At 46.0% G+C, this 243,793-nt stretch overlaps 3 protein-coding genes, 1 long non-coding RNA gene and 1 pseudogene across 9 annotated transcripts in view; 2 read left to right on the top strand and 3 right to left on the bottom strand.

The window, feature by feature from the left end:
* Positions 1–1,819: 1,819 nt before the first annotated feature.
* LOC122464874 lies at positions 1,820–4,767 on the bottom strand (annotated as a pseudogene).
* Positions 4,768–14,860: 10,093 nt separating this feature from the next.
* On the bottom strand, positions 14,861–76,127 carry ZNF512 (zinc finger protein 512). The gene is given in 14 exon segments (XM_037893572.2): positions 14,861–17,057; positions 17,400–17,498; positions 18,754–18,816; positions 30,724–30,825; positions 40,085–40,279; positions 41,070–41,237; positions 44,289–44,387; positions 45,850–45,936; positions 46,377–46,501; positions 47,675–47,761; positions 52,785–52,874; positions 55,813–55,872; positions 55,875–56,005; positions 76,072–76,127. Coding segments are annotated over 14 exon segments (1,653 nt in total). The 5' UTR covers positions 76,104–76,127; the 3' UTR covers positions 14,861–16,742.
* A 26-nt stretch (positions 76,128–76,153) lies between these two features.
* Positions 76,154–80,090, bottom strand: LOC122464873. Its single transcript, XR_006289269.1, has 3 exons — positions 79,919–80,090; positions 79,598–79,728; positions 76,154–76,204 (listed from the first exon to the last, which is right to left on the bottom strand). It is a non-coding gene; the product is annotated as an uncharacterized LOC122464873 (long non-coding RNA).
* Positions 80,091–85,552: 5,462 nt separating this feature from the next.
* GPN1 (GPN-loop GTPase 1) lies at positions 85,553–202,014 on the top strand. 6 transcript variants are annotated; one of them, XM_043541928.1, is made up of 20 exons: positions 85,905–86,067; positions 86,186–86,279; positions 89,126–89,165; positions 95,135–95,201; positions 98,482–98,519; positions 102,435–102,513; positions 102,617–102,711; positions 110,259–110,304; positions 118,797–118,943; positions 127,735–127,817; positions 130,038–130,077; positions 134,131–134,221; positions 135,448–135,558; positions 172,025–172,156; positions 172,312–172,437; positions 176,350–176,498; positions 195,513–195,725; positions 196,588–196,679; positions 200,699–201,388; positions 201,882–202,014. In XM_043541928.1, exons 1-17 carry the CDS (start codon positions 85,951–85,953, stop codon positions 195,618–195,620), a joined length of 1,563 nt encoding a protein of 520 aa, XP_043397863.1. In that variant the 5' UTR covers positions 85,905–85,950; the 3' UTR covers positions 195,621–195,725; positions 196,588–196,679; positions 200,699–201,388; positions 201,882–202,014. The 6 variants fall into 6 exon arrangements, with proteins under 6 accessions (XP_037749493.2, XP_043397864.1, XP_043397863.1 ...); XM_043541927.1 differs by having other exon boundaries at positions 200,699–202,014; XM_043541929.1 differs by lacking the exons at positions 127,735–127,817; positions 130,038–130,077 and having other exon boundaries at positions 85,883–86,067; positions 200,699–202,014.
* A 27,394-nt stretch (positions 202,015–229,408) lies between these two features.
* LOC102938172 (zinc finger protein 501) overlaps positions 229,409–243,793 on the top strand; it is a 29,158-nt gene continuing 14,773 nt past the window's right edge. Inside the window, exons 1-3 of the mRNA XM_043541926.1 lie at positions 229,409–229,484; positions 234,985–235,052; positions 235,753–235,879. Of these exons, the coding sequence (XP_043397861.1) occupies positions 235,029–235,052; positions 235,753–235,879 (151 nt within the window). The 5' untranslated portion in view covers positions 229,409–229,484; positions 234,985–235,028. The remainder of the gene's footprint in view (positions 229,485–234,984; positions 235,053–235,752; positions 235,880–243,793) is intronic.

The raw sequence follows: 243,793 nt of genomic DNA, 5'->3' as shown, positions 1-243,793 counted from the left end.
AGAGACTCCTCTCCTGTTTTATTCTGTGGACCTGTTCTGGTCTGACGTCTCTGAAGATTTCTCATGCTTCCAGCTATAGTGGTCTCAGATGTAGTGTCTAGTGTCACTGTGGTTTGTCCACTGCCTTCAGATCTCTGTGCTGTCAGACAGATCCTGCTAGTACAGGCCTCTGAGCTCCCACGTGAAGCTTCACATACTCCTGTGTGTGTAGAGGTAGATATAGGAACCTTCTCATCAGGCATGGGCTCCTGTTTGGCTGCCTCAGGAGGAATAAACCATTTCAAAGACTTCTGGATTCTCTTGGGAAGGCCCCATTTGTGATGGACCATTTTCTCTCTCAGGTGTTGCTCAAGGTGCTTACGCCTTTCTGCCTTGAAGAGTGGCCGCTGGTACTCTTTAGACTCCAGCAGCGCTGTGCATTCCAGAAACTCTGGGATGGATGGGATGGATGCTGCCAGGGAGTTCAGGATTATATATGGCAAGCCCCACAGGAGCTGGAGTCTCTTTTTTCTGATGTGTGTGTTTAGCTGCTCTCTCACATCCTTGATGAGCAGCAAAGGATGAAGCAGAGGAGACTCTACAATAGCACCACTGCCTCTGCTCAGAGGAGGTGGAAGAGGACAGGGGGACTCCATGACTCACCACTGCTCCTGGTGCAAGCCTGCAGCTGGTGATTCTTTGTCTTGGGAGGTGGTAGCTTTAGGTCTTGTTTCTCTCTTGATCCAAGGTTCTGAGGCTGCAGCATGAAAGCTGCTGAAGACTCAGGTTCCAATTCCTGGCCTGTTAATTATAAAGATGATTGGGACACAGACACCACTGATGCCAACTGGCAAAAGCATTCACTGTTCTTTACAAGCAACTCCTGGCTCAGACCTGACAAACTTACTACACATTATACATGGCTTTCCATGGGAGTTATCCTTGAAGGACAGTTGGTGAGGTCTCTGCTGAAAGCTTGTAACTTATCAATACTTAATGGTTGTGAGATGTGTATATGGGTAATGTTTAAGGAATAATGTAACTATATTGAAAATCATGTCCTTATGGTCTTGGAGTAAAAGGTAGTCACCAGGGAATCATACGTCTTGGTGAGGACCCATTCAAGCGGGAGGGAGCTGTCACTGCGTCATGGCTAGTTGATTATGTAATATATTGTTCAATTCCCTACCCTTGCCTCATCCCAGAACAGTCAAAGGAAAACCATCAAAGACAACAGCTAGCAATCAAAACCACATGGAGGTAAAAGGGAACATTATAGCAGACAGGCGAGTGCCCTGTGTGTGAATAAAGACAGAAGACTGATTAGATATATCACAGAGTGGAGAAAAAGACATTGCATCCACTCACTGAGGAGACATCTTGTTGAACAGGAGTGTTTCATGAAAGATTGGATTCTGGTTCCTGGGTAGCCAGCCAGCTCTGCAACAGACTGAACTTTGGTGGGGAAGGGGGAAACTTACTTGATTAGAGGGGAAAGGTTACTATTAATAAGCGTAGGCCCTAGTTTATTTTATGATTTTTTTTGTATTCTAGTAGTTTGTTTCCATCTCTCTCTCTGGTTTCTAGTGGAACCTCTAGTCTTTCTTGCAATAAAACAAGACGATTTATTTAAGTGCTTACAAGTGCAGTTTACAGGAGTGGTGTTTTTAAGGTAAAATTGGGGTACACTGCTGCTTTGGGATGAGAGGCTCTGGCGTTTCTGGGAGTAGCCAGCGTCAGGGCCTGGATATCACAGAGGAATACTTCAAGGGGACTCGGGTGCACCTCTTGTAAACCTGTAAGGTGAAGGCAGTGCTGGCATAGCCCAGAGGGGAGAGCTTTAGAGGCTCATGGGCGGGGGTGTCAGGGAGCTGACATCCAGATTCCACAGGGAAGACTCCACAAGATTGACTGGCCAGCGCTCTAGAGCTTCAGGGAGCACTGTGTGGTTTGTATAGGCAAAGGTCCACTTGCTGATATCCCATGCCTTAGTCCATGGCAGTTTTTCAATGTCCACAAAAACCCTCATCAAGTCGGGAATGGCCAGTATAGGATGAGTGTCATTCAGCTGAATTGCTACCTGATCTGGAAAAGAATCAAATATAGTTCAAACGTTTTCCATGCTTCCAAATTTGGATGCTTTAAAACGTCGGATGATATCCTGGAGGGTGGCAGCCACAACGAAGTACTCCTGCTTCAGTCGCAACTCTTTGCCTTTGAAAAAGTTATAGTTTGGATAGAGGACACGTGATATGTTCTCAGCCACATTTCTGTCCAAGATGGCTTGAACGTAATCTCCAACGTTAAAGTCTCAGCGGTTGAAGTCATTAGGTGCCCGAGCAGACCACAGCTGCATGGTGTTGATGGTGTTATTCATGTACCCAGGCACAGGAGTATCATAGGGCAAGGCGAGGACCACCTACATATCGACCCACTTCTGTCCACTCTTGGTGTGTTCCACTCTTCCATAAAAGTGGACAGGCAGGATGTACTCGGGATGGGCTTTCTCCCAGGGGTTGCCGTATCTAAACCAGTCGTTGGCTTCTTCCACCTGCCATCCATCTCGGATCTTCTGGTTGAAGATTCCATATTCCTATCTGATGCCATACCCATATGCAGAAAGCCCAAGTGTTGCCATTGAGTCAAGAAAGCAGGCAGCCAGTCTTCCAAGACTTCTGTTGCCAAGGCCAGCATCCTCTTCAATGTCCTCCAGCTCTTCTATATCCAGCCCGAGCTGATAAATTGACTCATCACAAGCATTCTTCAATCCAAAGTTTATCATGGTGTTCTGTAAGGTAGGGCCCATGTAAAATTCTAGAGAGAGAGTAAACTCTGTTGGGATCCTTCTCGTAGTAATACTGCTGGGTGCGGATCCACCTGCCCACCAGGTGGTTGCGCACGGTGTGCGCCAGGGCGAAGTAGTAGTCGCGGGGGGTAGCCACGTTGCGGTCCTTGACCAGGTGAAGTGCAGGTGCCGGTTGAAGCCCTTCTTCAGCTCAGCCACGTTCTCCACCCCCACGATGCTGAGGATGCTGATCTGCTCCCTCTTCTCCTGGTCAGTCAGTGGGCACGACATCTCCGCGGGCCTGGGACCGCTCTCGGGGCGTCTGCTCGCGCGTCTGCTGGGGCTTGGGGAGCGGCGGTGCCCCGCCCACCGGTATTTATAGCCCATGGTTGGCAGTGGCCCACGCCACTCCCGGCCGGGGCTGGTGGGTTCCTCTCCTGGGGGCGGGGGCAGGTGGCTGGCGGCTGGCACTGCTCTGTGCAAACAGCCTCCTCCTGGGCTGGCTGCAGTCCCTGGGAGGTGACATGGTGGGTGCTGCCCATGACAGCAGAGAAACCACCCCAGCTGGTGCCTAGAGGGCACCGTCGCCTGCACAGACACAGGGGGGAGGGATAGCTCAGTGGTTTGAGCATTGGCCTGCTAAACTCAGGGTTGTGAGTTCAATCCTTGAGGGGGCCATTTAGGGATCTGGGGCAAAAACTGGGGATTGTCCTGCTTTGAGCACGGGGTTGGACTCCTGAGGTCCCTTCCAACCCTGATATTCTATGACTCCCCCTCACTAGAAGCAGGGGCAACGAGGTGATCTGCGATTCTGGGAACCCTGAGAACAATCACAGTGCTATTTCAAATACAGGGGGAAGCTGTTGTATTTCTCCGTTGAAATGGAATGTGAAAAGTGGAGACTCATAAATCCTCACCCAGACTGCTCGTAAACAGGGAACAAACACCTTCCCCAACCCCAAGCTCTGCAGAGGCTGGGGGTTGAAGGAGGGAAGACCAAAAGAGAGGAGACTCTTGTGGTTCAATAGACTTCATAGGGGAAGGGAAGCAAAGGGAGCAGTGGGTTTAGGATGTCTTCACCCATCAGTGCTTAGATTGTTGCCACCCAACACCGCACTGCAGCATTTCATATCTCCCTTACCCTGAAGCTCGGGACGCGCTTCCTCAGCTAGGACCCGGCACTTTCCCAGAGTGCCCTAGCGCCCAGCAGCACTGTCCTCCAGTCTGAGACTATGAGAACTTTACCCCCAAGAAGTTCTGAGTGCTCTGATGCTAATCACCACCTCTGTGAGGTCATCAATGCATCACGTCTGTGCTGGGCTGGAACTTCTCTGGTGGTAGCTTGAGTCTATTTTCTTGTATGCTAACCAAACTGGAGCAGATGCTGACCAGAGAGCACCCCTCCCTCTGTGTCTAGGCCCTAGCATGACAGCACATTACACTGGAACAGTCATCCTCTAAGCAATATGATGAGACTCACGAGCCCGGAAGCTAGAGCTATTCCAGGAGCCAGACAGACTGTTCGACTTGCTCCCGCAAGAGAGAAAAGACCTGGGGGGGCCTCACGATGGCCAGCATTAAATGCACAATTCAGACAGCTGAATTAACCCTCCCCTTAGCAGTGTATTATGACTCTTACACATGCAAACCACAAAGCCCTGTAAACTAATCAAGCTATTGTTTCTATAGGTTAGAGGGGACAAGGAGCTCTTATTATTGCTATTTTTAATCTATGTGAGTTGCTCTAAAACAATGGTCTCCAACCTTTTTACGCCCAAGATCACTTTTTTAATTTAAGGGCAACCCAGGATCTACCCCGCCCCTTCCCCGAGGCCCTGCCTCATCCCCAAAGCCCTGTCCATTCCAGCTCCCCGCCTCTCTCTGGGCTCGCTCCCCCCACCCTCACTCACTTTCACCAGGCTGGGGCAGGGGGTTGGGGTGCGGTAGGGGGTGTGGGCTCTGGGCTGGGGCCGAGGGGTTTGCAGTGTGGGAGGGGGCTCTGGGCTGAGCCTGGGTCAGGGGGGTTGGGTGCAGGAGGAGGTGAGGGGATGCAAGTTCTGGGAGGGAGTTTGGGTGCAGGAGGGAGCTCCGGGCTAGCTCTGGGCAGGAGCTCAGGGCTGGGACTTGGTGCAGCCTCCTGCTGGGCAGCACTTACCTCCAGCAGCTCCCGGTTGGCAGTACAGCGTAGCTGCCCCTAAGGCAGGCTCCCTGCCTACCCCACCCCCATGCCGCTCCTGGCAGGGACCAACACGCCCCTGCGGCTCCTGGAGTGTGTGTGGGGGGGGCATGTGGTTCTGCGTGCTGCCCGTCTCTGCAAGCACCGCCCCCACAGCTCCCATGGATTTACTAAGAACAAATCATACCATCCCAGCTTGATTTCCTTCTTTGACAGGGTAACTGGTTTGGTGGATAGGGGAATGCAGTGGATATGATATACCTGGACTTCAGAAAGACTTTTGACACAGACCCTCATGATATTCTGATAAGTAAGCTGGAGAAATGCTGGCTCATCAGAACTACCATTAAGTGGATACATAATTGATTAAACAACCGCAAACAGTAATGATTAATGGAATGATGTCGGATTGGAGGGAAGTCTCAAATTGGGTTCCACAGGGATCTATTCTGGGTCTGGTGTTGTTTAACATTTTTATTAAAGACCTGGATGTAGGAATAGAGAGCATACTGATCAAATTTGCAGATGACACAAAGCTGGGGCGGGGGGAAGGGGTGGTGTTGCCAATACTTTGGAGAATACAGCTAAAATTCAGAGGGATCTTGATAAATTAGAGAACTGGGCTAGACACCATAAAATGAAATTCAACCAAGACAAATGTAAGGTGCTACACTTAAGGAAGAAAAAATAAATGCACAAATACAGAATGAGGGACAACGGGCTTGGCAGCAGCACTGCTGAGAAGGACCTGTGAGTTGTGGTAGAACACAACCGCAACGTGAGTCAACCATGCAATGCTGCTTCAAAAAAAGCAAATGCAATTGTAGTTAATATTAACAGAGGAATAACAGGCAGGCCACGGGAGGGGATAGTACCACTTGGCGCTGGTTAGGCCTCAGCTGGAGTACTGTGTCCAGTTTTGGTCACCAAGGTATAGAAAGGATGTAGAGAAACTAGAAAGGATCCAGAAGTGAGCGTCAAAGATGAGCAGCGGGATGGAATGCAAACCATATGAGCAGCAGCTCAAGAAACTGGGTATGTTTAGTTTGGAAAAGAGGTGGGGGGGGGAGGGGAGGGACGGACATGATAATACTTCAAAAATACTTGAAAAAGATGGAGAAAAATTGTTCTTGCCACAGAAGGCAGGACAAGAGGCAGTGGGTTTAAACTACAGCATAACAGATTTAGATTAAACCTCAGGAAAAACCTCTCTTACTGTAAGAACAGTAGGACAATGGAACAGACACCTAGGGAGGTCATGGAAGTCCTTCACTGGAGGTTTTCAAAAAGACTTCTGTCTTGGATGGTTTAGACTCAACAAATCCTGCATCTTGGCAGGGGGTTAGGCTAGATGATCCTTGCAGTCCCGTCTAACCCTATGATTCTATGTCTCTATGGTAAGCTAAGGACTTCCAGTGCTGTGTTCCAGTTGACTAATAAATCTTGCTCTGTTTTGCAAATCCTGCTTGGGTGTCACTGCAAATACCTCTTGAGGTGCATTAATCCCTGGACTGTACAAGCCATTACCAGGAGTGAAGCCCAGTTGGACTTGCTGAGAAGAGCTCATGGTGTGACGCAGGAGTGCTAGAACCCAGATGCTCCGTCTAGGAGGCCATGAGGTGCTATGGTTTACCCCCAGCTTAAGGAGTGGTCTCTCTTGGGGGTCTGCCACATTGAAGGGGTTTCTCCGAGAGACTGATTAAAAGCTGGGGCATAGCACAGATCCTGTTGCTCTGTGACAATAACTAAATTCTATTAATAAGGCAAATAGATAGCAAATCAATCTACATTAGAAGCTACGAAGTATGGAAAATTGAAAAGGGAATGAAAGACATCAGGGAAAAATTCCTGGTGGGAAATACTAGGGTCAATATGAAGGATTTTTTAAAAAGTATATTAGGAACAAAAGAAATCCTAGCAATGATGCAGGCCCATTACTAGATGGAGATGATAACATGGTTAATAATGATACAGAAAAGGCAGAAGTGTTCAATGAATGTCTGTTCTTTATCTGAAAAAGACGCATTATGATCTATTTGTATCACATGTGAATAATGAAGTACTTTCTAGTCCTTTAGTAACTAAGGAGGATGTTAAATATCATCTAGTAGGGATAAACATTTTTAAATCAACTGGTCCAGATAACTTGTGCCCAAGAGTCATAAAAGAGTTTGCTGAAAGATCTCTGGCCCCACTGATGTTGATTTTTAATAAATCTTAGATACTGGGGAAATTCCAGAAGACTGGAAGACGGCTAATATTGTGCGTCACAGTTCAGGACACCTACACCTGTTTTTCCTCTCTGTAATCCAGCAAGTGCACCCATGCTATACTCCAGGCTCTTCAGCTGTCACCTCTCAGATGGAGACATGTGTCTCCTGACAGCAGTACTGTCACACTGCACAACTTCCTGCCTAGCCTGTGAACTCCCTAGCAAAGTCATGATGCCTAAGCAGGCTTGTTTTATTTTTCTCCTCAGGGATGGTAAACAGTGCAATTGCTACAGTTAAGCAACCACACAGCTCTTTCTAAGCAAGCACATTTATTCTAAAGGTAAAAGCATTACAGAGGAAATATATTAAAAACAAGAAAAGCCCTTACACACGTTAATAAACTTACCGGAGATTAGCTTGTCCCACACAGAAGGGCTCTGATGGGTGGTAAGAACGTAAGAACGGCCACACTGGGTCAGACCAATCGTCTGTCTAGCCCAGCATCCTGTCTTACAGCAGTCGGTGGTGTCAGAGGAAATGAACCGAACAGGGCAATTATCGAGTGAGCCATGCCCTCTCATCCAGTCCTGGCTGTTGGCTGTTAGAAATTAGGGATACCCTGAGCATAAGGGTTCCGTCCCTGACCATCTTGGAAAAAGCCACTGATGGACCTATCCTCCATAAACTTATCTAATTATTTTTTGAACCCAGTTATACTTTAGGCCTTCACAGCATCCCGTCAATGAGTTTCAAAAGTTGTGTGAAGACATACTTCCTTCTTGTTTTAAACCTGCTCCCTATTAATTTCATTGGGTGAGCCCTGGTTCTTTTGTTATGTGAAGGAGTAAATAACACTTTCTTATCGCTTTCTCCACACCATTCATAATTTTACAGACTTCTATCACATCTCCCATTAGTCATCTCTTTTCTAAAGTGACCAGTCCCAGTCTTTTTAATCTCTCCATGTATGGAAGCTGCTCCAAACCCCTACTTATGTTTGTTGCCCTTCTCTGTACTTTTTCCAAGTCTAATATATCGTTTTTGAGGTGCGGGTGTCTAGAACTGCATGCAGTACTCAAGACGTGGGTGCACCATGGTTTTATATAGTAGCATTATGCTATTGTCTGTCCTATTAGCTATCCCTTTCTTAATGGTTACTAAATGTAGGCCTTGCTGGACTGCACATATAAACTAACAGTGTGAACCAAAGGGTGTGAACCAGAGTAGTCCTGGCCTTGGCAAAACAACCACACACTAGATATTGGCCAACTAAGTTAGCACATTCCTGACCGGAGAGCATGGTACAAAAACCACCTAAAGTTCTCAAGTAACTACATAAATGCATTCTTAAAAGATGGTACAGCAACACATCAAGCCCCTCATAAGATAAGGATGGGCTGACAAAATAATGGCTATGGATGTTTTGTTCAAACTAGCAGGTACAAGGTGTAGGGTTGGTAACTACACCTAGCAATGTCTGGAGTGCAATACGTATCAACGTATACAAGAAGTCATAGGAGGGGCACCTTTGTCCAGCCTAGGGGGCAGCATCCTGTTGCACTGACTGAGCTGGTACCATTGTCACGGGGATAGATGTGTTAGTGTACCTGAAACCATGGAGCCAGGGTGCTAGTACCAGGCTTTGTTCGCAATAAACCTGGCTGAGTGCCTCTGCCACCAAGCTGAGCCTGTGGTCTCTCTTTATGAGCAACCCTTTGGGCTGCACTCTCTCCTTGTGAAGCTAACACCAGAGCTCCATGAACAGACACACAGAGCGGCTGTAACAGCTTAGCAGCCTTGACAACATTGCCACAGCAACATTCCTCAGCACTTAACAACCTGTTTGCTTTTTTGCCTTTTTTGCACATTGAGCAGATGTTTTCAGACAGCTAGCCATAATCACTCCAAGGTCTCTTGCTTGAATGGGAACAGCTAATTTAGACCCCATTGTGTTATATGTATAGTTGGGATTATGTTTTGGGCAAATGGTTTGAACTGCTGCTGCTTAGCTTAAGAGCTGGTCTGCTGACCCTTCTAACCAATTGGGTAGTGTAACCAATTAGGCCAGCTGTGCTCATTAGGTTGCCTGGAGACTGGCTTAGATGCAGTCCCTGATTCCAGACAAGTAGTACTGCCCCCCAACCCAAGGGCACCTCCTAGGTCTAGGTCTAGGACCCAGTTTCTTGGGGTACTTCTGATGGTACTCTCACAATAGGTCCTGAACATGGATGTTTCTACTGGTTCCCAAGGCTGTTCATCCAAATTGTAGCCTTTCCAGTCAACCAGGTACTGGAACCTTCTCTTAACTTGCTGAGAGTAAAGGATTGGGTGGACCAAGTACTCCTCTTGTCCACAGACTGCTGTTGGTTGTTGTTTGGGTATGGGTTCTTGGCATAGGGCTTTAAAAGTGAGATATAAAAGAGGGAGTGGATCTTTAAGGACTTCGAGAGCTGTAACCTGAAAGCCACCAGTTCATCCACTCTATAACCTTGAAGGGGCCCAGGTACAGGCAGTCTAGTCTGGTGGACAGGCAGCTCGATCTGAGTTCTGGGCAGAGAGCCACACCTTGTCCACTACAGCCAGATTGGGGGCAGCCTAAAGGTCTTAGTGTTCATGGTGCTTATAGGTTTCTTTTGTGGATTGCAAGTATTCATTGCATTCCCGATTCACTAAGAATAGATGTGTGCTAAATCTGTGGCAGCCGGTCCTGGAGAAGTCAGGGGCAAATCTGGGTGGAAGCAGGGGTGAAAGTTACAGACTGTAAAGAATGGGCTGTGGAGTCAACGTGTGGACTGCATTGTTATATGCAAATTCAGAGTAGCACAGCAAGGGAAGCCAGTCATCCTGGAGATAGCTCAAAAAGGCAGTAGCGGATACTACTCTAAGATCTGATTGAAGCTCTCTGTCCATTTGTCTGTGGGCGACAGGCAGATCAGGCGAGGGACTCAATGCCAAGAAGTCTCAAATTCCTGTCAGAACTGGGAAATGAACTGGGGACCCTGGTACAATAGAATGCTCATGGCTAAGCCATGGTCGCAGAAGGCATTTTCCAGGAAGTGCTAAGCCATCTCCCATGCAAGAGGAACAGCAGAATGTGGGATGAAGTGCACCATCTTTGGTAGGAAGTCAGCGGCAACAGGATTACCAAGCGTCCCTGGGAGCTTTGCAGTTCTACATTGAAGGCCAGATTAGTGTACACCAGAAATCTCAGATTTCAACTCTCTGAAAAGGGGAAAGGAGGAAGGCAAGTTAACCCTTGAAAGGCAAGGTGCCCTTGCAGACTTGCCTCACAGCTCTAAAATACCAAAACCCCAAGGATGTGGTTTAAACTAAAAGCCTATGTTAAGGAAAACCCTGAGGTAAAGGAAAAACTACAAAGGTTCAAAAGGAATATTGAACAAGCTAACCTAAAAAATGGTCCATCTAAACAAAAGGCATGGCTTAAAAATGATTGTACACTTGTGTTAAATTTGCTGTTAATATAATTTTGCTGATGCCAAAAACCGTAAAAATATATAATGTGCATAACTTATGGGAAAAATCCTCAAACATGCTGGAAGTGCTACATAAAAACACACTATGTAATAGAAACCCTTATAATGACGCTGTTTGGTTCAGTAAGAACACACTTTGCATTAGAAAGCCTAATAATGTTGAGGTTTCACAGCTAATGCCCATGCACAATCCTAAGACTTTCCACAGCAGAAAAACCATTACAAGCTTGGACTGCTGTGCAAGAAGGGAAACTGAGATCAACATCTCACAGCCTTCATGGCTGAATGTCAAAGTGCGCTCTGAAGAACACTGATGTCTATGTTAACACATAGACCGAACCCTGAAATCACTGAAGTGTTTCACAGAGTATGGACTAAGTTGTCAACTTGGGCCAAGGCATGCATCAGTGATTTGGCCTTACAAAGAATTCAATATAAACACAGCTCCTATCAATATTGGAAGATCCTTAAGGTGTATCCAGGAGCTCTAATTGCTCCCTTCCACACCAATCTCGCGTTGCGGGTGATGTTATCTGATTAAAATATAAACTATGCAAACCATTGTTGCTACCACTGTTATATAATTGCAACAAATCTTATACAAAATGTGATGCATGGCCGGAAAGTGTTAAGCATGCTGCAGGACAAATGATCCAGATTCAACATTAGAGACATGTTAGAAAGATATGTAAATGGTAATTAGGGCCATTCCATGGTAGGTAGGCTAGAACTTTGCAATGCAAACCTATATTGTTAGAAGTGATACTAAGTGTATGACTGTACTCATAAATGTTAGCCAGGTAAACAGACAGTTCCTGTCTGTCACTATAGCTATTGAATCAGAGATCAAAAGCTACAGTGAACCGCGGCCACTGGGAGCTGTGAGCGGCCGTACCTGCGGACGCTCATGTAAACAAAGTGTCTTGCGGCCCGCCAGGGGCTTACCCTGAACAAGCTGCGAACCAAGTTTGGGAACCCCTTGCCTAGTATCAATATCCAGTCTATAGATCGTGTTATACCTTTCTCTGCTAGAGTGAAGTGCCCATTATTAAACATTTATCCCCCCGTAGGTACTTATAGATGGTAATCAAGTTCTCTCTTAACCATCTTCTTTGTTAAGCTAAATACATAGACTCAAGGAGCTCAAATCTCTATAAGACATGGTTTCTAATCCTCTAACCATTATCATGGCTCTTCTCTGGCCCCTCTCCAATTTAACAGTGCCACCTACAGAGGTAAAATCTCTCTTCTCCTACTCAAGAAGCCCTTGAGGAATTCCACCATGATTTCAACAATTTCCATCCCACCATCAACCTCAGCCTGGACCAGTCCACACAAGAGATCCACTTCCTGGACACTACGGTGCTAAAAAGCAATGGTCACATAAACACCACCCTATACCGGAAACCTACTGACCGCTATTCCTACCTACATGACTCCAGCTTTCACCCTGACCACACCACACGATCCATTGTCTACAGCCAAGCTCTACGATACAGCCGCATTTGCTCCAACCCTTCAGACAGAGACAAACACCTACAAGATCTCTATCAAGCATTCTTACAACTACAATACCCACCTGCTGAAGTGAAGAAACTGATTGACAGAGCCAGAAGAGTACCCAGAAGTCACCTACTACAGGACAGGCCCAACAAGGAAATAACAGAACACCACTAGCCATCACCTTCAGCCCCCAACTAAAACCTCTCCAACGCATCATCAAGGATCTACAACCTATCCTGCAGGGCGACCCATCACTCTCACAGATCTTGGGAGACAGGCCAGTCCTTGCTTACAGACAGCCCCCCAACCTGAAGCAAATACTCACCAGCAACCACACACCACACAACAGAACCACTAACCCAGGAACCTATCCTTGCAACAAAGCCCGTTGCCAACTGTGTCCACAGATCTATTCAGGAGACACCATCATAGAACCTAATCACATCAGCTACACCATCAGAGGCTCGTTCACCTGCACATCTACCAATGTGATATATGCCATCATGTGCCAGCAATGCCCCTCTGCCATGTACATTGGCCAAACTGGACAGTCTCTACGTAAAAGAATAAATGGACACAAATCAGACGTCAAGAATTATAACATTCGTAAACCAGTCGGAGAACACTTCAATCTCTTTGGTCACTCAATTACAGACCTAAAAGTGGCAATTCTTCAACAAAAAAACGTTCAAAAACAAACTCCAACGAGAGACTGCTGAATTGGAATTAATTTGCAAACTGGATACAATTAACTTAGTCTTGAATAAAGACTGGGAGTGGATGGGTCATTACACAAAAGTAAAACTATTTCCCCATGTTTATTCCCCCCTTCCTCCCCCCCCACCCCCCCAGGCGTTCTTGTCAACTGCTGGAAATGGTCCACCTTGATTATCACTACAAAAGGTTCCCTCCCCCCCGCTCTCCTGCTGATAATAGCTCACCTTACCTGATCACTCTCGTTACAGTGTGTATGGTAACACCCATTGTTTCATGTTCTCTGTGTATATAAATCTCCCCGCTGTATTTTCCACTGAATGCATCCGATGAAGTGACCTGTAGCTCACGAAAGCTTACGCTCAAATAAATTTGTTAGTCTCTAAGGTGCCACAAGTACTCCTTTTCTTTTGCGGATACAGACTAACACAGCTGCTACTCTGAAACCTGTCAAGACTCCTGTTTATACATCAAAAGATTGCATTAGACCTTTTGACCACAGCGCCACACTGGGGTCCTCATTTTCACCTGATTATACACCAGGATCCGCAATTCTTTTTTTCCAGAGTCACTGCTTCCCAGGATAGAGTCCTCCATCCTGCATGGCTTACATTTTTTGTTCCTAGATGCATACATTTACATATTAAAGATATTAAAACACATATTGTTTGTTTGCGCCCAGCTTACCAGGCCATCCTGATCACTCTGTATCAGTGACCTGTCCTCGTCAGTATTTACCTTTCTCCCAATATTTGTGAGATCTGCAAACCTTCTTGGTGATGACTGTATGTTTTCTTCCAGGTAATTGACAAAAATGTTAACTAGTGCAGGGCCAAGACCCAATCCCTGCAGGATACCAACAGAAAAACATCTGCTCAATGATGATTCCCCATTTACAATTACATTTTGAGACTTATCAGTTAGCCAGCTTTTAATCCATTTAATGTGTGCCTGGTTAAGTTTATATTGTTTTGGTTTTTTCATTAAAATGTTGTGCAGTACCAAGTCAAATGCCTTACAGAAGTCTAATACATCAACACTATTACCTTTATCAGCCAAACTTGTAATCTTATTAAAAAAATATATATCAAGTAGGTTTGACAGGACCTATTTTCCATAAACCCATGTTGATTGATATTAATCATATTACCATCCTTTTGATTCTTTATTGAGCTCTGTATCAGCTGCTCCATTATCTTGCCTGGTATCAAAATCAGAATGACTGGCCTATAATTACCAGGTCATCCCATTTACCTTTTTTAATTGTTGACCCAATACTAGCTGTCTTCTAGAACTTCCCCAGTCTTCCAAGATTTACTGAAAATCAACATTAATGGTTCAGTGAGCGCCTCAGCCAGCTTTTTAAAAACTCTTTAAAACTGGATTAAAGTTATATGGACCTGCTGATATAAAAATGTCGAACTTTAATAGCTGCTTTTTAACATCCTCCAGAGCTACTAGTGAAGTGGCAAGAGTGTTATCATATGATATGTTTCAGAGTAACAGCCGTGTTAGTCTGTATTCGCAAAAAGATGAAGTGAGTTGTAGCTCACGAAAGCTTATGCTCAAATAAATTGGTTAGTCTCTAAAGTGCCACAAGTACTCCTTTTCTTTTTGATCATATATGACATGACTACATCCTCTCCCCGCCCCCAGCAGACATATTTATTGAGCACTTCTGCCTTTTCTGATTATTGACAATTTTACCATTTCCATCTAGTAATGGACCAACACCACTGTTAGAATTCTTTTTGTTCCTAATATATGCCTTTGACTCTTTCTGCCCACATATTTCATCTACATTAATGCAACAGGCTGTGAGGAGGGTGAAGTGCTGGATAGAGAAGTGGTTGAAAAACTGAAAGTGAGTGCCCTTTGCCTCAGTGCTTAAGGGCATGCGTCGTATTACAATGAGCAGGTAGTTCTGCACTCTTCTGCCCCATACTGCTAAAGTGGGGATGATTCTAAAGACACTATACACCAAAGAGACAAGAAATCACATTCTTGCACTGGTGACATTTTATTTTATTTTGTTCTGATCCTGATCCTGCTGCTCTGACCACACATTTCACAGCCTCTATAGAAGAACCCAGAAACCTGCCTCTTTAATACAGCACTGCAATCCATGACAACTGCAGGTCCCAGCATGAAATGCAGCTGCTGCACCTAGATCAGAATGGAGCATTGCATGCAGAGTCCAACAATCGCCATGGGTGTTAGTTTGCACGAGGCAAGAGGTGGGGGTAATTTGCTTCACTCTACACACATTAGGGTATAGCTTCTGTAAAATGGCCATGGCCAGGGAGAGCTTGGGTCCTACCCCCAGCCACAAAAGCAATTTGATTATACGGGTGAACAAACATCACTGCTAGAAACAAACACAAATAAACCTGTCTGTGCCCTGTGCACCTCAGGGAGTCCTCTGTGAATTTCAGCACCAGCAACTTTGGCTGAGGTGGAAGCTTTCACTGCAGCGAGACATGAAGGGTACTGTTGAGTGCTGGATCCTGCTAACTGAATCCTTATGTATCAAACTAAAGAGCCAGCTGAGGCAGGGAACTGTAGCAGGACAAGAGAGGAGAGGGTAAAGAGACATCAAATCCTGCAGTTTTCCCTGTCAGGGGATGTGGTCTGACATCATAAATCCTGCAGGCCCCCCCTCTGCCCAGCAGAGAATGGGGGTGCCTATGCCTGCCAGAAATGTTACGCATTTACGGGTCTTAACTGACTCTGCTGTACAAGTGGAACATGGCAAAACACTCACCATGCACTAAATTAAAACTTAATTCAACAGGTAAACAGGACCCCCTCCCTCCAGCCCTGACACCAATACACAGGAAGGCCCATTACATAAGGCTTGTCCCGGTAAAGGTGGCAGGAGCAGGCCACAGCTAGCTCAGGGGAAAGGGCATCTGCAGAGCTCACTTACAAGGAGAAGCAGCGCCTACTACGGCTTGAGAGAGAAGGAGGACACCAAACTAGGGCAAGGCCACCCCATGGCAGCAATACGCAGTGCTTTGCTACTGTGTATGAGCTCTGTCCAGCAGGTGGGGGGTGGCTGTTATGAACTGTGAACCGATAACACAGCACAAGCCATCTGCACGGATCTCACACATACCCAGACTACAGTGTGCTGGCAGACAAGTTTGCTGCCACATGCCTCTGGAAGGCAAGGGTACAGACAGTTGGCCTCTAGCCACAGACTGGAGGAAGAGCTCCCTCCCCACTTTTAGGGACCAATCAGTGCTCAGCCTTAAAGGAGGCAGGTGCTGAAGGATACATTAGCCCACTGCAAACACTCCTGCTTTTGACAGGATGATGTCCTACCTCATCAGGCAGGCCTGGGTTCCTAAACTGCTGGGCAGTGCTGAGGTTGCAGATTAGTGTAGTAAAGGGATGGTGCTTTATGGCAATAACCTAAAAGGGAGACAGCACTCAAGTGTCTGAGTCTCAGAGGTAGGCCCTTTAAGCACCTGAGATAGCATTGCGCTGCAGGTGATTAAGCCAGAGCATCTGTGCCCCACCCCAGAAACTGCCCAGGATCTGCACACACTACCCCAAAGGAAATCTCTCCCCCAACTGAGACCTGCACACCCAGTCCTAGAGATCCCATAAAAGGACACATCCTTCCATCAAGGAAACCTGCCCTCACCAAAGCTGAGGATCCCTAAGAGGAGGAGAACAAAAACAGAGAGCTGTAATGGAAACTAAAATATTTAAAATCACTACATAAGCAACTAACATAACCTGAACTCAGCCTGTAACTAGGGCACAGACTACACTGGATAGGGAGTCACTCCACGGGAGGGAGTGACTGCTGTGCCATGACCTGGGCTCCCGGCTTCCTAGAACTGCCTAGTTCCTCTGCCTCCAATGATCTATTTCCTGCCCCGTTTGCGGATGTTCTTTGGAGTTTCTGCTCTCTGTGCAGCTTGGGGCTCCTCCTCCTCCTCCTCCTCGCTGCTCCTGCTCTCACTGTCCACCAGCTGGGAACGCCCCCTCTTACTCCTTCTTCTGCTTTTCTCGGCCCCTGCACCAAGGAACTTCTTGGCAGACACAGTCCCAGGCCTCTTCTTCCTGCTCCGGGCTGCAGTACGCTTCTTTCGCTGCTTCCTCTGCTCATCTTCTCTTTGGCGGATTTTCATCAGCTTCTCAAAGCTTTTTTTGTTAGTGGTATTCACATCAAACCAGTCCTGGAGGGTTCAGAAGCAGAGGGTTAGTACTGGGGGGAAGAGATACAATGGGAGTGCCTGTCCTGTTCCACTGCTGGAACCACCCACAGGGTAGGGATTAGCAGAGAAATCGGATCCGAGAATGAGGCTGGCCAGCACAGTGTTATTTTTACCAGTTGCTGGGCAGATTCTATCCTGCTCTCTGGGGGCACACTGGATTCTGCAATGGGTTGGATAATATTGCAGGATATGGAAGGTGCTGGCAAAATGAAAAAAGAGTGGCAGCAGCATGGGACAAGGGCTAGGACATGGCACTTTCCCCCCATCCCTTTGAAGGGGGCAGGGCACCGCGGCTCTTCTCACCTCAGCATGCACAGAGTTGATGTGATACTTGACCCCGCTCTCTGATATGAATTCCTTCTCACACAGGAGACACTTGTATTTCCCAGCCACAAAGTCTCCCTGCCACCAAAACAGAAAACACATCACCAGATGCCACCCTCCTCTCTGCCCAGTGATGCTGAAAGGCCCAGACCTTGCACCCAAGGCATGGCCAGACATGATCCAGCAGTGAGGAGACAGAGCACAAAATCCCTTAACTCATCCCAGAGGGCGAGCACTCGAGCCACAGCAGCACAGACACTGATGCCCAAGTGCGCCCTGAGAGAATGAGGGTGGAACCAGCTCCAGCTACTCCTCAAGTAACCTCCATCACTGCTGAAGGCCTTGCAGGTCTCACACAGGGGGAGTACCTGGTAAAGTTGGTCTTGTAGCCATGGGATTGCAGGCAGGACAGTGACTCAGGTACAGGTGCAAGGGACATACAGTCTTACTGCCTCACAGCGCATCTGTAATGCGGATGCGTTAAGACGTGACGAGGCAGTCAGAAACTGTGGAGAAGGGGCTATTAAGGACCCTACGGGGCTAAGGACCTAGGGGTTACAGTAGACGAGAAACTGGATATGAGTCAACGGTGTGCCCTTGTTGCCAAGAAGGCCAATGGCATTTTGGGATGTATATGTCGGGGCATTGCCAGCAGATCGAGGGACGTGATCGTTCCCCTCTATTCGACATTGGTGAGGCCTCATCTGGAGTACTGTGTCCAGTTTTGGGCCCCACACTACAAGAAGGATGTGGAAAAATTGGAGAGAGTCCAGCGGAGGGCAACAAAAATGATCAGGGGGCTGGAACACATGACTTATGAGGAGAGGCTGAGGGAACTGGGATTGTTTAGTCTGCAGAAGTGAAGAATGAGGGGGATTTGATAGCTGCTTTCAACTACCTGAAAGCGGGTTCCAAAGAGGATGGATCTAGACTGTTCTCAGTGGTAGCAGATGACAGAACAAGGAGTAATGGTCTGAAGTTGCAGTGGGGGAGGTTTAGGTTGGATATTAGGAAAAACTTTTTCACTAGGAGGGTGGTGAAGCACTGGAATGGGTTACCTAGGGAGGTGGTGGAATCTCGTTCCTTAGAGGTTTTTAAGGTCAGGCTTGACAAAGCCCTGGCTGGGTAATTTAGTTGGGAATTGGTCCTGCTTTGAGCAGGGGGTTGGACTAGATGACCTCCTGAGGTCCCTTCCAACCCTGATATTCTATGATTCTAAAGAACATTGACAGACAAGGATCCAGCAGGCCAATGACTCTCATATGCAGGTATCTGAGGAACAATACCTGTGGGAGTGCACATATGAAAGAGACTGTATAGAAATGGTACAAACCAAGGTGCAGGTGCCAAGGTGAGATTTGAGTCCTGAGACACTGCCATATACAGACTCACAGCCCTGAAATGAGAGAAGGGCAACAGCTGTCAGCAAGACAGTTGAGAAATCAGTTCCCATTCACAGAAATGCTTTTTCTTCTGGAATGGTCCTTCCTTAGAAGGGAGAAAGCAAAGAAAGGATATACAGTTTTATAAGACCAGACATGACAGGAATGGGGAGAAGAGAGCCCTCTGCAGATAGATTTGTTTAAGACTCCAGTAAATGAAATAAATTCTCACCTCTCGGCAAATGTGCAAATCTCAGACAAAATAAAGAGACTCTAGCCAGCAATGAGCTGCTGATAGAGATGCCCATTCTACTAAACCCCTGAGTGAATTGATAGGGTTTGCATCATGCCCTGAAGGTCTACAAACCTGGGCTCTGTCAGAGAAATGGGTGGGGGTAATTACCAGAGTCTAGGACTCTTCCTCCACACTCACAGATGGGGAATGTACTGCAGCTGACCTCAATGGTCCCAGCTGTCATTGGGAAAGGGGCACCTCTATGACTAGACCCCATAGTGCTTTGAACACCAATCACAACACCTTGAATTGTGCTCACAGGGAAGCCAGTGCAGAATATGGAGCACAGGGGGCAACATGCTTCATGTGGAAAATGCTGCTGGAGCAGTGGCTGCTGCACTGGGTCATCTGCCATTTCTGAGGGTAACCACACATGCAAAACATTATAATACTCCAAGGCATGTTGATGCTAGAGCCCTAAAAAAAAACACAGCAAGGTCCATTGCAGAAACAGGGTTGTGGTGGGGCAGCCCCATCCCATTCGAGGAGGAGTTAAAGAGCTCCTCTGGGTTCAAACAATCCCAACCTGTTGCACCTGTAAGGCCTGTCAGTCCTGGAGAACGGTGGGTCCTTAAAAGGGAGAGTACTGGCTCAGGCACAGTCTGTGGGAGGCTTTCAGGAGCAAAGAGCTAGCGCTGAACTCCTCAGCCCCAGGAAACAAGATCTATCTGCTGGTGAAACTTTGAGAGCACCCTGGGCCCTCTGAAGAAAGAGAGAGATCAGTTTTTCCTTAATTTTATTTCCAGCATTCTGGGACTCAGACTTGGTTTGTATGGACACACAAGGGATAAGGAGCCCAGACTTTCCTCCTAAGACTACTGGTCTTTGCCCTGCATGAGGCTGTGCGGACATGGCCCCTCTCATGGACCGGGGCGGTATTTTCACTTTTCCTTTTGGATTACTCTAACCCCCTGGAAGAGCAGAGGCTCAAATCTGACCTGGCAGCCTCCCCATCATGATGGAGGAGTGGCTGGGCCAAACCTGAGTGGTGCTGTGTAAGTTCAGTATAAACCCTTCTCAAACTTCTGGTTTCAGAGTAACAGCCGTGTTAGTCTGTATTCGCAAAAAGAAAAGGAGTACTTGTGGCACCTTAGAGACTAACCAATTTGAGCATAAGCTTTCGTGAGCTACAGCTCCCTTCATCGGATGCATACTATGGAAAGTGAAGAAGATCTTTTTATACACACAAAGCATGAAAAAATACCTCCCCCCACCCCACTCTCCTGCTCGTAATAGCTTATCTAAAGTGACCACTCTCCTTACAATGTGTATGATAATCAAGGTGGGCCATTTCCAGCACAAATCCAGGGTTTAACAAGAACGTCGGGGGGGGGGGGGGGGGGGGGGAAACAAGGGGAAATAGGTTACCTTGCATAATGACTTAGCCACTCCCAGTCTCTATTCAAGCCTAAGTTAATTGTATCCAATTTGCAAATGAATTCCAATTCAACAGTTTCTCGCTGGAGTCCGGATTTGAAGTTTTTTTGTTGTAATATCGCAACTTTCATATCTGTAATCGAGTGACCAGAGAGATTGAAGTGTTCTCCGACTGGTTTACGAATGTTATAATTCTTGACATCTGATTTGTGTCCACTTGTTCTTTTACGTAGAGACTGTCCAGTTTGACCAATATACATGGCAGAGGGGCATTGCTGGCACATGATGGCATATATCACATTGGTGGATGTGCAGGTGAACGAGCCTCTGATAGTGTGGCTGATGTGATTAGGCCCCGTGATGGTGTCCCCTGAATAGATATGTGGACACAGTTGGCAACGGGCTTTGTTGCAAGGATAGGTTCCTGGGTTAGTGGTTCTGTTGTGTGGTGTGTGCTTGCTGGTGAGTATTTGCTTCAGGTTGGGGGGCTGTCTGTAGGCAAGGACTGGCCTGTCTCCCAAGATTTGTGAGAGTGTTGGATCATCCTTCAGGATGGGTTGTAGATCCTTGATGATGCGTTGGAGGGGTTTTAGTTGGGGGCTGAAGGTGATGGCTAGTGGCGTTCTGTTATTTTCCTTGTTAGGCCTGTCCTGTAGTAGGTGACTTCTGGGAACTCTTCTGGCTCTATCAATCTGTTTCTTCACTTCCGCAGGTGGGTATTGTAGTTGTAAGAATGCTTGATAGAGATCTTGTAGGTGTTTGCCTCTCTCTGAGGGGTTGGAGCAAATGCGGCTGTATCGAGCTTGGCTGTAGACAATGGATCGTGTGGTGTGGTCAGGGTGAAAGCTGGAGTCATGTAGGTAGGAATAGCGGTCAGTAGGTTTCCGGTATAGGGTGGTGTTTATGTGACCATTGCTTTTTAGCACCGTAGTGTCCAGGAAGTGGATCTCTTGTGTGGACTGGACCAGGCTGAGGTTGATGGTGGGATGGAAATTGTTGAGATCATGGTGGAATTCCTCAAGGGCTTCTTTTCCATGGGTCCAGATGATGAAGATGTCATCAATATAGCGCAAGTAGAGTAGGGGCGTTAGGGGATGAGAGCTGAGGAAGCGTTGTTCTAAGTCAGCCATAAAAATGTTGGCATACTGTGGGGCCATGCAGGTACCCATAGCAGTGCCGCTGATCTGAAGGTATACATTGTCCCCAAATGTAAAATAGTTATGGGTGAGGACAAAGTCACAAAGTTCAGCCACCAGGTTAGCCGGGACATTATCGGGGATAGTGTTCTTGACGGCTTGTAGTCCATCTTTGTGTGGAATGTTGGTGTAGAGGGCTTCTACATCCATAGTGGCCAGGATGGTGTTATCAGGAAGATCACCGATGGATTGTAGTTTCCTCAGGAAGTCAGTGGTGTCTCGAAGGTAGCTGGGAGTGCTGGTAGCGTAGGGCCTGAGGAGGGAGTCTACATAGCCAGACAATCCTGCTGTCAGGGTGCCAATGCCTGAGATGATGGGGCGCCCAGGATTTCCAGGTTTATAGATCTTGGGTAGTAGATAAAATATCCCAGGGGTTCCAGGGGTGTGTCTGTGCGGATTTGATCTTGTGCTTTTTCAGGGAGTTTCTTGAGCAAATGCTGTAGTTTCTTTTGGTAACTCTCAGTGGGATCAGAGGGTAATGGCTTGTAGAAAGTGGTGTTGGAGAGCTGCCGAGCAGCCTCTTGTTCATATTCCGACCTATTCATGATGACAACAGCACCTCCTTTGTCAGCCTTTTTGATTATGATGTCAGAGTTGTTTCTGAGGCTGTGGATGGCATTGTGTTCCGCACGGCTGAGGTTATGGGGCAACTGATGCTGCTTTTCCACAGTATGCATCCGATGAAGTGAGCTGTAGCTCACAAAAGCTTATGCTTAAATAAATTGATTAGTCTCTAAGGTGCCACAAGTACCCCTTTTCTTTTTGCAAATACAGACTAACACGGCTGTTACTCTGAAACCTGTCATTATGCAAGGCACTGCATTTAGCCGTATGGAGTGGAAATCTATCAACTGCATGAAAAAACTTGTACAGATACAGACAGACATCATCTTCCTTTCCAAATGCAAACAGATGGACATCGTACCAAAAGGACTGAATGTAAAAAATCCATTACAATCTACATACCACACAGACTATGCTGACAGCTTGTGCCACACGCTCTCAAAGAAACTGCGGAACCACCTGATCAACATCCTCTACAGCAAACAGGAAAGATTAAGAATGAGCTCTCAAAAATGGATACTCTCATAAAAAACCAACCTTCCACACAAACTTCCTCATGGCTGGACTTTACTAAAACTAGACAAGCCATTTACAATACACACTTTGCTTCTCTACAAAAGAAAAAGGACACTAAACTTTCTAAACTACTACATGCCACAAGGGGCCACAGCAATGGTTCCCTCAACCCACCCAGCAATATTGTTAACCTATCCAACTATACTCTCAGCCCAGCAGAAGCAGCTGTCCTATCTCGGGGCCTCTCCTTCTGCCCCTCCACCCCCACGAACATGAAACAGTTCTGTGGTGACCTAGAATCCTATTTTCGATGTCTCTGACTCAAGGAATATTTCCAACATACCTCTGAACAACATACTAATCCACAGAGACCTCCCTACCAACACTACAAAAAGAAGGATTCTAGGTGGACTCCTCCCTGAAGGTCGAAACAGCAGACTGGATTTCTACATAGAGTGCTTCCGCCGACGTGCACGGGCTGAAATTGTGGAAAAGCAGCATCACTTGCCCCATAACCTCAGCCGTGCGGAACACAATGCCATCCACAGCCTCAGAAACAACTCTGACATCATAATCAAAAAGGCTGACAAAGGAGGTGCTGTTGTCATCATGAATAGGTCGGAATATGAACAAGAGGCTGCTCGGCAGCTCTCCAACACCACTTTCTACAAGCCATTTCTCAGTGGGATCAGAGGGTAATGGCTTGTAGAAAGTGGTGTTGGAGAGCTGCCGAGCAGCCTCTTGTTCATATTCCGACCTATTCATGATGACAACAGCACCTCCTTTGTCAGCCTTTTTGATTATGATGTCAGAGTTGTTTCTGAGGCTGTGGATGGCATTGTGTTCCGCACGGATGAGGTTATGGGGCAAGTGATGCTGCTTTTCCACAGTATGCATCCGCTGAAGTGAGCTGTAGCTAACAAAAGCTTATGCTCAGATAAATTGGTTAGTCTCTAAGGTGCCACAAGTACTCCTTTTCTCAAACTTCCGTCAATCTACTGAGACAGCAATCAAAGGAGCTAACTATGCAGTTTATGTATCATGTGCTCTTTGGGGCACCTGAGTCCCATCAACAGTATTGTCCCAGTTAGGAAACACGGTGGGCAGCAGAGTTTTCCCACAGTGCACCACTTTCGTAGGGCTAGAGTGTTCACATGGGGACAGGGTTACTTTGACTCAGATCTGTGCACAGCAGTGTGGACACCAGAGCCCTAGGTTCAAGCATGGGCCAGAAAATCCTTAACCTAGGGTTAAAATGCAGTGTAGACGCTCAAGCCCAAAGTTCCTAACACGGGTCAGCTGACTCAAATCCCACTAATCCAAGGCTTACATTGCTGTGTAGACATATCACAAGTAGAAAGGATTACGAAACATATGAAAATGATTCCCAGTTCTTAGCCTGGGTTAGCCATAAAGGACATTAATTGCTGTGTAGACATAGCCTGACACACCAACGACTGTCACATGCCAGCTGACTTGGGCTGTGGGGCTGTTTCACTGCAGTGTAGACTTTTGGGTTTGGGCTGGAGCCCAGGCTCTAGGGCCCTGCACAGTGGAAGGATCCTAGATTCTGGGCTCCAGTCCAGGCCTATCTCGGGGACTCCCCTTCTGCCCCTCCACCCCCACGAACATGAAACAGTTCTGTGGTGACCTAGAATCCTATTTTCGACGTCTCCGACTCAAGGAATATTTCCAACAGACCTCTGAACAACATAATAACCCACAGAGACCTTCCTACCAACACTACAAAAAGAAGGATTCTGGGTGCACTCCTCCGGAAGGTCGAAACAACAGACTGGACTTCTACATAGAGTGCTTCTGCCGACATGCACAGGCTGAAATTGTGGAAAAGCAGCATCACTTGCCCCATAACCTCAGCCGTGCAGAACACAATGCCATCCACAGCCTCAGAAACAACTCTGACATCATAATCAAAAAGGCTGACAAAGGAGGTGCTGTCGTCATCATGAATAGGTTGTAATATGAACAAGAGGCTGCTCGGCAGCTCTCCAACACCACTTTCTACAAGCCATTACCCTCTGATCCCACTGAGGGTTACCAAAAGAAACTACAGCATCTGCTCAAGAAACTCCCTGAAAAAGCACAAGAACAAATCTGCACGGACACATCCCTGGAACCCCGACCAGGGGTATTCTATCTACTACCCAAGATCCATAAACCTGGAAATCCTGGACGCCCCATCATCTCAGGCATTGGCACCCTGACAGCAGGACTGTCCGGCTATGTAGACTCCCTCCTCAGGCCCTACGCTACCAGCACTCCCAGCGATCTTCGGGACACCACTGACTTCCTGAGGAAACTACAATCCATTGGTGATCTTCCGGAAAACACCATCCTGGCCACTATGGATGGAGAAGCCCTCTACACCAACATTCCACACAAAGATGGACTACAAGCCGTCAAGAACACTATCCCCGATAATGTCCCGGCTAACCTGGTGGCTGAACTTTGTGACTTTGTCCTCACCCATAACTATTTCACATTTGGGGACAACGTATACCTTCAAATCAGCGGCACTGCTATGGGTACCTGCATGGCCCCACAGTATGCCAACATTTTTATGGCTGACTTAGAACAACGCTTCCTCGGCTCTTGTCCCCTAATGCTCCTACTCTACTTGTGCTACACTGATGACATCTTCATCATCTGGACCCATGGAAAAGAAGCCCTTGAGGAATTCCACCATGATTTCAACTATCTCCATCCCACCAACAACCTCAGCCTGGACCAGTCCACACAAGAGATCTGCTTCCTGGACACTTCAGTGCTAACAAGCGATGGTCACATAAACACCACCCTATACCAGAAACCTACTGACCGCTATGCCTACCTACATGCCTCCAGCTTTCATCCAGACCACACCACACGATCCATTGTCTACAGCCAAGCTCTGCGATACAACCGCATTTGCTCCAACCCCTCAGAGAGAGGCAAACACCTACAAGATCTCTATCAAGCGTTCTTACAACTACAATACCCACCTGCGGAAGTGAAGAAACAGATTGACAGAACCAGAAGAGTACCCAGAAGTTACCTACTACAGGACAGGCCCAACAAAGAAAACAACAGAACGCCCCTAGCCATCACCTTCAGCCCCCAACTAAAACCTCTCCAACGCATCATCAAGGATCTACAACCCATCACGAAGGATGACCCATCACTCTCACAGATCTTGGGAGACAGGCCAGTTCTTGCTTACAGACAGCCCCCCAACCTGAAGCAAATACTCACCAGCAAGCACACACCACACAACAGAACCACTAACCCAGGAACCTATCCTTGCAACAAAGCCCGTTGCCAACTGTGTCCACAGATCTATTCAGGAGACACCATCATAGGGCCTAATCACATCAGCCACACTATCAGAAGCTCGTTCACCTGCACATCCACCAATGTGATATATGCCATCATGTGCCCGCAATGCCACTCTGTCATGTACATTGGCCAAACTGGACAGTCTCTATGTAAAAGAATAAATGGACACAAATCAGACGTCAAGAATTATAACATTCAAAAACCAGTCGGAGAACACTTCAATCTCTTTGGTCACTCAATTACAGACCTAAAAGTGGCAATTCTTCAACAAAAAAACTACAAAAACAGACTCCAACGAGAGACTGCTGAATTGGAATTAATTTGCAAACTGGATACAATTAACTTAGGCTTGAATAAAGACTGGGAGTGGATGTGTCATTACACAAAGTAAAACTATTTCCCCCCATACTGTTCTTGTTAACTGCTGGAAATGGCCCACCTCGATTATCACTACAAAAGGTCCCGCCCACGCTCTCCTGCTGGTAACAGCTCACCTTTCCTGACCATTCTTGTTACAGTCTGTATGGTAACACCCATTGTTTCATGTTCTCTGTGTATATAAAATCTCCCCACTATATTTTCCACTGTATGCATCCGATGAAGTGAGCTGTAGCTCACGAAAGCTTACACTCTAATAAATTTGTTAGTCTCTAAAGTGCCACAAGTACTCTTTTTTTTTTTTTTTTTTTGCGGATCCAGACGAACACGGCTGCTACTCTGAAACCTGAACACTGCTGTTATCTTTGATGTAAGGGACCATCTATCACAAAGGTAAGCTTACCTGGGTGGCAAGACAGATGGAAGTATCCAAGGGGACTGTCTGAGACTCCATTGTGAGGCTGTTATCGCTCTTAAGGAGTATACACTTGATAATTGGTTGGTGAAATCTAAATATAGAACTCTCAACCAATTTGGGGTTTGTGTCCTGTTTCTTAACAGTCTGCCCTGAGGTTGGTACCCATGCTCTTGAGCCATTGCAAGACAGCTTGACACGTGTGTTATGTGATGGGATAAATAACACTTGTTAAGGAAAAGTTAGCACGTGACTCCATTTTGGTTTGGGGCCCACCATTGTCTAAAAGCAAGCACATCATGCACCAGGAGGACTGTTCCTTAGATACTGCATTCCTGTGAAAATCCTCCTCCTTGTCTCCAACCTGCCTTGACTCCCGATATCTGTTCTTTGTCTGTTCCTAACTCCCTATCTCCTGGCCTTTGATGTGAGGCCTCCCATCCTGATAATAAAAGTTACTGATGCATTGCTTTAGGACCATGCTGTGTAATTAACATACTAGTTTAGCACGAGGAATGCACCAAGCAGGGATAGGTGGTAGATAAGACAAGGGTTTGTTTATTGGCTAAGGTTTCCAATGCACGAGGGCAACATGCTTTGCTAAGAGGTATATAACCTTTGTATAATCTGTATTTGGGGTCCCCTCCTGGCTAGCAGGGGGGCACCACGCTCGAGCGTAATAAACTTGGTGTTTTTTGGGAACTCTGCAGTTGTGGACTTTGTTTATGTGCCTCAGCCTAGATTCGAACTGTGCGTGACCTACCAGGTATAATTCGCAGCATTTGTGTGCGTGACCTACCAGGTATAATTCGTAACACACTTCCCTCATCACTTTCTCCACACCATTCAGGATTTTATAGACCTCTATCCTCTACCTGCTTAGTCATCTCTTTTCCAAGCTGCATAGTCCCAGTCTTATTAATTTCACATCATGTTTGTTGCCTCTCTCTGTACTTTTTCCAATTCTAATATATCTTTTTTGAGATGGGTGACCAGAACTGCATGCAGTGTTCAAGGTGCGGGTGTACCATGTCTGTTTAATTATCAATCCCTTCCCTAATGGGTCCTAACATTCTATTAGCTTTTTTGACTGCTGCTGTGCATTGAGTGGATGTTTTCAAAGAACTATCCATGACAACTCCAAGATCTTTCTTGAGTGATAACAGCTAATTTAGACCCCATCCTTTTGTATGTATAGTTGGGATTATATTATCTAATGTGCATTACTTCGCATTTATCAGCATTGAATTTCATCTGACATTTTCTTACCCAGTCACTCAGTTTTGTGAGATCCCTTTGTAAACTCTTCACAATCAGCACTGGACTTCGCTATCTTGAGTAATTCTATCGTGTCTGCAAACTTTGCCACCTCACTGTTTATGCATTTTTCCAGATCATTTATGAATATGTTAAACAGCACTGGTCCCAGTACAGATCCTTGGGGTACCTTGCTATTTACTTCTCTTCACTGTGAAAACTGACCCTTTATTCCTATCCTTTGTTTCCTACTTTTTAACCAGTTACTGATCCATGAGAGGATCTTCTCTCTTATCATGCCTCACTAAGCAGTCATGGGGTAAGGGGGGATATGATAGAGGTATATAAAATCATAAGTGGTGTGGAGAAAGTGAATAAGGAAAAGTTATTTACTTGTTCCCATAATATAAGAACTAGGGGCCACCAAATGAAATTAATGGGCAGTAGGTTTAAAACAAATAAAAGGAAGTTCTTCTTCACTCAGCGCACAGTCAATCTGTGGAACTCCTTGCCTGAGGAGGTTGTGAAGACTAGGACTATAACAGGGTTTAAAAGAGAACTGGATAATTCATGGAGGTTAAGTCCATTAATGGCTATTAGCCAGGATGGGTAAGGAATGGTGTCCCTAGCCTCTGTTTGTCAGAGGGTGGAGATGGATGGCAGGAGAGAGATCACTTGATCATTACCTGTTAGGTTCACCCCCTCTGGGGCACCTGGCATTGGCTACTGTCGGTAGACAGGATACTGGGCTGAATGGACCTTTGGTCTGACCCAATAAAGCCATTGTTATGTTCTTATGATTTCCATTTACAAAAGCAGTGTTGGCTCTTCCCCAACATATCACGTTCATCTGTGTGTCTGATAATTCTGTTCCCTAATCGTTTCAACCAATTTGCCTGGTACTGAAGTTAGGCTTACCGGTCTGTAATTGCTGATTTAAGTGATGGTTACGTACCACAGTTAGTAGTTCTGCAATTTCATATTTAAGTTCCTTCAGAAATCTTGAGTGAATACCATCTGGTCCTGGTGATCAATTTGTTCCAAAACTGCTGGCACTTCAGCAGTCCCTGTAGGCTGCGAACCTCATGACAAATGTGGGAAAAGCCTCATACTATAGGACAGCTCTCCCACACAACCACATATGCTTTAGTAATTCCCCCATGCAGTATCACCTGTTTCTTATTTGTCATGAAACTCAGCCAGCTCACTGTCATTTAAGCCCCTACCTCAGACAGACACTGGGAAAGCAGGGATGTATGGTCTTGATCCAATGAAAAGACAGAGTTGTATGTTGTCAACATAATGACGACACCATATCCAAACTGCATCTCTAACCCTCCAAGTGGCCTCAGATATAGGAAAGCTGGGAATACAACTCTCCAGGATTCCTCACTGGAGTCCTTGGGCATGGATGAGCATTTCCCAACACTTTCCCAAGGATCTCTGACAGGGAAGTAGAGACATGTCTCTTCTATGAGGAGTCCCACAGTCCAGGCAGCCATGGGTGTGATAATATTGTAGGATGCTGTCATACTGAACAGAATCAGCATGGACATCTGGCCTTCACCCATCACTAACCAGAGAGACCAGTGCAGTGTCCACACTAAACCCAGACCTAAAGCCCAGCCAACAAAGATCTAGACAATACCAGGGCTCTGCCTGCAGGCAGAGAGGCTTCTCTAACCCTCAATAGTCTCGCTCTGGAAAGTCCAGGTGGAGTTTGCAAGATTCTCAACATTAAGTGATGGTTCCTAGGCAATGGACTAATGCCCACTCAGCTCTTACTCACCTTTGGAGAGACACTAACAGTGTCCATCAATGGACCCAATAGTTCCCCACTGGATTTTTCTAGCCATAACACCACAGGATCATCTCTTAAGAAGGAACCTAAATGTTGCCCAGGCACATCCAGAACCTCAGTGAGAAACTGACAGGTATTCACCCTGAGAGCAAGTAGTGTTTGATTCCTCCAGACACAGAGATGAACCTTGATTTTGGCCTTGTGGAAGTCTCTCAACTCATTGCTGCACAGCCTGGCCAGACTCAACTATTTTTCTAAAAAGAAAAGGAGTACTTGTGGCACCTTAGAGACTAACCAATTTATTTGAGCATAAGCTTTCGTGCGCTACAGCTCACTTCATCGGATGCATACTGTGGAAAGTGTAGAAGATCTTTTATACACACAAAGCATGAAAAAATACCTTCCCCCACCCCACTCTCCTGCTGGCAATAGCTTATCTAAAGTGATCACTCGCCTTACAATGTGTATGATAATCAAGTTGGGCCATTTCCAGCACAAATCCAGGGTTTAACAAGAATGTCTGGGGGGGGGGGGGGTTAGGAAAAAACAAGGGGAAATAGGTTACCTTGCATAATGACTTAGCCACTCCCAGTCTCTATTCAAGCCTAAGTTAATTGTATCCAAAGCTTATGCTCAAATAAATTGGTTAGTCTCTAAGGTGCCACAAGTACTCCTTTTCTTTTTGCGAATACAGACTAACACGGCTGTTACTCTGAAACCTGTAATTATTTTTCTAAGATCCTTGGACTTGGTCTCTTTAGTGCTTTAGGACTGGGGGTTGGTTACCTGGTTTGGACAGTGGACCCTTCGGTACATCTTTATCTCCGATTTCCACTTGCACAACACATCCTGACTAAATGTGGGCAGTCCAGGCCGGGTGTATTTCAGCTGAGACAGAAGAATACAGACAAAATCTGAAGTTAGATGGCAGGATGGCTACACACAGGATCAGGCATGCTCCTCTGAAGTGTTACAGCTGTTTTCCCACAGTAGACACTTCCCTTGTAGTAAACTTCCCTCCCAATCCAACAGTGAAACTCAATGAATAACCTTCCCCAGCACCACTGAGTGACTCTCCACAAGCTTAGCTAAGCCCCACCCCACCTCACTCCTGGTATCCAAAACCTCCCCCAAACTCACACTGGAGTGATTCCTCCCACCCTCAGTTACATAAAAGAGTAGGACCTGGGCCCCTCTCCCTCACAGAATCACACAAATGTAGACATGAAAGAGATCTTAAGAAGTCATCTAGTCCATTCGCCTGTGCTGAGACAGGACCAAGTACCTTGACCATCCGGGACAGGTGTTTGTTTAACCTGTTCCTAAAAACCCCCAAGGTGGGCATTCTACAACCTCCCTAAGTAACCTGTTTCAGTGTTTAACTATTCTTAGAGTTAGAAAGTTTTTCCTCATATCTAACCTGAAACTCCCTTGCTGCAAACTAAGCTGATTTCTTCTTGTCCTACCTTCAGTGGACATGGGGAACAACTGATCATCATTCTCTTTATACAATCTTTTTACATATTTAAAGACTGTTTTCATGTTGTCCTCCCACCCCCCAGCTATATTCATAGATTCTAAGGCCAGAAGTGACCACTGTGATCATCCAGTTTGACCTCCTGTATAACACAGGCCATAGAACTTCTCCAAAATGATTCCTAGAGCAGATCTTTCAGAAAAACATCCAATCTTGACTGAAAAAATGGTCAGTGATGGAGAATCGACCACGACCCTTGGTAAATTGTTCCAGTGGTTACTCACTCTCATAGTTAAAAATCAACTCCCAGCCTTTGGATCATGTCATACCTTTCTCTACTAGACTGAAGATCCTATTAAATAGGGGCACTAAACTAAGGGTAGGGTTCTCAAAACTAAACATGTCCAATCTTTTCAACCTTTCTTCACAAATCAAGTTTTCTAACCCTCTTTTTTTGTTTTTGTTTGTTCATCTCTGGGATCTCTCCAATATGTCCAAATTTTTCTTAAAATGTGGTGCCCAAGACTGGACATATTCCAGCTGAGGCCTCACAAGCAGATCAGAAAAGATTGTTACTTATCTGTCCCACAACTGTTGTTCTTCAAGATGTGGGTGGAGATATGTATTCCAATCAAGTGTGCAGGTGCCCAGTGCACCAACGTTGGAGAACTTTGCCATGTGGTGGAACTCATGCACTGTCATAACCCCCCTATGGTTATATAAGAGTGGCAGCACGCTGACCCCTCCCTCCCCCCTCAGTTCCTTTGCTCTGAAACCGCAGCTGCAGACTCAGATTCAGACAGTGGGTTGTAAAATACAAGTCTGCATCCACATCTCAAAGAACAGTTACCACACAGATAGGTAACAGTCTTTTCTTCTTCAAGGATGAGGCAGATTCCTCTCAAGTGATTCACAAGCAGTTTCAGCAGGAGGTGGGGCTTGGATTCTATTTAAACAGTGACTGCAGAACGGTCTTACCGAAGTTTGCATCAGCTCTTGATGCCAGGGTGATAGCATAATGTCTAACAAAAGTATGACTAGAAGACCTTGTTGCAGCCCTGCAAATACCCAATATGGAGACCTTGCTAAGAAATGCAATTGATGTCACTTGAGCTCCTGTTGGATAAGACTGCAATGACTATGCTGGCATCATCTGAGGAACTCCATAAGCCAAGGTAATACAGGCAGTTATCTACTTGGAAAAAGTCTGAGCGGAGACCAGTTATCCTTTCATCTGCTCAGCACAGTCGAAATAATGTACAAAGTGGCTTAGCCCTTTCTAAATAGAATGATAAGCACCATCTGATCTCTAAGGTATGTACATGTTGCTCCTTCACTCTTGAACATGGTTTGGGAAAAAATATAGGTAAGAAAATAACCCAATTAAGGTGAAACAGATACCACTTTGGACAAAAATTTTGAGTGTGATCTTAAAGACACCTTATCCTTGAAGAATTGAGTGTCTGGAGGATCTGCCATTAAAGCTTGTGTATTGCTAATTTTTCTTGAGGATGTTATAGTCATAAAGAAGGTCTCTTCTGGAAGAGGAGAGCCAATGAGCATGTTATCAGCTCAAATGATGGAGTGCTGCCACCACCATATTAAGTTCCCACAATGGCACAGTTTCCTTCACTGGTGGAAAAAGGCGAACAATACCTTTAAAAAACATTGTCATAGGGTCTGAGAATATTGACTTTCCTTGGATGGGAGGATAGAAAGCTGAGATTGCAGCCAAGTGATTTTGCAGGGTGCTAAGAACTAGGCCTGAGAGTACAGAGTTGCTTGCGAATTATTAAATGAACATAAAGTCTCAACCATTTTGTCTTAGAATATACATTGACCATCAGAAGATATATCCAACAGAGCGTGGAAGCCTCTGGTGCTATTCCTGAATTCTGCAACCACGGTGCTCTTCTTATTGTGACCACTGAAGCAAATAACTTTGGTAGCCATAACAGCTATGTCCAGGACCGATAGAAAACATGTCTTAACAACCAGATGGCGCTCTGCAACAAATGCCTTGAACGCCTCTTGAAAGGATTTGGTAATTTGTCTGTGAACTTGGCTACAGAGTTCCGGTTCATAAAATTATATTTGGATAGCAGTGCCTGCTGGTTTGCAATTTACATTTTTAAGGAGGAAGTTGAATAAATCTTTCCGCCCATGAGACCAAACCTCTTTACGAAGGTTTACGAATGGCTACGCAGGTGGTGTCGGAGAGAAGGCTTTGGATTCTTTGACCATGGGATGGTGTTCCATGAAGGAGGAGTGCTGGGCAGAGACGGGCTCCATCTTACGAAGAGAGGGAAGAGCATCTTTGCCAGCAGGCTGGCTAACCTAGTGAGGAGGGCTTTAAACTAGGTTCACCGGGGGAAGGAGACCAAAGCCCTGAGGTAAGTGGGAAAGCGGGATACCGGGAGGAAGCACAGGCAGGAATGTCTGTGAGGGGAGGGCTCCTGCCTCATACTGGGAATGAGGGGCGATCAACAGGTTATCTCAAGTGCTTATATACAAATGCACAAAGCCTTGGAAACAAGCAGGGAGAACTGGAGGTCCTGGTGACGTCAAGGAACTATGACGTGATTGGAATAACAGAGACTTGGTGGGATAACTCACATGACTGGAGTACAGTCATGGATGGTTATAAACTGTTCAGGAAGGACAGGCAGGGCAGAAAAGGTGGGGGAGTAGCACTGTATGTAAGGGAGCAGTATGACTGCTCAGAGCTCCGGTACGAAACTGTGGAAAAACCTGAGTGTCTCTGGATTAAGTTTAGAAGTGTGTGCAACAAGAGTGATGTAGTGGTGGGAGTCTGCTATAGACCACCGGACCAGGGGGATGAGGTGGATGAGGCTTTCTTCCGGCAACTCACGGAAGCTACTAGATCGCATGCCCTGATTCTCATGGGTGACTTTAATTTTCCTGATATCTGCTGGGAGAGCAATACAGCGGTGCATAGACAATCCAGGAAGTTTTTGGAAAGCGTAGGGGACAATTTCCTGGCGCAAGTGCTAGGGGAGCCAACTAGGGGGGGCGCTTTTCTTGACCTGCTGCTCACAAACAGGGAAGAATTAGTGGGGGAAGCAAAAGTGGATGGGAATCTGGGAGGCAGTGACCATGAGTTGGTTGAGTTCAGGATCCTGACGCAGGGAAGAAAGGTAAGCAGCAGGATACGGACCCTGGACTTCAGGAAAGCAGACTTTGACTCCCTAAGGGAACAGATAGCCAGGATCCCCTGGGGGACTAACATGAAGGGGAAGGGAGTCCAGGAGAGCTGGCTGTATTTCAAGGAATCCCTGTTGAGGTTACAGGGACAAACCATCCCGATGAGTCGAAAGAATAGTAAATATGGCAGGCGACCAGCTTGGCTTAATGGTGAAATCCTAGCGGATCTTAAACATAAAAAAGAAGCTTACAAGAAGTGGAAGGTTGGACATATGACCAGGGAAGAGTATAAAAATATTGCTCGGGCATGTAGGAAAGATATCAGGAGGGCCAAATCGCACCTGGAGCTGCAGCTAGCAAGAGATGTCAAGAGTAACAAGAAGGGTTTCTTCAGGTATGTTGGCAACAAGAAGAAAGCCAAGGAAAGTGTGGGCCCCTTACTGAATGAGGGAGGCAACCTAGTGACAGAGGATGTGGAAAAAGCTAATGTACTCAATGCTTTTTTTGCCTCAGTTTTCACTAACAAGGTCAGCTCCCAGACTGCTGTGCTGGGCATCACAAAATGGGGAAGAGATGGCCAGCCCTCTGTAGAGATAGAGGTGGTTAGGGACTATTTAGAAAAGCTGGACGTGCACAAGTCCATGGGGCCGGACGAATTGCATCCGAGAGTGCTGAAGGAATTGGCGGCTGTGATTGCAGAGCCCTTGGCCATTATCTTTGAAAACTCGTGGCGAACGGGGGAAGTCCCGGATGACTGGAAAAAGGCTAATGTAGTGCCCATCTTTAAAAAAGGGAAGGAGGAGGATCCTGGGAACTACAGGCCAGTCAGCCTCACCTCACTCCCTGGAAAAATCATGGAGCAGGTCCTCAAAGAATCAATCCTGAAGCACTTAGAGGAGAGGAAAGTGATCAGGAACAGTCAGCATGGATTCACCAAGGGAAGGTCATGCCTGACTAATCTAATCGCCTTTTATGATGAGATTACTGGTTCTGTGGATGAAGGGAAAGCAGTGGATGTATTGTTTCTTGACTTTAGCAAAGCTTTTGACACGGTCTCCCACAGCATTCTTGTCAGCAAGTTAAGGAAGTATGGGCTGGATGAATGCACTATAAGGTGGGTAGAAAGCTGGCTAGATTGTCGGGCTCAACGGGTAGTGATCAATGGCTCCATGTCTAGTTGGCAGCCGGTGTCAAGTGGAGTGCCCCAGGGGTCGGTCCTGGGGCCGGTTTTGTTCAATATCTTCATAAATGATCTGGAGGATGGTGTGGATTGCACTCTCAGCAAATTTGCGGATGATACTAAACTGGGAGGAGTGGTAGATACGCTGGAGGGGAGGGATAGGATACAGAAGGACCTAGACAAATTGGAGGATTGGGCCAAAAGAAATCTGATGAGGTTCAATAAGGATAAGTGCAGGGTCCTGCACTTAGGATGGAAGAATCCAATGCACCGCTACAGACTAGGGACCGAATGGCTAGGCAGCAGTTCTGCGGAAAAGGACCTAGGGGTGACAGTAGACGAGAAGCTGGATATGAGTCAGCAGTGTGCCCTTGTTGCCAAGAAGGCCAATGGCATTTTGGGATGTATAAGTAGGGGCATAGCGAGCAGACCGAGGGACGTGATCGTTCCCCTCTATTCGACACTGGTGAGGCCTCATCTGGAGTACTGTGTCCAATTTTGGGCCCCACACTACAAGAAGGATGTGGATAAATTGGAAAGAGTCCAGCGAAGGGCAACAAAAATGATTAGGGGTCTAGAGCACATGACTTATGAGGAGAGGCTGAGGGAGCTGGGATTGTTTAGTCTGCAGAAGAGAAGAATGAGGGGGGATTTGATAGCTGCTTTCAACTACCTGAAAGGGGGTTCCAAAGAGGATGGCTCTAGACTGTTCTCAATGGTAGCAGATGACAGAACGAGGAGTAATGGTCTCAAGTTGCAATGGGGGAGGTTTAGATTGGATATTAGGAAAAACTTTTTCACTAAGAGGGTGGTGAAACACTGGAATGCGTTACCTAGGGAGGTGGTAGAATCTCCTTCCTTAGAGGTTTTTAAGGTCAGGCTTGACAAAGCCCTGGCTGGGATGATTTAACTGGGACTTGGTCCTGCTTTGAGCAGGGGGTTTGACTAGATGACCTTCTGGGGTCCCTTCCAACCCTGATATTCTATGATTCTATGATTCTTTACCTCTGTCCTGGTGCATGGACTTGTACCTTTCTTGATGCAACCTCTCATTGGCTGCTGTCACAACAAGCAAGTTAGGAGCAGGATGTGAATAAAAATACTTGAATCCCTGCATAGGGACATAACACTTGCCCACATGCTTTGCCATAGACATCAAAGGGTGTTCCACAAGGTCATGGCAGGTTGCAACAGTGCTTTGCTAATAGGGTGAGCTACTCTCCCTGGGATTGAGGACAGAAGAATGTCCACTAACTTGTGAGTGTTTTCCTGCACCAGTTCAGCCTGATATAGCCAAGGCTGAAGCCAATTGTCTCAGGAGCTCCTGATGTGCCCAGAAGTCCTCAGGTACTGGAAAGGAAGCATCTGGTAGTCAGGTGTCATCCGGTGATGATGACGATGAAGAAAGGGGGTTCACTGGCCTTTCAGTGCAGTACCAGACCCTGTGCATGTGTCTGAGGCTGTGCAGGTTCCGAGGGGTCATCCTCCACCTAAATTTGCACCTGGGCAGCTGGCACTGACCACTGTCGGAAGACAGGACACTGAGCTAGATGGACCTGAAATCTGAGGAGGTTCAATAAGGATAAGTGCAGGGTCCTGCACTTAGGACGGAAGAATCCAATGCACCGCTACAGACTAGGGACCGAATGGCTAGGCAGCAGTTCTGCGGAAAAGGACCTAGGGGTGACAGTGGACGAGAAGCTGGATATGAGTCAGCAGTGTGCCCTTGTTGCCAAGAAGGCCAATGGCATTTTGGGATGTATAAGTAGGGGCACAGCGAGCAGATCGAGGGACGTGATCGTTCCCCTCTATTCGACACTGGTGAGGCCTCATCTGGAGTACTGTGTCCAGTTTTGGGCCCCACACTACAAGAAGGATGTGGATAAATTGGAGAGAGTCCAGCGAAGGGCAACAAAAATGATTAGGGGTCTAGAGCACATGACTTATGAGGAGAGGCTGAGGGAGCTGGGATTGTTTAGTCTGCAGAAGAGAAGAATGAGGGGGGATTTGATAGCTGCTTTCAACTACCTGAAAGGGGGTTCCAAAGAGGATGGCTCTAGACTGTTCTCAATGGTAGCAGATGACAGAACGAGGAGTAATGGTCTCAAGTTGCAATGGGGGAGGTTTAGATTGGATATTGGGAAAAACTTTTTCACTAAGAGGGTGGTGAAACACTGGAATGCGTTACCTAGGGAGGTGGTAGAATCTCCTTCCTTAGAGGTTTTTAAGGTCAGGCTTGACAAAGCCCTGGCTGGGATGATTTAACTGGGAATTGGTCCTGCTTCGAGCAGGGGGTTGGACTAGATGACCTTCTGGGGTCCCTTCCAACCCTGATATTCTATGATTCTATGACCTTTAATGTGACCCAGTCTGGCTGTTCTTATGCAGGTGGCTGGGGAGGTGATGCCATGGATTTGTTGGGTGATCTTGCCCTGGAGTGGGTTGAAGATCGGGTCCTTAAGGAACAAGAACGTCCCCTGGACTCCATGATGGAGATGGGCAAGGAATCAGTGGCCAGTAAACGGGGGGCCAAGAGCCCCTTTCTCTGCAGCAGGGAAAAAGTCCTGGTCAGTATCAGCAGGAGGTCTGGGCTGTCTCTACACTGGCATTTGAAAGACAAAAGGAGTAGGGAGGACGACGACCTTGAGCTTGACCTAGATGAATACCCAGAATCATCTAGAGTTAAGGGGGGGAGCAACTCCCAAGGGGCAAGCCACCATCCAGCCTCCTCGGAGGTCCAACATGGCGGTAACATCAGTCCTGAGGCCGGTAAATAAGTTGGTGCTCTGAAGACTGGCAGAGGCAATTCACCCTCTCTTGGTACCGATGCCAAACAAGGCATTGATGCTGGGGTCAGTACCGATCCTCATGACATGGTTTGCATGATGATCGCCGTTGGTGCCGAAGCTGACTGCTCTGCCAATGAACCCCTTGGCAAGGGTGAAGGCGCCAGCCTCAACTGTGTACTCAAAGCAATATGTAGTGCTGGTGTCTGGGACACCTGTGTAATTAACCCCGATGGTGGGGTCATTACTGAGGAAGTCGCAGCAGCTGAATGTTCCTACATAACTGGAGAGTCAAGAACCAAAAGGCATAGCAGATCTGATACTGCCTGGTATGCCAGAGGTATGGACACTGTTAACGTCAATGCCGTCACTACTGGACTCAGCGGACAATGCCAGAGTCAACGATACTGCCTCAAGTTGATGTTGCCTGGTACCAGAGGACAGGCAGAAGGCCCAGTTCCACCACACATACCTGAAGAGTCATGGTGCCAGTGTGCACGGATTCTGGCAAAGGAAGATGATGCTCCCCAAAATCTGGAGTGACTACAGTCTGTTTTATTGGTCCTTTTTCTCAGTGGGCCTGAGTAACAGTCAACAATCCCTCTTCCTCAGAGTCCGGACAAGGAACTTCAGCTCGTTGTGGCTCTGATGACGTCTGAGGAGCTGATACTATTTCTGGTGCTGATGCAGGCCTCCTGGCCTGCCCCACCAGGTGCTGCTCGAGTGTCAAGTCCCTTGACACCTGCGTTCTTTTCTTGAAGACTTGCAGACGAAGCACGTCTCCCAACCACAATAAACACTATGTGCAGGGAATCACTATTAGGAATAGCCACCCCACACGACAGACAGTGCTTGAATCCTGATGAAGGCATTCCACCAGAAAAACCAAGCTATTTAATCTAACTCACTATTCTAACTAAGGTACTACTAGCTAACAAACTACTATAATTATTTACAACTAAATGTCAGAAGACTGAGGCATGAAAATCAATGTGAAGAAACACCACACTGAGCGTTCCGACTAGCTCTGGGCAGTGAGAAGGAAATTATGGGGATCAGAGACATGCCACCCTTATATAGCCATGGCAGGGGTTATGAGGGAAGCGTGTGAGTATCACTCCTAGTATACTGCTAGGCAATATTCTCTGATTTCAGTGCACTAGGCATACACACACTTTTTTGGAATACATGTCTGCAACTACTCAAAGAATAGTTACCTCCCATGTTTTACATGGATGTAGTAATAGGAGTCTTCTAAGAATATCTGCATTTTTTGCAAGTGCATCACACTGATGACTCATGTTCAATCTGTGAGCCACTATAATCCCCAAATCCTTTTCAGCAATACTACTGCCTAGCCAGGTATACCCTATTTTATATAGTATCATAAATCAGCTCTTTCCGCACCCAATCAGTTACTATTGGCCCATTGCCTGGAACCAGAAAGCACAATAAAGTGCCATCTCCTAGGGGCCAGTGCAGGATTCTTCTACCGTGCAAGACTTTTTGCCAGTACAGTCCCCACCTAAAGCCTTATACCTTCCGATCATCTGGGACGAGGTCCTGTAGAACCTTCTTCTTAGGCCACTCCTTGGCCAGCTCTTCATTAGCTAGCTCGTGAAGGTAATAGACTGCCACCTTAGCAGATTTTCTCTGGACTCTGCCTGCACTACTGGGCTCCAAGGTCATTTCCTTCAGACTCTCAGGCCTCCCTTCTTCATGGAGGAAAGTGACCTGCAAGGAAAGGCCAATAAGGTGAGCTCTATTCATCAGATCCCACTTAGGCCACACTTGAATGATCCATCAAGGTCCTTCAGACCAGGCCAAAATGCCCTATCCCAGTTACTTCCCCTCAAAAAACTCAGGCACAAGAGTACCCTGGAGGCAGGAAAAGAGTGTGAGATCCATGTATCAGGGCAGCTGTGGGAAGAGAGCTCTCTGCCCAGACACGACACAAAGCTTGAGAGCACCTGGGCTCAGAAAGAAACCAGAGATATGTGCCTTGGATGGGCTGATGCACCTCACCCCCATTTCTATTGAACACCGCAGGAACAACATGCATTCTGGTTCCTGTCCTGTCCCAGAGATGGATCTCAAATCTGGAGGAAAAAAAGAGCAACAAGCAGCTCTCACAGGACATCAAACATGCCAGCACCATACCCCCATGGAGGAGGGTGAGGGGAGCTGGGGAAGGGTTTGCTGCCATCCAGATTACTTATGTATCAAGCTCTGTCCTAGCTGCAGAACAGCAGAAGTCTCAGTCACAAGGGGAGCATTGCAGGTTCCCCTCCCAGATGAAAAGGGATCAGGAAGGAGGATTCTACTTGAGAGGCAGGAGGCGGCTGCCTGCCCCTACAACACCGTGAAGCATGAAACAGATGGGACTAGGCTCCCCAGTGTACAGTGGGCCCAGGGAGATCAGAATTAATTGTCCAAAGTGGGCAAATGGAAGAGTGGTTTGGAGAAAGAGAGAGGTCACCACACATAGCTCCTTTTCCCGATAGCAATGGCAACTCATACTTACCGGCCCATGCTCAGACCTAAGGTGATAAACAAGCCCTGCCTTTGACTTGTATGCTTTCCCACAGTGACGACATTTCATGGCCATTTTCTCCAACTCAGAGGCCTCCTTCCCACACTTTTTCATATGGTACAGGTATCCCATTATGCTGGTGAAGCTGCCTGTACACCCCTGTCAGTGCAGAAGAGAAGAGTATGGAGCCAGAGCTCTGGCACACGTGGCAGACCCCATCCCTGGCTGGCAAAGAACAGAAATAACCCTACTGAATCTGAAGAAGCTAATGGTCCATCCAGGTTGGGCTGATTGCTCCCTAGCAGCTGCCAGCCTCAGATGTTGCACAGGATATCATAAAACCCCCATAATTCACATCACTGTGTAATACTCTCCTGGGGAAAACATTCATGGCTATATGAAGGAGCCCATTGGTCATTGTTTTCCCTCTTTGCCTCACTGCAGATGCCACCCTTTTACGGAGCTAGGTAACTACTTGGCAGCTGCAGAACATTACAGATGTTCAAAGGGGCAAGAAAACCTCCAATGGCAGTGACCACATGAAGAGATACCAATATTTATGGCACTGTGGAGAACTGGGAATGATCACAGCAACGAAGTACAGCTGCCAAAATGAAGTGCTTGGGGACTAGAGGCATCCTACACAATAAATACAGAACACCCACATTAGACCAGTCAGTGGCTTGCTTCAATATCCCCTACCAGTGAGCTCCACGGAGTAATTGCGTGCTACATAAAACACACATTTACTTTTGTCCATTTGAAATTTTCATCTTACAGTGTAACCCCCACACCTCCTGGGTGTGGTGCTCTGTCCCATCTAGTGGCACTTAGGCCACTTAGAGAGATTAATGACTCTGCTCTACAGCCTTATCTAACAGCTATATGGCTTTTAGCTCATGCAGTAGAGGCTCATGCACTAAGCTCCAGAGGTCCCAGGTTCGATCCCGCCTGTCGACGACCAGGGTCTGTCAGTGTTACATTCTGTTTGATAGGGCAGGATAAAACATGGTCAGCCCATCAACACAATCCATTGCTCTAAATACCTCTCATACCTCCTTGTACTCTTCCAAATGAAGCAGCCTCATGATCAGATTCTGCCTGTTGCTACAGCCTATTTACACCATTACATCCCTTTGTGGATTACCACTTGTGTAAAGGAGTTCCCCCCACTGGCATTCAGCTCTCAGAACAGCCCTATGCCATGCTCTCGCACAAGAGGGACAGCACAGAATCTGGCCTGAGTCCTTAATTCCTCTTTGGATGGTGAATTCCTTTGGATGGCAGATGAAATTCAGTGTCGATAAATGCAAAGTAATGCACATTGGAAAACATAATCCCAACTACACATGTAAAATGATGGGGACTAAATTAGCTTTTACCACTCAAGAAAGAGCTCTTGGAGTCACTGTGGATAGTTCTCTGAAAACATCCACTCAAATGTGCAGCGGCAGTCAAAAAAGCAAATAGAATGTTGGGAATCATTAAGAAAGGGATATATAATAAGACAGAAAATATCATATTGCCTCTATATAAATCCATGGTACGCCCACATCTTGAAAACTGTGTGCAGATGTGGTCGTCCCATCTCAAAAAAGATATTGGACTTGGAAAAGATTCAGAAAAGGGCAACAAAAATGATTAGGGGTATGGAACGGCTGCCGTATGAGGAGAGATTAATAAGACTGGGACTTTTCAGCTTGGAAAAGAGAAAACTAAGGGGAGATATGACAGAGGTCTATAAAATCATGATTGGTGTGGAGAAAAGTAAATACGGAAGTGTTATTTACTCCGTCTCATAACACAAGAATTAGGGGTCACCAAATGAAATTAATAGGCAGCAGGTTTCAAACAAACAAACCAAGTATTTTTTCACCCAACGCAGTCAACCTGTGGAGCTCCTTCCCAGAGGATGTTGTGAAGGCCAAGACTATAATAGGGTTCAAAAAAGAACAAAATAAATTCATGGAGGATAGGTCCATCAATGGCTATTAGCCAGGATGGGCAGGGATGGTTTCCCTAGCCTCTGTTTGCCAAAAGCTGGGAATCGGCAACAGGATGGATCACTTGATGATTACCTGTTCTGTTCATTCCCTCTGGGGCACCTGGCATTGTCTGCTGTCAGAAGACAGGATACTGGGCTAGATGGACCTTTGGTCTGTCCCAATATGGCCATTCTTATGGTACCCTCCTTTCAGCCCCACTATAAATAGCTGCCAAATCTTTTTTGTTGCCCTTTTCAGGATTTTACTGTTTTGTTTTACATTTCTGTTCTGTCTTTTCTGAGATAAAATGATGAACACCAAATGCAGAATCTTAGGTGTGGACACACTGATGACAGTATAAATATTAGATGTTTGTCCCCTCCCATCTTGCTGTGAACTCAGTGCATGAGAAGTTCCAAACTGAGGCCTTGTAAACTGAAACCCTCTTTCTGTAGAGCAGCTACAGCTTGGGAAGTGATGGCAAAAGCTTGTGTACGTTGTCTCTTGCCAATTTCTCTCAGCCCTTACCCAGCCAGATCACCTACAGAGGCAAGAGGGGCTGTAGGTCTACATTGCTCATTCAGTTATTGACCTCTTTCTGATTGTAGAGGTGGGCTAGGCAAATTGTGGTGAAGTACACACCTGCTCACTGAGAATGGAGCTGTAGCCAAAGTTTATCCAAGCCATAGTACTTCCTAAGTATTTTACTCGCTCTTTTGATCACTGCTGCACATTAAGCAGATGTCTGTTCTTTTCACAATTACCTCTACATCTTCAGTTTTCAATAGATTAATAGAATTTAAGGCCAGAAGGAATCATAATGATCATGTAGTCTGACCTGCACAAAATATGCCAGAGATGTTCATGCAGAAATACCTACATCAAGCCCTATAATTTGGGTTGAGCTACAGCCCACCAGAACCCATCATATCCCTAGGTAAGAGGTTACAATAGTTCAGCGAGTGCAGATCATTTAAATCATTCCTTCTAAACGTACGTCACCTTACATTTGTCAATTTTAATCCCTTCTGCCATTGTGCTGTCTACCTGGTTACCTAACAGCATTAGGTTCTTCTGAAGAGGCCCATTGTCTTAAAACCATAACCAGAGCTTTGGCACAGGTCCCACTGACTGGCTCTTGTAAGTGTGTCCAGCAGACATCATGTGGTGCTCTAAACTGGCAAAAGCTGCTGCTTCTTTTGGGACACAAGATACTGCAGCTCACCTCCCTCATACACTTTAGCTTTCCCATTCGCTTCAGCACCTTCCGGAGGCGGTCTCGTTCACACTGCTCATCTAATTCACCTCCCTCCTTCACAACTGGCTAAAAGCAAAGCAGAGAGAAAAAAGGTGAGCACAGGGCCCTCAGCACTCTGTAATTCTACATTCTGGGAATCTGCTCCATAATCCAGCTCCGTAATCTAAGCACTTTCTAAATCTATGGCTGTGTAGGAAACCTTCCAAAAGTAACCTGAATGTATCTGATGATGAGATCTCTGCTTAAGTCTGTGGACAACTGAATAGCTTTGAGAGAAATGAACTGTTCCATTCATCCCAGTGGGGTGATAACTATTTCACAGGTGATCATTTTAACATCCAACTAAAGGCCCCCACCCTGATGAAAAGCCCAGCCAACCTACAGCTGCTGGGAAGAGGAGGATATAGGAGGACCTTATAAGGGTGCTATCCCTGGACTCTGGTTGGGGTGCCAATATTCATATCAGCCTCTGACTCCCAGGTATTGGATACATTTCAAGTTGCCCAGCTCCCTCTGCCCTCCAGAGAGGAGGAGCATTCTCTTTCTGCTGTTCCCATCCTGTGAGTTAAGGGGCAGGGCAGGCCTCTGTTACTCTGCATGCCTGCAATCCCCCCTCCCTTTTCTTCCATTGTATCCCCTCCTTCCTTGTGAATAACTCCTGCTGTCTCAGCTGCTGCTCAGAGCTTCTCAAGCAGTAGCAGCATGAAAGTGACACAATTCTCATTCATTTCACTGCTGTCCTCAGGGCTCAGAACAGCAGTAACACAAATGACAGTTTTGTTGGCAAACTCTGCAGCACAGAAGGACAGCCCTACATCAGTTATTTATTCTATTAGATACTGTGGTGATAAACACGATATAAACAGCAATGAGTGATAAATTCACCAAGCCTAGGAACGCTCTCTCCCACTCTTCTGAGTGACATCTCCCAAAGGGTCTCACTCTTCACTGCCAGACCTAGAGACAGAGGCTTCTTAAAGGTGACTAAAGGGGGAAAATGGGTTATGCCCTTTGTGTATCTTTATGCAGGATAAAGGAGGACTGAAAGGTGCTTACTGCTTGCTTTTTACTTTGAAAATGTCAGGATCTCAACTAGTCTGCTCCGTTATTGTTGGATGACTCTGATCTGTATTTTACAAAACCTCCCAGCCCTTTAGCGAAGGGGTGAGAATTATAGAGTCTTAATTAATAATCAGATCATTTCTTCTGACTTTTTTTTTTTAAACAGAGTATTTGATAAATTTTAATAACAAATACACACCTGAGTGTTTTAAAGAGTCTGAATAGAAAGGCCTTCTCATCTTTATCAGCTGTCACTTGCCTAGCATTTGTGACATCATAATGCTACTAGTTTTCCAGGTATTCAGTCTTTCAGGAAAAACTGGTTAGATAAGACCTGAATTTTTAAAGGTAGAAAATGTTTGACAAAACCACCACCTTTCAGTCTCTTTGTGCATCAAAGGAGCATCAAAGGGCTCTCTGGCCTGGAAGGTCAGGGCTTCTGCTAGACGTACAATATCAACGTTACCAGGTTGTTGTGATCTGCCATGATGTGGTATTTCATTCCTGCCAAAGACCTGAGCTGTTTTCCACAGTGATGACATGTGAACATTTCCTACAAGTAAAACAAGAATGCAGACTGTATTAACACAAACCTCAGATATTGAGTGACTGTTTAGGAGAAATGGGGCAGCAGGCAGGGAAGAAAACCTTGTGTGGGTCAGATAACTGCACACTGAGAAAAAAACCCACCATGCATTTGGAAGTCAATGAACAGACTTTAGAGGGGTATAAAGACTAGAGAAAGAAACAGGGTAAGAAAAAGAGAATGGATAGGTCTCTGCCCACTTTCCTAAAACCACAAGTAACACAGAGGAAGGAGCAGTTGACTACACTGATTTACAGACAGGCAAATGGATACCTCTCACATTAACACGATAGAAGGAAATTGTGTGGTTCTTAATGGTCTGAAGGTTGTGTACCCGCTGGCAGGTACTGTGGTCATTAAGCTGGGGAATAAAGGAATGGGAGATGGTGCTATTCTGTCTCTCTCACCTGTCTGCAATTGGCCATATGTTTCTTCAGCCCCTCTACAGTCTTCCTGACAACAGCTCTGCATGTTGGACAGGTAACTCTGCCCTTATTTAGGATCTCCAGGTACCACTGTTCCTCCACACTGCCTGTCAGATCACAGGAATGGAGGAAGAAGAGGAGGAAAATCAAGAACAAAATGAAACACAACTTAGGTTTTCTCTAGCTTTGGCAGAAGGGCTTTTCTTTAAGTTAATGGTTTGATTGCATTGCTGGGGGACAAATTCCCCATTCTACTAACTAAATCTGAATGTTGTGTGATCTCCTCACCCTCCCCAGATCATTTACACTGGAAACTAGGAAGGGGGCTGAAGGAATGAGGATTTCTATGTGATTTCACTGTACATTAATAAATGGCTTTGCTACTTCATGCAAACATGGAATTGCTCTAGAAGACCATGCCACACAACAGGCAAAGAAAAGCGTACGGACAGGTGTGGCCTCCTGGCCCCTTTCTGAGAATTAGCAGGAGAAGTTTCAGCTCCAAGGATTCTCTGGCCTGAAAATGGTTTCAGAGAATGAAAGCCAGAACTGGAATCCTTACAGCAACGTGCTCCAATACAGTTCCTCCTTATCTGTAACTCTAAAAGGTGTCCCCTTGAGACAGTGGGGAGGCTGATGAGAATCAGACCATTAGATGGACCACTGGTCTGACCCAGTATGGCCATTCTTATGTTCTTAATCATAAGTCCTTCTGAATAGGAGCTGGGAGTTGAGTGGGTGTAGTTGACACTCCACTGGTCACTCAGCTTATTATAACAAAGGCTGAACGTTATATGGTCCAACATTCTAAAACAAGGGTGTTACTGTATGGTTACAGAAGGGGTTGCTTGAGCCTCTGGCTATCAGGCTATGGCATGGGGTGACTTGTAGTAATGCCTTCATTCTGCTGAGTGAAAGAAATAAGAATATTTTGCTGTTGTCTAGGCTGAAACCAGCTTGATGTATTTCTGCACAATTCAAGAAGTGATTCCCTCCCCAGGCACCATTGTACATGCATTGCCAGTACAAAGTCTAAATTTTCATGCCTTAGAAAGGGAACGTTACCATAGAATAGGTTTAAATGACAGAAAGTGGTAAAGAGCAACATGCTGCAACCACCACCATTAGGTATTCCTACAATGTCATCGGGTCCAAACGACGATGGTATTCACACTCCTTTGCCAAAAGCAAAGTGACTGAGATCATAGAAAAACATTACCCAGGACTGACCACACAGAACTACATTCACCTCTTACCTAAACACTGCTCGTCTCTCTTACCTGCTGCATACGTTGGTGGCTCTTTTCGCACATAACGCCCTTTGGATTTGGGATTTTGTTGCACCCCAGCTCGTTGCTTTTTCCTTGCTATAATGTAAATAATGAGAAAATCTGTGAAACCTAACTCTGCAAACCCTCAGTCATAAACATAAAGGGAAGGGTAAACACCTTTAAAATCCCTCCTGGCCAGAGGAAAAACCCTTTCACTTGTAAAGGGTTAAGAAGCTAGGATAACCTCGCTGGCACCTGACCAAAGTGACCAATGAGGAGACAAGGTACTTTCAAAGCTGGAGAGGGGGGGAAACAAAGGCTCTCTCTGTCTGTGTGATGCTTTTGCCGGGAACAGAACAGGAATGGAATCTTAGAACTTAGTAAGTAATCTAGCTAGATATGCATTAGATTCTGTTTTGTTTAAATGGCTGATAAAATAGCTGTGCTGAATGGAATAGATATTCCTGTTTTTGTGTCTTTTTGTAACTTAAGGTTTTGCCTAGAGGAATTCTCTATGTTTTGAATCTAATTATCCTGTAAAGGTATTTACCATCCTGATTTTACAGAGGTGATTCTTTTACTTTTTCTTCTATTAAAATTCTTCTTTTAAGAACCTGATTGCTTTTTCATTGTTTTTAAGATCCAAGGGTTTGGGTCTGTGTTCACCTATGCAAATTGGTGAGGATTTTTATCAAGCCTTCCCCAGGAAAGGGGGTGTAGGGCTTGGGGAGGATTTGGGGGGGGAAGAAGTTTCTAAGCGGGCTCTTTCCCGGTTATATATCTATTAGATGCTTGGTGGTGGCAGTAATAAAGTCCAAGGGAAAAAGGAAAATAGTTTGTACCTTGGGGAAATTTTAACCTAAGCTGGTAAAAATAAGCTTAGGAGGTTTTCATGCAGGTCCCCACATCTGTACCCTAGAATTCAGAGTGGGGAAGGAACCTTGACACCCCCATTAGACAGAAAGTGGAGCTCATGGGGCAGGGGCCCTATTCAAGCTGCTGGCTTGGCAGGCAAGGACTGCAAGGGTCAAGTTCTCTCTGCAGAGGACTGAAGTTTATTTACTGATTTTAAAATGGAGTCCATTAGCTCAGCATCCAAAGCTAGTTAAATATGGCTCAAGAAATAAATACTATAAAACCCTACTGCACAAATAATGGAGACGTAAAAGGCGTAAGTCAAGAGAGTATGTGATCTACAGGACACCCTGAAGTTCATGCAACTGGGGCTCTAGCGTGCCCCATAGGAAGCAGGTTCCAAAGGTGGGGATTCTTCTCTGAATCCTACACCACATATCCCAGAGAATAAGCAACAGGAACACACAGGAAGAGCAGCCCAGGAGACTACAACCACTATGATAGGATGTGGGGAGAGAAGTATGAAAGGAACATAAAACTGGAAGGGATCTCCTGGATCATCACGTCCAGTTCCCTGCTATAGCACGAAACCCATGATATAATCCTGTTCAGAAACTTACCAAACTCCATTGTAAAACTAGTTAGGAGTAGTGGGGAAAACATTCTATTAGGAGGCTGCTCCAGAACCTCACTCCTCTGATGGTCAGAAATCTTCTAAATTTCCTCCCCAAATTTAAAAATGGTCAGTTTATATCCATTTGTTCTTGTGCCAACATTTATCCTCCCTGGTGTTTATCCTTTTCATGTATTTACAGAGTGCAATAATATCCCCTCTCAGCCTTCGTTTTGCTAGGCTAAACAAGCTAATCTTTTCTCATCTGCTCTAGTCAGATAGGTTCTCCATGCACCTGATCATCCTAGTAGCCTCTCTCTGCACCTGTTCCAGTTTCAACTGATCTTTCTTGAAAATGGGTGACCAGAATTGTACACAGTATTCCAGAGGAGGTATTACCAGTGCATTGTACAAAAGTATGAATACTTTCCTATCTTTTCTGGAAATATCTTGCTTCATGGCTGCATGAACACTGGTGGCTTGTGGTCATTTTGTGATCTATATATACACCCAGGTCTTTCTGCTCCTTTGTTTCCAAATTAAGAGTTCCCGCTTTTCACAGAAATTTTTATCACTTTTTACTATTAAATTTCATCCCATTTCTATTTTTCTAGTCCTCAAGGTCACCCAATTCTTCCTGTGTAATATTCCAACCCTCCTGTGTACTGACAATGCCTCCCAACTTTGTGTCATCTGCAAATGTCATTAACATACACCTACTTTTTGACCTAAGGTAATTAATGAAAATAAGCAAAAAAGACTGCTCTGAAGACAGATCCTCGAAGAACTCCATTAATTACCTCCCTCCAGCTGAACAGTTCTCTTTTCAGCACAACCCATTGACCTATCCCTTTTAGACATTTCCTTCCTCACCTTACAATTCCTATACCAATTCCCATATTCTCCTTCTTACGTAATAATTCCCTAGGTGGTACCACGTAAAATTCCTTACTGAAGTCCAGATAGACAGACAAAGTAAATGCAGTAGAGCCAAAGAACTCAGTCATCATATCAAAGAAAGATATCACGTTAGTCTAGGATGATCTACCTTTGTAAACCCATGTTGCATTTCATCCCCTTTTCCATTTACCTCCATGTCCTTAATTATTCTTTCCTTCAAAATTTGTTCTAAAGCTTTGCAGACCACAGACGTCAGACTAACAGGTCTATAGCTGCCCGGGGGATGGGGGTGGGGGTGTGTCACACTCAGAGGCTTGCTATGTGAAAGCGGTCACCAGTACAAAAAAGTTTGAGAACCACTGTGCTAGATTAAAAATCCTTGCTACTGGACTTGCAATTTCATGTCCCAAGTCACTCAGTATTTAGGGATGGAGACTATCTGATCCCCTGATTTAACTCTTTGTTTCCACCTTGGATGTGGTCATTTCCATTTCTATAAACTCCTTTCCACTAGCCATCCTGCCTTTATTCCCATGTGCTACATTTTCATCCTTACTGAACACTGAGGCAAAGGTTTAGTTTTTTGGGCCATACCTAGATCATTCTTAATCTTTCCTCCTTCCATAGTGGCTCCATTTCTTGTCTTTTTGTTCTCTTTTATTTATAGGTCTAAAGAATTTTGTACTGCTTGTTTTAATTTCCTTTCAAGGTCTAACTCAGCCTGACTTTTGGCAATTCTCACTTTAACCCTATATGTTTTGATCTCCACGACATACCTCTCTTTCCTGATCAATCCCTTCCTCCATTCCTTTCAGGGAACAAATACTAAGGCCATTCAATGCTTCACAAATCATAACCAACATTTTGAACTGTACCCAAGGGCAAGCAGCAGGCAACTGCTGTCAAGCTCCTCTGACAGGAGAAGTTCACCTTACTCAAGGACAGATGCTACATCCTGTGCCAGCAGAAGCTTCTAGACTCTTTCCAAGGAGAGCCCCAAGTACAGCACAGTGAACTAATCTTTGAAAAGAAAGCAACTAATGTAGTAATATTTTAATTCTATTTGCTCGATTCAGGGATGTGACTAAGACATTTCTTATACTTCAAATTCAGTTACTGTTTTAGGGAGATTACCTTCCTGAATACGGTGCTGTACATTAAGACTGAAAAGAGCACTGCATTTCAGCGTTTCCACAGCTCTAGCTGAGAGCATAATAAAAGCTCTGCCTTTGCTACAGCACAGCCAAGCCAACACCATAAAAAAACTACTTATTGGAATAACTTATCAGTGAGCACATGAGAGACAAGGTTACAAATTATAGCCTACCTCTAGTCCTGAGTAACAAATAATGTATTTGACACCTTTTGGCTATTTGTGAAATTCTTGCATTTGTAGATTTTCCAGCAAACAATTCTTGCTTTGCTGATCTTTTCAAATTATAAATTGGAAGCAGGGGATTAAATTACCTCATAAGTCATGTGGAGTATTATTATATTCAAGGCTGTAGAAATGCCTACAATGAAGATTACCTAACATTTTCCACTAGAACGGCCTAATTTCAGCTACAGTTTTCTTCCCTGATTTGGAATAGCTTGAGCCTGTGATTTGGAGTAGCAAGTAGGATCCAAGAGGTGCCTTTTGCTTTTCCTGTGAAAATTCACCCACATTTGGCCAAGTTACAAAACATGGTGGAAAATCACCATTTTTAAAACAAGGAAAATCAATGAGTTCTAATAGGCATATAAAAATGGTGAATGCTTTTAATTTTCTGAAATTTCCATCTGCACCGTTCATGTTCCTAGGCCCTGCTGCAATTCCTGCATTATCTCCATACAATTGGCACAGAGTAACAGACAGGACAAAGAAAATATGTATTCCTCCACATCTTCTTGTTGCTTTCCCCCACCAAAATACCCATTGGCCTAGGGTTGAGAGCCTTGAGACCATGAGTTCTAGCTTCACCTTTTCCACTGACTAGTATTACTAATTCCATGAGCAAGGTCTCATACCCCTACTTCAGGAAGCTGGCAAGAATCTGGGTGCTCAACTCAAGACACACAGGACCTTGCTTATCAAAGGAGCTGAGCATCCACAGGGTCTCCTTCACCTAACGCTGTGAGTTGAAGCACTTCAGAAAGTCAAACTCTATGTATCAAGTTGGGCAGCCAGAAAACAAGGAGCCTGCTATTAGTGCCCACTTCAGAAAATCTGGTGTGAGTGACTTGCCTGACACCATTCAGGGAGGCTGTGGTAAAGCCAGAGATAGAACGCAGGTCCCAGTCCAAAACCTTAACCTCCTATTCAGTGGGGCTTGCTTTAAACTTCAAGGGTGAGTGAGATTTAGAACAGCTCCAGCCCCACTGTGGATTAGAATACGGGCAGCAGCAGCAGAGGGCTCGCATAGGGCACAATCCCTACAGAAAGGTAGCCAAGAGCATGTGCAGGACCGTGGCTCCAGCAGCACATGGTAACAACATAGGAAGATGAGAGCACACACAGGTCTGTGGCTAGGAACTATAAAGAGTCCTGTGGCACCTTATAGACTAACAGACGTATTGGAGCATAAGCTTTCATGGGTGAATACCCACTTCATCGGATGCATCCGACAAAGTGGGTATTCACCCACGAAAGCTTATGCCCCAATACGTCTGTTAGTCAACAAGGTGCCACAGGACTCTTTGCTGCTTTTACAGATCCAGACGAACACAGCTACCCCTCTGATACTAGGAACTACAAATTATTCATATTACCAGGAACTTTCTGCTTCTTTCTGGAAAACTCTTCATAATCTTCATCATCCTCTCGCTCAGATTTCCTCTTCCCCCTGGAAGGTGATTCTCCTGTGAGGTGTCAGAGAATGAAGACAGGTCAGTCCTGCTGAGGCTCGGGGAGTGTAACATCACACCTAGCCGATCTCCATCCGTTCCTTCAGTTTCCCCTTATCTCCAATGGTGCTCTCTCTGTGTTCAACATTGTTTGGCTGCTGAGGTGACTTAGCCCCATGGCCAAGTCCCAAAAAGTCCACACCCCTTCTGGGATATCAGAGTCCAAACCAACACAAAGCCAAAATAGTCTTCTGCCCTGCTATTAAGCTGGGCACAGCCTTTCCTTCCCAAGGGTCTATCTTCCCTTCCAACCCTGCCCTTCTCCTGGGCTCAGCTCTAGCCCCACCTGGGCTCTGTTCAGTCTCTCTATCCTCCCCTCGTTCTCAGGGGTCATTACATCTCCTTGCTAGGCGGCAGCATGGGGGAACTCATATTCACCTTTTCAATGCATTCCCACTCCTGGGAACACGAACAACTAGGCTTTCTGTCCCCTGGAGTGTCAAATGGCCAGTCCCTCCAACCCACTGCCCTCTTCCTAATCTTTCATCCCGCCCAGATCCCCCCCCCAACACACTCTTTTATACAGCACTGACTCCCAGCGCTGTTATCTCTGCAGTCCCTCTATGACTGAATCACAAGCTCCCCTTATTTCCCCAGCATGCCTAGTTTAGTCATATGACTTCTCTCATTTCCTCCACCTGGGGAGGCAAACTAAAAGTATGGAATAGGTGCAACTGAGCCTCAACCCCCTTAAAGGGCCAGCTTACCCTAAGACAGGAAGCAACCATTGTGCGCAAGTGGGAGGCAAGGAGTACAGCTGACATGAGAGTCAGAAAGAATAATCAGAGATCTGAAGAGTAACATCACAAACCGCTCACAACCAGGTAAGCAGTAACACAGAACAGCCACATGCACCTTGGGGCCTTATGAGGAACAAGGCTGAAGACCTGGGCCCTGTCTACACTAAGAAATAACAAGTGGGTCACCCTGTCCAACCCTCAGCTGGAGCTGAAACTGATTTGGTGGTTAGTACAGACCAGAAAGAGGAAGTTGTTAGATTTTGGATGAACTCCTTCTGTAATGGATACTCAACACGCTTTGTCCCTGGGTTTCCTAGTGGTTGAACTGCATACAAGCCTAGTCAAAGGGAGGCCAAAGGAAGACTCAGCAAGTGGGGAACACTGAACCAGTGGTTGTTCTGTCAGGAAGGCAGAATTTTTTGCAGGACCTTGAAAGGACTGGAAGTACTGCACTGCTCCCCGGTTCTACGCAGAAAGAGAGAAGCAACACACACCCCACTGCCAGAACCAAGAGGATGGAGAATGGACTGGAAAGTTTGAGAAAAGGAGTATAAAATACCTTCTGGAAGAGTTTGCTCCTCTGCAATATCCATGGAAATTGGGGCCAAACCAGGAGAAAAGATGCAGAAAGGAGCCCCTTATTTGGGATCCTTAGGCCCATATCCAGAACAAGGAACTGGCAACCAGCACCTAAAACTGACCCTCAGCTGCTGCTCCCCAAATTTCCAGTCAGGTCCCCATTAGTCATGCTGCAGAGACTGCTAAAGAGTTTGTATTAGCTCATGTAAATCACCTGCCCACCACAGCCACTCTCAGGGGGAAGCTCCTCATCCATCACAGAAGAGATTTCAGGAAGACTCATCTGACCACCCACTACTGCCTAGTTTGCATTCTGCTTGCTGTAAGGCACTGAGACAGCAAGAACATAGACAGGCCTCCCCCACTAGGGAGGTGGTAGAATCTCCTTCCTTAGAAGTTTTTAAGGTCTGGCTTGACAAAGCTCTGGCTGGGATGATTTAACTGGGAATTGGTCCTGCTTTGAGCAGGGGGTTGGACTAGATGACCTCCTGAGGTCCCTTCCAACCCTGATATTCTATGATTCACTTAGCGCACTGGGGGAAGAAACCCACACACAGGACACACAAATGCTGATGCAGCACACCCATAGGATCTTTCCTCTCAAAAATCAGGGTTGCCAACTCTCATTGTTTTAGCATGACTCTTGTGATATTTTGTATTTGTCTTGAAGTCCCAGCTCCTGGAGTAATCCAATTACATGAAAATCTCTACTTTCATGTTAAAAAAACCCAACAAGGTTCTACTTTCATGGTTGCACCGCAGTGGACTGTAAGAGCTCAAAAACCAAAAAGAAATTGCAAAGAAACAAAAGGCTTTTTTTAAAACATGATTTTTAAGCCAATTTCATGATATTTGAATGCCTGGGGCTAGCAATACTGAGATTTTCCCCCCTGCTGTGTACTTGTGTCTCAAAGACAGGTTTTCAACTGACATGATATGAGCAATCCCTACACATGCAGAACCTTCTCATCCAAGTTCATGCCTCCTTTCACACTGCCCCAGTTTTCATCCAGTATAGACACCTGAATATCAGAGATCTTCCTCATCATTAACTAACAGGTTTCACCTCATGGGATATGACATGCAAGATGCATTAGTACATCAGCACAAAAGGCCCTAGCCCATTCTAAATCAGAAAATAACAGATGTTAGAAATGGAGAGGACAACTTCATGCCCGTTTCTAACCCCCAGGACCACTGCTGGCTTCCTCTCTTTTGTATATGTTCTAGTGTTGTTTCTATTGTCTAGCCTAGTTTTAAAATTCCTATGCAAAGCATTCTGCTGAAACACTGGCAGAGCTCTCACCCACAGATAAAAGCAGACCTGTAGTCATAGTTTCATTGATCTTAAAGGCCAGATCACTTAGCCCCACCTTCTGCACAAAACTGACCACAGAATTTTACCAATAAGTTCTGCAGTGGAGACAGTTATTCTTCCTTAACCTAGAAAAGACACTATTGAGACCATAACTTGTGGTTTTGAACTGTAGCATATTTTTCAGAAAGATATTCAGTCTTGATTAAAAGAATAAGTGAGAAGACAGCTTTGCCCAGTACTACGGGCTCTAAAGTACCTTTCTTCTCTGAGGATTTATTAATATTGGTTTTTATTCCTCTCATTTCCAGCCAGTCAGTGGTCTGCGAATAGCCCGCTTGCCCCCAGATTCTGAGCTCCCGCTCACTTGACTCTTGGAAGAGGCAGAAGAATCACTGAAGCACTCATTGTTATTGTCCGACCCTAGGAGACTAGTTTCAAACTCCTCGGACCTAGAAAAAAAAAGAAATCCTAGATATAAAACAAACACCAAGATGGGTACATGCACACATGCCGATGCAATGAGTCTCACGGCAGAACATGCTGCTTTCATCTTCACAACCAGTCTTCAAGCCCACCCCACAGTTCAGTAAACCTTCTAATTTCTATTTTATTAACAGTAATGTAGTGTCTAGGAGCCCAGTCATGGACCCGGACCCCAGTGTACTACCCACTGTACAAACACAGAAAAAGAAGGCAGTCTCTGCCCCAAAGAGCTGACAATCTAAGTATAAGACAGGAGATAACAGGTGGATACAGACAGACAGGGGAATACAAGGAAACAGAGGCAAGACAGAATACAGTCTGCAGGACAGACATCCTGAATATTGTATACAGTGTTGTTGGTGTTGTAGTCAGTCCCAGGATATGTGACAGACAAGGTGGGTGAGTAATACCTTTTAGTAGACCCATTTCTGTTGGTGAGACAGACAAACTTTCGAGCCACACAGAGCTCTTCTTCCGTACTAAGTTACTAAGGTACTAAGTTACTCCTGGGGGAATTCTGCACCACTGTGCAATGCAGAATTTGCTCAGAAATTAATGTTGTGCATGCAGAATTTCCTTTTTCTCCCCACAGAAATGGGCTGCAGAGCTGCTGGCTGCCACTAGGGCCCACTGGACCCAGCAGAACCCAGCTCGCAAATAGAGGACACTGCGGGGGCGGGGCGGCGCTAGAGGGTTCTCAGCAGCTACAGTTCTCAACATGCCCTGAAGGAAGGAAGCATCCTGCAGGAAACTCCATAAAAGCCCAGGACCAGCATCTGGCTGTTTCTTCCTCTGGATCCCTGAGTGGGGCGGGGGGGGGGGGGGGGGAGGAGGAAGAGACTCTGCAACTGGGCTCTGCGGGAGAGGGGATGCAGGAGTCTGGACTGGAGGGTGCCCCGCAGCTGGGCTCTGGGGGGGGAGGGGGCAGAGAAACAGAAACTGGGTTGTTGTAAGGGTTTCTTTGACTCTACTCCTGGAGGAATTTGTGTGTGTGTCTGGATTGTTACAGACATACTTGCTGACAGATATTTTGAAATAGATTACTAAAATAATTGAAACTGGCATGATTACATAGCGTTATTCTGACAAATAAAATATCCAGAATTTTAAAATATAGTGCAAAAAGAAAAGGAGTACTTGTGGCACCTTAGAGACTAACCAATTTATTTAAGCATGAGCTTTCGTGAGCTACAGCTCACTTCATAGGATGCATACTGTGGAAACTGCAGAAGACATTATATACACAGAGACCATGAAACAATACCTCCTCCCACCCCACTCTCCTGCTGGTAATAGCTTATCTAAAGTGATCATCAAGTTGGGCCATTTCCAGCACAAATCCAGGTTTTCTCACCCTCCCCCCCCCCACACACAAAAACTCACTCTCCTGCTGGTAATAGCTTATCCAAAGTGACCACTCTCCCTACAATGTGCATGATAATCAAGGTGGGCCATTTGCAGCACAAATCCAAGTTTAACCAGAACGTCTGGGGGGGGGGAACGTCTGGGGGTAGGAAAAAAAAGGGGAAATAGCCATTCCCAGTCTCTATTTAAGCCTAAATTAATAGTATCCAATTTGCAAATGAATTCCAATTCAGCAGTTTCTCGCTGGAGTCTGGATTTGAAGTTTTTTTGTTGTAAGATAGCGACCTTCATGTCTTTGATTTCGCGACCAGAGAGACTGAAGTGTTCTCCGACTGGTTTATGAATGTTATAATTCTTGACATCAGATTTGTGTCCATTTATTCTTTTACATAGAGACTGTCCAGTTTGACCAATATACATGGCAGAGGGGCATTGCTGGCACATGATGGCATAGATCACATTGGTGGATGTGCAGGTGAACGAGCCTCTGATAGTGTGGCTGATGTTATTAGGCCCTGTGATGGTGTCCCCTGAATAGATATGTGGGCACAGTTGGCAATGGGCTTTATTGCAAGGATAGGTTCCTGGGTTAGTAGTTCTGTTGTGTGGTATGTGGTTGTTGGTGAGTATTTGCTTCAGGTTGGGGGGCTGTCTGTCGGCAAGGACTGGCCTGTCTCCCAAGATTTGTGAGAGTGTTGGGTCATCCTTCAGGATAGGTTGTAGATCCTTAATAATGCGTTGGAGGGGTTTTAGTTGGGGGCTGAAGGTGACGGCTAGTGGCGTTCTGTTATTTTCTTTGTTAGGCCTGTCCTGTAGTAGGTGACTTCTGGGAACTCTTCTGGCTCTGTCAATCTGTTTCTTCACTTCCGCAGGTGGGTATTGTAGTTGTAAGAATGCTTGATAGAGATCTTGTAGGTATTTGTCTCTGTCTGAGGGGTTGGAGCAAATGCGGTTGTATCGCAGAGCTTGGCTGTAGACGATGGATCGTGTGGTGTGGTCAGGGTGAAAGCTGGAGGCATGTAAGTAGGAATAGCGGTCAGTAGGTTTCCGGTATAGGGTGGTGTTTATGTGACCATTGTTTATTAGCACTTTAGTGTCTAGGAAGTGGATCTCTTGTGTGGACTGGACCAGGCTGAGGTTGATGGTGGGATGGAAATTGTTGAAATCCTGGTGGAATTCCTCAAGGGCCTCTTTTCCATGGGTCCAGATGATGAAGATGTCATCAATATAGTGCAAGTAGAGTAGGGGCGTTAGGGGATGAGAGCTGAGGAAGCGTTGTTCTAAATCAGCCATAAAAATGTTGGCATACTGTGGGGCCATGCGGGTACCCATAGCCGTGCCGCTGATCTGAAGGTATACATTGTCCCCAAATGTAAAATAGTTATGGGTAAGGACAAAGTCACAAAGTTCAGCCACCAGGTTAGCCGTGACATTATCGGGGATAGTGTTCTTGACGGCTTGTGGTCCATCTTTGTGTGGAATGTTGGTGTAGAGGGCTTCTACATCCACAGTGGCCAGGATTGTGTTATCAGGAAGAAGAGAGAGAGTTTGTGTGTGTGGTTTTTGGAGGGGGGTGAGAGAACCTGGATTTGTGCAGGAAATGGCCCACCTTGATTATCATACACATTGTAAAGAGAGTGGTCACTTTGGATGGGCTATTACCAGCAGGAGAGTGAGTTTGTGTGTGGGGGGGGGGAGGGTGAGAAAACCTGGATTTGTGCTGGAAATGGCCCAACTTGATGATCACTTTAGATAAGCTATTACCAGCAGGAGAGTGGGGTGGGAGGAGGTATTGTTTCATGGTCTCTGTGTATATAATGTCTTCTGCAGTTTCCACAGTTTGCATCCGATGAAGTGAGCTGTAGCTCACGAAAGCTCATGCTCAAATAAATTGGTTAGTCTCTAAGGTGCCACAAGTACTCCTTTTCTTTTTGCGAATACAGACTAACAAGGCTGTTACTCTGAAAAATATAGTGCGCAGAACTTTTTGGTGCAGAATGCTCCCAGGAGTATAAGAGTGTCACAGCTAAATATAAGATTGAACAGATAGAATATGTTCTAACTACTTATATTAAACTAAGGGACCATTAAAGGTGAAGTGGCCTGTTAATTCATAACTTTGCTAGCCAAAACATCTGTGTGTACACTAGCACGTTGGTCGGTAAAACTTACGTCATTTAGAGGTGTGAAAAAACCCACACCCCTGACCAACAAAAATTACATAGACAGAAGCACAGACGTGGACAGCACTATGTCGGTGGGAAATGCTCTGCTGCTGACATAGCTACCGCCGCTCATTGGGGGTGGTTTAATTATGTCAACAGGAGAGCTCTCTCACATCGGCACAGAGGGGTGACATGAGAGATCTTATAGCGGCGCAGCTGCATTGGTACAGTTGTGCCACTGTAAGGTCTATAGTGTAGACCTAGCCTAAAAATCATGGTATTAATAAAGTACTGAATTTATGGCTTATCGACTACGACTACAGGGATGTTAACAGACCACTTCACCTTGAAGGGTCCCTTAGAATATGTGCTACCTTATATTTAGCTGCAACACTCGGAGCTCTTCCTCAGGTCTGGGAAAGGTACTCAATGTAGCCTGAAAGCTTGTCTCTCTCACCAACAGAAGTTGGTCCAATAAAAGATATTACCTCACCCACCCTGTCTCTCACACATCTAAAAGGAAGTTATCATTCTACATACACTTCACAGACATTAAGGAGACCTACACAAGTGCATTTGAAGCGGGGTGGAGGGGTCGGGGGATGGTGAGTGGCGGAGCTAAGATGAGCTAAGCAAGGAGATTTGGACTATAAAGAGTCACTTGTCAGGTGAACTTGAGAACCATAAACAGAGACAGCTAACAGGGAGTTTCAGAGGGCATTTGGAAAGGGAGTGTGAGAAGCTTTCTTTCCAGGGTCAGCTCTACGTGTGATTTCAAGATAGCCAGCAATGAACAGTGATGGTGAATGCAATGGATGTGCCATGTTTTCTTTTCTACCTGAACCCAGAAGGGACTTCCTGTGAATCAAGTGCAAGCTGGTGGCTGTGTTGGAGGAGAAGATTCTTGGAGTGGAGGAGCAAGTAGAAATGCTACTGAGAATCAGAGAAGCTGAGGACATCCCAGATAGTTAGGCTCAGGAAGTATCAGCATCCCTCATTCAAGAAAGAAAGAAGCTGGAGAGAGAGGAAGTCAGAAAGGAGGCCTTGGAGCTCGTAACCACTGGAGGCAAGAGGTCAAAGTGACATTCTACATGGCTGGAGACAGATGAAGATGGGTACGCCACGGCCACAAGAGAGAAGAGGACTGGAAGGAATTCCACAGCTAGAAGTTTCCAATTGATACCACATCCAAAACATGGAAACTGTGGACAACACCTCTCGTGATCCAGTTGGTCCAAGGGAATGGAGAGATATATGGGAAACACCTGTGGACAGCAGCTCAGCCCAACCTATAAGAAAAATCACATAGAGTCCTCCAACCGTCCAAGGAAGACAGACTATTGTTGGGGATTCAATATTCAGAAGAATCCAAACGTTGTGCAAGGAACAGGCAGACAACAGGACTGTCACTCTAAGATTGGACAGGCTTTTGAAGTCAACAGGAAAGGATCCATTGGTGTTGCTTCATATCTGCAGTAATGACACTGTGTTGTGGGGTATCTTGCAGGTAAGAAAGGACATCAAGGAACTCAGAGCTTGCTGAAGAATGACCAAGAGAACTTCTCTGAGATCCTTCCTGTCCTACGAACAAAAGAGGACAACAAGCAGAAGATTCTGGAAGTGAACCACTGGCTAGGTAGGTGGAGGAAGGTTTTGGTTTTGTGGAACGTTGGTCTACCTTCTATGTGGTGAAAGGCTGAATAGTTTGGAAGGAAGACAGGCTGGCTGAAGTAGTCAGGAGGACATTAAATTAATAACAAAAGGAGCAGAGGAGTGGAGTGGGTAAAAAGGGAAGATATGAGCACTCAGCACACAACTGAAATGTTGAGAACAAAATTAAGGAACCAAAGGACATGAAGAGTAGAAATTAGGACAGTTGCGTGATTAAAAAAATTAATCGCGACAAATCACGCTGTTAAACAACAACTGAATACATTTATTTTCAATATTTTTGGATGTGTACTACATTTTCAAATATATTAATTTCAATTACAACACAGAATACAAAGTGCACAGTGCTCACTTTATATTTATTTTTATTACAAATATTTGCACTGTAAACAAAAAAAAATTTCAATTCATCTCATACAAGTACTGTAGTGCAATCTCTATTACAAAAGTTGAACTTACAAATGTAGAATTATGTAAAAAAAAAAAAAAAAAAAAAAGAAAGAAAAGCTGCACGCATGTAAATACCTTGCAATGCCAGCTACAAAAGTGCCATGCGAATGCCTGTTCTCACTTTCAGGTGACATTGTAAATAAGAGACAGGCAGCAGTATCTCCCATCAATGTAAACAAACTTGTTTGTCTTAGCGATTAGCAGAATAAGAAGTAGGACAGAGTGGACTTGTAGGCTCTAAAGTTTTACACTGTTTTGTTTTTGAGTGCAGTTATGAAACCAAAATAAATAAATAAAATCTGCATTTAGTAAGTTACACTTTTATGATAAAGAGATTGTACTTCAGTACTTGTATGAGGCAAACTGAAAAATACTATTTCTTTTATCATTTTTACAGTGCATATATAACAAAAAATAATATACAGTGAGCACTGTGCACTTTGTATTCTGTGTTGTAATTCAAATCAATATTGAAAATGTAGAAAAACACCCAAAATATTTAATAAATTTCAATTGGTATTCTATTGTTGTAAGTGCGATTAATCACGATTAATTTTTTTAATGATTAATTTTTTTTTAGTTAATTGTGTGAGTTAACTGAGATTAATTGACAGCCCTAGTAGAAATTACTGAATTGCCTATACACCAATGCTAGGAGCGTGGGTAACAAACAAGAGGAATAGGAATTTCTCATTCATGAACATAAATTTTATTTGGTTGGTATTCGTGAAACATGGTGGGATGATTCCCATGATTGGAATGTTAAAAATCAAAGGTTACAACCTATTTAGGAAGATCAAGTGGGCAAAAGCCCTGGCTGGGATGATTTAGTTGGGGATTGATCCTGCTTTGAGCAGGGGGTTGGACTAGATGACCTCCTGAGGTCCCTTCCAACCCTGATATTCTATTATTCTATGAAAAGTGGAGGGGGAGTGGCACTATGTCCAAAATGGCACTACCTCTTTCCTAACACTGATAACCAGGAGAAAATTATCTTGAATATTTACGAATCAATGTCCTAACAGATAGAGCACAAGATGGGGTATCAATCTGTGTCTGCTACAGACCACCAAATCACGCTAGTGAACAGGATGAGTGGCTCCTATAACATGTAGGAAAAAAATAGCTGTGTGATCCTGAGACACTTCAATATGAGTAATGTATGCTAGAGGTCTCATGATGCCAATATTAAAACTATTTCTAAATATTACAGGTAACAATTTCCTAACATGAGAGCAGTCTATACGAGACCTCATCTTGACAGATAAAAAGGAACTGATCACAGAATTAAAAATTAACAATAACTTCAGTACAAGTTATGACTTGATCACATTTATATTCTGTTTGCACACTAAAGTCCAGACCAATAATATACTGTGACAGGGTCAGGCCAGATGCCTACAGGAGAGTGATAGAAGGCAGATATATTAGCCCCAGGTTAAGTAGGTCCCTTTTCCCTGGGTAAGGTAACAGGGAAGGTTCCAGAACAATCAGGAACTTTCTGGGAACAATTAAGGCAGACAGGCTGATTAGAACACCTGCAGCCAATCAAGAAGTTGTTAGAATCAATTAAGACAGGCAGGCTAATCAGGGCTCCTGGGTTTAAAAAGCTCCTCACTTCAGTTTGCGGTGTGCGTGCTGTTAAGGAAAAGTTAGCACATGTGACTCCATTTTGGTTTGGGGCCCACCATTGTCTAAAAGCAAGCACATCATACACCAGGAGGAGTGTTCCTTAGATACTGCATTCCTATGAAAATCCTCCTCCTTGTCTCCAGCCTGCCTGGACTCCCAGTATCTGTTTTTTGTCAGTCCCTAACTCCCTATCTCCTGGCCTTTGATGTGAGGCCTCCCATCCTGATAATAAAAGTTACTGATGCATGGCTTTAGGACCATGCTGTGTAATTAACATATTGGTTTAGCACGAGGAATGCACCAAGCAGGGATAGGTGGTAGATGAGAAAAAGGTTTGCTTATTGGCTAAGGTTTCCGATGCACGAGGGCAACATGCTTTGCTAAAAAGTATACAGCCTTTGTATAATCTGTATTCAGGGTCCCCTCCTGGCTAGCAGGGGGGCACCACGCTCGAGCGTAATAAACTTAGTGTCTTTTGGGAACTCTGCAGTTGTGGACTTTGTTTATGTGCCTCAGCCTAGATTCGAACTGTGCGTGACCTATCAGGTATAATTTGCAGCATTTGTGTGCGTGTCCTACCAGGTGTAATTCGTAGCATTTGTGTGCGTATCCTACCAGGTAAAATTCGCAGCAGTTGTGTGCGTGTCCCCTCAGGTGTAATTCGTAACAGTTTTGGCGACCACGAAGGGACTCTAGGCTTGCCCCAACAACCGAGACTACACTCCTTCTCTCGGACAGCTCCAGCCGGCACAGGGTGAGTTCACCTTTGAGAACTCCGAGGAGGCGGGGTGTGAGCCGTCACTTAGGCGATAAGGTGGCACATTTTGTGTCCTTTTGGTAGCTCATTATGGGTTCTGGGCAGAGTGTAAGTAAGGGGACCCCTTTGGCTGAAATTCTCGAGAATTGGGGGAATATTTCTGGTACCCATGGGTTAGGTAAAAAAAAAGCTGTAATCTTGTGCAAGGTTGAGTGGCCAGCACTAACAACTCAAACACCTTTTGACTGGCCACCGGATGGTTCCTTTGCTAGGGAAAAATTAACAGCGCTTAGGAAAAGGCTGGAAAACAAAGCTCCAGCCCAGATGGATTATTGGTATGTATGGGACAACTGGGCTTATGCGCATGCGAAAGGACGTCCTCTTTCCTCCTCCTTTTCTTATTCATCTCAGGGGTCTCCAGCCCCACTCTGTGCTATGCCTGCTTCTGCCCCTCCTCCGGCTTACCCTCAGCTTTCTGACTTATGCCCGTCACTTCCTTGCTTGCCAATTAGCCATGCTTTCTGTCCAGGTGACAAGCCTCATGGGGGGAGGACTCGGGTAGCCCTTGTAAGTGAAAATATTTAAGAAAAGAGACCAGGAGGGCTGGGGGCTAGTTAAGAAGCCCACCCTCCTTGTTAATTTGGTAGTGAAACAAAGCTGGTGCTCATGGAAGGGACAGTTCAGAGAAAAAAAACAGGATCGGGCCCAAGCGGGCAGGCAACAGATAGAGAGATTGGAAAACAGGTTGGAAACTTGAAGGTCATAATGAAAAAAGAGGAGTAAATAATTACAGGAATGGAAAACGTAAATCCCAGAATAATACTTGGAATGGTAAAATCTAAGTTAATTGGGTGTCGTTTTGGGAAATAAGCAAGTGATTTAAGAAAGGAAAGTAAGAAGTTAACTCTGTAGTTGCTGGAAAGAATTAAGCAGTTGAACTTTGTGAAATACTGGAAAGAAAAAGAATTCTTGATTTCTTTGCAGCCATTTTGGAAAACATGGGCCCTTTTCCAAAGAAATGCAATTATACAGTGCTACTTAATTAATATCTTATTAGGCTCCAAGGGGCTACAATAGGGGGTGTCTTCCTTTTCAGGTCGCTGTGTGTTTGACAGCAGGAGTTAAAAGTAAAAGGCAATCAAAAGTCTGGTAAAGTTTATTATGCCCTTTTTAAAGTAAAAAGAAAAGGAGTACTTGTGGCACCTTAGAGACTAACCAATTTATTTGAGCATTGGTTAGTCTCTAAGGTGCCACAAGTACTCCTTTTCTTTTTGCGAATACAGAATAACACGGCTGTTACTCTGAAACCTGTTTTTAAAGTAAGAATCTTTAACCTGTGGATCCAAAAGCAAGCCGGAAAGCATTTGTTTTAATGCAAATTACCTAACTGATAAGGTAGAGGCCACTGAAACCTGGGCTGCCTATAAAACAAATAACAAAAAAATATAGGTAATTCCTCTGTTTTGCCTGCAATTAACAAGGGTATTTGTACAAAAAGGAAATATTTTAAGCAATGACTGACTGCCCAAAAGGGGTAGATCTGTGTTTTTTTTTTGTCTTTCAGAAAATCAGAGAAAACTGATGCCAGCTGAAAAGCAATTCAACATCTCATGAATTTACTGGCACAATACTACCATACTACCTTTAGTAGTACCTTTGGTGCTACTGGGTGATTATAGGCCTGCTAATCTGACATGGATCCCAGGCAAGATAATGGAGTGGCTGATACGGGACTCAATGAATAAAGAATTAGAGGATAATATATGCCTATCAACATAGATTTAGGGAAACAGATCCTGTCAAACTATTTTTTTGGGTGAGATTACAAATTTGGTTCATAAAGGCAATAGTATTGATGCACTATAGATTTCTGTAAGGTATTTGACTTGGTACTCAACATATTTTGAATAAAAAACTGGCAAGATAAAATTAACATGGCACATATTCATGGATTAAAAGCTGGCTGAGAGGTCTCAAAGTGTAATTGTAAATAGGAAATCATCATCAAATGGGTGTGGTGTCTACTGTGGTATCACAGGGACCTATTATTGGCCCTACTCTATTTAACATTTTTATTAATGACCTAGAAGAAGGCATAAAATTAGCACTGATAAAGTTTGCAGATAACACAAATTGAGGGACTGATAAATAAGGAAGAAGATAGGTTGCTGACACAGAGCAATCTGGATCGCTTGGTAAACTGGGTGCCAGCATACAATATGCATTTTAATATGGCTAAATGTACTGTATACATCTAGGAACAAAGAATGGAGGCCATACTTACAGGATGGGGGACTCTATCCTGCGGAACAGTGACTCTGAAAACGATTTGGGGGTCCCGGTAGATAGTCAGGTGAACATGAGGTCCCCAGTGTGGTGCTGTGGCCAAAAGACCTAATGCAATCCTGAAATGCACATATTAGATAATCTTCAGTAGGAGCAAAGATGTTATTTTACTTCTGTATTTGGCACGGGTGCAACCACTGCTCTAATACTGTGTGAAATTCTGGTGTCCACAATTCAAGAAGGATATTGATAAATTGGAGAGGGTTCAGAGAAGAGCCACAAGAATGATTAAAAATTTAGAAAATAAGCCTTATAGTGATAGACTCACGGAGCTCAATCTACTTAGCTTAAAAAAAAAAAGTTAAGGGGTGACTTGACTATACGCTAATTACCTACACGTGGAACAATTAGAGAAAGGTATAGCAGGACGCTGAAGCTAGACAAATTCAGACTGAAAATAAGGTGTAAAAGCTGAACAGTGAGAGCAATTCCACTTGAACAACTTACCAAGGGTCATGGTGGCTTCTCCATCACTGACAATTTTTCAATCAAGATTAGATATCTTTCTGAAAGATATGGTCTAGGAATTATTTTGGAGACGTACTCTGGTCTGTGTTATACGGGAGGTCTGACTAGATGATCATAATGATCCATTTTGTCATCTATGAAAAGGGGCCATTCTAATCCACACTCCAGATCAGAGCTGATCTAATAATAGCCTTCCAAAGAGATGTAAATACCAGGTTATGGCGTGAAGCAGCAGGTGCCACTAGAGGCTATTGGACCACTAGTACTACTAGAGAATACACCTCCAGAGAGTTGTTCATAAGAAAATCAAGCCAGAGTTTGTCACCATGCTGTAGGTGCAGACTGCACAGTTGTGGACATTTGTTGCACACACAACATTTGAGAGCTTTTACAGCATGAGCTGCAAATACACAAATGTTTACACCTGTGGCAACTGCTCCTACGTTTAGTTGGCATGGCCTGTGGCTCAGCAGACAGCATCATAACAAATCCTGTGATTTACTCTATATTAAGACTTTCTGATTTGGAGTTTAGTGCTAAATAATGTCACCTATAAATGATCTGCTACCACCTGGAGTCAGATGGATGGAGTGGTATGTTCTCGTCTCAAATTCTGCCCACAACCCTGGAGTACTTGGCTGTTTCCACTAATACGATCAGCAGCTAAATAGTTTTCAATGTCAACATTTAAAATGTTGGTTGTCTAAGATGTTCAGAACTTTCATAAGACCAAATGTGGCCCCAATCTTCTGCAAAGCACGTATAAATGGAGAACAGAAGAACTACTGAAGGAAAACAAATATCCCCCACCAATCTGGCAGCATTGTGTGGACTAGCTGTTGAGACACTCTGCTGCAACCACAGCCCATAAGCTGTAACAACAGTTGGAGGATCTCTGCTTCCTTCAGGTGGGGGATTCTGCCAAGTGGTGAATGCACCGACTATCCCACTAATGCTCCCCCACCATGAAGCTAACAGCCTCATCACCCCTGCACAAAAACTGGAAAGTAGTGGGGGATAAGTTGTGCCAGAGTGGGGAATTGTGTGTGTCTGAGGGGAAGGGGTTACTTTCAGGAGAAGAGGCCATTGTCCTGCATTTAGGACCTTCCATGCTTGCATAGGTATAGGAGACAGCACTTAGAATCATAGAATCATTGACTCTTGGAGCTTTTATTTCTTTTGTCTGCAGACTCGGCATTGCACTAGGTAACACCTGGAGCAACATATGATTAATAAATTCATAAGCCAGAAGGGACCATTATGATCATCTAGTCCAGTGGTTCGGGACCACAAAGGGGGTCACGACCCCATTTTAATGGGGTCGCCAGGGCTACAGGCCCCTCACCTAGGGCTGAAGCCGTTAGGCTTTGACTTTGGCCTCTCCGCCTGGGGTGGTGGGGTTTGGGCTTTGGTCCCCTCTCCTGGGGTTGTGTAGTAATTTGTCATCAGAAGAGGGTCACGGGGCAATGAAGTTTGAGAACTGCTGATCTAGTCTGACCTTCTGTATAACACAGACCACAGAAATTCCCCAAAATAATTCCTAGAGCATATCTTTTAGAAAAAAATGTTTAATCTTGATTTTAAAATGGTCAGTGATGGAGAATTCACCACAACACTTGGTAAATTGTTCCAGCGGTTAATTACTCTCACCATTAAAAATGAACACCTTAGTTCCGGTCTGAATTTGTCTAGCTTCAACTTCCAGCCATGTTAGGCCTTTCTCTGCTAGACCGATGAGCCCATTTTAAAATATTTGTTCCCTGTGTAGGTACTTATAGACTGGGATCAAGTCAGCCCTTAAATCTTCTCTTTGCTAAACTAAATGAGCGCTTTGAGCCTATCACTACAAGGTCTGTTTTCTAATCCTTTAGTTATTCTTTGTTGCTCTTCTCTGCAGTTTATCAACATCCTTCCTGAATTATGGACACCAGAACTGTAAACAGTATTCCAGCAGCAGTTGCACCAGTACCAAATACAGAGGTAAAATAACCTCTCTACTCCTACTCAAGAATCCCCTGAAACAAAATCTTACAATTAATGGGATATGGTGAGAATTTCTCAGCTTTGTTCCTTGTTCTTAGCCAGATTTCACGAGAAACGTATGCATACTCTCCCCCCCCCCGCGAGATCTCTTGATCTTCTGTTGTCTGTGCCGAGGTCCTGTATCCTAGCAAAACAGAAAGAGGAACAATTCAGGATAATACCATAAGGATTTTTCTTCTTGTTTTAGTTTTTCAGTTCACATAATAAACTGCACCTTACTAATCTCTCTCTGTCATAACACTTATGAAGGGGAAGCACTGGCCTCTTCAGTGAAAAAAATTGTTCCTCCCCTCAAACCTGGGTGAACTTGTAAAGGAATTAGAATAGGGACCAACCCATGCAGTGGGAGATCTAATCCCTTTTCTTGCACAGGGGCACAATGAAGTTTTCATTATCCCAAGCCATTCATTCCCAATAAATGGGTGATTAAACTCAGCCTGGACTTTCTCACTTGATGGCAATTGCATCAGATCCCCAGCAACTTGTTCCAACTTCTAAAGTATTACTTTTTCCTAATATTTTTCCTATCGCAGTTTAAGCCTGTTCTTACTTGCTCTACAGTAAGAATCACTAGCCTCTAACCTGGCTTCAACACTTTTTCTCCTGTCACCCTCCATCATTGTTTCTGGGTTGTATACGCTCATGTCTCCTAACCTTTTCTCCTGTGTCTTATTCACCAAATCGTTTGTCATTTTTTCCATTCCAGTTTCTCTCTCTCCATTATGAAATGAGGGTCTTCAAACGAATCCTTGCCAGGTTGGGACAGCACTTAAGACATCAAGGTGATAGGTGCCATATGAATTCCCAAGAGGGAATAAGGATCTCAGCTGCCCACCATTAGTCCCACCCAAAGTCTCATTTTCCACCGCCCTCCTCAGTAACATCTCAGGCCTAACTAAGTTTCAATATCAAGCAGTCAGAACCACCCTTTTTCAATAGCCCTCTATGCTTCAGGCTTGGGAACCCAGAGTGTATAGCCTTCCTGTTCTAAATGGGCTGGACATCTACATCTTCACAGCATTACAACACTGAAGATATGGATGGCACAGTGTTGAGAAAAGCTACACAGTGGTTCCCCAAATCCAGTGCCTAGTAAAGATATGACTGACTCAGGTGACAAAACAGCTGTGGTCCAGGGCGAGAGGTCAAGTTCTATCATGGATTAGAAACTGGCTAAGAGACAGAAAACAAAGATGGGCTAAATTGTCAATTTTCTTCATGGCAAAAGGTTAACAGCAGGTGCCACAAAGTTCCCTTTCAAGGATGGGGCTTGCTTAATGTAATAATTATCTGGAGGAGGGGGTTAGTAGGGAGGTGACAAAATTTGCAGATGACAAATTATGTAGACTGGTCACAGATAGAGGCAATGGGGAGAAACTTCAGAGGGATCCTAAGAAAACTTGGGAAAACGAGCAGCCCGATGGCAAATGAATGTCAACGGATGTTGACAAATGCAAAGAAATGCACAATGGAAGGAATAATTCACTATTCACATATACTACTGACTTCTAAATGTACTGTACAAACCAGGAAAGATCTGTGGGTCACTGTGGGCAGAACCAGTCAAAAACACAAAAACAAAACAAACAAAAAAATGTTCGAATGCTAAAGGAATAGGATGGTGAAAAAAATTATGGCTGTCAATTAATCGCAGTTAACTCCAGTGATTAACTGAAAAAAAAATGTGATTAAAATTTTTTTTTTTGCAATTAAAGAGTTAAACAATAGAATACCAATTGAAATTTATTAAATATTTTGGATGTTTTTCTACATTTTCAAATATATTGATTTCTATTACAACACAGAATACAAGGTGTACAGTGCTCACTTTATATTTTTGTTTGCAAATATTTGCACAGTAAAAAAACCAAAAAAAATAGTATTTTTCAATTCACCTCATACAAGTACTGTAGTGCAATCTATCCTGAAAGTGTAACTTACAAAGGTAGATTTTTTTTGTTACATAACTGCACTCAAAAACAAAACAATGTAAAATTTTAGAGCCTACGAGTTCATTTCATCCTACTTCTGGTTCAGCCAATTGCTAAGACAAACAAATTTGTTTACATTTACGGGATATACCGCTGCCTGCTTCTTATTTACAATGTCACCTGAAAGTGAGAACAGGTGTTCACATGGCACTTTTGTAGGCAGTGTTGCAAGGTATTTACATGCCAGATATGTTAAATATTCATATGCCCTTCATGCTTCAGTCACCATTCCGGAGGACATACTTCCATGCTGATAATGTTCGTTAAAAAATAGTGCATTAATTAAATTTGTGACTGAACTCCTTGGGGGAGAATTGTATGTCCACTGCTCTGTTTTACCCACATTCCGCATATATTTCATGTTACAGAAGTCTCGGATGATGACCCAGCACATGTTGTTTGATTTACGAACACTGTCACTGCAAATTTGACAAATGCAAAGAAGGTACCTGTGATGTTCCCCTCTGGTGTTATCCGGACCGGTGATCTGCTAGGTCACTCCAATCCTTGACTCTGGGAACCAGCCTTAACCTGCTCTGCTGTGAGAACCCCCCGCTCCTGGGCTGTTCACGCACAGCCTCTGGCATGTAAGCTGCTCCCAGCTACTTGCAACCGAATGACACTAGCGAGTATCTCCGGTCCCAGAGACAACCGTCTTGCAGTGTCCAGTTATGCCCCCTGGACGCTGCAAGCTTATATGACTTGGTCAATTTAACAAAGAAATTGATATGTACCAGGATTGTTATCCCAAGGGGAGCCTCTGACACACTTCAGACCAAACGCACTGCTTCAGGTAGAACAAACAAACAAATTTATTAACTATAAAGATAGATTTTAAGTGATTATAAATCAAAACACAAGTCAGATTTGGTCAAATGAAATAAAAGCAAAACGCATTCTAAGCTGATCTTAACACTTTCAATGCCCTTACAAACTTAGATGCCTCTCACCACAGGCTAGATGGTTGCTCCTCAACCAGGCTCTCCCCTTTGATCAGCATTTCAGTCGCTTGATGTGGTGTCTGTAGATGTAGGTGGAAGAGGGAGAGAGCATGGCAAATGTCTCTCCCTTTTACCATGTCCTTTCTTCCCTCTTGGCTTTGCCCCCCACCCCCTTCAGAGTCAGATGAGCATTACCACATCGCAGTTCCAAACTAACCAATGGAAGGGGGGGTGACTCCCTCGAGAGACTAACAGATTCTTTTTTTGCTCCCTAGGCCATCACCCTTTGTTCCTCTGTGGTTGGGCTGGGTTTGTCTCATCAACGCCCTGATGAGGTGTGAACTGCCTTTCTGCTCTTGCAGAGTTTTTGCCTGGGCTTATTTTAAGCCATGGGGATACATTTTCAACCTCATGACTACCTACATGAAATTATAACCTATAACAACAATGCTCAGTACATCATGCGCCTTCCGAAGACACCCAATATGACAAACTTTGCACTGGATATCACATAATCATTTTACAAGGGGCTGCTGGGTGTCCCCCGGAGATACAGAGCATCACAGTACCAATGTGAGATTTCTAAAAATAGCTACAGCACTTGACCCAAGGTTTAAGAATCTGAAGTGCAGTACAAAATCTGAGAGGGACAAAGCGTAAAGCATGCTTTCAGAAGTCTTAAAAGAGTGACACTCAGATGTGGAAACTACAGAACCTGAACCACCAAAAAAGAAAAACAACCTTCTGCTGGTGGCATCTGACTCAAATGATGAAAATGAACATGCATCGGTCCGCTCTGCTTTGGACTGTTATTGAGCAGAACCAGTCATCAGCATGATGCATCTCCTCTGGAATGGTGGTTGAAGCATGAAGGGACATATGAATCTTTAGCGCATCTGGCACTTAAATATCTTGCAACGCCGGTTACAACAGTGCCATGCGAACGCCTGTTCTCACTTTCAGGTGACATTGTAAACAAGAAGCGGGCAGCATTATCTCTTGCAAATGTAACCAAACTTGTTTGTCTGAGCAATTGGCTGAAGTAGGACTGAGTGGACTTGTAGGCACTAAAGTTTTACATTGTTATTTTTGAATACAGTTTTTTTTGTACATAATTCAACATTTGTAAGTTCAACTTTCATGATAAAGAGATTACACTATAGTACTTGTATTAGGTGAATTGAAATACACTATTTTTGTTTTTTACAGTGAAAATATTTGTAATCAAAAATATACAGTGAGCACTGTACATTTTGTTTTCTGTGTTGTAATTGAAATTAATATATTTGAAAATGTAAAAAACATTCTTCTATTATTGTTTAGCAGTGCGATTAATCATGATTAATTGTTTTAATTGCTTGACAGCCCTAGTTATAATTAGAGAGACACGGTGAGTAGGGTAACATCTTTCACTGGACCAACTTCTGTTGGTGAGAGAGACAAGCTTTGGAGCCCACTTTATCTCTCTAATATCCTGGCATCAACGTAGCTACAACTACGCTGCATTCAATAATGGCATTATATAAGTCAGAGCCTCACCCTCACTGGGCATATGATGTTCATTTCTGGTGGCCACCCTATCTGCTTCTGTAGGACAAGAGATTGAAAAGATTGGACTGTTCAGTTTAGTGAGGCGACAGAAGAGCAGGGATATGACAGCAGGATAAAAAATGACAGGCCCAGAGAAGTTGGATTCAATGTTCCTACTTACCCTCTCAATAAAAGAGCAGGGAGACAGCCAACAAAATTGAAAGACATTACGTTTAAAACTGATAAAAGAAAAGATCTTTTTACACAATGCATAACCAACCTGTGGATCTCAATGTCACTACACATTATTGAGGCCAAGAGCTTAGCATGATTCCCAAAAGGACTGGACAGTTATATGGACAATAAGACAACTTTGTTTAGCTATTGCTGGCTATACAGTATTTGCATTACTCTACACTTTAAAAAATTTTTTTTTCAACCTATCCTGCTGTTTCTTCAGTCTGGATATTAAAAACAAAACTTCTAATTTTAAATCAGTCTGCTCTTCAAATGTTTTAGTGGTACACGCTAAACTATATGTAAAAAGCCTCTTACAGGCTGCAGTACCACACAAACGTGAAAGAGAAAAATACTGCTGTAGGTGAGTTTCTATTAGCAGAGATAGCAGTTTCACTGTGGGTATGTCTTCACTGCAGAGTTAACTTGAGTTATACACTCAAGTTACATTTCTCAAGTTAGCCAAGCTCAAGTGACCACACCGTGAAACAACATTTGAGCTGCTGTGTCCACTCAGCTGTAACACTAAGACATCTGGGGACGCATCCCACGGTTCTCTGCACTGCAGTAAGCTGAGCTGCTCTATGAATTCTTCCCCAATAAATTGCAAAGAAGTTGTCTGTCCTTACAGAGGGAACTTTGGGACAGCTTTGGAGGACCAATGGCACTCAAGTGGAGCTAGCCTATGTCCACACTACAGTGGTCATATTAGCAGCTGACAAGTGGCACTAACTCAAGCTTTAGCTAATAACCCCGGACAAACCAACCAATTTGAATCTAAAGCACCACCACACTCAAGTTAATAAGTTGTACGGATGGAACTTGAATTGGGGGTAACTCAAATTAACTTTGCTGTGAAGAAACTCTATGGCACAGTGTTCATAAAGGCTTCTGGCTCAATGCTATCAGAAATATTACAAAAACACAAAAGCTCCCATTATGCCAACAAGAAGCAGGCACATGAAAGACAGTACCCCCACTTCAGGGCCATAACCCTGGTATCAGGCGCCAACCTCATTTTACTGATATCCAACCAATTTCCAAATACTTAAAGAAAGGTAAGTAGACTAAGTCCCTGTCACAAGGACATAGATTCTAAAGAGGCAATACACAAATCGAGGCACACGATGGGATACTGATTGAACAGTGACATTTTACATGTAATTTATGGGTCCCCTGAATACCAGGGTGGATAAAAATCAAGGATTTTAAAAAAAAAAAAAAATTTTTTTTTTAATTTTTTTGATAAAACACTTTTTGGGGAAAAAATAAAACTATCTAAAGATAGTTTTAATTAAAATACATTATAGCTCAAAGATATCTCATCATGGAATAGGGATTATAAATTCTAATTCTATAGTATGAGACAATATATTCATGTAATGTTTAAGAAAAGTTTTGTAAATACATTCCAATAGTTCACGGATTAGGGACCCAATTTTATGGTGTTCCAGGGGCTTCTGTATAGATTATTTAAATTATTATTTTTATCTACCTATTGGGACTCAGTGCTCAGTCCAGAAGATACCATCAGAGATGCTTAGTTTTGCAGTTCTCAAAATGTGGATTTGTGTCTCCAGAGATAACATGCTTGTTAACAGTAAAAATGTTTTTAAATAAATAAATATATACAAGGTGAGAAATAAGAGACCTCAACCCTATTGTCCCTCTGCAAATTTGTGTACACAAAGTCAATCCCTTACCGCTCTCTAAAAGTGCAAAGTTTCAAAACGTTCAGTGAATAGAAGATTGTTGGGGGTGGAATAGATCTGGACAAGGAGAAGAAGTCTGGAGATAAATGTGAGAAAGGAGGGACAGGCAGTAGAAACAAAAGTGAAACTGTTTGAGCAGCACATTCCAGAAGTCTTGAGGTCTTTCTGAGCGTAGCCTTCATTGATTTGAAATCTACCATGCTATTCTCTCACTAGAAGGGAAAATCTATAATGGCAGCAGGCCGTAAGAGACACCCAGTTTGGGAATATTTTAATGAAGTTCCTCAACCTGTGGGTAAGACACGCATGCGTGCAAAATGCAAACGGTGCAACAAAGAAATGCAAGGCCTAGTTGCCCGAATGAAATATCATGAGAAGTGTTCCTTCTCAGGAGGAAGCTGCGTTGAAGATGATGAAAGGAACATGTCTGAACATGCAGGATCTTCAGGTTGGTAATTTTTTTTTTATTTCATACTTCTTTCTTAAGGACTGCCTGTCCTCCTTCTGGACTATTCTTGAATTCTCATATTTGAGCAAAAAATATAGTTGTTACTTTATGGTACTATCATTTCAGATGCAGTTGTGATAAAAAAAATAAATAGCTGAAATAGGCAGATCTCCCTTTTACAATTTCACCTTTAAAGTAGTACTGAGTGTCAGTGAATGAGCAATGAGTAATACTAAATGGGCAGTATGGTAATAATAATTAAATAACTGCACTGACTTATTTTGTTTAGGAGAATCCATCCTCAACATACAGGATTCTGAAGACTATCCACCTTCAAGATCACCATCATTTTCTATAGTTTCAGAGTTTTCAGTCACATTATGTATGTCACATAGCCACAGTACATCACCTGTAGCAAAAAGGAAAAAAAATCTCCATCATCCAGAAACAACCATAGATAAATTTGTGATAAGAACCAGCAGATTACAAAAAGAGGTAATTGATTAAAAAATTGCCTGGTTTGTTTATGCAACAAACTCTCCTTTCCGTATGATTGAGAACCCACGCTTCATTAACATGGTTCAGTCATTAAGACCAGGATACAGTCCACCCAACAGAGCAGATGTCGCAGGCAAATTGCTGGATAAATTGCATGAAAGAGAAATTGAGCAGCGTGCAAAAGGTTTAGAGGGTAAAATTGTTAACCTAAGTCTTGATGGGTGGAGCAATGTCCACAATGATCCTGTTGTATGGGCTTGTGTGACAACAGAAGTAGGGAAGGTCTTCCTTACAGAAACAATTGATACATTAGGAAATGCACACACAGCAGAATACTTACAAGAAGTAGCAGTAAAAGCTATAACAAACTGAAAAAAAAATGCAAATGTCTAGTACACAGCTTGGTCACAGACAATGCTGCAATTGTATCCAAGATGAGAAGAAATTTAGAAGAGAGTCCCAAGCTAATAACATAAGGTTGCAGTGCTCATCTGATGCACCTCCTTAGCCAAAGACTTCAGCGTTCCAGAAATAAAGGCTAATGTTGTTGAAACTGCAAAACAGTTCCATAACAATCACTTTGCAGCAGGTGCTCTGAAAAAAGTGGGAGGAACCAAGCTAACTCTCCCACAAGACATGCGATGGAATTCAGTAGTGGACTGTTTTGAGCACTATATCAAGAACGGGCTTAATCTGATGACAGTTTGTGAACAAAATCGTGAAAAAATAGATGGCACTGTCACAGCCAAAATTCTCAACATCGGGCTTAAGAGAAAGGTTGAACACAGGCTGAGTACCCTGAAGCCTATTTCTGTAGCCTTGAACAAAATGCAGGGAAATAGCTGTTTTACTGCTGCCACTGTTGAAATTTGGAAGGAACTGAGTGAGAGCTTTAAAAGAGAAATATGCAATGACAGAGTTAAATTACAAGCATTAAAAAAAACGAATGGGACAAGCACTATCTCCAGCTCATTTTCTTGCAAATATTCTCAATACTCTGTACCAGGGTCAAACCTTAATTGCTGAAGAAGAGGAGTTGGCTATGACATGGACATCCAGCAATCATCCCTCCAAACGCCAACTATAATAAACTTCAGTGCTAACGGTAAACCATTCAAGATATATATGTTTGCTGATGATGTTTTAAAGAAAGTCACACCAGTGAACTGGTGGAAGTCACTTAAGCACTTGGATTCAGAGACTGTTGAAGTGATAATCTCACTTTTAACAGCAGTAGCTTTTTCTGCCGGTGTAGAAAAAAATATTTTCTTCCTTTGGACTAATTCATTCCAAATTAAGAAATCGTTTGGGACCTGAAAAAGTAGGAAAGCTTGTTTTTCTTTTCCAAATTATGAACAAACAGGAAAATGAAGGTGAAGACAACTGAGTTAGTTGCAGAAGCCAATATTTTAGGTTTCTCATGTTAACCTGGCTGACATAGTCGATTAAATTTTTGTTTGTTTTTTTAAAAAATATTTCATTTAACTATTTTAGTTAAAAACAATTAACAAAAACAAACGTGATTTTAAAAAACTTAATGTTTAACTAAACTCAAAAATTCACGTTTATTTTAACAAAAACATATGTTTGCTGCTGAAGAAAAAAATCCAGAATACATAACGTCATTGTTTTCGTTAAATATAAGAACATAAGAATGGTCATACTGGGTCAGACTAAAGGTCCATCAAGCCCAGTATCCTGTCCTCTGACAGTGGCCAATGGCAGGTGCCCCAGAGGGAATGAACAGACAGGTTATCATCTAGTGATCCATGCCCTGTCACCCAATCCCAGCTTCTGGCAAACAAAACAATTTAAATATCTGTCTGGTAACGTTCTCCTCCTAATATAGCATGGCAAGAAAATCCTCCAAATATTAATGTTTAACCTGTTGAATTAGAGAGAGTTTGCCTCCCAATGACTTCATAAATACCTGCTTCAATTACCTTTAGTAAATGAAATAACCAATCATTCATTTTCTCTTATAGCTGTAAAACTAATCTGAAAAGTTTTCAAAAGAAATAGCTTTAAAAATGTATAGTGTGTACCTTCTAAAAACGAAACCTAGATCTCTGAGTTGTGAAGAATACGTATTAAGCTTATAACAACCAACAAGAATGTACTTTTATGTAGAAATCCATCATTAAATCGAGTCTTCCTGAGTAGTGATTTAAATCATGATTTAAGTTTGATTTGAATCAAATCCACCCTGCTGAACACTGTTTGAATCTTGCAGAAGTATTTGTAATTAACAACCATCAACAATTCCAGTACAGTTATGTTACTCTGATAAGATGTTAATCAAGGTGCTTACAGATGCACAAGGATAAAGAGGGGTCAGCCTCAGCACCAAATGTCCATGTGCTGTGTGTGGAAAAGTGTATTCCCGCTGCTAAAACTCTATTACAGGTTTCAGAGTAGCAGCTGTGTGAGTCTGAGCAGCCGTGTAGTATCCACAAAAAGAACAAGAGGACTTGTGGCACCTTAGAGACTAACAAATTTATTTGAGCATAAGCTTTCATGAGCTACAGCTCAGTTCATCAGATGCATGCATCCGATGAAGTGAGCTGTAGCTCATGAAAGCTTATGCTCAAATAAATTTGTCTGTCTCTAACCTATGTTAGGAAACTGATCTAGCAGAAGTTTGCTTGACTAGGGATTGGTCCTGTGCTTTGAGCTGCTGAAACTAGAAGAGCATCTGCCTAGATGCTAACATTTAAACTTCTTTCAATGACAGTTCAGGCATTCAAATATTATAATATTGCAAGGCATTGAAAATTATGTGAGTCTAGACAGAGCTTGAGCATGACATGAGAGCCAGGTGCACGCACAGATCACCTCAGAAAGGGCCTACCCATAGAAACATCTTAATTAATTAGCCTCTCACAGTTTGTATGGCAACTTCCACCTTCTCTGTATGTGTATCTATCTATATACCTTCTTATTATTCGTTCCATTCTATGCAGACGATGAAGTGGGCTGTAGCTCACGAAAGCTTATGCTCTAATAAATTGTCAGTCTCTAAGGTGGCACAAGTACTCCTGTTCTTTTTGCGGATACAGACTAACACGGCTGCTACTCTGAAACCTAACATAGATTGTTAATATAGATAATAACATAGTGCCTAGGAGCCCTGGTCGTGGTCCAGGACCCCACTGTGCTCGGCCCTGTACAAACACAAAACAAAACATGCTCCCCTACCCCTGAGAGTTTACAACCTAAGTTTAGGGAAGAGACACCAGGTGGACGCAGACCCACGGACGTGGAATACAAGGCAACGCGATGATAGGCTACGGTCTCCATTTACCCGCTTTGTGGTTCGCGCCTTCTCCACCCGCAGGGACGAGCTGCCCCTCTCCGGCCGAGAACCCGCCAGTAACTCGAGCTGGGCTCCCCCGGGCACGGAGACACCCTGCCCTAGAGAGCTCACGGCCCAGTCTGAAACAAGGCGCAACGAGTCAGTGGGGCACTGAGGGGGGAGCTGCGGGACGCGCTCAGCCGGGGCTGCCCCTTGGCCCCGGGTCCCAGGGGCCGGCCGGCGCAGAGCACAGCGCGGGGCGGGGGGGGCAGCAGAGCGGGCTGAGGCCGGGGGGTGTCCGGGCAGAGGGGGCGGGCCGCAGGCACTTACCGAACAGCCGCCGCTCCACATGGCGCGCGCCCAACTAGCGCCTCATCGCTGTGCGCCCCTCACAAACAAACATCAGCGATCTTCACCCACGTGACCCAAACAGGCTCGTGGTGACATCATCTCGGCGCGCCTCACGCATGGCGTCAAACCCTCCGCAAGAGCGGCCGTTTCCGAGAGTGCCACGCCCCCTCCCACTCTGGCGGGCCAGCCCCCGCCCCCGGTCAGGAGCAGGAGTCACTGTGCGGGTGTGACCGCAGCCCGAGGCGGCGCGCGCCCGCGGGTCGCTTCCCCTGCCCGGGGGCCGCTTACCCCGCCCTCTGATGCCAGCCCCTAGCGCATGGCTGGCCCCACATACCCCTTGCCGTAGTCCGTTGGCTCCCCGCGGTGGCTTCAAACACGGGCTTCATGCCTTTGTCTTGGGGCCCTTCCTAGCCAGTCTCCTCGGAGGCACCTCTGCTGTGAGCCCTTCAGAAGCCAGCTAGCTGCCATGCCCAGGCAGGTGGCCAGCTGTGAGTATTGCTCACTGAGCCTACATTACTACTGGCAGCTGGAGGGGCAGGTGAGGACTGGGTTGGCGGAGTGGCGTTATGGGAGCTGGAGAGAGAGGCTGCCTGTGCAGTCTTCTCCTAATCATGAACTACGACTGAATCCTCTTCTGAGCCATCTGAATGACAAGGCCACCGGTTTCTTCTGGCTCATTTGACTTCTCCCCCTCCGCAACTAGGGCACCACCTGCCAAAACGAGCTCAGGAAATATCTTTTGAGTAGCCATCAAACTCTCACCATAATGGTCCTGCATTCCCATTTGTGTCCTTTAGGGTGTGTCTCGCCTAGATTATAAACCCAGAAAGGACCATTGTAATCATCTAGTTTGATTTAGAAGTGTGTTGTTAGAACATAGAATCATATAGGACTGGAAGGGACCTCGAGGGGTCATCTAGTCCAGTCCTTAACACTCCTGGTAGGACTAAGTTATCTACACCAGGGGTCTCAAACTCAATTTACCTTAGGGCCAGTGCCAGTCCTCAAATCCTCCCAGTGGGCCAGTAATGTCACTCATGCTGCCCAGAACCTGCCCCCCCAAACTCCACCCCCCATCTGCCTAAGGCTCTGGGATAGGGTAACCAGATGTCCCATTTTTATAGGGACAGTCCTGTTTTTTGGGACTTTCTCTTATGTAGGTGCCCATTACCCCCCACCCCGTCCCATTTTTTCACAGTTGCTGGTCGTCCTACTCTGGGAGGCAGTTTGGGTGAGGGAGGAGGTCTGGGGTAGGGGATTGGGGTGCAGGGTGAAAGCTCCAGAAGGGAGTTTGGGTGCAGAAGGGGTGAGAGGTTGGACTCTGGGAGGGAGTCTGGGTGGGAGAGGAGGTCTGGAGTGCAGGCTCTGGGATGGAGTTTGGATGCTGGGTGCAGGCTCTGGGCTGGGGCAAGGGATGGGGGAGGCAGGAGGATGGGGTGGGGTTGCAGGCTCTGGGAGGGAGCCTGGGGGTGTGAGGGTTGTGTGGGAAAGGGGAGGGGGTGCAGGCTCCAGGAGGGAGTTGGGGTGTGTGGCGCTTACATGGGGCTCCAAAGCAGGGTGGGCAGGGTTGGGGGGGCCTCCACACGCTGCTGCACCGCCCCCACAGCTTCCCATTGGCCGCAGAGGTGCTCGGGGCAGGGGCAGCACGCGGAGGCACAGTCCTGCCCCGTCCTGGGGCCACAGGGAGTGGCTGGGAGACACATGGAGCGGCTGGTAGACACATGGAGCGAGCAGACAAAAGCCGCTCAGCTCCACTGCGCTGCCGGTGGTGAGTGGGGCCCTGGGTCATTTTAAATCACGCGGGGCGGAGTGCCCCGGGGCGGCAGGCAGGGCCAAGGGAGAGACCCGGCCCCAAAATTGCTGGAGCCACGCGGGCCACATTGGAGAGGTTCTGAAGCCGCAGATGGCCCATGGGCCGGGAGTTTGAGACCTCTGATTTAGACCATCCCTGACAGGTGTTTGTGGGGGAGGGATAGCTCAGTGGTTTGAGCATTGGCCTGCTAAACCCAGGGTTGTGAGTTCAATCCTTGAGGGGGCCATTTAGGGATCTGGGGCAAAAATTGGGGATTGGTCCTGCTTTGAGCAGGGGGTTGGACTAGATGACCTCCTGAGGTCCCTTCCAACCCTGATATTCTATGATTCTATGAATCTCCATCATTGGAGATTTTTAAGAGCAGACTAGACAACCTCCCTAGGCACTTTATTACATTGCTTAACCACCCTGACAGTTAGGAAGTTTTTCCTAGTGTCCAGCCTAAACTTCCCATGCTAGCTAATGTGTTATAGAAGGCTAGTTTAATGGCTGAAGCACAAGCCTAAGGTTTGAGAGACTTGGGATCAATTTCCTGCTCTACCAGAGACTTCCTGTGTAACCTTGAGCAAGTCACTTAGCCTATCTGTGCCTCAGTTCCCCATTTGTAAATGGGGATAATAATACTTTTCTATTTCATGGTGGTGTTGTGAGGATAAAGATGGTGAAGTTCTCAGATACTGTAATAATAGGAGCCAGCCATACAAGAACCTTAGAAAAAAGCCTAATGTAAACAAGGCAGTGAAAACTTTAACAGGTGGTAAGTTGGTTGCCTTAAAACCAAAGAAGAAGTTCCAACATATTAGCTAACATACATCTTTAAATCCTAGTTAGACAAAGTCTAGCATTCACACATTGGTAAACAGAGGAGAGTCTAGAGGTTGTTTTAAGAGTTGTGCAGATAAGTCCATTTGTATTAAGTCAACCGTTTATACTTCCACTTTCTTCTTTCAGCATTAAATGGACAAGTGAAAAATTTTCAGCCTCTCCTCATTGCCTTGGTCTCCTTGTCTGTTTCCCTCACTCTGATTTTTCTCTCTAGAACTCCAATCTCCTTTCCCCTTCTTTAGGATTTTTTCCCCTTCAGATTAATTCTCAATAAATATTTATCTTTTGTATTTGGGATAAAAAAAGATGATGCTGTCTCATCATACGGTGATAACACTCTTTCCATTCCACTAGTATTTTTGGATGGCGTTAAACGGAGGTTAGACATTTCAAAATCAGCAAGTCCAGATAACTTGCTTCCAAGAGTTTTAAAAGCGCTTGCTGAGGAGCTCGCTGGACCATTACTGTTGATTTTCAATCAGTCTGTAAGCACTGGAGAAGTTCCAGACGATTGGAAGAAAGCTAATTTTTTAAAAGGGTAAATGAGATGACCCAGGTAATTAAGAGACTGTCAGCCTGACACCGATCCCAGGCAAGATAATGGAGTGGCTGATATGGGACTCGATTGATAAAGAACTAAGGGAGGGTAATGTAACTAATGCAAATCAACATGGGTTTATGGAAAATAGATCCTGTCAAATTAACTAGATATCTTTTTTTGATGAGATTACAAATTTGGTTGATAAACATAATAGTGCTTACATAATATAATAACAGGTTTCAGAGTAACAGCCGTGTTAGTCTGTATTCGCAAAAAGAAAAGGAGTACTTGTGGCACCTTAGAGACTAACCAATTTATTTGAGCATGAGCTTTCGTGAGCTACAGCTCACTTCATCGGATAGGCATCATCTGTAAGGGCTTGACTTGCTATTGCACAACATTTTGACTAGAAAATTAGAACTATATAAAATGAAACTGGCACACATTAAACTGATTAAAAACTGGCTAACTGATAGGTCTCAACAGGTAACTGTAAACAGGGAATTGTCATCAAACAGATCTGTTTCCATGGGGCCCTTATGGGATTGGTTCTTGGACCTACACTATTTAACATTTTTATTAATGACCTGAAAGAAAATATAAAAATTGGGGAAATGGTAAATAATGAAGAGAGCAGGTCACTGATTCAGAGCAATCTAGATCACTTGGTAAACAGCACAGGAAAACAATATGTTTTAATAAAGCTAAATGTAATATATGCATCTTGGAACAAAGAATGTAGGCCATATGTACAGGATGGGAGACTCTATCCTGGGAAGCAGTGACTTTGACAAAGATTTGGGGGTTATAGTGGATAATCAGCTAAACATGAGCTCTCAGTGTGATGCTGTGGCCAAAAGAGCTAATGTTATTCTGGAATGCATAAATTGGGGAATTTCGAGTAGGGGTAGAGAGGTTATTTTATGTCTGTATTTTGCACTAGTATGACCACTATTGGAATGCTGTGTCTCTTTCTGGTGCCCACAATTCAAGAAGGATGTTAATAAATTGGAGTGAGTTCAGAGAAGAACCACGACAATGATTAAAGGAATAGAAAACATGCCTCATAGTTATAGATTCAAGGAACGCAATCTATTTATTGTAACAAAGAGAAAGCTAAGGGGTGATTACAGTCTAAGTATAGATCTCTATCATATATGGATAACAAATATTTAACAATGGGCTCTTCAGTCTATCAGAGAAAGGCATACCATAATCCAATGGCCGGACGTTAAAGATAAACAAGTTCAGACTGGAAATAAGGTGTACATTTTTAACAAGTTAAGTCCAAAGCAGACTGTGAAGAGTTAGAAAGGGATCTCACAAAACTGGGTGACTGGGCAAGAAAATGGCAGATTAAATTCAATATTCATAAATGCAAAGTAATGCACATTGGAAAACAATCTCAATTATACATACAAAATTATGGGGTCTAAATGAGTTGTTACCACCCAGGGGAAAGATCTTGGAGTTATTTATGATAGTTCTCTGAAAACATCTGCTCAATGTGCAATGGTAGTCAAAAAATCTAACAGAATCCTAGAAACCATTAGGAAAGAGATAAGCCAGAAAATATCATGATGCCACTATATAAATCACTGTGCTCCCACACCTTGAATAAGGCATGCAGTTCTGTTCGCCCCATCTCAAAAAAGATATATTAGAATTGGAAAAAGTACAGAGAAGGGCAACAAAAACGATTAGGAGCATAGATCAGCTTCTATACGAGGAGGGATTAAAAAGACTTGGACTGTTCAGCTTGGAAAAGAGATGACTGAGGCGATATATTATAGAGCTTTATAAAAGCAGGAATGGTGTGGAGAAAGTAAATAAGGACGTGTTATTTACCCATTCACATAACACAAGAACCAGGTGTCACCCAATGAAATGAATAGGCTGGGTTAAAACAAATGGAAGTACTTCTTTACACAACACACAGTCAACCTGTGGAACTCATTGCCAGGCGATGCTGTGAAGGGCAAAAGTATAACTGAGTTTAAAAAAAAAAATAGATAACTTATGGAGGATAGGTCCAACTGTGGCTACTAGCCAAGATGGTCAAGGATGTAATCCATGCTCTGGGTGTCCCTAAACCTCTGACCGCTAGAAGCAGGGACTGGATAATAGGGTCACTGAATACATTGCCCTATTCTGTTCACTCCCTCTGAAGCGTCTGGCAATGGGCTTAGGCATCCGCCGAAGACAGGATACTGGTCTAGATGGACCATCAGTCTGACCCCGTATGGCCGTTCTTATGTAGATGATCACAAGGATCCCTCTTGGTCTTAGACTCTTTGAATGAATGTATCCTTCTCTCCCCTTTCTGCGCTGACTCCTCTCCTCCCCGATCTTTCATGGAATTCCTCCTTCCCTTTCCTCTCACGTCTGCTTTCTTCCCCTTCCCCAATCTCACCTTCCCGTCTTCTCTCTTTCCGCAGGCAGCAATCACTGGTGGCCAGTAAAGCCACCGGACCCCCTTGCAGTCAAGGCCCCCGCTGCTCGGGCATCCGCTGGAGGGGTGACCCCACAGCTGTATTCTCGCCGTTGCCCCGAAGACACGAAGCTCTCTTCGAGCTGGGCTCCCACACGGCCACGTTAACCGTCGCTCACGCCGGGCGCCCGCGGCCCCCCATCCCGCCGCAGGCTGTTGCGCTGGGAGGCGACAGGCGGTTCTGCGGCCGCGCCGGGAGGCTCGCGGGAGAAAGGCGGGGGCGCTGGGCACTGCCGGGGCGGCGGGGAGCCCTTCTCGACAGGCAGAGCCCGGGAGCGAGTCACGCCCCCGCCCGGAAGCGCTGTTCGATCTGTCCCGGAAGCGGAAGCGGCGTTAGCAAGATGGCGGCGGCGGCGGAGCAGGCGGCGGCGGCGGGAGCCGGCTCCGAGTCTTGCGCCCCGCCGGTGTGCGTGCTGGTGCTGGGCATGGCGGGCTCTGGGAAAACCACCCTGGTGCAGGTGATGAGCTTAGAGCCGGGGGAGGGGCCCCGCTCCCGGGCCGGGGGGCAGGCGGCTGCGGGGGGCGGGGAAGCGAGGTCTCTCCTGTCCTTTGATCTCTCCCTCTCCTCCTCCTCAGAGGCTCACGGCCCATTTGCACAGCCAGAATTCCCCGCCCTACGTCGTCAACCTGGACCCTGCTGTGCGCGAGCTGCCTTTTGCAGCCAACATCGGTGAGTAGCTCGCGCTGCGCGCTCTGGCTCCTGGGGCAGATGCGCTTTTGTCAATCTCTGTTGATGCCCTTTCATGCAACCCTGTTATAGGAAGTGCTGAGTCAGAGCAAATAGCTGGTGGTTTAATATACAGACTCCTCTGACTACTAAGCCTATTTGTTCATCCCAGTCACGTTTCTAAGGCAAGTCTAACACCTCCCAGTTCATAATGTCACATGCAGTTGAGGGTTGAGCAGAATGAGCTATTTCTCTTTTTCCCTTACCCATGAAAGATTTATCTAGTAGTGCTGTCTCTGTGCCTGGTCCTGATTGAGAGGGCTCTGGGTTGTAGGCAGGTTGGGATGAATACTGGGTTTTGCTAGTTTCCCTTCAAAATCATAGATACAAAACTTACTAGATGTGCAATTCACTGTATTCTCAATACGTTCGTAGTTTTTGTATATCTTTGTTCAGAAATGGGAAGTTGGATGCTGTGAGGTAGTTGGCTAGGTGGGTTGTTGGAAGAGTCTGAATGCTAATGTGGGAGTTTATTTAGGGTAGACTAACGCGGTATAACTAGGGAGAAAAGGGTTTATTTATTTTTTTGCATTGCACAAGCAACTAAAAGCTTGAGTCAGGATTGGAGCCCCATTGTTCTGGGCATAGTACAGATGCTCAGGTAAACAGCCCCTGATTTGGAAAGTTTGCTGTCTAATTTGGAAGAAGCTGTAACAAACAATGGAGAGAATGAGGAATGAAGGACAAAAGTAGTAGTAATATGAGGTGGTTCTGAAGCATTTGAAAGCTTTCTCTTTTATTTATAAATAAAAGAGATCGGCAGTTGCCACTTAGTTTAGCCATTTTCAATTTGTGACTTCCTTTGTGCATCACAGAAGGAGTCTTGAGGGAGGAAGCTGAAGGACAAGACTAATAGCCTTTCAGAATAGTTTAGAGAAGAGCATTCTATTTTTAAGGGTTGGTGTGCAACGAAGTGCAAAGAAATTGCAGAAGGGGACAAATGAGTGAACAAGATTTTCAATTTTGAAACTGGAAAAGTAAAAAATATAAACTGCCTATCAAGAAGCACTTGATGAGTGGAGGTTATTTCAGTTTGGGATGCCCTTCATTTGTGATATTCAGATTGGATTAAACAGAGCATTGGAGGATGCTTTAGTCCCAGGTTGCCCTCTACAGTGTAAGGGAGTGAAGCTTTCAGACTTCCTTTTCCTGGTTTGGGTAAGGGAATGCTATATAACAGCTCTGTCTTCTATTTCAGTCTGTTTTAATCACTGGGAACAACTGTGTTCTAGCTTAGGCATATGGACTACATGTTGTTTCCGTAGCACTCAGAACTGGGCAGGCACCTTCCAGAGATATAATTGATGTTGCTGGCCTGAAGAATTTAAAATCTAAATAGATTTAAGTGAACCAAAAAAACCACATAAGTTATGAAAGAAAAAAAAATCAAAAGTTTAGGTGGGTGGGGGAAGGATGCCCATGGTTCCAGTGAAAGCAAGTGGCTGCTTAGATAGATGTGTCTTGACCGATTGTGTTGTATCGTATTTACTTATTTAAAAAGTAAATTTTTGGGTGGCTCTTGGGGTTTAATTTTTACTTTCTGCACAGCACATAAACTCTTTGACACAAAATATTATTGAGGCTAATAGATTAGGATTCATTCAAAAAAGAATTATATCTATATGAATAATTTGCACATTCAAAATCACACTAAAAAGGGATGGAAACTTTCCTACTTCAGGGCATAAAACAACCACCAGCTGTCTGAGGTTAGGAAGAAACTTCCCCCTGTGCATATTATTCCATAACTGTCAACTGTGGGGTGTCATGCACCTTTCTGTAAAGTATCCGGTATTGACTACAGGCAGATGTGGGTGACTGGACTAAAATAAACTACTGGTCTGATCCATCCTGGTAATTCCTATATTTCTGTGAAATGGGAAGGGGATGATATTGTGGTAACAAAAGAATGTGAATTGGAGAGTACAGACGGGTGGATGGTGGGTGGCTGAAAAATGAAAGGTTAGAAAATGAGAATGAGAAACACAGTGGGCAATGGGAGGGAGTGTTGATAGTGAAGTATTTGCAGTGCTAGATGAGGGGTGGATTTAGAGGATTACAAGCAAACAGTGCTGTAGAGAACTATAAATTATTGCTTTACAGCAGCAGTTCTCAAACTGTGGGTCGGGACCCCATTTTAATGGGGTCATCAGGACTGGCTTAGACTTTCTGGGGTCCAGGGCTAAAGCTGAAGCCCAAGTCCCACTGCCCGGGGCTGAAGCCAAAACTCGAGGACTTCAGCCCTTGGCACTGGGGCTCAGGTTACAGTCCCCCTGACTGGGGCTGAAGCCTCTGGGCTTTGCCCCTCGCCCCCACAGGGGTGGGTGTGGAACTTGGGCTGGGCTCAAGCTTCAGTTCCTCCTCCTGGGTTTGTGCAGTAGTTTTTGTTGTCAGAAGGGGGTCACGGTGCAATGAAGTATGAGAATCCGGCTTTACAGCCGTCAAGAGGGTTGGATTCTTCACTGTTCAGATAAATGCACATATTCTGTTCACCATCGTATTTGGATCTAGCCCTGCTGAAAGCAAATCTAATCCAAACGGTGATTGTCAAACATGATACACGAGACCTCCAAATAGTTTACAATGTGGCGTTTTACAAGTATGGTGGGGGTGGCTAGTGTCGATGAAGCATTAAAGTCCTCTGTGAAACTAGTCCCACATGTACTGGCTTCCTTCATTGAAGCAGGGAGGGGAGGGGGAATGCTTACACCTGGAGAGCTGTCTTTCCCCTCTCATCATATTATTATAATTTATTCAGTTGTTACTTTATCACTTTTATTCTTTTCTAGATATCAGAGACACAGTGAAGTACAAAGAAGTCATGAAACAGTATCCTTTTCCTTTGCTTAAGATCACCTCTGCATATTCAACTCCTGCAGACACAGACGACCATCTCTGTACACTGGGGAAAACAGAGAGGATTGGTTTGGGGTTGCTCATGGGTAAAATGTATCCAGAGTCAGTGAGAATTTAACATAGGATACTGGTTGGGCTGGGTAGGTTGGAAAATGAGGGCTTTGGTTTGCTTGTTGGCTACTCCTGGGATGTGAAGTTAGAATGAAAATGTGTAATAAGGCCATCATGCCACTTAGATCATTTGTTTCCTTCCTGTAGTAATGTCTGCCCCAGCCCTACTGTTGTAGTGTTTGGGGAATGAAGATTTACACTTTGTGCTAGTGATTTTATGCCCAGTCAGTTCTCTGCCCTCTCAAAAGCAACAGGGATAGGAGCAAGTATTTGCTTCTTTTGTCATGCCACCCTGCAAACCCAATTCTGTGTGTCTAAGGGAAAAAAAACAACCCCCACCAAACACCCTCCTACTTCTCCATAGTGAGGGAGACTAAAGGATCAATTTTTGCAGGATTTAAGCAGTGGGTTTTTTAAAGAAGTTTCTATCCCTTGTAGTTTAGAAGAGTAACTTAGGCTGAAACGCTGCTATCTTCTTGAATGTTTATGCCACGGTTCTAGAGTCTCTTGCAGTGCAGTGATTTTTTTCAAGCAGCAGCAGAGTGAAATTAACATGAGTGGAGCTATTTGCTTGGAAGGAGGAATTAAAACTAGAGTATGGAGGGGAGAGAGTGCCCCTGCAGTACCACAGTGGCCTGATCTGAAGGGGTGTTTGGGAAGAGGTAAAACAGCTGCTTCTTTCCAGAAACAAGAATGGAAAGTGTGGAGAGGGCTTCAGATTTCTCTCCCACTGGTCAATAGTTGATGTAAAAGACGGAGTCCCTGTGCAGGGTCCAGAGCTGGCACCCTGGTAAGAATATTAAAGTCTGGCTTTCATAAATGAAAATGAAGCAAGGCTTTTGATGTGGATTATTTAACATTTGTACATAGTACATGTGTGGATAACAAGTACTTGAGGTTAGACTCCTAGCTATTGTTTAGGTGTGACTAGTAGTTTTGGTGGGGTATGTGGTTAGTGATTAAGATTTAATTTCAGAAAGGGGGACTACACAAAAATGAAGAAGTTAGTGAAACAGAAATTAAAAGGTACGGTGCCAAAAGTGAAATCCCTGCAAGCTGCATAGAAACGTTTTAAAGACACCATAATAGAGACTCAATTTAAATGTATACTCCAAATTAAAAAATGTAGTAAGAGAACCAAAAAAGTGCCACCATGACTAAACAACAAAGTAAAAGACGGAGTGAAAGACAAAAAGGCATCCTTTAAAAAGTGGAAGTTAAATCCTAGTGAGGAAAATAGAAAGGAGCATAAATTCTGGCAAATGAAGTGTAAAAATATAATTTGGAAGGCCAAAAAAGAATTTGAAAAACAGCTAGCCAAAGACTCAAAAAGTAATAGCAAAATTTTACTTTTAGCAGGAAGCCTGCTAAAAAACCAGTGGGGCCATTGGACAATCAAGAGGCTAAAGGAGCACTCAAGGAAGATAAGGCTGTTGTGGAGAAACTAAATGAATTCTTTGCATCTGTCTTCACAGCTGAGGATTTGTGGGAGATTCCCAAAGCTGAGCCATTCTCTTTAGATGACAAATCTGAGGAAGTGTCCCAGATTGAGGTGTCATTAGAGGAGGTTTTGGAACAAATTGGTAAACTAAACAGTAATAAATCACCAGGATGAGATGGTATTCACCAAGAGTTCTGAAGGAACTCAAATGTAAAATTGCAGAACTACTAACTGTAGTTTGTAACCTATCATTTAAATCATCTTCTGTACCAAATGACTAGCAATGACGAAGGCTGCGAGTCTGTCACGGATTCTGTGACTGATGCAGCAGCTGGTGCTGGCTCAGGGGCTGCCCCTGGGCCAGCAGCAGCAGTCTGGGTGTGTGGGAGGGGACTCAGAGCTAGGAGCAGGGGGTTGGAGGCTGCGGGGGGACAGGACGCTTACCTCGGGGTCAGGGGCTCCCTAACTCCCACTGACATGGCCCCCTGCAGCTTCTAGGCGATGGAGGGCTTGGGGGGGATCTCTATGCTGTCCGCATCTGCAGGCTCCGCCCCTGCAGCACCCATTGGCTGCGGTTCCCAGCCAATGGGATCTGCCGCAGCTGGTGCTTTTTGTGGGAATAGTGGAGCTCCTGCCCTGCTCCCTCTGCTGCCTAGGAGCTGCAGGGATGTGGAGCCGGGTAGGAAGCCCCTGCCAGTCCATTCCCCCTTCCCCACTCCCAGCACCAACGGGGGTCCTATGCCACCCAGCCTGGTCCCTCCCCTCCCTCCCCAAACATCTGTGGCTCTCTCCCGCCCCCCTGGGCAAACTGGTTGAAACTATAGTGAAGAACAAAATTGTCTGACATAGATGAACATTTTTGTTTGGGAAGAGTCAACATGGTTTTTGTAAAAGGAAATCATGCCACGCCAATCTATTAGAATTTTTTGAGGGTGTCAACAAGCATGTGGACAAGTGGGATCCAGTGGATATAGTGTACTTAGGTTTTCAGAAAGCCTTTGACAAGGTCCCTCACCAAAGGCTCTTAAACTAAGTAAGCTGTCTTGGGATAAGAGGGAGGTCCTCTCATGGATTAGTAAGTGATTTAAAAGATATGAAACAAAGGGTAGGAATGAATTATCAGTTTTCCGAGTGGAGAGAGGTAAATAATGGTGTCCCCCACGGGTCTGTACGGGGATCAGTCCTATTCAAAATATTCATAAAATTATCTGGAAAAAGGGGTAAACAGTGAGGTGGCAAAATTTGCAGATGATACAAAACTACTCAGGATAGTTAAGTCCCAAGCAGACTGCAAAGAGCTACAAAAGGTTTTCACAAAACTGGGTGACCGGGCAACAAAATGGCAGATGAAATTCAGTGTTGATAAATGCAAAGTAATGCGCTTTGGAAAACATAATCCCAACTATACATATAAAATGAGGGGTTCTAAATTAGCTGTTACCGCTCAAGAAAGAGATCTTGGGGTTGTGGATAGTTCTGAAAACATCCTCTCAATGTGCAGCGACAGTCAAAAAAGTGAACAGAATGTTGGGAATCATTAAGAAAGGGATAGATAATAGGACAGAAAATATCATATTGCCTCTATATAAATCCATGGTACACCCACATCTTGAATATTGTGTGCAGATGTGGTCATCCCATCTCATAAAAGATATATTGGAATTGGAAAAGGTTTAGAAAAGGGCAAAAACAATTATTAGGGGTATGGAATGGCTTCCATATGAGGAGAGATTAATAAGAATGGGACTTTTCATCTTGGAAAAGAGATGAGTAAGGGGGGATATGATAGATGTCTATAAAATCATGACTATTTTGGAGAAAGTAAATAAGGAAGTGTTATTTGCTTCTCATAACACAAGAACTTGGGTCACCAAATGAAATTAATAGGCCACAGGCTTAAAACAAAAGGAAGTATTTTTTCACACAACACACAGTCAACCTGTGGAACTCCTTGCCAGAGGATGTAGGCCAAGGCTATAACAGAGAATTAGATAACTTCGTGGAGGATAGGTCCATCAATGGCTATTAGCCAGGATAGGCAGGGATGGTGTCCCTAGCCTCTGTTTGCCAAAAGCTGGGAATGAGCGACAGGGGATGGATCACTTGATGATTGTTTGTTCTGTTCATTCCCTCTGGGGCACCTGACATTGGCCACTGTGGGAAGACAGGATACTGGGCTAGATGGACCTTTGGTCTGACCCAGTAGGGCCGTTTTTATGTTATGTTCTTCAGATGGAAGTTGGGATTTAAGTGCAAGGAGAGGGTTATAGCTGTCTCTACAGCATCCAAAATTGACCACTACTGGAGACTGAACACCTGACTTGATGGGCTTTTTATTGTTTGCCTGATCTTTTATTATGGATATTTGATCTCTGGGAAGAATGGTGTTATGAAATAGTGTAGGTATCGATGAGTTAGAGTTAGTGCTTGTAGCGTACAGTATAGCGGACTGCCCGGTCTGCTATAGTTAACTTTTATACTAGCTTTCAGTTTGAAGTTTGACTCTCAAGTGCTCTAAAATCTACACAATTACTTGAATAGCCTTGAACATTTTTGTGCCTCATGGGGGCGTGGGACAGGGTTAGTGATCCAGATTTTTGGTCATTTCACAAAGCGGTTCCTCACCTACAGCTTCCCTCCCACCCAAAAAGACCAAAAACAGATTTTAGGGTTCATGAATTCTGCCATTGTATTTTTGCATACAGATAAGGATCAAACTAGGGCTGAGATCATAACACCAGGGTCTCAGTCACTCAGGAGTTACCTCCGCCAAGTGCATGATACCCGTAGCCTTTTGGGGGACCAAAAAATCAGAGCATTTATATCTCATTGTAGGCATGTGCCTAATGCTCATGAACTAAATGGATTATGCTGAACATACGTGGACCGACGAGCAAAAGGAGTTTGAAGCAAGGAAAATTTCACTGCACCTCAAAAGAATAAGCAGTAGTCTTTGATCCCAGCCCACTCAGCCAGTGTCAATTTGAGTTCAGTCTAGGCCAGAAAACTCAAAAAGATCTGAAGACATTTTGCTAAAATCTAATTCTTTCAGGGTTTTTTTTTTTTTCATTTGGGGGGGAATGTAATCAAAGTATATTTGAATGAAAAAAAGACCTATGGATGCTTGCTGGGAGAAGGAATGGGGGAAAGGTTTGGGGGGAAGGGCATAAATGGGGATAGGTGGAATGGGAAGAGTTGAGGGCCTTGGGAGAGGGTGGGGAGGTGGCCCACTTGGAAGGAACCTGGGGAAGAATGAGACAGGGGTTCCTGTCGGCTCCAAGGAGGAACTTCTTGCATGGTAATGGCTTCTGCAGCGTTAATTAATGGCTTAATGACATGGGAAGGGCAGAGTGAGCTGGAACCAATGGGAAGACAAAATGTTTCAGGGAATAGTTGGGAAGAGCTTGGAGAAGGAGAGAGAGAGACACTTTGGATTTTTAATGCTTAAAATTACTGTAACAATGATGTAACAACTGTTAAGATTTTGGGACATAGACCATGTACAAGATTTCTCTGACTGACCCTGTTAGCAGCTACACACTTCAAACATTTCTAAGGATGGCCGATATCCCCATTCCACTGTAACAAAATGGACAGAAGAGTGGTTAGGAAACTGTAACAGGGTGCATGACCCGCCCCTCTTCCTGCGGCCCGCTTGCCCTCCCAATAAGGCTCAGAGAGGCTTCAGGGCTGTGCAACACCCGTGTCTTTATTAACTTAACTTCGTCCCACCACCAGTGTCCATCTATGTACAAGTTTTACAGGATTAATCTCCTTTACAGGCAGAGCCAGCCTTCAGCTAGGAGGCCTCCAGTTCCCTCCCTGGCTGACTTCTCCCTGGCTGCTCCCTGCCTTCTGGCTCCCTCCCAGTCTTTATAGCCCTTGGCTTGTCAGGTCAGCAGGTGTTGCCAATCCTCAGGCCGGCATCAGGCCTTTTCCATCAGCCCCAATCTGTTTCCCCTGATTGGAGCTGACTGTGCAGGGGCTAATTAGGTGCTTTTGCACCAGCACCCTGCTACAGAAACGCAAAGCAAGTGTGTGGCCTAGTGAAGAGACCACTGGACTGGGACAATTCCTGGCCTGCTGGGTGATGTTGGGCAAGTCACTTCACCGCTCTGTGTCTCAGTTTCCCATATGAAAAATGGGGTAATGATGTAAAGTTCTTTACAATGTACTGATGAAAACACTGTCCTTTCCTATTGTTTATTTGGTTACATCACCTAGGAAATTAGATTGTAAACTCTCCAAGGCAGGGGCTTTTTCTCTTACTTGTTACTGTTAGGTGTCTGGCATATTCTTGGACTGTGTAAACAAACAAGTAGTACCAGGTTTGGGAAAAAAGCCTATTAACATTTCGATAACCTTCTGCTTTTCTGAGCTGTGTGTGCAGATATGGTCTGGGCCCAAATGGTGGAATAGTGACTTCTCTCAATCTCTTTGCCACAAGATTTGATCAGGTATCAAGTTCTTTGTTCTTATTATATGAGGCTGTGCTGTATGTTAGTAAGAGGCAGCATGTAATTTACAAGCCAGTTTCACACTCTTCCAGATGTGGAATTGCAGAGGGCATGGTTTCACTGAGAAGAGAAGTTAGAAACTGCAGTAAAAAGTAATTGCTTTGAGGCAGGGTAAGTGCAGTCTGCTGCATTGAACCACATATCTAGTAAACTGAGTAATATTAAATTGAGTTTGATCCAGGGATTTGCTGCTGTGAGACTAAAATGTCTCAGGGATACAGACTGGAAGGGTGCAAACAACTGGCACCTCTGCCTGCTCCACTTGGCAAATAGAAAGCAGCAATACTGCAGCGATGTGTTTCTCCTTAACTTCTGATGACCTGGTTTAAAGTGAGCGGGGAAAACGTTATGGAGAGATAATGGTTGTGTTTGCAGCCATGTCCCCTGATTGTTGTTGTTATTAATCATGTTTATTATGGTAGTGCCAAAGTACCAACCAAGAATGGGAGCTCATAATGCTAGGCACTGTACAAACAGAGTAGCAGACAGTCTAAGCCCTGTATTTTCTTATCTTGTAACTTTGCTTGGGAAATGTATTTTTGTGCGTGTTTCCTTCTTAAATTATTTTTTTGGATGTTTGAAGGCAATTCACCTAACCATTTTTAAGTTTGCTTAAAAATTCTGCCATTTTCAAAATTTTCCTTGAAGCGTCTTTGAATCATATAGCTAAAACAATGTGAAGTTTTGAATGTTTACAGTAATACAGTTAAACATGATTAATATCTGGAACATAGTTTAGTAACAAGATAGTTGCCGTATGAAGTTTGCATGGTTTGACAAGTACATCATAAATCCTATGCAGAGTAAGAAAAACAGAGGAGAAATGAGAACACTGCAGTTTGTATATAAACTCTACAAAGCAATGTGAAGCAGAGGAAAATTGGGGAAACTGCAGCTCATTAGCAAAAGTCAACATGGTTTCTGTAAAGGGAAATCATGTCTTACTAATCTATTAGAGTTCTTTGAAGGGGTCAACAAACATGTGGACAAGGGGGGTACTTAGATTTCCAGAAAGCCTTTGACAAAGTCCCTCACCAAAAGCTCTTACGTAAATTAAGTTGTCATGGGATAAGAAGGAAGATCCTTTCATGGATTGAGAACTGGTTAAAAGACAGGGAACAAAGGGTAGGAATAAATGGCAAATTTTCAGAATGGAGAGGGGTAACTAGTGGTGTTCCCCAAGGGTCAGTCCTACGACCAATCCTATTCAACCTATTCATAAATGATCTGGAGAAAGGGGTAAACAGCGAGGTGGCAAAGTTTGCAGATGATACTAAACTGCTCAAGATAGTTAAGACCAAAGCAGACTGTGAAGAACTTCAAAAAGATCTCACAAAACTAAGTGATTGGGCAACAAAATGGGAAATGAAATTTAATGTGGATAAATGTAAAGTAATGCACATGGGAAAAAAATAACCCCAACTATACATACAATATGATGGGGGCTAATGTAGCTACAACTAATCAGAAAAAAGATCTTGGAGTCATTGTGGATAGTTCTCCAGTGTGCAGCGGCAGTCAAAAAAGCAAATGGGATGTTAGGAATAATTTAAAAAGGGATAGAGAATAAGACCGAGAATATCTTATTGCCCTTATATAAATCCATGGTACACCCACATCTTGAATACTGTGTACAGATGTGATCTCCTGATATCAAAAAAGATATGCTGGCATTAGAAAAGGTTCAGAGAAGAGCAACTAAAATGATTAGGGGTTTGGAACGGGCCCCATATGAGGAGAGATTAAAGAGGCTAGGACTTTTCAGCGTGGAAAAGAGGAGACTAAGGGGGGATATGATAGAGGTCTGTAAAATCATGAGTGGTGTGGAGAAAGGGAATAAGGAAAAGTTATTTACTTGTTCCCATAATATAATAACTAGAGGCCACCAAATGAAATTAATGGGCAGCTGGTTTAAAACAAAAGGAAGTTCTTCACCCAGTGCACAGTCAACCTGTGGAACTTCTTGCCTGAGGAGGTTGTGAAGGCTAGGACTATAACAGGGTTTAAAAGAGAACTAGATAAATTCATGGAGGTTAAGTCCATTAATCGCTATTAGCCAGGATGGGTAAGGAATGGTGTCCGTAGCCTCTGTTTGTCAGAGGGTGGAGATGGATGTCAGGAGAGAGATCACTTGATCATTACCTGTTAGGTTCACTCCCTCTGGGGCACCTGGTGTTGGTCACTGTCAGTAGACAGGATACTGGGCTGGATGGATCTTTGGTCTGACCCAGTATGGCCATTCTTATGTTCTTATTAGCTTCCGTAGGGCTGTAATATGTAGCAATAGCCAGGATATGGTGGCACTCCTAAGCCTTGAATTTTTTATTTTATTTATTTATTTTTTTTAAAAACCTCCAACAAAATACTACCTTTAAGTTAAAGATATTTAAGATGTTGCTATATCACAATGAACTTCTTTAAGATGAGGTTAAGTTTGCAGGCATATATCAGTGGTTTGAGTTTATTAACTTTCCAGAATGTTGGGTACATTTTAACTCTAACATGTAGAAACCCAGGATATTCAGAGTTAAGACTAAAGATACAAGAAACCCAAACTTTTGAAAATTTGGAGGTTCCATGGTAAAGTAGCCAGTCTGCCTTAGCTCTACTCCCAGAGAGATGCCAGCTTCTCGTTGTGTGTAGAGTACAGAAAATGCACACCACAGAACATCAATTGTGTAATTTTCATACATACTTGTCTTTGATATTATGTGTTCTGCTTTGACACCATTCTGCTTTCTGTCCTTTTCATGTATGTGCTCTGATTTCTGGGCATCTGACGCTTGTATATGGAGACTTGCTAGCTCTGTCTAATGATACTTGAAAACTGGCTTCCATCTGGAATCACAGGACCTGATCTAGTGAAATGCTGAGGACCTTCAATGAGGCATTGAACCAAACCACATCACACAAGATGAGACTCTTAATGAAGAGTGGGAAATGATTGCCTTCCTTGTATAATTTCTCTAATTATGATATGGGCAGAGTTAAGGTTGATTTTAGTTATGCAGTGGTTGAGTACTTATCCACTTTCTCTTAACAGTTAATTTCTATATTTTTTAAATGCTTGGGTTTTTAACTTTAGCATTCCTTGGTGTACATATATAGTCAAAACAACTTAATTTGAAGTTAAAGTTTTCTCTGAATAAAGAGCATAGTCTTTGCTTTGTACTGGATCTAAATTAAAAGCCTATCATTGATTCCTTTTCTTTCCAATCAGGTGATGAAGTTTATTGAAAAGCGGCAGAACACATCTCAGTGAGTAAATTCCAAAAGAATATACTATTCTGAAATCCCTCTAGGAAAGCCACTTGAAAGAGTTCCAGTACAGGGTCTTTACTTGAGGAAAGCTGTCTGAAATTATCAGTCTTGTGCTGTGAAAGATTTGTATATATCCAGGTGTAGGAACTGTCTGCTACTTAGGTGTGTCGTGCTTGAGAAAAGAGCTACAGCTTGAAGCAGAACCACAAGCTTCCAGTAACCAGAGCAGAATAATTCGGAGACTCATTCTCCTGGTCTTACACTTCTCTTGTGCTTTCCCAGTACAAGACTGGTAATTTTATCTTTTTTCTTCTGTAAGGTCCATGGGATGGGGGAGGTTCAGTGCCACCTGCTTGTTGGTTTTCCCTTACCCTCAATATTGATGATATCTAAACAAAAGACTTGGAATTTGATGGATAATTAAATTAATGTCCTCTGTGATATAGTCCAAATGCTAACAGTTTGAAGTTGTTAGAGAAGGGGTCTGTTGATTGCAAAGCTCCCTTAATACAATTCATATAAGCTCCATTGTTCTACATGATGTGTAAACATAGGGAATCAGTTTTTGTTCTGAAGAGTTTACAGTCTAAGTACCTGTTACGTTGATCCTTTTGACTCTATCATTTAAATGTAATCTGCAGAGAACAGTAATGACCTTTTGCTGGCACCTTCAGTGCAGGAGATTTTTCAGGTCCTTTCCTAAGGGTATGTCTACACTGGCAAGTTTCTTGTGCCACAAGTTACACCACTTTTATTAAAACGCTGGAATTAAACCGCTGTTGCGTGTCCATGCTGTGCACCTTGTGATGCTGGAGCGCATCCACACTAGCAACTCTTTCAATGGCAAAGACAGCAGTGCATTGTGGTAGCTAACCCACTGTGCAACTGGCCGCAGGGTGCTTTGGGAAGGGTTTGCAATGCCTCATGGGGCAGGCACAGCATCACATGATGCAGGTTTCCCAATCCCATTGTTCAGTGGTGTGACGAAGTGGGGTTTTATTCATCTTGCTGTGTTGCATATGAGTCTTACTGTCCTATACTAATACTGTGTGTACCTTAGTTTCCCTGGGTACTGCACCAATAGATAGGTGGTGGGAATTGGGTATGTGATTTTGCTGAGGCCTGCAGGGCAGGTGAGACTGCCCAGCTATTTGCAGCTATGTAACCTGAGACCCAGGATGGGGGTGCAACCAGGTGACACCTTTGGCCCGGGAATTGAGAGGAGGAGGAGGGGCTGGAGGCTGGCAATCTGCTTGGGGGACCTGGAAGAGGGGGAATCCAGGGCATCTGGCCCAGGATTCCCAAGATGGACTTGGCTGAAAGTCACTGATGTTTGTAATAACAAGCTCTGTTCTATGCTGTGGTCCTGTCTATGAATAAACCTTCTGTTTTACCCTGGCTGAGAGACATGTCTGACTGCAGAGTTGGGGTGCAGGGCCCTCTGGCTTCCCCAGGAGCACCACCGGTGCAGACTTGCTGTGGGAAGCACACGGTGTGAAAAGGGGATGCTGAATACTCCGAGGTCAGACCCAGGAAGGTCGAAGCTGTGTAAGCTTCTTGCCCTGGAGACAGTATGCTCAGAGAGAGGAGGCTCCCCCAGAGTCCTGACTGGCTTCGTATGGAGTAGTTCCAGAGCATCACCTGGTGACTCCGTAACACATGGGCATCCTACTACATTGCCTGCTTCTTTTCAGCTGAAGGGATGTGGGGGAGGAGAGGGGAGAGTGTGAGACAGGGAGTGTGTGTATGTTGGTGGGGAGAGAGACAGGATGTTTTGGAGGACAGAGTGTGTGTCAGCATGCTGTCTTGTAAGTTCAGACAGCAGCAGGAACCAGCAGCAGCAGCCAGTCCTGGGGGAGGGGAAACCCTGACATCAGCTCCAGCCTCCCTCCCTGGACTCTCTGCACAGCAATCAAATGCGCTCACCTTCCTGCCTCCCTCCCTCCCTCTGTGTTCGACACAGCATTCCACATTAATGGTTTGCTTTGTGTCCCAGAGCAGATCAGCATGCAACAGCTGTGAGAACTGTTGCTGTGAGAAACGGTGCTTTGAAAGGGGAGGGGAGTAGGTCTCTAGGGCAGCCGAGTTCAAAACAATGAGCAGAGTGGTCGTATGTGGAAAAAGCTGCTTTACCGTGCAGAAATGTGCCAGTGTAGACAAGCCCTAAGTCTTGGAATGCTTTGGGAGAAATCTCCCTGAGCTGTAACAAAAATTCACATGATCTGGCTGTCCCCATCTTTTTGCTAGGCTAATCACCAGGAGCTTGTGCTTTTGACGAGGGCTGTCGATTAATTGCAGTTAACTCATGTGATTAACTCAAAAAAATTAACGGCGATTAAAAAAATTAATTGCACTGTTAAACAATAGAATACCAGTTGACATTTATTGAATATTTTTGGATGTTTTTCTACGTTTTCAAATATATTGATTTCTGTTACAACACAGAATACAAAGTGTACAGTGCTCACTTTGTATTATTTTTTATTATAAATATTTGCACTGTGAAAATGATAAAATAAATAGTATTTTTCAGTTCACCTCATACAAGTATTGTAGTGCAATCTCTTTATCGTGAAAGTGTAACTTATAAATGTAGATTTTTTTTGTTTACATAATTGCACTCAAAAACAAAACAATATAAAACTGTAGAGCCTACAAGTCCACTAGGTCCTATTTCTTGTTCAGTCAATTGCCAAGACAAACAAGTTTGTTTCCATTTACGGGAGATACTGCTGACTGCTTCTTATGTTCGCATGGCACTTTTGTTTGCATGGTATTTATGTGCCAAATAGTCTAAACAATCATATGTCCCTTTGTGTTCGGCCACCATTCCAGAGGACATACTTCCATGCTAATGCTGCTCGTTAAAAAAATGTGTTAATTAAATTTGTTACTGAACTGCTTAGGGGAGAATTGTATGTCTCCTGTTCTGTTTTATTGGCATTCTGCCATATATTTCATGTTATAGCAGTCTCGGATGATGACTTAGCACATGTTCATATTAAGAACATTTTCACAGCAGATTTTACAAAATGCAAAGAAGATACCAACGTGAGATTTCTAAGGCTAGATACAGCACTCGACCCAAGGTTTAAGAATCTGAAGTGTTTTCCAAAATCTGAGAGGGACGAGGTGTGGAGATTGCTTTCAGAAATCTTAAAAGAGCAACACTCTGATGTGGAAACTACAGAACCTGAACCACCAAAATAGAAAATCAACCTTCTGCTGGTGGCATCTGACTCTGATGATGAAAATGAACATCCGTCGGTCTGCTGTGCTTTGGATTGTTATATAGCAGAACCTGTCATCAGCATGGACGCATATCTCCTGGAATGGTGGTTGAAGCATGAAGGGACATATGAATCTTTAGTGCATCTGGCATGTAAATATCTTGTGATGCCAGCTACAACAGTGCCATGCTAATACCTGGTCTCACTTTCAGGTGACATTGTAAACAAGACATGGGCAGCATTATCTCCTGTAAATTGTAACCTAACTTGTTTGTCTGAGCGATTGGCTGAAGTAGGACGGAGTGGACTTGTAGATTCTCAAGTTTTACATTGTTTTATTTTTGAATGCAGTTATTTTTTGTACATAATTCTACATTTGTAAGTTCAACTTTCATTATAAAGAGATTGCACTACAGTACTTGTATTAGGTGAATTTAAATATACTATTTTTTATTTTTACAGTGCAAATATTTGTATAAAGTGATCACTGTCCACTTTGTATTCTGTTATAATTGAAATTAATATATTTGAAAATGTAGAAAACATCCAAAAGTATTTAAATAGATGGCATTCTATTATTGTTTAACAGCGTGATTAATCACACAATTAATTTTTTTAATCACTTGACAGCCCTACTTTTGACTAATTCTTCCTTTGTTTGTGGTGGTTGCCTTCTTCACAGATATGTTCTTATTGATACACCAGGACAGATTGAGGTGTTCACCTGGTCAGCCTCAGGCACTATCATCACTGAGGCACTGGTAAGTGTTTTTTGCACAACATCAGAGTGAGGCTGGCTGGGGTAGGTGGTTGCAGAATGGCACGTTTTACTTAACTAAAACTTGTTTTATCCTGTTCTTTCAGGCTTCCACTTTTCCTTCAGTTGTCGTTTATGTGATGGACACATCTCGCAGCACCAACCCTATCACCTTTATGTCTAACATGTTGTATGCTTGCAGGTAAGAAATCATAGGTCCAGAAATCAAATGTATATCTTTTCAAAATGCTGTCTGTCTTATCCTCACAAAGAAATGAGGGAGCCCACATTTCTTGAAAAGATCTTTAAATTGGAACAAAGTTATTGGATTTGACCATTCATATCTCACTCACAATGTTTTTACCCAAAGAAAACAGTGCAACACTGACAGATTCAATCATTCTTCTCAACCAGGACCTGTGAGAACTCCGACAAGCAGCTGCTCCTCACCCCTAAAAATCCCTTGTGGACTTTCACAAGGCTCAGTACCACCCATATCTCTCCCCAGGATTTGAGACCTCTTGAAGAGGTTGAGAGGTGCTATATGAAATCAGTTGTTTGCAGTGTTGTTATATCTGTGTTGGTCCCATGATATCATAGAATCATAGAATATCAGGGTTGGAAGGGACCTCAGGAGGTCATCTAGTCCAACCCCCTGCTCAAAGCAGGACCAATCCCCAATCAAATCATCCCAGCCAGGGCTTTGTCAAGCCTGACCTTAAAAACTTCCAAGGAAGGAGATTCTACCACCTCCCTAGGTAACGCATTCCAGTGTTTCACCACCCTCCTAGGGAAAAAGTTTTTCCTAATATCCAACCTAAACCTCCCCCACTGCAACTTGAGACCATTACTCCTTGTCCTGTCCTCTTCTACCACTGAGAATAGTCTAGAACCATCTTCTCTGGAACCACCTCTCAGGTAGTTGAAAGCAGCTATCAAATCCCCCCTCATTCTTCTCTTCTGCAGACTAAACAATCCCAGTTCCCTCAGCCTCTCCTCATAAGTCATGTGTTCCAGACCCCTAATCATTTTTGTTGCCCTTCGCTGGACTCTCTCCAATTTATCCACATCCTTCTTGTAGTGTGGGGCCCAAAACTGGACACAGTACTCCAGATGAGGCCTCACCAATGTCGAATAGAGGGGAACGATCACGTCCCTCGATCTGCTTGCTATGCCCCTACTTATACATCCCAAAATGCCATTGGCCTTCTTGGCAACAAGGGCACACTGCTGACTCATATCCAGCTTCTCATGCACTGTAACCCCTAGGTCCTTTTCTGCAGAACTGCTGCCTAGCCATTCGGTCCCTAGTCTGTAGCTGTGCATTGGGTTCTTCCGTCCTAAGTGCAGGACCCTGCATTTATCCTTATTGAACCTCATCAGATTTCTTTTGGCCCAATCCTCCAATTTGTCTAGGTCCCTCTGTATCCTATCCCTGCCCTCCAGCGTATCTACCACTCCTCCCAGTTTAGTATCATCCACAAATTTGCTGAGAGTGCAATCCACACCATCCTCCAGATCATTTATGAAGATATTGAACAAAACCGGCCCCAGGACCGACCCCTGGGGCACTCCACTTGACACCGGCTGCCAACTAGACATGGAGCCATTGATCACTACCCGTTGAGCCCGACAATCTAGCCAACTTTCTACCCACCTTATAGTGCATTCATCCAGCCCATACTTCTTTAACTTGCTGACAAGAATACTGTGGGAGACAGTGTCAAAAGCTTTGCTAAAGTGAAGAAACAATACATCCACTGCTTTCCCTTCATCCACAGAACCAGTAATCTCATCATAGAAGGCGATTAGATTAGTCAGGCATGACCTACCCTTGGTGAATCCATGCTGACTGTTCCTGATCACTTTCCTCTCGTGTAAGTGCTTCAGGATTGATTCCTTGAGTACCTGCTCCATGATTTTTCCGGGGACTGAGGTGAGGCTGACTGGCCTGTAGTTCCCAGGATCCTCCTTCTTCCCTTTTTTAAAGATTGGTACTACGTTAGCCTTTTTCCAGTCATCTGGGACTTCCCCCGTTCGCCACGAGTTTTCAAAGATAATGGCCAATGGCTCTGCAATCACAGCCGCCAATTCCTTCAGCACTCTCGGATGCAACTCGTCCGGCCCCATGGACTTGTGCACATCCAGCTTTTCTAAATAGTCCCTAACCACCTCTTTCTCCACAGAGGGCTGGCCATCTACTCCCCGTGTTGTGATGCCCAGCGCAGCAGTCTGGGAGCTGTCCTTGTTAGTGAAGACAGAGGCAAAAAAAGCATTGAGCACATTAGCTTTTTCCACATCCTCTGTCACTAGGTTGCCTCCCTCATTCAGTAAGGGGCCCACACTATCCTTGACTTTCTTCTTGTTGCCAACATACCTGAAGAAACCCTTCTTGTTACTCTTGACATCTCTTGCTAGCTGCAGCTCCAGGTGCGATTTGGCCCTCCTGATTTCATTCCTACATGCCCGAGCAATATTTTTATACTCTTCCGTGGTCCTATGTCCAACCTTCCACTTCTTGTAAGCTTCTTTTTTATGTTTAAGATCCGCTAGGATTTCACCGTTAAGCCAAGCTGGTCGCCTGCCATATTTACTATTCTTTCGACTCATCGGGATGGTTTGTCCCTGTAACCTCAACAGGGATTCCTTGAAATACAGCCAGCTCTCCTGGACTCCTTTCCCCTTCATGTTAGTCCCCCAGGGGATCCTACCCATCCGTTCCCTGAGGGAGTCGAAGTCTGCTTTCCTGAAGTCCAGGGTCCGTATCCTGCTGCTTACCTTTCTTCCCTGTGTCAGGATCCTGAACTCAGCCAACTCATGGTCACTGCCTCCCAGATTCCCGTCCACTTTTGCTTCCCCCACTAATTCCTCCCTGTTTGTGAGCAGCAGGTCAAGAAAAGCTCCCCCGCTAGTTGGCTCGTCTAGCACTTGCACCAGGAAATTGTCCCCTATGCTTTCCAAAAACTTCCTGGATTGTCTATGCACCGCTGTATTGCTCTCCCAGCAAATATCAGGAAAATTAAAGTCACCCATGAGAACCAGGGCGTGCGATCTAGTAGCTTCTGCGAGTTGCCGGAAGAAAGCCTCATCCACCTCATCCCCCTGGTCCGGTGGTCTATAGCAGACTCCCACCACTACATCACTCTTGTTGCTCACACTTCTAAACTTAATCCATAGACATTCAGGTTTTTCTGCAGTTTCGTACCGGAGCTCTGAGCAGTCGTACTGCTCCCTTACGTACAGTGCTACTCCCCCACCTCTTCTGCCCTGCCTGTCCTTCCTGAACAGTTTATAACCATCCATGACAGTACTCCAATCATGTGAGTTATCCCACCAAGTCTCTGTTATTCCAATGACATCATAGTTCCTTGACATCACCAGGACCTCCAGTTCTCCCTGCTTGTTTCCAAGGCTCTTGTGCATTCGTATATAAGCACTTGAGATAACCTGCTGATCGCCCCTCATTCTCAGTATGAGGCAGGAGCCCTCCTCTCACAGACATTCCTGCCTGTGCTTCCTCCCGGTATCCCGTTTTCCCACTTACCTCAGGGCTTTGGTCTCCTTCCCCCGGTGAACCTAGTTTAAAGCCCTCCTCACTAGGTTAGCCAGCCTGCTGGCAAAGATGCTCTTCCCTCTCTTCGTAAGATGGAGCCCGTCTCTGCCCAGCACTCCTCCTTCATGGAACACCATCCCATGGTCAAAGAATCCAAAGCCTTCTCTCCGACACCACCTGCGTAGCCATTCGTTGACTTCCACGATTCGACGGTCCCTGCCCTGTCCTTTTCCTTCCACGGGGAGGATGGACGAGAACACCACTTGCGCCTCCAACTCCTTTATCCTTCTTCCCAGAGCCACGTAGTCCGCAGTGATCCGCTCAAGGTCATTCTTGCAGTATCATTGGTGCCCACGTGGAGAAGCAGGAAGGGGTAGCGATCCAAGGGCTTGATGAGTCTCGGCAGTCTCTCCGTCACATCACGAATCTTAGCCCCTGGCAAGCAGCAGACTTCTCGGTTTTCCCGGTCAGGGCGGCAGATAGATGACTCAGTCCCCCAGAGGAGAGAGTCCCCGACCACCACCACCCGCCTCCTTCTCTTGGGAGTGGTGGTCGTGGAACCCCCCATCTCAGGACAGTGCATCTCATGCCTTCCAACCAGCGGAGTCTCCTTCTGCTCCCTTCCCTCAGACGTATCATCTGGTCCACTCTCCGCATTAGTACCTGTGGAGAGAACATGAAAGCGGTTAGTTACCTGTGTCCGCGTTGCTGAAACCCGGACATTCCCCCTTCTTCTTCTGGAGGTCACATGTTGCCAAGCTTCTTCACTGGCCTCTTGGCTCTGCTGTGGAACCTGCTCTAAATCTTTAGAGCTTTGTGCCCATAGAAGCATATCCTGACTTTTGTCCAGAAAATCCTCAGTTTCTCGTATGCAACGCAGGGTTGTTATCTGTTGCTCCAGACCTTCAATCTTCTCTTCCAATATGGAGACCAGCTTGCACTTTGTACAGACAAAGTCGCTTCTGTCCTGTGGAAGAAAGACAAACATGGCACATCCAGTGCAGGTCACAACAGCTGAACCCCCGCCTTCCATATCACCTTCCTACTATGAGCTTCCTCAGAGAAGTTGGCAAGATGTAAGCCTCACTGGGCTCACTCCAGGCAAACTCCCAGGCAAACTCCTGCTGTGTGCTGCTCAGCTGGTTCGCGAAGCTCTGGCTATTTTTAAACAGCCAGGCTTCCCTGAAAGAACGAGACAAGGTAGGTGAGGTAATATCTTTTGTTGGACCAGCTTCTGTTGATGGAAGGGACAAGCTTTCAAGCTACACAGAGCTTTTCCTCTGGTCTGGAGAATGTACTCAGAGTGTCTGATGAAATCAGTACAGTCTGAGAGGTCATAATGTCTGCTCTTCATCAAGATACTGATCTCTTGCAAACTCAGCCCAGGCAAGAGTCCTATGCTAATGGTGGGAGGGCAGAAATATTTTGTTTGCTAGCCAGGATACTCAGTAGTTCTTTCATTAAAGGCATCTGGTCTGCTTTTTGTCAAGGTCATTGATGTTTGAGTACTACTGGTAATCTTGGACAAAGTGGCAAAGAAATTGTTGCATCTACTGACATCTTGTCAGGATGCTTCATCGTTGCCCCTTGGAGTATGTAGCCACAGCAGTTCACACATTCGTCGCCTCCTGGAGGAGTTATTTGAAATTCCATGTTGTCTTCCTCTTTAGTTCCAGATACAGGAACGTTCAGTTTGTGCAGGTTTCAGAGTAACAGCCGTAGTCTGTATTCGCAAAAAGAAAAGGAGTACTTGTGGCACCTTAGAGACTAACCAGTTTATTTGAGCATAAGCTTTCGTGAGCTACAGCTCACTTCATCAGATGCATACTGTGGAAAGTGTAGAAGATCTTTTATACACATAAAGCATCAGCAGAGACAGAACTCTATCATCATGACCCATCAAGAAAGCTGCATTCCTCAGGGAAAATGGGGCTAACAGTACCGGGGGAAAGCTCCTAAGAACTGATGGTAGTGTGTTCTTTACAGAGGGCCCTGTATGGTAGGGAAAAGATTGAGCTTGAATCCCACTGTGATGGGTTTCCCCCCAGAGTGCCACCTGGAATTGGGGTACCACTGAGCCCTCTGACCCATCAGCATGGGCTCCCCCTCACGCTGTGCTGCTGTGACAAGTTGTAAAGCCCTTCAAGCTTGCACTTTCACTAGCATTCACCCAGGTAGGGACACACTTTGCTGCAATCCCATGCAGGCTTTTTAACCACCAGCCTTCCAGCCTAGGACCCCAGATCAGGACCGTCCTGCCCTGATCAAATTTGGCCAGTATATGGGTTTAACACCCAGTCCGCCTCTCCCTCAATGTGAAGAGGACCATGCACACTTGTGGTAATCAAGCTGAGATTTTCCCAAGACACCTTAGTTCAACGCACACTGGGTTGAATTAAAACATAAAATAAGTTTATTAACTACAGAAATATAGATTTCAAGTGATAGCAAACCAATCAAAGCAGATTACCTAGTAAATAAACAAAACCGCAAACTGAGTTTAACATACTGGATAGGTAGGATATGAATTAGCAAATTCTTATCCTGAGTGATAAACAGGCTGGCAGATTTTTAAGACACAAGCTGCCTTGGCTTTGTAGCTTGGGTTTCCCAGGTTTTTATACACAGGCTAGAAATCCCTTAGCCTGGGATCATCATTTCCCCCTGTTTAGTCTTTATTTCGCAGATATTTTCAGCTGTGTTGTTGTAGGGAGAGCGAGGTCCCTTTATGATGTCGTTTTTTCCCTTTTATATCTTTTATTCACTTGTTGGAAAGCTCTTTTGCTGTGACCCAGGTCAAACAGTTCCCATTGTGTAGTGCTATCTCTGAGAGGTTTTTATTATACACAGTTCCGGGTTAATCCTTGTGCGCATTTCCTTAATAAGCCATTAACATTGTTTGGCCTTTTTACTGTTTTACCTGAAAGGCTACTTGTGGGTGTGTTCAACCCCACAACATGTTTTAGTAACACATACATAGTCAAACTTTATAACTTCACATACAATGATAGCACATACAATTCAACGAGATATTAATGTCTAGGAGATTAAGACTTTTAGAATGATACTCACAAGGCATACTTTGTACAAAAAATGTCACACCCACCATTTTCTGAATATGCTGCAAGATTCCCCTTTTTGCAAAAGTTTTTCTTATAATGACTGAAAATAAGACATTAAAATGGAAATAAAAATCGAACAACCACAGTAAACAGAAGTTGCTGAACCAGGAATACAAAGCAGATTTCATTAAGGACAACGCTAAACAAATCTTACATGAGAACCATAGACTTATTAGGGCGCCTGGTGTGTCTTTTAGGTTAACTGGCTGATATCCACTCCAGGGCTACTTTTTCATGCAACATGTAATCAAACTGTGTAGCTTACTGCCAGAGGAAGTCATTGAGGCTAAGAATTTAACAAAATTCAAAAAGGGATTGGTTATTTATATGGCTAATAGGAATATTCAGAATTTTTGTTATAACAATACAAATTTTGAAAGGGATATTAAACCTTGTGTTTCAGGTCTTAAGCCAATCTCTAACTATTAGAGATGAGGATGTTTTATATGGGGGATAGATTATTCCACATAAACCTGCTGCACTGTTCTTATGTCATTCTCTGAAGTGTCTGGTTCTGGCCACTGTTGGAGACAGTATATTAAACTGGGTAGACCTGAGGTCTGATGCAGTTTATAAATTCTGTATTCCTAAAGAAAGAACTTTCCCTTTCTAGTAACTGTGCCTCAAAGTTCATGGATCCAAAAATATGTCCAGTTGGGTCTGCAGGTCTGTATGTATTTTGAGGTCATAGGTCAGTCCACAAATATCTCAACCATGATAAAAGTCCTGAGTCAAAATAAAATAAAAAGAAAATAAAAAAGGAAGGTTAATAACAAGTAGAGCTGAAATAATAGGAAAACATCAGTCAAGCTCAACCATGCACACAGGACAATTGCTGTTCTGCAGAGAGATGCTTATAACCTCCTTTTTCTATTTTGGTCCTCAGTGATCTGAGTGAAAGATTACACTTTAATTTGGTCAGAGTAAAGTGTCCTTTCCTACTAAAATCACAGTTTTGGGGTTTGGTTTTTATATGCAGGCCTATCTGCCTCCTGCTTAATGTGGAAATATGTTAATCTATGTCTTATTGAAGTCTAGGTGACTTTTCTGACTGCTCCTCTTCTCTCCTTTCAGTATCCTGTACAAAACAAAACTACCTTTTATTTTGGCCATGAACAAGGTAAGTAGAATCTATTGTCAGTGTCCAAGCGAACAAGATGCTTGTTAGACTTCTCTTATAATAATGTCATCACCTCTCCTCAGCAAGGACATCATTGCCTCCGAGATGGATGGAGGAATACTGGCTACTAAAGGGCTCTAAATTAGTGGAGAACGGCATAATAAGAACCAATGGCCAGAAGTCAAAGCCAGATAAATTCTAATTAGAAATAAGGCACAGATTTTTAACAGTGAGGGCAATTAACCATTGGAAAGCAGGGATGTGGTGAATTCTCTATCGCTTGGAGTGTGTAAATCAAAACTAGATACATTTCTGGAAGATCTATTTTAGCCAAACACAAGCAATTTGGCCTCAATACAGGGTAATTGGGTGAAACTCTGTGACCTGTGTTATACAGAAAATCAAACTAGATAATCTAATGGTTCATTCTGTTCTTAAAATCTATGAATAGGAGGCTTATTTTTGATGTGGAAAAGGTAAAGGCAGTTAAGCTCAGCCGTAAGGTAACTGACAGGAGTGATCAAATCTAGGAAAGTGAAGGTAGCATTTCAATTTGATAATCCATTAAATATTTTTGAAGAATGCTAGTTGTGTCATCATGTCTGGTATCAAAATGGAAGAGTAGGACTGAGTGGAATAGAGAAGAGCTTTGTTCTACAGGAAATTGTCTCTAAATTGGAGAAACTGCCAGACTCCTTCCTTTTCCTCTTATGTTTCCCTCTCTTATATCAAGCTGTCAAACTTTGCTGTGAAACCTCAGTCTAGAGAGATCCTAATTTTGTGGGGTTCTGCCTGGATGCTAGGTTTTTCAAAAGCATGTATGTGACTTAGAACCGCAAATCCAATTGAAAGTGACCTATGTTCCTAAATCACTTAAAATTTAAAAAATGACCCTTGCCTCAGATAGGTTAGAATCTAAAAATAAGATGAGACACAACAGGTGAGTTTGACAAGCAATAGGAGAGAGAAAGGGGAAGGCAGGGCCAGGGTAACACAGCTAAGACTCTTTAGCTACAGAGGTAGCTAGTGCACAACATGGTTTTTTGATTCAGTTGAAAAGTTCTGCCATTTTAAAAAATACCTTTTAAAACTTTCTGTTGCTGTTCTTGTGTATGAACATACTCGTGTGTGCCCACAAACAAATGACCACCCCCAATTCTGCCCTCCCAGTGCCCTTTCCAGGGTTTAAGGGCTGCCATCTCCCAGCAGTCAGCTTTGCCTTTTAAAAAAAAAAAATAAAAAAATAGCATCATTGGGGCTTCTGAGGGACTGAAGATCTTTGCCCCTGCTGCTCCTCCTCGCTGCTCTGGACCTGGCGGAGAACTAGCCTCAAATGCCTGGATGAGGGCCTCAGTTATTCTCTCCTCATGTGCGGAAAGTTGCAGGGCTACTCTAGTTGGGGCTCCCTGTTTCCAGGTGCTGCACCTTTTCTTTGACTCAAGTCTTCTCCTTTTTTACACTGATTTTACATGCCATCTTCACTGATGAAGACCATATTTCTGCCACCTTTCACTTATACTGGATGCCTTAACCCTTCAACCAGAGGTGTGGTTCAGTACCATAGTTTTGCCCTTCCCTAGTAAGGTAGGGAGAATTTTCCAAACGTACCACTTCTCAATAATGAGCTGAGTTTCCTTGCCCAACAGAAAAAGCACAAATGGAGTCCTGTAAACAAATTCCTTTCTATTGCCTAAGTTCCTTTTTCTTAAGGCAAGAGTCCTCTGTGCTGTAATGGGCATCCTTTGGCAAAGCGTGTTGGTGCCCATTATTGACACGACTAAACTGCACGCTTGGCAGACACAAGTCAGCCTAAGGATGTGTGTCCATTCCTTTTTATTTACTGATGTATACTCTTAAAAGGATGCTGTCATTTTGAAGCCTAGGCCACTTTTGCCAATGTGATAGTTATTTCAGATGCTATAGATTTCCCAGAATCACCCCGTTCCTGAACTTTTCCTTCTCTCGCTCTCACTTGCCTTGGCGACCCCCTGCCTGAATGCCAACCTCACTTCTCTCATATACATCTGATCAAAGACCCACTGTCCTGAGTTCTCACACTACACTCACCCCTGCTCTAGAGGCCACCACTTTGCATGCCCCCTCCAAGCCTGCCTATGTTCCTCTGACAGTTTGATTTTACATCTTCCTAATTTTACAATGTATCTGTCTGCTTTTGCTGTATAAGAACCTGACCTGGTAATTACAGTGGAGCAGTGTAGCTGTCTACACACAGAGTGCTGTCTAGTGTACAAAGTCAGAAAAATGACTATTTCAGTTAAGGTGTATGCAGTGGTGTGAAGTGACCCTTTTAACACCCCTCTAGTCATAAGGAGGAAAGGTGTCGGGGGACAGACAGCAGCTGGGGATGGGGGTTGTTAATGGGTTACAGATTGTTGTAATAAGCCATAAATCCAGTGTGTCTATTCAGTCCATGATTTTTAATGTCTAGCAAAGTAATGAATTTAAGCTCCCAGGCTCGTCTGTTGAAAGTATTGCACTATGGCTACACTACAGCTTAAGTTGACATAAGTTATGTCGCTCAGGGGTGTGAATTAGCCACCCCCTGAGTGACATAACTTATGCCAACTTAGTGCTGTCCCCACCAGCGCTTATGTCGGCAGGAGAGCTGCTCCTGCCAGCTTAGCTACTGCCACTCGCGGGGGCTGGAGTAATTAAGCCAACAGCAGAGAGCTCTCTCCCATCGGCTTAGAGCGGCTACATGAGAGAGCTCTCTAGTGTAGGCATAAGATTGTACAGGTTTCCTTTGAGGATGAGGGTCAGCTATAGAGTGATTGCTGCCCACCCCCAGCTGCTTCTCCCCCTTCTTTTCTCCCTATGACTGAAGGAGTGTTAAAGGGTCACTTCACCTTGAAGGGTCTCTGGAAATGTGATAACTACTTATGCTGAACAATCTGTTCCACCCTGTATTTAACAGTGACACTCAGAGGCTATGTCTACACTGTGTACCTTACAGCAGCACAGCTGTGCTGCTATGGCAATGCTGCTGTAAGGTATGCAGCATAGCCGCTCTTTGTCAGCAGGAGAGTGCTCTCCTGCTGACAAAACTAAACACTACCCCCATGAGAGGCGGTAGCTTTGTCAGTAGGAGAGTATCTCCTGATGATAAAGTGCTGTCCACACTGGCGCTTTTCATCGGTAAAACTTTTGTCTGTCAGGGGTGTGATTTTTTTTTTTTCCAAAAGCTTTACCAACAAAAGTACAGTGTAGACATAACCTGAGTTAGGCCTTGTTTACACTACACAGTTTTGTCATCAAAAGGCAGCTTTTCGCAACAAAACAGTGGAGGTGTACACACGATAATGCACCTCCCACCAACAATATTCTCCTGCTTTGTTGACAAAATAAAACCACCATGCTGAGAGGCATAGAGCTTGTTGCGGCAAAGTTAGATCAACAAAGCATCAGTGTAGACACAGCATTTATTACATTGCTGTAACTGGCCTCCAGGGGGTATCCCACAATGCTCACTGTTTCGAACTCCACTGCCCTGCATCCAGCTACACAGGCATTCGCCCCCTCCTTTCAAAGCCCCAGGATGTTTTGAAATTCCTCAGTGTGGAAAGCTCACATGGCACACTCAGCTGGGCAGTAGCTGGCTCCCACATCAAATGCACTCTTGCCTGCACTACAGGGGAGGGGATTGATCTCCTTGGTCTGTGGGGAGAGGAGGCTATGGGAGAATATGTTGAACAGCACAGGTCCAGAATAGATCTTTGGGGGACCCTGCTATTTACCTCTCTCCATTGTGAAGACTGGCCACTTATTCCTACCCTTTGTTTCCTGTCTTTTAACCAGTTACTGATTCGAGAGTACCTTCCCTCTAATTCCATGACTGGTTTGTTTGCTTAAAAGCCTGTGGTTGAGGAACCTTGTCAAAGGCTTCCTGAAAGTCCAAGAATACTATAGCCACTCAATTACCCTTGTCCACTTGCTTCTTGACACCCTCAAAGAATTCTAATAGACTGGTGAGGCATGATTTTCCTTTACAAAAGCCCTGTTGACTCTTCCCCAACAAATCATGTCCATCTATGTGTCTGCTAATTCTGTTCTTTTCTATAGTTCCAATCAATTTGCCTGGTACTGAAGTTAGGCTTACTGGCTTGGAAGTGCCAGGACTGCCTCTGGAACCTTTTTTTTTTTTTTAAATCAGCATTACATTAGCTACCCTCCAGTCATCTGATACAGAGGCTGATTTAAGTGATAGGTTGCATACCACAGTACTAGTTCTTCAATTTTGTATGAATTCCTTCAAAACATTTGGGTGAATACCATGTGGTCCTAGTGACTTATTACTGTTTGTATCAATCTGTACCAAAACCTCCTCTATTGACACCTCAATCTGGTACAGTTCCTCAGATTTGGCAACTAAAAACAATGACTCTGGGGCTGGGATCTCCTCCACATCTTCTGCAGTGAAGACCAATGCAAAGAATTAATTTAGCTTCTCCCAAATGGCCGTGTCTTCCTTGAGTGCTCCCAGTGAGAGGGGAGGGCTCCTGCCTCATACTGAGAAAGAGGGGCGATCAGCGGGTTATCTCAAGTGCCTATACACAAATGCACGAAGCCTGGGAAACAAGCAGGGAGAACTGGAAGTCCTGGCAAAGTCAAGGAATTATGGTGTGATTGGAATAACAGAGACTTGGTGGGGTAACTCACATGACTGGAGTACTGTCATGGATGGATATAAGCTGTTCAGGAAGGACAGGCAGGGCAGAAAAGGTGGGGGAGTTGCACTGTATGTAAGAGAGCAGTATGACTTCTCAGAGCTCAAGTATGAAACTGCAGAAAAACGTGAGTGTCTCTGGATTAAGTTTAGAAGTGTGAGCAACAAGAGTGATGTCATGGTGGGAGTCTACTGTAGACCACCGGACCAGGGGGATGAGGTGGACGAGGCTTTCTTCCGGCAACTTGCAGAAGTTACTAGATCGCAGGCCCTGGTTCTCATGGGAGACTTCAATCACCCTGATATCTGCTGGGAGAGCAATACAACGGAGCACAGACAATCCAGGAAGTTTTTGAAAAGTGTAGGGGACAATTTCCTGGTGCAAGTGCTGGAGGAACCAACTAGGGGCAGAGCTCTTCTTGACCTGCTGCTCACAATCCGGGAAGAATTAGTAGGGGAAGCAAAAGTGGATGGGAACCTGGGAGGCAGTGACCATGAGATGGTCAAGTTCAGGATCCTGACACAAGGAAGAAAGGAAAGTAGCAGAATACCCTGGACTTCAGAAAAGCAGACTTTGACTCCCTCAGGGAACTGATGGGCAAGATCCCCTGGGAGAATAACATGAGGGGGAAAGGAGTCCAGGAGAGCTGGCTGTGTTTTAAAGAATCCTTATTGAGGTTACAGGGACAAACCATCCCGATGTGTAGAAAGAATAGTAAATATGGCAGGCGACCAGCTTGGCTTCACAGTGAAATCCTTGCTGATCTTAAATACAAAAAAGAAGCTTACAAGAAGTGGAAGATTGGACAAATGACCAGGGATGAGTATAAGAATATTGCTCAGGCATGCAGGAGTGAAATCAGGAAGGCCAAATCACACCTGGAGTTGCAGCTAGCAAGAGATGTTAAGAGTAACAAGAAGGGCTTCTTCAGGTATGTTAGCAACAAGAAGAAAGTCAAGGATAGTGTGGGCCCCTTACTGAATGAAGGAGGCAACCTAGTGACAGAGGATGTGGAAAAAGCTAATGTACTCAGTGCTTTTTTTCCTCTATCTTCACGAACAAGGTCAGCTCCCAGACTACTGCACTGGGCAGCACAACATGGGGAGGAGGTGACCAGCCGTCTGTGGAGAAAGAAGTGGTTCAGGACTATTTAGAAAAGCTGGACGTGCACAAGTCCATGGGGCCGGATGCGTTGCATCTGAGAGTGCTAAAGGAGTTGGCGAATGTGATTGCAGAGCCATTGCCATTATCTTTGAAAACTCATGGCGATCCCGGGAAGTCCTGGACGACTGGAAAAAGGCGAATGTAGTGGCCATCTTTAAAAAAGGGAAGAAGGAGGATCCTGGGAACTACAGGCCAGTCAGCCTCACCTCAGTCCCTGGAAAAGTCATGGAGCAGATCCTCAAGGAATCAATTCTGAAGCACTTAGAGGAGAGGAAAGTGATCAGGAACAGTCAGCATGGATTCACCAAGGGCAAGTCATGCCTGACTAATCTAATTGCCTTCTATGACGAGATAACTGGTTCTGTGGATGAAGGGAAAGAGTGGACATGTTGTTCTTTGACTTTAGCAAAGCTTTTGACACTGTCTCCCACAGTATTCTTGCCAGCAAGTTAAAGTAGTATGGGCTGGATGAATGGACTATAAGTTTGATAGAAAGCTGGCTAGATTGTCGGGCTCAACGGGTAGCGGTCAATGGCTCCATGTCTAGTTGGCAGCCAGTATCAAGTGGAGTGCCCCAGGGGTCGGTCCTGGAGCCGGTTTTGTTCAATATCTTCATAAATGATCTGGAGGACGGTGTAGATTGCACCCTCAGCAAGTTTGCAGATGATACTAAACTGGGAGGAAAGGTAGATAAGCTGGAGGGTAGGGATAGGATACAGAGGGCCCTAGACAAATTGGAGGATTGGGCCAAAAGAAATCTGATGAGTTCAACAAGGACAAGTGCAGAGTCCTGCACTTAGGAAGGAAGAATCCCATGCACCGCTATAGACTAGGGACCGAATGGCTCGGCAGCAGTTCTGCAGAAAAGGACCTAGGGGTTACAGTGGATGAGAAGCTGGATATGAGTCAACAGTGTGCCCTTGTTGCCAAGAAGGCCAATGGCATTTTGGGATGTATAAGTAGGGGCATTGCCAGCAGATCGAGGGACGTGATCGTTCCCCTCTCTTTGACATTGGTGAGGCCTCATCTGGAGTACTGTGTCCAGTTTTGGGCCCCACGCTACAAGAAGGATGTGGAAAAATTGGAAGGAGTCCAGCGGAAGGCAACAAAAACGATTAGGGGACTGGTACCCATGAGTTATGAGGAGAGGCTGAGGGAACTGGGGATGTTTAATCTACGGAAGAGAAGAATGAGGGGGGATTTGATAGCTGCTTTCAACTACCTGAAAGGGGGTTCCAAAAAGGATGACTCTAGACTGTTCTCAGTGGTAGCAGATGACAGAACAAGGAGTAATGGTTTCAAGTTGCAGTGGGGGAGGTTTAGGTTGGATATTAGGAAAAACTTTTTCACTAGGAGGGTGGTGAAACACTGGAATGCGTTACCTAGGGAGGTGGTGGAATCTCCTTCCTTAGAAGTTTTTAAGGTCAGGCTTGACAAAGCCCTGGCTGGGATGATTTAACTGGGGATCGGTCCTGCTTTGAGCAGGGGGTTGGACTAGATGACCTCCTGAGGTCCCTTCCAACCCTCATATTCTATGATTCTGTGATTCAGTGTAATAAACTATATAGTCCCTACTTTGCTGCTGGACTTCTTTCTGCATTATTTTTACTCTTTCAGGTTTTCTTTTTGGCTGGGGTGGGTGGGTGATTAATGGCCTAAGTTTAGAGTATTTTTGTTAGGTGTGTCTGCTTCTCTCACTCCCTCACAAAACTCCTGTTCGCTGCTGCATTCGCTGCTTTCTCTGGTTGCTTAGGAGCTGGCTTTTTAAGCCCCCATTTTCCCTGAGTTATCCCTGCCTCTTGTCAAGGGACGCAAAAGGATTTAGGTATCAAAGGATAGCAGGCTAGAGCCTCATTAGTAAACTCTCAGCCTAGCCTGGCACTTGGCTTAGCACGCAACCCCCAAAACAGACCACACTATAATCTTCAATTAAGGAATCACACGGCAGGCAGGCAAGCAAGCACAGAACAAACTAACAGACAGACACCCATTCTTTCCTCCTTCACTTGTAAAAGTCCATTGCAAAACTCCCCTTTACTGCTCCTGTTCTTTTGTCTTCTCTGTTCTCCCCCAAATCCATTTGTCTTGCGTTAAAAATTATATTGTAAGGTCTATGGGGGCAGGGAGTACTGTACTATATGTTTGCCCAGCTCTTATTGCTGTGGTGCTCAGTGAGTAATGTTTAGTCACTAATTAAAAAACCAAAGTTTTTCAAGCCAACCAATGGTGTGAGGTCAAGAGTGAGGACTTAATTTGCCTAGATTCCAGTACTGCAATCTCATACGCACTGGCAGGGCCCCATTGGTTTCAGTGGGACTGCATGCAGACGCACGAGTCCTCCCACGTTGATCAAATTGCAGTAGCACTGCCTTAAACTCTAAACATGCCTTTTTAAAATTGAAATAATGTTGGGGGTTGTACCCTTTTCCAATTGAAACAGCTGAACTGGCAAAACAAAGCATGGGATATTTCAGGCCAGGGAGTGAATGTTTTGGAAAGTTATGAGAATTTGATAATGGAGTTAGAATGAAAACTGTTTACTAGCCTTAACTCTCAGGTACTGTCGAGTGCCCATGCTAATACAGAACCAACCAACCACCATCATCTCTGAAAACTGACTTCTCATTTCCTTATACATTCCAGACAGATATCATTGATCACAGTTTTGCAGTAGAATGGATGCAGGATTTTGAGATCTTCCAAGATGCCTTGAATCAAGAGACAACGTATGTTAGTAACCTGACTCGTTCCATGAGCCTGGTGTTGGATGAGTTTTACAGCTCACTTAAGGTAAGCCTCCTCTCCTGTTCACTACCCCCTGCACAGAGATCTCTCTTCGCTGCTCTCAGCCTTGAGTCCCTTGCTGAGTCCTGCACCATGGGGTATAGAGGGGACTGATTTCTCTGCGTCATTCTTCAGAGAATAGGGGCAAATACTTTGGATTACTTTATCCTGCCTCAGGGGAGGAGGGGTGTGCAAGCTGGCAGAGGGAGTAATTTAAAATTAAATTGCAAATAAATCACCAGAGAAAGCAAAGAATGAAGTAGTTGCGTTCCTAAGTGTATTTGTTAGAGTGGAGGGTGTCATTTCAGAGTCTCTCATTTGAAATGCCTTGTACTCTAGCAGGGTCAGCTAAGCCCTTCATTCTTTTTAAGGAGTCCGATTCAGTTCTGTACCACTTACTGAAAGAGGTTGCTTTGGTCACAACCTTAGAAACAAAGATCTAGCCCATATGGTAAATGGGAAGGTATCTTTTCCTACCCCAGTGGGACTGGGAGGCTAAATCCATTACTATAAAGTACTTAAATAATCCAGTAATGAGTGCCATTGAAAAGCCTATATATCAGGGAGTGTCAGTGATCCCATAACTATTTCATTGGGGTTTGCATGGTGTCCCTCCCGTACTGTCCTCTTGCTGCAGAATTGTGCTCCGCATTAGCTTTCAATTTTAAAAAAACATAGTGTTAAAATTTAAATTTTTTTTACCTTGGTGCTTTCACCCATGCTGCCCCACACTCTTGGCAAGTGTTTCCTGTAAACATTCACAAAGGTACCTCATTATCCACCTTTAACTCCCTCTTCAAAACTGTCCTTTGCCACAATGCCTACAAAAAACTTGACAATAGTTAGGCTGTTGGTGTGCAAAGGCTATTGTCTATAATGCAGAGCCATACTGTCTCCTTGTTCACTTGTACCCCTCCATCTGCCCATATCCATCTGTGGTCCTTGCCTCATACTTGATTGTAATCTCTGTGGGTCAGGTACTGTGTCTTTTGTTCTGTATCTGTATAGCATCTAGCACGATCAGGTCCTGGCTCCTAGGCATGATGGTAATACTACAGATGATAATGATTAAGTGAACAGAGTGTAAGCTGTTGCTGTATCCTTTTCCTGAAACATTAACTCTGTGTGAACTGCCCCATTCATCGTAGCAGGATGTTGACTTTGAGACATGATGATAATTTAAAATGTCAACTCAAGTATTTCACTGATAATTTTAGTAGAAACATCCAGCTAATGAGTTTATTCCACAGTTCCAAATGGCCTCTTCTGTCTCCCCAGCTGCTAAAACTACCAACAGCCTGCTCCCACTATGTAGCTGTAAAAACCCTTCTGCTTTCCTCCCTGACAGTTCTGTGATGCAGTTAGGCATTGTCAGTACACAAATCTACACATGTTGACATCTGAAAATGTGGGGACAACATAATGCTGAATTCAATAACAAAATAAATAACACCAGCTGCTGAATCAATAATGCTATTTCTTATATAGCACTCTTCTTCAGTATATACCAAAGTGCTTCCTAATCTTTAATGTAGTTGTCCTCACAACACCTGTCATTTCGGGAGGGGTACTATCCCCGTTTTACAGATGGAGAACTGAAGCAGAGAGGCTAAGTAACTTTCCCAAGGTCATACAGGAAGTCTCTGGTGGGGAAGGGAATTGAACCCAGTTTTCTCATGTCTTAAACCAGTGTCCTAAACACTGGACCATCCTTTTCATGCATGGATCCTCTGGCCAGAGCATGACTTACAAATATTCTCTACTGATTGCATGATTTGTTTTCATACCTAATTCAGTAAAATTCTGCTGCTTTGTATGTAAATAAATGAGTATCTCAGATTTTCTGGTTGTATCACTAGAGAACCACAGAAATCAGGTGGGTTTTACCACATACTTTAGGCCTTGATAATATTGCAAATGTTCTTGTACTTTATAACAATTACTGCCTACCCTGGGTGTCTATTATTTGTATTACGGTAGCATCAAAAGGCCCAAGGTCTGGGCTGCATTGTGCTGCACAGACAGAGGAAGACCCTGTCCCTGCTCCAAAAGCCTTCTAATCTCAAGACCAAAATTAGATGAGATGGCACAACATATAAACAAAGTGATCAGGGTCATGACAGGCCATGTCTTGTAGTTCCATCCAGGGAACTGGGGCACAGAGACTAAGTGACTTGCCTACGGTCACACAGTAAGTCTGTAGCAGACCACAGAATTAAATCCAGTTTCCCAAGTTCCAGGCTAGCCCCTGGCCTATCCTCCCTTTCTAGAAAGCTGTGGGATGCTTTGTTTTCCATTGAGTTATCTGTAAGCTCCTGAGGACAGGGACCTTGTTGCCTGTCCTATCTATAACCTCGTGCTCCTGCTCAGTTGTCTTATCATTCCTTCTGCTTGCCCTTTCATTCACACCATCCCCCATTCTGATTCACTTCTCCACTCCATGCATCACCCCGAATTGTAATAAGTCTTAGATTAAAAAAGTCTGTTTAGGCCAGAGCAGGGACTATGTCTTCTTTGTTTTTAAAGCCTCTTGAATCATAGAAATGTAGGACAGAAAGGGACCTCAAGAGGTTATCTAGTCCACTCTACTTCCCTGTGCTGAGTCAGGATCAATTAAGCCTAGATTTATCCAACCTGTTCATAAAAAAATCTCCAGTAATTAGAATTTCGCAACCTCCCTTAGTAACCTGTTCCACAAGGTAATTAACCTTATCGTTAGAAAGTTTTTCTTAATATCTAACCTAAATCTCCCTTGTTCCAGATTAAGACAATTCTTGTCCTACCTTCAGTGGACATGGAGATCAGTTGATAATCATCTTCTTTGTAACAGCCCTTAATGCATTTAAAGACTATCATCAGGTCCCTCCTCAGTCGTCTTTTCTACTGACTAAACAGGCCCGGTTTTTTAACCCTTCCTTATAGGTCAGGCTTTCTGAACCCTTCATAATTTTTCTTGTCCTCTGCACTCCCTCTAATTTGTCCACATTTTTCCAGAACTGGACACAGTACTCCTGCTGAGGGCTCACCAGTGCTGCATAGAGTGGAACAGTTGCCTTCCATGTCTCACATATGACATTCCTGTTAATACATCCCAGAATATTAGTCTTTTTTGCAACCACATCACTTTGTTGGTTCATATTCAGTTTGCCATCCACTATAACTCCCAGATCCTTTTCAGCAGTACTACCAGCTTGCAGTTATTCTCTATTTTGTAGTTATGCATTTGATTTTTCCTTTTTAAGTGTAGTACTTTGCACTCATCTTTACTGAATTTAATCTTGTTGGATTCAGACCAATTCCCTAATTTGTCAAGATCACTTTGAATTCTAATTGGCATCACATTAGCTATCTGCCAGTCATTTAGTACAGAAGCTGATTTAAGTGAGAGGTTACATACCACAGTTAGTAGTTCTTCAGTTTCATATTAGAGTTCCTTCAGAACCATTGGGTGAATGCCATCTGGTTCTGGTGATTTATTACTGTTTAATTTATCAATTTCTTCGAAAACCTCTTATATTGACACCTCAGTCTGGGACAGTTTTCAGAATGGAGAGAGGTAAGTAAGTGTCCCCCAGCGATCTGTACTGGGACCTGTGCTGATCAACATGTTCACAAATGATCTGGAAAAAGGGGTAAACAGTGAAGTGGCAAAGTTTGCAGATGATACAAAATTACTCGAGATAGTTAAGTCCAACGCAGACTGTGAAGAGTTACAAAGGGATTTCACAAAACTGGTTGACTGGGCAACAAAATGGCAAATGAAATTCGGTGTTGATAAATGCAAAGTAATTTTTTTTTTTTTTTAATATAATAGCTATAATCCCAACTGTATATACAAAATGATGGGGTCTAAATTAGCTTTTAGCACTCAGGAAAAAGATCTGAGAGCCATAGCAAGTAGTTCTCTGAAAACATCTGGCTCAATGTGCTGTGGCAGTCAAAAAAGCTAACAGAATGTTACGAACCATTAGGAAAGAGGAAATAAGACAAACTCTCCATCATAATGTCAGTATATCAATCCATGGTACTCCACACAGTATTCAAGGTGTGGAAGTTCTGGTCGCCCCATCTCAAAAAAGATATTTTGGAAAAAACAGAAAGATCAATAAATGATAAGGATATGGAACATCTTCCATATGAGGAGAAATTTAAAAGATTGGTACTGTTTAGCTGGGAAAAGAGACTACTGCGGGGGGGAGGGGGAGAATATGATAGAGGTGTATAAAATCATGAATGGTGTGGACAAAGTGAACAGGGAAGTGTGGTTTACCCATCACTTAACTCAACAACCAGGGCTTACTCAATGAAATTAATAGGCGGCAGGTTTAAAACAAAAGGAATTACTACTTCACACAATGCACAGTCAACCTGTGGAACTCATTGCCAGGGGATGTTGTGAAGGCCAAAATTATAACTGGATTAAAACAAGAATTAGATAAATTCATGGAGGATAGGTCCATCAGTGGCTATTAGCCAAGATGGTCAGGATGCAATCCCATGCTTTGGGTGTCCCTAAGCCTCTGAATGCCAGACACTGGATGGATCACTTGATAACCCTGTTCTGTTCTTTCCCTTTGAAGCATCTGGCATTGGCTGCTGCCAGAAGACAAGATACTGGGCTCGGTGGACAATTTGATCTGACCCATGTGGCCATTCTTATGTTTTAGGAAACAAAGGGTAGGAATAAATGGTCAGTTTTCATAATGGAAAGAGGTAAATAGTGGCGTCCCCAGGGGTCTGTACTGGAACCAGTCCTATTCAACATATTCATAAATGATCTGCAGATGTGGTTGCCCCATCTCATAAAAAATATATTGGACTTGGAAAAGTACAGAGAAGGGAACCAAAATGATTAGGGGTATGGAACAGCTTCTGTATGAGGAGAGATTAATAAGATTGCGACTTTTCAGCTTGGAAAAGAGACGACTGTGGGGGGGATATGATTGAGGTCTATAAAATCATGATTGGTGTGGAGAAAGTAAATAAGGAAGTGTTATTTACTCACAAGAACTAGGGGTCACCAAATGAAATTAATAGGCAGCAGGTTTAAAACAAACAAAAGAAAGTATTTTATCACACAACACACAGTCATCCGGTGGAACTCTTTGCCAGAGGTGGTTGTGTAGTCCAAGACTATAACAGGCTTCAAAAAAGAATAAAATAAATTCATGGAGGATAGGTCCCTAAATGGCTATTAGCCGGGATGGGCAGGGATAGTGTCCCTGGCCTCTTTTTGCCAGAAGCTGGGAATGGGTGACAGGGGATGGATCACTTGATGATTACCTGTTCTGTTCATTCCCTCTGGGGTAACTGGCATTGGCCACTGTCAGAAGACAGGCTACTGGGCTAGATGGATCTTTGGTCTGACCCGGTATGGCTGTTCTTATGTTTAATCCTGTCCTTGAAAGTGCTTGCAACCCCTCCCACCTTGGTGTCATCCACACATTTTATAAGTATACTCTCCGCTCCATTATGAAAATTATTAATGAAAATATGAATAGTAGTTAGACCCAGGACTGACCCCTGTGGGATCCCACTAGATATGCCCACTCTTTGAAAGTAAAGCCCCTTTATAGTAATTTCATCTAGACTACATTTGGGGGTTGGACTAGATGACCTTCTGGGGTCCCTTCCAACCCTGATATTCTATGATTCTATGATTCCCTAGTTTGCATATCATAATGTCATGTGGGACTATATCAGAAGCCTACTAAAAGCAAGATATATCGCATCTAATGCTTCCCCTCTTTCTGTTAGGCCAGTAACCTTGTCAAAGAAGGAAATTAAGTTGGCTTGGCATGATTTGTTCTTGACTACCCATGCTGGGTATTTCTTATTACACCTATTCTTATTATCCTCTAGGTGCTTAAAAATTGATTGTTTAATCATTTGTTCCAGTATTTTCCAGATGTTGAGGTTAGGCTGACTGGTCAATAATTCCCTGGGTTCTCTTCTCCTTTTTAAAGATGGGTACTATGTTTGCCCTTCTCCAGCCCTGCGGGGCATCACCTGTCCTCCATGAGTTCCTGAATGTAATCGGCAAAGGTTCCAAGATTGCTTTTGCTAGTTTAAGTACCTTAGGGTGAATTTTATTCTGATTTATCTAAATAGTCTTTATTCCGTATTCTGGCTTGTATTCCTTCCCCCTTGTCAATATTAATTGTGTTAAGCATCTGGCAAATCATGGCATCATATAAGTCATTAAAATAATGCTATGCACACTTATCGTCCTAAATAGTTAATTGTACTGAGCTGCTTTATAATACAAGACCGAAACTCTGAATGGTAGCTTTCTGCATAAATTTTGAGGCCAGGAGAGACTAATAGACAGTTCCATGACTACAGTGTGGATGCCCTTTGGTGTAACAGAGGGTATTGAGGTGCAAGGTGGGCTCCACCAGGGATCAATGCTTAGTCCCTCACTATTCATAATTGTGATGAATTTCATCAATAAGAAAATAAAAAATGGAATATTGTTCTAAATTGATCTTTGTAGACAATATTTCTCTAATGCCCAGTGCTGAGGAGGATTTGGTCCAGGCAATTAACAAATTGTAACCTCAGAATGAGTAAAGCAAAGACTAAAATCGTGTGGGGTGGTTTGGCTGGAACCAAGATAGACAAATACCAACATTGAGAGCCAGCACCTAAATCAGGCTTCTGCAGTAAGTATCTTTTGGGCTCATTAACGGCAAATGGCTAAATCAACAGAGAACCACAAGCAAGGCTGTTGAGTGCAGGAGAAGTCTGGTGCAGCGGAACTATAGTGTTCTATGATAAATGGATGTCCTTGCAACTTAAGGGACAACTACACAAAACCATGGTAAAACCAGCTCTTCTATACAGATCAGAGATGTGGGTGACCGAAGAGAGGCACTTGAGAAGACTTGAAACTATTGAAGTGAGATGTTTAAAGGCATTGAGGGAGTGACATCGCTGGACCTCAAGTGGAATGATGTTTTCAGGAGTGAGACCAAGATCTGTGTTATTGGAGAGAAGCAGCAAGAGTGGAGGCTGAGATGTTTGGGCATGTACGAAGGATGAATGAAGGGAATCCTGTTAGGGAGATGTTTGAAACTAGAGTTCATAGGCAGAGAATAAAAGGACACCTGAGAAAATTGTGGATACACTGTGTACGGGCTCACAAAGTGGGTATGGATTGAGCATTGGGCTGGCAATCATGTCAGACTGATCCAGTGACCCAACCACAGCTAGCTGGGAAAAAAGAAAGAAGAAGAAGAGAAACCAGTAGTTCTAATCTTACCTGTATAAATACAAGGTTCCCTTCTGGCCTTAGGAATCTATGTATTTGCCTCAGTATCACTCTAGGAGCCCATAACATATATGTTTAAAAGATGAGTTTTTAGTTTCTGTCCCAGAATGAGAGATTTGCTCTATACCCCATGATAACCCATCTTGTCTTTAATTAGAAAACAGACTTGATTTTTTTATCCCTGCACTTGCCCATCCTCTCTACTATATACAAGGAATTCATTATTTTCGTGCATTGGATTGTGTTGCCCATATTTTTTACTATGATTCAGCTGAACATTATGAATGTAAAGATACTATATTGTCAGTGTCACATTGTCTTTATTATTTATGCGGTGGCAGTGCTTAAAAGCCCCAATGAGGGCTGGGTCCCTGGAGCCCTGTTGTGCTAGACGCTATACACATGTATAGGAAGGACCTAGTCTTTGCCCCAAAGAACTTAGTCTAAAGACAAAACAAAATAAGTGGGTGTAACAAACTGAGTGAGTGAGGAAGAGATGATGAATGTAGCAATGACAGGAACGTAGGCTGTATACTCAGCTTGATGGTTCTGGGTCATTTGAAGGATTGTAGTTATAATATATTTAAAATTGATAGCAGTCCCCATGGGTCATTTCCCCAGTCATTGTTTTGATTGGTAACTCCAGAATTCATCTCCCACAAAGGTTAGTGTGACAGGGTCGGGCCGGATGGCTACAGGAGAGTGATAGAAGGCAGATATATTAGCCCCAGGTTAAGTAGGTCCCTTTTCCCTGGGTAAGATAACAGGGAAGGTTCCAGAACAATCAGGAACTTTCTGGAAACAATTAAGGCAGATAGGCTGATTAGAACACCTGCAGCCAATCAAGAAGCTGCTAGAATCAATTAAGGCAGGCTAATCAGGGCACCTGGGTTTAAAAAGGAGCTCTTTTCAGTTTGTGGTGCGTGCAAGGAGCTGGGAGCAAGAGGCGCGAGAAGCTGAGAGTGAGAAGGTATACTACTGGAAGAATGAGAAGTACAAGCATTATCAGACATCAGGAGGGAGGTCCTGTGGCGAGAATAATGAAGGTGTTGGGAGGAGGCCATGGAAGTAACCCAGGGAGTTGTAGCTGTTGCGCAGCTGTTACAGGAGCCATTGTAGACAGCTGCAATCACAGGGCCCTGGGCTGGAACCCGGAGTAGAGGATGGGCCCGGGTTCCCCTCAAACTCCCTACTTGATACTGGAAGAGTTGAACTGGACTGTGGGTTCCACCAGAGGGGAATGTCTCTGGCCTGTTCCCGGTCCACTAGGTGGATCAGCAGAGACTGCAGGGATTGTTCTTCTTCCTTTCCGCATGCTTGCCAGTGATGAGGCTAACTGAGTAAACGGCAGATTTGAGACATGAAAGTGGCCAAACTGAGGGCTGCTGTGAACCTCTGAGGCGAGAAAATCCGCCAATAAGTGCAGGACCCACCAAGGCAGAGGAGGAACTTTGTCACATTATTTATAATCCTTTGTATGAACTGTGTCTCATTTAGTTTCTGGAACCTACATTTCTTTTGTAGGTGGTTGGTGTTTCTGCTGTGCTGGGTACAGGACTGGATGAATTTTTTGTGAAAGTCTCTGAAGCTGTAGATGAATATGAGAGGTGAGGTGGTGGTTTTCAGTGTGAGGGAAAGTGTCCTTGATCTAAAGAATGCTGCTCAGCTACCAATTCATGTGCTTGTTCCCTTGCTTGAAGACGTGCTGGTCTTTTGCAGCTCAGTTGGCCTAGAACAGTGGCCCCGAACTGTGGGGCGTGGAGGGATGTGGAGGAATGTTTAGGAGGGTGCAGTGGGGCCCAGACCAGCCCCCACAGGGGATGGTGAGGGAGTGCTATCCAGCTCAGCCCAGCTGCTGCTCTGCATTGGACTATGACTCTGGCCCCAGTCCTGGCTCCCAACCATGGCTCCGGGGTGTGTGTGTGGGGGGGTGACAACCAAAAAAGTTTGGGGACCACTGGCCTAGAGTATTTGTTATAGAATACCTGTCCTGTGTATGCTAGAGTACACAAATAAGACATTCAAACACACAAACTGTCCAGACATGAATTTCAAAATTGGTAACTGCTCAATAGAAAATCCACAAAACACCAGTACAGAGAACGCCTTCAACCCACCTCCTCCTTAGATTTGCCTCAGGATAGTCTAGGTTTGTATTGTGTCCAGAAGGCAAACACAAGAGGGCTCTGACAGACTCAGTGGTGAGCAAATGCAAGGAACCTTCACAGAAAACATCCTGCCAGCAAGCCCTCTCCTGTTTAAACTGGTGAAGCTCCAGGTCAGGCATCTCTGCTCATTGCAGTTGTGCCTCTCCCCTCATGGAACACTGCCAGATTGTTTGGTTGCCTTATACAGTCAAACCCAACACCTTGAACTCCAACTTGACACCTGTGAGTAGACTGTAGGTCATGGAGCACTGGTGAAATGTGCTGCCTATGTGAAACCCTAATGAATAAGTAGCATTCTGCAATAGCTTTAGCTTCCAAATAGTCCCACTGTGTAGCGCTATGTAAAGCGTGCCAGAGTAGTGTAATCGTGAGGTAAGAAAGTCTTGGAAAACTATAACAAGTCCTGCATCTGTGAGAGGTAAATCTCTCTCTTTTTACTAGGTACAGATGCAAAAAGTACTCTAGGCAAGGGAGTGCTGCCAGGAATTAGCCCCTCTAATCAGGCCCACGAATTGCAAACCCGTGAGACACCTGTGTCTACTCCTAACCCTAGTTGTCACCTACCACCCCACACTGGAACCCATATGGAGTATTATGAAACAACTACAACCCATACTCAATAGGACATCCCACCCACCCCCAACACACCTTTCAAGATCTAGGGATCCAGACAATCATTGTGTTCTTAAATCAGTGGTTCTTAACCTTTACTGCAGCCTGCACCCATTTGGTTCTCAAAATATGTTCTCGCACCCCTTATCAAAAATCGTTGAAGTAGGTCAGTTCTTTAAACCTAGATATAACATAACTATAGAATGAGAGAGAATTATGTACATATAAACATAGGTTTGATGAAACAAAGTAGTTGTACTTACGTGCCTGTGCTTAATTTGTGTTTTCGATGATTTACCTTCTAAAAAAGTCTGGCCAGTCTCACAACCCTCAGAAAGGGCATCTTGCACCCCCAGGGGGTGAGTGCACTACAGGTTAAGAACCACTGTCTTAAATGAACTCTGACAGGAAAATCCTAACACAAAAACACCCTGTCACCTGTGGGTGAACACTTTTCACAAAGCAATCACTCCATGTCTGACCTATCTGTTTCAAAAGATGAGTCTGGGAGCTTAAATTCATGAGTTTGCTAGACACTAAAAATCATGGTTTTAATAAAGACAGGATCTGTAACCCACCAACCCCCCTTTTTGTCCTATGACCACAGCGGTGTTAACGGGTCACTTCACCTTGAATGGTAGGGCTAGTCTACACTAGAAGCACTACATCAGTGCAGCTGCACTGCTGTAGCATGTCTGGTGAAGATGTTCTATGCCAGTGGTCTCCAACCTTTTTATGCCCAAAATTACTTTTTGAATTTAAAGGCATCCCAGGATCTATCCTGCCCCTTCCCTGAGGCCCCCCCACTTCCCTAAAACCCTGCCCTGCTCACTCTATCCACCCCTCTCTTGGTCACTCGCTGTCGCTCACCCTCACTCGCTTTCACTGGGCTGGGTTAGGGAGTTTGGGCTTGGGAGGGGGTGCGGGCTCTGGGCTGGGGCCAAGGGGTTCATAGTGTGGGAGGAGATTAGTGGAAGTATGCTCAGAGGCTAAGGTAATGGGCAGATGTTGTTTATAAGTAAATGTTCAAAATGTTTCTCTTTTCAGGGAGTATCGTCCAGAATATGAGCGTCTGAGAAAATCGTTGGTAAAGGTTTACAAGTATTTCACACACAGGCAGTGTATTCTGGGGTCAGAGTGCCAACTAGTCTGCTCCAGCTTTCCTTCAGAACCCCAGCTTCTCGGAGTATATTCTGGTTATTTTCCTTAAAAGACTTATCCAATCTGGATTTAAATTTCCACTGCACTGCAGAGGCCCGTTATTTAATTTACTAATCACACTTACAGTGAAAAGCCCTTTCCTGAGACCCATTCTCGGTCTCTCCTTTGCTAGATTTGGTATGGTGTGGTTTTATTTTGTACAGCAGTCTTTTCTACAAACCACGCACCCTCCAAATGCTTTAATGCTAGTAACTGAATGTGGTAAGACTTGGACAGTGTGTCTGAGAGCCATGAGGAAGGCAAATAAGGTGTAGTGTGTGTACGGTGGGGAATAAATTATAAAGCAAGGAGTGAATAATTCTACTATACAAGCTGTAGAGAAATTACTCCTGGAATCCTGGGCATGGTTATAGTCACTTATCTTCAAGGGGTTACTAATCTAGAAGGATTCATGTACCTTGAGGGGTGGAGGGCACCATTTGTTATGACCTTCCAAAGTGACGTTTTAGGTCTTTGTATACCACCTCAAATTCCCATTTTGGCTTACATGAAGATATCAAGTGTGTTAATAAAGTAGAAGACAGAGATGTAACTTTCATGTTAGAGATGAAAAATGTCTTCTGGCTGCCCTGTTTTATGCAAAGTTTGGATTCTAGCTCCAGTCTGGTAGGTTACTGTACCCTTTTTTTCTCTTCCTCTGGGCTGTCCCTTGCCATCCTGAACTTTTCTGATACCATAGAATAGAATCATAGGACTGGAAGGGATCTCGAGAGGTCATTTAGTCCAGTCCCCTGCGCTCATGGCAGGACAAAGTATTATCTAGACCATCCGTGAGAGGTGTTTAGCTAACCTGCTTTTAAAAATTTCCAGGGATAAAGATTCCACAACCTCCCTATGCAATTTATTCCAGTGCTTAACCACCCTGACAGTTAAGAAGTTTTTCCTAATGTCCAACTTAAATCTCCCTGGCTGCAATTTAAGCCCACTGCTTCTTGTCCTATCCTCAGAGATTAAGAACAATTTTTTTCCCTCCTCCTTGTAACAATCTTCTATGTACTTGAAAACTGTTATCATGTTGCCTCTCAGTTTTCTCTTTTCCAGACTAAACAAACACAGTTTTTTCAATCTTCCCTTATAGGTCGTGTTTTCTAGACCTTTAATCGTTTTTGTTGCTCTTCTCTGGACTGGCTCCAATTTGTCCACATTTTTCCTGAAATGTGGCACCCAGAACTGGACACAATACTTCAGTTGAGGCCTAATCAAAGTGGAGTAGAGTGGAAGAATTATTTCTCATGTCTTGCTTACAACACTCCTGCTAATATGTCCCAGAATGATGTTCGCTGCCCTCCCCCCCCGTTATACTGTTGACTCATATTTAGCTTGTGGTCCACTATGACCCCAGATCCCTTTCCGCAGTACTCCTTCCTAGGCCGTCATTTCCCATGTTATGTGTGTGCAACTGATTGTTCCTTCCTAAGTGGAGTATTTTGCATTAGTCCTTATTGAATTTCATCCTATTTCCTTCAAACCATTTCTCCAGTTTGTCCAGATCATTTTGAATTATAATCCCATCTTCCAAAGCACTTGCAAAACCCCTCCCAGCTTGGTATCGTCTGCAAACTTTTTATAAGTGTAATCTCTATGCCATTATCTGAATCATTGATGAAGATATTGAACAGAACCGGACCCAGAACTGGTCCCTGTGTGAACCCACTCGTTATGCCCTTCCACCATGACTGTGAACCACTGATAACTACTCTGGGAATGGTTTTCTAACCAGTTGTATACCCACCTTATAGTATCTCCATCTAGGTTGCATTTCCCTAATTTATTTATGAGAAGGCCATGTGAGACAGTATCAAAAGCTTTACTAAAGTCAGATATACCATGTCTGCCACTTCCCCCTTATCCACAAGGCTTATTATCCTGTCAAAGAAAGCTATCAGGTTGGTTTCACGCAGATTTGTTCTTGACAAATCCATGCTGACAGTTACTTATCACCTTATTGTCTTCTAGATGTTTGCAAATTGATTGATTAATTATTTGCTCCATTATCTTTCCAGGTACAGAAGTTAAGCTGGCTGGTCTGTAATTCCCCGGGTTGGCCTTATTTCCCTTTTTATAGATTGGCACTATATTTGCCCTTTTCCAGTCTTCTGGAATCTCTCCCGTCTTCCATGACTTTTCAAAGTTAATTGCTAGTGGCTGAGATCTCCTCAGTAAGCTCCTTGAATATTCTAGGATGCATTTCATCAGGCCTGGTAACTTGAAGACATCTAACTTGTCTAAATAATTTGTAACTTGTTCTTTCCCTATTTTAGCCTCTGATCCTACCTCACTTTCACAATGTTAGATGTCCAATCACCACCAACTGCCTTGGTGAAAACCGAAACGAAGTCATTAAGCACCTCTGCCATTTCCATGTTTTCTGCTATTGTTTTCCCCCCCCATTGAGTAACGGGCCTACCCTGTCCTTGGTCTTCCTCTTGCTTCTAATGTATTTGTAGAATGTTTTCTTGTTACCCTTTGTCTCTAGCTAGTTTGAACTCATTTTGTGCTTTGGCCTTTCTAATTTTTTCCCTACATACTTGTGTTATTTGTTTATATTCTTCCTTTGTAATTTGACCTAGTTTCCACTTTTTGTAGGACTCTTTTTTGATTTTTAGATCATTGAAGATCTCCTAGTTAAGCCAGAATGGTCTCTTGCCAGACTTCCTGTCTTCCTACGCAGTGGGATAGTTTGCTCTTGTGCCCTTTATAATGTCTCTTTGAAGAACTGTCGACTGTGTTCAGTTGCTTTTCCGCTTAGACTTGCTTCCCATGGGATCTTACCTACCAACTCCCTGAGTTTGCTAAAGTCTGCCTTCTTGAAATCCATTGTCTTTATTTTGCTGTTATCCCTCCTACCATTCCTTGGAATCATGAACTCTACCATTTCATGATCACTTTCACCCAATCTGCCTTCCACTTTCAGATTCTCAACTAGTTCCTCCCTATTTGTCAAAATCAAATCTAGAACAACTTCTTCCCTAGTAGCTTTCTCCACCTTCTGAAATAAAAAATTGGCTCCAATACATTCCAAGAACTTGTTGGATAATTGCGTCTTGTTATGCTCCTTTATTATTTCCTCATATGCTTTCCATAGTCTACTCTCATTTGCCCTCAGTTATGCTATTAGCCCTTCCAAGTCTGTGTCCTAGGGTCACAGAGTCTGCCACTCCATGACCTCTAGGGATGAGTGAACTGACTGAGATAAAATATAAAGTGATCTGAACCTCCAGACAATTTGAGTTTTACCTTTCACTATGCACAACTTTGAACAATAGCTAGACTCATCTTTATGATCCCTGCTCCTACCCCAAAGTTCCTGTCTAGGGTGCAGAAATATTTTTCAGAGAGAATAATTTGTAACCACCAAATCGTATTTCTGCAATACGCCCCATGTAGACTAGTGCTGTCACACTCCAGCTGACATGGAATGTTGATCAGTTGAGCATTTTTGACTGTGGAACTTACTGTGCCAGTTCTCTAAAGACTCTGCTGGCTTTCTGTTCCTTTCAAGTTGCAGCTTTAGGTGTTGATAGTGTTTAAAGTCCTGTGGTCCAAATTCTGTTTTCAATGACTCAAGAGTAACTAATTAAAGTTAGTGTATTCCACTGAAACAAAACAGATTGTACCCCTACATGCTTTGAGTTCTGGATATCCAGGAATCACCTCTCTCAGTGCACTAGTGTGACAGTTGACACTGGATGGCTTAAAGTGCTCCTGGTGGAGGTTCCTCAGCTCTAGAATTCACTTCCCTCCTCTGGTCCAACAAATTCTGTTGTAAAGTCCATTTATTGACTCATACCTTTTTCCAATGTTTGGGTAGACCTCTCTTCTGGAGTGGTAATATTGTTTTACTTGTGTTACTTTAACTGTGTCCAGAGACCCTGTGGTGGGTGTTATATTAATCACACTAAAATGTTTCCTTGTGTAGGCAAAAGCCCAGAGCAAGCAGCAGAAAGAGCAGCTGGAACGTTTGTGGAAAGACATGGGCTCTGTGGCTATGGAGAGCAACTCACTTGCAGGTAATGAAAGGGTTTTGTGTGGTGAAGTAATTTAACTTCAGACGAGTCTCTGTAGAGTTTGCCTTGAAAATTCTCTGGAGCTTTTCTTTTCTTTTTATAAAAGCAACTTAGTCCCAGTGAAGGGCACAGACCATTTTCCTGTGGGAGGGTCTCATCTTCTATGCCAGTGATTCTCAAACTTCATTTTCCGCGGACCACTTGAAAATTGCTGAGGGTCTCAGCGGACCACTTAATGATCTTTCCAAATGTTGTTTGCACCGTTAGATAACTATTGTAAAGCACTTTGGATAAAATCGCTATATAAAAAAACCCTTAATTAATATTTTTTGTTCTACAAATAAAAGCACACAACTAATATTTTAATATCAATAGTCTTACCTTTCCAATGTGATGGATGTGTCCTCTCTCCCCTGCTGCACCAGCCCCCGAGCTGGAGCTGGGGAAGAGTGGGGTCTCTTCCCCCACCACAGCAGCCACAGAGCTGAGGCTAGGAAGGAGGGCTGTCTCTCCCTGGCAGCCACAGCCCTGGAGCTGGGGAAAGTCGCCTCTTTCTCTGACTGCCGCAGCCCTGCACATCCCAAATTCCCCCACCCCCTCTTCTCACCTCTCTGCCCCTTCCGCTTACACCCTATTCCCCCAAGGCCACCACCTAACCTTACATGTGCGTCTTCTCCAGGGTCCAGGCACCTAATTAGTGGAGCCACACTTGCGTGGCTCCACAGTTAGGTGAGTGGCCCTTCATTCTCTCATGTGCGGCTGCCCAGGCCTGCACCTTAGAGGGAACAATCCGTGGACCACCTGAATGGAGCTTGCGGACCACAGTTTGAGAACCTCTGTTCTATGCATTAACCCCAGCAGAAGGTCAGGGAAAGAAGAACCCTGGTGCCTAGCCAATAGGGGAGTGGGCATGCTAGAAATAAATAGATTGCGTTGATAAAACATTCGAGGCAGGGTGACATGACATAATTAAATTGGCGTCCAGCAAGAATTCAACAATATGGGTGGAGCTGTAATCTGTGGGGTTCTACAGGGACATGCTACTGTGTAGCATCTCACATTTTAGAGCATGTATTTGTGTCTATGGGGGCCATGGGGTGTGGTCCATACTTGTAGGGTAGGTACCAGTAGCTGTGGTTGCTGTGCACAGATGCTTACGTTATGACATATTAGGGAATTAGGTTGTCGTCAGTATGAGACTTTCTTTAGAAGCTTCTATTTCTCACTAGATTCTTCTGACACTTCTGCATTGGGCCCCTCTGACTTGATCATGACACGAGGAACTTTGGATGAGGAAGATGAAGAGAGAGTGAGTGATACTGATGATATTGACCATCAAGGTAAGGGAAATCAAGGCTGCCTGTGGCTTGGATTACACAACGTGCCCCCTGTGAGGGGAGATCAGAGGTCAAGTGCATGGCTGTTATGGTGAGTGAGAGAGCTGATTCAGAGTTTAAGGTCAAATGAGGTGGGAGGCCAGGGATCAGAGAGGTCATCAGTGTAGCCATTGGAGACACCAAGGGTGGGAAACTGTGAAGAGAGCAAGAGCGACAGCTATGAATCCAAAATTGGAGAGGAAGGTGAATGGGTCACAGTCAGGGAGAGGCAGGTAACTGTGATGTGGAACAGGAAGGGGGGAGTCAGATGGAGTCATGCTTCAAAAGAATGAGGTGAAGGAGGAGAGGTTGGAAATGACAAGAGTGGAAGAGAAATCTGTGACCACCATGTGGGAGAGTTCAGAGCAACTGCACCTCTGTTTCCCCTCAGTGGTCCATCAAGGACACGTAACTCTCATGCTTCCAGCTCTCCAGCAATTGCCTTTCTTGAGCACTCCCTTCTGACTCAGGTATTCCCATGCTGCACAGTTCCCTGCCTTCACTGTATTATTCCTAGCAGAGGCACGCTACCCAAGCACAGCTGCGTGCTTTCTCTTCAGACATGGAGAGAAGTGTGACTGTCCACACTTACAGTTAGTTACAGCACAGCTCTTTTTATGCAAGCCCATTTTATTCTTAAGGTAAAAACACTACAAAGGAAAACATACTAAAAACAATAAAGAACCTAAACAGTTGCTAATAAGCTTACCAGAGATCACCCCAACCCTAACATGGGCTCTGGCAGGAGCAGTCCTTCAACACCCCATCTAAGGGATTTCCTTGTGGATTCATGTTCATCACAGCTCCAGCCTAGACCAAGCACATGGTCTTATGGCGCCTCAGTAGGCCTAGTCCTTTCAATCCTTCCCTAAGGATTAGGGCCCTCTGTGGACTTGAGGTCCTTTCTGTTTGCTGGATCAGGAAGAAGGCCCAGAGTTTATTTAAAACCAGGGTATTTATTCAAAAATCCTTTCTTGGTCTGTTGGTCCATGGAGAATCCTTGACTTTAGCAAAGCTTTCGATAGGGTCTCCCACAGTATTCTTGCCAGCAAGTTAAAGTATGGGCTGGATGAATGGACTATAAGGTGGATAGAAGGTTGGCTAGATTGTCGGGCTCAATGGGTAGTGATCAATGGCTCCATGTCTAGTTGGCAGCCGTTATCAAGCAGAGTGCCCCAAGGGTCAGTCCTGGGGCCAATTTTGTTCAATATCTTCATTAATGATCTGGAGGATGCCGTGGATTGCACCCTCACAAGTTTGCAGATGACACTAAACTGGGAGGAGTGGTAGATACGCTGGAGGGTAGGGATAGGATACAGAGGGACCTAGACAACTTAGAGGATTGGGCCAAAAGAAATCTGATGGGGTTCAACAAGGACAAATGCAGAGTCCTGCACTTAGGAAGGAAGAATCCCATGCACTGCTACAGACTAGGGGACCGAGTGGCTAAGCAGCAGTTCTGCAGAAAAGGACCTAGGGGTTATGGTGGACGAGAAGTTGGGTATGAGTCAACAGTGTGCCCTTGTTGCCAAGAAGGCCAATGGCATTTTGGGATGTATAAGTAGGAGCATTGCCAGCAGATCGAGGGACGTGATCGTTACCCTCTATTCGACATTGGTGAGGCCTCATCTGGAGTACTGTGTCCAGTTTTGGGCCCCACACTACAAGGAGGATGTGGAAAAATTGGAAAGAGTCCAGCGGTGGGCAACAAAAATGATTAAGGGGCTGGAACACATGACTTGTGAGGAGAGGCTGAGGGAACTGGGATTATTTAGTCTGCAGAAGAGAAGAATGAGGGGGGATTTGATAGCTGCTTTCAACTACCTGAAAGGGGGTTTCAAAGAAGATGTATCTAGGCTGTTCTCAGTGGTACCAGATGATAGAACAAGGAGTAGTGGTCTCAAGTTGCAGTGGGAGGTTTAGGTTGGATATCAGAAAAAACTTTTTCACTAGAAGGGTGGTGAAGTACTGGAATGGGTTCCCTAGGGAGATGGTGGAATCTCCTTTCTTAGAGGTTTTTAAGGTCAGGCTTGACAAAACCCTGGCTGGGATGATTTAGTTGGGGATTAGGTCCTGCTTTGATCAGGGGATTGGACTAGATGATCTCCTGAGGTCCCTTCCAACCCTGATATTCTATGATTCTATGAACTAATATATGAGAACCTTTCTAAGGGATGGCGTCAAAGGGGCTGGTAACTGGAGGAATTACATTAAATTAGCATCCCCGTCCTTCGACGGGAGTTACATAGAAGCTTGAGGGTAGAGGATGTGAGAAGGAGAAGGCAGCAGGAGCTGTGTCTGAAGGGAATCTGAGTTTCTGAGAGCAACATGGGTTGAAGGGAGAAGAACTTGAAAAGACTGCAGACTCCTGTTGGAGAGGGAATGGGCATTTCTTAGGAAACTGGGAGGCAGGGACGGGTTTGAGAATAGAGGAGAGTCTAGTGGGGTGGTATCATCAGATTAAGACTGGAGGCCTTTCTGGAAGATATCCTTTAGCCAAACACGATTTATGTGACTGCATACGGAGGAACTGGGTAAAATTCTGTGGCCTGTGTTATATAGGAGGTTAGACCAGATGATCTTGTAAAGTCCCTTCTGGCCAGTGAATTAAAAGTTATAGAGGAGTTAAGCAGAGAATCGTGGGTGCTGGAGGGGTGCCCCTTTTAAAACATTTATATAGCGAAATGAAGATAAAATTATATTAAAGCCTATATCATCCATGAATTACAATTAAATAGAGCTGGCAAATAATGGATTTTTTTTTTAAATTGGTGATTGAAACAGTCCCAAAAATTTCATTTCCAGTCAAATGATATGTTTTATTTTGATTTCAGCCATTTTAAAAGGCGTGTATTTAATAAAATTAAAGGAAATTTTTAAATGAAAAGTCATTTCAAACCAAAATATCAAAACATTTCTTTTGAAAATGTTTAAATGAAAAGTTGAGGGTTTTTTGTTTTTTGCATTTTTAAGGATTTTTTTCTCTTTCAGTTTGGTGAAATCTACAAAAATTTGCAAAACATTTTGATGGCATTTTTTGTCAGTTTCATGTGAAAAATTTTGCCCGGCTGTAGAATTTAAGGCTGTTGTGAAGAAATACACGTTTGTACTAGATATGAATGTGTTTATTAGAATGTAAGAGAGTTAGTTACTCATTTCCTTGCTATTCCTGTTTGAACTTTTAAAGTTGCCTGATAAGTAAATAATTTCATAGAATCATAGAATATCAGGGTTGGAAGAGACCTCAGGAGGTCATCTAGTCCAACCCCCTGCTCAAAGCAGGACCAACCCCAACTATTGTCAATTAAGAATCTTTACTGACTTCTGAAATTGTTTTTTCTTATTGTTTTGAACTGTACCCAAAGATGTGACTTATAATGAAGGTAGTTACAAGCATAATGGGTAAAAGGGTGGGAGCAGGAGAGTATGACAACAAATAAGGTTGTTTGACAATTCCAGATTGTCACTTTTTGGTACAATTTTAAAAAAATATTTTATGTCCCTATTGTGGATTCTTGCCTGACTGGTTCATGTGGGCAGTGCTGCAGAAATGGTTTTTACAACATTACAATTCATAGATTTTATTTTAAGGCCGGAAAGGACTATTGTGATCATCTGATCTGAAGTCAGCATAACACAGGCTAGAGAACCTCACCCAGTAAGTCCGGCATTCCGCCCTTAACTTCTGTTTGAGCAATAACATATCTATTAGAAAGATATCAAGTCTTGATTTAAACGATTCAAATGAGGGAAAATTCACCACTTCCCTAGGTAAGTTGTTTCAAAGATTAATTAAACTCTGTTTCTTGTTTTAAATGTTTCTAGTTTCAGGTTTCATAGATTTTTTTTAAGGCCACAAGGCATCATCAGATCTAGTCTGACCTCCTGTATAACACAAGCCATAAAATTTCATCCAGTTACTCCTGTATCTAGCCCAATAACTTGTATTTGACCAAATCATATCTTCCAAATGCTTCTGAGCCTGAGCTCCAGTCCAAGCTAAACCTTTTAAGCACTATCTATGTAGCTATTTCTATTTCTGTCAACCAGAGCTGAGAGGCCCCAAAATGTGTGTAATCGACATACCCATAATCTCTCATTCTAAGGCATTTTTTTCCAAGCTTCCAATAACTTTTCCCTTCTGCACCCTCTCCAGTTTTTCAGCAGCCTTCCTAAAATGTGGACATCAGAATTGGATGCATTAATCCGGTATTGTTCTCACTAAAGCTGTATACAAAAGTAAAATAATCTCTCTAGTCTTGCACAGTGCTTCCCTGTTTATATACCTGAGAATCACATTGGCCCTTTTTGGCACAGCATTGCATGGGGAGCTCATGTTCAATTATTTGTGTACTATGATTCCTAAGTCCTTTTCAGACAGTCACTGCGTTCCAGGATACAGTCTCCCGTTCTGGAGCTGTAGTTTGCATTCTTTGATCCCAGATGTGTGACCCTGCATTTTACTACATAAAAAATGCACACAGTTCAAGTGGGCCTATCTTACAAGTGATCTCGGTCACTCTGAGAACTGAACTTTCTTTATCGTTCTTCACCACTCCACCGATTTTTGTATAATCTGCAAATTTTATCAGCAGTGGTTTTATATTTACTTCCAGATCATTGATAAAAAGATGAAATAGCATTGGGTCGAACTCCACTAGAACCAGCCTATTCCATTATGATTTCCCATTGTTGTTACTTGTATTACCATAGCACCTAAAAGCCCAAGTCCTTCTTTGAGTGCTTGCTCATGTCGATTCCATGCTAGGCGTGCGCGTGCCACCTGTGTAGTGGCTGGAGATGCTTCCCGTAGTGGTATCCATAGGGCTGGCCTTAGTATCCCCTGGAGCCGCAGGGTTATGTGTTTGTACATGGGTCACCACCAGCCTCATGCCCTCTCAGTTGCTTCTTACTGCCCATGATGGTTGCTGGAACTTCTCTTGCACTTGCAAGCTTTCTAATGGTTTTTGGACTTTGCTGATCTGTATATAGTTAAAAGTTTAGTTGTTAGCTATAGTTAGTTAAGTAGATAGCGGTCCCATATTGGGACATAGTCCTAGGGGCGGGGCATGCCCCAGTCCCTAGGTTTCAAACCATGTGCCACTTACGTTAAGCCTGTGCCAGTGAGCAACCCCCCATTCGAGCTGCTTAAAGTTCCTCAGGGAAGCCCATATTAAGGACAGGTGCAGGATCTGCAGGGGCTTCAGGCCACGCGCACACAAGGACAGGGAGACTCGTTTAAGGCCCTGTTAATGGAAGCAGCACTTAGACCAACTTCAGAGATGTGCCGGTCCGATTCAGTGCTGAGCACATCAGCCTCGGTACGGAGTGCTCCACCAGCACCACGCCCTCCCCAGCACCATTTGCCATCTCCAGTGCTGAGGGAAAGGCACAGGAAACAGCGCACCCAAGAGGGCACTCCCCAGTGCCGAAGAAGGATAGGCGGGGAATGGTTGACAAGGTGCTGCCCCACTTGTCCTCTGCAGATTGGCGGTGGCAACTCCACCCAGGGCACCAAGCCCGGTCCAGGATCCACCACTGACTCCTGGGAGCAGTTGGGGCACTCTACACTTGCAAGCCCATTGATGCTGGAGGCATTCCAGGTGTCAAGAGACCTAATGTCGCTCCCAGTGCCACCCACACCCCAAGAACCTCAACCAGCGGAATCGTCGATGGCAGAGAGAAACCCTCTATGGGCCCACTTCAGTGGTCTCAGGCTTTGCAGCACCGGTCGCCGGCTTCCCAGTTGCCAGCTTCAAGGCACCGATCCCCAGCTTGGTGACACCTATCTCCAGTCCCCTGACAATGATCGCCTGCTCCATTGCTCCGATCTCCAGCTTCCTGGCACCACTCCCTGGCTCCCCATCACAGCCAATAGACGGAAGTGGCAACGGCTCCACTATTGTCTCTGAGGGAAGAGTCCTCATCAGAATACAGGTGTGAATCCATCCCTCCCCCAAGGAGACACTGGCATCAGCTTGTATGCACCGGACTTCGGTGCCGAACCTTCTGCAGGCGCTTGGCCACCAGGGCAGTGGCCAGTGCACTGGCAATATTGGAACCTGGGGGGTGGGGAGGGGAGGGTGTTTCCCGTCAATGCTGGGACCTTAGTCCCAGATGTCGTCCTTGGTGGTATCTGAGAGGCGAACCACAACACCGCCCCATCCAGTGCCGAGGTCCCTTCCAACCCTGATATTCTGTGATCTCGGCCTTCCATCCTTCCGGTCCAGGGTAAATTAGTCTTCTCACACGAGATGACAGTCAGGTTCCATAAAGGCTTGGAAAGACATTACCCACAGGTTTGTGACCTGATTCCCCCATAGGACTTGAATCTGGTACTGTCAAAGCTCATGGGGGGCCCCTCTTTGAGCCATTGGCATCTTGTTCCCTGCTACCACTGTCATGGAAGGCGGCATTCTTGGTGGCAATTAGGTTGGCCAGAAGGGTCTCTGAAATCAGAACCCTGATTTCAGAACCCCTTATAAGGTGTTCTTCGAAGATGAGGTCTGGCTGCACCCCCACCCCAACCTTCCTGCCCAAGGTGGTTTCACGGTTCCATAACAACCAGGACATTTTTCTGCCTGTCTTCTTTCCGAAGCTTCACCTATCAGATGAGGATCATCAACTACATACCTTAGACGATAGGTGGGCCCTGGCCTTCAAATCAGCGCAGCTCTTTATAGCGGTGGTGGACAGGATGAAAGGTCTGCCAGTATCATTTGAAGATCTCCTGGATAACTGCCTGCATCTGGGCGTGCTACGAGCAGGCCAAAATCCCGCTGCCGGCCATTGTGACAGTCCACTGTACAAGGGCCCAGGCTTTATCAGCAGCATTCCTTGCACAGATTCCAGTCCAGGACATCTGCAGGACTGCAATGTGGTCATTGATCCATACCTTCGCATCCCACTACGCCATCATCCAGCAGGCCCGTGACAATTCCAGTTTTAGGAGAGCAGTGTTGCAATCGACATGTCCGTGAACCCTGAGCCCACTGCCAGATCGGATATTCCTTGTGAGTCACCTAGAATGGAATTGACATGATCAAGCACTTGAAGAAAAAACGGTTACTAACCTTCTGTAACTGTTTTTTGAGATGTGTTGCTCATGTCCATTCCATGGCCTGCCCTCCTGTCCCTCTGTCGGAGTTGCTAGCAAGAAGGAACTGAGAGGGTGCAGGGCTGGCGGCTCTCCTTATATGGGCACATAAATGCAGGGCTCCAGGGGGCGCTAGGGCTGTCCCTACAGATACCACTAAGGGAAAAATCTCCAGCAACTGTGCATGTGTTGTGTGCACAACTAGTATGGAATGGACATGAGCAACACATCTCGAAGAACAACCATTACGGAAGGTTAGTAACTATTTTTTGTGGACCAGTGCCCCATTGTGCTAGGTGCTGTACAAACAGAACAGAAAGACAGTACTCACCTAAAGGAGCTTACAGTCTAAATATAGGACAAAGAGATAACAAATGGATGGAGGAGTACATGGAGTCAGCATGATAAACAGTGGTCTTAGCTCACCAGTAGCCTAACCATTGTCAACCTTTTTGTAGGCATCATGGCAAAGAGTTTTGAGGAGGGATTTGAAAGTCGAGAATGAGATAGCTTTGTGGAAGTTTGGAGGAGCACCTCCCAAGTGTGAGGAGCAGCACTGGAGAAAATGCTTGTTTGAAAGTATAACAAATGTGCAGTGGAGGCTGCCACCATGGGTGGATCAGAGGCAAGCATCAACAGCTCATTAGCAAATGAGATAATTGGTAAAGTGAGGATTGACCGTGAAGGGCCTTGAAAACGAATGCAAGCAGGTTTATGTTTGATGTGATAGAGAAGGGAGAGCCAGAAGAGGGATGCAAGAGATGGGTGAGCTGGTCAAAGAGAGAGGCTAGGAAAATTCTTTGCAGCCAGCATTCTGAATGGATATTAGTGAGGCAAGATTGCATTTGTTAAGGCTAGCGAGAAGAATGTTTCAGTAATTGAAATGTGAGACTTGGATGAGAGTTTTAGCTGTGTGGATGGTTAGGAAAGGCTATGTCTTAGGCTATGTCTACACTGCAGAGTTTTGTCGCCAAAAGTTATGCTGTTTTCATTAAAGCACTTTAATTAAACCACTATTGCATGTCCACATTATGCTTCTTGTGTTGGCAGAGTGCATCCACGCTAGCAGCTCTTGCATTGACACTGAGAGCAGTGCACTGTGGGTAGCTATCCCACTGTGCAACTGGCCACAGGGTGCTTTGGGAAAGGTTTGCAATGCCTCATGAGGCAGGTACAGTGTCATATGATGCAGGTTTTTTAATCCCAATGTTCCATGGGGATCCTACTAAATTGCCAGCCACTTTTCAACTGGTGTGTGTAGGGGGGAGTGACAGGGAGCATGGCGGGGAGAGGCAGAGACAGTGTGTGTGTTCCTCTTCCCTGTCCAATTCTCTCTAGCTTCTCATATTCCTCTCCTGGGAATTTCTAGGACTTGAGTGGGCCAAGGAGAAGGGAACTGCAAATAGATGAAGACCTAGATAGACATTTTACATCCTACTCTGTGTTCCCAGTAGCCTTACTCCCACCTTAACTCAGAACCTTAAGTAGGGTAGGAGCTGGCTTAGTACTGAATTATGTATGTTTGTTCTCTCCCCCCCGCCCCCCCGTCTTCCCCCCCCAAGTCACTGAAGAAAGCCAAGAAGAACCAGCCTTCAGAAACTTCATGCAGGAGACCAGGATGAAGTACCAGAATAGAAGCAGCCACTAAGAGACTTTCAGAAGCAAAGCGCTGCAAACCCTTCGACTGGAGGGAACAGCAAGAGCAAAGTGTCCACCACCTTCTGTGCTGTGAAGACACCAGTGCAGCCTTGTATGCAATCTAACTTCTGTGAAGCACTTTCTCTGATACTTAAATATCTGTACTTGCAAAATCAGCTGGTTACTGTGAGCTGGAGTTCTGACTTCAGGTGTTTAACCTTTTGCCATTGTGACTTTTAAAACAAAATAAGGATTGCACTTTTTCCTTTTCTCCAAATAGTTTTGCTCCGCATTGTTGGGAACTTGAATTCCTGGTGTGTCATCATTATTGTCTGAAGCTTTGGTCCACCCCTGGGAGTTCAACACCATCCCCACATTCAAAGCTTATGGTTTCTGTTGGGTGCAGGGGATGGGTGAGACCTCTGCTGGAAGGCTCTTCTGGGAATTGTCTCCCTTTAGTTATGGTGGTGGCTCAAATTCAGAGGGTTGGGGCAATAGTCTTGTGTGATGATAGCCAGAGCCTCAATTTTAAATGTATTCCCTATTAAATTCTGTAGCTAAAATTTGGTCAGAGGCTGGAAAGGTCTTTTCAGGAACTGTTTCTAAATGGAGTTTTCTCTGAGTGACTGAAACAGGGTAACTGAAATGTCACTGCAATCCCATGTTTGACATTTTATTTTGTTTTGTAATTTATTATAAAGTATTTTTGCTATTGACAAATGGCTTAGTGGTGATTGGGAATGACAGAGTTGAACTTCATGGGAGGTTCATTGAATAAGCTTGCTCTGTATGCTTGCAGCACACCCAGAGGCACAACACTGGGAGTGAGCTGTGTGCCTGAAGCCATAGTATCTTGAGCTGTGAAGCTAAATGGCATTTCATCCTGTGACCAGAGACACTGAAAACGCAGGTGCTGCAGGAAGTGTTGTTAGTGATTCAGTAGCTGGTGCTCCTTCCCGCTCAGTCAGAAATGAACCAATACCCTGCATAGTGTTGTGGGCACTGTGCTGGCCACCTACAATTACGCATCAGTTTCATTCTTATTCCAAATAGTTCTAAAACTTTTTGGCCCCCAAGACAAGCAAAATGAAGGGTGCTATCCAAGTCAGGAAGACGGAAATCTTCCCATTACCTACAGTTACTTATTTGCTATATACATTATCCATCATCAGGAGTTTTTTTCGTAAATTTTAAAGACAGAAGGGATCACTAGTATCATGTAGTCCAACCACCTACATGCACAAGCCATAAAATCACACTCTGTAATCACTACATCAGTCCCATAATTTCTGGTTGAGCAAAATCATATGTTTTAGAAAAATATCCAGTCTTGATTTTAAACTTCAAGTGAGAAAATTCACTGTGTTTCTAGGTATGTTGTTCCAATGGTTAATTATAATCATTATTAAAAATGTGCTCCTTATTTCTATTTTGTTTGCAGTATTGTAGCCGTGCTGGCCCCAGGATATTAGAGAGACATGGTGGTTGAGGTAATATCATTGATTGGACCAACTCCTGTTGGTGAAAGAGACAAGCTTTCGAGCTACAGAGAGCTCTTCTTCAGGTCTGGGAAACTATTCAAGGTGAAGTGGCCCGTTAACATCTCTGCAGTCATAGGACAAAGAAGGGGGTTAGTGGGCTACAGATGGTTGTAAAAAGCCATATCATAGGAGCGAACACTTTTTCACAAAGCAGCCACTCCGTATCAGACTTCTCAGCCCTCATCCAGATGGGGTACTTGCACGCCACCTTAATTTAGCTGGATGCTAAAAATCATGGTCTTATTAGCGACACTGGATTTATGGCTTGTTACAACAGTCTGTACCCACTAACCCCCCTTTTTTGTCCTGTGACTGCAGAGCTGCACACCCTTCAACAAGCTAGAACGCCATTCCGGCTTCTGCCTCCTTTGCCTCAGTCACTGTTGTGGGGTGTCCCCAAATCCAGCTTCTACAGAAAGAAGGAGAAAGACAAGGGGTTTAGGCAATGGCACACTTCGTCTTCCCACTCTTCTGCCCAGCCTACCCCCTCTAGAGACCAGGGCAGCCAGAAACAGGCATTTTGAGGATGCGCCCAAGGATGGCAGCCCAGCCACTGCCCAGGATCCACCTCCTGCTTTTTCCTCAACTGTCTACACCCCTTCTGTCAGCCCGGTTGCAGCTGACCTCGGACTGTTGGGTGCTCAACACAGTTTCTTTGGGCTTCATGCTGCAATTTGTGGCAACCCTCCTTCAAGCCTCTGGCTTTCTGTTCTCTCCTCTTCCTTTCTTGGAAGGTTGCATTCTTGGTCACAATAAATTCAGTCCACAGGATCTCTGCGATTAGAGCACTTACCTTGGAATCACCCTATACAGTCTTTTACAAGGACAAGGTCCAATTGCATCCACACCCGGCTTTCCTGCCTAAGGTGGTCTCCCAGTCTCACATGGGCCAGGACATTTATCTGCCCGTCTTTTTTCCAAAACCACATAAGCTGGAGGAGGAGAGTAGCTGCATTCCCTAGATGTCAGAAGGGCGCTAGCCTTCTACATTCAAGGGACCAAGCCATTCCGCAAATCGACACAGCTGTTCATCGCGGTGGCTGACAGGATAAAACGTCATCTGGTGTCCGCTCAAAGACTTTCTTCTTGGATCACTGCCTGCATTTGCTACTGCTATGACCAGACGAAGGTGCCACCTCCAGCGATTGTCACTGCCCACTCAACCAGAGAGCAAGCCTCTTCAGCAGCTTTCGTAGCCCAAGTGTCTGTCCAGGACATCTGTATGGCGGCATCTGGTCATCTGTCCACATGTTCACGTCCCATTACATGCTTACCCAACAGGCCTGGGACAATGCTGGCTTCGGTAAAGCAGTACTGCAAGCAGCTAGGCTGTGAACTCTGAGCCCACCTCCGAGGATACTGCTTATGAGTCACCTAGAATGGAATCAACATGAGCAAGCACTCGAAGAAAAAAACGGTTACCTGCTTTTCATAACTGTTGTTCTTTGAGATGTTTTGCTCACATCCATTCAATTACCTGCCCTCCTGCCCCTATGTTGGAGTTGCAGGCAAGAAGGAACTGAGAAGGTCGTTGGGTTGGTGGCACCCGATATACCAACGCATGACTGCAGCACTCAAGGAGGCATCACAGCTGACCCTGTGGATACTGCTAAGGCAAAAGTCTCAGACGACTATGCACATGGGCGCACGTACACCTAGAATGGAATGGACATGAGCAACACATCTCAAAGAATAACAGTTACGAAAGGTAGGTAACCATTTCTTCTTTGCCCTTCTGAAAATTTAGTCACCTCCACAAGTGACATGTCCAGCTCACAACTCAAAGCTTCTTTTCCCACTTGTATCCACTAAATGTACAGTAGAACCTCTGAGTTGTGAACTGACCAGTCAATCACACACCTCATTTGGAACCAGAAATACACAATCAGGCAGCAGCAGCAGAGACCAAAAAACTGCAAATACATTACAGCACTGTGCTAAACATAAACTACTTTAAAAAAGGAAAGTTTAAACAAACATTTGACAGGATAAGTAAACTGTTTCTGTGCTTGTTTTATTTAAATTAAGATGTTTAAAAGCAGCATTTTTCTTCTGCATAGTAAAGTTTCAAAGCGGTGTTAAGTCAATGTTCAGTTGTAAACTTTTGAAAGAACCACGATAACGCCTTGTTCAGAGTTACAAACATTCCAGAGTAATGAACAACCTCCATTCGAGGTCTTTATAATTGAGGTTCTACTGTATTTTTACTGAGATTTAGACTAGTAATTGCATTTGTCTGCTCCTACCACAAAGCTGCTACCTGGAGGTAGACAACCCTCCTCTGCAGCAGCTTTTATCCATACAGATTTCAGAGTAGCAGCCGTGTTAGTCTGTATTCGCAAAAAGAATAGGAGGACTTGTGGCACCTTAGAGACTAACCAATTTATTTGAGCATAAGCTTTCGTGAGCTACAACTCACTTCATCGGATGCATTCACGAAAGCTTATGCTCAAATAAATTGGTTAGTCTCTAAGGTGCCACAAGTCCTCCTTTTCTTTTTATCCATACAGTAACTCAAAAATGTCTCTGCGAGAAAGATGTCACATACTGCCCCTTCATCATCAGATGCCTCTTATGTATTCCCACTGGTAGGATTCAAGGTGCCTGTGTTGTGTCATGGTGATTTGGAACCTTTTCGAAAGTCATGCCCTTTGGGCATTGTGTTTTGGAGCAGGAGTTAAATAAAAAAGGCGGAGCTCCACTGATGTCAGCTCCTTTGGCTGCCATTGGCTATAGATATGTGAGTAACCTTGCTGTTGTAACGATCTGACTTTTTCAGGCAGCTTTAACCTGAACACCTTTTTTTCTTTTTTTGAATGGAGATAAGAATGTTAGATTAGGTGTCTCACATTTACCTCAAAACAGTAGAACTGAATAAAGAACTATGTTTTACCTCAGTGTGTTACGGCAGTTTAGTCAAGTTGGTGCCAGTCATGGCAGACCTCAAAAAGAGATTATAAAGCCTTCATTCATGCATCTGCTGCCTCTCAGGGAAACAGATTTTTCACCACCTCCTGAACCATGCAAATTCTGACAGTTTCTCTTGGACCTGGCAACAATTCAGGCCTTTGTATTGAAGCAGTAACTAGGGGTATGTCTACACTACGAAATTAGGTCGATCTTATAGAAGTGGATTTTTAGAAATCGATTTTATACAGTGAATTGCGTATGACTACACTAAGCGCATTAAGTTGATGGAGTGCATCCACAGTACTATGGCAAGCGTCGACTTTCAGAGCGTTGCACTGTGGGTAGCTATCCCACAGTTCCCGCAGTCTCCGCTGCCCATTGGAATTCTGGCTTGAGCTCCCAATGCCTGATGGGGCAAAAACATTGTCATGGGTGGTTTTGGGTACATGTTGTCAGTTGCCCTTCTTTCCATAAAAGAAACAGCAGACAATCATTTCATGTCTTTTTTCCGTGCAGACGACATACTGCTGTCAGCAGATGGTGCAGTAGGACTGCTAACCGTTGTCATCATCCACAGCTTCCGCTGCATCTCTGCTCTGCTGCTCTTGTCTCAATAGCGAATTTCCCCATGTTGTCTGTCATGTGCTCCCAGGTACTTGTGTTCTTCCTCGGGAAATGTGTGCAGTGCTAACTGTCGTTCTCCACCGCTTCCGCTGCAACTCTGCTCTCCTGGTGCCATGAATCCACCTCGCAGGTCATAGAATCATAGAATATCAGGGTTGGAAGGGACCTCAGGAGGTCATCTAGTCCAACCCCCTGCTCAGAGCAGGACCAATCCCCAACTACATCATCCCAGCCAGGGCTTTGTCAAGCCTGACCTTCAAAGCCTCAAAGGAAGGAGATTCCACCACCTCCCTAGTAAACGCATTACAGTGCTTCACCACCCTCCTAGTGAAAATGTTTTTCCTAATATCCAACCTAAACTTCCCCCACTGCAACTTGAGACCATTACTCCTCGTTCTGTCATCTGCTACCACTGAGAACAGTCTAGATCCATCCTCTTTGGAACCCCCTTTCAGGTAATTGAAAGCAGCTATCAAATCCCCCCTCATTCTTCTCTTCCGCAGACTAAACAATCCCAGTTCCCTCAGCCTCTCCTCATAAGTCATGTGTTCCAGCCCCCTAATAATTTTTGTTGCCCTCCGCTGGATGTTTTCCAATTTTTCCACATCCTTCTTGTAGTGTGAGGCCCAAAACTGGACACAGTACTCCAGATGAGGCCTCACCAATGTCGAATAGAGGGGAACAATCACGTCCCTCGATCTGCTGGCAGTGCCCCTACTTATACATCCCAAAATGCCATTGGCTTTCTTGGCAACAAGGGCACACTGTTGACTCATATCCAGCTTCTCTTCCACTCTAACCCCTAGGTCCTTTTCTGCAGAACTGCTGCCCAGCCATTTGGTCCCTAGTCTGTAGCGGTGCATGGGATTCTTCCGTCCTAAATGCTGGACTCTGCACTTGTCCTTGTTGAACCTCATCAGATTTCTTTTGGCCCAGGTCCTCTCATTGTTCTGTATAAATATCTATTCTCATGGCATCCATCATCATCTACCATTTCTGCTGCAACTCTGCTGTCCTGCAGACGCCATACCATGGCAAGCATGGAGCCCGCTCAGCTCACCGCTGCTGTTTTGAGCATTGCAAACACCTCATGCATTATCCTGCACTATGTGCAGAACCTGCAAGAGGAGGCGATGACAGCGTGATCACGATAGTGATGAGGACATGGACACAGACTTCTCTCAAAGCACGGGCCCTGGCAAATTGGACATCATGGTGGTAATGGGGCAGGTTCATGCCGTGGAATGCCGATTCTGGGCCCTGGAAACAAGCACAGACTGGTAGGACCGCATAGTGTTGCAGGTCTGGGATGATTCCCAGTGGGTGCGAAATTTTCACATGCATAAGGGCACTTTCATGGAGCTTTGTGACTTGCTTTTCCCTGCCCTGAAGCGCAAGAATACCAAGATGAGAGCAGCCCACACAGTTGAGAAGTGAGTGGTGATAGCCCTCTGGAAGCTTGCAACGCCAGACAGCTTCCGGTCAGTCGGGAATCAGTTTGGAGTGGGCAAATCTACTGTGGGGGCTGCTGTGATCCAAGTAGCCAACACAGTCACTGAGCTGCTGCTATCAGATGTTCTTGTCAACTGCTAGAAATGGCCCACCTTGATTATCATGACAAAATGTCCCGCCCTCCCCCCCCCCCCCCCCCCCCCGCTCTCCTGCTGGTTAATAGCTCACCTTAAGTGATCACTCTCATTACAGTCTGTATGGTAACACCCATTGTTTCCTGTTCTCTATGTATATAAATCTCCCCACTGTATTTTCCACTGAATGCATCCGATGAAGTGAGCTGTGGCTCACGAAAGCTTATGCTCTAATAAATTTGTTAGTCTCTAAGGTGCCACAAGTCCTCCTTTTCTTCTTGCCAAAACAGACTAACACGGCTGCTACTCTGAAACCTATCAAGGGTAGTGACTCAGGGAACCCCATTGCAGCAAAGCCATCCACTATGACCTGCACATTTCCCAAACTGTGGTGGGGCGATAGACGGAACGCATATCCCTGTCTTGGGACCGCACCACCCTTGGCAGCCAGTATGTAAACCTCAAGGGGTACTTTTCAATGGTGCTGCAAGCGCTTGTGGATCACAAGGGACGTTTCACTGACATCAACGTGGGATGGCCGGGAAAGCTGCATGATGCTTGCATCTTCAGGAACTCTGGTCTGTTTGAACAGCTGCAGGAAGGAACTTACTTCCCAGACCAGAAAATTACCGTTGGGGATGTTGAAATGCCTATCGTTATCCTTGGGGACCCAGCCTACCCCTTGATGCCACAGCTCATGAAGCCATACACAGGCATCCTGGACAGTAGTCAGGAGCAGTTCAACTCTAGGCTGATCAAGTGCAGAATGGTGGTAGAATATGCATTTGGACATTTTAAAAGCGCGCTGGCACAGTTTACTGACTAGACCTCAGTGAAACCAGTATTCCCATTGTTATTGCTGCTTGCTGTGTGCTCCACAATATCTGTGAGAGTAAGGGGGAGATGTTTATGACGGGGTGGGAGGTTGAGGCAAATCGCCTGGCAGCCAATTACATTCAGCCAGACACCAGAGCGATTAGAAGAGCACAGCTGGGCACCCTGTGCATCAGAGAAGCTTTGAAAACCAGTTTCATGACTGGCCAGGCTACAGTATGACAGTTCTGTTTGTTTCTCCTTGATGAAAACCTGCTCCCTTGGTTGACTCTACTTCCCTGTAAGCCAACCGCTCTCCCCACTTTGATCATCGCTTTCTGAGTCAATAAAGTCATTGTTTCAAAATCATGCATTCTTTCTTAATTCATCACACAGATGGGGGAAAACTCTCAAGGTAGCCCGGGAGGGGTGGGTGAGGGGAGGAGGGAAGGATAAGGCCACACTACGGTTCAAAAATTATTGAATGCCAGCCTTCTGTTGCTTGGGCAATCCTCTGGGGTGGAGTGGCTGGGTGCCGGTAGCCGCCCCCTCCCTCACCCCCCTGCGTTCTTGGGCGTCTGGGTGAGGAGGATATGGAACTTGGGGAGGAGGGCAGGCAGTTATACAGGGGCTGCAGAGGTGGTCTGTGCTCCTGCTGCCTTTCCTGCAGCTCCACCAGATGCCTGAACATGTCAGTTTGCTCCCCCATTATTCAGCATTGCATCCTGCCTCCTCTCATCATGTTCATTTAATGCTTTCCTGGTCTCTGCCATTGTTTGCCTCCATGCATTCTGCTGAGCTCTTTCAGTGCGGGAGGACTGCGTGAGCTCTGAGAACATTTCATCGCAAGTGCGTTTTTTTCACCTTCTAATCTGCACTAGCCTCTGGGACGGAGATGATGGGGGAGTGTAGAAACATTTGCAGCTGCAGAAAAAAAAAAGGGAGAGTAGTATTTAAAAAGATGCATTTTAGAGAACAAAGGGAAGACTATTTCACACTGATCAAGCGATTCACATTACATAGCACGTGCTTTTGGTACAAGGTCACATTTTGCCTCTTATATTGAGTGCCTGCTGGTTTGGTGTGAGACATCACACATGCTCAGCTGGGCAACAGAATTCGGCTTCCAGGCGGCCATGGTGAGGAAAAGGGTTTCAACTTCTTCAACCTTCATAACGTGGGAATGGTTTCAAACAGCAGCGCTCTCCTTTCCCATACCAAGCAAAGCCCGTTGGGTTGGCCATTTAAAAGGAGGGGCTGCGGTTTTAGGGTGAATGTGCAGCACAACCCAACCCCCCCACACACACACCTAATTCTCTGGGATGATCGCTTCACACACACCCCCCACACACACACTTGCACCACATGGCGAGTATCAGGGAAGATCTCTGTCAGCCAAACGCAAACAGCTCAGCATGAACGGGCCTCCCCCACTGCATGGCTAACAGCGGGGATGATTTCTTTTCAGCCAAAGGCAAACAGCCCAGCAGGAACGGGCACCTCTGAATGTCCCCTTAAACAAATTTCCCATATTTGAACCAGGTGACGATGAATGATATCACTCTCCTGAGGCTAACACAAAGAGAAAAAGAACAGATGTTGCTTGAATGCCACCAAAGCCCAGGCCCATTCACTGCAATGCTTTGTTCTGCAATGGTTCCAGACTACTTGCTACTGGCTTGGCGTGGTAAGTGTCCTACCATGGAGGACGGAATAAGGCTGATCTCCCCAGAAACCTTCTGTAAAGGCTTTTAGAGAACCTCCAGGAGAGCTTCATGGACATGTCCCTGGAGGATTCCTGCTCCATCCCCAGACACGTTAACAGACTTTTCCAGTAGCTATACTGGCCGCGAATGCATCCCAAGTCTTCAGGGCAAATTAATCATTAAACATGCTTGCTTTTAAACCCTGTATTATATTTACAAAGGTACACTCACAAGAGGTGCCTTCTCCGGTTTCATGGTCCGGGAGCCCACCTTGGGAGGGTATTGGCTCCAGGGTGATGAACAGTTCCTGGCTGCCAGGGAGAAGGGATTCTCCGCTTGCCTGCTGTGTGCTATCCTCAACCTCCTTCTCCTCCACAAAATCCACATCCCTGTTGTATGAGACTACCCCCTTGCAAGTGTCCATGGACAGTGGTGGGGTAGGGGTAGGGGCGCTCCCTAGAAATGCATGCAGCTCATCATAGAAGCGGCATGTATGGGGCTCTGACCCGGAGCGAATGTTTGCATCCTTTATTTTTTGGTAGGCTTGCCTCAGCTCCTTAACTTTCACGCGGCACTGCTGTGTCCCTGTTGTAGCCTCTGTCCATCATGCCCTTGGAGATTTTGGCAAATATATTGGCATTTTGTCTTTTTGGAGTTCTGCCTGCACGGATTCTTCTCCCCATACAGCAATCAGATCCAGTGTCTCCCATTAGGTCCATGCTGGAGCTCTTTTGCTATTCTGGGACTCCATGGTCACCTGTGCTGATCAGCTCACCACGCTGGCCAAACAGGAAATGAAATTCAAAAGTTCCTGGGGCTTTTCCTGTCTACCTGGCCAGTGCATCGAAGTTGAGAGTGCTGTCCAGAGCAGTCACAACGGAGCACTCTGGGATAGCTCCTGGAGGCAAATACCATCGAATTGCGTCCACACTACCCCAAATTTGACCCAGCAAGGTCAATTTTAGCGCTACTCCTCTCGCCAGGGAGGAGTACAGAAATCGATTTTAAGAGCCCTTTAAGTTGACAAAACAGGCTTGGTCGTGTGGACGGATGCAGGGTTAAATCAAATGCTGCTAAATTCGACCTAAACGCGTAGTGTAGACCAGGGCTAAGAAAGAAGTAGGAAGAACCCTTGGCAGCTACAAGCTGGAGCAATATGCATGGCTCAAGGCAGTTTTTGTCAGCTCCAAAATCCTCCTGGGCTCCATAAAATTACTTTGGCACCATTAGCAGTGCAAAGTAAGGATTTGGTTATGGTAGGAAAGAAGAAGCCTGGAGGGGCTCGTGAACTAAGTGTGTGCTCTGACATGCAAGGTCTTAGCTGCCAAAGACTTTGGCCCCAGCTCCGTCCTATTTCCAGCTGGTGCCAAAGAACTCCTTGGCTACTACCTGGTGACAAGACTGCAGTGCCTATGTCTTCTAAGAGCTTCCATTTGATAGTTGAACCCCAAAAGTTAGTGATGCACTTGAGTGCTGACATCTTGGTGCTGGCTACAACCTCAGCACCATGGGCAGCTCCAGAGTTCCAGTGTCACCTACATCTCTGGTGCTATCTCTGAGGCCTTGTCTACGCTACCAAGTTTTGTCACCAAAAACTGCCTTTTTCGACCAAACAGTGAGTGCATACACACTGCGATATGACTTTTGTCAGGAAAAATGTCTGGTTTTGGCGACTAAATACATCCACCCCAATGAGAGACTTGCATCTTTTTCCTCTATGTTTTTCTCGACAAAGTGCCAGTGTAGAGACCACGCCTGATTTCATTGCTTTAATTGGCCTCCAGGAGGTGTCCCACAATGTCCATCCTGACCTCTCTGGTCAGCTGTTTGAACTCCACTGCCCTGCAGCCAGGTAACCAAATATCTGCCCTTCCCCCTTAGAAGCCCCAGGAATTTTTTACATTCAGTTTCCTGATGGCTTGGTGTGGAGAGGTCTCATCGCATCTTCCCAGATGACCATGGTGGGTTATCACACCAAACGCTCTCCCGTTGGACCACTGTGGAGCTGTTGGATCTGATCAGTATATGGGGAGATGAGGCTGTGCAGTCCCAGCTGGTCCTGAGCCATAGGGATTGAGATACCTACGGGCAGATTTCTTGTGGCTTGTGCGAAAAGGGCTATGATCAGGACATGCTGCAGTGCAGAGCGAAGATAAAGGAGCTGAGGCAGGTGAACCATAAGGCGAGGGACACAAACCATTGCTCGGGTGCTTCACCTAACACCTGCCGGTTCTATAGGGAGCTGGACGGCATCCTCGGTGGTGACCCCACCTCCACCGCCAAGAGCCCCGTAGATATTTCGGAGGGCAGGGAGTCAGCGGAAAGAGGATCTAACCCAGAGGACGAAGTTATTGATGAAGAGGTGGAGTTAGACAAGGATGTGCAGTTCCCGGTGGGGCAGGTAGCCAGGAACTGTTCTCCACTCCAGAGGTGCCTAGCCAGTCTCAGCAGTTGCTCTCTGAGGAGCAAGAACCAGGAGATGAGATGCCGGGTCAATGGCCGTGGCTTGTGTAGTGCAGAGTTGGGTTCAGGGTATAGACATGTACAAGGCTGGCTGTGTTTCTGTGAGCTGGACATTTCCCTGCGTAGCTAATCAGTACAGCAGAATAGGGTGTTGATGCATGCTGAGATCTCACGGGAATACTCCAGAGAGATCTCCAGGAAAGTTTCCTGGAGGTACTCGGCAATCCTTTGCCAAAGGTTCCATGACAGAGCAGCTTTGTTCCTTCCCCCATTGTAGGAAACTTTCCTGTGCCATTAGGCAATCATTTGTGCAGGGACCAAAGCGGCACATCGGGGAGCAGCATACGGAGCAGAGCGGAAGCCACAAGCATGGAGTAGATGTACCTTCATTTTCCTGCTTACCCTTAGCAGTGAGATGTCTGCTGGAATGCCCCGTCTGTGGAAAAGTGTGGTGTTGGGGGCTTATTCCTTCACCCACTTACTTCCCTGGTCCTTCTCGCATGAACAGAGAGCAACAATACCCGAAGTCCAAAGGTGCAAACAATTTGATGTTTATTGGGGTGAACTTCCAGCAAGCATGATTCCAGTTTCCTTCCTTAGTGTCCCCCTTCCCAGCTCTGACACCACAGAGCCTTACGCCTGTGTCCTTGTTCCCATTCCTGCCCTTAGCCAAACATGATTCCAATTTCCTTACCCCCATTCCCTGTTCCCATTTCTGCCCTTAGCTAAACATGATTCCAATTTCCCCACCCCCATTCCCTGTTCCCATCCTCCCACTTTAGCAAAACATGATTACAATTTCCTTACCCCCATTCCCTTTTCCCATCTCCCCTACCCACACCCCCTCACTTCCTGATTGACTGCAGACTATATAGTAAAACTTGAGTTCTGCTTAGCTATACCTTAACCAATCATTTTCCTGAAATTTAACTAACCAATCCTAACATATTGTAACATGATTATGTAACCAATTATATCCCACCACCTTAATTAGTTTACACCCAGCAAAATTAATTATACAGCAGACAGGAACAATCACAGAACCAGACAGAGATTATACAGACAAACAATAGCAAAGTGACAGGTTTCAGAGTAACAGCCGTGTTAGTCTGTATTCGTAAAAAGAAAAGGAGTACTTGTGGCACCTTAGAGACTAACCAGTTTATTTGAGCATGAGCTTTCGTGAGCTACAGCTCATTTCATCGGATGCATAGCATATCGTGGAAACTGCAGAAGACATTATATACACACAGAGACCATGAAACAAAACTTCCTCCCACCCCACTCTCCTGCTGGTAACAGCTTATCTAAAGTGATCATCAAGTAGAGCCATTTCCAGCACAAATCCCAGCCCATCCCTCTTTGAAACCTCTCTTTATAATGCGCATGATAATCAAGGTGGGTCATTTCCAGCACTAATCCAGGTTTTCTCACCCCCCCCCCCACACACCCCCCTCCAAAAACCACACACACAAACTCACTCTCCTGCTGGCAATAACTTATCTTACAATGTGCACAGCAATAATCCAAGTTTAACCAGAACGTCTTGCGGGGGGGGGGTTGTAGGAAAAAAACAAGGGGAGATAGGCTACCTTGCATAATGACTTAGCCACTCCCAGTCTCTATTCAAGCCCAAATTAATAGTATCCAATTTGCAAATGAATTCCAATTCAGCAGTTTCTCGCTGGAGTCTGGTTTTGAAGTTTTTTTGCTTTAAGATAGCGACCCTCATGTCTGTGATTGCGTGACCAGAGAGATTGAAGTGTTCTCCGACTGGTTTATGAATGTTATAATTCTTGAATAGCAAAGTGGGAACCATAATGACAAAACAATACAGAAGTGAGGATTTCACATCCTAGCTATTGATAAGTGAGTTCTTGCCAGACAGGATGCTATCAAACTAAGTTTCCTTTTACATTTTCTAGGCACTTCCCCTTCTGTGGAGGTGATAGGCACTATCAGGACAGGATTGGTTTCAGAGTAACAGCCGTGTTAGTCTGTGTTCACAAAAAGAAAAGGAGTACTTGTGGCATCTTAGAGACTAACCAATTTATTTGAGCATAAGCTTTCGTGAGCTACAGCTCACTTCATTGGATGCATCCGATGAAGTGAGCTGTAGCTCACGAAAGCTTATGCTCAAATAAATTGGTTAGTCTCTAAGGTGCCACAAGTACTCCTTTTCTTTTTTCAGGACAGGATTGTATTCCTAACAGCCGAATAGCGACCTTCTTTCAATGTGCCTAGTTTGGAATGTGAGGATGCGACCGGTGCTTCCCCGTTTATGGCTGCCTGTTGCTTAGCCAAAGGCCTTAATCTAAGAATAGGGCTTCAGACTGTCACAGTAAGAGAAGGACCTTACACTGGCAGACAGTGATTTTGATTCTTTCTTTTATACCTCTAACTAGCCAAGTGATAAGAATACACCTAAATTCTTCGAGTACAGGCCTTTACCGACAGGCCTGAATATCTATATCCTAACATGTGGGATGCTAGAATGCTTCACCACGACCCTTGCAAAGAGTGTGTGCTCTTTTCCCCATGTGGAGTGCCCTCCCATTCCGCCCCCCCCCCCCCCCCATGCACACGCCAACACTTACCATGTTTTGGGTGTTCACAGAGATGTGTGCCTGGCTAGGGTCAGTGAGAAAGTGATTGCAATGTTGCAAAAGGTGTATTTAACTGAAATGTTTCAATACTGTGCATGAATTTAACAATCCCGCTTCTGTGCATTGTCTCCTGTGCTTCACCAGATGCAAACACCTTCAGGAACACTCCTGGCACCCTGGTCAAGCGTCTCCACCAGATAAGAAAGCGTCCAAGATGCAGCAAAGAAATGTTCTGGGAGGTACTGCAGTGCGCCAATGAAGAAAAAAGGGAACGCAAGGAGTGCTGGGAAGCTGAATGGCAGGATAGAAAAGAGAATCACGTGTTTGTTAATGATGCAACTGAGTGGATGATTAAAGTAATGGAGGAGCAAAGGTAGATCCTGATGTCCTTAATGCTGCAGACTGAGCAGATCCGTGCTCTGCCTCCACTGCAGTACGTTCCAAACTGTTCCATTGCCCCTCCTCCCCCCAACTCTGCCCACACCGTCCTTTCCACTTTCCGGGACTTCTCGGTTTCTCCTTCATTCCACCCCGTCCTACAACTTTCACGATGATAGCTAGGCCTACACACAGTTATGAAAGTCTGCAGGAGTTTGCCTGGGATTGGTGAGTATCCGAGTGCTTGTTTGCTGAGTAAGTATCCAAGCGTGTGTGTGTTTGCTGGGAGGGCAGTGTGAGAGCCTGAGCGAGTGCCTGATTGGCTGGTAGCCTGCAGGGGGCGGGCCTTGGGGCTGTCTGCTTGTTTGTTTCAGGGAAGCCTGGCTGTTTAAAAATAGCCAGAGCTTCTCGAACCAGCTGAGCGGCGGCGAACCAGCTGAGCAGCGGGGGACAGCAGAGCAGCACACAGCAGGAGTTTGCCTGGGAGTTTGCCTGGAGTGAGCCCAGTGAGGCTTACATCTTGCCAACTTCTCTGAGGAAGCTCATAGTAGGAAGGTGATATGGAAGGGGGGGGTTCAGCTATTGTGACTTGCGCTGGATGTGCCATGTTTGTCTTTCTTCCACAGGACAGAAGCGACTTTGTCTGTACAAAGTGCAAGCTGGTCTCCATATTGGAAGAGAAGATTGAAGGTCTGGAGCAACAGATAACAACCCTGCGTTGCATACGATAAACTGAGGATTTCCTGGACAAAAGTCAGGATATGCTTCTACGGGCACAAAGCTCTAAAAATTTAGAGCAGGTTGCACAGCGGAGCCAAGAGGCCAGTGAAGAGGCTTGGCAACATGTGACCTCCAGAAGAAGAAGGAGGGATGTCCGGGTTTCAGCAACGCAGACACAGGTAACTAACCGCTTTCATGTTCTCTCCACAGGTACTAATGCGGAGAGTGGACCAGATGATACGTCTGAGGGAAGGGAGCAGAAGGAGACTCCGCTGGTTGGAAGGCATGAGATGCACTGTCCTGAGATGGGGGGTTCCACGACCACCACTCCCAAGAGAAGGAGGCGGGTGGTGGTGGTCGGGGACTCTCTCCTCCGGGGGACTGAGTCATCTATCTGCCGCCCTGACCGGGAAAACCGAGAAGTCTGCTGCTTGCCAGGGGCTAAGATTCGTGATGTGACGGAGAGACTGCCGAGACTCATCAAGCCCTCGGATCGCTACCCCTTCCTGCTTCTCCACGTGGGCACCAATGATACTGCCAAGAATGACCTTGAGCGGATCACTGCGGACTACGTGGCTCTGGGAAGAAGGATAAAGGAGTTGGAGGCGCAAGTGGTGTTCTCGTCCAGCCTCCCCATGGAAAGAAAAGGACAGGGCAGGGACCGTCGGATCGTGGAAGTCAACGAATGGCTACGCAGGTGGTGTCGGAGAGAAAGCTTTGGATTCTTTGACCATGGGATGGTGTTCCATGAAGGAGGAGTGCTGGGCAGAGATGGGCTCCATCTTACAAAGAGAGGGAAGAGCATTTTTGCAAGCAGGCTGGCTAACCTAGTGAGGAGGGCTTTAAACTAGGTTCACCGGGGGAAGGAGACCAAAGCCCTGAAGTAAGTGGGAAAGCGGGATACCGGGAGGAAACACAGGCAGGAACGTCTGTGAGGGGCGGGCTCCTGCCTCATACTGAGAAGGAGGGGCGATCAGCAGGTTATCTCAAGTGCTTGTATACAAATGCACAAAGTCTTGGAAACAAGCAGGGAGAACTGGAGGTCCTGGTGATGTCAAGGAATTATGATGTCATTGGAATAACAGAGACTTGGTGGGATAACTCACATGACTGGAGTACTGTCATGGATGGTTATAAACTGTTCAGGAAGGACAGGCAGGGCAGAAAAGGTGGTGGAGTAGCACTGTATGTAAGGGAGCAGTATGACTGCTCAGAGCTCCGGTATGAAACTGCAGAAAAACCTGAGTGTCTATGGATTAAGTTTAGAAGTGTGAGCAACAAGAGTGATGTAGTGGTGGGAGTCTGCTATAGACCCCGGACCAGGGGGATGAGGTGGATGAGGCTTTCTTCCGGCAACTCGCAGAAGCTACTAGATCGCACGCCCTGGTTCTCATGGGTGACTTTAATTTTCCTGATATTTGCTGGGAGAGCAATACAGCGGTGCATAGACAATCCAGGAAGTTTTTGGAAAGCGTAGGGGACAATTTCCTGGTGCAAGTGCTAGAAGAGCCAACTAGGGGGGGAGCTTTTCTTGACCTGCTGCTCACAAACAGGGAAGAATTAGTGGGGGAAGCAAAAGTGGACGGGAATCTGGGAGGCAGTGACCATGAGTTGGTTGAGTTCAGGATCCTGACACAGGGAAGAAAGGTAAGCAGCAGGATACGGACCCTGGACTTCAGGAAAGCAGACTTCGACTCCCTCAGGGAGCGGATGGGTAGGATCCCCTGGGGGACTAACATGAAGGGGAAAGGAGTCCAGGAGAGCTGGCTGTATTTCAAGGAATCCCTGTTGAGGTTACAGGGACAAACCATCCCGATGAGTCGAAAGAATAGTAAATATGGCAGGCGACCAGCTTGGCTTAACAGTGAAATCCTAGCGGATCTTAAACATAAAAAAGAAGCTTACAAGAAGTGGAAGGTTGGACATATGACCAGGGAAGAGTATAAAAATATTGCTCGGGCATGTAGGAATGAAATCAGGAGGGCTAAATCGCACCTGGAGCTGCAGCTAGCAAGAGATGTCAAGAGTAACAAGAAGGGTTTCTTCAGGTATGTTGGCAACAAGAAGAAAGCCAAGGAAAGTGTGGGCCCCTTACTGAATGAGGGAGGCAACCTAGTGACAGAGGATGTGGAAAAAGCTAATGTGCTCAATGCTTTTTTTGCCTCTGTCTTCACTAACAAGGACAGCTCCCAGACTGCTGCGCTGGGCATCACAACATGGGGAGTAGATGGCCAGCCCTCTGTGGAGAAAGAGGTGGTTAGGGACTATTTAGAAAAGCTGGACGTGCAAAAGTCTATGGGGCCGGACGAGTTGCATCCGAGAGTGCTAAAGGAATTGGCGGATGTGATTGCAGAGCCATTGGCCATTATCTTTGAAAACTCGTGGCAAACAGGGGAAGTCCCAAATGACTGGAAAAAGGCTAATGTAGTGCCCATCTTTAAAAAAGGGAAGAAGGAGGATCCTGGGAAGTACAGGCCAGTCAGCCTCACCTCAGTCCCTGGAAAAATCATGGAACAGGTCCTCAAGGAATCAATCCTGAAGCACTTACACGAGAGGAAAGTGATCAGCATGGATTCACCAAGGGTAGGTCATGCCTGACTAATCTAATAGCCTTCTATGATGAGATTACTGATTCTGTGGATGAAGGGAAAGCAGTGGATGTATTGTTTCTTGACTTTAGCAAAGCTTTTGACACGGTCTCCCACAGTATTCTTGTCAGCAAGTTAAAGAAGTATGGGCTGGATGAATGCACTATAAGGTGGGTAGAAAGTTGGCTAGATTGTCAGGCTCAACGGGTAGTGATCAATGGCTCCATGTCTAGTTGGCAGCCGGTGTCAAGTGGAGTGCCCCAGGGGTCGGTCCTGGGGCCGGTTTTGTTCAGTATCTTCATAAATGATCTGGAGGATAGTGTGGATTGCACTCTCAGCAAATTTGCGGATGATACTAAACTGGGAGGAGTGATAGATACGCTGGAGGGCAGGGATAGGATACAGAGGGACCTAGACAAATTGGAGGATTGGGCCAAAAGAAACCTGATGAGGTTCAATAAGGATAAGTGCAGGGTCCTGCACTTAGGACGGAAGAACCCAATGCACAGCTACAGACTAGGGACCGAATGGCTAGGCAGCAGTTCTGCGGAAAAGGACCTAGGGGTGACAGTGGACGAGAAGCTGGATATGAGTCAGCAGTGTGCCCTTGTTGCCAAGAAGGCCAATGGCATTTTGGGATGTATAAGTAGGGGCATAGCGAGCAGATCGAGGGACGTGATCATTCCCCTCTATTCGACATTGGTGAGGCCTCATCTGGAGTACTGTGTCCAGTTTTGGGCCCCACACTACAAGGAGGATGTGGATAAATTGGAGAGAGTCCAGCGAAGGGCAACAAAAATGATTAGGGGTCTGGAACACATGACTTATGAGGAGAGGCTGAGGGAACTGGGATTGTTTAGTCTGCGGAAAAGAAGAATGAGGGGGGATTTGATAGCTGCTTTCAACTACCTGAAAGGTGGTTCCAGAGAGGATGGTTCTAGACTATTCTCAGTGGTAGAAGAGGACAGGACAAGGAGTAATGGTCTCAAGTTGCAGTGGGGGAGGTTTAGGTTGGATATGAGGAAAAACTTTTTCACTAAGAGGGTGGTGAAACACTGGAATGCGTTACCTAGGGAGGTGGTAGAATCTCCTTCCTTGGAAGTTTTTAAGGTCAGGCTTGACAAAGCCTTGGCTGGGATGATTTGATTGGGGATTGGTCCTGCTTTGAGCAGGGGGTTGGACTAGATGACCTCCTGAGGTCCCTTCCAACCCTGATATTCTATGATTCTATTCCCTAGTTACTCCTTTACCACCAAGCATCTGTGTGTTTCTGTGCACTGTTTCTTGTGCAAGAAACACAAAGTTTTATAATGGTAAATCATTTTTATTTTTTTTCCTACACATGGCGATTGCAGGCACTGCCAATACATGCACAGGCATTTTAATCATTTTCTTACTGGAATATAAGGCACCAAATGTCACCATTGTGTTATAGACTCATAGGAGTCGTGCTCTCTCTTGGCTCTGTATGATCCCTGGAAGGAACCCCTTTCAGCGTGGCAGCCCTTCTCAGAGGTCCACTCTCTCTTGGGGGTTAAGCCATAGGCCCCTCCGCCTTCTGGAATCGCACCTCTCAGCACACCTATCTCTCGCCGAGGGGCCCCTCCAGGGAGTCCGCTCGCTCTGGACCCCTGGAGCCTCCGCTTCCAGAGGGAATAATGCAACCCTGATCTCTAGACCGGAGTGACTTTCAGCCAGCATAAAACAGGCTTTATTGAGCATCTGAACCCAGCACAAGAAACTCTCTGGGCCCTCGGGCCTAGCATCCCACAGCACAGTACATCTAGGTCTATCCAAGTGGGCTCTGGCTGCCTCTTCCCCCAGTCCAGAAGCCCCCTCCGTCCAGCTGGGTATCCGATATCGTTGTCTCCCAAGTCCACTGCAATACTGTTGGACTGTGCTAAAGACCCCGGGCCAGTAAAAGTTCTGCAGCAGCCTCTGCCTTGTGCACCAGATTCCCTGATGCCCCAAAAAGGGAATATCATGGGCCAAGTACAGCAGTGTGTGGGGAACAGTCTGGGGAACCACCAGCTGCTTCCTGACTTTCCAAAGTTCAGTGTGCCCCGGACCAGCCCATTTCTGGTACAGGAATCCCTTCTCCCACCAGAATCTCTAGTGGTGGTCCTCCCCAGGGGTCCTGCACCACTGTGGCCAGCAAGGGCCCTCAGCTTCTCTAAGGAGGGATCCTCCTATAGCTCTGTCTGGAACTCAGCTGCTGGGTTTAGGGCACAGCTCTGGTTGGACAAGGTTGTGCAGTTTCCCCACTTTGGGACAGAGGTTCAGGCTCTACCTTCGGTGCTTCGCTCCCCCAGCCCCCCTCCATTGGGAGGTTCCGTGCTGTCAGACTGGGACCGGGTGTCCGTTGCTGGCTCTGGCTCCAGGTAAGGACCAGGGCGCTCTGAGGGCCATCCAACCAGTCCTCCAAGTCATTACCCATTAGCACCTCCATGGGTAGCTGAACATGCACCCCGACCTCTTTAGAGCACCTCCTTAGCCCCCCATTTCAGATGTATCCTCTCTACAGGCACATTGATGGGGGGCCCGAACATCCCGCTCAGTCAGGTATGCATTGGGCACTAGCTGCTCTGGGTTCACCATCTCCGGACAGGCCAGTGTCACCTCCACACCTGTGTCCCAGAACCCCTGGACACTCCTTCCCCTCACCTCAATAGGGATGATGTGGCATTGTCTCCAGGGGTCTGTCCCATGCTCACCCAGTGAATTGAGTGCAGGCGCTCTGGGGCTGGAGCCCCTGCCTTCCCCAGCTGGCCTGGCCTGGCCTGACCCTCCCCTCCCCCTGGTCCTACCACATCGACCACGGCCCCCTGGACTGGTGCTGCTCCCTGTGGGTGGGCTTCCACCCTGTTGACACTCCGAGGGTTCTGCTTGGCCACCATTTCCTTCATCTTCAGGCATTGCGCCACCTTGTGTCCTTTTTGGCCACAGTAATTACATTTCAGGTCCCTCAAGTCCCATGAGGGGGGTTGGCCCATCCCAGCATTCATGAGCACCCCTGAGAGGTACTTCCTGGTGTTGGGGACACTGGGGCATGGCCACTAGGTAACTCGAGGGGATGGAAGACCACGAGTGTCGATGAAGCCCCCTTACACTAGGCCCAAGTGTCCTTGGCCCCCCCGCCTGGAAGCACTCGCAGCAGTTATGCTGAGGATCTGCAACAATATGTTGCAGAGTCAGACTGCCTGAAACTAAACAAGGCCAAACAGGGCAGATATGGAAGAACAATGCTGAATAATGCAACTTTATGTATGGTTTAACAGATGGTACAGAGAACAAGGGAACTAGCTGGTAACTGGATTGGCTGGCTATATGGATACTTAGGGCAGTTTGCTATTGGATAAGTATGCTGAAGAAAGGATGTATAAAAGCCTGTGTAACTTCCTGCTCGGTGTGCAGGATTTGAGATTCTATTCTCCCTGTACCTTGTTTGCAGCTGCAAATAAACTTTTCTGCTTCTCCACCCCGTTGTGATTATTGGGTGATGCATACTGGGCAACGAACCTTGCTGTTGTTCGCCTCTGGCACTGGGTGCCAGCAACACTGGAATCCCACCTTTGAGGGGTCTGTGGGTGACTCCCCTTCTGAGTCCCTGATGGGGGTCTCCCTCCTGCCCCTGATCTGCTGTCCACAAACTCATTTGCCAGTTTACCTGCACTGCACAGATCTTTAGGCTTCCTGTCCACTAACCACATCTTACATTTTGGAGGGCAGTTGTCATACAGCTGCTCCAGTGCCCACCAGGTTATACATGCTCTCTGCGGTAGTGGCCCCTGCACCCTTTTCCCACTTGCAGAGAGATTCCCCCAGCAGGTTGGTGACCTCCTTGTAAGTGACACCTGCAGTCTTGCATAACCTTGGAATCTTTTCCTGTATGACTCAGGGGTCAATTGAAACTTTAGCAGCAAAGCCTGTTTGAACAGTTCATAGTCCCCAGTCTCAATACCATACATTTGGCTGAACGCCTCTGTGGCCTTGAGACCCAGCATGGGGATTAGACAGCGGAGCCTGTCCACGAGGTCAATCTGGTTCAAATCACAAGCTTTCTCAAAGGCTGTGAGGTAGGCATCAATATCTCCCCCATCCCCTTAAACTGCGACAACAACTTGGTGTCCAGATTCCCTGTAGAACTGGCATCTCAGGGTCCTTCTCCACTTTACCCCCTTCCCTCCTCCGCTCCCCAGCAGGCCCTCTTGGCCCACCTCTCCTCCAATTCCAGTTCCTGCTTTTGCTGTTCTGCATGGTACTCTCGTTCTCTCTGTCCACCAGCCTCAGCTCCTCCAGTTCCATCTCCTTCGCTCTCCTCTACAGCTCCAGTCTCCACAGCTCCTCTGGGGAGAAACCTGATTGGGCAACCCCCTGCTGACCAGGGAATCAGGTCTGATAGACTCCCGGCTGCTACGCTGACTGCACCCTTGGCTACGCCCAGGCTCTCCGGGCATCCCAGAAGCCCTGCTGGGATCTGTAACTTGCTCCTCAGACTGGTCACTCTCTACCAGCCAGGCAATCAGCTGCTCCTTGGTGAGCCTCCCAATGCCTAGCCATCCATCCCTGCACAGACGTGCAATATCCCTTTTAGGGAGCTGGTTATAGGCCGTTTCCTCACTGGTTCCTTTAATTCCCTTGTCTTATTGCTGGCATCCACTCACTGGAGAGCCCCTCCGCTCGCAGCCAACTGTCTACAAGGTGCATCCACCAACCATCTTCTGCTACCAAGTTGTCACGGACTCTCAGGATTTGTGCTGTCTCTCGGCTCTGTATGATCCCTGGGAGGAACCCCCTTCAGTGCGACAGCCCTTCTCATGGGTCCACTCTCTCAAGGGTTAAGCCATAGGCCCATCCGCCTCCTGGAACCAGCCGTCTCTGAGCCTTCAGCATGCCTGTCTCTCCCCCCTCCCCTATGAAGTCCACTCGCACTGGACCCTTGGGGCCTCCACTCCCAGAAGGAATAATGCCACCCTGATCTCTAGACCGGAGTGACTCTCAGCCAGCGTAAAACAGAAGGTTTTATTGAGCATCTGAACCCAGCACAGGAAACTCTGAGCCCACAGGCCTAGCAACCCTCAGCACAATACATATAGGTCTCTCCTGCATCCAGGTGGGCTCTGGCTGCTCTCTCTTCCCAGTCCAGAAGCCTCCTCCTTCCAGCTTGGTATCTGATATCACTGTCCCCCAATTCCGATTTTTATTATGTAGACTTTTGGGTGTCAACATAACTTGGTAGTATAGACATGGTCTAAGTTCATCCCTGGTGCCAGCTGCTTCCTCCCCATCAACTCTAGAAACAGATTTTGTCAGGCTCTCTCTTTCTTCTATCTGGTGCTGAGGGGAAAATATAAGAAAAAGAGAAGCAGCAGCATTGCTCTTGAGAGAACTATGATTTTGCACCTATGGGGTCTGGATCTGACCCCCCTTGATGATGACTACATTGGTATGCCCTACAGGCAACACCTCTACTTCATCAGTGCAGTTTCCTTGAGCTCCTACCTATGAGATATATTCCACATCTGAAGAATCTGCAGAAGAGCTGGGTTTGATATATTTGGTTCCTGTAACCAGAATCTGCTGTGACAGGTTGGACTGCCTTTCTGGGATGCCACCTGATGTACTGGAGTTTCACTGAGCCCCTCCTGCTCCACCAGGCTGGATTCCCTCTCCCTGTTTTGCTGAATTAGGCTCTCCGGCCTCTTGCAGCACACACATGTGGGTAGGGCCACATCCAGCTGCAGACACAGACTGAAGTCAGCTCTGTGTGAGAGGATTCACCCAGTACTCACGTTCACACCCCTTTTGGAGAGTAAACCCAAAATAATACTGTCTTGAGCTGTATAGAAAGATCTGCACAGTGCAAGCTCATAAAAATTCCCTCTCTCCCTCAATGTGAAGAGAGATATGCACAGCTTCTTGCCCCCCAATATGGATTGCACAAACTAGGTTTAATAATAAACAAAAATATGTTTATTAACTATAAAAGGTAGATTTTAAGTGATTATAAGGGATAGAAAACATAACAAAGCAAATAAAACAAAACACGCATACTAAACTTTAAGATCTTACAGATACTGGTTTCAAGAAGCAATTCCTCAACCTAAATGTTATTTTAGGTAAGTTGCAGCATTCCTGTAGCTTAGAGTTCCAGTTATTTTTTCTTACAGACTGGACCCCAGTCTCAGTCAGGACTCACCCTTGCCTTTCCCTTCAGGTTAGTTCTTTCATCTCTTCTGGATCTTTCAGCAGTCCTTCTTGGGTAGGCAATGGAAGAGAGTCCAGATTAACCCCTTCCCTAGCCTTAAAAGGATTTACGTAAGGCAGGAAACCTTTGTTTGATCCCCATCTCCCTACAGAGGAAAAGTACCAGCAGTGTCCAAGGTGGTATTTGAGGAACATCTTTTAGACATAAGAACTAACAGCAAAGTATTTTTAAGTACATCAGAAGCAGAAAGCCTGCCAAGTAATCAGTGGGGCCACTGGAGGATCAAGATGCTAAAGGGGCACTCAAGGAAGACAAGCCATTGCAGAGAAGCTACATGAATTTTTTTGCATCCATCTTCACTGCAGAGGATGTGAGGGAGATTCCCACACCTGAGCCATTCTTTTTAGGTGACAAATCTGAGAAACTGTCCCACACTGAGGTGGCAAGAGAGGAGGTTGTGGAAGAAATTGATAAATTAAACAGTAATATGACTTAAACGGGCCTCTGTACCAGATGACTGGTGGATAGCTAATGTACTGCTGATTTTTTTTTTTATTATTTTTTAATTTTGAGGTTCCAGCGGCGATCCTGGCAATTACAGGCCGGTAAGCCTAATTTCAGTACCAGGCAAATTGGTTGGAACTATAGTAAAGAACAGAATTATAAGACACAGACATGAATATGATATATTGGAAGAGTCAACAGGGCTTTTATAAACTGAAATCATGTCTCACTAATCTATTAGAATTCTTTTAGAGGGTCAACAAGCATGTGGCAAGGATGATCCAGTGGATATAGTGTTCTTGGACTTTCATGGATCAGTAACTGGTTAACAGATAGGAAACAATGGGTAGGAATAAACAGTTTTCACAGTGGAGAGGTAAATAGCAGGGTCTCCTAAGGATCTGTACTAAGGCTACTGTTGTTCAACATATTCATAAATGATCTGGAAGAAGGGGTGAACAGTGAGGTGTCAACATTTGCAGATGATACAAAACTACTCAAGATAGTTAAATCCAAAGGTGACTCTGAAGAGTTACAAAGGGATCTCACAAAATTAGGTGACCGGGCAACAAAATGGCAGATGAAATCCAATGTTCATAAACACAAAGTAATTCACATTGGAAAACATAATCCCAACTATACATACAAAATGAGGGGGTCTAAATTAGCTGTTACCACTCCAGAAAGAGACCTTGGAGTCATTGTAGATTGTTCTCTGAAAACATCTGCTCAGTGTGCAGCAGCAGTCAAAAAAAGCTAACAATGTTAGGAACCATTAGGAAAGGGATAGATACTAAGACAGAAAATATTGTAATAACTATAGAAATCCATGGTATGCCCACACCTTGAATACTGTGTGCGATTCGGGCCTTCCCCATCTCAAAAAAAGATATTAGAGTTGGCAAAAGTACTGAGAAGGGCAATAAAAATTATTAGGGGTATGGAACAGTTTCCACAGGAGGAGAGAATAAAGACAGAAAAGAGGTGACTGAGGAGGGGGATATGATAGAGATCTATAAAATCATGAATGGTGTGGAGAAAGTGAATAGGGAAGGGTTATTTACCCCTTTGTATAACACACAAACCAGCAGTCACCCAATTCAATTAATGGGCAGCAGGTTTAAAACAAACATAAGAAAATAAGTCTTCACACAATGCACAATCAGCCTGTGGCAGTTGTTGCCAGGGGATGTTGAGAAGGCCAAAAGCATAACTGGGTTCAAAAAAAAATGAGAAGTTCATGGAGGATGGGTCTATCAAAGGCTATTCGCCAAGATGGTCAGGGGCACAACCCCATGCTCTGGGTGTCCCTAAACCTCTGACTGCCAGAAGCTGGGACTGGACAATGGGATGCATCACTTGATGATTGCCCTGTTCTGTTCTTTCCCTCTGAGGCACTGGCCACTGTCGGAAGACAAGATACTGGGTTAGATACACCATTGGCAGAGCTGTCCTTCCCATACGTAAAGTATGTAGCTGTGTAGGGCACCAAATTTCCTGGTGCCCTACATAGCTGCATGCTGCTCCACCCCTGCTCTGCCTCTTCTCCATGGCCCTGCTCCTGCTCTGCCCCAGCCCCATCCCACTCTACCCCTTCCCCTGAGGACTGCAGCAGGGGTTGGGCCTGCCCTGCACTCACTGGGCAGCGGTAAGTGGAGTGACCCGGCCCCAGGCCACTCCGCGCCTCTGGCTCCCAGCCGCGCCACCGGTGAGTGCTGGGGCGCGGTTCTCCCCTGCCCCCCAAGGCTGGGAGCCAGGGGAGGAGAGCGGAGCAGGCTGGAGCCGGGTCACTCCACTTCCTGCTGCCCCGTGAGTGAGGGGTCAAGCCCACCCTGCTCACCGGACGGCAGGAAGTGGAGCAACTTGGCCCCAACCCGCTCTGCGCCGCTGGTGAGTGCTTGGGGGAGGTTCCCGCCCTGGCCCCCAAGCCTGCTCCTCCCCGCCCCACTCCCCGTGGAGGCCTGGAACCACACACATGCGGTGGGCTGTGTAGGGCACCAAAATGGCTAGGGATGGCCCTGACCATTGGTCTGACCGCGTATGGCCGTTTTTATGTTATGTACTCAGGTTGTACAGGAACCACTTCCAGCTTACTCTCCAGTGTTTGATAATTACTGATACTCTCTTGGAAACGGAGTATGTTCCACCAGTTGTTCCTATTGATATAGTGACTCAGGGAGTCTGACATCACTTTATCTGATAATGTGGACTAGTCATCTGTAGCTCCTCTCCCTAATTACAATGACTTTCAGCAATTCCATGATCAAGTTGAAAAGACAGCTGACACCCTGTTACTTAGCACACAGAGGAATGCTCAGGCACTTGAAGCTCCAAGGGTGGAAAGTATCCTTTAGATTTTTCAGGTGCTGAGGTCACAGCTGAGAATTCTTGTAGCAAGCTCTAATTATATTATAGTAACTGGGAGAGTGGGGGCGTAAGGGAGAGAAGGGCCCTAGCTGTGCAGGCCGTCTAGATGGATCTTCCCCATGGAGGGCTGGAAGTCCCAGATCTTCTGCCTCCTTCTGATTATTGGGGCTGTATTTGGTGAAAGCTCAGGTCATTAATGGTGATGGGGATATGAAGATAGCTCTTACATTGGTCATTAACACCAGTGATTATTATGGGTCATATTGACCGCATTTCCTCAGTTGAGCAATGATAGCATGTCATTTCTGAGAAAGTTAGTCTCCAACAGTCAAAAGGGGTTCTAACAAACATCAACCCAAAGCTTTCCTGATGAGGCTTGGGAATCCTCTGGCCTCTTTCTGTGGGTTCCAGGCCCTTATTTGGCCTAGAATTGGAACTAGAGACTTTCAGTAGAAAAGTGTGGGCTGGTCATAGACTTAAGGCTTCTAGAGAAGGTCCCCAAAGTGTGATACTACTGTGCATGTGTAGAATGGCTGGTGTTCACCTTCCTATGGTGGGTGCAGTGATCCTGTATGTGCCTGAGAAGCACAAGGAGATCTTTTCTGTCTAGTTATTGTCTGTGGTGGCTTGTTTTGTGGGGTGCCAGAATGAGTGAGGTTTCCCCTTCCTCCTGCCTCTGCAGGGTTTGTTCATGTTCCAATTCCAACCCGAAAAATCCTTCCATTACAAAGGGCTAAAGCTCAGCCAGTATTGTCAAGGCACCCACAAGGAGAGAACATGAACCAGCTCATCTATGGGAGGGAAAATGAGATGGGTAAGTGCCTGAAGGGCATCCTCCATCCCCACCCAATGCTCTACTTGGGGGCAGTAACTCATTCGGTGGAGCCCCATAGTCTCCACCCCCTTGTCTGGCCCCAGCATCTACATTTTGTGTAGAGATGACTAACAACAATCTTTGTTGTACCTTAGTTTATGTCTTCATCCGCATTAACAGTGCAGGGACAGTCCTGCCCTGCTCCTCTGAACAGCTGGGGACAAAGACATGGATGGATCAAGTTTACAAATGGACCAAGGACACTGGGCAGGAAATTCAAGGTGCTGTAAGCCCTCCAACGTCCCTCTTAGTACTGAAGCTCTCTGTTAATTCCCGTGTTGGCTAGGCAGGTGGCATGAATCCAGGCCTCCCTTCGTTAAGGTAGAGAACTTACCGGATATCACCCCATTTGTCTCTTCTCTGTCCCGCAAATGGTTTGCATTGGATCCAGTATTTGTGAGATCTCTTCTGGTGTATTCATTGTGTTCCTGACCAGTGCTGGCTTGAGCCTGGAGTCACTGCTTTGCTACTGGACAAAAAAAGGTGCTCATCTAGATTTTCTCTGTGATTAATTTATTGGCTGCTTTGCCTCCTCTTACTTGTAAGAGTTGGGTCCATCAGCCTTACTTGCTGTTACAAATGCTTTGAGCACACTTTGTGTCAGTTTAGCCTGTTGTCAGTCACGAGCATAAGGAACTAGTCCAGCTTCTAGTGTTATTGTGCTGGGACCAGCATCTCCAGCTCACTTCTTCACCTTTAGGGTGAAATTTACCCCAGGAGAGAAGGCCTAGGAGCACCTGAATCTTCCAAGACTTGTCCTGATCTTTTCATATGTGCTAATTCACCCATAGTCCTCAAACGTTGCTCAGATGTATTGTTATCTGGCACCTCCATTTGGGACAGAATCATGGGTTCTAAGGACAGAAGCAACCATTGCAATTATCTAGTCCAACCTCCTGCATAGCACAGGTCAGAGCATTTCACTTTGTGTATCCTGTATCGAGCCCAATAACTAATTTTTGAGCGAGTGAATGGCCCCATGATACTTATAAGAACTTGGCACCTATTTCCAATGGAGCTGCAGCCAGCTCCCAAATTTTGTTTTTTAATTAGGGCTGTCAATTAACTCACACAATTAACTAAAAATGTTAATTGCGATTAAAAAAATTAATGACACTGTTAAATGATAGAACACCAATTGAAATTTACTAAATATTTTGGACGTTTTTCTACATTTTCATATATATTGTAGTTGTGTTGTAATTGAAATCAGTGTATATTATTTTTTATTATAAATATTTGCACTGTAAAAATAAGAAATTTTATTTTTCTATTCACCTCATACAAGTACTGTAGTGCAACTTACAAATGTAGATTTTTTTTTTTTGTTACAAAACTGCATTCAGAAACAAAATGTAAAAATGCAGAGCTTACAGGTCTACTCAGTCCTACTTCTTGTTCAGCCAGTCGCTAAGACAAACAAGTTTATTTACATTTACAGGAGATAATGCTGCCCTCTTCTTATTACAATGTCACCAGAAAGTGAGAACAGACGTTTGCATGGCACTTTTGTAGCTGGCATTGCAAGGTATTTACATACCAGATATGCTAAATATTCGTATGCCCCTTCATGCTTCGGCCACCATTCCAGAGGACATGCTTCCATGCTGATGACGCTCATTAAAAAAATGTGTTAATTACATTTGTGACTGAACTCCTTGAGGGGAGAATTGTATGTCTCCTGTTCTGTTTTACTGGCATTCTGCCATATATTTAATGTTATAGCAGTCTCAGATGATGACTCAACACACGTTGTTCATTTTAAGAACACTTTCACTGCAGATTTCACAAAACTCAAAGAAGGTATCAATGTGAGATTTCTAAGATAGCTACAGCACTCGACCCAAGGTTTAAGAATCTGAAGTACCTTCCAAAATCTGAGAGGGACAAAGTATGGAGCATGCTTTCAGAAGTCTTAAAAGAGCAACACTCTAATGTGGAAACTACAGAACCTGAACCACCAAAAAAGAAAATCAGCCTTCTGCTGGTGGCATCTGACTTAGATGATGAAAACGAACATGCGTCGGTCCGCACTGCTTTGGATTGTTATTGAGCAGAACCCATCATCAGAATGTCCCCTGGAATGATGATTGAAGCATGAAGTGACATATACATCTTTAGCGCATCTGGCACGTAAATATCTTGCAACGCTGGCTACAGCAGTGCCATGAGAATGCCTGTTCTCATTTCAGGTGACATTGTAAACAAAAGCAGGCAGCATGATCTCCTGAAAATGTAAACACACTTGTTTGTCTGAGCAATTGGCTGAACAAGAAGTAGGACTGAGTGGACTTGCGGGCTCTAAAATTTCACATTGTTTTATTTCTGAATGCAGTTTTTTTTTGTACAGGTTCAACTTTCATGATAAAGAGATTGCACTACAGTACTTGTATTAGGTGAATTGAAAAATACTATTTCTTTCATTTTTTTATAGTGCAAATACTTGTAATCAAAAATAAATATAAAGTGAGCACTGTATGCTTTGTATTATATTATAATTGAAATCAATATATTTGAAAATGTAGAAGACATCCCAAAATATTTAAATGGCATTCTATTATAGTTTAACAGCACAATTAATTGCGTGATTAATTGTAATTAATTTTTTTAATTGCTTGACAGCCCGAGTTTTAATGGGTTTATCCTTCATCCAGGGCACCTGGGTCTCCCAAGCTGAAAGGAGTCAGGGCACCAGCCTGTACATGAGCATTTAGGGCATGAAACTGTGTCTTCAATTTTTAGTACATGTAGAGCCCTGCAGTATGTGTGCACAACTGATGTTTAGACAGTTAGCTTGTGATCATGTCATTTGTTTGCATGATCAAGGAACTTCTGCAGATGAAAGTGAGGCCCCTTCAAAATGTGCTACTTAATTGTAGAGCGATAAACTCTCGATAATGTACAGAAGAAGAAGTTGGGAGTCGATGATGTATAAAGCCTTTTTCATCTGTCTTACTTTTCTGATCCTGTAATATAGACGAGACTTCAAGAGAAAAAACAAGGGATGGAGAAATCTACCGTGTGCTCAGTCATTTTGATATCAGTACCCCGACATGACCCCAGATGGGGCTGTACTGCAGGAAGCAGTGTTGGTGACATAGTAGGGTGTGCTCTCCCCCTTGAGGCAGTACTGACCCTAATGCCTCAGAATTGTGCTGGGAGTGGGGCTGTGCTGCTGGAAGTGCCATTTTTGGTTCATATTTAAAACTGAAGACCTCTGGAAATTTAATTTTTGTTTCCCTAAATTATTGCCTCCTCCCTCTAGTTTCAGTTGGATGTAGGGTTCTTCTTTACTTCTTGTCTTGAATTGTTGTGCATGAGGGATGCTTGACTGTTAAACATCTGCTATGTAACATCCCAGAGATGGCTGCATTTTTCAGTGGTGGATGAATAGATCATATATGTGTGAGAAGTTTTTTAAATTGCTTGTTAGCCAATACATGTTAGGTGTAGTATACACCACATTAATGGGTATTACGCACACATTATTTATATAATATGTATTATATAAATAAAGTGCTGGGAAGTTATGTTAACTGAATGTATTATGCTCTTCCCATAATTCTGTTCACCCATGTCAGACATCTCACAACACTGTCCAAAGCTGAAGTCAGCTTTGATATTAGAAAACAGGAAACTTGTCAAAGCAAAGATTCATTAATACTTTGTATCAAATATGGTTAGGAAGTACTTTTGTGGCTCATCAATGGTTGGAATGTTGTATTCAAAACAAGATATGGGAAAGTGTAGGGAAGTACTAATGGCAAGCTGGCACAAACTAGTGGGTTAAACTTAAACTTCTAGTGATGCATAATTTGTAAAATCATACTATCTGAAATGAGTATCTTTGAAGCACACTTGTGTAAGGTGAACATGCTGCAAGAGTGCTTCCTAGAAGGAGAGTATGTATGTCTCTCTTTCATATTATACTGCTTTGTCTTTTGACAATAAATTTGGGCAAATTTAGTTATAAACGTTCAAGAAACCAAATAAGAACAAACTGAGAGTGTAGTCAATGTGTCCCAGGATGTCTGGTTAATTAACATGCTTAGTATTTTGTCATAACCTGCTGGATTTGGAGCTCTGTGGCTGGAACAGAAGACCACAATCTATAATCTCTCTATCTCTTCTAGATTCCAAATATTGCTCCATACTGGAGAATGGATCCCTAGCTTTCAAGGACTTCGGCCCAGAGCAGTCTGGAATCTACAAATGCAGTGTCTCCTATTCCAAGGAGGGCAAGCGCTACACAAAGCACTTCCATTTCTTTGTCAGGGGTATGGTATGTAGTAAAGCTGCCCAAGGTGCAGAGAGGTGCGGGAGAGGGATTAGCTGCTTTGTGAAGAACAGGTCAAGATGCCAGAGATAAATGATTGCCATGACTAAAGTGGGGAGCATGATCTCCTATACTGGAGAGACCCGGGGGTCTGGGTATTGACGCAGGTTAGGGTGTTGAGGAGAGTGCCAGTGGGAATAACTGTGGGTCACTATGGGTATGCCTACACGGAGATTAAGAAAACCCATCGCACAGCCCCATAGCTAAGGGGGAGCATGAGCAGGCACTGCCCCCCTGTACATTTGTTTGTTCTCATAAATAAGATGTTCCGGTTTTTCTTCCCCAGTTTCTTTTCTGAGTTTCCTCAGATGGGTGATTGTAGTCCTAAAGCCACAAAGTAGTAGTCACAGTTGCAGTAGCCCTTGGGGGTGGGGCATGTTAGTGACCGTGTTTCAGCTAAATGAAGTGTGGTGACTGCATTACATTGCTGCCATAAAAAAAGATGGGCAAGAAAGTCTCTGCAAAGTGGGGGCACATGGTTCTATGCTTGAGTTTCTGTGACCAGACCCTGCCTGCCTGTTTGGAAGGGAGGCAAGAATTCCTTTCAGACAGAGAGAGGCTATATTTTATAACCTGTTTGATCTCTTGTGATAGCTTTTTCCATAAGCACACTTATTCTGAAGTTATGGTATTAAAAAGGTAGACCTTCAATGAAAAGATCAAATTTATTAGAGTCAAACTGGTTGTCTTTAGACTTACTATTCTTCCAGAACAAGATATACTGGACTCAGCGTTTGTTTAAGGCTAAATTGGCCACACACAGTGAATGCTGGACATGCAAACAGCCACATGACAACCTTTCATACATCCTCTATACCAGCGGTTCTTAAACTGAGGTTCACGGCCCCCCTGGGGCTCTGCGAGAGTACACCCCAGCATCTGCGAGTCATGTCTGGCTCTAGGCAGTCCACGAGTCATGTCCAGGGCCGGCAGCTCTGCTGATCAACTCCTCTCCCTCCCAGTGCCTCCTGCACGCCTCGGAACAGCTGTTGAGCGCCCCCGGGGAAAAATTAAAAGCTGGCTTGGGGATCCACAAAAATTTTTAAATCAAAATGGGAGTCCTCAGCTTGCTAAAGTTTGAGAACTGCTGCTCTATATTTCTCCAAAAATGCATGTGTTCTGGAACATCATAGTCAGTGCTCTCTCAAAAACTTTTCTCTCTTTCTCCAAGCTTGTGTTATTTTAGGGGTGCTGGATGAGTTGGCTTTACCAATTAACATTAAGAAATGGATTGTGGTATCTAATTTAGTGGCAAAAAATAGTGAAATCTGTGACTTCCAAAGACCTCTGTGACTTCAGCCAACTGCCAGCTGAGAGCTACAGGGTCCTGCTGCCACCCATGGTGGCCGGGAGATGCAGGGTACCCCTGCCACCTGAGGTGGTGAGGCCCTCCGAGCGCCTGTGGGTGGCAGGGGTACCTTGGAGCTCGTGGATGGTGGGGGGACCCCGGAGTTCCCGGCCGCTGCCCCACAACTCCTGCCTGCCACTGCAGGGCAGGGGTACCCCGCTGCTCCTCACCACCATGGGCGCCTGGGGGCTCCGAGCCACTGCGGGGGATCCCGCAGCTGCTGGCCACCTCTGCAGCTTTGAGCTGTGGGGGGAGGGGGAGGGAGAGGGGAACCCTGGAACTCCAAGCCCGCACAGATGGTGAGAGCCCCCCCCGAGCTCCCAGCCGACCCCGCCGCAGCGGCTCCCCATTTTGTCATGGATATTTTTAGTAAACATCAGGGACAGGCTAATAAAGAAAAATTCATGGAAGCCCGTAGCCTGTCCCTGACGTTTACTAAAAATATCCATGACAAAATCTTAGCCTTAGTTATGGTGTCACTAATTTATCTCTTTAGTCATTTGAATAATTGATGCCCTTGTATGACTTCTATGGGTTCAGTTTTATTTTTGGGGTTTTTTGTATTTTTTTTAGGTTTTACAAATATTTAACTTTGAATTTTGTTGTCTGTTTTGTATTTCTATCTTGTGAAAGTGTTACATGTTTATAGTTTATATACAAAAAATACACCCATTTGAAGTTTCACCTTCTCAGTATCTAATCCAAGCAAGTCAATCAAAGCACACAGTGATTCCTATTTCAAGAAGTCTGGCGAGCTGGTAGAATAGATTACTGAAAAGCTTTTGTATAACTTGGTGGTGTTCTCAACAAATTTCCTTTGCAATTCGCCATTGGTTTCCTTGATCAATTCATGATAAGTCTGGGACTACTAATGCTCATTTTACACTTTTGAACCCTGATAAGTGGGAAAAGTTCCCTCCTTTTTAAATTTTCCATTACTAAGGTCTTGTTTTCTGTTTTCAAGTTGCTTCAGTGTTTTCCCAATAATTTTAATGGTCCATCATTGTCTTTGCTGGGTTGTACAACGCTAGGTACTTGGAGCTTGTCTCATCTGTTTGGGGAGGTGGCCCCTCCCTGTCTGATTGTTTTACTTCTCTGTAGTGCGGTGGAGCTGAATGTTGCAGCAAAAATTATGAACACAGTTTTATGTATACAAATACATAAAGCCAAAGTCTATGTCCATAACTCATAATAGCCATCAGGTTCAGAACATTACAAGCTTTAACCCTGTGGTCAGTCAGTCTAGGAGTTCCCCTTCCTTGACTCTGCAGTACTGTCCCAGGCCCCCTGGGCAGACTATCTAAGGTTTCTTATGGACTCTAGAGGTGCGTTCCAGCTCTAGTCAGCCCACACTCTCTCTACTCCTGGGGGAATTCTGCGCCACTGCGCAATACAGAAGTTTGCAGAAATTACCGTTGTACATGCAGAATTTTCTTCCTCCCACAGAAATGGGCTGCAGTGCTGCTAGCCACCACTTGGGGCTGCTGGACCCTGCAGAGCACAGCTCACACATGGAAGACGAAGCAAATATGAGCTAGAGGGTTCCTGGCAGCTGCAGTTTCCAGCATGCCCTGAGGGAAAGAGACAGTGGCGCGCAGAAAACTCAACACAAGCCTGGGACCAAGCATCCAGGGTCCTATGTACCCCCAGTGCAGATAGAGCTGCAAAATCATTGTCAGGCTCTCTGCACAGGTACTGCTGGGGAGAAGGATTTGGAAGAGCCCTCTGAGGGAAGGGATCAGAAGGAGACCCCATCATCCGGAAGGCATGGGATGCATTGTCCTAGGGATGGGGGTTCCATGACCACCACTCCCAAGAGGAGGAGACCGGTGGTGGTGGTTGGGGACTCCCTCCTAAGGGGGACGGAGTCATCCATCTGCCAACCAGACTAGGAGACTTGAGAAGTGTGCTGCTTGCCTGGAGCTAGAATTCAGGATGTGACTGAGTGTCTGCCGAGACTGATCAAGACCTCAGACAGCTACCCCTTCCTATTTCTCCACGTGGGCACCAATGATGCTGCCAAGAATGACCTTGAGCGGGTCACTGCCGACTACGTGGCTCTGGGAAGAAGGATAAAGGAGTTTGAGACGCAAGTTTTGTTCTCGTCCATCCTCCCTGTTGAAGGAAAAGGCCCAGGTAGGGACTGTCGAATTGTGGAGGTGAATGCGAGGTTACGCAGGGGCCAGGTGATGTCAGAGAGAGGGCTTTGGATTCTTCAACGATGGGATGTTGTTCTGAGAAGAAGGATTGCTAGGAAGAGATGGGATCCACCTAATGAAGAGAGGGAAAAGCATCTTCGTAGGCAGGCTTGCTAACCTAGTGAGGAGGGCTTTAAACTAGGTTCGCCAGGGGACGGTGACCTAAGCCTAGAGGTAAGTGGGGGAGTGGGATACTGGGAGGAAACACAAGGAGGAGGGTACAAGATGGGAAACCTCCTGATTCATAATGAGAAAGTAGGGCAATCAGCTAGTTATCTTAGGTGTATGTACACAAATGCAAGAAACCTGGGAAAAAAGCAGGAAGAATTGGATGTCCTGGCACAATCAAGGAACTATGACATGATTGGAATAACAGAAACTTGGTGGGGCAGTTCACATGACTGGAGCACTGTCATGGATGGGTATAAACTGTTCAGGAAGGACAGGTATGTGAGGAAAGGTGGAGGAGTTGCATTGTATGTAAGAGAGCGGTATGATTGCTCAGAGCTTCAGTTTGAAACTGGAGAAAAGCCTGTTGAGTCTTTGGGTTAAGTTTAGAGGTGAGAGCAACAAGGGTGATGTTGTGGTGGGCATGTGCTATCGATCACTGGATCAGAAGGATGAGGTAGACGAGGCTTTCTTCAGACAACTAACAGAAGTTTTCAGATCACAGGCCCTGGTTCTAATGGTGGACTTCAATCACCCTGATGTTTGCTGGGAGATCAATACAGCAATGCACAGACAATCCAGGACACTTTTGGAGAGTGTTGGGGACAACTTCCTGGTACAAGTGTTGGAGGAACCAACTAGGGGCTGTGCTTCTCTTGACCTGCTGCTTACAAACAGGGAAGAATTGGTAGGGGAAGTAGAAGTGGGTGGCAACCTAGGCAGCAGTGACCATGAGATGGTCGAGTTCAGGATCCTGACAAAAGGAAGAAAGGAGAGCAGCAAAATACAGACCCTGGACTTCAGACAAGCAGACTTTGAATCCCTTAGGGAACTGATGGGCAGGATCCCCTGGGAAACTAATATGAGGGGGCAAGGAGTCCAGGAGAGCTGGCTGTATTTTAAAGAAGCCTTATTGAGGACGCAGGAACAAACCATACCGAAGTGCAGAAAGAACAGCAAATATGGCAGGTGACCGTGAGTTTGTGTGGAGGGGGGCGGAGGGTGAGAAAACCTGGATTTGTGCTGGAAATGGCCCAACTTGATTATCATACACATTGTAAGGAGAGTGATCACTTTAGATAAGCTATTACCAGCAGGAGAGTGGGGTGGGAGGAGGTATTGTTTCATGGTCTCTGTGTATATAATGTCTTCTGCAGTTTCCACAGTATGCATCCGATGAAGTGAGCTGTAGCTCACGAAACCTTATGCTCAAATAAATTGGTTAGTCTCTAAGGTGCCACAAGTACTCCTTTTCTTTTAGTGAAATCTTCGGTGAGCTTAAACTCAAAAAGCCGTGGAAGTGGAAATTTGGACAGATGACTAGGGAGGATTATAAAAATATTGCTCAAGCATGCATGGGTGTAATCAGGAAGGCCAAGGCACAATTGGAGTTACAGCTAGCAGGGGATGTGAAAGGTAACAAGAAGGGTTTCTACAAGTATGTTAGCAACCAGAAGAAGTTCAGGGAAAGTCTAGGATCCTTAATGAATGGGGGAGGCAGCCTAGTGAGAGATGATGTGGAAAAAGCTGAAGTACTCGATGTTTTTTTTGCCTCGGTCTTCACAGACAAGGTCAGCACCCAGAGTGCTGCACTGGGCAACGCAGCATGGGGAGGAGGTGAGCAGTCCTTAGTGGTGAAAGAACAGGTTAAGGACTATTTAGAAAAACTGGACATGCACAAGCCCATGGGTACAGATCTAATGCATCCAAGGGTGCTGAAGGAGTTGGCTGATGTGATTGCAGAGCCATTGGCCATTATCTTTGAAAATTCGTGGTGATCTGGGGAGGTCCTGGATGATTGTAAAAAGGCAAATATAGTGCCTATATTTAAAAAAGGGAAGAAAGGGAACCCGGGGAACAACAGACCGGTCAGCCTCACTTAAGTCCCTGGCAAAATCATGGAGCAGGTCCTCACGGAATCAATTCTGAAGCACTTGGAGGAGAGAAGGTATCAGGAACAATCAACATGGATTCACCAAGGGCAAGTCATGCCTGACCAACCTGATTGGCTCTGTGGGTATGGGGAAAGCGGTGGATGTGATATATCTTGATTTTAGCAAAGCTTTTGATGTGGTCTCCCACAGTATTCTTGCCAGCAATTTAATGTACATGGCAGAGGGGCATTGCTGGCACACGATGGCATATATCACATTGGTAGATGTGCAGGTGAACGAGCTCCTGATGGCGTGGCTAATGTGATTAGGTCCTATGATGGTGTCACTTGAATAAATATGTGGACAGAGTTGGCATCGGGCTTTGTTGCAAGGATAGGTTCCTGGGTTAGTGTTTTTGTTGTGTGGTGTGTGGTTGCTGGTGAGTATTTGCTTCAGGTTGGGGGGCTGTCTGTAAGCAAGGACTGGTCTGTCTCCCAAGATCTGTGAGAGTGAGGGATCACTTTTCAGGATAGGTTATAAATCTTTGATGTGCTGGAGAGGTTTTAGTTGGGGGCTGAAGGTAATGGCTAGTGGCGTTCTGTTATTTTCTTTGTTGGGCCTGTCCTGTAGTAGGTGACTTCTGGGTACTCTTCTGGCTCTGTCAATCTGTTTTTTCACTTCAGCAGGTGGGTATTGTAGTTTTAAGAATGCTTGATAGAGATCACCTGCACATCTACCAATGTGCCAGCAATGCCCCTCTGCCATGTACATTGGCCAAACCAGCTAGTCTCTATGCAAAAGAATAAATGGACACAAATCTGACATCAGGAATCATAACATTCAAAAACCGGTAGGAGAACACTTCAACCTCTCTGGCCACTCAGTAAAAGATTTAAGGGTGGCAATTTTGCAACAGAAAAGCTTCAAAAACAGCCTCCAAGGAGAAACTGCTGAGCTTGAATTAATATGCAAACTAGATACCATTAACTTGGGTTTGAATAGAGACTGGGAGTGGCTGGGTCATTACACATATTGAATCTATTTCCCTAAGTTAAATATCCTCACACCTTCTTGTCAACTGTCTAAATGAGCCTTCTTGATTATCACTACAAAAGTTTTTTTCTCCTGCTGATAATAGCTCATCTTAACTAATTAGCCTCTTACAGTTTGTATGGAAACTTCCAACTTCTCTGTATGTATGTGTATATATATATAAAATCTTCTTACTATATGTTCCATTCTATGCATCCGATGAAGTGGGCTGTAGCCCACGAAAGCTTATGCTCTAATAAATTTGTTAGTTTCTAAGGTGCCACAAGTACTCCTGTTCATTTTAGTCATGGGGATTATTAGTAAAAGTCATGGATAGGTCACGGGCAGTAAACAAAAATTCACTACCCGTGACCCGTCCATGACTTGTACTATATACCCCTAACTAAAACTTGGGCCGGGGGGAGAGGGCAGGCGTCGTCGTGTGGCCTGGGACCCCTGCTGGTGCTGGGAGTGGGAGGGTTGGCAGGGCTGGCAGGTTCCATACCCGGTTCCACATGTCCCTGCAGCTCCTAGGGGTGGGGGAGGGAAGGCCAAGGGGGGCTCTGTGCACTGCCCGTGTCCTGGAACTGCAGTCAATGGGAGTTGCGGGGGCAGCGCCTGTGGGTGGGGGCAGCATGTTGAGCCTCCTGGCCCCTTCCCCTAGGAGCTGTAGGGACATGGCAGCCACTTCGGGGGAGCCCTCTGAGGTAAGTGCCACCCCACACCCCAACCCACTGCCCCAGCAGCAGCCAGTGCAGCTGGCCCAGGGCTGCCTGATCTGCTTAGGCAGCCCCAGAGCCAGCCGCACCAGCCACTGCAGAAATCACAGAGGTCACGGAAAGTCACGGAATCAATGACCTCCATGACAGACACACAGCCTTATCTAAAGTAATTCCTACAACTTGACTTTTGTTTCTATATTTCTTAACATGTTCTTCTAGAGGTGAGAGAGTTGAAACCGACCACTTGTCCCCTATACTTAGAATCATAGAATCAAAGAATATCAGGGTTGGAAGGGACCTCAGTAGGTCATCTAGTCCAACCCCCTGCTCAAAGCAGGACCAATACCCAACTAAATCATCCCAGCCAGGGCTTTGTCAAGCTTGAGCTTAAAAACTTCTAAGGAAGGAGATTCCACCACCTCCCTAGGTAACGCATTCCAGTGTTTCACCACCCTCCTAGTAAAAAAGTTTTTCCTAATATCCAACCTAAAGTTCCCCCACTGCAACTTGAGACGATTACTCCTTGTCCTGTCATCTTCTACCACTGAGAATAGTCTAGATCCATCCTCTTTGGAACCCCTTTCAGGTAGTTGAAAGCAGCTATCAAATCCCCCCTCGTTCTTCTCTTCCGCAGACTAAACAATCCCAGTTCCCTCAGCCTCTCCTCATAAATCATGCGTTCCAGTCCCCTAATCATTTTTGTTGCCCTCTGCTGGACGCTTTCCAATTTGTCCACATCCTTCTTGTAGTGTGGGGCCCAAAACTGGACACAGTACTCCAGATGAGGCCTCACCAATGTCAAATAAAGGGGAACGATCACGTCCCTCGATCTGCTGGCAATACCCCTACTTATACATCCCTAAATGCCATTGGCCTTCTTGGCAACAAGGGCACACTGTTGACTCATATCCAGCTTCCCGTCCACTGTAACCCCTAGGTCCTTTTCTGCAGAACTGCTGCCGAGCCATTCGGTCCCTAGTCTGTAGCGGTGCATGGGATTCTTCCGTCCTAAGTGCCGGATTCTGCACTTGTCCTTGTTGAACCTCATCAGATTTCTTTTGGCCCAATCCTCTAATTTGTCTAGGGCCCTACTTGCATGAATCCATGAGCATAGCCACTGAAAGAAGGAACTGTGAGCCAGCGGTAGCTGATATTTGTTACACATCATCAAGAAAGGGATGGATAATAAGACAGAAAATATCATATTGCCTCTATATAAATCCATGGTACGCCCATACCTTGAATACAGTGTGCAGATGTGGTCGCCCCATCTCAAAAAAGATATATTGGGATTGGAAAAGGTTCAGAAAAGGGCAACAAAAATGATTAGGGGTATAGAACGGCTTCAGTATGAGGAGAGATTAATAAGACTGGGACTTTTCAGCTTGGAAAAGAGGCGACTAAGGGGGGTATGATAGAGGTCTATAAAATCATGAGTGGTATAGAGAAAGTAAATAAGGAAGTGTTATTTACTCCTTCTCATAATATAAGAACAAGGGGCCACCACATGAAAATAGGTAGCAGGTTTAAAACAAACACAAGAAAGTATTTTTTCATGCAATGGACTGTCAACCTCTGGAACTCCTTGCCAGAGGGTGTTGTGAAGGCCAATACTATAACGGGATTCAAAAGGGAGCTAGATAGGTCCATCAATGGCTATTAGCTAGGATGGGCAGGAATGGTGTCCCTAGCCTCTGTCTGCCAGAAGCTAAGATTGGGTGACAGGGCATGGATCAGTTGATGATAACCTGTCTGTTCATTCCCTTTGGGGCACCTGCCATTGGCCACTGTCAGAGGATAGGATATTGGGCTTGATGGACCTTTGGTCTGATCCAGTATGGCCGTTCTTATGCACAAGTAATCAAAGGAGGCCAGTCTATTTTTGTGTGTTATATTTTTAATTTTTGTTTATCCTTTTTCTATCCAAATTGTCTTTAGCATGGAGTTGGCCTTGATCCTGAGGTGTGGGTTATCCCAGAGAGATAGGAGAAGAGAATTAGTGAGATCAGATGCTGTAATCATCTTAATGCATTGCAAGATGCCCCACGTAGATGCAAGATTGGATTTTTCTTTGGGTGTGGGAAGCCTCTTAAGGTGTATATAAAAGATGAGAGGGAACCAAATTGCATAGCTAGGCTTTTTTCAGTGTCAAACAAAGCTGATGTGTATAAAGAGCTACTGGAGGGGAAACACCATATAAATTGCATGGTAAGCCTATTTGAGAAGAGAGCAAGGAAGAGAACTTGAAAGGCAATAGGCTAATGATAAATATAAATACAAAATGTAAATATGAAAAATACAATAATATATAAAACAAATCATTCATAGTATATCATATGCCCTGCACAAGTGAATTGCTAGTGCAATTTAAGATTTAGGTTATAGTCTGCTTTACATGTCAGGAGTGTTGACTGTTCCAAGGGATTAGTGGTTATTGTAACACAATCCATCCACCAAATCTGGTGAAGACAATCTGCCTGGCAATGCAAGTTGTGATGATTAGTGCAGATAATACTTCAGTCTGTAGATGGCGCGTATACCTCAGCTTAGTGTCAAACTATTACTCTGTGCATTGCAGTGCTACAGAATTGTCTTTACTGTTTGGTTTGTGGCAAATTGCCAGCACTACTATGGTGGGTCTCGTGCTTTCTCTTCTTGGGGGGGGTGTGTGTGTCAGGGCACTGTTTCTTGCCCCTGATCTGGGGTATTATCTGCCCCACTAGTGTCCTAGAGGAGGGGAGTGGAGAGGGAGGGACCTAGGTCCACCCTCTACTCCGGGTCCCAGCCCAGGGGCCCTAGGGATAGTGATAAACTGCTTGAACTAGCGGTTCCTTCCCCTGGGCTACTTCCCTCTCCTGCCCTTCAGCTTATGGGGCTTCCTGCCCTCCCTCTGTACAAACCAGGTGTCCCTTTACCTAGGGTCTTGGTCTTCTTAGCCCACCGCAGCACTTTTCAAAACTCTCCTCTCCTTCCCTCCAAACTGCTCTCTGCTCCAACGCCAATCCACTCTGCTTCAACTCCTCCAAACTGCCCTCTGCTCCAACGCCATTCCACTCTGCTTCAACTCCTCCAAACTGCCCTCTGCTCTAACGCCAATCCACTCTGCTTCAACTCCTCCTCTTGTCTGATTGAAGCAGGGAGTTTTTATCATGTGACTGGCTTCAGGTGCTTTAATTAATTTATAGCAAACTTTCTTCCCTATACAGGGAATAAGGCTCTCTTCTAACACTCTCCTGCTACCCTCTGGCCTGGGCTTTCCTTGATTTTTGCCCCTGCTTTAGTTCCCGCCCCGACTGGGCCAGACGCTTTTTTTTTGGTTTTTTTTTTTTTTTTTGCTTTTTTTTTTTTTGCTGCCGTTCGAGTGCTGGTCGGCTGCCAGCTTGCCTGCCAGCCCCCCCACGCCTGCCTTCAGACGCTGCTATTGCTTCAGCTGCAACCCCCGGAGGATGGGGGAGGACTGCCGACCTGCTCCCCGGAGGAGGGGAGTGGACGCCCCCAGATCCAACCATTTTGCTGTTTGTTTGTGGACCCGCAATTAATCGTTTTCTTATCTTTGCTTGGCATTTTTGGAATGCTCCACAAAGACCGGGAGAGAAGACAGCTCACAGAGACATCGCCCAGGGAAGCTACAAATCATCGTGGAGGGGGCCGTAAGACTGAGTAACTTTTGAACTGTACTCTCATGTGGGGGGAGTTTGACTGTGTCTTAACTGCGTTTGTAGGGGCACAGGGGGTGTGGCACAGAGCTGCCCCCCGATCCATCGGTGCCCCCCCCAACACTACTACAACCGTCACGGCCCCCCGCCGCTGTCCATCCCTGCTGGCAACCTGCCATCTGCCTCTAGCCTCAACTGCTTGCTTTGAATTCCATCATCCGGACCAGACACAACAGCCGACCAAACGAGACTCTTTGGATAAACGCGCATGGGTCCGCGTTCCCCCCCCGGACTGCCCACCCCACAGTTTGCCCTTACTACCTGACCCCAACTCCTGTTTCCTTCCCTGTCCAGTCCGACCCATTTAGCCCCCCCAAGCCTGCAGCCCAACAGGGAGAAGTGGTTAATCTGCTTCCCCCTCCCCCCTCCTCCTTCTGGTGTCTCCCCGTCTCTCCCTGCTCACGATGGCGGGGAATGAGAGGGGTGAGGCCCCTCTAACAACCTCAGTTGCCCCTCCCCCACCTACCCCCCTGCCCAACCCCCAAGCCCCCCTCCCCACCACTGCTGCCAAAACACCTGCCACCGCCCCCGCTGGGGCATCGGCAGCCGGAGGCACCGGGGCGACTATTACCGCTGCTATGCCCACCGCCCCCCCAGATTCTAGGAAAGCCCCCCCGGTTAGCCGGAAAGGCCAGGGTGCGAAGAACGGGAAGGGCCCCGCCACAACCACCAAGCCCTCCATGGCAGGGGCTGCCCCCACCGCTGTGGCCTCGTCATCGACCATGGCGTCCCTCCCCGCTGTTCCCTCCACCAGCTCTGCGAGCGTCCCTCCCCCGGCCCCCAGGGCATATGCCCGGGCAGTGGCAGCCCCCCCCCCCACCTGCCGCCTCGTCTTCTCGCCCACCCACCGCCTCCACTACCATCAATAGTGGCCGGGGCCCCTTTCCCACCATGACCAGGAAGTATGGCGTCCGTTGCCTCCTGGGGCCCGCCTCGCCCCACGTGGAGACATACGTGCAGGCATTGGCGAGGGTGGTAGGACCCACGGCTATTGTGGCGGCCTCCAAAATATACGGGAAGGTCGTCTTTTTCTTAGCATCGGAGGCTGCCGCCCAGGAGGCGGTGGAAAAGGGCCTGGCGGTTGGGGGGGGGGTGTTTGTCCCCATGGAGCCGCTAGAAGACCTGGGCGTCCGCCTAGTCCTGACCTCCGTCCCTCCTTTTCTACCCAATGTCGCCCTGTTACCCGCTCTCTCCACCCTGGGGAAACCCGTTTCTGTCATCAGCCCTCTCCCGTTGGGCTGCAAGGACCCCACCCTCCGTCACATCCTCTCGTTCCACTGGCAAGTGCAGCTTCTACCGCCACCAGCGGCATGTGACGGAGAGGCACTCGAGGGGTCCTTCCTAGTCCCCTACCAGGGAGCCCGCTATCGGGTCTATTATTCCACAGGAGAGGCCCGGTGCTACCTCTGCCGATCAGCGGGGCATGTCCGAAGAGACTGCCCCTTGGCCCGGTGGGGAGGGGCACCCGAGACCCCTGAGACCTGGCAGAACATTGGCTCCATCGTTGCCGGTGCCCCTGGCCGCCCGACATCTGAAACCACCTCTCCTCCTGCTTGATCCACCGCTGCTCCTGCCCGGGCCCAAGAGACACCTCCCCTACAATGCCCAGACGAGTGAGGGAGCCCTGCCCTTGCTGTTAACAATCCAGCAGAGCCTATGGAGGAGGGTGCAGCAAAGATATTACTGGGCATAGGAGAGGGCCCGCCCCAAGGAGAACCGCCCCCCCTTCATGTTGCCTCACCATTACCCCCCCGAGCCTCTGAACCATCGCCTCTGCCCCCCGACACGACCCCTGCTAACCAGCCCCCAGATGATGCTATGGAGGGCTGGACCCTAGTCCAGGGAAAGTGAGGCAAGCGGAAGGCTCGAGCTCCACTGCACCCATCCGATGCAGAGGTCCCCCGGAAGACCAGGAAGGGAGGCACTGACACTGAGCCTTCCGCTATGCTCACGAGAGAGATCCATCCGCTGGTGTCAGGAGGGGAAGACAAAATAGCACTGGAAGGTAGAATCTCCCCTCCATGGGAGACCCTCCCCTCCGAGACCCCTGAGGAAGCCCCTTCTGCCCGAATATCACCCGAACCCCCCGCGAACCCCGAAGCGACCGTCATAGTGGGCGCCAGAGGGGAGTCCCCCGGGTGGCAGAAGACGACCTTTCCTCCATGTATGAGGAGATCGAGGCCCCAGGTTTGACCCCGGTCACCCAGGGAGAGAATGACCTACTGCTGGCTGGCCTCGATCTGGGCAACCTTACCCCAGTCCCCCTTTCCCCATGCTCCCTCCCCCTAACCGCCTTGCCGGGCGAGCACCCTGTAGAAGGTGGTCCACCACCTGAAGCCATGGCTGCCAAATCCACCACAGAGCCTGCCCCTAGCATCACTGGGAACCCCCTCCCCACCCCCTTAACCCTCGAATCTGTTCGGGAGGCACCACCTCTTAGCTGTTTGCCTCCCAAAGCCCAGAGCCTCGCCTCTGCCCCCGCCCCCACCTCACCCCTGTCCCTGCCCAATCCATCTCCTCCTGCAATGCTATTGCCACCCCTGGGGTTATTTCTTTCCCATTTTTTGCGGATCCCCCCCAAGGAACAGTCTTTGCATTTTCCTGCCGCGACCCATTAGGAGCTGCAATTTTCCCTCCGCCATCCTCTTCTACCCCAAGGCTTGAGACGGACCTAATAACTTTAGCCTGTCAGACGCCCCGTTGGTGGTCTGCACCCTGCCTGCCCGCCTCAGCGGACCATGAGGCTGCACCAAGAGCCCCACCAGGGAATAAGCCGGAAATCGCAACCCCACCCCCCCATGAGCTGCGAAAAGCGTTGCGACAGTTTTTTAGAAGACATCCGTGGCTCCCGCAACAGGGTACAGCTAGCTCTCCAGCTATGGGGGGACTTTGATCACATCCTCCAGGCCACAAGGGCCCTTATAAAGGAGGGGAAAGGGAAAGGAAGGCACGGTGCCGTGGCCTACGGGCAGGCCCGCAGCTTCCGTGATAATTTACTCACTTACGGGATGGGTCACGGATTGTTGCGCGACCCGCCGGGGGCTGCGAACACCCCCGCCAACAAGGAACCCTCACCCCCCCAGCCCGCCGCATGACGCCCCTCATTATTGCAACTTTGAACACCAGGGGCTGTAGGATGGCTCTCCACAGGTCCCAGGTGCTCTCTTACCTTCAGGAAGGGGGGTACTCTGTGGTTTTCCTGCAGGAGACCCATACGGATCCGACCGCCGAGGACAGCTGGTGGCTGGAGTGGGGGGACGGGGTCTACTTCAGCCACTTCACGATTCGACAAGCTGGAGTGGCGACCCTGTTCTCCCCCAACCTACGGCCCGAGGTGCTAGGGGTCACTGAGGCCGTGCCGGGCCACCTGCTGCATCTCCGAGTCCATATGGAGGGGCTCGTGGTCAACCTCATTAACATCTATGCCCCGACAATGAGCCCGAAGCGGCCGCAATTCTATCAGCGGGTGTCCCACTTCCTTGGCACCCTAGATTCTCACGAGTGCTTAGTCCTGGGAGGGGACTTTAACACCACCCTCGAGGAACAGGACCACTCAGGGGCCGAGCTGAGCCCGGGCGCTGCGAACATTGTCTGAGAAATAGTCGAACATCACTCCCTAGTGGACGTCTGGCGTGACCACCACCCAGATGACACTTCCACGTTCACCTTTGTCCGGGTCGAGGCCCATCAGTCACACCACTCTCGGTTGGACCGTATTTATTTATCCCGTTTCCATCTTTCACAGGCCCACTCCTCCAATATTCGGCCGGCCCCATTTTCCGACCATCATCTAGCCACCATAACGGCCTCCCTCCGTGCAGAGAGGCCGGGACCGGCCTATTGGCACTTTAACAACAGCCTGTTGGAGGATGAGGGCTTCGTGACGTCCTTCCAGGAGTTTTGGCTGGCCTGGCGAGAGCAGCGGCGTGCCTTTCCCTCGGTGCGGCGATGGTGGGATCTAGGGAAGGTGCGCGCCAAGCTCTTCTGCCGTGACTACACCTGGGGCACCAGCTGACAGAGAAATGCAGCGATAGAGCAGTTGGAACGGGAGGTCTTAGAGATGGAGAGGTGTCTGGCCGCCAGCCCCGAGGACCCGTTCCTCTGCGGAGTGTGCCGGGAGAAGCGGGAGGAGCTCCGGGCCCTCGAGGACCATCGGGCCTGAGGTGCCTTTGCTCGATCCCACATCCGCCTCCTTCGGGAGATGGATCGCGGCTCCCGTTTCTTCTACACCCTGGAGAAAATGAGGGGGGCCAAGAAACACGTCACCTGCCTTCTAGCAGAAGATGGCGCCCCCCTCATGGATCCGGTGGAGATGTGTGGGAGGGCCCATGACTTCTACACAAGCCTTTTCTCCCCGGATCCGACTGATCCTGGCGCTTGCAGGGTGCTCTGGGAGGAACTTCCCCACGGTCAGCGTGGGCGACCGAGACCGACTAGAGCTGCCTCTCACCCTGACCGAGTTCTCGGAAGCCCTCCGTCGCATGCCCACCAATAAATCTCCGGGCATGGATGGGCTGACCGTGGAGTTCTACCGCGCGTTCTGGGACATTCTTGGCCCAGACCTAGCCACTGTCTGGGCTGAGTCTTTGCAGGGCGGGGTCCTCCCTCTTTCGTGCAGGCGAACGGTACTTGCCTTGTTGCCAAAGAAGGGGGATTTACGAAATTGGCGTCCCGTCTCGCTCCTTAGCACGGATTACAAAACGTAGCGAAAGCAATCTCGCTGCGGCTAGGGTCCATGATGGCCGACGTGATCCACCCAGACCAGACCTATACTGTCCCAGGTCGCAGCATTTTTGACAACCTATTTCTAGTCCGAGATCTTTTGGAACTCGGGCGTAGAGACGGTCTGTCGTTCACCCTCCTGTCTCTTGATCAGGAGAAGGCGTTCGATAGAGTGGACCATGGGTACCTCCTGGGCACTCTGCAGGCATTTGGATTCGGACCTCAGTTTGTGAGTTTTCTCCAGGTGCTGTACGCTTCCGCGGAGTGTCTGGTTAGGCTCAACTGGACCCTGACTGAACCGATCATCTTCGGGCGAGGAGTACAGCAGAGGTGCCCCCTCTCGGGCCAGCTGTACGCTCTGGTGATAGAGCCCTTCCTCTGTCTCCTCTGCAGGAGGTTGACGGGGTTGGTGCTGCAGGAGCCGGAGCTGCAGCTGGTCCTGTCGGTGTACGCCGATGACGTGCTCCTCGTGGTCCAGGACCCGGGCGACTTGGCTCTGGTGGAGGCTTGCCAGGCCATCTATTTGGCAGCCTCCTCCGCCTGAGTCAACTGGGTCAAGAGCTCTGGCTTGGCGGTGGGGGACTGGCGGCAGGTGAGCTCCCTCCCACCCGCGCTTCAGACCATCCGGTGGAGCGTGGGTCCACTGCTCTACCTAGGCGTTTACCTTTCTGCCACACACCCTTCTCTGCCGGAGAACTGGCAAAATTTAGAAGGCGGGGTGATAGAGCGGCTCCGGAAATGGACGAGGCTACTCTGATGTCTCTCCCTCCGAGGGAGAGTACTGGTGCTTAACCAACTAGTCCTGTCCACGCTCTGGTACCGGCTCAATACCCTGGTCCCGGCCCCGGGTTTCCTGACCGACCTCCGGACATCGATTCTAGAGTTCTTTTGGTCAGGAATGCACTGGGCCCCTGTTGGGGTTCTTCATCTACCCCGAAGGAAGGAGGGCAGGGCCTGAAGTGTCTGCACACTCAGGTCCGTGTCTTCCGCCTCCAGGCCCTGCAGAGGCTCCTTTATAGTGCAGGTAGTTCGACGTGGAGCATATTGGCGCACGCCTTCCTGCGCAGCTTCCAAGGGCTCCGATACGACCGGCAGCTCTTTTATCTCTGTCCGAGAGGTTTTCCGCGAGACCTCTCCGGGCTGCCGGTGTTCTACCAGGACCTCCTCCGGACCTGGAAACTGTTTTCAACAACCAGGTCCGTGGCGGCCACCGTGGGAGCAGATCTCCTTGCGGAGCCCCTGCTACACAACCCCCAGCTCCGTGTGCAGGCAGCGGAGTCCCGTTCGGTGCGCCAGAGTTTGGTCCTGGCGGAAGTCATGAGAATCGGAGACCTCCTGGACTACGACTGGGGAGACTGGCTGGATCCCCTGACGCTCGCTGGGCGCATGGGGCTCTCCAGACCTCGTACCCCCCGGCGCGTACTTCAGGAGGTGAAGGCTGCCTTGACGCCCGCTGCTCAGGCTTATCTCAACCGAGCCCTGCGTGAGGGCGCACCCCGCCCACCCTCTACCCCAGGCCAGCCGGATCTTTCAATTGGGCCCTACCCCGTACCTGCTTTCTAGTACCAGGTATTCAATGAGCCCTTTCAATAGCTAATGGGAGCAGCTGGGGTCCAATTTAAGTAGGTCAGGGGAACCTTCTGAAGAAAGATGATAATATCCATCCTCTCAAAGCCCTCAGCAGTGCTCAAGTGGCAAAAGTTGTTTTTTCAAGATTTGTTTTTTAAATCACCCTGATTTTCTTCCAGTTTGTCTAATCTGAGCTTTAAGGAGTCAGTTTCTTCTTTAATTTCACTGTTTCAATGGTAGTCTTTTGTAGCTCATTTTCCAAGTGAACCATTCAGGATTTTACATTACATATATCTTTAGAGAGGCCATGAATACCTTTCAATATTTAATCTAGTTAGTCTGTGAGGAATTCTTTCAGTGCTGCAATATCCTGAGTTAGGTTCTGCTGTGGCCTTGCATTCTCCCACTTCAGCTGCTCAGATGATTCAGGCTTAGGTCTTTTGTTGCCCCTCATTTTGTCATTGGAATCCATAGTCAACAGTTTGAAGTTTATCCAGGGGTTTAATTTAAACTTTTATGACAGAAAATTATTGGCAGTGGGCTAGGAAAGTAATTATTAGAGATGACTTGATATATGGGGAGTGAGAAGTCTGGGACTAGGCAGCCATCTTCCTCCCCCTCTTCCCCCCCCCCCCCCAAATGGGTGAATTTAAACCACTGATAGTTAAAAAAAAATTGCAAAGAATTTGAAGAAGTTCTAGGTGCTGCCAAGGACTTAAATAAGGCTTTCCCATATATTTTTGAAATGTCGGTAGTGGTCTTGTTGTTTGGAGCATCAACTGCAACATGTGAGAAATCCTTTTCTTATTTGAAAATAATTTTATCACACCTGAGGATGAGCATGACCCATGAAAGAAAGAGAAACAGTTCTCCTGTCATATGAAAGTGATCTGACTTGAAAACTGAACCTTGCATGTCTTTGTGGAGGAATGAAGGCACTATTATCCAAGAAGACTTAAACTTTAGTGTCATGAACAGTCTTTACGTCACACAGCACTTTCATGTTCAGATCTATACTTTTATATTTCTGAATCTTTGAATTTTTGTGCATGCTTGAATATTTGCTATGCTGAACAATCACATAAACATGCATTTTATTTCTTCTTATTTCATAAAAATAGTTTTAAAAAGCTTCTGATTGAAACTGCGTTTTTCACTAAGTACATGAACTTATGAAGGCAAACCTCAGTCTGCCTCCCCGAGTCAATGTCCTAGCTACAGGGAGTGGCACCAAGTCTCAGAGCCTGGGTCACTGGGTTTCTAGGGCTTGGGCTGGAGGGCTAAAATGTAGATGTTTGGGCTTGGGCTGTAGCCCATGCTCTGAGACTCTACCCGCTTGCTGGGTGTCAGATCTCAGACTCCTGCCTGAGCCCGAACACCTACACTGCAGTTTTATAGCCCGCACGACCAAGCCCCATAAACCTGAGTCACCTGACCTGGGCCAGCTGTGGCCATGCTGTAGGTCTTTTATCACAGTGTAGACATACCCTAAAGGGATTAGCTTCCCCACAGGATAGATGGGGAGGATGCTGCTTGTGCAGCACTATGGGGATTAGCAAACTGTATGCAAATTGAGTGTTTAATAGAGTTAACACTGTCCTTTCCCTTTAGCTTATCACAGGCCAGACAGGAGTGTGGAGATCCGGTCTGCCTTTTACTCTCCTCTCTGCAGCTCAGCAACCAACAGCATCTACATCCACAGCTTTCTGGAGCATCTGAATGGGCTAGTGAGGAATCTCAGCTGTGAGGTCTTTGAAAAATACACTGAGTGCATCTGGCACTCGCAGGAAAGGAACCACTCTGAAGTGCGGATGACTGTGCTGAGTAAGAGCAGAGCTTGTTACTTAACCCTTAATGTGTTTACAGATAGGAAATTACACCCATGACCTTGCTGGCCCTTCTCATCACCATTGCCTCTGGACATGTATTTAATCACAGTTTGCATTTCCAAGCTTCCTTCAGACAGCCAAAGCCCCTCGCCAAAGGTGACATGAATAAGGTGGTGAAAAGCCCAAGATCAGACTACAAACCAGGCTTCAAGCTGCTGCAGTACTGATCAGGTAACAAAATAACACAAGGGCCCCTTTCCTCTTGCAGTGGCATAAGTCAGGTGTACTCTGCTGACATCAAGAGAGTTATGACTGGGTAAGCAAGAAGAGAGTTTGGCCCAAACAGTTTATGTCGTCAACTTACTAAACTAGCATTTATTGGAGAAGCCTGGGTTACAGCATCTGGCGAAGGCTGACTTCAGGATTGCAGCTGTCTGCAGGAGGCTCGGAAATGTCTGGGAATTGTACATTCAGACATTGCATATTGTTTTCAGACGGGAGCATGCTACTTTCTTCCCCCTTAAACCCAGTACTGTTGAATATGGATGCAAGTAACAGGTTTATTTGTCTTGTTCCTGAGAGAAAAGTCAATTCCCAGTGTCCAGGATGGAATCGAGGCTAGAACCCAGAGCCAAGCCTGAATTCAGAGACATATTGAGGCATACAGATGCTTCTCAGAAATGACAGCAACTTCTTTGTAGCTATGCTTTGTGGATTGTGTACAGTGTCTGGAATGATCTGGACATCAGTAGCCATTTACAGTTGCAAAATGCTAACATACAAGGATGGATGGATAAATACTATGAGACAGTGCAAGAGCTGTCAGTGACCGTGTTTGCTTTGTTATTTCACCACAGTGTTTCCTTATGGAGTCATGTGGGAAATTCATTGCCCACCAGAAAGTATGAGCAAAAACTGTGAACAAGACATCAAGGATCGCTCTAAAGAGGTGATGTATCTGCTGTAATTGGTACCAGATTCCAAATCAGTATCAGAGTCCTAGCTCAGAAAGCAAAATTGTCTACTAAACTGACTAAAACACACCGTAGAAGAATTACAGATCATTATGGCTGGAAAGCTGGGGCAGTGTCCCAGGTTGATGATCGTTCACAGATTCCAAGGCAAGAAGGAGCCATTGCGATCATCTAGTCTGACTTTCTGTAAAGAAAGGCCAGAGAAATCCCCCAAAATAATTCCGAGAGCATATCTTGCAGAAAATGTTCCAATCTTGATCTAAAAATTGTCAATAACGGAGATTCCTTCATGATCGTTGGTAAATTGTTTCAATGGTTAATTATCCTCAATTGTAAAAAGTGTATGCCTTATTTCCAATGTGAATTTGTCTAGTGTCATCTTCCAGCCATTGGATTGTGTTAGATATTTCTCTGATAGTCTGAAAAGTGCATTGTGAGATGTGTAAATGCTTTTAGACTGTAATCAAGTCACCCCTTAACTTTTTCTTTGTTAAGCTAAATAGATTGACCTCTTTAAGCCTATCATTATGAGGCATGTTATATAATCCTTTATTCATTCTCATGGCTCTTTTCTGAACCCTCTCCAATTTATCAACCTCCTTCTCGAATTGTGGGCACCAGAACTAGACACAGGATACAGAGGTAAAATAACCTTTCTCCGCTACTCAAAATCTCCCTGTTTATACATCCTATGATTGCATTAGCTCTTTTGGCCCCAGCGTCACACTGGGAGCTCATGTTCAGCTGATGGTCCACCATGACCCCCAAATCTTTCTCAGTCACTGAGTTCCCCATCTTGTAAGTATGCTCTACTTCTTTGTTCCTATCACCTTATCTGGAGGTGAACACTTTTCACAAAACAATCAATCTGTATCTGACCTATCAGTCCTCAAAGGAAATCTGCACAAGACTTTCAAAAGATGAGCCTGGGAGCTTAAATTCATTAATCTGCTACTCACTAAAAATCATGGACTGAACAGAGACACTGGATTTATGGTTTATTACAACAATCTGTAACCCACGAGCCCCCTCTTTTTGTCTTATGACTGCAGAGGTGTTAATTGGCCACTCTACTTTGAATGGTCCCTTATACATTATGTGCTATCTACTTATACTAAACAATCTGTTCCACCTTGCATTTAGCTGAGATGCTGGGAATACCTTTCCCAGACCTGAAGAAGAGCCCTGTGTGGCTCAAAAGCTTGTCTCTCTCACTAACAGAAGTTGGTCCAATAAAAGATATTACCTCACCCACCTTGTCTCTCCGAAACCAAAAAAAGCATTTTACACTTTGGCCTTTGCTACGATTTCTGTTATTTTCTTCTCATTGAGTAATGGGCCTATCCTGTCCTTGGTCTTCCTCTCACTTCTAATGCATTTGTAAAATGTTTTCATGTTACCCTTTATGTCCCTAGCTAGTTTAGTCTCATTTTGTGCCTTGGTCCTTCTAATTTTTCCTCTATATACTTGAGTTCTTTTTTTTTTTTTTTTTTTTTTATGAAACCTTCATAATTTGACCTAGTTTCCACTTTTTGTATGACTCTTTTTTGAGTTTCAGGTCATTAGCTGGGGACCGACTGGCTAAGCAGCTGTTCTGCAGAAAAGGACCTGGGGATTACAGTGGATGAGAAGCTGGATATGAGTCAGCAGTGTGCCCTCATTGCCAAGAAGGCCAACGGCATATTGGGCTGTATTAGCAGGAGCATTGCCAGCAGATCGAGGGAAGTGATTATTCCCCTCTATTTGACACTTGTGAGGCCACACCTGGAGTACTGTGTCCAGTTTTGGTCCCCCCACTACAGAATGGATGTGGACAAATTGGAGAGAGTCCAGCAGAGGGCAACGAAAATGATTAGAGGGCTGGGGCACATGATTTATGAGGAGAGGCTAAGGTAACTGGGGTTTAGTCTGCAGAAAAGAAGAGTGAGGGGGGATTTGATAGCAGCCTTCAACTACCTGAAGTGGGGTTCCAAAGAGGATGGAGGTAGGCTGTTCTCAGTGGTGGCAGATGATAGAACAAGGAGCACTGGTCTCAAGTTGCCATGGGGGAGGTCTAGGTTGGATATTAGGAAACACTATTTCACTAGGAGGGTGGTGAAGCAGTGGAATGGGTTCCCCAGGGAGGTGGTGGAATCTCCATTCTTAGAGGTTTTTAAGGCCTGGCTTGACAAAGCCCTGGCTGGGATGATTTAGTTGGTGTTGGTTCTGCTTTGAGTAGGGGATTGGACTAGATGACCTCCTGAGGTCTCTTCCAACCCTAATATTCTATGACTCTATGATTGAAGATGTCCTGGTTAAGCCAGGTGGTTTCTTACCACACTTCCTGTGTTTTTGATGCATTGGGATAGTTTGCTCTTGTGCCCTTAATAACGTCTCTTTAAAAAACTGCCAACTCCTCTGACTCCTTTTCCCCTAGACTTGCTTCCCATGGTATCTTACCTACCAATTCCCTGAGTTTGCTAACGTGTGCTTTCTTGAAGTCCATTGTCTTTACTCTGCTGTCTTCTCTCCTACCATTCCTTAGCATCTAGAACTCATCATTTCCTGGTCATTTTCACTCAAGCTGCCTTCTGCCTTCAAATTCATAGCCAGTTCATCATGGTTTGTTAGAATCAAATCTAGAACACCTTCTTCCCTAGTCACTTTCTCCACCTTCTGCAATAAAACATTATCTCCAATGCATTCCAAGAACATGTTGAATAATCATTACTCTGCTGTATTATTTTCCCAGCAGATTTCTGGGTAGTTGAAGTTCCCATCACCACCAAATTATGTGCTTTGGATGATTTGTTGTTGGTTTTTAAAAAAACTCTCATCCATCTCTTCTCCGTAGTTAGGTGGTATATAGTAGACCCCCTGCCATGACATCATCCTTTTAAAACCCCTTTTATCCTTTATCCAAAGACTTTCAACTGTTCTGCTTCCTGCTTCTATCTCAACCTCAGTGCAAGAGTATACATTTTTGAGATACAAGGTAACACCAAACACCTTCCATTTTTCCCTGCCTGCCCTTTCTGAACAAGCTTCTTCTATACCAATATTCCAGTCATGTGAATTATCCCACCAAGACTCTGTGATGCCAATTATGTAATAATTGTGATTATTCACTAGTATTTTTAGTTCTTCCTGCTTATTCCCCCTACTTCTTGCATTAGTATATAGACATCTAAGATGTTCATTCAATTTCCCCTCTATATTCCCTCCTGTCTCCTTTGCCCTGCTATGATTGCCCATGTTCCTCCCAGATTCTGACCCTTCACCCAGGTCTCTATGTTTTGGATCTATCTATGGGCTTTTGTCTCCTGCCCCATCTAACCTAGTTTAAAGCCTTCCTCACTAGATTAGCCAGTCTGTATCCAAAGAACCCCATCTCTACTCAGCATCCTTCTTCTCAGAACAACATCACATGGTGGAGGAAGCCAAAGCTGTCCTGTTGACACCATCTGCACAGCCATGCAGTCACCTCCAGGATGTGTCTGTCATTGCCTGGGCCCCTACCACTGACTGGAAGGATAGATGAGAACACCACCTGTGCCCCTAGCTCCTTCACCATCACTCCCAGAGCCCTGTAGTCATTTCTGATCTGCTCAGGGTCATACCTTGCAGTATCATTAGTGCCCACATGGATAAGGAGCATGGAGTAGTGGCAAGAGAGCTGCATGAGCCTCAGCAATGCTTCTGTAATCTCTCAGATATGGGCCCCTGGCACATCTGACTGGCTGGCAGATGGATGCCTCCTTTCCCATTAGAAGGGAGTCACCAATCACCACCATCCCTGGTTTTCTCTTGGGCGTGGGGTCCATGACCTCTCAGTCTTGGGACTACATGGCATCTCCTCCTCCATCTTTGGGGGAGATTCTTCATCCCTCATTGCCAGGGCAGCATACTGTTTTTTTATCTCTGGGGTTGGTGGGCTGGGAGCTGGGGGGAAGTGGGAAATATAGATGTTATTGACCTGGCGAATACTGCTAATTGTTTTCTTGACTCCTCACAGGCCTATGAGAGAATTCATCGCTCCATCGAGGTGCTGAATGAGTTTCAGATCCGTGAGGGGAATCTGCCTCCTTTGCACTACAAAGTTGGGTCACTTCTGGCCTATAAGGTGGATCATTGTAAGCCAGGGTTTGGTAAAAGTAACACTACAGACGGGTGTTCCAACTGTTGCAGTAAGTCAATTGTCAAAAATCTTTCCACCCATCAGTGGGGTATAATCCTCACTGGGGATTGTTCCTATCACAGACTTCACACTGGAGCCACTTTTGTTATACTAATGTCTAGAAATGGAGATGAAGATGCAGTTATTCTTAAACTCACCATGTAAAAATTCATTACAAGTATATAGAGGCTGTAGGAAAATGTTGTACACACAAACATTTCTTTTCTTGATGAGCCATGGGATAGCCATTAATAAGATGCTCTTTCCTGCACCGGCTCCATCACTCTAATCTTTAACTCTGATAGGAATCCTCGGTCTGAGTCTCTGACCCTAAATGTCACTGCATCTCTTCTTTTAATGGTTTTACAGTTGCTTGTTCCCCAGGGCTGTACAGCTCACTGAATACAGTCACATGTGCCACTTGCCCCCTGGGTTCTTACAATGAGCATTATGGGAAGACAGAGTGTGAGACTTGCACGAGGAGCTTGGTGACCTATCACAAAGGGGCTACGTCCAGTGAAGACTGCGGTGAGTAGTGAGGGCTTTCCTAGTCCAGCAAGTAACGCTTCTGTAGTGACAGTAAAACATGCTTCCCAACAGGAAGTAGGTCTGTGCAGCTCAGACAGGAGGAATCATTCCCAGCTGATAGCATCTTAGCACAGTTTCTGCTGTCTCTGTGGCTCACCTGTTAGAGTTATACAGCAACCTATGCGTTGCAAGATATGGTGACGTAGAGAGTGCAGCTTTTGAGCTCTGCTCATGTTTGGTGTCTGGATCCCAGTTGTCATACATCATCAGACAAGGCTGGGAGCTCCAGCTCCAAGTTCCTGTCTGTGAGTTTACCCTTTCCATGCTAGTCCCAGCAGCTAGGCTAGGTAGAGCCTACAGAAACCCAAGCCATTTAGTCTGTTCACCTTCACCTTTTACAAGTCTCCCCAGCTAGTCTTCCGTGCATTGAGGGTTGCAGAAACCCATCAGGCATTGATCTCCACTTCTGGTAATGCTGCTGTATCTATTTCAGTCCCTGCCATCTCGCGTCTGGTGCTGCTGCTGTGTGTATTCACCTTTGGAGTCACACCATCCATTCTCTTCGTTTCAGTGTACATGTAGGTCTGTTTTTAGATTCTTGAAATAAAAATAGGTAGCAGATAGAACATTCCCCGGTTCCTTTCCCTTGTTGTGCCCAGGGTCTCATTATTGCTTTAGTGGGTGGCCTGACTATTGGGTGAAGCTGAATCTGGAACACAGAGATGCAGCATGGGGCACCCCCTGCAGTGTGGAATGGATGAACCCTTCTTAAGGGACATAGCTGCCTGAAAGAGCTGCTGGCATTGAGAATTTGAGACTGAGCTAGGGAACATTGCTCAGTGTGTCTGTAGTGCCCAGTGCATTGCACCCCACCCTGCTCCCCCCCTTGCAATTCTGAGTGGGGCCTTTATAGACTATAAAGTATTTCTGAGGCTTCCTCCTGCAGTAGGGACTTGGTGCTACCATAGTGAGCCAGGCCTTAACTGAACCCCATGTGTGCAAGGAGAGATGCTATAGAACCACTGTCCTCATAGCTGGTGTTACACAAAATGGAGCTGATGTGCCTCCCACTTCTTCCACTAATATTTTCTCTCAGTGTCATGAGATTGTTTTTTCCTCGGACAAAGTTGGGCAAAGCCCTGCTCCACAAGGAGCTGGAGTTCCTGCACAAAGTGACGCTGTGTGATGGGGATACATCTGAGAAGCCAGGTGAAGAATCCAAGAGACCAGGGGAGTGGGAAAATTCATCCCAGCCTCTCCAAGCTGCCCCAAATGCTGTGGGACCATTCCCTGGGCCAGAAGCTCCACCACCAGAGATTTAAGCCTCACTCTGGTCCTGAGTACAGTTGTGTGTCTTTGCAGGAAATTGAAACAAAATTTTCAGAAGTATAGAGAAATTTCAGTCCAAATAAATCTAAAGAAAATCACTAAGAATGGTGGGTCCTGAAGCTGACTGTGCAAGGTGTGCGGTGTAAGCTTATAAACAAATGACTTTAGAAGAGAGTCACTTGCTCCTATTGCATTTGTGTTTTCACAGCAGATATTGAAATAACAAACTGCCTGAGGCAACCCCTTGTTGTACAAGTTAGTGAGAATATCCACTGAGAGCAGCAGAAACAGCCCTAGGCACCAGGTTCCAAAACATAAAACCAATCTAATTCAGCTTAATGAGAGTTTAGAGAGTCATAGAGTCTAAATCCAGAAGGCACTACCAGATCATCTAATCTGACCTCACCACCGAGCACCCTCACACTAAACCCAACAACCAAAATGAGATCAAAGCATTACAGTTCACAGGAGATGAATGTGCCACAGGCATAGACTAGGAGGGACCAGGGTGTGCCACGCTTGAGGGGCCTGCAATGGCAGGGAAATGATTATGTGAGATATACCCAGATAATCCTGGCACATGACCCCCACCCACATGTTGCAGAGGAAGGCAACCCACCCCCCCCCAAAAAAAAACAAAGGTCACTGCCAATCTCATCTCTCCCTTTGGCACATAATATTCTAGTCTCCTATGGTCTGCAATACTTGGTTTAATTTTAATTGCTGGGTTTAGTATGTGGGTGGTGTTGGTAGCCTGTGATATACAGGAGGTCAGATTAGATCAGGGGTTCTCAAACTGAGGGTCGGGACCTCTCAGGGGGTCACAAGGTTCTTACATGGGGTATTGCGAGCTGTCAACCTCCACTCCAAACCCCACTTTGCCTCCAGCATTTATAATGGTGTTAAATATATAAAAAGTGTTTCTAATTTATAGGAAGGGGTCACACTCAGAGGCTTTCTGTGTGAAAGGGTTCACCAGTACAAAAGTTTGAGAACCACTGGACTAGATGATTTGGTGGACCTTCAGCTTTAAAATTGATAACTATGCATTAGACCCTGAGCATGTGAGTGTAAGCAGAGTCTGAATGAGCTCTCCCCTGACATCTAGTGATGAACTAGGGGGAAAAGACTTCCGGAGCATACAGTATTTGCATAGATACAACTGTGCTGCCTAGGTACTCAGCAGATGGAGCTGCTTTGCTAAAGAGATAATTTTGGCTGGATTTGGGTTACGTTCACTGTAGTATTGAATACAGGGATAATGAAATCTTATCCTTATTGTATGAGTAAAGGGCAGCAGAACTGTACTTAGCATGCCCTGTTTGAGGGGGTCACCCTAAACTGAAACTCACATGCTAAGCACAGGTAGGAATGCCAAATGCCGGGGGAAAAGAGGATGGAGTGTTGGATTCTGGTGGTGTAGAGTCTGCTTGAAGAGTTCTAGACAGTGTTTGACTTTCTTCTCCCCTCCCTGGTGTTTAATGACAGAGTTTATTTTTCTGTCCTGCGATTACCAGAGGTTAAGTGTTAAACCTGGGTGTGGGGGCAGTGTTGCAGTAAAAAACTGCACAGAAGCTGAACTGGCAGTGAGGGTCCCTACATTCCAGTGAAACCACTAAGAACTGGGCTAAGTGGTGGAACCTCAGAACATGGTATCATCCACTGGATTGATATTATGGCTCCACCTTGGAAACCCCTTCAGTGTGCTAGCCTCCCTAGGCACCTCACTCTTCCTCCAGGATAAGCCACACAGCTTCACCACCTTCTTAGACTGGCCCTCTGGGCCTTCAGCACTCCTGCTTTACACCATATGCTCTGTTCAGCTAGTCCAACTGAGACAGGCTCCTGATGGAGATTTGTACACTATTCAGGAATTAATTCAGCTCACCCAACATTTGCAGTGACATTCAAACAGCATTCTCAAAATAGTGGGCTTTATTATTTACCTGGAACACAGCATAGGAAGTCCTTTGAGTAGCACAGAGAAATAATGGTTAAAGCATAGTCCGTTCTGGTTAGCCTGGAGCCCATCCAAGCTCTGTCCAGCTCTTTGTCTGACCTCCTTCCTTGGACTCCTGGTGAAAGCCCTGACAACTTCCAGCAACCAACTCTTATTCCCCACCTCATACCTTTCCAGTCCTTTGATCGCGACCTGAGGGTTGTTGTTCAGCATCCCTAAGGAAAGGAAGGGAAGTTCATAGCCCACTGGATCATTGATTGCTAGATACAAATGTCCTGGCACTTGGCTGCACCATTGTCTTCTCAAATGCGCCATTAATATTGAGACTAAGGCCTGGTCTACACTACAGTGTTAGGTTGATAGAAGCCACCATAAGACAACTTAATAATGTATGTGTGTACACTACTTCCGCCGACCTAAGTCGCCTGTAATGTTTACTTCTGTACTCCACCTCCGTGAGAGGTATAGCAATTAATTCGATATTCACAGGTCAACATAGAGGTAGTGCAGACATTGCGTTGAGTAATTGGCCTCCCAAAGGTGTCCCACAATGCTCCGCTGTGACCGCTCTGGGGAGTGTTTTCAACTCTACTGCACGGTATCCTGGTACAAAGGAGCAGCCCCTCCCCTGGTAAGCCCTGGGAACTTTTTGAATGTTCATTTCCTGTTTGATCAGCATGGAGAGCTCACCAGCACAGCTGATCATGGAGACTCAATGCCCCGAACGCGCTCCAGTCTGGAGTACACAGGATGTGGTTGATCTTATTGCTGTGGGGGGAGAAGACTCTGTGCAGACACAGCTCCGATCCAGCAGAAGAAATTCTGTCGTCTATGCAAAGATCACGTGGGGCATGGAGGAGAAGGGCTGCAGCAGGGACACGCAGCAGGGACATGTGGAAATAAAAACTTTGGCAAGTGTATCAGAAGACAAGGGAGGTGAACAGTCTTTCTGGCTGTGCCCAACACACATGCCGCTTTTACCATGAGTTGCATACGATTCTCGGCAGTGACCCACAAAGTAGCCCAAGATTCAGCATGGATACCTCCCAGGAGTCTGAGTCCTGAGCCACCTCAGACAACAATGAGGAGGACATTGTGGATGAGGAAGAGCAGGATGAGGAGAATGGGAGACAGGCGAGCGGTGGATCTATTCTCCCCGACACCCAGGATCTGATTTTAACCCCGGAGCCCAGCCAGTCTCAGGACAGAGTGGCAGTCAACCGTGCTGCCAGGGAAGTCACCAGTATGTATAGTCACAAAATCATTCGCAAGCAGCTCAATAGTGTTGTTAAAATCCATTCCATGTTCTTCTTTCGCACACCAAGTCAATGTCATTACATCTCAATTGAGCATGTCCTCAGTAGGCTGGGGTAGGTTAATTTCAGGTGAGCCTCCCTTTCTTGCCAGGCTGGATTTGAACCAACAGGGAGTGCCCAGAGCCAGGGGGAAGAAGGCATTCACCTGACCTGAGCTTGGTGCTGCAGGGAGTCAAGAAAGTAGATTTCAAAACAAAAATCCACTAGCTGAACCCATTAGTCTGTATACTAATTCACTATTGAGCTGCTTGAGAATGACTTTGTGATTATACTTGAGTGGGCATGCATATCCATAGAATTCTGTTGAATTTTCTGAATATTTTGTTTAGTGACATTTTTGACTCCTTTTGAGTGCTTAAACAGCTACATCTAGCGACTTTTCAGGGTTGTCTGGTGATTTCCTGCTATGTGGAGTTGGCAACACTGGTTGGTGCTTGCATTGGTTAAATTACAGCTGCTGGATGTAACTTAGGTCTAGTCTACACTAGAAGTGCTACAATGGTGCAGCTGCACCGATGCAACCTTCTGGGAAGAGACATAATTCAAGACAGTTAAGTCCAGTGCTGACTGCGATGAGTTACAAAGGGATCTCCCAAAATTGGGTGACTGGGCAACAAAATGGTAGATGAAATTCAATGTTGATAAGTGCAAAGGAATGCATATTGGAAAACAAAAACCAGCTATATGTACAAATGATGGGGTCTAAATTAGTTTTAGCCACTTGAGAAAGAGATCTTGGAGCCATTGTGGATAGATCTCTGAAAACATCTGCTCAATGTGCAGCAGCAGTCCAAAAAAATCTAACAAAATGTTAGGAACCATTAGGAAAGGGGCAGATAATAAAAATATGATAATGCCGCTATATTGATGTAGCCCTTAAAAACTGCATGCAGTTCTGGTTGTTCTATCTCAAAAACGATGCATTAGAATTAAAAAAAGTACAGAGAAGGGCAACAAAAAAGATTAGGGGGTCTGAAACAGCTTCCAGTGGAGCAGGGGTGTAGCCACGAGCTGGCCTGGGTGGGCATCGGCCCACCCACTTAGCATCCAGGTCCACTCAAATCTGAGCAGGGGTGTAGTTCTGCCACAGTGGCCTGGAGTGCCACTTGGGCACTGAAATCCAGGACGGAACACTGCCCCCGCCCTTCAGAAAGCTACACTCCCGCAACTCTGCCTTGCCATTTTCTGAGCTTCCCCATGCATGCCCAGCTCGGCAGGTGAAGTCCTGTGTCTGGGGGCACCTGGGCTAGGAAGAGGGTGTGGCGTTGGGGGAGAAGGTGAGCTAGCAGGTGCTCAGGGGCTGCCCATTGGCCAGTGGCGTTCTCTGCATGGCTCGTCCCCTGCATGGCCGGAGACAGTGGTGAGGCCAGTCTCTCTGCAGCGTTCCCAGCTTTGCTGGGCAACTCAGTACACAGTCTGGGCCAAGTTGCTTGCACAGGCAAGCCCCTGTTCATGCCCCTGCAGTGCATCTGGAGCTGACCCCACACAGGGGTCCTACTGCCCGCAGGAGATGTGAGTCCCCAGCTGAAGGACAGCAGCTCATACCCTGCTATGAGGCAATGGCTCCCTCTTTCCCTGCTGCCGAGTCAAAGTGCAGCTGAGGGGATCAGCGCTGTCTGCCCTGGCCAGGCTGCACAGTCAGCTGGCATGGCAGCCTAGCACAGTCTGTGATTGACCATCCACCTGAAAGTCGGGGCCCACCCAAATTTCCACTCTAGCTATGCCCAGCAGCAGAGGAGAGACTAAAAAGACCTGGACTGTTCAGCTTAGAAAAATGACAATTGCAGGAGAATATGATGGAGGTCTATAAAATCATGACTGGTGTGGAGAAAGTGAATAAAGAAGTATTATTTACTCCTTCTCATAACACAAGAACTAGGGATCACCAACTCAAATTAATAGGCAGCAAACAAACATAAGGAAGAACTTCTTCACATGACTTCACCTTCACTTCACCTGTGGAACACATTGCCAGGAGATGTTGTGATGGCCAAAAGCGTAACTGGGTTAGAAAAAGAATTAGCTAAATTCCTGGAGGATAGGTCCACCAATGGCTATCAGCCAAGACGGTCAGAGATGCAGCATTATGCTCTGAGTGTCTAAATCTCCAATCTCGGACCCAGTGTGGCTGTTCTTATGTTCTTACCCATAATGTCCCTAGAAGCACCCCCCCTTACAGCTTGGGAATAGGTGTCTGCATCCTTCCCCCAAGCCCCTTGTATTCCTAACACCCTGAGTCCCCAAATCCTTGTACCCCCCATCACTCATTAATGGTGCCTCTCCCTACTCCTTGCTGGAGTCCAAGCAGCAGAAAGCTGACATGCTGCAGATCATGGTGCAGCACAACTCCCACTGGCCGCAGTTTCCTGCAGGCTGTGGCAGTGTGCAGAGCTGTCTGGCCATGCCTCTGCCTAGGAGCTGAGCGAGGGGGATGTCACCAGTGCCGGGGAGCCTCCCAGGTAAACATCACCCAGAGCCCTTCTCACCCATCCTGTGCCCCAACCCCCTGCCCCCTCCCACAACCAAACACTGCTGCTGCTGCTGTGAGGGGAGGCGCGGAGCCAGGTAGGGAGTCTGCCGGCCCTGCCAACCCCCCACCCCCAGCACTAGCAAGGGTCCTGGGCTACATGCCACTCCCCCCCCCCCGCAGCACCCACCATGGGACCCCTGGGCAGCCCCCCCCCAGTTTTATTCACAGGTATTTTTAGTAAAAGTCATGGACAGGTCATGGGCCAGGAATTTTTCTTTACTGCCCTGCCCTGTCCATTACTTTTACTAAAAATACCTGTGACTAAAACGTAACCTTACTTATGGTGATGTTGCAGGCTGGCAGGTTCCTGGGCTTGACTGGTAGCTGATTACCCCAATAGCTCCTGGGCCCCATCTGCTATGCTGTTTCTGATATTGCCCCATCTCTTGCAGCTAGCACCAAGCAGAGCCTGGCCATGAAGCAGCACTACAGCAGTGGCTACCTCAAGTTCATGGACCAGCTGTACATTGTGCTCCTCAGCCGCTCAGGGACAGACAAGCAACTGGGCTCCCAGCTGCTGAACAACCTGCTCCAAAGCCTGCCCCAGATCTCACCCTCCTCGGGCACCAAAACCCTAGCCAGGGAAATCTCCCCCTTCCTCTCCTGCTCCCGGCGTAGCCTGCTCAGCACAAAGACTAGCCCCTGCCCAGCTGGAGCCCCAGCCCAGGACCCAGCTTGTCTGGCAACCAATGACCCTAATGTGGAGACCCTCATGTCTGATGGGGGAACATCCCAGCATCTTCTCTGTAGTGTCAGGGCACTATTACCCCCTAGGGGGTATCTGCTTTGTGACAGATGTATGCCTTCTCACAGTTTGCTACTTCTGTGAAATCTTTATTTTAAATTGGACCACCCATGAAATGAGTTTTCTAATTTAATACATTTTTCTAAAGTAGTCAAAACAGTCAGCCTTAAACAAACCTACACATAAGCTAAATTAAATATGTACCAACATCCAAACAAAAAATGTAATGTTCTAAATTCTAACTTCTTGTTTCACCCACTAGGGAAAGTGTTTTGTAGCCACAATAACCATGCTGTCAGTACAGCACTTCTTTCAATAAATAACATTTTTACCAAGACGTTTTTACCTTTAGAATTGTCTAACAGAAATTCTAATTTTATCTTTGCAATAATATCCCAAGTATACAAGTATGTACTCCCAGGGCAGCACCACATTCCTGGATTCCTAACCGAAGTGGATAACAGATATGTGTCTGCTAGACTCCAACATGGTTGATGTAAAAATGACAAGAAGTCCTTATGGCACCTTAGAGACTAACACATTTATTTGGGCATAAGCTTTTGTGGGCTAAAACCCACTTCATCAGATGCATGGAGTGGAAAAAACAGGAGCAGGTATAAATACATGAAAAGATGTGAGTTGCCTTACCAAGTGTGAGGTCAGTCTAATGAGACAATTCAATTGACAGCAGGATATCAAGGGAGGAAAAATAACTTTTGAAGTGGTAATGAGAGTGGCCCATTTCAGACAGTTGACAAGAAGGTGTGAGTAAGTTGGTGCAAGAACGGAGGTAAGTACAAGAGCTTCTGCGGTCAGGTTTCATTTTAATCATGGAAAAATGTGGATTTTGTTCTTCATAAACTAGGATCCCTGCTAATAACTAGTAAGGCCTCTCACCACATTCAGCTGGAGTTCGGTGCAGGTGGTGGCCTGCTTGCCAGAACTGCTTACGTTTTGTCTAACTGCCTCTGAAGTATTGTAGAGATGTGCTGTACAAAACACTGTTCAGAGACAGTTTAGGGTGCCCGAGTTCACCATTGTTGGATCCTTAGCTCTAGTTTGTGTGTTGCCAAGGAGACAACGTTAAGGTGAACATGTAATTGTTTGCAGGCTATTGAGTGGAGTTTTTTTTAAAAAAAGATAAGTGGGCATTTTTATATGAAGGTCCTTTCAAAAGAACAGGGAAATAGCCATAGAGCTTTATCAATATTCATGTCCAGTCTTTCATAAATTTTAAAGAATAAGTGGGCATCTTACCTTTGCAGGTAAATTTTGATATGAGAAGAGCAAACATGCAACTTGCATGAGCTTTCTCCCTTATATATAAAGAAAGGAGTAATGGTCTCAAGTTGCAGTGGGGGAGGTTTAGGTTGGATATTAGGAAAAACTTTTTCACTAGGAGGGTGGTGAAGCACTGGAATTGGTTCCCTAGGGAGGTGGTGGAATCTCCTTCCTTAGAGGTTTTTAAGGTCAGGCTTGACAAAGCCCTGGCTGTGATGATTTAGTTGGGGATTGGTCCTGCTTTGAGCAGGGGGTTGGACTAGATGACCTCCAGAGGTCCCTTCCAACCCTGATCTTCTATGATTCTATGAGCTGTCTGCCACCTGCTGGGGAGCAAGGGGAGTTGACTGAGTGACACACTAGCTCATCAGGAGAGCAAGGGGAGTTGACTGAACGTGACAGTAGCTTATTTGCATATTAAAAGCTGGCAGTTTGGGGACATGGGGGTAAAATTTGAGTAAGTTTTGAGGTTGGGGCCCACATTTTTTAGTGTACCCTGTTGGGAGCCTGCCTGGGTAGAGCCTGGCACTGACTGGGGGTGTGGTCAGCCTGAGGAGAAAAGATGTTGCCCGAGGTGGGGTAAGGGAGCCTGGGTGAATGAATGAGGGAAGAGAAGTTGTACGTCCCTCTAGCTTAGTGGTTCCCAAACTAGGGGGTGCTGCTTGTTCCGGGAAAGTCGGCCGATCGTGGCTCCCACTGGCCATGGTTTGCCACTCCAGGCCAATGGGGGCTGGGGGAAGGGCAGCCGGCATGGCCCACGCCACTTCCTGTAGCCTCCATTGACCAAGAATGGCAAACTACGGCCACTGGGAGCTACGATCGGCTGAACCTCTGGATGTGGCAGGCAAATAAACTGGCCCGGCCCCCAAGGAGTGCCCCTAGTTTGGGAACCACTGCTCTAGGTGGCTTTGTGGGTGAGCCACTAGTCTCTGATAGTGGCCTATGCCTGATGTCAAACAGTAATGCAAAAGAAACTAGTTGGCTGCAGTGACAGAGAAGGTCCCGGTTAGGTTGCTGGAGAAGAGCATAGGCCAGGAGTGCTGTGGCTCTGTGGGGCTGATTGAGGAAAGCTGCAGCTGCTGTATTGGTTTATGGGCCCACTGGTGTGGGCTGGCGATAGCCAATACCTCTGGCCAACCGAACTGCCATTAGAGGGCATTTTCTAAAAGAGCTAATGGGTGGAGCTGTAAGGGCCTTGTCCAGTTAGTGCACATGCTTGGCATGCAGCAGCCAAGGAAAAGGTTGGATCAAGCAAGAGTGATTCCTGCTGCCTGGGCAGAGGAAAGAAGAATACAGGGAAGGAGCACTGCCATCCTCTCTAGTTATTTACAGGGCGTAACCCCTGTGTGTGGGGCTGACGCTTTCTAAAAGCGCTGATAATAGAGCTGTCACTATGTGGTGTGGGTGGAGATTGCTGCACAGTGCAGCCCAGTGGCAGTTGTGAACCGGAATCACCAATTTGCACCAGAAGAGCAGAGATGCGAGCAAATGCATATGATAATTTTATCGGAGGAGGGGGCATTTCTGTGTCTGTAACTGAAGTCACTTTAACCTGGAAGCCTGTAAGAATCAGGAGTCCTGTTTTTTTGGGGCTGTTGTGTCAAAGTGTGGGAGGGGAAACTTGGGGGTAGGGTGAGGGTTAGGGGGTTGGGTTTAGGGTTTAAAAGTTGAAGTGGCTGTTAGGGTTAACTGAACTTGTTTACTTATTAAACTAAATGGGAGTTATAAACAGTATCCTGTGCCCTCACTACACATATATTGGAGTTTGTCAAAAGGGTTTAAATAGCCAGAAGTGCCTGATACTTTTTTTTTTTTTTTAAAACAAAAAGACAAATCAATTGTCAACACTGAACAGCTCATGGACTCTGCAAAATTCTGTAGTGGAGGAATAATAGTTAATGAGAGAAGAAGCCTTCAACAGTTGCTGTGTGACTAGACTAGTCATAGAATCATAGAATATCAGGGTTGGAAGGGACCTCAGGAGGTCATCTAGTCCAACCCCCTGCTCAAAGCAGGACCGATCCCCAACTAAATCATCCCAGCCAGGGCTTTGTCAAGCCTGACCTTAAAAACTTCTAAGGAAGGAGATTCTACCACCTCCCTAGGTAACGCATTCCAGTGTTTCACCACCCTCCTAGTGAAAAAGTTTTTCCTAATATCCAACCTAAACCTCCCCCACTACAACTTGAGACCATTACTCCTTGTTCTGTCATCAGCTACCGCTGAGAACAGTCTACAGCCATCCTCTTTGGAACCCCCTTTCAGGTAGTTGAAAGCAGCTATCAAATTCCCCCTCATTCTTCTCTTCCACAGACTAAACAATCCCAGTTCCCTCAGCCTCTCCTCATTAGTCATGTGTTCCAGTCCCCTAATCATTTTTGTTGCCCTCCGCTGGACTCTTTCCAATTTTTCCACATCCTTCTTGTAGTGTGGGGCCCAAAACTGGACACAGTACTCCAGATGAGGCCTCACCAATGTCGAATAGAGGGGAACGATCAAGTCCCTCGATCTGCTGGCAATGCCCCTACTTATACATCCCAAAATGCCATTGGCCTTCTTGGCAACAAGGGCACACTGTTGACTCATATCCAGCTTCTTGTCCACTGTAACCCCTAGGTCCTTTTCTGCAGAACTGCTGCCGAGCCATTCAGTCCCGAGTCTGTAGCGGTGCATGGGATTCTTCCATCCTAAGTGCAGGACTCTGCACTTGTCCTTGTTGAACCTCATCAGATTTCTTTTCGCCCAATTCTCCAATTTGTCTAGGTCCCTCTGTATCCTATCCCTACCCTCCAGCATATCTACCACTCCCCCCATTTAGTGTCATCTGCAAACTTGCTGAGGGTGCAATCCACACCATCCTCCAGATCATTTATGAAGATATTGAACAAAACCGGCCCCAGGACCGACCCCTGGGGCACTCCGCTTGATACCGGCTGCCAACTAGACATGGAGCCATTGATCACTACCTATAGAGCCCGACAATCTAGCCAACTTTCTATCCACCTTATAGTCCATTCATCCAGCCCATACTTCTTTAACTTGCTGGCAAGAATACTGTGGGAGACCGTGTCAAAAGCTTTGCTAAACTCAAGGAACAACACATCCACTGCTTTCCCTTCATCCACAGAGCCAGTTATCTCGTCATAGAAGGCAATTAGATTAGTCAGGCATGACTTGCCCTTGGTGAATCCATGCTGACTGTTCCTGATCACTTTCCTCTCCTCTAAGTGCTTCAGAATTGATTCCTTGAGGACCTGCTCCATGATTTTTCCAGGGACTGAGGCGAGGCTGACTGGCCTGTAGTTCCCAGGATCCTCCTCCTTTCCTTTTTTAAAGATGGCCACTACATTCGCCTTTTTCCAGTCATCTGGGACCTCCCCTGATCGCCATGAGTTTTCAAAGATAATGGCCAATGGCTCTGCAATCACATCCGCCAACTCCTTTAGCACTCTCGGATGCAACGCATCCGGCCCCATGGACTTGTGCTCGTCCAGCTTTTCTAAATAGTCCCGATCCACTTCTTTCTCCACAGAGGGCTGGTCACCTCCTCCCCATGCTGTGCTACCCAGTGCAGTAGTCTGGGAGCTGACCTTGTTCGTGAAGACAGAGGCAAAAAAAGTATTGAGCATATTAGCTTTTTCCACATCCTCTGTCACGAGGTTGCCTCCCTCATTCAGTAAGGGGCCCACACTATCCTTGACTTTCTTCTGGTTGCTAACATACCTGAAGAAACCCTTCTTGTTACTCTTAACATCTCTTGCTAGCTGCAACTCCAGGTGTGATTTGGGCTTCCTGATTTCACTCCTGCATGCCCGAGCAATATTTTTATACTCATCCCTGGTCATTTGTCCAATCTTCCACTTCTTGTAAGCTTCTTTTTTGTATTTAAGATCAGCAAGGATTTCACTGTGAAGCCAAGCTGGTCGCCTGCCATATTTACTATTCTTTCTACACATCGGGATGGTTTGTCCCTGTAACCTCAATAAGGATTCTTTAAAATACAGCCAGCTCTCCTGGACTCCTTTCCCCCTCATGTTATTCTCCCAGGGGATCTTGCCCATCAGTTCCCTGAGGGAGTCAAAGTCTGTTTTTCTGAAGTCCAGGGTCTGTATTCTGCTGCTCTCCTTTCTTCCCGTGTCAGGATCCTGAACTCGACCATTTCATGGTCACTGCCTCCCAGGTTCCCATCCACTTTTGCTTCCCCTACTAATTCTTCCCAGTTTGTGAGCAGCAGGTCAAGAAGAGCTCTGCCCCTAGTTGGTTACTCCAGCACTTGCACCAGGAAATTGTCCCCTACATTTTCCAAAAACTTCCTGGATTGCCTGTGCACCGCTGTATTGCTCTCCCAGCAGATATCAGGGTGATTGAAGTCTCCCATGAGAACCAGGGCCTGCGATCTAGTAACTTCTGCAAGTTGCCGGAAGAAAGCCTCGTCCACTTCATCCTCCTGGTCTGGTGGTCTATAGTAGACTCCCACCATGACATCACCCTTGTTGCTCACACTTCTAAACTTAATCTAGAGACTCTCAGGTTTTTCTGCAGTTTCATACTTGAGCTCTGAGCAGTCATACTGCTCCCTTACATACAGTGCAACTCCCCTACCTTTTCTGCCCTTCCTGTCCTTCCTGAACAGCTTATATCCATACATGACAATACTCCAGTCATGTGAGTTATCCCACCAAGTCTCTGTTATTCCAATCACATCATAATTCTTTGACTTTGCCAGGACTTCCAGTTCTCCCTGCTTGTTTCCCAGGCTTCGTGCATTTGTATATAGGCACTTGAGGTAACCTGCTGATCGCCCCTCTTTCTCAGTATGAGGCAGGAGCCCTTCCCTCTCACGCGCTCCTGCTCATGGTTCTTCCCGGTATCCCACTTCCCCACTTACCTCAGGGCTTTGGTCTCCTTCCCCCGGTGAACCTAGTTTAAATGTGTTTAAATGTTTATGATGTGTAATAATAAACTGTACAGTTCTCTCCCTGGCAGGCATTACGCCACCATCTCTTCCTGATGTGGTGTTGCCTTCAGCTGCAGTGCAGGAGTTGGTCTCAGCCACCCTCCCACCTGGAAGCATGTGGTTTCTCCCTGCTGCAGAAGAATCAAGGAGACTCTCTGCCATTCTCTCAGCAGTTTCTGAGACCTTACCCTTTCCCAGGGGGGTCCCAGCATAACACTCCCTCCTGCTGAAGGCAAATACTTAGAATCATAGAATCATAGAATCATAGAATATCAGGGTTGGAAGGGACCCCAGAAGGTCATCTAGTCCAACCCCCTGCTCAAAGCAGGACCAAGTCCCAGTTAAATCATCCCAGCCAGGGCTTTGTCAAGCCTGACCTTAAAAACCTCTAAGGAAGGAGATTCTACCACCTCCCTAGGTAACGCATTCCAGTGTTTCACCACCCTCTTAGTGAAAAAGTTTTTCCTAATATCCAATCTAAACCTCCCCCATTGCAACTTGAGACCATTACTCCTCGTTCTGTCATCTGCTACCATTGAGAACAGTCTAGAGCCATCCTCTTTGGAACCCCCTTTCAGGTAGTTGAAAGCAGCTATCAAATCCCCCCTCATTCTTCTCTTCTGCAGACTAAACAATCCCAGCTCCCTCAGCCTCTCCTCATAAGTCATGTGCTCTAGACCCCTAATCATTTTTGTTGCCCTTCGCTGGACTCTTTCCAATTTATCCACATCCTTCTTGTAGTGTGGGGCCCAAAACTGGACACAGTACTCCAGATGAGGCCTCACCAGTGTCGAATAGAGGGGAACGATCACGTCCCTCGATCTGCTCGCTATGCCCCTACTTATACATCCCAAAATGCCATTGGCCTTCTTGGCAACAAGGGCACACTGCTGACTCATATCCATCTTCTCGTCCACTGTCACCCCTAGGTCCTTTTCCGCAGAACTGCTGCCTAGCCATTCGGTCCCTAGTCTGTAGCGGTGCATTGGGTTCTTCCGTCCTAAGTGCAGGACCCTGCACTTATCCTTATTGAACCTCATCAGATTTCTTTTGGCCCAATCCTCCAATTTGTCTAGGTCCTTCTGTATCCTATCCCTCCCCTCCAGCGTATCTACCACTCCTCCCAGTTTAGTATCATCCGCAAATTTGCTGAGAGTGCAATCCACACCATCCTCCAGATCATTTATGAAGATATTGAACAAAACCGGCCCCAGGACCGACCCCTGGGGCACTCCACTTGACACCGGCTGCCAACTAGACATGGAGCCATTGATCACTACCCGTTGAGCCCGACAATCTAGCCAGCTTTCTACCCACCTTATAGTGCATTCATCCAGCCCATACTTCCTTAACTTGCTGACAAGAATGCTGTGGGAGACCGTGTCAAAAGCTTTGCTAAAGTCAAGAAACAATACATCCACTGCTTTCCCTTCATCCACAGAACCAGTAATCTCATCATAAAAGGCGATTAGATTAGTCAGGCATGACCTTCCCTTGGTGAATCCATGCTGACTGTTCCTGATCACTTTCCTCTCCTCTAAGTGCTTCAGGATTGATTCTTTGAGGACCTGCTCCATGATTTTTCCAGGGACTGAGGTGAGGCTGACTGGCCTGTAGTTCCCAGGATCCTCCTTCTTCCCTTTTTTAAAGATGGGCACTACATTAGCCTTTTTCCAGTCATCCGGGACTTCCCCCGTTCGCCACGAGTTTTCAAAGATAATGGCCAAGGGCTCTGCAATCACAGCCGCCAATTCCTTCAGCACTCTCGGATGCAATTCGTCCGGCCCCATGGACTTGTGCACGTCCAGCTTTTCTAAATAGTCCCTAACCACCTCTATCTCTACAGAGGGCTGGCCATCTCTTCCCCATTTTGTGATGCCCAGCGCAGCAGTCTGGGAGCTGACCTTGTTAGTGAAAACAGAGGCAAAAAAAGCATTGAGTACATTAGCTTTTTCCACATCCTCTGTCACTAGGTTGCCTCCCTCATTCAGTAAGGGGCCCACACTTTCCTTGGCTTTCTTCTTGTTGCCAACATACCTGAAGAAACCCTTCTTGTTACTCTTGACATCTCTTGCTAGCTGCAGCTCCAGGTGCGATTTGGCCCTCCTGATATCTTTCCTACATGCCCGAGCAATATTTTTATACTCTTCCCTGGTCATATGTCCAACCTTCCACTTCTTGTAAGCTTCTTTTTTATGTTTAAGATCCGCTAGGATTTCACCATTAAGCCAAGCTGGTCGCCTGCCATATTTACTATTCTTTCGACTCATCGGGATGGTTTGTCCCTGTAACCTCAACAGGGATTCCTTGAAATACAGCCAGCTCTCCTGGACTCCCTTCCCCTTCATGTTAGTCCCCCAGGGGATCCTGGCCATCTGTTCCCTGAGGGAGTCGAAGTCTGCTTTCCTGAAGTCCAGGGTCCGTATCCTGCTGCTTACCTTCCTTCCCTGCGTCAGGATCCTGAACTCAACCAACTCATGGTCACTGCCTCCCAGATTCCCATCCACTTTTGCTTCCCCCACTAATTCTACCTGGTTTGTGAGCAGCAGGTCAAGAAAAGCGCCCCCCCTAGTTGGCTCCCCTAGCACTTGCACCAGGAAATTGTCCCCTACGCTTTCCAAAAACTTCCTGGATTGTCTATGCACCGCTGTATTGCTCTCCCAGCAGATATCAGGAAAATTAAAGTCACCCATGAGAATCAGGGCATGCGATCTAGTAGCTTCCGTGAGTTGCCGGAAGAAAGCCTCATCCACCTCATCCCCCTGGTCCGGTGGTCTATAGCAGACTCCCACCACTACATCACTCTTGTTGCACACACTTCTAAACTTAATCCATAGACACTCAGGTTTTTCCACAGTTTCGTACCGGAGCTCTGAGCAGTCATACTGCTCCCTTACATACAGTGCTACTCCCCCACCTTTTCTGCCCTGCCTGTCCTTCCTAAACAGTTTATAACCATCCATGACTGTACTCCAGTCATGTGAGTTATCCCACCAAGTCTCTGTTACTCCAATCACGTCATAGTTCCTTGACATCACCAGGACCTCCAGTTCTCCCTGCTTGTTTCCAAGGCTTTGTGCATTTGTATATAAGCACTTGAGATAACCTGTTGATCGCCCCTCATTCCCAGTATGAGGCAGGAGCCCTCCCCTCACAGACATTCCTGCCTGTGCTTCCTCCCGGAATCCCGCTTTCCCACTTACCTCAGGGCTTTGGTCTCCGTCCCCCGGTGAACCTAGTTTAAAGCCCTCCTCACTAGGTTAGCCAGCCTGCTGGCAAAGATGCTCTTCCCTCTCTTCGTAAGATGGAGCCCGTCTCTGCCCAGCACTCCTCCTTCATGGAACACCATCCCATGGTCAAAGAATCCAAAGCCTTCTCTCCGACACCACCTGCGTAGCCATTCGTTGACTTCCACGATTCGACGGTCCCTACCCAGGCCTTTTCCTTCCACGGGGAGGATGGACGAGAACACCACTTGCGCCTCCAACTCCTTTATCCTTTAACCTGAGCTACACAGAAAAAATCATTACCAAGGTGCAGGTCGAATAGGAGGTGTTCCATTACCCCCACAGTCAAAACAGTTTCCAAACCTTCCCAAACCACATGGATCTTAGCTAGTGGTAGGAGGAATCTGCTTTCGCCTACCCCCACAATCTCTGCCATTTGGCCAGGTAGCATACTGGCCTTTGGGACCACACTCTGCTTAAGCAGAGAGAGGTCTGGGCCCCTGTATCCCTCTGCCCCAAGTATTCCCTGCCATCAATTTGGACAGCCTTAACATGCTCCATATCTGGTTTGGCAAAAGCTAACCTCACAGAACCAATATGATAGGTTTCAATTGCTTGGGGGGTTTCTGTGTTGAGGACAGCAGAACTAACATGAGCTATTGTTTGCCTGCTTCCTCCTAGCACAGGGCATTTATTCCTCAGATGATCAGTGGAATTACACTGATAGCACCTTCTGGGCTCTTCTGCTTTTACAGGAGATTTGGGATGAGGGTTAGAGGAATGTTTTTGGGTAAGAGAGTGTTTAGGTTCCCAGATCCCTTCTCTCTTAGATGCCTGATTCTGTTCAAAGGCATCAGCTAAAAAAGCCATCTCATCCACAGACTTTACATTTTTGTCCCATAGACACTGCTTTACATCAGCCTTATATATGGTTAGGAAATAGTCTTGAGCAACAAGATCCAACATTCCCTCAAAACTTGCCACCTCTTTACCCCTCACCCATTTTCCCAACAAATCTTTCATTTTGTTTACATATTCCCCATTACTCATACCAATATCCCTCTTAAGATTCCTAAATTTAACTCTATATGTTTCAGAGGTAATCTGAAAACTTTACAAAACAGTATCTTTAAATTTACAATAGTCTAAACCATCTTCAATAGGCATTCCATTGAATAAATTTTGAGCTTTATCAGTTAATTTCACAATCAGGGTAGGAACTCTCTTGTCATCAGGGATTTCATGTATTACATGTAGCCTTTCGAAGATAGTCAGACATTCAGCAGTATCATCCTCACTGTATGCAGGACATAAGTGTTCCCACCTGTGGATTTTTGAAATGATGGGTGTCGTCGGGGTCGAGGGGTTCTGGTTCTGCTTCTCTAGCAGGTCCAGCTGGTGTTTTCTCTCTCTCTCTCTTTTTCTTCCATGGCCCTTCTGTGTGCATCCTCCTCTCTGGCCGCCTCTTTTTCTTTTATCTCCAGTTCTTTCAGTGGCAGTGATCTCTGGGGCTCCCTCTCCTTTTCTGCAGCCTAAAAAGCTCCAACTTCGTAATCACTTCACTGCTTTCACTCATTTTCTTACTTTTCTGTTCCTACTTCCCTTTCCCAAAATAAGCAAACAGAAAATAACAAAACTGTGACCTCCTCCTGACTGTTCTTAGCCACTGCACTTAAGACTCACTTAAAATCACAAATATCACTGCTTATAACCGTAAGTGTGAACTTCACTTGGAGTAACAAGCCGTACATACACCCTGCTCGCTGCACCACTGTGACGTTCCCCTCTGGTGTTATCTGGACCGGTGATTTCCTAGTCACCCCAATCCTTGACTCTGGGAGCCAGCCTTACCCTGCTCTGCTGTGAGAACCCCCCACTCCTGGGCTGTTCACGCACAGCCTCTGGCATGTCAGCTGCTCCTTGGATTGTGCAACCAAATAACACTAGCCAATATCTCCAGTTCCAGACACAACCCTAGGAACCGCCGTCTTGCAGTGTCCAGTTATGCCTGCTGGACGCTGCAAGCTTATATGAGTTCATCAATTTAACAGAAATTGATATGCACCAGGCTTATTATCCTAAGGGGAGTCTCTGTCACTCTGCAAACCAAACACACTGCTTCAGGTAGAATAAACAAACAGATTTATTAACTATGAAGATAGATTTTAAGTGATTATAAGTCAAAGCATAACAAGTCAGATTTAGTCAAATGAAATAAAACCAAACGCTTTCTAAGCTGATCTTAACACTTTCTGTGCCCTTACAAACTTAGATGCTTCTCACCACAGGCTGGATGGTTGCTTTTCAGCCAGGCTCTCCCCTTTGATCAGCATTTCAGTCAGGTGGTGGTGGTGGTGGTGTCTGTAGATGTAGGTGGAAGAGAGAGCGAGCGAGCATCGCAAATGTCTCTCCCTTTTATCGTGTCCTTTCTTCCCTCTTGGCTTTGCACCCCCCACCCCCGATTCAGGTGAGCATTACCACATCGCAGTTCCAAACTGACCAAAGGAAGGGGGGTGACTCCCTCGAGAGTCTAACGTATTCTTTTGTTGCTGCCTAGGCCAGCACCCTTTGTTCCTATGAGGGCTGGGTTTGTCCCATCCATGCCCTGATGAGGTGTGAACTGCCCCTCTGCTTCTGGAGAGTTTTTGTCTGGGCTTGCTTTAAGCCATGAGGATACATTTTCAGCCTCGTAACTATATACATGAAATTATAACCTATAACATCACTATAACAACAATGCTCAGTACATCATGAGCCTTCCAAAGACACCTAACATGACAAACTTTGCATTGGATACCACACAATCATTTTACAAGGATGAACATGGGGATGCTGGGTGTTCCCCTGAAGTACAGAGTGTCACACCTACCCTGTGGTGGGTGCAGGGGTGGGGAGCTGCCTCCTTCCTCAACCTGCCACCCATGCCATTCTCTTTTGTAGCTGGCAGCAGCCAGCGAGGGAGGGCAGCGCGGAGTGGCAGGGACGCGAGTGGGGTGGCAGATGGGGCTGGGGAAGAGACCCAGCCCCGTACATTGGTGGAGCTGTGCCCCCAAGCCCTGAATTTGCTGGAACATGGGCACCACAGGCCCATATAACATGCCACCCCTGGCACTCTGTGCCTGCCTTATGGTTTGTAATGGGTTATGTGGGGATTTCCAGGCGGGGGGACAGAGTCACTTCCCGGGGTGTCGCTCCAGCAGCCCACCCTCCTCCCAACTGCAGTTCCTCCCCCTCCCCACTGCCCCTCCTCAGCTGCAGCCTGCCCCCCACCCCTCACCTAAGGTTGCCAGGCATCCAGTTTTTGACCAGAACACCTGTTCGAAAAGGGACCCTGGCGGCTCTGGTCGGCACCACTGACTGGGCCGTTAAAAGTCTGGTCGGCAGTGCAGCAGGGGCCCGGGGCTAAGGCAGGCTCCCTGCCTGCCCTGGCTCCGTGTGGCTCTCAGAAGTGGCTGCCAGGTCCCTGCAGTGCAGACCCTAGACAGATGGGCGGCCAGGGAGGCTCCACATGCTGCTGCTGGCGCCACCCCTAGTGCCGCCTCCGCAGCTCCCATTGGCCAGGAACCGCGATCAATGGGAGCTACAGGGGTGGCGCCTGCAGGCTCAAGGGCAGCGCACAGAGCCTCCCTGGCTGCCCATGCATCTAGGGGCTGCACTGCAGGGACCTGGCAGCCACTTCCTGGAAGCTGCAGTAAGTGCCACTGGGACCCCGCACCCTCTCCTGCACCCCAATCCCCTGCCCCAGCCCAGAGTCCCCTCCCACACCCAAACTCCCTCCCGGAGCCTGCACCCCTCCCAACACCCAGCCCTAAGTTCCCTCCTGCACCCCAAACTCGCAGCTCCACCCCAAAGCCCACACCCCCAGTCAGAGTTCTCACCCCCTGCATCCCAGCCCAAAGCCCCTCATCCCTGGACCCATCCCAGAACCAGCAGCCCCAGCCCAAAGCCCATACTTCCTCCTGCACCCCAACCCCCTGTCCCAGCCCAGTGAAAGTGAGTGAGGGTGAAGAAGAGTGCGGGGACTCGGAGAAGGGGCAGGAGTGTCTGGTTTTGTGTGATTAGAAAGTTGGCAACCCCAGTCTGTGCCCCTGGGGGGGGGTCCTGTCCTGCCAGGGCCCAGCTCCATGCTCAGCTCCGGTCTTTCGGGGGCAGGCAATGGGGATCCCAAGGCGTTCCTGCTCCACCCGGCCCCTGGGCTCATGCTCACCCTGACATGCTCTCAGATACGGAAGTGGTCAGCGTAGCTCTCCAGATAGGCCAGCATGTCTGAGTGGTGAAGGAAGGGTGGTGAAGGAAGGATGGCAAGGAGGGATCGAAGGGGAAGTCTGGGAACACCATCACCCCCTTGAGCAAGTTGGTCCTGGGGGGGGCGAACACTGATAAATGCCCCCTAGCCAAGAAGGACGTGCCGCCCTCCCTGCGCAAGGTCCCTGTTCCTTCCTGCACCTGCCTTCCCCTTTCAGGGCTTGGCACTCCCAGGACCGGCCCATGTGGGTAGCAGAGGGGGTCCCAGCTGCAGTGGGAAATGGGGAAGGTGTGGATGGTGGGGGAGCAGTGAGGAGACAGACCTCCTGGGAGGATGCGGGGGGGCTGAGGTCCCGATACATGCTAGAGTGGACAGGAAGCCCATCCAGTCTCCTTGGTATAGACCCAGGTGCCCCCGACACGGCTGGATGCCTTGAACACCACGGGGGGCGCAAAGGACTTGGGGCAGGCAGCAATGTGGTGAGCCGTGCATAGCCTGGCTGCCCTTCCCCAATCACCACCACCCGCAGTTTCCCTAGCGTCATCATCCCGCAGTGCAGCTGAGAACAGGCAAAGCAGAGGGGATGAGAGCTGGGGCCCAGGCCTCTCTCGGTCCCACCCACCTGCTCCCCACTATCTGAAAACTCCCTGCAAATGCCACAACCCCCCAAAGTTCTCCATTGTCACCCATCCCTAAAACTCCCCCAGCCACTCCCTCCAAACCCTCTCCTCACCCACACCCCCATAAATGCCCCCCCTCACTTTCTCCCCCCTGCCTTCTCGATAGGACAGGCTCCTACCCCGTTCACAAGCACAGAACCACAACCAAAACTTGAGCGGACTTTGGCCACATCTCACAGACACTCAGTGGATTCCCACCGGCCCTTGCGCTGGCTTAGTCACTGGGGAAAACTTTTATGAAGAGTCTAGCACCCATTTCCCCAGCACCTTCCTATCACTGATCCAAAACAAACTAGTTACACAAACAGGGGCCTCTTGCCAAAAGCTGAGGTGCAGCCACCTCTGGGGTGGGCACAGGGGCTATTTATACAGAAAGAACAGTGAAAGCATTTTTAGAGTTATGTTTAAAATAATGTTTTAGTGCTGCCCTTCAGTCCTTCAAAAATGGTGTCTACTAATAACTAGTACATTTTTACAATTAATCAAATGTTTCTCTAGAAACACAAGTTTCTTCTGTTTCTGCATGATAATGTCAGGTCATTTCTGAGCCCACAGGCTACAACCTTCCTCTTTGGTTACAACAATATTGATGTGTTCTATTGTCAACTTTATATATTTTTGTTCAAATATAGGCAAAAAAGTACATGTAAGTGCTTTAGTGTGCCGCAGATTCAGCCCCAATATTAGGTATATTTGTCATTATTTTTTGAATAAAAACTAAATGATTTATACTTATTTCAGAAATATACTAAACAGGATTTTGTTATGTGCTAACTAAATTATACATAATACCTGTCTGATTCTTAAAGAAATAAATAAAGTTTAATTTTGATAAGCAAGTAACTACTACAGATATTTCAATTTTTCCCAACATTTTCATTTTTCCCATGCCTTCAAAATTTCCAGCTATTTTACACCCCAGCTGTTTATACAGGAACCCTGCAGTCTGTGCTGAGATGCTGCTGACTCTGGGGTGGGTTGAGGTGCAGGGGGCTGTTTGTAAAAGGACCCTTCGCCTGCTTTTGAGATGAAGTCACCTCTGGGGTGGGATGCGGGGAGCTGTTGATACAGGGACCCCTCGCCCAGCCCTGAGATGAAGCCGCCTTGGGGGTCAGGGCTCTTTATACAGGTATCCTTTGCCTGGTTCTGAGATGCAGCCACCTCTGGAGAGGGGTGGGGGGCCTGTTTATACAGGGACCCTGCACCTGGCCCTGAGATGCAGCTGACTCTGGGGTGGGGTGGGGTGGGGTGCAGGGGGCTATTTATTCAAGGACCCCTCGCCTGGTTCTGAGCTGAAGCCACCTCTGGGGTGGGGTATGGCTGGGGACGTTTATAAAGGGACCCCCTTGCCCAGCCCTAAGATGCAGCCGCTTCAGGGGTGGAGTATGTGGGCTGTTTAACAGCCAAATGGCAGCAGCACACAAGCGTTTTGGACAGGACATGAAAGATAATCCTGTTTCCAGCTGACATTGTGGGGGATATTTCCACCCCCGTGGGGCCAGGACACTAGAGGGGAGCTGCCTGGGGATCTCTACGGGGGGGGAGGGGTTGGGGGTCTCATTCCCTTTGCCCCAGATGGGGGCTGCCCCCCAGGTGCACCCTGGGGCTCTGACAGAACGGATGCCCCCTCACCCTTCTGCAGGCACAACTAGGGCTCAAATTGCACTGCCATCCCCCCAGGGCAAGGATCATTGCCCACCCCCTCTCAGCCCCAGTGCTGCCCCCTGACTCACCAGCTGTGCTCAGACCCATATGAACCTTCCTTGGTAGCATCCCACTGCATGCTGGGAGTTGTAGTCTTCTGCTTCCTGCCGCCACTGGGTGCTGGAGGTATGGGATCCTGTCCCTATCTGAACCTCCTCAGCCCCTGGGAGGTAACAACCCCCTTTCCCAGAGGCCAGAAGGGCGCCAGGGTTTGGTCTGGTTAAATTGCAACGTACACAAGTTTATCAGTTTGCCTTGTAGAAGGAGCTTTCAGTGCTGCAGGTTGGAATTCAGATATAAATCAATAAAACCAGCATTTGAAAGTTGTTTTTTTTATTGGTTAAGTCAAATTCCTTAAATGTGCTTGATACATAAAAAAATTTAACAAAACATATCTGTATTTCAAACTAACTGATTTCTTAAAAGCAAAGTATGATCTGTAATTAGTGAATTGAACTGATTGTTTCTGGTCACTATGGCTGTCATGGTTTTGGACCTAGTAGATGTCAGACTTATTTTTATCCATAAATTGGAAGAGGAAAACAAGATTTTTGGTATTTCAACTCCCAATCAGTTTCTCAATGTTTGTAACTTCTAAAGTGATGTTTGTGTTAAACAGAAATGTGCTGAAGAGTAGGTGGAGAACAGGCTTTTGGGCCTGAATTTAGGCTTGATATTGGTGAGGCCTGGTAAATAGTGGGTGAAGTGTACTGAGACAGCTTAGAGGTACGTTAGGACAGGACCCCAGGCCATATTGTAGACACGTTTATGTCTAACTGGTTTTAATGAATGTTTTAGATGAAATATGAATGGTTGGGAAGGAGGCTGTCTATGGTGATAATTACTGTAATGGCACTTACACAGATGTTTAATATTAAATAGCCAATGAGGGTGTAGAAGGCATATCAATTAAGGTATCAGAAATATAGATATGGTAAAAGCTAGACAATGTTAATTAATGAGGGGAGCTATTGTAAGTGACTATAAAAAGGGTAGCATGCTAATTTTAGCGAGAGCACCCAGCCACTATCAAGGAACCGGTAGAGACAGGGACAGCTCCAGACGGGATGGACTCACTGCAGGTGCCACATGCCTCAAACTCACTCTGGTACTGTACAGCCAAACCCACCCTGCCCTGGTGCTATACAGACAAATGAGTCCTGTTCTCCCCTGCACAGCACACACACCCCACTCCAGGCTTATCACGTCCTTGCCTGTACTTCAGTGGGAGTTCAGGATCTTGGGTTTCTTGTGTCTGCTTCTTCTGGCAGAGGCGATGCTTGATCTGCACCACCTCTCTCGCTAACAGTCCTTCAGCTGGTGAACGAAGGCCGGAATCTGAAAGGACTGGGGAGCTCGGGGTCAGCGATATGCAGAGAGGCTCCTCCTCCTACAAGCAGCTCACAGGTGGGCTAGGAAGGGTGTGGCTGGATCTCCTCTATCCCAACTGGACTGCATGGCTGAAGCTGAACAGGTGTCATCTCCACCTCTCCCCGGACATGCTCTGGGTGCTGGCCCAGTGAGTTAGTGGGATGAATGTGCAAAAGGATTGTACATTGTGAGAGGGGCTTAGAGAGTTTTAGGCCTGAAAAGCTGAGGGAGGAGATGGCTGCTCCCAGGTATCAGGGTGATGGGTCCCATTAAGGTATCTGGAGAGTAAATGCAGGGCAGAAAGCCTGCACCGTGGAGCAGCTGAGGGTGGACATTAACGGCCAGGGGAGATGAGAGCAATAAATCATCCCCTGGAGTCCTCAGATTGGGAAACTCCTGAGCAGCAGGAACTGAAAAGACCAATGCCCTCTCCGGTGCTGCCCCGGTCCGGGGCCAACGAAGCTGGTCATAGGAGGGGAGCCACAGGGCAGCACTGGGCTTTTCCACCCCAAGCTGGGCAGTTGAGGGGGAGCTGCAGGGCAGTGCCATGGCAGCCCCACCCCACAAGCCAGGCGGAGGATGGGATTCCCATCTCTCCTGTCAGCGGGGCGGGTGCTCTGCTCCCTCCTACCTACCCCTTCCTCTGACCCTGGTCTGACCACAGACACCAGCCTGGCTGGGACCAGACCCTGATCCGATACCCTGTGTGTAGCCCTCCCCACTGATGCAGTGCCCTGTGTGTATCACCCAGCCTCCCCTGCACACACATGGGGAGGGGGGGGGGCAGCGATCCCTGGTATCCACACAGGGTAGTAGCCTGTGTATTTCCCACACCTCGGGCAGTGACCCCTGCTAACTAGGTGGGCCCTCTGTGTCTGTGTCTCTCTCTCTGTTTGTACAGTGACCCCTGGTGGCTAAGTGAGGCAGTGCCCTCTGGTTATTCCCTCCCCCACACACTGAAGCAGTGACCCCTGCTGGCCAGCTGGGGCACTGCCCTATGTCTAGTGCCACCAATTAGAGCAGTGACCCATCCCCTCCTGCCCCCCGTGGCCAGGTGTGGCAGTGCCCTATTTATATTCCCACGACCATTGCGGCAGTGACCCCTGGTGCCCAGCTAAGACACTGTATGCTGTGTGACCTCTGGTGACCAGTTAGGACAGTGGCCTGTGTGAACCCCCCTGTCCATCACCACTATTGTGGCAGTGCCCCCTGGTGGCCAGGCAAGGCAGTGCCATTAATGTACCTTACAAATGGGAGCAGGGTCTCTTGGTGGCCATGTGGGGCAATGCCCTTTGTGTATCTCCCTATTGGAGTAGTGACCCCGGTGGCCAGATGAGGGCATGCCCTGCATGTATCCCTCCTCCATCACTGAAGTGACCCCTGGTGGTCAGGTTGGGTAGTGGCCTGTGTGTACCCCTTTTGGGGCAGTGACCCCTGGTGGCCTGGCGCTAAGATACAGCCACCTCTGGGTTAGGCACTGGGGTTGGGACCATGCAATTCCCAGCAGTACTGGAATGTCTGGTCTTCTGGGCAGAGGATTCCACACTGTATGTAGCTGTGATGCTCTGCGTACCTTTCCCAGACCTCAAGAGGAGCTCTGTGTAAGCTGGAAAATTTGTCTCTCTCAGCAACAGAAGCTGGTTCAATAACAGATATTACCTCACCCACCCTGTCTCTCTGGTAGTCTGGGAACATGAGCACGGCCACCTTCCCCTTCTTTATAGCTCCCCAAGTCTGCAGGGAGCGCCCCAGGGTACCCAATCCTCCCATCAACTCGTGACCCTAGCCCCTGGGGCCACCACGCCTGCAATCTCTATGAGGGGTGCTTGGGGTCGTGTGAAATTCTGGGGCCACAAACTCAGGGTTGAGGCTGCCCCAGCAAGGAGAAGCAGGGTGGGTGGGGAGGGAAAAGTGAAGCAATGCATGATGGGAGATGTAGTGCCTGCTGCTTTACACTCCTGCACAGTCAGCTTCCGCCCCCTGCCCAGACTCTGCCCACGCCCCCTTAATGCCAAGTCAGGGCAGAGTAAGGGCAGCAGCTTCAGCAGATGCCACTGAGCATGCGCCACGGGTGCGCCCACGCTCAGTGCCAGCCAAGCCCCTGACGCAAGGCACGGTGCAGGCTGAGTCAGCGAAGCCGAACCTGCCTCCGGGTTCGGAGCAGCGAGGCGTTCTCGCGGCTGCGGCACAGACACCGGCTCACAGGCGGACGTAGGTACAGAGCTGTGTGGGGGCAGGATTACTACGAGACGGGTGGGTGGGGAAGGGAATCACAATTTGATGGGGGGGAGGGTCAGGTTGACCTCAAGGCTGGCCCCGAGAGGACGGAAGCGCCCGCGGGGCAGGGTGGGAGGTGTAGTCCCTGATGCTCATCTGGCTAGAAGTGACGTTGTCCCCAGCGCAGGAAGCGGAAGTGGCCCATGTGCCCTGCCTCTCTCCCGGGGCACGCTGGGAAACGTAGTTCTCTCTCTAGGGGTCATAGAATCATAGACTATCAGGGTTGGAAGGGACCTCAGGAGGTCATCTAGTCCAACCCCCTGCTCAAAGCAGGACCAATCCCCAGTTTTTGCCCCAGATCCCTAAATGGCCCCATCAAGGATTGAACTCAGTACTCTGGATTTAGTAGGCCAATGCTCAAACCACTGAGCTATCCCTCCCCCCGCAGCGAGGGGTAGCTCGCTCATCAGTGCACCGGCCCCGCTCCCTGATTGGCGGCCGCTCGTTTCCCCGCCTGGTGGCGGGTCGGGGAGGTGATATATGCCTGAGGTGTGGGGGACCTTGAGCTTGTCTCTAGGCAAGGAGCCTACGAGGGTCTAACGTGTTGCCCACCGCCTCCTCTGTAGTGACTGGCCCCCGATGTGAAATGCTCTCCAAGGCTAGTTCCTCTGTCCTGCTAGCGATCCCACAATAACTGGCAATCCCCTCCAGTTTCCGCCTGGGCTCACATGCTGCACAAAGGAGAGAAAATCCTGGCGGGCGTTTCACCCCTTTCCTCTCCATCTAATAATGCTGTGACAGTCACTCAGGTTTACCCCTTCTTTTTACTGGCTAGGGACCCTACTGGTAGAAAACCCCCCAGCCCTCACATTTTCCCACTTCCCTCTCTCTTGCTTGTGAAAACTCATCCGAAATTCTTCACATTTCAACCCTTCTCTGTGTAATGACCGAACGGCGATTGCAACTGCATCAGATTTTCCCTTTTTCCCCGTGTATTTATCAAATGTCCATTAAAAAGTGCTGTGGTATTCCCGTGTTGAGTTGCGGCAACTTATCCATTTGTAGAGGGAATTTGTTGCCTTGAGCCATTCTCTATCCTGGCGGTTGCATGGGACTAAATGGTCAACTTTCCCCTCTTGTTTGAGACTCATTTCTTTCCCCCTTTATCTCCATTAAAACGTTGGCTGATGAAAGTGACTTTCCCCATATTTAATACACGTCAAAGCCAGAAGCCTCCACCTGTTTTGGAGAACAATGTCTCCCAGCTGCTCACAGGACAGTAGTTGGCTGATCCTTTTCTTTTCCACAGATGGCACAGGATGAGGGGTTCACTCTGTGATGGGCTCCTTGCTGCCCCAGGCAGTGCCCAGAGTAGCTGAGAATCTCCATGCTACTGTGTTAACCCCTCACTTTCCCCTCATCACAGTCACCAGTAGTATCCCCCAGAAAACCCCATGATGAATGGTCCCCATGAGGGGTTGCTTCCTGTAGCACTGCTCGGGGTGGGTCTATGGTAGCCATTATTTTCCAGTCACAGGGCCTGGAAATGTCTTAAAAATTTTGGCTTCTTCATGCTGTCCATTCTCCTGTTAAAGAAGCATCATGCTGGGCTACTTACATCTGTGTGAATGGCTGGCAAGGGCTCCTAATAAATGGATAGAAAGTTATCAAATGTTGATATGAAACCATCACAGATTTTGCTTCCCTCCCGCCTTTCAAAAGTGCAGCAACAGCAGGTTTTGGAGGGAAAACTGTTTCTGTGAATCCTCAGAATATGAGGAGTGAGGGAGGGTGGAAGGAGGTTATAACCCCCTTCTGCAGTGATCTGTTTAAAAGGATTCTGGCCTCATCCCTACTGACCCATGTTTCTGGTCTCACTGAGACCAGTGTCAATCCAGAGTCACTGTAGGGAAGGACAAGGAGTGACTCCAAATTAATGTGGGGGCAAATAAGATCTGTCCCTGTGGGGAGTGGGTTTCAGTTGTTGCTAAAGGGGGGAAAGATACTCAGTTTCTCTCTCTCTCTTTCTCTGCTCAGGATATTAGGGTTGAGCTTCCTGGGTCAGACACTGCTGCCTCTATTGTGATCTGGGAGCCTAGGCTGAGCAGCTCCTGTTCCCTGGTGGGATCTGGGCTGGGGAGTGGCTGTGAGTAAAGCTTCCTCTGTGCCCAGCCAAGGTGAGGACTTTCTCCAGCTGCAATTAGTGTCATAGGTAGGGCTCTACCAAATTCACGGTCCAAGGATTTTAAAAATCGTAAATTTAATGATTTCAGCTATTGAAATCTGAAATTTCACGGTGTTGTAATTGTAGGGGTCCTGACCGAAAAAGAAGTTGTGTGTGGGGGGGTCACAAGGTTATTGTAGGGTGGAGGTTGTGGTACTGCTACCCTTATTTCTGCTCTGCTGCTGGTGGCGGCGCTGCCTTCAGAGCTTGGCAGCTGGAGAGCAGCAGCAGCTACTGGCCGAAAGCCCAGCTGCGTAGGCAGAGCCACTGCCAGCAGCAGCACAGAAGTAAGGATGGCATGGCATGGTATGGTATTGCCACCCGTACTTCTGCGCTGCTGCTGGTGGGACACTGCCTTCAGAGCTGGGTGCCTGGCCAACATCTGTTGCTTTCCAGCCAGAAGTAAGGGTGATGTTAAGGAAAAGTTAGCACATGTGACTCCATTTTGGTTTGGGGCGCACCATTGTCTAAAAACAAGCACATCATGCACCAGGAGGCGTGTTCCTTAGATACTGCATTCCTGTGAAAATCCTCCTCCTTGTCTCCAGCCTGCCTTGACTCCCAGTATCTGTTTTTTTTTGTCAGCCCCTAACTCCCTGTCTCCTGGCCTTTGATGTGAGGCCTCCCATCCTGATAATAAAAGTTACTGATGCATGGCTTTAGGACCATGCTGTGTAATTAACATACTGGTTTAGCAGGAGGAATGCACCAAGCAGGGATAGGTGGTAGATAAGAAAAGGGTTTGTTTATTGGCTAAGGTTTCCGATGCACGAGGGCAACATGCTTTGCTAAAAAGTATGTAACCTTTGTATAATCTGTATTCGGGGTCCCCTCCTGGCTAGCAGGGGAGCACCACACTCGAGCGTAATAAACTTAGTGTTTTTTGGGAACTCTGCAGTTGTGGACTTTGTTTATGTGCCTCAGCCTAGATTCAAACTGTGCGTGACCTATCAGGTATAATTCGTAGCATTTGTGTGCGTGTCCTACCAGGTGTAATTCGTAGCATTTGTGTGCGTGTCCTACCAGGTGTAATTCGCAGCAGTTGTGTGCGTGTCCTACCAGGTGTAATTCGTAACAGTAACAATACCGCAACCCCTCTAAAATAACCTTGCAACCCCCACTGCAACTCCCTTTTCGGTTAGGACCCCCAATTTGAGAAACACCGGTCTCCCCCGTGAAATCTGTATGGTATAGGGTAAAAGCACACAAAAGACCAGATTTCATGGGGGGAGACCAGATTTCACGGTCTGTGACGCGTTTATCATGTCTGTCAATTTGGTAGGGCCCTACCCATAGGTCAACCCTAGGCTCTGCCCACACCAACATCTGAACCAGAGACTCCAGGTGATTGATAGAGACCTCAGGGAACGTGCTTGGGATGTGCATGAAAGTGACTCTGCACAAACAGCCCCTCTTCACCCCACATCTCTCCTCCCCATAGTAACTGCAGGAACTGATCCAGCCATAGGAGAGCCAACACCCAGGAATGTCTGACTGTCAGAAGGGAAGGACAGGGGAAGGGGAACGCAAGGAGAAAAAAGAGAGTGAGACCTAAAGGGGCAGGGAGAGAAATAATTGGGGGGAGAGATTCCCAGATCTCTAGCCTGCCCAAACACACTTATTGCAACATTCCTGGGCAGATTCGCTTTCCTGTGAGCAAGTGAGGTGCAGAAAAAGGAAAAGCCAGTTCCTGACTCTCCCTGTTCCCCTTGCAGTGAGATGTGCTGCCCTGGGGATGATGTCAGGGGAAATCCCCCAAAGTCACTCCTTTTGTTCTGCTCTTCTCTCCCATTTGGTTCCCAGACTTTGTTACTGGGAGGGTTTCAAAATGACTTAGTGGTTTAGTCCTGGTAGGAGGGGCTGGGTCAATGCTATAATAAAGTGACCAAACATTTCCCCAGCATAGAATCGTAGAAATGTACGGCTGGAATGGACCTTGAGAGGTCATCTAGTCCAGGCCTCAGCACTGAGGTGTTGTCCATCCTGTTCTTAAAAACCACCAATGATGGGGATTCCACCACCTCTGTTGCTAATCTATTCCAGTGCTTAGTTAGGTTTTTTCACAATCGAATCACATAATTGACCCTGCTCCAATTTGTGATTACTATAACCCCTGATCATTTTCAGTTGTACTACTCCCTAGCCAGTTATTCCCCACTTTGTAGTTGTGCATTGAGTTTTCCTTCCCTAAGTCTATTACTTTGCACTTGTCTGTATTGAATTTCATCTTTTCATTCAGCCCACTTCTCCAGTTTGTAAATGTTATATTGAATTTCAATCCTGTCCTCCAACATGCTTGTGACCCCCCACAGCTTGTATTATCTGCATATTTAGAAACCATGATCTCCAGTCTGTTTTTCCAAGTAATAACTGAAAATATTGAACAGTATCAGATCCAGGACTGGCCCCCGTAGACTGCCTTATATACATCCTCCCAGTTGGACAGTGAACCACTAATGATTACTGTTTGAGTACAGCCTTTCAACAAAATTTGCATCTATTTTATAGTACTTTCATGTACACCACATTTCCGTAGTTCGCTATGAGAATATCATGGAGGCCTGTCTCAAAAGCCTGACTAAAGTCAAGATATGTCCTGTCTACATTGTCTCCCAGATCCATAAGACCAGTACCCCTGTAAAAGCAGGAAATTAGATTAACTTGGCATGATTTGTTTTTGAAAATCCATGCTGGCTATAATTTATAATCTTACTGTCCTCTGAGTCTATTTGCTTAGAAATTAATTGTTTAATAATTTGTTCATTCCAGATACCTACGTGAGGCTTGACTGGTCTTTATTCCCTAGTCTTCTTTGTTCCCCTTTTTAAAGATAGGTACTATGTTTGCCCTTCTCCAGTCTTCTGGGACCTCACTGTCTTTCAGGAGTTCTCAAAGATAATTGTGAATGGTTCCGAGATTGCTTCAGCTAATACCTTAAGTACCCTAAGATGAATTTCATCAGGTCTCACTGACTTTAATACATCTAATTTATCTAAATATTTTTTTAACCTGTTCTTTCCCTGTTGTGGTTTCTGTTTCTTCCTCCTCTTGGTTAATATTAATTAAGACCCTACCTGAATTGCAGTATGATCTTCAAATAATTGCAGCTGAGTTGCGGACAAGACTTGGAAAATCGTGGAAAAGAAATAACGGATCTATATTAATTGCAGTAATTTGGAAGAGCCATAGTGGACCTATTTGTTTAAGAAAAATCTGCTGGAACGATATAAACACTCAACACTCTGACCCTCAGATCCCTTTCCACAGTACTCCCGTCCTAGGCAGCCATTTCCCCTTTTGTATGTGTGCAATAGATTGTTCCTTCCTAAGTGGAGTACTTTGTATTTGTCCTTATTGAATTTCATCCTATTTACTTCAGACCATTTCTCCAGTTTGTCATTTTGAATTTTAATCCATTGTCCTTATTTTCCTGCTCTAACGCCTTCCTTCTCTTAGAATCATGAAATCATCATTTCATGAACACTTTCGCCCATATTGCTTTCCACCTGCAGTTTCCTAACTAACTCCTGCCTGTCCCCCTGGTTACTACTTCCATCTTCTGAAGCAAACAGGTGTCCTCAACACATTCCAAGAACTTATTGGACACTTTGTGTTTGGTTGAATTCCTTTTCTAACAGGTGTCTGGGTAGTTAAAGACCGCCCCCCACTCCCATTTTGAATTGTGTTTTGAATTAAATTGTGTTATTTATTTGCTTGACAGAGTCTAGAACATCAGTCTGCGGGGAAAGAGCCGGGGGGAATTGTGATATGACATTACTGTTCTGACGTGTCCCCAATTGCCCTGACAGGCTGCAGCATAACATCCCATCCTTCTGGAGGACGTGGAAGGGAAATGGTTGCCATGGAGCCAGTTCAGGTAGGGATTATCAGGGAGTTGCTGGTGAGATCCTGTTGGCGGGAGAAAGGCAGTAAATACATAGGAGTTGGGCACTTCTGGAGGGGGTGGTGGTCTGGAGGGAGGAGGGGGCAGGAAATACAGAGTGTGCAGAAGGGGAGGAGGACAGGGTGTGACAACCCTGCTGGGATTTGTTTACTGTAGGGCCTGGATCCTAGCAACAGACCCAGGGGGCTTGTGGAAATTCCCTAACTTGTGGAACAGGAAACAACCCTGCTGGACTGGTCTGGGGAAACTCCAAGTTCTGGAGCCTCAACCTACCAGCTAGAGGATGCTATAAGATATGAAGGGGCACCCAACAGTGAGGCCTAGGAAAGACACCCCATCCCCTCCCATCCGGCTGCTGGCAATGGGGAGGGTGTTGGGATTGCCACCAGGGAGTTGTCTCTGTCCTGCTGGGGGCTCCATCTCCTGAAACAGCCTCTGGCTAGTAGGTGAGTGATGAATGTGAAGACCCCTGCCATCTCTGTCTGCTAGAATGGGAGAGGGGCTCTCTTTTTCCCCTCACCTTGATGCTTCCTGGCTGCTCTGATGGGGTGGGGGTGGAACTCTGCTGCCTGCCTGCCTCCAAGAGCTTCCATGTGATTGGCTCTCCTGCCCTGTGAATGATGGGGTTGTCACTGGGCAGCAGGTACTGAGTGCGGGGCTCTTGTTCTTTCAGGGGCTAGTGACTTTCAAGGAGGTGGCTGTGTATTTCACCAAAGAAGAGTGGGCTCTGCTGGACCCTGCTCAGAGAGCCCTCTACAGAGACGTCATGCAGGAGAACTATGAGAATGTGACCTCGTTGGGTAAGGATTCCTATCCCCTCGGTTATTAGAAGGGGAAATGAAGAATTAAGGTTCACAACACCCCACAATGCAACCTCAACTCTGCCCTGTTTCAGCAACACCCCAGCAGGCCAATGACACATAGACTAGCACTCTACCCTCCGCACTACAGAACACTTTGGGAACAGAAGCTACCTATCCTTGGCCTGCACTCAAACACTGAGCCTACTGCACACGGTCCATCTCTGACTTTCATAATGTCACCACCCCTTTACCTTTGCAGTGAGGATTCCTTCTGAGTCACTGCCTTCACTTACCACTTACTGAGCCCTGGAGACCACTAGCATGTATGTCACCAGACAGCTGACAACCCTCGTGGCAAGAACACACCCTTGTGCACCTTTATTGATGCTATCTACAACACTCAGCACTGAAATGAGGAATACCTGTTCCTTCAAGTTTCACATGCACCTCTCTTCATATCACAGTCACAGCTCTGCCAAGCTGCTCCAACTAATCCCTCTGCTGTTCATGTAAAGCCACTAGTGACACAGTGCACACAGCTGGAGTGCATGCGGATAAATGCTTGTATTCAGATTTGTAGAACACAACACAAACAATGGCATGTTCTTAGTCCTTCCTTCCACTGATTATTGATCAATAGATTTTAAGGCCAGGAGAGACTGTTAGGTCATCTAGTCTGACCTCCTGTGTAATACAGGCCATGGAGTTTCATCCAGTTACCATTGTAGTGAGCCGAATACCTTGTGTTTGATGAAAACATCTTCCAGAAAGGCATTCTGTCCTGACTTGAAGACTTCACGAGATAGAAAATTTGCCACTTCCTTGGATAATTTGTTAATCTTTGCACCACCCTTACTGACCTATTCCCAGTGATATTTGGTAGCTCCAGGGTTAGGGAGTAGGAGCAGAGTTAAGGTTGCATTGCAGGGGTGGTGTGTAGTTTAGTCCTTCATTTCCTGTTTTTCAGAGGTTTTAACTTTTGCCACCAACCACATGCTTGGAAAGGCATGTGGCAGCACTGGGCAACCTTAACTCTGCTTTAATGTTGTTTATGGGTATTTAATTTCCTTGATTTCTTTTTAATAGACTTTTTTGCACTTTTGCCGGCAAGCCGTGTCAGGTGGGGATGTGATTTTTCACACTACTAACCAGCAGATCTATGCTGGCAAAACTCTTAATTAGCAACGAGTCCAATATCTCTGTGTAGATTTGAGAGCACTTTAAAATATTGTTCTTAATACAGAAATGTTGGTAACAGGGCAAAACTTCCAAGAGAAACTCCTACAGCATATAAGAATAATACACAACACACATTGTTTGACAGTTGTCAATGATAGGGCTCAGACTCAGATGCATGGTGTAGCTCAGGTTCAATGGCCATAGCATGTCCTCTTGTGCCAATCAATTACTGTGACAGCAGATTGCTGGAAACCCTGTGGGTGTAATCTTGCTGCACATGTGAATTTCAATCCCTTAGACTCGTCATTTGATGATAGTAGTGACTAGGGCTTTAGGTTTATTAGAAACTGGGAAGTCTTTTCAGAAAGGAGGAGCCTGTACAGGAAGGATGGACTCCACCTAAGCCAAAATGGAAACAGACTTCTGGCATGTCAAATTAAAAAGTTCATAGAGGAGATTTTAAACTAAGTGCTGGGGGAAAGGCAACTAGGTGTAGAGGAACATATGGTTCGGACAGAGCAATCCCTTAGGAGAGGATCTTTTCATGGGAATTCTCTATATCCTAGTAAAGAGGAGAGGTAGTAGCTGAAGAGAAACGGTCAAATGAAAGAGTCCTGTTCAATTACATCACATCACAGACAACTAAATATTGACAAATTTTATAAGTTTTTGTATAGAAACGCAAGAAGGCTAAATACTAAGATGGGTGAACTTGACTATCTGGTTTTAAATAAGGATATTGATATAATAGGCATCACAGAAACTTGGTGGAGTGATAATCGGTAGGACATGGTATATCAAGAAATGACAGAGTAGGTTGTGATGGTGGGGGAGTGGCACTATATGTGAAAGAAAACATAGAATCAAATACAGTAAAAAAATAAAAGGAGTACTTGTGGCACGGCTGCTACTCTGAAACCTGTCATAGTAAAAAATGTTAAATGAATCAAACTGTGCCATAGAATCTCTGATAGAAATTCCATGCTTGAATAATAAGAGTATAACAGTAGGAATATACTACTGACCATGTGGCCAGGATGGTGACGGTGATTATGAAATGTTCAGTGAGATTAGAGAGGCTATAAAAATAGAACACAATAATAATTGGGAATTTCAACTATCCCCATATTGACTGGGTATGTCACCTCAGGACAGAATGCAGAGAGAAAGCTTTTAGACACCAGTAATGACTGCTTATTGGAGCAGCTAGTCCTGGAACCCACAGGGGGAGAGGCAATTCTTGATTTAGTCCTAAGAGGCACACAGGATCTGGTCCACAAGGTGAATACAGCTGAATCACTTGGTAATAGAGACCATAATGTAATTAAATTTAACATGCTTGTGAGGGGGGAAAATACCAAAGAAGCCCACGACAGTAGCATTTGACTTCAGAAAGAGGAACTACACAAAAGTGAGAAAGCTAGACACATGGAAATTAAAAGGAGCACTCACAAAAGTGAAATGCCTGCAAGCTGCATGGAAACTTTTTAAAAACACTATAATAGAGGCTCAAAATAAATGTGTACACCAAATTGGGCGGGGGGCAGGGAAACAGTAAGAGGACTAAAAAAATGCCACCATGGCTAAACAACAGAGTAAATAAGGCAGGTAGAGGCAAAAAGGCATCCTTTAAAAATTGGAAGTCAAACCCTACTGAGGAAAATAGAAAGGAGCATAAACTCTGAGAAGTCAAGTGTAAAAAGTATAATTAGGCAGGCCAAAAAAAGAATTTGAAGAGCAACTAGCAAAAGTCACAAAAACTAACACCATTTTTTTAAGTCACATCAGAAGCAGGAACCCTGCCAAACCATCAGTGCGGCCACTGGGTGACTGAGATGCTAAACGAACACTCAAGGAAGCCAAGGCCATTGCAGAGCAGCTAAATGAATCCTTTGCATCAGTCTTCACTGACGAGAATTTGAGGGACTTTCCTCCACCCGAGCCATTCTTTGCAGCTGGCAAATTGGAGAAAATGTCCCACGTTGGTGTCAATAGAGGAGGTTTTGGAACAAATTGATTATTTCAACATTAATAAGTTACCAGGACTAGATGGTTTACAGATGATACAAAATTATTGAAGATAGTAAAGTCCAAAGCTGACTGTGAAGAGCTACCAAGGGATCTCACAAGACTGGGTGACAAAATGGCAGATGCAAAGTAATGCACATTTTAAATCGTAATCCCAACTACACATACAAAATGATGTGGTCTAAATTAGCTGTTACCACTCAAGAAAGAGATTTTGGAGTGATTGTGGATAGTTCTCTGAAAACATCCACTCAATGTGTAGTAGCAGTCAAAAAAGCTAACAATATGTTGGGAATCATTAGGAAAGGGATAGATAATAAGATAGAAAATATCATATTGCCTCATATAAATCCATGGGATGCCCACATCTTGAATACTGTATGCAGATCTGTTCATCCCATCTCAAAAAAGATATATTGGAATTGGAAAAGTTACAGAGAAGGGCAACAAAAATCATTAGGAATATGGAACAGCTTTCGTATGAGGTGAGATTAAGAAGACTGGGACTTTTCATCTTGGAAAAGAGACGACTAAGGGGGGGATATGATAGAGGTCTATAAAATCAGGACGGGTTTGGAGACAGTAAATAAGGAAATGTTATTTACTCCTCATAACACAAGAACTAGGGGTCACCAAATGAAATTAACAGTCAGTAGGTTTAAAACAAATAAAAGGAAATATTTCTTGACACAACGCACAGTCAACCTGTGGAACTATTTGCCAGAGGATGTTGTGAAGGCCAAGACTATAACAGGGTTCAAAAAAAGAATGAGATAAATTCATGGAGGATAGGTCCATCAATGGCTATTAACCAGGATGGACAGTGATGGTGTCCCTGTCCTCTGTTTGCCAGAAGCTGGGAGCAGACAACAGGGGACGGATCATTTGATAATTAGCTGTTCATTCCCTCTGAAGTACCTGGCATTGGTCACTGTCAGAAGACAGGATACTGGGCTGGATGGACCTTTGGTCTGATCCAGTATGGCCTTTCTTCTGTTCCCCACCAAGGGCTTACTTTGTCTCCCGGCTTGCCAGGGCTGAGTAATTCTGCTGTGAAAAGTGATATTTATATGTTTGTTAATATCACTTTTCACAGCCTCCCAGCTTGGTAGTAAGTCTGCTGTGAAAAGTGATATTAACAAATATACAAATGCCACTTTTCACAGCAGCACACTTACTAGCTAGCAAGTCTTTTTTTTTTTTTTAAAGGCAACCAGAAAAGCAAAAGAAACAACAACAAAAAAGACAAGAACATGCAAAACACCTTATTTGTGTTTGTATTCTGTTTAGGTCCAGTAAAGAATAGAGACAACTGTACATTATTTTTATTATTGAATCTGCAAAAAAAACCCTACATAAATAAATTACAATGATTTGGACATGTATATGTGTATATTTATTTGTTTGTCCTAAAGTTAATTAAGTATTTTAGGAAAAATTGTAAGAGAGGCCACCAGCAGGAGTTGGTGGCCACACTCTGTGGCTACTGAATGGATGGTGATCAATTGTTCTCCATGTGCCCTCGGGTAGGAAAAGAAGTAATTGGCTTGATCTGCAGCAAGGGATGTTTAGATTGGATATTAGGAAAAGCTTTCCAACTATAAGGATAGATAAGAACTAGAATAGTTTAGGGAGAGGTTGTAGAATCCCATCACTGGAGGTTTTTAAGCAAGTGATAGAAAAATACCTGTCAGCCATGGTCTATGTATACTTGATCATGCCCCAGGGCTGGAGGATGGACTAGCTGACATCTTGAGGTCCTTTCTACCCATGTGTTTCTGTGATTTTTTGATTCATTATCTTAGCGCTTTTCTTGGACCTTGTCTCCCTCTAGAGAATGGGGGATTTATTTAGTAGGGTTTTTTTAATGAAAAATATGCACAGGTCAGCTTCCCCCTCAGTTTGCTTTGTTAGTCACTGGGTGTGAAGGGTGGGGGACATAATTGGGGTCTTCTGGGATGGGGACGTAATTGCTGTTGAAGTAACATAGGCCTGCCTCCATTTACATGAATACACTATCAAGAACTGTCCACATGTGAATGAAGCACGCTGGATAATGGAAGTCTCAAAGACTGGAAGTTAACATGTAATGACTGGGTCCAAGGGAAGCTGAACATGGGAACACAACTGCACTGCACTTTGGGATGCAGGAGCTAGGGTACAAACAGACTGGGCTTTAAGTTTGCTGCTATTCAGGGCAAAGAGACTGAGAGTAGGAGACAGAGAGAGAGAGATGAAATCAAGAAGGCTTTGGAAAAACCAGGCAGATTACTCTGCCAAAATGAATGTAGAGTTTAGGTTTGCTTTCCCAGAGTGACCAAGGGATCTGTAAATCCTGTGTTCCAGTTGCCTAAGCAGTGCAGTCTTGTTCTGAAAAGGCTCTATTGTGTTGCTGCAAATACCTACTGGCTGCAGCACCCCAAAAGAGACAGTGTTTATGAGGAGTCTGAAATCACTGGGACTCACTGAAGTGCCATCATAACACAAAGGGGTGTTACCTCCAGCACGGCCTGTCTCAAGAGTGGTGGAACATGGGGATCACGCTTGCAAAAAGCAAAGCCTAGGAAGGAGCACAATATGGGTATGTCTACATTGCCTTTGGGAGAGATCCTCCCAGTCTGGGTCCCCAGACTTGTGCTGGAGGGCTATATATAACTGTGTAGATGTTGCAGATTGGGCTGGAGCTCGCTCTCGCAAGCCGGGGTGGGCTTGGGAGCCTGAGCTCAGGCCTGAGTTGCAATGTCTACAGAGCTATTTTTAATGTGCTAGCACGAGCATCACTGGCTGAAAGTCTTGCTCCTTGGTGTAATGTAGACATACACTAAAGGGGGCAGAGCCAGGAGAGCCTGTATAAAGGCGAGAGTCATCTAAGACCCTATAAAACCATTTCACAGCCCTAAGTAAGTACTAAGTATTATCTAGACCACCTCCTACTGGTGTTTTTCCAACCTGTTCTTAAAAACCTTCAATGATGGAGATTCCACAACCATCCTAGGTAATTTGTTCCAGTGCTTAACTACCCTGACAGTTGGAAAGTTTTTACTAATGTCTAACCTAAATCTCCCTTGCTACAATTCAAGTCAATTCAATTCAAGTCAATTCAAGAAAGGTAAGCAGCAGAATACGGTCCCTGGACTTCAGGAAAGCAGACTTCGACTCCCTCAGGGAACTGATGGGTAAGATCCCCTGGGGGATTAACATGAGGGGGAAAGGAGTCCAGGAGAGCTGGCTGTATTTCAAAGAATCCCTATTGAGGTTACAGGGACAAACCATCCCGATGTGTCGAAAGAATAGTAAATATGGCAGGCAACCAGCTTGGCTTAACAGTGAAATCCTTGCGGATCTTAAACATAAAAAAGAAGCTTACAAGAAGTGGAAGATTGGACAAATGGCCAGGGAAGAGTATAAAAATGTTGCTCGGGCATGTAGGAATGAAATCAGGAGGGCCAAATCGCACCTGGAGCTGCAGCTAGCAAGAGATGTTAAGAGTAACAAGAAGGGTTTCTTCAAGTATGTTGGCAACAAGAAGAAAGCCAAGGAAAGTGTGGGCCCCTTACTGAATGAGGGAGGCAACCTAGTGACAGAGGATGTGGAAAAAGCTAATGTACTCAATGCTTTTTTTGCCTCTGTCTTCACGAACAAAGTCAGCTCCCAGACTACTGCGCTGGGCAACACAGCATGGGGAGTAGGTGGCCAGCCTTCTGTGGAGAAGGAAGTGGTTCGGGACTATTTAGAAAAGCTGGACGAGCACAAGTCCATGGGGCCGGATGCGTTGCATCTGAGAGTGCTAAAGGAGTTGGCGGCTGTGATTGCAGAGCCATTGGCCATTATCTTTGAAAACTCATGGCAATCGGGGGAAGTCCCGGACGACTGGAAAAAGGCGAATGTAGTGGCCATCTTTAAAAAAGGGAAGAAAGAGGATCCTGGGAAGTACAGGCCAGTCAGCCTCGCCTCAGTCCCTGGAAAAATCATGGAGCAGGTCCTCAAGGAATCAATCCTGAAGCACTTACACGAGAGGAAAGTGATCAGGAACAGTCAGCATGGATTCACCAAGGGAAGGTCATGCCTGACTAATCTAATTGCCTTCTATGATGAGATAACTGGTTCTGTGGATGAAGGGAAAGCAGTGGATGTATTGTTTCTTGACTTTAGCAAAGCTTTTGACACGGTCTCCCACAGTATTCTTGTCAGCAAGTTAAAGAAGTATGGGCTGGATGAATGCACTATAAGGTGGGTAGAAAGTTGGCTAGATTGTCGGGCTCAACGGGTAGTGATCAATGGCTCCATGTCCAGATGGCAGCCGGTATCAAGTGGAGTGCCCCAAGGGTCGGTCCTGGGGCTGGTTTTGTTCAATATCTTCATAAATGATCTGGAGGATAGTGTGGATTGCACTCTCAGCAAATTTGCGGATGATACTAAACTAGGAGGAGTGGTAGATACGGTGGCAGGTAGGGATAGGATACAGAGGGCCCTAGACAAATTGGAGGATTGGGCGAAAAGAAATCTGATGAGGTTCAACAAGGATAAGTGCAGAGTCCTGCACTTAGGACGGAAGAATCCAATGCACCGCTACAGATTAGGGACCGAATGGCTAGGCAGCAGTTCTGCGGAAAAGGACCTAGGGGTGACAGTGGAAGAGAAGCTGGATATGAGTCAACAGTGTGCCCTTGTTGCCAAGAAGGCTAGTGGCATTTTGGGATGTAT

The sequence above is a fragment of the Chelonia mydas genome, chromosome 3, assembly GCF_015237465.2.
Source record: "Chelonia mydas isolate rCheMyd1 chromosome 3, rCheMyd1.pri.v2, whole genome shotgun sequence".
Lineage (NCBI taxonomy): Eukaryota > Metazoa > Chordata > Testudines > Cheloniidae > Chelonia > Chelonia mydas.
The sequence above is the reverse complement of the archived record's forward strand: the minus strand, read 5'-3'. Positions and strand labels throughout refer to the sequence as shown.

Bases quoted from the DNA above. Each gene is read 5' to 3' on its own strand.
- GPN1 (XM_043541928.1), top strand. From the start codon at position 85,951: ATGGCGGCGGCGGCGGAGCAGGCGGCGGCGGCGGGAGCCGGCTCCGAG. The intron at 130,078-134,130 runs GTAAAGGTTTAC...TTCCTTGTGTAG, and splicing joins AGCGTCTGAGAAAATCGTTG to GCAAAAGCCCAGAGCAAGCA. The intron at 172,157-172,311 runs GTAAGTGCCTGA...GTTGTACCTTAG, and splicing joins TGGGAGGGAAAATGAGATGG to TTTATGTCTTCATCCGCATT.